This window comes from Budorcas taxicolor, chromosome 21 (genome assembly GCF_023091745.1).
Source record: "Budorcas taxicolor isolate Tak-1 chromosome 21, Takin1.1, whole genome shotgun sequence".
Taxonomy (NCBI): domain Eukaryota; kingdom Metazoa; phylum Chordata; class Mammalia; order Artiodactyla; family Bovidae; genus Budorcas; species Budorcas taxicolor.
The window spans coordinates 71,938,760-72,218,309 of record NC_068930.1 but is presented as its reverse complement, the minus strand read 5'-3'; the positions used below and the strand labels follow the sequence as shown (position 1 = coordinate 72,218,309).

Below are 279,550 nucleotides of genomic sequence, written 5' to 3'. Positions count from 1 at the left end.
GCTCGGGCTGGTCTCCGGCCGCCTTCCCTTCTCTGAAGGGCAGTGGCCGTCCCTGCTTGTCATTGGTTCTCCAGCACTGGTGTCAACTCAGGCCCATGGATGGTGCCTGAGAAACGGCTGCCGCTTCCAAATGGGGTCTCTGAGCCTTGGTTTCTGTTGTAAAATGGGGATAAAACCCACTTTTCAGCCTTGCTGGCTCTGACGGAACTGGCGTGAAAGTGTCATACAGTCCCAGAGGGCCTTGGCATTGAAGCTGGGTGCAGGGTTCCGTTCTCTTGCCGGAATAGCATTTTCTCCAATAACTGCCTCCAGAGGATGAGTCAGCTCTGCAGTTCAGAAGGACCTCATTTTAAAATTTGCTCATCTGGGCTGTCTTTTCTGAGATGGCATCCCCTGGAGGGCTGTCAGCAGGGATGAGCAGGCCCAGCATTTCCAGCTTCGGTGTAAGAAGAAGCCTGAGAACTTGTGTTTCTCACAGGTTCCCAGGACCACACTTTGAGAACTGCTGATCATACAAAAAATGCACCCACCCAGAGCCCTTAAGGTCCACTCCACCAGCGTTCACCCACATTCCCACGGTGCTGCCCGTCAGCACATTCAGTCCTGAGACCCGAGCGAGGTGGGGCTGTAGTCCCGTGTTACAGAGGAGACTGAGGCTGAGAGATGGGCAGTGATGTGCCGGGGGTTGGGTAGCCAGGGCTGGGACCAGGACTTGGACTCCGAGAAGCTGAGCTCTGTCCGGAGAAGGAGAAGGTGAGGCCCGGGAACAGGCCCTGATGTCAGCAGAGGTGTTGCTGTGCGGACCCTGGGGGCAGGCCCCCTCTGCCGCGAGCAGGTTTCCCGTGGTTACAGTCATGGGGGAACAGTCTGTAAAAGATGCTCGCCACTCATCTAGGAGCTGTGCAGAAAATGGGGTGAGGGGCTGTTGGGACTGTGGCAGTGGGTCCTGTGGCTCATGAGTGATGTGCAGAGGAGCGACCCACCCCTGGGGATACACCAGCCGGTTTCTTTTTTTATTTATTGAGTTTGTTACAGTGACCAGGAATTGAACCCTCACCCCCTGCATTGGAAGGTGCAGTCTTACCCGTTGGACCAGCAGGGAAGTCCCACCAGCTGGTTTCTTGTCCCTGCCTCCTAAGTGGAGGTAGGTTGTAGCTTGTATTGCTGCTCAGAACCCGCTTGCTGTTTGCGCCCATGGCAGCCTGTAGGGGGAGCTGGTGTTCGCGCCAGCCCGGCATCACCGGGCTTCCTGTGGGCGCTGAGCACCGAGCTGGGACGGCCTGGAGCGGTGCTGGGGGCGGGGAGGGGCCCTCCACCGGGGAGGGGCGCGTTCAGAGCAGCCCTCAGGAGGTGCCGGCCAGAGAGGCCTCGAGCCAGCTGGGAGTGAGAGCAGCCAGTTTCTTTTGCAGACAGTGCCACAAGGGGGCCCTTTATCCTGAAGCCTGCCTGCCGCCCGTCCTGGCCTAGTTCTCTGCTTCTCACCCTGAACCGGTTGGGGGGGAGGGGGGATCCTGAGACAGGTGGGGGAGAACACAGCTCCAGCATCTGAAGGGCTACCTTTGAACAATGTGTTTCAGCCTCAAAGAAGCTTCTGGGAGGAGGCACATGTCTCCTGTCATTGAGGTACGTGCACCCCAGTCAAGCTGTAAAGCAGCTGTAAGGTGACTGATCCTAAATTCCAGATTATGTGAAGGGCGCTAACTCAACCTCTTTCCACCTGGTATCTCATGGAGGACCAGGTGTTAGCATCAGGCACTCAGTGAAAGCAAAAGCTTGTACTTTGAGAAGATAAAATGGACAAACCCTTTAGGTGGACTGGTGAAGAGAAAAAAGAAAAATAGTGTCAAGAAAGAGGGAGATGCCGTTACTATAGATTCTAAGACCCTGAAGGGATGAGGACTTCCCTGGCGGCCCAGTGGACAGGAGCCAGCCCTGGCCCAGGAAGGCCCTGTGCGCCGCTGGGCAATGGAACCCTTGCGACGCCAGAGCGGGGCCTGTGCCCTAGAGCCCGCGCCGCAACTGCTGAAGCCAGCACAGCGAACAGCTCAGCATCCCAACAAAAGCAGCCCCCACTCGGCCACAACTCCAGGGACCCCACGCACAGCAACGAAGACCCAGCCTAGCCGATAAGCAAGCAAGGGAACATCACAAAAGACCAGAAGATTCTCCAGGGTGCATGAAGTAGACAAGTTCCTCGTAAGATAGAAACCACTAAAGCTCACTCAAGAGGAAATGGGAAAATGAATAGCACTCTCTCTCTTAAAGAAGTTTAATCTGTAGCTGAAAACTCTGGAAACTCCAGGCTCAGATGGCTTCCCTGGTGAGTCACACCAAATTTTGAAGAATGATGTAATAACCAATTGTACACAAATTCTTCCTTAATAGAACAGGGGGAAACACTCCCCAACTCATTCTGTGAGATCAGCACCAGCTGCTCTCAAGGAATGAAAAGCAGAGTGACATTAAAAACTATAGACCAGTATTCCTTCTTGAATATAGATGCCAAAGTCTTCCAACAAAATTGTAGCAAATTAAATCCCATCAAAAGTAAAAAGAATAATCATGACCAATGTTTAAAATTTAAAAAGGTTTAAGATTCAAAACTAAACGGGATATGTAGGAATTCCCAGGTAGCTCAGCTGGTAAAGAATCTACCTGCAATGCAGGAGACCCTGATTCAATTCCTAGGCTGGGAAGTTCCAAGAAACCCTGACTAGGATTAGGCTTAAGGTTATGCTAGCAGATCCCCCAAGAGAAGAATCTGGCAAACAGCAGAGAACCTACTGATTCTTAAGAACAAAGACAGCACGACCCTCAGCTGAGTGCTAGCCTGTCTCCAACACTGTTTTCTCCAGGGAGTAGGAATCACTGGCATGCTCCTTAATAGGCACGCTGACCTATATATTTTAATACATGTTACAGCGCCAAAACTAAAATAGTAGTAGTGGGGGAGCGATGGAGTGGGAGGTTGAGGTCTGCAGATGTAATAAGACTGTATATGGAAATTAACATTGTAAATCAACTATACATCAGTTGAATTAGTAGTTGTTTCTTAGGGCAGTATGCTGTTATGTGTAGCAGAAATAAGGTGTTCTTTGCTTAACTAAGGAAAAAACATAGCTCGTCATATTACAATAACAAGGAAAAACAATATGATCATCTCAAGAGATGACAAAAGAATTAGAATTAAGCATCCACTCATGTAAAGTTTCTCATCTAAGCAAGGATAGAAAGTGACATCCACCACTTAAGTGCGTATGTAAAAACTTCCAGTGAAGGTCATCCTCAGTGGTGAGACTGACTGCTTTCCCTTTATGACTGGGAAGATGGGGTTGGCCGCCCTCACCACTCCTGCGCAGTGTCGTGCTGAAAGTACAGGCCATTCCAGCCGAGCAAGATAGAGACATGAAAATGCATGGAGAATGGGATACAGTAAAACTGCGCACAGACAGCATGATCGTACGGAGAAAACCTTACGTCATCTTCCGCAAAGCCGCCAGCCCTGTGAAACAGTTCAGCAAGTCTGCAGGATTAAATGTCAAAATACAAAAATCAGTTGTATTTCTCTGACAAACCTAGACAGCGTATTAAGAAGCAGAGACATCACCTTGCCAACAAAGGTCCGTCTGGTGAAAGCTACGATTTTCCCCGCAGTCACGCACTGCTAGGCAGCTCCCTGAAGCCCCAGCCCCCGCCCCACCCCTGTGAGTGACCCGGCAGGTCTGGGGCGGGGCCTGGGGACCTGCATTTCCCTCAGGTTCCCAGGCGCTGCCGCCACTGTGGGAGCCCCAGGACGCCATCCTGAGAGCTGCCGCTGTGGCCAAAGCCACTGCAGAGAGGACTCGTTTGCCGTCACTCCTCAGCTGCTCGCCTTCGGGAGGACCTGCAGCCCCGTCCAGGGCCAGTGCACCGTCTCGCCTAGACGGTGGGCTCCACGCTGCGGAGCTTGAGGGCAGGGGTGTGCAGAGGGAGGGCAGGGGTCTGCAGAGGGAGGGCGGGGCCCACCTTCCTTCCTGAAGGTGGGTGGGGCCCTCAAGGCAGTGCCCGGGGCTCAGGGCACCACTGGCCTGTGGCAAGGGGGTCTGTAGGGATGGAGGCCCAGTGACAGAGGACCCCACCTCCATGGCCAGTGGCGCCTCGGCTCGTGGGGTGGACTTCGGAGCCACTGCGGCTGTCTGGGGGGGCGGCACGGGAGGCCTCAGTGCTGGTTTCACTTCAAATGTCACTGGGTTTTGAGGCTACTGGGTTTCTGCCCTTTTCAAAAGGCAGAACGGCCGCACCTTGATGGCAGCGTCTGCTCTGAGCCCGGCATTGTTCACAGCAGGCAGACGTCAGCCGGAGGCCAGGCTGCTCCTCTGTGCCCCCGTGGTCCCTGCGGGAGCCCCTCTGCGGGCCTCCGCCAGGCCCCTGGACACTTGAGGACGCTGGCAGGTTGTCACGATATCCCCGAGTCTCGGGCTGGGCTGTCAGATCCCTTGGAGGAAGGCGTTGTGAAGGTCAGGGAAAGCGTGGTGGCCAGGCTGAGGTCCCTGTGTGCGGGGCCTTGTCCTTGGCACCCCTGTGATTCCTGTCATTCTCCCGAAAGGTGTCAGGAGGCTCAGGCCGGCTTGTCAGAGGCCGACCCCAGGCAGGGACGCAGGTGCAGGTGGCTTCTTGGGGAGGTGTCCCAGGAGAGCCCGGGAGGTGGGAAGGAGCAGGCCTGGTACACAGTCTGGGGAGGAAGAAGCCAACCCGGGGCGCCGCGGCGGAGCGGCCACTCGGCGGGTCACACACGCCCAGCGCTCCTGGCCCTCCTGGGACCGGCCCCCAGAAGCAGCGTTGTGGGGGCTGCCCTGGGGTGGACCGGCAAAGCCAGGAGGGCGCTCAGGGCCGTGAGCGGACAGGGATCTGGGAACAGTAGCGACAGGCTCCACCTCATCTGGATCCTCCCCAGACCCTTCCAGCTAGGAAGGAAAATGTCCTTGCAATTATTTCAAGAAATTCTTGTCATCTACCAACGAAGATGTGTAATAATTGAAAGAGTGTAGTGATAATAATAATGGAAAAGAATCTGAAAAAGAATATGTCTGTGTATGTATAACTGAATCACTGTCTATATTCTTGAAAGCAACCCAACATTGTAACTTAATTATACTTCAATTTAAAAAAATAAGAGCTTAGTGACACCAGAAGGGCGTATACAGAAGAGCTTAGTGAGGCCAATGAGGAAAAGAGAGAAGACCCAAGTAAACAAAATAAGAAATGAAAGAGGAGAAATCACAATTGATACCAAAGAAACACACACAAAAAATAATACTATGAACAATCATATGCCAACACCAGTTCGACAACCTAGAAAAAACAGACAACATTCTAGAAACGTGTGGTGGGTTTAGTTGCCAAGTCATGTCTGACTCTTACGACCCCATGGCTGCTCTGCCCATGGGGTTCCCCAGGCAAGAATGCTGGAGTGGGTGGCCATCTACTCCTCGAGGGCATCTTCCCAACTCAGGGGTCGAACCCTCATCTCCTGCATTGCAGGCAGATTCTTTACCACTGAGCCACCAGGGAATCCTGTCAGAGTCCACCGAAACTGAATATAGAAGAAACAGACAACTTGAACAGGCCAATCACTAGAAGTGAAATGGACTCTAAACAAACAAACCCTACAAACAAAAGTCCAGGACCAGGTGGCTTCACAGGTGAATTTTACCAAACATACAAATAAGAACTCATACTGATTCTTCCCAAACTCTTTCAAGAAATTAAAAGGGAGGAAACACTCCTAAAGACATTCTATGAAGCCACAATCACCCTGATAACAAAAGCAGGTAAAATTACAGGCCAAAATCTTTGATGAATACAGATGCAAAAGTTCTCAACAAAACGTTAGCAAACTGAATCCACCATATAAAAAAGATACACCATGCCCAAGCTGAACGCATCCCAGGGTGACAAGGATAATTCAGCATACCCAAACCGATCAATGTGATACACCACCTCAGGAAAAAAGATAAAACCACATGATCGTTACTACAAACAAAGCCAGTGGAAGTGACGGAATTCCAGCGGAACCATTTCAAATCCTGTAAGATGATGCTGTTAGACTGCTGCACTCAATATGCCAGCAAATTTGGAAAACTCAACAGTGGCCACGGGACTGGAAAAGCTTCATTCCAATCCCAAAGAAGGGCAATGCCAAAGAATGTTCAAACTACCATACAATTCTGCTCATTTCACATGCTAGTAAGGTAATGCTCAAAATCCTTCAAGCTTGGCTTCAGTAGTACTTCCAAGAACTTCCAGAACTTCCAAGAACTTCCAGATAGACAAGGTGAATTTAGAAAAGGCAGAGGAACCAGAGATAAAATTGTCAGCATCCATTGGATCGTACAGAAAGCAAGGGAATTCCAGAAAAATATCAGCTTCATTGACTACACTAAAGCCTTTGACTGTGTGGATCACAACAAACTGTGGAAAGTTCTTAAAGAGATGGGGATAGCAGACCGTCTGACCTGCCTCCTGAGAAACCTGCATGCTGATCGAGAAGCAGCAGTCCGGACTAGACGTGGACCAAGAGTCTGGCTCACAGCTGGCAAAGGCGTGCGGCAAGGGCTGTGTGTCGTCTCTCTGTTTATTTAACTTCTATGCAGAGTACACCATGCAAAATGCTGGTCTGGATGACTTATAAGCTGTAATCAAGATTGCTGGGAGAAATATCAACAATCTCAGATACGCAGATGAACCACTTTAATGGCAGAAAATGAAGAGGAACTAAAAAGCCTCTTGATGAGGGTGAAAGAGGAGAGGGAAAAAGCTGGCTTAAAACTTAACATTCACAAAATTAAGATCATGGCATCTGGTCCCATCACTTCATGGCAAATGGCTGGGGAAACAGTGAAAACAGTGACAGATTTTATTTTCTCGGGCTCCAAAGTCACCGTGGATGGTGACTGCAGCCATGAAATTAAAAGACGCTCGCTCCTTGGAAGGAGAGCTGCGACAAACATACAGAGTGCATGAAAAGCAGAGACGCCGCTGCTGACGGAGGCCCGCCTAGTCAGAGCTGTGGTTTTCCAGTGGGCATGCACAGATGTGAGAGCTGGACCATAAAGGCTGGGCACCAGAGAACTGATGCTTTCCAGTTGTGGTGCTGGAGAAGACTCTTGAGAGTCCCTTGGACAGCAAGGAGATCAACCCAGTCCATCCTAAAGGAAATCAACCCTGAGTATTCACTGGAAGGACTGATGCTGAAGCTGAAGCTCCAATACTTTGGCCACCTGATGCGAAGAGCTGACTCATTGGAAAAGACCCTGATGCTGGGAAAGACCGAAGGTAAGAGGAGAAGGGGACGACAGGATGAGATGGCTGGATGGCATCACTGAAAGACTGGACATGAGTTTGAGCGAGCTCTGGAGTTGGTGATGGACAGGGAAGCCTGGCGTGCTGCAGTCCATGGGGTCACAGAGTCAGACATTACTTACCAGCTGAACAGCAGAGCAAGAAACAAGTGGAGATGAAGCATTTTAAAATGCCATTTATAACATCACTCTGGGGAAAGGCCGTATGTGTGGGTGCATTTGATGAAAGATGTGCAAGACCCGGGAAGCGAGAGCTATGAAGCGTCACGGAGAGAAACCAGGACAGGTAGATGGGGAGACGTAGCCACGGGTAGGGCTTCCCTGGCTTCCCAGGTTGCTTCAGACAGTAAAGAATCTTCCTGCAATTGGGAAGACCCGAGTTCAATCCCTGGGTCAGGAAGATCCCATGGAGAAAGGAATGGCAACCCACTCCAGTATTCTTGCCTGGGGAATCCCATGGACAGAGAACCCTGGTAGGCTACAGTCCATGGGGTCGCAAAGAGTCGGACACAACTGAAGCAACCAACACTTTCTCACACTCATAGATACGAAGACTCAGTCTTGTTAAGATGTCAAGCGGCTTCAAATTGACCTAAGACAATTCCAGTCAAATCCCCAGGAGGCTTTTATAGGAATTTCCAAGCAGATCCTAAAATGTATATATACATGATTGTTCATAACAATTGCCTTAATAATAACTAAAAACTGGGAGGAGGGGAGATCAAATGTCTATCAGCAAATGAGTGATAAGTTGGAATATCCATACAATGGACGATTCCTCAGCAATGAAATCTATTATCAATACACACAGCCTAGGTCAGTCTCTGGACCACTATGCCGAGTGACGAAAGAACTAGGAGAGAAGATGTGCGGTGTGACTCCACTTAGGATCCGTTCCAGAAAGCGTGTGCGAATGTGCAGCGAACTGCGGAGAGCAGTGGCTGCCTGCGGTGGGAGGGTGGGGCACAAAGGGCCGGCGGAGGCTGGAGTTGACGGAGGAGTTCATTTCCCTGATTACAGTGATGGTTTGACGAGTACATACATGTTTCAAAACTCGTAAATTGTACATTTTAAACATGAAGTTTATTGTACGTCAATTATATCTCAATAAAGCTGTTACGGGCTTCCCAGGTGGCACGGTGGTAAAGATTCTGCCTGCCAGTGCAGGAAACACAGGAGACTTGGGTTCAATCCCTGTGGTGGGAAGAACCCCTGGAGGAGGAAATGGTAGCCCACTCCAGTATTCTTGCCTGGAAAATTTCATGGACAGGGGAGCCTGGCGGGCTATAGTCCATGGGGCCGCAAAGAGTCCGACACAACTGAGCGCGCGTGCAAAGCTGTAAGAAGGATTTTAAAATTTCTAGTCCGACCCCTTGAAAACATAAAGATGTGGTTCGGTGAATGAACTGAAGAGGTTGGCATACCAAACCCCATGAGTTCAGCCTCCACTCACCTTCACTTGAGCAAAGCGTGTCTCAGCAGATGGAGATGACGCGGGTTTTTCAGATGAAGAGCGATATTAAAATACTTGAGGGGTCCTGAGATTTAAGCATCCATGTGCATTTAGAAGTGCACATTCATAAAGTAAATGAGAGGGTGATTGTACGTAATCCTTACCCAGTGAGGCAGACTTAAGATACGTGTGAACTTGCAAACGGCAAAAACTGGCAAAGCTGAGAAGTAAATGAGCTGTCAATAAACCTGAAACATGTTTCCAGCTTTTCATGACTAAGACTTCTCTCCATTTCAGTGGATAGGTTTCACTATAATCTCAGGTTGAATTCAAAACAATTCACTTAGGGTTGATTTGGGAGCAAAATGTGCTCAGAATAAACACAACAAAGTCTATAGTCGTCACATACATAAGGGGGTTCCTGGCACCACAGCGCTCGGGGGTCCGGTGGGGAAGCAGCCCTGGAAATTGCGCCCTCTGTTGGAGAGACAGTGACAGTGCCCACGATCCCGTTCAAGACTGAGTCCTCCCAGGGGAAAAGCTCGAAGGCGTTAACCCAGGGTGTCCCAGCTGTGTGAGACCTAGAGGCCCCTTCCTCCCGGAGTAGGAAGGCATCGCCAGGTGTCCTGCCTAAATGTCTTCTCCAATAGGCTTTGGCCCTGCAATCTTTTTATTTTTTTTTTTAAGTTTTACTGAAGTATAGCTGATTTACAGTGTTACTAATTTCTGCTCTACAGATGTATAGAATGGACTTTTAGACTCTGTGGGAGAGGGAGAGGGTGGGATGATTTGGGAGAATGGCATTGAAACATGTATACTATCAGGTAAGAAATGAATTGCCAGTCTATGTTCGATACAGGATACAGGATGCTTGGGGCTGGTGCATGGGGATGATCCAGAGAGATGATATGGGGTGGGAGGTGGGAGGGGGGTTCAGGATTGGGAACTCATGTACACCTGTGGCTGATTCATGTCAATGTATGGCAAAACCAATACAGTATTGTTAAGCAAAATAAAGTAAAAATTAAAAAAGTTTTCCTGAAGTCTAGCTGATTTACAGTGTTGCTAATTTCTGCTCGGCAGCGAAGCGCCTCTGTTGCACACGCACTCATATCCCCCCCACTGTGGGTTATCACAGGATGCTGAACGCTGCGCCCTGTGCTCTGCAGGAGGCCCCTGTGGTTCTACCCATTCTCTGTGTGATAGTTTCTCTGCTAATCCCAACCTCCCCATCCTTCCCCTCTCCCCCCCAACCACAATCACAAGACTGTTCTCTGTGTCTGCGAGTCTGTTCCTGTTTCATAAATAAGTTCGTCTCTGTCATGTTGTAAGTTCCACAGATAGGTGCTGTCACATGGCACTTGTCCTTCTCTCTGAGACTTAGCTTAGTACGACAATCTCTAGGTCCATCCACGGGTGTTTTTTCTTTAATATTTATTTGGCTGCGCCAGGTCTTAGCTGTGGCTCATAGGACCTTTTATTTGCGGCATGCGAACCGTTAGTTGCAGCGTGTGGGGTCTAGCTCCCTGACCGAGGGTTGAGCCCGGGCCTCCTACGCTAGGAGCACAGAGTTTTAGCCGCTGGACCACCGGGGAAGCCCCCGTAGGCTCTCTGACGATGGCCATTCTGACTGATGTGAGGTTGGTACCGCATTGCAGTTTTTATTTGCATTTCTCTAGTAATCACCAGTGATGAGCATCTTTTCATTGCCTATTGTCCATCTTGATGTCTTCTCTGGAGAAATGTCTATTTAGGTCTTCTGTCCATTTTTCATTCTGTTGTTTGTTTTTGTTTCTTTGTTATTGAATTATAGGAGCTGTTTGTATATTTTAGAAATTAGGCCCTTGTCAGTTGCATTGTTTGCAAATATTTTCTCCCAGTCCTTAGATTGTCTCTTTGTTTCATTTATGGTTTCCTTTGCTATGTAAAAGCTTGTAAGTTTGATTAGGTCCCATTTATTTCTTTTTGCTTTTATTTCTATTGCCTTGGGAGACTGACCTAAGAAAATATTGGTATGATTTATGTCACAGAATGTTTTGCCTATGTTCTCTTCTTTATGGTGTCTTAGATTTAAGTCTTTACTATTTTGAGTTTATTTTTCTGTATGATGTGAGAGAATGTTCTAACTTTATAGATGTATATGCAACTGTCCAACTTTCACAGCACCACTTGCTGAAGAGCCTATCTTTTCCCCATTGTGTATTCTTGCCTCCTTTATCAAAGATTAACTGACTGTAGTGAGTGGGTTTACTTCTGAGCTGTCTATTCTGTCCCACTGATCTGTATGTCTGTTTTTGTACCAGTACCATGCTGTTTGGCCTTTCCAGGTGGCTCAGTGGTCAAGAATTGGCCTGCCAATGCAGGAGATATAGGTTCAGTCCCTGGGTTGGGAAGATCCCCTGGAGAAGGAAATGGCAGCTCCAGTATTCTTGCCTGGGAAATCCCATGGACGGAGGAGGCTGCAGCCCACGGGGCCACAGAAGAGTCAGGCGCAACAGCCGTGCGGTTCTGATCACTGCGGCGCTGCGGTCTTGCCTGCAGTCTGAGAAGGCCGCGCCTCCGGCTTTGCGCCTCCTCCGGGGGCGGCTCTGGCAGTTCTGGGGCGGCCCCGCGCCTCCTCCCCCCGGGGCGGCTCTGGCAGTCCTGGGGCGGCCCCGCGCCTCCTCCTCCTGGGGCGGCTCTGGCAGTTCTGGGGCGGCTCTGCGCCTCCTCCTCCGGGGCGGCCCCGCACCTCCTCCCCCCGGGGCGGCTCTGGCAGCCCCGGGCCTCCTGCGTTGTTTTTGTTGTTCAGTCGTTAAGTCATACCTGACTCTCTGCGACTCCACAGACTGCAACGTGCCAGGCTTCCCTGTCTTAGGAGATTCTGATCACAGTCAGAATTCTCCAGACCTTGGAAGAGCCCGCCTCTGAAGGAAGCCTGGAGCAGAGGCTGTGGCAGGGCCGTCAGCCACCTGCAGTTCTGCCCAGGCAGTGAGTCACAGGGGGCACACCAGGTTTTCCTAACACGGGGCCCCTCCACTCAGCACCCAGACGTCCCCAGGGAGCCAGCTGCAGGTCCGAGCACTTGTCTCCCTTCCCTCCCCTGCCCCCCATTCCTGGCCAAGGCTGGGAGCCCCACCCACCAGTGCGGGGCCACAGTCAGTCTTGTGGCCCTAGACTCCATTTCTGGTGGCCTTAGGCCCAGTGTCATCCCCCCTCCAGCCCTCAGTGCGTCCAGGCAGTAAGCTGGGCTGTCGTCTGCCCCCTAGCCCTGATTTGAGCATGAAGCTGGGCATCAGAGGTCCTGCCAAGTTCCGTCCCCTCTGGGAGACCGACTATCTTCCAGTCCCCGATTTGTGGTCAAATACGCCTCTAACAAAGATGGACCTAGTATCGCTACTGACCAGAGCCTCCCAAGGCCCCTCCCGCCCTCGCGGTCTCTGTGCTTGCTAGAACTCTCTCACAGGTGGGCCACACCCAACACCCAACACCGACTGCCAGGTACCAGCATCCCAGCCTGTGAGCCAGGGAGAGCTGACCTGTGTTTCCCAGGAGGTGGGCGCTAGACCCACACTGGACTGGCCCAGAACTGCCCTCCTTGTGGGGCCAGCCCAGCTCCAGCCCTGCCCCTCCTGTAAACCCAGACAGGCCGGAAGGAGAGCAGGCCCGGCGTCCACAGATGTCTATCCCAAATGTTCTCACTGGGCCTGTCCACTCATGTCGGCCCAGGAGGAACAGGGGCTCCTTGGAAACCCCAGGAAAGCACAGGGGCCCCTGGACCTCCTGGAACCAGAACTGGATCTGGGAGCTGGAAACTCTCTGCATCCCCCCAGGCCCCACAGCACGTCTTCCCCCTGGTGCCTGAGCCGCCCACTCCACTCCTCGGCCTGAGGACACGGCCGTGATGCCATGAGGGGCCCATGTGACGCTTTTGCTGCATCGCCCTCCTCCGCGGGGCATCTCCCTCTCTTCCGGGTCCAGATACCTGCGGGGGACATCCGACTGGCCCAGCCCATCTTTCTGCACCAGGCCAAAGGGCACGGCCAGCCTGCGCATGACCTGCCTTCACGTCAGGTGTCAAGTGGAGACTGAAAGAGGCTTTCCTTCACGGCAGCTCTGGCCATCATCTCTCACTCCATCACTGAGTAGGCTTTGAAAATTTTGACCTGCAAATCCCCCAGTGGATGTGTCGAGTATGTCAACAAGGCCCCTGACCTGGAAGTGCAGGTTTGGGGGCGGCTGCTGTGGCTGTGGGCTGGGCCCTGGCACCAGGAGCCAGCCTAGATGTCTACAGTGCCCCCTTCTCCAGCCAGGAGCCCAGGTCAGCTCACATTCACTCCCAGTGGGAACTGAACGGACAGGTTTCTCACCTCCCAGGGGAAAAGTTTGCTAAGCCTCTGGTTTCACTGCCCAAATAGTGAGGACTCTCTGCTCACTTCTGCTCTTCTTCAGGGAAGGCTGAGGGTGGCCCACGCAGGACCAGGGTTCTGGGGGGAACTTGGGGCCCCAGGGACAGCGACAGCTAGCTTCTCTGACCACCACAGGGAGTGGTTAATAACCACCTGGGCTGACGGAGGGCTACCTTCTTCCAGGAAATTAGTTCAGGAGAGCTTGGTGGCCTGGATCAAGTCTCCTGTTAAAGAGTAACTTACACCCCATATTACATTCAAGTCCCGGGAGTAAATATCCAGGGGAAGTATTTATTTTAACAGGGAACAAAGCATCCTTTGTGGGCCAGCTCCGCCAGCGCCCGGACCTCCTTAGATAGGAACTGGCCGGCGCAGCCCCCTGGGAACGTGGAGCCTTGTGGCTGACCAGCTAACCTTTCCGAGTGGGTTTACACACTGCGGTCTTTGCTCTCCCTGATAAGTCAATAGGGCTGTCAGCAGCCCCTGCAGGCCCCTCAGGTCCAAGTTGAACAGGATCCCTGTCCATGTGTAGTCTCTCCCCTCATCTGGAGTGAAGGTATAATGCACCCTCTGAGTGGTCCGTCCAAACCCAGACACGCCATTTGGGCCTCACCTCTGGGGGCGCACGGCGTCACCTAGCCTCTCCTGGAGGCAGCACCATAGATCTGCCAGCTCTGAGCACCCTGCCCCCCACTGGCTGCATCTCTGACCTCCCAGGAGGGAGTGCTGCTAAAATACACTTTTTCTGGGCCCCAGACTGGATGACTCAATTAAATTCCTAGGGGTGACAGTCTGGGACTTGTATTTTGAAAAAAAAAAAAAGGAAAGAAAAAACAACTTTCTTTGCCTGATTCAGAACAATGTAAGGAGAATTGTGCAGAGTATAAATAAAATGATGGGCATGAATTGAGTTGATCATTGATATGGGGATATGAATGTTCATTATAAATCCCGTCTCCTGTAACAAGCCTGAGGGAAAATATTAACAATGCTTCACATGAGGAAAAACTTTTAAATGCTCCCTCAGGAGATTCGCCTCTGCAGCCAGATTGAGAACCCCGAAAGTGAGCCCCATGGGCCTCAACGGGAATGAGCCAGCTTGCTCAAGATGCAGATGGACCCAGCATGCTAGCGCCTCCAGCACAGCGGCCTGCCGCCAGCCTGCTCCATTCCTTCTCAGCAGACTCCAGTCAGATTCAGGGAACAGCCCGTGAGGCAGAATCAGTCTCCGCTGTGGCTCAGGAGGCCTGCGGGGCCAGTCATACAGCAAGAAGAGCAGGAGGGACTGGGGGCACACCCAACCTGCAGGCCAAGCCAAGGTCCTGTGGGGTGGGACGCTCCTCCCCAGGACCCCTTCAGGAAGACCCGAGTGACAGCCTGCTGCCGGCGGTGCCCCTGGGCCGCTGGGCACAAGTGGCCTTGTGACCAGGGCGGTGGCCTCCCGGGAGATAGGCTCAAGGTGGTCAGGTGGGGAAACCGGGCCGAGGACGCTGCACGGGCACCGGCACCAAGGACACACCCCGGCCGCACCCACGCCGCCCCAACCCCTGGGGCTCGCCCCGGCCTCTTTCAGCCAAACGCCTGGGAAGTGGGTCAGCTGGGGCAGGCCCATCCCGGGAGCACAGGGCAAGGTCCTTCAGCGGTCCGGGGACTTCCGGCGGCTGGCGGGCGGGCCAGCAGTGAGTCAGGAGGACACAGCGCCCGGGGGAGCCTGGAGGCCACTTCCCCGCGTCCTTCGGCCTTCAGGGGAAGCGCGCCCCAAGTAGCACCCGGGCCTTCGCGGGAAGCGCTGCGGGCCACACCCGGGCCCACCCGGGGGCCTGGCCTTCCCCGGGCGCTGGCGTCACAGGGCGTGGGAGACCTGGGCCCACTGGCCCGGCTGGGAGGCCTGGAAGGCAGCAGGCCGCGGAGAGGAGGCCGCGGAGGCGCTGCGGGCAGCAGGGCCGCGGGGCGAGCGGGCGGGGGGCGGGGCGAGGGGCTCCTTGGCTTCCGGGGTCGGAGGCCAACTTCCGGCGCCCCTTCTGGCCCCGCGGCCAACTTCCGGCGCTCCGCCTGGCCGCGCGGCCAACTTCCGGCGCTCCGCCTGGCCCCGCGGCCAACTTCCGGCGCCCCTTCTGGCCCCGCGGCCAACTTCCGGCGCTCCGCCTGGCCCCGCGGCCAACTTCCGGCGCCCCTTCTGGCCCCGCGGCCAACTTCCGGCGCTCCGCCTGGCCGCGCCGAGAGCCGCGGAGGCCCGCGGACTTCCTGGGCCCTGGCCCGGGTGTCCCCCTCAGCTGCCGCCACTTCCCTCGTGCTCCACACTCAGCAGTCCCGCCCGCCCGTCTCCCAGCCCCTGATCCTCACACAGCTGGGCAGGTCACACAGCCTCATAGACGGGGCGCTAACGCCTGTGGTGGCCATCGCTGCAGTGCGGGGCCCTCTGCAGCAGACGCAGGTTGTAAAGAAGACCTCTGCACACGGACCAGCTCTCCAGGATTTAGTCTGCTGAAGGAGAAGCAGGCCGCAGGACGGCACATACAGAGCGACTTGGTTTGAGTTTCAGCACGCCCACAGGCACAGCACTCAAATTGTGCATTTATATAAGCACGAGCTTGTATTAAGTTGACCAGAAAAGTTCGGTCGGGTTTTTCTGTAGCATCTTCTGGAAAAAACCAAAAGAACTTTTTGGCCACCTCAATATACAAGTAAGGGATGAGATGCGTGTGCCTGCTCAGTCTTGTCCAACTCTTTGCAACCCCATGGACTGTAGCCCGCCAGCCTCCTCTGTCCATGGTATGTTCCAGGCAAGAATCCTGGAGTGGGTTGCCATTTCCTCCTGCAGGGGATCTTCCCGACCCAGTGATCAAACCCAAGTCTGCCACGTTTCTTGCCCTGGCAAGTGGATTCTTTGCCACTGAGCCACCTGGAAAGCCACGTCTGCCAAGGTGGATGCCAAAACTAACCAGCAAGTACACCAGGAGTCGGGGGCTTAATCAGGATGGACTTGGATTTTATTGGTAACACCTTGATTTTTATGAGACTGCTTAAGAATTACTGTGTGATCTCAAATAAAAATGTAAATTGCACCCTTCTTGCAAAGGCGTGGGGAGAATTACACCCTGAGAGCCTGGCACAGCCCTGCCCTCTTACCCTGTGCCTCCTCAGCACCTGAGCTCCAGGAACCGGCCCAGAGCCAGGCCGTTTATTCGTCAGCGAGCTGGTGCTACTGCTCCTCTGCTGGCCTCGGCCTGGACTCTGGGTCAGAGGCGGTTCCAAGGTGGGCCTGGCGTGGCATGGAGTCTCCTGGCCCCAGGGGACATGGCAGGCGCACTTGACGCCCAGCCTGGCTTCCACACGCGTCTCCTAAATGTTTGGAGGTGCCAAAAAACACCAGCAACAGTATTTTTCATGCCGAACACCCATGAATAAACATTTTCTTCCAAAGAGACAATGTGGGACTTCCCTGGCAGTCCAGTGGTTAAGACACCGAGCTTCCACTGCAGGAGGAATGGGGTCAATCCCTGGTCAGGTGCCTAAGACCCTGAGTGCCTCTCAGCATGACCAAAAAGTACAGAAAAAGAAAATTTGTCAGACCAAGATTGATTAGCCAAACAGTAAAACACAACAAAACTGAAGTTTTTCTCTGGAAAAACCCAAAAGAAGTTTTTGGCCAACTCAATGTATTAGTAAGGGATGGGATGTGTGTGTGCTCCGTCGTGTCCCAACACCCAGACCAGTGAAGTTACAGGAAACAGGTGGCTTGGAGAGCTTCGCCCAGCACCTGTGACACCCCTGCAAGGTGCTCTGAACTTGAGACTCTTCTTGTTGTCCGCTGTTTAGTTGCTAAGTTGTGTCTGACTCTTTTGCAATCCCAGGGACTGTAGCCCACCAGGCTCCTTTGTCCATGGGAATTCCCAGGCAAGAATACTGGAGTGGGCTGCCATTTAATCTACCCCACCCAGGGATCGAACCTTTGTCTCCTGATGGGCAGGCAGATCCTTTACCACCGAGCCACCGAAGATTCGGCTCTAGCAGCACCCTCGGGCACCAGCGTTGACTGCAGCGCACACAGGCATTCTGCATTTGCCCTTCCCCACCACACCACCGACCACCAGCCCCGTCTGGGCACCTCACCCCTTCTGAAACCCTTTCCCACTCCCTCCTCTCAGCCCAAACCAGGCCCAGGCAACTCTAAACCGAGTGCACCCACGATCCACCTGTCCCCAGGGCAGGGTTGACAAACACAGAAGACCTGCTCGGCAGGATCCGGGGTCGCAGCATCCACACACAAGCCCAGCGTCCCAGGTTGCCCCAGGGGCTCGGGGAGGTTCCCCAGGTGTGGCCACCCTTGCCTGAAGGTTCACACCTAGGCCTGAAAAAATGTGTGTCAGATTCAGTGGAATGCAGTCCCCAGGAGGGCACCAGGGAAAACAAGTTCCAGAGCTGGCCTCCCAGGAAGTCACACCTGCTGCCGGGAAGTCACTGCTGGGCTCTGGGAGCTCCTGCTTCCTGAAGACAGACAGCAGCATCGTGTCCACAGGGTCAGGGCCTGGGGAGCCCAGTGTGGGTGGGAAGCTAGGGGAGCTTTGGACTTGCGGGCATCGTCCCCCAAGCCTCGCCTCCGTGCCTGGAAGATGGGGCTGTGCTGTCCCCACCAGCAACTCTGACGAGACTGCCGGGGAATGAACGAGGCGTCCTGTGAGCCTCAGGAGGGGATGGTCTGGGGTGGGGGAATGGCTTCCCCCTAAAATCAGCGCCACAGAAAGTCAGCGCAGAGCTCCTCCGCATGAGCCCTGCCTCCAGGGCTCCCTGGAGAAGCCTCACGCCCACAGCCCAGGATAAGTCTTCAGGTGCCCGCCCAGGACAGAAGGGGGTCAGCCCACGCCCACCAGCTCTCAGTGACCTCCCCCAACCCCCAGGAAGCACCCAAGTGTCAGAGCAGCCCTGCCCCGTCCTCCCTCAGCCCCAGATCCGGCAGCAGGAAGCAGCTGGAGAAGCAAGATGGACAGTCACCCCATGGGCCCCAGCGGCCAGCATCTGCTGTGGGACTCCCTGCCTCACCTCCCCAGGGTTGTGAAGAAAATACCCTCGCTTTGGTCAGCTTTTGGTTGGGAGGGTCCCTGTGCAGACCATGTCTGTCTGCCAGCAAGCAGCCTTCCCCAGCTGTGTCCCAGAGGACAGTGACCAAAGCCTTTTTGTCATCCTGCTGCTGATCCGATGAATTGCCATGGGCAGCGTCACCTCCCCATTCGTGAACTGTGAACCGAGCTAACGCCACCCACTCAGCGCTCACAGGTCTTTATCATGAGTGTGTACCGCTTCCGTAATCAAAAATAACAACAGGGCACTTTAAAAACAATGAGTCAATAATCCCCCAGCCCAGCCAGCCTGGGCGGCATCAGGGAGGCAGCGTGGGGTGGGGCTTCCTGAGCTCCGGGCCATTCAGGGTCCAGACGTCCCACCCCAGCTGCCTGACCCCCGGGAGGGGCAGGACGGTTCCGCTCCCCAGCCCCGCCCTTTCATCATCCTCCATCAGGAGTGTTTCTGCCCCTTGGTCACCAGCTGAGGCAAGCTGGTGCCTCCTGCCAGGAAGGACAGACAGACCCCGCTCCCAGCGCTGCCCTCAGCGGCCCTCAGGCAGCCTTCAAGGTCTGCGCACCGAGCCAGCTCCCGACTCCCCTCCCAGACCCACGTGTGCAGAAATAGGACAGCTTGCAGGGCTGGGACTAGGGTCAGGGGAGTGAGGCGCCCAGGGCACCCCTCGGAAGGGGTGCCCACTCTAAGGGCCCATGATACCGCCCGAGGATTTAGGTAAATTTACTTATTTTTTAAATTGAAGTAGAGTCTATTTACAATGTGGTGTTAGTTTCAGGTGTACAGCAAAGTGATTCAGTTATTCATGTAGGTTCAGTTCAGTTCAGTTCAGTCGCTCAGTCGTGTCTGACTCTTTGCGACCCCATGAACCGCAGCACGCCAGGCCTCCCTGTCCATCAACAACTCCCGGAGTTCACCCAGACTCACGTCCATCGAGTCAGTGATGCCATCCAGCCGTCTCATCCTCGGTTGTCCCCTTCTCCTCCTGCCCCCAATCCCTCCCAGCATCAGAGTCTTTTCCAATGAGTCAGCTCTTCACATGAGGTGGCCAAAGTACTGGAGTTTCAGCTTTAGCATCATTCCTTCCAAAGAACACCCAGGGCTGATCTTCAGAATGGACTGGTTGGATCTCCTCGCAGTCCAAGGGACTCTCAAGAGTCTTCTCCAACACCACAGTTCAAAAGCATCAATTCTTCGGCGCTCAGCCTTCTTCACAGTCCCAACTCTCACATCCATACATGACCACTGGAAAAACCATAGCCTTGACTAGACAGACCTTAGTTGGCAAAGTAATGTCTCTGCTTTTCAATATGCTATCTAGGTTGGTCATAACTTTTCTTCCAAGGAGGAAGCGTCTTATAATTTCATGGCTGCAATCACCATCTGCAGTGATTTTGGAGCCCCCAAAAATAAAGTCTGACACTGTTTCCACTGTTTCCCCATCTATTTGCCATGAAGTGATGGGACCAGATGCCATGATCTTCATTTTCTGAATGTTGAGCTTTAAGCCAACTTTTTCACTCTCCTCTTTCACTCTCATCAAGAGGCTTTTTAGTTCCTCTTCACTTTCTGCCATAAGGGTGGTGTCATCTGCATATCTGAGGTTCTTGATATTTCTCCCGGCAATCTTGATTCCAGCTTGTGTTTCTTCCAGTCCAGCGTTTCTCCTGATGTACTCTGAATATAAGTTAAATAAGCAGGATGACAATATACAGCCTTGACAGACTCCTTTTCCTATTTGGAACTAGTCTGTTGTTCCATGTCCAGTTCTAACTGTTGCTTCCTGTCCTGCATACAGATTTCTCAAGAGGCAGGTCAGGTGGTCTGGTATCCCCATCTCTCTCAGAATTTTCCACAGTTTATTGTGATCCACACAATCAAAGGCTTTGGCATAGTCAATAAAGAAAGGAGAAAAGGAAAGATATAAGCATCTGAATGCAGAGTTCCAGAGAATAGCAAGAAGAGCAAGAAGAGATAAGAAAGCCTTCTTCAAAAAAAAAAAAAAAAGCCTTCTTCAGCGATCAATGCAAAGAAATAGAGGAAAACAACAGAATGGGAAAGACTAGAGATCTCTTCAAGAAAATTAGAGATACCAAGGGAACATTTCATGCAAAGATGGGCTCCATAAAGGACAGAAATGGTCTGGACCTAACAGAAGCAGAAGATATTAAGAAGAGGTGGCAAGAATACACAGAAGAACTGTACAAAAAAGATCTTCAGTTCAGTTCAGTTCAGTCGCTGTCGTGTCCGACTCTTTGTGACCCCATGAATCGCAGCACGCCAGGCCTCCCTGTCCATCACCATCTCCCGGAGTTCACTCAGACTCACGTCCATCGAGCCCGTGATGCCATCCAGCCATCTCATCCTTGGTCATCCCCTTCTCCTCCTGCCCCCAATCCCTCCCAGCATCAGGGTCTTTTCCAATGAGTCAGCTCTTCGCATGACGTGGCCAAAGTACTGGAGTTTCACCTTTAGCATCATTCCTTCCAAAGAATCCCAGGGTTGATCTCCTTCAGAATGGACTGGTTGGATCTTCTTGCAGTCCAAGGGACTCTCAAGAGTCTTCTCCAACACCACAGTTCAAACGCATCAATTCTTCGGCGCTCAGCCTTCTTCACAGTCCAGCTCTCACATCCATACATGACCACAGGAAAAACCATAGCCTTGACTAGACGGACCGTAGTCTTCACGACCCAGATAATCATGATTTGATCTCTAATCTAGAGCCAGACATCCTGGATGTGAAGTCAAGTGGGCCTTAGAAAGCATCACTACAAACAAAGCTAGTGGAGGTGATAGAATTCGAGTTGAGCTGTTTCAAATCCTGAAAAATGATGCTGTGAAAGTGCTGCACTCAATATGCCAGCAAATTTGAAAAACTCAGCAGTGGCCACAGGACTGGAAAAGGTTAGTTTTCATTCCAATCCCAAAGAAAGGCAATGCCAAAGAATGTTCAAACTACCGCACATATATACATATATTCTTTTTCAGATTCTTTTCCTTTGTAGGTTATTACAAACTATTGAGTACAGTTCCCTTGGGTAAAATTTTTAAATGCCAAACCCGACTTACAAACACTGCGATGCAGTTTTAAGTTTACATTTCCCCGAGTGTCCCCTGTCACTGGCTCTGAACCCCCTGACTGGATCTCATTGGAGCGGGTGCTATAGGCTCATGGTCCAGACCTCTGAAAGGGGGGCTCCGGGTAGGTGGGGCCCCCAACTCCCATCCCACTCCCCGGCTCCACGCAGCCTGGACGGGGCACTCAGCCCAGGCCTGTGCCCTCTCCGCCAGGGCCCAGCGAGGGCCGAGGGCACCGAGCAGGTGCAAGGGGACCAAGGGCCGGTGGAGCTCCGGCCAGGACCTCCTACGGTTGAGGTCACTCCTGCTCTCAGCCTCTCAGAGAGACAGTCCCGGTAATCACCCACTTCCTCCTCGTGCTCTGTGACTCACCTGCTCTCAGGTCAGCATCACGCCTGACTCACCTTCAGCATTAGCTGAGCGAGGCTGGAAGATGCCGGCTGCCGTGGGGACCAGGGGCAGGAGGGGGACGTCATGGGGAGGGAATGGCAGGAGCTCAGGGGCTTCTGTGCTGCGGCCTCAGAGAGGAGCCCCGCTTCCCACAGGTGCAGCAGCCCTGTGTGCACACCCCACTGCACAGTTCACACACGCCATCTCCCATCTGTTAAGGAGGCAGAGGCCAAATGTCCCTTTGGCTGATGGGGAAACAGGTTGCAGAGGGGCCTTGATTTCCCAGAGAGCGACAAGTCAGGATAGCCAGCCAGCCAGCCTCGGGCAGTGCCTTCCTGCTGCGTCGTGCATAACCCGGAGCTGTCCATCCTGGGGCCTCAGCCCCAAGCCCAGGGCTGAGGGGGGCGGGGGGGATAGGCTGGGCTGGGGGCACAGCGCTTGCTGGTCTTTGGAAAGATCTTCAGAATATCCGCCTGCCCCCACCTCCTCCCAGACCTCCCATTTAACCCACCTGGGAAAGGCTAGAGGTCAGAGGCAGCTCCAGAGGGGTCACCCCTCTGAGGGGGCATTTGGCCAGAAGTGAGGGAGGCTCCACCTCTCTAACTGGATGGGGGCTTCCCAGATGGCACAGGGGTAAAGAATCCATCCGCCTGCCAGTGCAGGAGATGCAAGAGACCCAGGTTCGATCCCTGGGTCGGGAAGATTCCCTGGAGTAGGAAATGGCAACCCACTCCAGTATTCTTGCCTGGAGAATTCCCTGGTGGGGGCTGCAATCCATAGGGTCCCAAAGAGTCCGACACGACTGAGCACACACACACACACACACCACCTCTCTAGCTGGATGGGGGCACACCCGCCGGATGCCGTGTGTGTGGCTCACCCAGCCTCCGCAAGCCCTGGGAGAAAGCTCCTTCCAGCAGGTGGAGGCTCCAGTTTACGGAAACCATGCAGCAGCCTCAGCACAGTGCCCTCCCGGAAGCCTCATGGCCCCTGCCATGTGCCTCCCGGTACGGAGGCGCCGGGGGTGCCCGTGCAGCTCAAGGGGAGGGGGGCCCAGCAGGCACTCTGCCCACACCAGGCGTGCCTGGCCCCCGCCTGCAGAAGGAAGACGTGAGGCCGGCCCCCTCCAGGCCTGTCCTGACCGGCTGGAGCTTCTATTTTTACATCCACACTTCCCGCTTCTTTTCTTGTCCTCAGGAAAAGCTGACAGAGAAGGGGGGCCTGGGGTCGCTCCCTGGGGCGGGAGGCAGCCAGGCAGTGTCCCTGTCCTGGCGCTGTTCTCGGGACAGAGCCATCCCCAGAGGGACTCTGCCCTGCAGGGCGGTCTGGGGGCACCCCTCCTGGCCAGGGCCTCGCAGGCTGGGTGACTCGCGGATGCTGCAGGAACTGGCCTTGTGCCCAGAGCCGGGGCACTCGAGGGGGTCTGGAGCAGCCGCTGCCCGCTTGTCTGGGGTGTCCCGCCTACGCCCTCCTCTCACCCCCAGACTCATCCTTCCAGCCCCACCCGGCCATGCCCCTGACCTCAGAGCAGACGCCGGAGGAACCGGGGAGGAAGGAACGCGTGGGCAGGACAGGCTGGACAGGACGCTGCTTACCTTTCTTACGAAAAACAACAAACTCCACGCGGGCTCTCCGAACCTGGCTCAGGACCCACAGCGGGGCCCCGGCGAGGCGGCTCCCTCTCCAGGCCCCCGGGTCCTCACCTGTGAAGTGGGACCCACGACTGCAGGGCTGACGAGTGGCCCACGGCCGTGGCGGGAGGGCGGTATGAGTCCTTGCGCCGCCAGCACTCAGAGGCCAGCTCTGGGCAACTCAGGCCGCAAGGAGCCGGACCGGAGAGGTGAGGCGCCTCCCAGGCCAACGCGGAGCGTGGCCCTCCGCTGACCTCAGGGGCCTCCATGGAGCACAGCTGGCTCGGTGCCCCCGGAGATGCGTTTATTTCTTCCCAAACCAGAAGGAAAAAATAAATAAGCTTTTAGGTGGAAGAAAATGTTTCCATGTATGATATGAACATACTCATCTTTATCCCAACACAGCTATAAAGGGTCCTTTTTAATAGTCGTTCATGGAGGAGGCCGGGGCCCCGCCTCCAGAGGTGGCTCCGGGGGCGCATCCGCATCACGTTTCCAGGGAGATGCGGGCCGGCAGCTTGAGTCAGGACCAACGACCGAGGCCAGCGGGCAGGGCGACCAGGTCCAGACTCGGCCACGGGGCAGCCCGTGTCGAGGCCCTTCCTGGAGAAGCCGGCCGCCCGGAGGCCCCCGCGGGGAGGAGCGGCCTCGGTGCAGTCCAGCGGCTGCCTTACCCTCTGCCGGTTCAGGACCGCGCACCCTCCTCCGAGCGGCCTCCCGCGCTCAGCGACGGACCTTCGCCAGGGGGCGCTGTCAGCTCCTGAGCGCCGGGGCCGCGGGGCCGCGGGAGGGGGGGAGGCTGCTGCCCCCACCAGCTTTGGGTCTCCTGCCTCGGAGCAGCCCCGCGGAGACCACCGTGGCCGGGACCCCTTTCAAGGTCAGCATTGCCAGCCCTGACCTTGGCTGGGGGAAGCCTCAGGGTTACTCCCGAGCCTCTGGAGTTTGCTGGAAGGACCACCACGGTGAGGGCGCCCGATTGCTGGGGTGAGGAGGGACTCTGGGCCAAAGGAATCTGGGACACGGCACAGGATGGGCCATCCTTACTGGCCGCGGTGGCCTTCTTTGGGGCCCTCTGGCCCTGTTGGTGAAAACAGACTGGGATTTAAAGCCAACCTGGCCTCGGGGCAGCACTGGGACTCAGCTCCTTCCTCTCTGAGCCTCGTTTTCCTCTTTTGTAGAGAAACTCGACTGCAGGGAGTAGGCCTCTCCGCATTGCAGGGGCAAGAGGGCCAGGAGGGGCCAGGCGAGCTCCAGGGACAGGACAGATGCTCAGGAATGTTTTCCAGCCCTCATTGTGTGCACTGCCAGCGCCTTTGGGGGCAACATGGAAATTCTCAATGGAAATGTTACCTCAGGCCCCCAGCCAGCTGGTCTGCACCGCCCAGAGGCAGCAGAGGGCAGGGAACACCCAGGAGGAAAGCTCTGGTGGGCTGCCCCTCTCGGCCTTGGACTGGCCTCCAGCTGGCCTGGCCCTTCTCTGCCCTCCTTCGTTCCCCAGCTCCCCGCCTCCCCAGCCAGCGTCTGGGCACACAGACCTCCTGGGCCTTCCCAGTTTCCAGGCGTCCCGGGCCCTCTGCCACGGTGCCCCCGTCCTCGTGGTCAGTCTGGCTCATCCAGAGAAGATGCAGGATGAGAAGATGACAAGCCCCCCCTCTCCACCCCGGGAGCCCCTCACCCCTCTGCACCCGGACGTGCCCCCAGACATCGTCCTGAGCACTGACCTCAGGCCAGGCGCCTAGATTATGTCGCTTCCATCCTCCCTGAGCACCCTCGCCCCCATTTTACAGGTGAAGAGACTGAGGCTCCAGGGATTGAGGCACTCGTGGGTCTGCTGTGTTGCCTCTGCAGATGCCTCATCCTGTCTGAGCAGCTCCTGCAGAGCCTGCGTCGCGCTGGCCTCTTAAAGGCTCCGGGGCCGGGGGCGGGGGAGGGGGGCGGTTCATCCCAGCCATCGAGGGGGCATCAGGGAGGCAGGGAAGGGCTGACGGCGCCCCTGCCTGGCCTCCCGCTCATAGGCTGCCTCCCCGCCCGTCCGACTTGGCGCTGAACTGGGGTGGGCCCCGCCGGGTCTGTCGCCTCCTGGCCTGGTGGGAAGCACACAATGCTGGTCCCACAGGTCCTCCCAGGCCCGCACGTGGTGTCAGCAGGGTCCGAGGGCCCCCACCCAGGCCTGCGGCTCCTCCGACCCCCTCTGGCCCGGGGCCCACGCGCTGCTGTGGGGTCTGCACACAGCAGCCCTTGGAGCCAGGCTGGGGCAGTGCCGGGAGCAGGAGGCAGCGCCCCAACATCGGGAAACATCAGCTCCTCGGCCATGCGGCGCCAGACCACTGGCCATGGCAGCCTGTTGGTTTGGGGAGACGCAGGTCCCTGACCCTGCGCGGGGGGACCGGCAGAAGGGCACGTGGCGCCGCTTTCTCTGGACACCTGGCCCTGGGCGAGGACGCCCCTCCCCGGGCAGGTCCGCGCTCATGGACTTCCCTCCAAACGCGTCCAGCTTGTCGCTTACGCTCAGTACCTTCATCCCTCGGGGATGTATCTGTGGGTGAAACTGCTGAATAACCAACCAGCGTCCTGCAAACCCTGCTGACACCAGAGTCCGCCTGTCCCGCTCTGACCTATCCCTGCAGCCACTTCTTGGTGAGTCAAGTTCTTTAAGATTTTCAATCTGTTCCTAAAGCAACAGAGATGAGTGAACAACTCAAATGTAAGAAGCAGGACAGCCGTCCAGGCAGCCTCTGCTCTGGTCCAGGGGCCCTGGCGCAGCAGGGGTACCAAAGAGAGAATGGACATGGAGGGGTCTTGGGTGGGAGGTCTGCTCCCAGTGAGGTGCCCGCTGGCCTCCCTGTGAGCACCCCCATAGGGCCCAGGTCCTGCAGCAAGACAGAGGCGAGGTGCAGGGCCCTGGGGGTCCTGCCCGAGCTCTTAATTTCCTGGATTTCTGGGAGGCTCCTGGGGGCAGTGGACACGGCCCCCCGGGCATCTCCAGTGGTCTGCAGCCCCAGTAGCCGCGGCCGCGCCCAGGCTCCAGCCCAACTCTCGGTGGCCCGGTCCCCATGGCACCCCTGGGGCTGAGAGCTGCCGACAAGCTGGCCGAGGGTTGGAGGTTGTCCCCAGCCAAGTGCGGACCACGTGGTCACCCCTGAGCAAGACCACCTGGTCCCCCAGACGGGCACCGCGGCAGAGGGCGGGGGACCGCCAGCTCCCCGGGGACCTGCGGGGCGGGGGCAAGCGGGGGTTCTGAGGGTTCAGTCTTGGGTTTCTGGGCAGCCCTGGGGGCGGCTCCAGGGGCAGAGGTGCAGGAGGGGGCGTGTCCAGTGGTTCTGGGGGTGGGGCAAGTCCTGGGCGGGGAGGTGGTTCTTGGGGCAGAAGGTGACGGGTCCCCTTGTGATGTCGACCGACCGTCGGGCAGTCAGCATTTCCGGTGATGATGGGGGCTTAGCTGGGAGGGAGTGGAGAGTGGACCCCAGCGGGGAGCTGGAGGGCCCCTCGGAGACAGGGACAGCACCACCTCCTCCCAAGCGGGCTCCTCTTGGCCAGCCGCGCCCTCCAGTCCCAGCTCCCTAAATGCCAGAGCAGCGGAAACATGTGGGGGCTGCACCGGGAGGCATCTGGGCTCCCACGGCTGTTCTCAGCGTGGTGGGGCGGGGAATGGGGCCTGGGTGGGAGTCAGAGGTCAGGTGTCAGGGAGGAGGAAGGGGAGGAGGAAGGGGACGAGGCAGGGCTTCGGCACCAGCGTCCGGAGGAGCCCTGAGTGGGCACCTTGAGCTGGAGTCCGCTCACTCCCACACCCTGCAGGGTCTGCAAATCCCAGGAGGGGTGAGAGGCGGGCGCTGCTGCCTGGGCCCCCACCTGGGCTGGGGGGATGGGGGCGCCGTTAATCCCCATGGGTTTTCACTCTGGGAACCGACAGCAAAGGGGTTGAAGCTTCTGGGAGGCCTGCCCAGAGTCGGGGCACTGAGGGGGATGCCACCACACAGCCACAGGACCAGGCCATGTTCTGGAACTTCCCTGCTGGTCCGGTGGTGAGAAGACTCTGCTGCCGGTGCAGGGGACACGGGTTCGATCCCTGGTCCAGGAAGAGCCCACCTACCGCAGAGCAACAAAGCCCATGCTCCCCAAGAAAGGCCCCGGCAATGGGGAGCCCACGTGCAGCAGTGAGGACTCGGTGCAGCCAAAGCCAGCCAATTAAAAATTTAAAACATACAAACCAAGGAAACATTGCTTTTTAAAAATAAAAGAAATAGAAACCATTTCCCTGCCCCCAAAAGGTGGGTCCCTCAGTCCTTCCCACAAAGGCCCAGATGCCAAGAGGCCACTGTGGCTAAGGGGCCTCTCTTTAGGCCAGCTTTATCAGCTAATGGCAGCTAAGAGTGATTTTACACAAAATAAAGTGTCGGAGGTAATTGCTCCTGGGCACAGCTCCCGAATTCCAGCCTGAAACCAAAGGCCAAATGTGCCGTTAATGATTAAGCCTCTGGAGTGGGCGCCGAGGCGCAGAGCAGCAGGGAGAGGCTCTGTTGGGGGGGAGGGGTTACGGGAGGGAGAGGGGCCAGCCCCGTGGGGGAGGGGCAGCACTTCTCCACCGAGGGAAAGCTAAATATTGTCTAATCCAGCCCCCGGGGCAGCAAACAGGCCTCCCATTGTCTGTCAGGAAGCAGGTCACAGTCATGGCCCAGGCTGCACCCACCTGAGGTCAGGATGAAGGCCAAGGGAGGTTGGAGCATCCTGGTACCAGGTGGGTAGGACGGGGGTGAGATGGTGGAGTGGAAGGTGGAGGGGCTTGTGTCCACTGCCTTCCTCTGCACCGAGGGACATTCTTGGGGATGTGGCTTGCGTCCTTCAAAGGGTTTAAACCACAGAAAATGAATAGGCCTACGTGAGTTCTGGCATAAGGAAACTCAGACTCGGAGACAGAAAGCAAATGTGGGCTGCTCTCCCAAGCAGTAAAGAGTTTCGGACTGGCGCTCCGAGAGGCCCGGGCTCCAATCTCAGCTCTGCCACAGTCCAGCAGTCAGGTGAGGTCTCTAAGCCTCAGTTTCCTCCTCCATAAATGGGGACATGGTGCCTGACCTCAGGTCATCCTGAGGCTGGACAGGAGGATGCATGTGAAGCGCACGGCGCCGCCCCCTGGCACGGGGTGAGTGTTCAATGCGCAGCGGCTGTTTTTAAATCACAGCTACGATCACAGCAGGATTTCGCCTCTTTGCAAGATCCTCTCCCTACCTCAGCCTCCCGCCATCTGTCAGCGTGAGTCCATAGGCCGATATTGGACAGCGTTCAGGTTCCGTGTTTGGGGCTGACTGAGGAGGTTTGCGGGAGTGGATGAGAGAGCATTAGTGGCCCTGCCTCCTGGAGGTGGGCTCATAAGGGACTGGAGACAAGTATATATATTACACACATATACACCTTATATATGTAATACACACACACACACGCGCGCACACACGCATTCTGTGTCATATTCTTTTCCGCCATGGTTATCACAGGATACTGAATACAGTGCCCCGTGCTCTACAGGAGGGCCTTGTCTATCCATCCTACACAGAACACTTTGCGTCTAATCCTTCCTCAGTGCCCTCGCCCTCGAGAAGCACAAGTGTGTTCTCTGTGTCTGCGAGTCTCTCCCTGTTTCGTAGACAGGATCATCTGTGTCCTACTTGGATCCCACGTGTAAGTGCTCCCGTATGACATCTGCCTTTCTCTGTGTGGCCTGCTTCACTTAGCATGCTGATCTCCAGGTGCGTTATTTCGCTCTTTTCTGTGACTGAGAGTATTCCGTTGTATGTGTGTACCATGTCTCCCTCATCCAATGAATACATATTTTTACATATTTTACATATAACAGCTTTATTGATATAGAACTCACCTAGCATAAGGCACGCCCTTTTAAAACACACGATTCCACTAGCGGTCCATTTCTCCCATTTCTTCCTCCCCTCCAGGCCTGGCATCCACTGCTCTGCCTTCTTTCTCAATCGATTCGCCTGTTCTGGACATTCCACATAAATGGAATCATACAATACACGTTTTTGTGTGCGTCTGGCTCCTTTCACCAAGCACACGGCATTCAATGGGCAGAACCTGTCTCAGTCCTACCTTCCTTTCTGTGGTCGAGTGACACTCCCCTCTGGGCTTCCCAGGTGGCTCAGTGGTAAAGAATCTGCCTGCCAGCGCAGGAGATGCCGGTCCAGTCCCAACTCAAGAAGGAAATGGCCACAGACTCCAGTATTCTTGCCTGGGAAATCCCATGGACAGAGGAGGCTGGCAAGCCACAGTCCATGGGGTCATAAAAGTGTTGGACATGACTTGGCGGCTAAACAACGGCAACAACATTCCTTCTGTGAACAAACTGCGTTTGTCTCACCATTCATCAGCTGCTGGATATCCCCTCTTTCCCCTCTTTTTACAACTGTGAGTCATCCTGCTATGAACATTAGTGCACAGGTTTTTATGTGGACATGTGTTTTCATTTCCCTTAGGTGTATACATACCAGTGGAATTGCCAGGCTATATGGTAGAAAGAAGTCTTCCCATGTGGCACTAATGGAAAAGAACCTGTCTGCCGACGCAGGAGACATAAGAGATCGCTGGGTGGGGAAGATTCCCCTGGAGGAGAAAATGGCACCCCGCTTCAGTGTTCCTACCTGGAGAATCCCCATGGACAGAGGAGCCTGGAGGGCTACAGCACATGGGGTCGCAAAGAGTCAGACACGACTGAAGCGACTTAGCACGCATGCACATGGCAGAAAGAATGTTATTTAAAGCTCAACATTCAGAAAACGAAGGTCATGACATCTGGTCCCATCACTTCATGGAAAATAGATGGGGAACAGTGGAAACAATGTCAGACTTTATTTTTGGGGGCTCCAAAATCACTGCAGATGGTGACTGCAGCCATGAAATTAAAAGACGCTTACTCCTTGGAAGGAAAGTTATGACCAACCTAGATAGCATATTCAAAAGCAGAGACATTACTTTGCCAACAAAGGTCCATCTAGTCAAGGCTATGGTTTTTCCAGTGGTCATGTATGGATATGAGAGTTGGACTGTGAAGAAAGCTGAGCACCGAAAAATTGATGCTTTTGAACTGTGGTGTTGGAGAAGACTCTTGAGAGTCCCTTGGACTGCAAGGAGATCCAACCAGTCCATTCTAAAGGAGATTGGTCCAGGGTGTTCTTTGGAAGGACTGATGCTAAAGGTGAAACTCCAGTACTTTGGCCACCTGATGCGAAGAGTTGACTCATTGGAAAAGACGCTGATGCTGGGAGGGATTGGGGACAGGAGGAGAAGGGGACAACAGAGGATGAGATGGCTGGATGGCATCACTGACTCTATGGACATGGGTTTGGGTGGACTCCGGGAGTTAGTGATGGACAGGGAGGCCTGGCGTGCTGCGATTCATGGGGTCTCCAAGAGTCGGACATGACTGAGTGACTGAACTGAACTGAACTGAGGAAGGGATAGTTAAGGAGTTTGGGATGGACATGTACACACTGCTACACTTAAAATGGATAACTGCCATGGGATTCTCCAGGCAAGAATACTAGAGTGGATTGCCATTTTCTTCTCCAGGGGATCTTCCTGTCCCAGGGATTGAACCCAGGTCTCCCACTTTACAGGCAGCCTCTTTACCAATTGAGCCACCAAGGAAGAATGGATAACCAACAGCGGATAGCCACGTGCTATTGCCTAGCGCGTGGGGCTCTGCTAAATGTTACGTGGCAGCCCAGACGTGAGAGGGTTCGAGGGGAGACCAAACACACGTGTATGTAGGTGGAGTCCCTTCCCTGTCACCTGAAACTATCACAGCGTTGTCAATCAGCTACACCCCAATACAACATAAAAGGTTCAAAGGGAAAAAAGATGCAGTCGCCCGAAAAGCAGTAGAAGAATAAAAGTAACTCTGTGAGAGTCTCATAAAGCAAACTCTTGAACAGCATGGGTGTGAACTTCGTGAGTTCACTGATCCTCAGGTGGTGGTTTCTCCTTCACTCAGAGCCTGCCCTGTGCGCGGTGTGCTAAGTCCCTTCAGCCCTGTCTGCCTCTTACGGACTGTAGGGTAAAATCAGGTTCTTTTCCATTAGTGCCACCTGGGAAGGCTTCTTTCTACCATATAGCCTGGCAATTCCCCTGCTACATATATACCTAAGAGAAATGAAAACATGTGTCCACATAAAGACCTACACACTAACGTTCATAGCAGGATGACTCACAATTGTAAAAAAAAGGGGGAAAGAACTCGGATATCCAGCAGCTGATGAATGGTGAGACAAACGCAGTTTGTTCACAGAGGGAATGTTGTTGTTGTGGTTTAGTTGCTAAGTCGTGTCTGACTCTTTCATGACCCCATGGACTGTAGCCCGCCAGGCTCCTCTGTCCACGGGATTCTCCAGGCAAGAACACTGGTGTGGGTGGCCGTGCCCTCCTCCAGGGGATCTTCCCGACCCAGGGAGCGAACCCGTGTCTCTTGCATCTCCTGCAATGGCAGGCAGGTTCTTTTACAACAAACGCCACCTGGGAAGCCCAGTACCTACCGTTCAGTTCAGTTCAGTCGCTCAGTCGTGTCCGACTCTTTGCGACCCCATGAATCGCAGCACGCCAGGCCTCCCTGTCCATCACCAACTCCCGGAGTTCACTCAGACTCACGTCCATCGAGTCAGTGATGCCATCCAGCCATCTCATCCTCGGTCGTCCCCTTCTCCTCCTGCCCCCAATCCCTCCCAGCATCAGAGTCTTTTCCAATGAGTCAACTCTGCGCATGAGGTGGCCAAAGTACTGGAGCTTTACCGTAGCACCACCCGATCTGAGGTTGGTTGAATCCTCCGATGTGGAACCTCAGATAGGAGGGCCACCTATAAAGTTATATTCAGAGTTTTGACTGCAAGGGGCTCATTCCCCGGTTTCATTGTTCAGGGATCAACTGTAACGTAGTTGAATTTCTCCTTTCCTATTGAGGAGACCATGGTATCTGAAACTTGGACAGGCAGAGACAGAGCGTGTAGGGCTGCAGGGGCCACACTAAGCCCAGGGAGAGAGGAGCAGCCCCGGGGAGGGCGGCCAGGTTGGGGAGGTGAGTGGGGACCACGCGGCTTTGCACCATAGGCACCTCTGTGTCATTCATCTGGGACTGCGGGTATTGCTTGCAACAGAAAGATACTTTGTTAATTAGAACATGTTTGGAGTCACAGACAAATTTTGGAACTGAGAATGTAAGTTAGCAGGAAAACTGGTTCCGTTTACCATTTGTCAGGAACACAGCCGGAGAGGAGGCGGGCTCCAGCGTTCGGCTTTGCCTCAAGACACCATCTGCCTCCCTCCCACTTCCCCACCAGGCCTGGGACCACGGCTAGAGCCACAGGCTCGGGAGGGGGTGTGTTTGCCTTTTCCCAGGGGAGAGCCCTGCAAACCCTCCAAGGCCGATCTCCCACTCCCTTGAGGCTTGTCTGCTGCAGGCTGAACTTCACCCACCTCCCAACTGTTTAATGAACAGCCTCTATGGTTCCTTCCTGGCCAGGCACCCTGGGGCACTCAGGGTGTGCAGGAAGGCGGGGATGGTCTGCTGGCCTCTCATAAGGAACATGATATCTGCCCATTCTCCAGCCAACTACTCACCCATCCATCCACGCACCTGCGAAACCCTCTCACCCACCTGTTCATCCATCTATCCATCTACCTGTCCACCCACTCACATTTCCATCCATGTATCCGTCTTTCCATCCACCCACCCACCCACCCCCATATCCATCCATGTATCCATCCTTCCAGGCTTCCCCCATGACTTGCTGAAGTCTCCTCAGAGGCAGCCCCCAGGCTCCGTCCTCAGAGTCCAGTGAGAGGACCAGCCACAGCTGTAAGCCAGCAGTGACCGCCTGGGCTGAGGAGCCGGGGCAGAGGTCAGCCCTGGGAGCATCAGTGGAGCTTCTGCTTGAGGGACCCAGAGAGGGAGACGCTGAAATCAACAGCCTTGGAGTCAAAGCAGCAGAGAGCTGGCGAAAGGGGGTTGCTCTGCGGGAGACCAAACCAGACCACCCAGGGGTCAGCTCAGGATGGGAGCAAGGTGCTACCAGCTGTAATAGCTCCTTCGGGGGCACTCTGTTTTCAGGGGACCCCTCCAGCTCCAGGACAGCACAGCAGTGAAGCCCCGGGGCTTTGAAGCCCCTCCAACCAGGACTTCGCGGTTGCAGGGGCTGGGGGTGCGTGTGGTGCACCCCTTTCTCCCGGAGACCCGGACCTGTGGACATGCAGGATGTCTGCTGAGGACCCTCCCAGGGCGGGAGCCGGGGACAGGCAGGGGACAAAGCTCTCCTTATCGTCCACGTTGTCACTGTCCACACGTCTAGGACACGGGATTGGAGAGGGGGTGGCTGTTGGTGGCGGGGCGGGGAAAAGCAGCGCAGCAGAACCTGGTCCCAGGATGTGTCCCCAGCAGTAAAGCTCTCGGAAATACCCTACAGTGGCCGGCATCACCACTGGGCATGCCGTCTCACACCCAGCCACACTCACAGATACCCTCTCTCACACGCGCAAAGGCCCAGCTTCTCCGTACTGTCTCAGTAGCCCATCCACTCTGGACAAAGCCCAGGGCCACCGCCTCCTGCCTGGGGCAGCATTTGCTCCCTCTTAAGGGCAGTCCAGACGCTGGAGGCAAAGGTAGGGGAGCTGAACGCCGCACGCAGGAAGCCAGACTTGATCCTCCGGGCAGGCAGGGGTCGGGGGCCTGGTGAGACGCGGGTGTCAGGCTGCTGTGTGAGCCCTCGGGAGGGGTGGGGCTGGGGACAGGATGCACTGTGAGTGGCCCTGCTGTCTGTCAAGGGGACGGAGAGGCCTTGGCTCAGGAACCAGTGGACTGCGGCCACGGGGCTGGGGGCTGGGGAAAGCCAAAGGCCTCTGACACTCTCCCCAGAATGCCTGGGAATGGCACATACCTCCAGGAGTCTCTGCGGCCCCTGCCCTCTTCCCTGGAGACCCAGCCTTCCAGAAGCCCTCTGCGGAGTGTGGCTTGCTCCACCACCACCCCAGCCACGGAGGCTGCCGGAGACACTCGGACACCCAAGTTGCTGTCAGGGCAGGTGCAGGACAACACCGCAGGGTCTCCAGGATGCTCACTGGCCTGAAACTGATCTGTGACTGCAGCTCCTGGAGGCTTCCGGAGCCCAGATCCCCACCTGAGACCAAACCAAAGACCTGGTTTTTGGTCCCTCGCTTGGCCTGCAGCCTCCCGACACTGACCCACTTTGCTGTGTCCTCGGGCCTCCCCTGACCCCCTTGGGCCTTGGCTTTCGCATCTGTAAGATGAGAAGGGGCCTGAGATGTCTCGCTCACCCTCACTCCCACCCCCCACACTTCTGGGCGCCAGTTCCTTGCAGGGTGAGGGCGTCAGGGAGGGACAGACAGATCCTAGGAGGGTGACACTCGTGACGATGGAGAAGAAGGAGGGTGAGGCGTCCAGGGTAGGACGTCCAAGTGCTCCTGAAGGCTGGGGTGAGGCAGGGCCCACCCTTCCCTCCCCACCCAGCACCCAGCACCCAGCTCTTGCCCACAGGCCTGGTTGATGAACAGATAAGCTGTCTTAGTAGCAGCTACCAGCCACCACCAGCAGGCGCGAAGCCTATTGAGTTACAGAGGCCTGACTCACTGCAACAGGGCCTGCCTTTCAGCAGTGCACACCTGGGCCTTAAGGTAAGTCCAGGTCACTTCTAATTGAGAAACGAAGCGGCAGCGGGTTCGCAGGGTGCGTGTCGGTGAGTGGCCGTGTAGGGCGGCCCTGAGCCTCGATGGGGTAGGAGTGCAGTGCCGCGGGCCTGAGTGGACGGGGGGCTGAGAACCCCTCCTGGCAGGCCTGGGCAGCCAGCCCGGCCCACACCCTTCCCTCTGGCCTGCCCTGAGTTTGGGGACAGGAAGCGGCCCTACTGGGCACACACCCGCCCCGCCCAGCAGGCTGTGTCTGGTGCTGTGAGGATGTCCTGAGGTCAAGCCTGCCATCGCTTAGGCGGATGCCCCGGGTAGACAAGATGAGAAGGGGGTGGGCTGGGGGCAGCTTTGCCGAGTAGGATTCTGAGTAGGGAAAATGGGAGCAGGGGGACGCTGGGGCCCCGAGGCAGAGGGGGCAGAGGCATGGGGTGGGGCGGGGGAGGCAGGGGAGGGAGAGGCCAAGGGCAGGCTGGGGAGGCCGGGCCGCACCCCAGAGGCTCGAGAGTGGGGGCCCCGGGGATTGGGAGCCAGGCCCCCTCGGCACATGCCCTGCCCAGCACCCCCCCCCCCCAAGTCAGCGGCAGGTGACCTCTGTGTGAGCCCTGAGGGGCACCGGGGCAGCCTGGGAGCATCACTCCCTTCCAGACCACACACCACTGCCGTTTGCCTGCCAGGCCAGCCCCCAGGGCAGTACGCTGGGCCTGTCTGGGATCCAGCCTGGTCAGTGGGCTCTGGCCAGGAGGCTGTATAGGTGGCGAGGGGACCAGGGGCCCCAGCGGGCTGGTGGAGGAGATGAAAGTCCCTCTGTGATGAGAAGTCTGGGTCCAGTTGTCAGCAGATGGGTCCTTTTCTGCCCGCGGGCCCAGGTCCAACTTCACCCTCCAGCCCCCCCCCACCGGGCACTGCCTGGCACCTGTGTTCAGCTGGGCCCCGGGCAGAGGCCTTTGCTGCTGGAACCACAGGCACCGCTGTGCACAGGTGTGGGCAGTGGGCTCTAGGCCCCCTCCCACGGGTGCGAGCCCAGGTGGCAGGTTACCTGTCCTCTCTGGCCTCAGTCTACTCATCCATCAACTGGGTATGTGGTAGCAGCACTTGCTTCCCAGGGGCAGGAAGAGGTGAGGATAAAAGATGCTGTGTGTGAAAGCGCCCTCAGGGAGCTAACAGGAGGCAGATTCAAACAGTGAGCACGCTGCGAAACCCTGGCAGAGTTACCCAACGAGTCCGAGGTGCTGGGAGGCTTCCCACAGGCAGCTCCTGGAGCACCAGCCTCCGCAGAGGCCCCCACAGCGTGGAGTGCCCCCCTGCTCCCCGCACCTCCGGAACGGGCCCTGGCTCCTCCTCTCCTCGGGGTGGTGGGTCCTGGCCCCTTCTCTGCACTGACCTGGGCCTCTGGGACCCAATGGCTGGAGCTGCTCTCTGCCAGGTCTGGCTTGTCACCCTCAGGGGACGAGGTCACTTGCACAGCCCCTAACCTGGGGCCTGTGCCACTTGTGGGGGGGTCGGGGGCGGGCATGAACCCCTCTGCCGCTCCCACCCAGCTTGGAAGCACCCCAGGCTGCTTCCTCTGAGGATGAGGGAAGTGGACATCCCTGAAAGCCCCGGGGAAGAGCAGCAGGTTCCGGTGCCAGGCTCCAACCGCTTGGCCTGTAGCTCAGTTGCCCCAGAGTCTAATCCCAGTGACAACACAGGCTCTGCCAGGGCGGGCACTCCCCACCCAACTTGTCTAATCTGGACAAGTGCTGGGCTAGGGGCAAGGGAGCAGTTAGAGCCGGGGACTCTGCGGGCTGGCGGCTCAGGTTCAAGTCCCGCCCAGACACTCACAGCTGTGCGGCCTCAGGCACGTTGCTCAACCTCTCCCACTCAGTTCACCCACCCGAACAGTGGGAGCGCCGATGGTATCTTTGTCTGAGAGTCATAGTTTTACCAAGCTGGCAAGTGCCTTCAAAGGAGCCTGGCCCTGAGGGCTGAAAAATCTGAATTTCAGAGGAGGGGCAGCACTGAGAAAGGCCAGGGCTAGTCAGACCGGCCGAGTGGGCAGCGGGTCCCGGGTGCCACCCTCCAGAAGCCTGGAGCACTGAGGGGCTGGCTGCAAGCCCGCGAGGGCAGCAACAGGCCAGGACCCGGGCCAAGAGTGCAGGGCTCTGAACGCAGAGAGCGGCGGGATGAGCCAGCAGGCCCAGGAGGCTGCAGAGGCGTGCCCGTGGGAAGAGCAGAGGCGTGCCCGTGGGAAGAGCAGAGGTGTGCCCGTGGGAAGAGCAGAGGCGTGCCCATGGGAAGAGCAGAGGTGTGCCCGTGGGAAGAGAGCCCGCGCGGCCACTCATGCACCCGCTCCCTCTGCTGTGCGCCCAGTCGATGCACTGAGCACCTCTTACATGCTGGGCGGCGTTCTAGGTGCGGGGGCGTCCCCCCACCCCGCCCCACCAAGCATCTCTTCCAGAGGTGGGTACAGTGCCAGCTGGAGTGCAGGGCAAGGGCGTGCCGGGCATGGGGGAGGGGTCCGGGGGCCTCCCTGATGACGATGAGCGAGAAAAACACATCCAGGGCCCGCTTTGTGGACCAGCCCAGGGTCCCGCCCCCGGGCGTATGCTCTGCCCACTGTCCTGAGAGTCTTGATCACTCTACCCTTGAATGTGTGTTACAAGTGGAGTCTGATGCCCCAGAGTTGGAGCCGGGCTCAGTCTTCCTGCCCACCGTTTCCCTGCCTCTCAGTTGCCCTCTCCTCTGCTGGCTGGCGCCCCGGACCCCATCAGAGCTACATACACACACACACACACACACACACACAAGCCCAGCCACGGCTAACACCTGCCCCAGTGGGAACTGGAGTTCAGGGAGGCTCAGGGACAGTCACGCATGTCCCAGGGTGTCTCAGGGTAGGGCATGGAGGTGGCGGTCCCTACCCTGGGCTGGCAGCTGCGAGGCATGTTCTGTAGGAGGTTTGGCAGGGCCAAGGTACCGAATAGTTCCTGAACAGAGGTGGTAACCCCTAGGGGGTCGCCCACGGGAAGGGGAGACTGTTTTTCTAGCAGAGGGGACTCAGCAGCTGGTGATGTGAGTGTACACCTGGGGTCCCATGGGTTCTCGTGAGGGTCTGCAAGTCCGGCAAGCAGCCCTTACATGGAGCACAACATTAAATGACAAATTAAAAAGATCAGGACACACCAAGGGAGAGACTGTCTCTTGGAAGAAAGGAAAACGTTTTCTACCTTGGACCACTTAATAATACTTGTTTTTCTTTTTTTGCTTTTTGAATGAGGAGTCCCACTGGTCCCTACAAATGACACAGCCAGCTCTGGTCCTGTGGAATCTGGGAGGACTTCCCAGGAGAGGAAAGAACACGTGCAAAGGCCCTGCGACAGAGTGTGGTTGGCATAACTGAGGAAGGCGGCCGTGTGGCTGGATTAGACAAGGGGAGAGCTGCTGGGCATGAGGTGACAAAGGGGTTGGAAGGTGGCATTTGTGCCCACCCTGTCGGCTCTGGAGGGACTTTGGCTGGGTGAGATGGAGAGCCAGTGAGAGTTTAGAGGAGTGAAATGATCTGGTTCATTTTAAAAGGATCATGTTGGGTGGTAGGTTGAGAATGGGTTCTAGGGTGGAGGGTGGGTAATTCAGTGGGCAGCACAGGCAGAGAAACGGGATAATTTTGAAGGCCAGTGTAGTGACGCAAGGGAAGGGTGAGGCCTTCCTGGCCGGGGGGTTGCATGGAGGGGGTAAGACCTGGCCAGATTCTGAAGATGCTTTCACGGTAGAGCTGAGTGTTCTGGTAGACTGGATGTAGGGTATGCGTCAAAAAGGACCCAAGGACCACTTGGCAGTTTTGTCCTGAGATATTAGAAAGATGGGGGTGCCCTCAGCCAACCTGGGGAAGGCTATGAGGCAAGTGAGGTACGAAATGTACCCGTTTCTGATTGCTGCTATAACAAATGACTGCAAACTCGGTGGTTTAAAACGACACTGTTTTTTTTTCTCTCTCTTATAGTTCTGGAGGCCAGAAGTTTGACACCAGCTTCACTAGCCTAAAGCTAAGGTGCCAGCAGGGCCGGCTTCTTCCGAGAAGCTGTGTCCTTCCTTCCCTGGCTTCTGGAGGCCCCTCCCTCACTTCACTCCACCCACGTGCTTCTGCAGTCCCGTCTCCTACTTCCTCCTCTGACCTTCTCCCCTCCCTTTCAAAAGGACACGTGTGATGGCATTTAGGACTCACCTCATCTCCCCATCTCCAGAGCCTTAACTGAATCCCACCTGCAAGTCCATTTTCCCATATAAGGTAATATCCACTGGTTTCTGGGATTAGGATGTGTTTATCCTTAGGGGGCCATTATTCGCCATAGCACAGGCAGTTAGAAATTAGACGTTCAGCTTTGGATATATTAAGCCAAGATGCTTATTAGATATGCAACGAGAGATGCTGAGAAGTTGGTTCTATAAAAGAATATGAAGTTTAGGGGAGAGGTCCCGGCTGGAGACGCAAATTTGGGAGTCATGAGTGTGTAAACAGCATTTAAAGCCGTGAAACTGATTAAGATCGTCTCGGGATCATCATTTCCTCTAGCTGAAGAAATTTCCCAAAAGACAGAGGTAGAAATGAGGAGAGAAAATTTAAGGAGAAAATTAAAAGACCAAACCAGTGAGTCCCACATCCAAAATGTCAGGAATTCCTAACACACACAAAGAGAGAAAGAGAAAACAAAAGAAAGAAAATTATCAAAGACATGTTTAAGAAAACCTCCCAGAAGGGACTTCCCTGCTGAGCCAGTGGTTAAGACTCCACTTCCACTGCAGAGGACACAGGTTCAACCTGGTCAGGGAGCTAAGATCCCGCATGCCATGTGGCATGGCCAAAAGATTAAAACAAAACAAAGACGAAAGCTATTTAAAGGACTTCTCGGGTGGTACAGTGGCTAAGAATCCGCCTGCCAATGCAGGGGACACAGGTTTGATCCCCGGTCCGGGAAGATCCCACAAGCCGCACAGCAACTACGCCCGTGCGCCAGAACTACCGAGCCCGCACGCTTGAGGCCGCAAGCTGCAGCCACTGCAGCCGGTGTGTCCAGGGCCGGTGCTCCGCAACAGGGGAGCCCCTGCCGGGAGAAGCCTGGGCACCGCAACGCAAGCCCCGATCACTGCAGCTAGAGAAGGCCTGCACGCAGCAACGACCCAGAACAACCCAGAATAAATTTTTTTAAAAATAAAAACTGTCTTAAGAAGTTGAGTTTATTGAGGTAAAATCTGTACACAATCAAATCTTTTAAAGTGTACAATTCAATGAGTTGTTAAACATGTAAATAATCATGTAACCTCCACCAACATCAAGATATAGAACGTTTCTGTTATTCCCAGAAGCTGCCTCAGACCCCACCGCAGTCATTTCCCCTTCATGCTTCAGGAGCTACTGATCCGATGTCCTTGTTTCAGTGCCTGTGACTTTCAGAATGTCACAGACTCATCCAGCTTGGTCTTTTGTGTCTGAATCCATGCACTTCAGTTCAGTTCAGTCGCTCAGTCGTGTCTGACTCTTTGCGACCCCATGAATCGCAGCACGCAGGCCTCCCTGTCCATCACCATCTCCCGGACTTCACTCAGACTCACGTCCATCGAGTCCTTGATGCCATCCAGCCATCTCATCCTCTGTCGTCCCCTTCTCCTCCTGCCCTCAATCCCTCCCAGCATCAGAGTCTTTTCCAATGAGTCAACTCTTCGCATGACGTGGCCAAAGTACTGGAGTTTCAGCTTTAGCATCAGTCCTTCCAATGAACACCCAGGACTGATCTCCTTTAGGATGGACTGGTTGGCTCTCCTTGCAGTCCAAGGGACTCTCAAGAGTCTTCTCCAGCACCACAGTTCAAAAGCATCAGTTCTTTGGTGCTCAGCCTTCTTCACAGTCCAACTCTCACATCCATACATGACCACAGGAAAAAGCATAGCCTTGACTAGACGGACCTTAGTCGGCAAAGTAACGTCTCTGCTTTTGAATATACTATCTAGGTTGGTCATAACTTTCCTTCCAAGGAGTAAGCGTCTTTTAATTTCATGGCTGCAGTCACCATCCGCAGTGATTCTGGAGCCCTCAAAAATAAAGTCTGACACTGTTTCCACTGTTTCCCCATCTATTTCCCATGAAGTGATGGGACCAGATGCCATGATCTTCGTTTTCTGAATGTTGAGCTTTGAGCCAACTTTTTCACTCTCCACTTTCACTTTCATCAAGAGGCTTTTTAGTTCCTCTTCACTTTCTGCCATAAGGGTGGTGTCATCTGCATATCTGAGGTTCTTGATATTTCTCCCGGCAATCTTGATTCCACCTTGTGTTTCTTCCAGTCCAGCGTTTCTCCTGATGTACTCTGCATAGAAGTTAAATAAGCAGGGTGACAATATACAGCCTTGACGTACTCCTTTTCCTCTTTGGAACCAGTCTGTTGTTCCATGTCCAGTTCTAACTGTTGCTTCCTGACCTGCATACAGATTTCTCAAGAGGCAGGTTAGGTGGTCTGGTAGTCCCATCTCTTTCAGAATTTTCCACAGTTTATTGTCATCCACACAGTCAAAGGCTTTGGCATAGTCAATAAAGCAGAAATAGATGTTTTTCTGGCACTCTCTTGCTTTTTCCATGATCCAGCGGATGTTGGCAATTTGATCTCTGGTTCCTCTGCCTTTTCTAAATCCAGCTTGAACATCAGGGAGTTCACGGTTCACGTATTGCTGAAGCACAGCTTGGAGAATTTTGAGCATTAATTTACTAGCATGTGAGATGAGTGCAGTTGTGCAGTAGTTTGAGCATTCTTTGGCATTGCCTTTTTTGTGATTGGAATGAAAACGGACATTTTCCAGTCCTGTGGCCACTGCTGAGTTTTCCAAATTTGCTGGCATATTGAGTGCAGCACTTTCACAGCATCGTCTTTCAGGATTTGAAATAGCTGAGCTGGAATTCCATCACCTCCACTAGCTTTATTCGTAGTGATGCTTTCTAAGGCCCACTTGACTTCACATTCCAAGATTGTCTGGCTCTAGATGAGTGATCATATCATCATGATTATCTGGGTCGTGAAGATCTTTTTTGTACAGTTCTTCGTGTATTCTTTCCACCTCTTCTTAACATCTTCTGCTTCTGTTAGGTCCAGACCATTTCTGTCCTTTATCGAGCCCATCTTTGTATGAAATGTTCCCTTGGTATCTCTAATTTTCTTGAAGAGATGTCTAGTCTTTCCCATTCTGTTGTTTTCCTCTATTTTTTTGCATTGATCGCTGAAGAAGGCTTTCTTCTCTCTTCTTGCTATTCTTTGGAACTCTGCATTCAGATGCTGATATCTTTCCTTTTCTCCTTTGCTTTTTGCCTCTCTTCTTTTCACAGCTATTTGTAAGGCCTCCCCAGACAGCCATTTTGCTATTTTGCATTTCTTTTCCATGGTGATGGTCTAAGCGCAGGCGCAGGCGGCTGCGAGTTGGCTCACTAAAAGTGGCCGAGAGGAGTTACCCCACGTCCGAGGTCAGGGGCAGTGGCCTAGAGTGCCAGGCTGCAATGGCGCAGGAATGGCTGAGAGAAGCTACCCTGCGTCCGAGGTCAGTGGAGGCGGCTGGGAGAAGCTACCCCGCGTCCGAGGTCAGGGGCGGCCAGGAGAAGCCACCTCGTGCCAGAGGCCAGGGGCGGTGACCTTGAGGAGCTACCCACACCCGAGGCCAGGGCCGGCGGCTGGAAGGAGCAACCCGAGGAGCGGTGGCTGCGCAGGCACAGGAGGGCCTAGAGGAGCTATCCCATGTTGAAGGCCAGGAACGGCACGGTAAGGAGATACCCCTCGTCCAAGGTAAGGAGCAGCGGCTGTGCTTTGCTGGAGCAGCCGTGAAGAGATACACCATGCCCAAGGTAAGAGAAACCCAAGTAAGATGGTAGGTATTGCAAGAGGGCATCCGAGGGCAGACACACTGAAACCATACTCACAGACAACTAGTCAATCTAATCACACTAGGACCACAGCCTTGTCTAACTCAGTGAAACCAAGCCATGCCTGCAGGGCAACCCAGGGCAGGCGGGTCATGGTGGAGAGGTCTGACAGAATGTGGTCCACTGGAGAAGGGAATGGCAAGCCACTTCAGTATTCTTGCCTTGAGAACCCCATGAACAGTAGGAAAAGGCAAAATGATAGGATACCAAAAGAGGAACTCCCCAGGTCATTGGGTGCCCAATATGCTACTGGAGATCGGTGGAGAAATAACTCCAGAAAGCATGAAGGGATGGAGCCAAAGCAAAAACAATACCCAGCTGTGGATGTGACTGGTGATAGAAGCAAGGTCCCATGTTGTAAAGACCAATATTGCATAGGAACCTGGAATGTCAGGTCCATGAATCAAGGCAAATTGGAAGTGGTCAAACAGGAGATGGCAAGACTGAACGTCAACATTCTAGGAATCAGCAAACTAAAATGGACTGGAATGGGTGAATTTAACTCAGATGACCATTACATCTACTGCTGCGGGCAGGAATCCCTCAGAAGAAATGGAGTAGCCATCATGGTCAACAAGAGAGTCCGAAATGCAGTACTTGGATGCAATCTCAAAAATGACAGAATGATCTCTGTTCGTCTCCAAGGCAAATCATTCAATATCACAGTTATCCAAGTCTATGCCCCAACCAGTAATGCTGAAGAAACTGAAGTTGAATGGTTTTATGAAGACCTACAAGACCTTTTAGAACTAACACCCAAAAGAGATGTCCTTTTCATTATAGGGGACTGGAATGCAAAAGTAGGAAGTCAAGAAACACCTGGAGTAACAGGCAAATTTGGCCTTGGAATGTGGAATGAAGCAGGGCAAAGACTAATAGAGTTTTGCCAAGAAAATGCACTGGTCATAGCAAACACCCTCTTCCAACAACACAAGAGAAGACTTTACACATGGACATCACCAGATGGTCAACACTGAAATCAGACTGATTATATTCTTTGCAGCCAAAGATGGTGAAGCTCTATACAGTCAACAAAAACAAGACTGGGAGCTGACTGTGGCTCAGATCATGAACTCCTTATTGCCAAATTCAGACTTAAATTGAAGAAAGTAGGGAAAACCGCTAGACCATTCAGGTATGACCTAAATCAAATCCCTTATGATTATACAGTGGAAGTGAGAAATAGATTTAAGGACCTAGATCTGATAGATAGAGTGCCTGATGAACTATGGACTGAGGTTCGTGACAGTGTATATATCTGAATCACTTTTCTGTACACCTGAAACTAAAACAATGTTGTAAATCAACTATGCCTCAGTGCTTTAACTAAGGACCTTTATTTTCACTGCGCTGGGTCTCCGTTGCTGTATCGGGGCTGCTCCAGTCACAGTGAGCAGGGACTGCCCCTGTTACCCAGCGCCCTAGGGCTCTAGCGCCCACAGTGGGCTCAGCAGTTGTGATGCATGGGCTTAGTTGCTCCATGGATGTAGGATCTTCCCTGACCAGGAATCAAACCCATGTCCCCGACATTAGCAGGCAGCTTCTTATCCACCATACCAACAGGGGAGTCCAGTTCAGTCAGTTCAGTTCAGTCGCTCAGTCGTGTCCGACTCTTTGCGACCCCATGAATCACAGCACACCAGGCCTCCCTGTCCATCACCAACTCCCAGAGTTCACTCATACATCCATCGAGTTGGTGATGCCATCCAGCCATCTCATCCTCTGTCCTCCCCTTCTCCTCCTGCCCCCAATCCCTCCCAGCATCAGTGTCTTTTCCAATGAGTCAACTCTTCGCATGAGGTGGCCAAAGTACTGGAGTTTCAGCTTCAGCATCATTCCTTCCAATGAACACCCAGGACTGATCTCCTTTAGAATGGACTGGTTGGCTCTCCTTGCAGTCTAAGGGACTCTCAAGAGTCTTCTCCAACACCACAGTTCAAATGCATCAACTCTTCGGCGCTCAGCTTTCTTCACAGTCCAACTCTCACATCCATACATGACCACTGGAAAAACCATGGCTTTGACTTGACAGACCTTTGCTCAATTTAAGAAAATAAAATACAGAGGGTGAGATGCAGGGAAAGAGTAACATGGAAACTTACATTACCATATGTAAAATGGATAGCCAATGGGAATTTGCTGTATGGCTCAGGAAACTCAAACAGGGCCTCTGAATCAACCTAGAGAGGTGGGAAGGGCGGGAGATGGCAGGGAGGTTCAAACGGGAGGGGATATATGTACACTTACAGCTCATTCATGTTGAGGGTTGACAGAAAACAACAGAATTCTGTAAAGCAATCATCCTTCGATAAAAATAAGTAACTTTTTTTTACAAAAGGAAGAAAATAAAAGACACAACTTTTCCCAAGGGGCTGAACCATTTTGCCTTCCCAGCAGCCCTGTGTGAGAGTACCATGTGCCGCACTTCCTTGTTAACACTTCACATTGTCATTCATTCATTTTAGTCTTTATAGCTGGTGTGTGATGGTAGCTCATGATGAGGACCAATGATGATCTTTTCATGTGCTTATATGTCATCTCTATCTCTGCTGAAGTGTCTCTTCAAAATCTTTTGCTCATTTTTTATTGGGTTGTTTGTCTTATTATTGAGTCATAAGAATTCTTTCTATATTCTGGATACACATCCTTTATTAAGATTATATTTTGCACAACTTTGTAAGTGGAACCCTAACACACATAACAATGATACTAATAAAGATACCAGCACAGTCATTTCCCCTCTGGCATCAGCATCTAGTCTCCCTACGCAGTCTTAGCCTTCAGGCTTCTGCTTCCTTCTCAGAGATGTTGACCCTTGAAGATGTTCGCCTCTAAAAGAGACTAGTTTAATCAACAATAAAAATACAGTCTGGAGGACTTCCCTGGTGGTCTAGTGGTTAAGAATTTGCCTGCCAGTGCACGGGACACGGGTTTGATTCCTGGTCCAGGAAGATCCAACACTCCCAGCAGCAACTAAGCCCATGCGTCACAGCTACTGAGCCCACAAGCCCTAGGGCCCCAGGCTCTGCAACAAGAGAAGCCCTCACGCACCACAGCCAAAAATAAACAAAACTTTAAGGAAAGATGCAATCTGGAGGTAGCTCTCTTATCAAAACGAAACGTTTTGAGGCGTCCCTAGTGGTCCGGTGGTTAAGAAACCAGAGGCAGGTTCCATCCCTGGTCAGGGAACTAGAATCCCACACGCCCGGGAGCAACTAAGCTGGAGTACCACAGCTAAAGAGGCTGTGCCCGGCGATGAAAGAGCCTGCCTGAGGCAACGGAGACCCAAGGCAGCCAAATAAATTTTTTTTTAAAGAAATGTTTTAATAGAAGGGCATGTCTTTGCAGCTCCTTCGTTGGCACGCTCAGCTTCCCAGCCAGACTGAACAGAGAGAGGAGTGAGATGGCCCTACAGTACTCTTCTTGCACTAAGGGAAGACTTTCCTACGGGATTTTCCAGCTTACTTTAACTTTTTTAAGGCCTTCATATACTATTAAGGACCTCTTTTAACTGTTGGAATTCTTGTCTCTGCTGACCTCAAAAACATTGACACACTGGGGGAAACTGTGTAAGAGAGACCCGGGTTGTGCTGACGTCACGGCCCTGCCCACCAATCACCAGTGAGCTAATAGGCGTTAACAAAACATGTGTCCTAGCAAAACAGTCCGTATGCAGCTTAGCTCAGCCATGAACAGTATGTATAAAGGTAAAATAATGAAATTCTGAATATTGCTTAAACCAGAAATATGATATAGCCATGCTGTGAAAAGGGAAACGCTGGGCTGGATGAAGCACAAGCTGGAATCAAGACAGCTGGGAGAAATATCAATAACCTCAGATATGCGGATGACACCACCCTTATGACAGAAAGTGAAGAAGAACTAAAGAGCCTCTTGATGAAAGCGAAAAAGTTGGCTTAAAGCTCAACATTCAGAAAACGAAGATCATGGCATCTGGTCCCATCACTTCATGGGAAATAGATGGGGAACAGTGGAAACAATGTCAGACTTTATTTTTTGGGGCTCCAAAATCACTGCGGATGGTGACTGCAGCCATGAAATTAAAAGACGTTTGCTTCTTGGAAGGAAAGTTATGACCAACCTAGACAGCATATTAAAAAGCAGAAACATTATTTTGCCAACAAAGGTCCATCTAGTCAAGGCTAGGGTTTTTCCTGTGGTCATGCATGGATGTGAGAGTTGGACCATAAAGAACGCTGAGCGCCGAAGAATTGATGCTTTTGAACTGTGGTGTTGGAGAAGACTCTTGAGAGTCCCTTGGACTGCAAGGAGATCCAACCAGTCCATTCTGAAGGAGATCGGTCCAGGGTGTTCTTTGGAAGGAATGATGCTAAAGCAGAAACTCCAGTACTTTGGCCACCTCATGCGAAGAGTTGACTCATTGGAAAAGACTCTGATGCTGGGAGAGATTGGGGGCAGGAAGAAAAAGGGATGACAGAGGGTGAGATGGCTGGATGGCATCACGGACTTGATGGACGTGAGTCTGAGTGAACTCTGGGAGTTGGTGATGGACAGGGAGGCCTGGCGTGCTGCAATTCATGGGGTCTCAAAGAGTTGGGCGCGACTGAGCAACTGAACTGAACTGAACTGATGCTGGGAGAGATTGAGGGCAGGAGGAGAAGGAGACAACAGAGGATGAGGTGGTTGGATGGCATCACTGACACAATGGACATGGGTTTGGGTGGACTCCGGGAGTTGGTGATGGACAGGGAGGCCTGGCGTGCTGTGGTTCGTGGGGTCGCAAAGAGTCAGACACAACTGAGTGACTGGACTGAACTGAAAAGGGAAAAGATGTTTTGGGAGAGGCAAGTAAGGTTGCTAAATTGTCATTTGCCATAGTAGGGAGACAGTTGATAATACGTCATACTGAAAACTCAAGAAATAACAACATAAGCATAATTTTCATAATTATGAAGGTCTCTCTCACACACACAAAATAATTGAAAGAGGTTCTCCCTGGGGCATGTGAGTCAGAGATGGGCCTGTGAGTTGTCCATCAGAAGTATTGGCATTCTATTTACAATAGTTAAAAATCTGGTGAAAAATCAAGTCCAGGGAGTACTTCCCTGGTGGTATGGCGGATAAGAACCCGACTGCCAGTGTATGGGACACAAGTTCGATCCCTGGTCCGGGAAGGTTCCACGTGCCACGGGGCGACTGAGGCTGCGTGCCATAGTTACGGGACCCACACCCTAGAGCCTGTGCTCCATGAGAGAAGCCACCGCCTTGAGAAGCCGGCGCACCGCAGCAGAGACCCAGTGCAGCCAGAATTGAACAGATAAGTACAGGTTTTGAGAACTCAAGTCCACAGATTATTTTCATAATCATATAAACTGGGATTTTTAATTGGAATTTGAATCAGATCTTTCTGACTGTAATCACTTGTTACGAGCAGGGAGATTTAGAAGCTGATTGGGGAGGTGACAAGCAAGCGATGGGCTGTGACCTATACGTGTGTGTGTGGGTGTGTGTGTGCCCACGTGCCGTGTACATCCCCTTCTGGCCCAGCAGGGCCCATCTGTCAAGACCAATGGTCTCCAGCAAGGCTCCCACGTGGCCTTGCCGTGCTTTTCACACCTCATTCAGCAGCACCGCCCTCCTTGTTCAGCCAGGCAGACTAAGGGTTGGCAATTACCCTTCAGGGTCACTTGAAGGCATGTCAGGTGTCCTTATTCACTGGAGGAAATTCTGGGACTTGCACAGAATCGTCTCAGGCATCTGGGTACAAGTGGTAGCAATCAGTCACTTTATCCCCACATACCAAGAGGAGTGCCACCAGCTGTCTTCTCTGGGGTTGACAGAAAGGACAGATCACCCCGTTCCAGCTTGTGTTGTATTGTGTCTGTGCGGAGGAGGCTGAGGCGGGGGGCAGGGGGGAGAGAGAACGAGAAGAGAAGGCTCCACTCTTCAGCCGGTGAGGGCTTTTTGAGGTTAGGCTGGCATGCCTAGGCACCCAAGTCTGCAGAACTGTGGATGGGGACAGTGGCTCTGAAGCCAGGGACCCTCCTGATCTGGCAGCAGCACCTTACCCAGTTCAGGGTGACAGCAAATGCCTGCTTGGCATTCACTGTGTGCCACACTCATCATTGTGTGTAATCCAGACAAAAATCCCTGAGGAAGGCACTGTTATCCCCATTTTACAGATGAACAAACTGAGGCACAGAAAGTTTACATAACTTACCCAAAATTACACAGCCAGACCATATAGCAGGTGGCAGAGCTCCACTGTCCAAGCACAGGTCCTGCCTGAAAGCTCATCTGGTTAACTTCTTGCTACAAAATATCCAAGCAGTAATTGTGAAATGGATTCTAAGCTCATAAAATAAGGCAAGGTGTGTATACAGCGCAGGATTTAGCATCACAACTATGTTTGAATCTTGTCTCCTGCCAGAGGAAGCCTACCTCCACGGCCTGCATCCACAGCCTCCTGGCACTCAGAACTCAGTGGGCTGGCCCAGTGAAGTGCCCTAGTGGGAGGTCAGGGGGCCTTGGACAGGCTGGTACTTGATCGAATGTCATTGCTCTCAAGGTCAGGGGCAGGTGCCCCCTTGGTGACTTCTTTTTCATTTGTTGGGGACCTCCCCTGCTGCCTCCCTCCAGCCCTGGGGTTGGTGACTGTCCCCCGTGCGCTGGTCCTGGAGGGCTGGACTCTTCCGCTGGTTCCCTTAACCCCCGTGGCTCTGCCCATTTGGTAAGCAGTCCCCTTTGTAAATAATCCTCCTGGAATTTCCCTGATTCGCGGAAGCCATCTGTTTTCCCACGGGCCCCTGAGTGGTGTGACAGCGTCATGAATAATGGGGGAACTGGAAGCACCTGAAATGTGGGAGAGCAGGGGTGGGGGGCGGGGAAGGCTGGCTGACCAGAGGCCACTGCACCGCAGCTGGGCGGGAGCGGAGGCCAGGATGTTGCGGGAGTGGAGGAGGGAACGCCAAGGGCAGGACGCTTGAGGAAGAACAGAAACCTGGAGACAGAATTGCGCAACCTGCACTGGTCGCGACCTCCGACAAGCTTCCTGCAGGCAGCGAACCGCAACCTGGGGGCCTTGAGGCCAGCACGGAGGAAACAGTCGAGGTCGGAAATGAGTGAATCCATAAACGACGGAATGAGTGTCCAGGCCCAGCACTGTCTTCTCTTCTTCCCATGGGGGCCCTAGGCGGACCCCAAGAAGAGAGGAGAATGCGATTTAGGCCTCACACCAGGACGAGGGGTGTGTGTGTGTGTGTGAGAGAGAGAGACATGGGTGTGTGGGGTGTGTGATCTAGTGTGGTGTAGGGCGATATGTGTGCGTCTGTCCGTCAAGGCAAGGTACCGCGTGGACCCCCAGACCTGGGGTGAAGCCCCGCCCATCAGGGCCCCGCCCACAGAGGCACCCCGCCCACCAGGGCCCACGCCCATCTGGAGGCCCCGCCCACTCGAGGCGGAGGCGGCGGCGCAGCGAGCCCCCGAGGCCCGGAGAACGCGCCTGGCACCGCGGCCGCGCGGCGGGCGTCTGTTCTGCCAGGTTCGAGCCCCGGGCACTATAGGTCCCCGCGCCCTAGCCCTGCACGAGTGACGAACCCTCTCTGGGCTTCAGACGACACCGGCCTCACGAGGTGCCCGCAGGGATGAGCCGAGGCTTCGGTGTATATAGCGCTGGCCGCGTCCTGGGCAGGGGCGCCCCTCCGTCAACGACGTCCCCCGCCCCCGCCCGCGCCGGGGCGGTGACCCAGCACCTCGGCCCAGTGGCAGCAACAGGGGCCTGTGTGGGCATGGGCACAGCCCCCCAGCTGCCCCCGTGCTGAGGTTCGGCGGCCTGCAGCTGCGGGGTCTGCCGTGCGCTCCCGAGATGGAGGCGGCGCTGGGGCGCGCGGTGAGCGCCACTCGGTGCTGGGCGGCGGGGGACCCCGTGGCGGACACGCCCCCGCAGGGCCGCGTCCAGCAGAGCGAAACGGAGAAACAGACTGCTGGCTGCCTTCCTATCAAGTTCTTTTCTAACCTTGATCACCGAAAATATTACTATTCTGATGCCCCAGAGGAGCGAACGGAACCACGATTGGTTCGCAGCCAAGGTTTGTGGAAACCGGTTTCCCCGGGAACCGCGGGGGCGGAACACGAGCCTCCTTCCCCCCCGGTTCCTCCCACACACTCGGGGTGGGGGAGGGGAGAGGCAGGGATCGTGCGGGTGGAGGGCTGCCTGAGGGCAGAGTCGTGGAGGCGGGTGGAGGTCGGAGGGCCTGTTCCGCAGAGGGGAGTAAGCCTGGGCACGGAAGGTCTAAATCCCCAGAGCTTTAATTTCTCCCCCGCCACCTCGGGCTTCGCAGGTGGCGCTAATGGTAAAGAATCTGCCTGCCAATACAGGAGACAAGGAGACTGGGGGGTTCGATCCCTGGGTCGGGAGGATCCCCTGGAGGAGGAAATGGCCACCCACTCCAGTCTTCTTGCCTGGAGAATCCCATGGACAGAGGAGCCTGGTGGGCTACAGTCCATGGGTCGCAACGAGGCAGACACGACTGAGCGACTTAGAACACTTGTCAGCAAAGTGATGTTCCTGTCTCTGCCCCCTGAGGGAGCCACTGCGGGGCCGCTGAGAGGCAGTGGGCCGGTATGATTTCCACATTAGAAAAACCGCTTTAGTGGAGAAGGGTCTGAATGGAGAGGAGAGGTGAGGGTGTTTCCAGCTGGGAGTAGGGCAGTGAGAAAAGGGACGGGGTGGGCAGCCGTTGTGGGCCGGGGGTGGGAAGGGGAGAGGCCCCAGCCATGCCTGACTGCCTGCAGTGCTGGGTCAATGAAAGGGCCCAGGGCGGTGCGGACTCAGCCTGCTCAGAGGAAGGGGAGTCCTGACTTGTGTGTGGCCCTTCGGTGGGCATGACAAAGCAGGATGTCGCCACAAGACCTACTGGCTCCTACTTGCAGGGGGCTCTGTGGGCACCAGAGGGCCTGGTCTGACCCTGCGCCCCAGCACTGGGCTGTCCCAGGTCCCTTTCTCTCTTTCCCAAATCCCACCCTTCAAAGCACATTCCAAAGGGGACCCCTTCCCTGCACCCAGCACCTCCACCTTAGTCCCCTTAAGGGGCCTCCCCCCTCCTCCTGCCATATGCCAGCCAGCCTCCCCATGGTGGCAATGGGCATTGAAAAACACCAATCTGGTCTTTCTCTCCACCCAGAATCAGAGCCAGACTCATGGCCCACAAACCCCAGCCTGACCTCACCTCCCTCCATGCTCCCCTGCTCTGCCCGCTGCGCCCCCAGGCTGCCCCCAGCGCTCCCCTTAGCTCCTTTCTTTCTCACCCACTCTCCTCCTCCTTCACACACCCCTCCCCGGGAGCCCCAGAAGGCTGCCTGCTCAGTATCCAAGCCCCATCTCCAATGTCACCTTCTCCTGGCAGAAGCAGCCATCTCTTGTTACATGAATCTGGGTTTATTTCATTTTCTTTACATGCTTTTACCAGCATTTGAAGAGTTACTTTACTTGTGTTCTTGTTTATCCTTTTCTCCCAGACCAGAATATAAGCTCCCTGAGGACAGGGACCATGTCTGTGTTACTCAAGGTTAGGTTGCCGGGGCCTGGACCAGTGCTGGGCATATGGGAGAAGACAGTGAACACTCACTACCCAGGCGAGCCTGCTGGCCCCTGGGGGAGACAGATATGTCTCCAGGTCGTGATGAGTGAGCCAGGTCTAAGCAGTCTGGGAGAAGGTGGCAGAGCTGAGTCCTCCTGGGGGGAATCTGGAAAAACTTTGAAGAAGAAGGATTTGATCTGTGACAAGAGCAGTTAATAATTCTTGAGGAAATTGGCAGAAGCACCTTTGCAGGAGTAGGGTCCTGGGTAAGGGGAGGGCCCGGCCTCTGGATGGCTGACATAAAAGATCCAGATATGTGGGAATTCCCTGGTGGCCCAGTGAGTAGGACTCAGAGCTTTTGCTTCCTGGGGCCCAGATTCAACCTCTGATTGGAGAAATTAAGATTCTACAAGCTGAGCAGCCAAAAAGCCCCAAACAACAACAATAAACACCAGGTGTGGGGTGCTGGGGGCAAAGGAGATTAACCTGACAAGACAGACTGGGGCCAGGCTATGAACTGTCTTGTTAGGGACTGAATTGTGTCCCCACAAGATTTATATGTTGAACTCCTAACCCCTAACACACCTCTGAATGTGACTGTCTTTGAAGATACGGCCTTTAAAAAGGTAATCAAGATTAAACAGAGATCCTACCGTGGGCCCTAATCCAGTCGACTGAGCGTGCATGCTAAGTGGCTTCAGTTGTGTCTGACTCTTTGTGACCCCGTGGACTTGTAGCCTGCCGGGCACCTGTCCAAGGGATTCTCCAGGCAAGAATACTGGAGTGGGTTGCCATGCCCTCCTCCAGGGGATCTTCCTGAGCCAGGGGTTGAGCCAGAGTCACTTGTGTCTCGTGCATCAGCAGATGGGCTCTTTACCACCGGCAGCACCTGGGAAGCCCCCGTAGACTGACGACCTCGCAAAAAGAGGAGGAGGTACTTGCCTGGTGGTCCAGTAGCTAAGGCTCCGAGCTTCCAGTGTGGGGGACCCAGGGCTGACCCCTGGTGTGGGAACTAGGTCCCATTCTATAACTGATGACCCTTCATGCCACAGCAAAGACTGAGGACCTCACAGGCTGCAGCGAAGATCTGGCACAGCCAAAGAAAGAAAGATTTTTTACAAATAAATAAAAAGAGGGAGAGACACCAAGCACAAAGAGATACCACGCACAAAGAGAAAAGATCATGTGAGGGCTGGCAAGGTGGCAGCCCTCTGCAAGCTGAGGAGAGAAGCCTCAGAGGAACCCAGACTTGCCAACACCCTGAGCTGGGACTTCCAGCCTCCAGAACTGTGAGAAAATAAATTTCTGCTGTTCAGACTAACATAGGTCTTAAGATTGAAATTTTTGAATTTTAAATCCTACTATATTAACCTGGTTCAAAAATCAACCAGAAAAAGTCATAGTGACTAGATGAGCAGGTCATCATCAACCAGTGAAACTGCATGTTGATAGCATGTGATGATTATGGCATTTTATCCCTGTGATATTCCTCCCCAAATCCCATAAACTCAAGCGAATCATGAAGAAAACATCAGATAGATCTCAACTGAGAAATATTCTCAGTTCAATTCAGTTGAGTCGCTCAGTCATGTCCAACTCTTTGTCATCCCATGGACTGCAGCACGCCAGGCTTCCCTGTCCATCACCATCTCCCGGAGCTTGTTCAAACTCATGTCCATCAAGTCAGTGATGCCATCCAGCCATCTCATCCTCTGTCATCCCCTTCTCCTCTTGCCTTCAATATTTGCCAGCATCAGGGTCTTTTCCAGTGAGTCAGTTCTTTGCATCAGGTTGCCAAAGTATGGGAGTTTCAACTTCAGCATCAGTCCTTCCAATGAATATTCTACCAAATACCTAACCAGTATTCTTCAAAATTGTCAAAGTCATATAAAATAAGGAAGGTTCAGGAAACTGTCACAGCCAAGAGGAACTGAAGGTGACATGATGACTAAACGTAATGTGTCCTGGATGGGATCCCAGAGTAAAGGACGCTGGGTAAAACTAATGAGTGTGTGCTAAGTGGCTTCAGTCATGTCTGACTCTGCAGTGCCATGGACTGTAGCCCACCAGGTTCCCCTGTCCATGGGATTTCCCAACAAGAATACTGGAGTGTGTTGCCATGCCCACCTCCACGAGATCTTCCTGACCCGGGGATCATACCTGCGTCTCTTAGGTCTTCTGCGTCGGCAGGCAGTTCTTTACCACTAGCACCACCTGGGAAGCCCAAATAAGGTATTGTGTTCAGTTGCTAAGTTCTGTCTGACTCTACAACCCCATGCACTGCAGCACTCCAGGCTTCCCTGTCCTTCACCATCTCCCTGAGTTTGCTCAAACTCATGTCCATTGAGTCAGTGATGCCTGTGGACTTCAGTTAATAAACAATGTATCGATTTTGGTTCATTAGTTTAAATGAATGTACCACACTAACTGGCTTCCTCAGTGGCTCAGCAGTATAGGATATGTCTGCAGTGCAGGAACTGAAGGAGATGGGAGTTCAATCCCTGGGTCAGGGATCCCCTAGAGGAGGGCAAGGCAAGGCACTCCAGTATTCTTGCCTAAAGAATCCCATGGACAGAGGAGCCTGGTGGGCTACAGTCCACAGGATCGCAAAGAGCTGGACTTGACTGAAGCGACAGAATGCATATGCCACACAAATATATGATGTTGACAGTAGGGGAAACAGTGGGCTTGGGGGGAGGCATATGGGAACTTCATATTAATCTTTTTTTTTGTATTATCTTTGAAAGTTTTCTGTACCTCTAAAGCTGCTCCAAATTTTATTTTTAAAAGTAGCAGTGAAAATGCTCACTCTGATTTCTGACCTAATCCACCCAGTTCCCACTCCTGCCTGCAATCCTTTATTAGGGTTCTTGCTCCTTCAAGAATTCCTTTATGCAAATTTGACTCTATACTTTTCCCCAAATGGGCTTTTTAACTTGCTTGAAAGAATATTTAATCATTTTTAATACAAAATAGTTCAAACATAAAAAGTAGAGAGAAAAGCACATCCCAGGGACCCATCACCCACATTCAGCAGTTATCGAGGATTTGCCGAGTGTGCTTAGCCTGGATAGGATCTCCTGCCTGGCTCGCTCGCTCTTTTGCTGAACCGTTGTGCATCTTTGGACAACCCAGACGTCGTCTTCTACCACCCTAAGAATCATATCCCACCATCAACAGAGATTCCTGAAGGGCTTCTTGTGAGCTTTAATCTGGGTGATGTGGAAACATAGACAGCTTGGCAGGGTGTTTATCTTGACCCAATTATGTCCAGGTGTGGGATGGTTTGGGTGTGGAGGTCAGAGCTAGGAGGCCAATTATGCACGCCCTTGGTCTAGATACCAGATGATGGACCAGGTGATGGGGCCTGGTGCTTGGAGGTTGCAATTGAATGGAGAGGAGGAGGACTAGCCAGAGCCTGTGTGGCCGGCCACCAAGCAGCCTGGCTTCACATGGATGCTTGCCTGGAGGACAGAGGGTACCTCGGTGTGAGGGTAGGGCAGCTGCCTCCGTCTGTCCCCACAGGTCCTGCCGGCAAGAGTGGGGACCCAGTGGCCTAGCTTCCCCTTCTCAGGAGAGTGAGCTCATTTTGACCACCTCATTCCAGGTGGCACTTCTCTGCTGTGCCCTGACAAAGCCTGTTCTTTGCCTGTATCCACCCCTTCACGACTCAGGACTGGAGCGTGTCAGAGCCGAAAGGCCCTCAGCAATCACGGACTCTAGACTTGCCCCAGTTACACATGCGAAAACTAAGACCCAGAGAGGAGATGCAAGCTGCATAGGGCTACATGGGGAGTCAGAAGCAGGGCTGGAGTGAGAACCAGGTCTCTGACTTTCAACCTGGGATCTCCTGTTATTACCTAGAGCTCTCTCTTCTCTCCCAGGAGAGACGTGCCACTAGCCATTGATGCCCAGTGTGTATAAATTTAAAAATCTCTGCGTAATCCCTCTCCTAGGGGATTACCTGGGTTACCTCTGTATACTAAGCCTGCTTGCTAAGGATAGCATAACTACAGAAACTACTATTTATAGAGCCGATCCTATGGGCCACAAACTGTGTTGGGAGATTTTCATACACATCCGAATTTCCCTATATCCCATGAGGCAGGTGTTATTATTTCTGTAATCTTCCATTATAGATGGGCAAATTGAGATAAACAGAGAAGGTGCAGCTTGTCTAAGATCACACTTGAGGGCGTGGCCGAGGCAGTGTCTGTTTGACTGGAAAGTCTACACTCTCAACCACTAACCAACAACCTTGGCCTCTGAAGAAGAAGCCAAGAAGAGGATGGTAGTGGCTCCCCAGCCTCGCCCCTCTTTGTCCCTCAACCCCACCCAGCGGCTCAGGCCCCTCAAAGGGGCAGACAGGCTAGGGACAGACTCTGATCATCTGTCCCTAGAGACGTCCCTCTGACATCACCTGCTGTCATCTCTATGGTCCATTCCCAAGGTGGGTTTGGGGCCATAAACAGACCCCTGCGATCCAGATGCTCCATAAGTTTCAGCGTTGCCTGTGGAGTGCACAGGTCACCATCTCATCTCCCGTCAGGGTTCAAGTGAATGGCACAGTGTGGCGGGCACAGAAAGGATGCGCACTCACTGGGCAGTGAGGGTCTGCTCAGCCCCAGCCCAGCCCTGGCCTCTGTTACTCAGGCGCTCAGACCCGGGTGCCGGTGAGACAGGGCTGTAAGGAGAGAAGAGGACCCTGGAGAGGAAGATTGCGTGCAGCCCGGGACGTCTGTGCCTCTGAAGGATGCTGGCACAGGTGCTGCAGGCATCCTAGGCCAGGGGTACCGCCTGCAGGAAGTGCCCAGGCTGAAGAGCCGCCACGTGCCCGGGAACGTCGGCTGGCCTTGGGGAAAGGGCCCCGGGAGGGTCGCAGAAGCTGCGGGCAGGTGGTGGTGGCGGGGAACAGGTGCCCAGGGCCCGAGCGCCACGCCGGCTCGTGTGGGTCCGTGCCGAGCCTTGCGGAGCCAGGTCACACGCGTGGTCCGGGGCGCACCCACCCCCTTCCGGCCCGAGCCCTGCAGCCCCGCGGGGTTCCGGGAGGCCGGGGTCAGGACGCGGTCGCAGGGGCACGCGCGCGCCGTGGCCGCGGTATGCGCCCCGCCCGCGCCGGGCCTCCCGGAGCCCGGGTTCGAGCCGTGGCCCCGCCGAGACGCGCTGCGGTGCCCCGGCCAGGTCCTCCCTCCCTTGGGCCTCGGTTTCCCCCACGCCCGAGGTCTCGGAGGAGCCGAGACCGCGGCGGCGCACCGCCAGGGACCCACAGGCCGGCCCGCGGGGCGGGGCAGCGGCCCGGCTTCCGCAGCGCGCGCGCCCCCCCCCGCCTCCCGCGGGAGCGCGGACGCGCTCGTACCTGGCCGCGCTCGGGAGCGAGGCGGAGCGGGGCGGGGCGAGCATGCCCCGCCCCCCGCGCGGGCGGGCCAATCGGAGGGGGCGGCGGGCCCCGTGAGGGGCGACGCGCTGGGGGCGGGGCCTGCGGGCGCTGAGGGGAGTCCGCGGGCTGGCGGCGGGAGGCGGGCGGCCGGAGGCGGCGGCGGCGGCGGCGGCGGCGGCGGCGGCGGCGGCCGGTCCCAGGACAGCGACGCAGCACGCCGGCGGCCGCGACAGGGCCGGCCAGGCTCCGCAGCCCGCCGCAGCCGCCGCCTCCCCGTGAAGGCCAGAGAGCGCGGCGGCGGGCGCGCGGCCTGTGAGGGCGACCGGAGCGGCGGGCACGGCGCGGCGCCGAGCGTCCTGTCAGGCGGCCGAGGGCGCCGCGGACCCGCGCCGCGATGATGCCGGTGGGTGCGGGCGGCGGCGGCGGCGGCGGCGGCTTCCTCCGCGGGCGGCCGGCCAAACCTCCTTCCTCCCGCGCCTCCCGGCCCCCGGGCGCCCGCGCGAGCTCGGCGGGCCGGGCGGGAGGGGAAGGAAGTGGCCTGGCGGGCGCGCCCGGTCTCGGCGCCCCCCCCGCGGGTGGGCAGGTGGGGCGGCGCCGGCTGTCAGCGCGGGCTGGGCCGGGGGTCCGCGGATCGGGGGTCCGGCGGTTGCAGCGGGGGCCAGGAGCGGGGGCCGCCGCGGTCGAGGGTCCGGGTCCGGGGGCGGGGGGAGTCCCCGGCCGGCGCCCGCTCGGCCCCCAGCGCGGCCCTTTCCTCCCGAGCCTCCGCGGCCGGGCTGCCCGGGAGGGGAAGCCGGAGGTGGGATCGGAGCCGGTCAGTTGCCCCCTCCCCGCCCCGTCCGACCCGGCGGGGGGTCGGGCGGGGAGGCCGGGGTGTCGTTTAGCGCTCGCCCTGTTGCAGGGTCTCGCGGCGCCTCTGTCCCCCCCGACCCCGCCTGAAATTTGCTGGTGTCGTATTTGGAGTCGGCCGTGTGGGTGCCCCCGTGTGGTGTTCCCACGCTGGAAACCCCCATTTCTCCGTAGTCCTTTTCGTGATTTCTGAAATCCTGTTGTATTTAGGAATTTACTTGGGGACTGGATTTTGAGAGCCATTTTAGGCATTCCCTTTTACCGTCCCTTCGAGAGTTGTACCTTGGGCGTTATCTGGCCTGTCGCCGCCGTTTTGAAGGTTGAGCCAGGTTCGTTTGTGGTGCGGTGCCGCCTCGTCCTGCCCTCAAGGGTGCGTTCTACTAGCAGACAGAGCTCGTTAGATTGCCAGGCTCCTAGCGGAGCTTTTCCTTTACCTGTCATCTAAAGAGCCGTGGGTGCTGAATTATAATTTTTCTGTTCTGGCTTTTTGTGAAGTAAATGTCTTGATTTATGAAAAAAATGAAGGGCTGGTGGTACCCAGTTGGATGTATTGGTTTTCTGAGTGCCTGTATATTAAGTACAATTCTCAAAGGCATTTGTAGTAAAGTAACCATTTAGCCTACAATTTCTACATTTGAAAATCCATTTCAGAAGGAAAGTACCGTTTCTCTGCATTTTCTGCTTGAATACTATTATTCCACCGTGCTGCTCCCAAGGACATTTAGATTAGAATTTTTTTCTCCCTGATCTTTCAAATCATTTCCTGTCTCTTGGTAATCTCTTCTGGCCTTTTTGAACTAATTCCAACGCATTGCCTTTGCAGAGTCTTAAGATTTGACCTAGTTGATCCTTAGATCCTTCTTTGGCATCAGAGTTTGTTGTATTTCTAAATGTTTGGTTTTAAATGAATGATTGTCTTGTAAAGAAAGAACTGGATCAGCATCAGAAGATCCAGAATCCAGTACTGGTTCTGCTACTTTTTAGCAATGTGACCTTGAACAAGTCAAGGTCTCCAAGCCTGGAATTACCTCTGAAGTAGGGATGAAAACAGAACAATATCTGAGGGCTGTCCTGAGGATCAAAAAGGATGATGTGTCCAGAAGTCCTTGTTAAACAGAATGCCATGCAGATATTTTTTATAGTTAATATGGCTCTGAATTGTCAATTTCTAATTTTAACCTCTGCAGGATAAGGGATTTGGAAATAGTTCTCTCCCTAATTCTCACTGGCTAGATTTGGAAAAGGCGTTACGGTGTTTTGGAATTTTGAAACCACTTTTAGCTAAATCCTGTAATTGATACTATAGTAATATTGAAGCACGCCTGTAAAGTTTTGACTGATTTCATCATTGTATGATGTTTCATTTTAAATACTCTGTTAAGGAATTTGGCTTACATTTTCCATATGATACATTCAGATGTTTTATTTCTCTGCTCCACATAATTAGCATTTCTAGTCTTTACCTTACCAGGTTTTCCTTTGCAGAGTTTGCTTGGCTGGCAGTTGGGAAGTTTCTTTGTGATACTCATAATAATCAAATACTGTTATTGAAAAACAGGCCTATTAAGTATTTAAAACACGCTGCTTTTATTTTAAAATGCCTTCTAGAAACAGATGGTATTTCTCTTAGTCCCACTTTCAAGGTCTTTACTTTTGTATTTCCTTCTTGTTCCCTAAGTATGGCTTTTAAGATTGAGTCCTTCCTCTATAAATGTAGTTGGGGTTGGTTGTAAATTTCATAGACGTTTCAAGGACATGCCATTCTTACTTGGTACAATCTTAAACTGTGCACCCAAGATATAAATAAGATTTTTCTTTATTATCTATTTGTTGTTCATCATCATTGTAAATCATTGAAGGAAGATTAGATCATATTTTGCAGAGTTTATAGAGAAGCACTACCCAGTAGGAATGTAATGAACCACACAGATGCAGTTCAATTTGTCTAGCAACTAGTATTATTTTTAATATTTTATTAACTCAATATATTAAAAATATTATGACTAACATATAATCAATATGAAAAATTTACTCATGTGATACTTTACTTTTTTTTGGTACTAAGATGTTGAAATCAGTGTGAATCCAGTGTAAATGCAGTCAAGTTCTGTGTATATAGCACATCTCAGTTCAGACTAGGACATTTCAAGTGCTCGGTAGCACGTGTAGCTAGTGGCTACTATCTTGAACAACACAGGTTTAGAGTGTATGGTATTTTACTTATTTGAGAATTGGCAATTAGTGTGTAGTGTCTGTAATAACTTTTAATTGATCAGATGATTTACTGCAGCAGCCAGCCTCTCAGCTGTTGGAAATGAGTATCTTGCCATGTTCTCATCTGACACAATAAGGTCTTTGTAGAAGTCTTCAATTTGCTTGTTACATCAAGTTTCACAACTGTCAATTTTAAACAAAGTTATATTTTGGAATTTTCTGTTATTAAAATATCATTGCATTCTAGTATGTGTGGTCATTCACCTTTTTTCAATGGATGACATTTTAAAACAGTTTCCCAGGGGGAAAAAAGGACCACAGTTTAAAGATGACTTGTTGGCTGATCCCTAACGTCTGGACCTGAAATCATTTAGGCCATACCTAAACAACTTTGATAGAAATAAGGATTTTAATAAAAGTAGCCTGGTTCAGAGCATGAAAAGGCTGAAAAACTGCCTTGATCATTAGCATCATTCTTTTCTACAGAATGAACACTTTGCAGCTGTGGAGCTTTTTGTGCACAGGTGAAATGTATCTGAAGCATGGTGCTGAGGGTACTTTTTTCTCTTTTAGAGGACTGTTGACTTGGGTAAGGGAAGTTCTGTGGCTCTGAAGTGTGTGTTATTTGTAAGAAAGGCACTCTGGTGGTAGTGTTTCGGTCAGGTTAGCAGTGGGACTCCTTACCTCCAGTAGGCACCATGCAGTGTGAGTAGCTGATTCCACTTGTTTCTGTCCTAGGAGCTCTTTCAGCATATTCACTAGGGGCTGTGGGTTACAGTAATTTGTGCTCAATATTTAGCTCTCATTAAGCAAACATTCGGTTATTTCAGGTATTCACTTTTGATGATGTAGAAAACATTTTGAGGTTCTGAAATAGATTCCTTTTGAAACTATCAGCTTTCATGTAATTGACAAAACAGTGAACTGGAAGCAGAGAGGCTAAGGTTCTAGTCGCCACTTGTAAGTAACTCTGTGACCTTTGGACTTAAATTTCTTTGAGCCTCCATTTCTTACCTGTAAAATGAATTGGTCCTGGTCTTTTCCAAGTATTTGTGTTTGGTCTAATAGTAGATATGTGGCAGATACTTTAATGAGGGTCAATAATAGTCTCAGTGGCTGCAGCGGAGGTTTACACAACCTGTCACTTGTTTTGGCAGTCTTAGTAAATGCATTGACTGCCTAAGTTTTTTGGTATGATAGAACTGATAGAAGAAGCTCAATGGATGTACACTATTATTGTTAATAATTAAGTCCTTTGATCGGCTTTAATTTCTAGCCTAACTCCCTATACAAAACACTAAGGACTGGAGAAGGTTTTTCTTCAAAAATTCTAGTGACTCCTTGAACTGTAGCCCTTCAGGCTGCTCCAGGCTTTTCTGTCCATGGGATTCTCCAGGCAAGAATACTGGAGAGGGTTGCCATTTCCTTCTCCAGGGGATCTTCCTGACCCAGGAATCAAACTTGAGTCTCTTGTGTCTCCTGCATCAGCAGGTGGGTTCTTTACCACTAGCACCACCAGAAACCCAGTTAAGTCATTTTGATCGGCTTTATTTTATAGCCTAACTCAGTAAACAAAGCACTCAGGACTGGAGAAGTTTTTTGTTTTCTTTTTTAAACTCTGGTTTCTTTGAGACAAAAATTCAAAGATACTGTTACCATTTAAGATAATCAAACTATTTCTAACCTTTGGAGTGCCAGAAAGTTCACAGAAGGAAAAGGAAAGCTTCGATCACACAAAGATGCAAATATGAAAGGTTTATTATTACAGTTTTATTGAACTTAAAAACAATCTTTAGGAATACTCTTCTGAAGGCTACAGTATTAAGTATAGCAGTAAAGTTTTCCAGCTGTTTAACTTGCTACGATTTAATTTAGTAGTAATGAGCACTCAATGAATGGTGTTTGTCATTATGTGCTAAAACGCTGTGTCCTATGGGCCTCCCCTGGTGGCTCATTGGTAAAGAACCCACCTGCCAGTCAGGAGATGCAGGTTCGATCCCTGGGTCAGGAAGATCCCCTGGAGGAAGAAATGGCACCCCACCCCAGTCTTCTTCCCGGGGAATCCCGTGGGTGGGGATCCTGGCAGGCTGCACAAGGGCAGTTGCACCCTGTAGGTTTTGTGGTGATGTCTTCATTTTTATGGAGAACTGAGGCTCAGGAGGGAAAGAAACTTGGCTAAGGGCCCCCAGCTACTGAGTGGTAGAGCGCTGCTTGAAAACAAGCTCTCTGACTCAAGAGTCTTTCCTCCTGGCCTCTGTGCCAGTCACTTACAGGAGTTTGCTATAGTCGAGGCATTTTGCTAGTGGTGCTGGTAAATTGAATTAGGCTAAATACTTTTACCTGATGCCTAGCTCAGTTGGAGCTTAATATTTTAACGGATCTCATGGTGAACCTGTCTGATAAAAGATGATAGTTTTCGCTATCTTGAGTTTGGGGACGACTCTGTTTTAAACGTAAATGTAAGGCTTCCCAGGTGGCTCAGTGGTAAAGAATTGGCCTGCCAGCACAGGAGATTTAGAGTCGATCCCTGGATTAAGAACATCCTCTAGAGTAGGAAATGGCAACCCACTCCAGTATTCTTGGTTGGGAAATCCCATGGACAGAGGAGCCTGGAGGGCTACAGTCCACACGGTCACAACGAGCTGGACATGACTGAGCGACAGCATGCGCAGACGTGTTAAATGTATCTTTCCTTTCTCAGCATCCTACTTTGAAAAGTCTTTGTCAGTGTATATGCCTAAGAGCTACTTGGAATTTTTAGCAAGATAAAAACTTAAAATATCACCAGGTTGCTGTGTTGAAGTTACGTAACTGGTTGTCAGTGTGCTTTTTTGTGTGTTTGCACAGATGGGCAATAACTTCTCAGCAAAATTTCAGTGGGATTTTGATGTCTGAAAGTGCTGTTGCCATAGTTATTTCGCAAACTGTGGTTCTGAGGCTGAACAGAAGAATGGTGGTATTCAGGTTGTATTGTGACACTTTCTTGGCTTAATTGCTTTGTTTTATTTCACTGCAAAGATAGCCATATGACTGTTGTTCATACTAATTGGTAAGCAAAAGCTGCTGTTACTATATTTTGTAAAAGAAAAATCTTTGCTAGGTGATACCATACAGAACAATAAAAGACTAGAAAATGAGGTAGTTTTGATTAAAATTAATAAATGACATTCAGAATGTTAGTGTACAATTCAGAACAGGGTCTTGCTAGCAGTATTGTGTGTCCAGAGAAAATATTAACTGAAGTTTTGACTGAATCATGCTTTATAACATATGTTGTGATGGTAATCTTTGTAGCTCAAGCAAATGCAAAGGCCCTGTGGTAGATGCCGGCCCAGCATGCTGGAGAAGCAGGGAGATCTGTAGCTGGAGCAGTGTATGTGAGGGGCAGACTGGAGGAGATGAAGTAGGAAGGTGTTGGTGGTAAGTGGATGGGTTAGGATCTTACAGGGCCTTGTGTGTTACTATAAGGGCAGAGGACACGGAGAGAAATTTCCTTTGGAAGAAATGAAACACAGTGGTTTACTTATTGCATCCTAAGTCGTTCTGAATCAGTAGTCATTGCCTGGGGGGCCTCACTGTAGCAGGTCAGAGTTTGGGCCCTGGCATCTGTGTGGGTTCTGGCATCACCAGTTGACTCTCCGACCAGTTCTCTTGTCTTTAAACTGAGGATGATAATTATAGTAACCCTTGGGTTGTTAGGATCAGTGGATTATTACAGTGAAAGTGGCCTGTTGCGTAGTCAGTGTTCAGCAAATGTTATATGTAATAAGTTAAATTTCCTTTGGGAAGCTTTCTCATCTTTGCCTTAGCCAGATACATCAGTAGAGGCATTCAACCTGGTGTGCCTTTTTTTTTTTTTTAGATGTAATTCACAGACCATAAAATTCACCTTTTGATGTGTACAATTTAGAAGAAGTTCTAAATTTATAAGATTGTGTTGTAGTACAATCTTTGTATTGCCTTGCTTTGTATTGTGATATAATACAACCTTTGCCACTATCTTCTCAGAACATTTGCAGTACTTGTAGTTGCAGCCTCAAACATTTGTGTGTGTGACTGGTTAATGTCCTTTTTTGTCCTAGACTGTAATTTTCATCGTGGCAGGAGCTTCTTACTGTTTCACCAGTGCCTGTCCCAGTGACTGGCCACATAGTTGGTGCTTGGTGGCCATTTGTTGAATGAAAGAAGGTACGATGTGGAAAGCAGTGCCAGATCCCTTTGTGAAGAGGTGTGCGTGTGCCCTGATGGGGTTTGCACTTGGTCCTGTGGGTGATCAGAAACCGCCAAACGTTTTTAAAAAGCGGAGTGATGCAGTCAGATTCGTGTGGTGGAGGGGTCATTCTGAAACCAAGACTGGAGGAGTGGACCATGGAGTGAAGTGAAGTGAAGGTCGCTTAGTTGTGTCGGACTCCTTACAACCCCATGGACTTGTCCATAGAATTCTCCAGGCCAGAATATTGGAGTGGGGAGCCTATCCCTTCTCCAGGGGATCTTCCCGACCCAAGAATTGAACCAGGGTCTCCCGCATTGCAGGCGGATTCTTTACCAGTTGAGCTGTCAGGGAGGAGCATGAGGTAAGGCAGATTAAAAAGAAACAGGAAAAGCAGTTAGGAGCCCAGTGGGCACAGGTCAGACTTGACCGGAAGGTGAAGGGAAAGATCCAGGAGGAGGTACAAGAGATGGGCTGGAGCGAGAGGGTGTGTGGAATGTGTGCACACGCGAGTGTGTGTGACCAAGAGGAAGGAAGTACAGTGGCTGGCGCTGAGGATAACAGGCTGATTGCTTCAGCAGCCGGGCTTGTCTTTCCTGCGATTAAGCTAGAGAACGTGCAGCAGGAATAGGGTTAGAGGGCCGTAAGGGGAGGAGTGAGGCTTATTTGGAGTGTGTTGAGCTTGAGACGGCTGCTGTATCCAGAAAGATGTTACTCTTAAGGTAAAATAAATATGTTAAGTTAAATCATTTTTCATATATTAGCTGATTTCTGGTGTTGCGTTTTTGGTATCTGCTTCCTGGGCATTTGTGGCACGCCACGCGCCTGTGGCATTCCTGGTAGTTGTTGTTTTGCCTGATCAGCTCCACCCTGAGACCCCACTAGACCCCCTGCCTGGGGCAGTGGCTGGCCTGGGCCTCCGCCATCTTTATGGAGTTTATACGCACACAGTTTATAACAGTGTAATCTGTGTCTCCGCATTGATTGTTTATGTTTTGCTTGTTGTTTACATTGCATGCTTATATTTCTACCTAATGGCAGTCTTGAAAATAATATCAGTAAATAACAACTAAACTCTTGAATGATCAAAATGTGAAGACAGGTGAAGTAAAATTTGATGGCTTTAGGGTTAATAGCGGGCTTCCCTGGTGGCTCAGAGGTTAAAGCGTATGCCTCCAATGCGGGAGACCCGGGTTCGATCCCTGGATCGGGAAGATCCCTTGGAGAAGGAAATGGCAATCCACTCCAGTATTCTTGCCTGGAGAATCCCATGGACGGAGAAGCCTAGTAGGTTATAGTCCATGGGGTCGCAAAGAGTCAGACATGACTGAGCGACTTCACCTTCAGGGTTAATAGTGAAAAAGCCCAACGATAGGAACAAAGAGTTTTGTGAGAGAAATACAGATGTGAAACAGGGGCCTAGTGTTCGTCAGCTCAGACTCTGGAGCCGAGACTGTCTGGTTTCAAAGTCTAGCTCCGCCACTTAGCAACTCGGTGGCCTTGGACAAATTATTTCACCTCTCTGTGCCTTACTTTCCTCTTTACAATGGGTTTAGTAGGAGTATGTTTCAGAGGCGGTTGTGAGGATTGCCAGGTGCTTAGTGCATCCTGTTAATGTAAAACAGCACTCAGTCATACCTGCTCCTCTTACGTTCTCTCCAGTAGCTGCAAGGCCTCATGGCAGAGGATCCTACGCACTGCACCCCACCTGGGAGAACTAGGTGGTGACTGTGACATCTGTCCAGTTGCTAGGTCAGACAGGGACGGCTTGCATTTCTCAGAAATGAAAGTTCGCCCTGTGTCATCGAGACCACAGCTCAGAACCAGCTGGCGTTCCCTTCACTCAGTGCTCAGTCCCTGAGTGGGAGGGCCAGCCCTTTCCTTCTGGTCTCTACCTCATTGGCACATTCCCGAGCACCCTGTATAAAATGCCCTCCCTGACTGCGCTTCACGTCTCTTTATCGTGCTGATGGCCACCTGGCAGTCACTTGTGGAGGCTCCGTGAAAGGGGGGCTCCGTTTCCTTTTCTCACGGCAGTATCCCCAGTGTCTCTAGTCGACACTCATTAAGTGTTTGTTTACTGAAAGGCCTCAGCAGGCATTTAGGGCCAGGACTGGCATAGTCCCTGCTCTCAGTGAGCTCACGGTGGGGAACAGGCCTATAAACAGAAAGTGCCATTCTGGGAGACAAAGCGTGTGTGAGTGGCAGAGTGCGAGCTGCGGCGGGGTGCAGGTGAGAGGAGTCTTCTTGCCCTTGGGATGTCAGGAGAGTTTTCACAGAGGAGGTGACACTTGAGTGGAGTTGAGAAGGATGAGGATGAAGGGATAGAGGGGATGGGCAAGGGATTTAGATAGAGGCCCACTTTTGTGGGCTTCTCTTGTGGCTCAGCTGGTAAAGAATCCGCCTCCAGTGTGGCAGACCTGGGTTCGATCCCTGGGTTGGGAAGATCCCTGGAGAAGGGAAAGACTACCCACTCCAGTATTCTGGCCTGGAGAATTCCATGGAGGGGTCGCAAAGAGTCAAAGACACTACTGAGCAACTTTCACTTCACATTTTCAGGGCACTGAGATCTGAATTGGTGTGGTGTGTTGAGGGGAATTGCCTAGAGCGTAAGGCCTGATGCAGCAGGGGAGCTGGGCAGGTAGGCGGGTGAGGTCAGATTCCGAGGACCTTGTGTGACCTGCAGACGAGTTTGAACTTCATCCTGAGAAACATGGAACTGCTGAAGTTTGTTTGTTTTTTAATTGTGTTAAAATATACGTAAAATTTACCATTTTAGCCATTTTAAAGTATCCAGTTCTGTCACATTTAAGTTCATTCACATTGTTCACCAGCCATCACCACCATCCATCTTCAGAATTTTTTCATCTCAAATTGAAACTGTTGCAGGATTTTAAGCAGAGTTGTAGATGCTCCGGTTTAAGTGAAAGTTGTCCTTAAGTGTCTGGAATCCATGAGAAGAGTCTAGGGGGTAGTTGAGACAGGAAAGGTCTCTGAGCACTCAAAACAGTTGTCAAAGAGTCATGCATTGAAGGCGGCTTGCAGAAGACCCTCCTCAGCCCTCACTTACCCTGGACTCTAACATGTTGCACAGTTTTAATTTACCTAGCTTTTAAATCTTCATAGAGGCTACAGTCAAGGTTGCTGGAGGGGTGTAACTATGAGCAGACAGGCTGCTGGAAACCACGGAAAGAAACAGCTTTAAGAAACCCCAAGGTTGTGGTCTGAGGGTGGGCATCCTGACCTCAGTCACCACCGAAGATAGCATGATGACAGTTTACAGACTACACACAGGGTGGTGGTTAAAGTCCTCATGATGACTGACTCATCAAGAAAAGGGTAAATAGCGTCAGTAACATAGACATCAGTTGGACACGGTTAGATGAGCTCTGTCCAGTAGCAACATAAGGTGAGCCGCAAGTGCACTTTAAAAATCTTCTGGTAGCCACATAAAAAAGTGGAAAGAAATGAGTGAAACTAATTTTAATAATATATTTTATTTAACTCACTATATCCAAAAATTATTTGAACATGCAGTTAATATTCAAACATGATTAGTGAGGTGTTTTATGCTCTTTTCTCATACTAAGCCTCTCAAATTCCAGAACATATTGTGTTCGTATAGCACATCTGATTTTGGACTTGCCATGTTTCAAGTTCTCGATAGCCACGTGTGCTGGTGGCCACGTCGAATGGACAGAACCGTTTCAGATTTGGGGCTCAGACAAAAGGGCTAGCGCCTCAGCTATTCAGAGAATGCTACCATTCATAAGAATTAATTCCTCGAGGATTATACATGGCTGGTGTTTTATTGTAGCAGTTTTCATTAACTGATTTTTGCTTTTATGTTTGAAAAACTGTTGAGAGACCGTGTAACGCAGTCGTTAAAGAGCACGGATTTGGGAATGACTGGGTTTGAATCTCAGCTATTTGATTTCCTACCTGTTTGATCTTGGGCTAGTTACCTAATCTCTCTGCGTCTTATTGTCCTCATCTGTAAAATGGAGGTCATAGAAGTACCTACCTTATTAGGTTTTGTAAAGATTAAATGAATTGTTAATATGTAAAGAACCTATAACAGTGGCTGGTGTATAACGATCACTGTAGATGTGTGCTTTTATCCCCTACGTGTTTGGTATCTCCAAAATGTTAAATGATCTTAATTCAGTAGACTTAAAAGACATTTTTGCTTTAAAGATTGCTTCGATAGGTATTGTCACAGATGAAAACAGGTTAAATTGTACTTTTGTGAGGATACGTTCTAACTGATGTCTTTGGGTAAATAACTTTGTTTGCTGCAACATTGAGGGTGCAAGCAACCACAGAAATAGTATAATTAATAATTAAAGGATTTAGGATTATGAATAAAATAGGAAAATTTGAAAGGATGATTTTATCAATATTTAATTACTAGTACTGTTAGACTTCTGAGGGCTCAGATGGTAAAAAGGCTGTCTACAATGCAGGAGACCCAGGTTCGATCCCTGGGTTGGGAAGATCCTCTGGAGAAGGCAATGGCAACCCACTCCAGTACTCTTGCCTGGAAAATCCCATGGATGGAGGAGCGTGGTAGGGGTCGCGAAGAGTCAGACAGGACTGAGCGACTTCACTTTCACTGTTACAATTGAACTACTCTCTCTCAGAAATACTGTATCAGCCCTACTATGTCTGAGAAGACTACCTGGTTCTAACTTATTTCCTTTGGTATATTCAGCACTGAATTATTTTGAGAGTTTCATCTTCTACTCTTATTTGCAAATAAAATAGAAAAGAATAGCAAAAGTAAAACCAAAATATAAAAAGATCACTGTTTAGCATGTCAAAGATGTTTAAGAGGAGGTCTTTATCACCTTTAAGAGTGAAATATGACTGGAAACATAACCAGATTCGGGTGTGGCTATTTAAATGTCAGGTTTTTGGCACAGAAGAGAGAAGTGCCTAATGGGGGCGATTTAATCATGGCCATTTTCATCTGCCATTGATTGGTGGTCTGTGGAACAGTTAAGCAGACTCTGCTTAGAACGTAATCTCCATACACAAAAATAAACTCAAAATGGATTAAAGACCTAAATGTAAGACCGGATACTATAAAACTCTTGGCAGAAAATATAGGCAGAACATTCTCTTGACATACATCGCAGTAAGATCTTTTTTCATCCACCTCTGAGAGTAATGAAAATAAAACAAAAATAAACAAATGGAGTGGACTCCCAGGTGGCACAGTGGTAAAGAATGCCAATGCAAGAGATGTGGTTTCTGTCCCTGGGTCAGAAAGATCCCCTGGAGAAGGAAATGGCAACCCACTCCAGTACTCTTGCCTGGGAAGTCCCATGGACAGAGGAGCCTGGTGGGCTACACAGCCCATGGCGTTGCAAAGAGTTGGACATGACAGAGCAACTTAGCACACACATACAAACAAATGGGACCTTATTAAACTTAGGAGCTTTTGCACAACTGTGGAACCCATCAACAGAACAAAAAGAAAGCCCACAGAATGGGAGAAAATATTCGTAGTCAGAGTGACCAACAGGGGATTAAAATACACAAACAGCTCATGCTCAAAATAAAAAAAAACAGCTCAATTAAATGGGCAGACCTAAGTAGACATTTCTCTAAACAAGACATCCAAATGGCCTAGAGGCACAAGAAAAGATGCTCAACTTCACTCATTATTAGAGAAGTGCAAATCAGACCTGTAATGAGGTATCAGCGCACACCGGTCAGAAGGGCTGTCATCAAAAGATCTACAAACGGTAAGTGCTGGAGAAGGTGCGGAGGAAGGGACCCTCCTACACCGTTGATGGGAATGTACACTGGTACAGCCACCATGGAGAACAGTGTGGAGGTTCCTTAGAAACCTAAAAACAGAGCCGCCGTAACCTTCAGTGCCACTCCTGGGCATATATCTGGAAAGAACCATAATTGGAGAGGATACATACACCCCCGTGTTCACTGCAGCGCCGTTTACGATACCCAGGGCTTGGAAACAGCCCAGATGTCCATCAGTAGAGGAGTGGATAAGGAAGACGTGGTGCACAGGTACAGTGGGATCTCTCAGCCATGAAAAAGGACAAGACCATGCCGTTCGCAGCAACGCGGATGGACCTGGAGATTGTCGCCCTGAGTGAAGTCAGACAGACACCGTATGATAGTGCTTATATGCGGAATTTAAGAAAATGGTACAGGGTTACAAATTTACAGAACAAAAGTTGAGTCAAGATGTAGAGAACAAACTTGTGGTTACGGCGGGGAAGGTGATAAATGGGGAGATTGGAATTGGCATCTATACACTGCTATGTAGACAGTAGGTCTTTAATAAGAACCAGCTGAATACCACAGAGAACTCTATTCAGTACTCTGTAATGACCTACATGAGAACAGAAGCCAGAAAGGATGGTTATGTGATTATGTATCACTGACTCACCTTGTTGTACAGCAGACGCTAACACAGTGTTGAGAATCAGCTACATTTCAGTAACCTGGAGGAGGAGGCGGCAGCCCACTCCAGCACTCTTGCCTGGAAAATCCCGTGGAGAGAGGAGCCTGGTGGGCTGCAGCCCCTGAGGTCACGGAGAGTCGGGTGCAGAGTGTGCACCCCAGGTGAAGAGACGGGGAAGGACCAGCAATAAAGAAGGGTAAGGGGCCGATCGTCTGCCCGCCTCCTGCCTCCCACAGGCGTTCCCACTCCCGTCATGGCTGACTCCTTCAGTCTTGAGCCTACACGTTGCTTCCTTCGGCAGGTCCTTGCCGAGTTGGCATCCAGATCAGGCAGTCCTCCTGTGGGTCTCGCGGCACACTGCAGTTTTCCACTGGAGTTTCCTGGTATCTCTTTGTCTCAGCTCCAGGTTCTGTGAGGGGGCAGTGTTGACAGGGTGTGCTCAGCACCTTGTTGGTTTCAGTGAAATACTCGTGAATGAATGAATGAGTGATCCTGTAAGTGTGTCCAATTTATGTTATATCTGTTGTCAGCCTTTGCTTTACACTCGGTTTTTGTTTTATGTGTCCTATTACACTGCAGTGTCTTGTCATAAAACAAACTCGGGAGTCTAATTTTAATCTACTTATATGGTTATTTGCCTCTAGAATTGAACAGATCCTCAAATATTGTGAACAGTGAATACCTCATGGTCCTGTGGGTTTCTGGTAGGAGTCCTCCTGCAGAATTGCTGATAATCAGATATGAAGGCTTATATGAGGTAATTGAAAGGGACTTCAGTCGCTCAGTCGTGTCCGACTCTTTGCCACCCCATGAACCACAGCACGCCAGGCCTCCCTGTCCATCACCAACTCCTAGAGTCCACCCAAACCCATGTCCATTGAGTCGGTGATGCCATCCAACCATCTCATCCTCTGTCATCCCCTTCTTCTCCTGCCCTCAATCTTTCCCAGCATCAGGGTCTTTTCAAATGAGTCAGCTCTGCGCATAAGGTGGCCAAAGTATTGGAGTTTCAGCTTCAACATCAGTTCTTCCAATGAACACCCAGGACTGATCTCCTTTAGGATGGACTGGTTGGATCTCCTTGCAGTCCAAGGGACTCTCAAGAGTCTTCTCCAACACCACAGTTCAAAAGCATCAATTCTTCGGCGCTCAGCCTTCTTCACAGTCCAATTCTCACATCCATACATGACCACTGGAAAAACCATAGCCTTGACTAGACAGACCTTTGTTGACAAAGTAATGTCTCTGCTTTTCAATATGCTATCTAGGTTGGTCATAACTTTCCTTCCAAGGAACAAGCATCTTTTAATTTCATGGGTGCAATCACCATCTGCAGTGATTTTGGAGCCCCAAAAAATAAAGTCAGCCACTGTTTCCACTGTTTCCCCATCTATTTCCCATGAAGTGATGGAACCAGATGCCATGATCTTCGTTTTCTGAATGTTGAGCTTTAAGCCAACTTTTTCACTCTCCTCTTTCACTTTCATCAAGAGGCTCTTCAGTTCCTCTTCACTTTCTGCCATAAGGGTGATGTCTTCTGCATATCTGAGGTTCTTGATATTTCTCCCAGCAATCTTGATTCCACCTTGTGCTTCCTCCAGCCCAGCATTTCTCGTGATGTACTCTGCATATAAGTTAAATAAACAGGGTGACAATATACAGCCTTGACATACTCCTTTCCCAATTTGTACCCAGTCTGTTGTTCCATGTCTAGTTCTAACTGTTGCTTCCTGACCTGCATACAGATTTCTCAAGAGGCAGGTCAGGTAGTCTGGTATTCCCATCTCTTTCAGAATTTTCCACAGTTTATTGTGATCCACACAGTCAAAGGCTTTGGCATAGTCAACAAAGCAGGAATAGATGTTTTTCTGGAACTCTTGCTTTTTCGATGATCCAGCAGATGTTGGCAATTTGATCTCTGGTTCCTCTGCCTTTTCTAAAACCAGCTTGAACATCTGGAAGTTCGCAGTTCACATATTGGTGAAGCCTGGCTTGAAGAATTTTGAGCATTACTTTACTAGCGTGTGAGATGAGTGCAATTGTGCGGTAGTTTGAGCGTTCTTTGGCTTTCCCAAAGAAAGACAATGCCAAAGAACACTCAGACTGAGAGGAAAGGTGGGCTGTTTTTATATCAATGATAGCAGCCACTTATGCTGTCAGTAGTCAAGTCAAAGTAGCTGAGTCCCGTGACTAAATGTGATGGAAAGTTACTTTTGTGTTTGTTTTGCCAGCTTTTTGTTATGCAGTACTGCCATTAAAGCCTCTTAATCTGCAGCTTTATGGTTAGTGATGCAATAGTCAGTGAGGTGTTGGCCAATATTCAGAGCAGTGTGATGCTGGAGGTTGCCAAGGTCAGAATTCTGCACCACTGAAGAGTCAAGACTGCAAACTTAGGAGCAGTACTTTTTGGGAGGCTCAAATGCACATTTAGATTTTTATATTAAATAAAATTTCACTGCCTTCTTATCTTGCCTTCTCCCTCCCTGAGTGGTACGCAGCAAACTCTCCTTTAAGTGCCTTTCCTTTTATTTTGAAATTTTCAACTTCTTGTAGGTTAAAGCCTTACCAGTTTGTCATAAAACTGTGGGTTCCTCTCCCCATTACTATGAAGTGAGGAGGAGTCCAGGATGAATAACTGCTAAGGTCCTCTCTAGTGCCAGCTTCTGGCGGTGTTGTGATAGTTGAACAGAGGGGTCTGCCCGCGAAAGCCCTCTCGGGGAAGTTCCTGGAGAAGCAGGTGGGCTCTGAGCTTGCATTGCGTTTGAATTCTGAGGCGGAGAGGGGCCAAGTGGCCCAGCCGAGAACAGGAGGCAGTTTTCTTCTGGGCGGGAGAGCTGTACCTTCAGCAGGCGCGTTCGTGCCTCCACCATGCGCCAGGGCCCTGTGCAGGGTAAGAATGGCATGGGAGGGAAGGTAAACGTGGCACCCGACAACTGACATTCAGCAGCTATTTATACAAGCATGTACTAACTTTGATTATATGCCAGTGCAGTGCTGGGCATTGGAGACTTAAAGACACTAATTCACTGTCTTGAAAGGGGTTGTAGTCTAGTTGACAGAAACATTCAAAACAGGTGTCCTGTGGGACCCAGGGTTTGAGAACACAGGCTTTGAAATCAGGTAGGCTTGGGTCTAGCCCTGTCCCTGCCGCTTACTGTGTGGCCTTAAGTCGCACACCTGTCAGAGCTTTCTCTGCTCATCTGAAAGTAACAGCGCCTCTCGCTCAATCAATTCTGCTGTGGCCATAGGGAGAAATAATATAGAGCCTTTTTAAAAAAGAGGCAGAACTGTGTAAATTGTGGAAAAATGCCTCAAATGAATTGTTGGTGGAAAACCGACTTTCTACTTAATGTGGTCTCACTGGGAAAAAGAAAAGAGTTTTGTGGTGAAGAGAAAGGTCTGCAAGGGTATATGAAGTGAAGTGAACTGAAGTCGCTCAGTCGTCTCCAACTCTTTGCGACCCCATGGACAGTAGCCATCCAGGCTCCTCCATCCATGGGGTTTTCCAGGCAAGAATACTGGAGTGGATTGCCATTTCCTTCTCCAGGGCATCTTCCCGACCCAGGGATCGAACCCGGGTCTCCACACTGCAGGCAAACCCTTTACCGTCTGAGCCGCAAGGGTATATATACCAGCTGTTTAAAAGTGTGAGTCATTAGGGGAGCCGTCTTTTTATATCTGTTGTTAGATTAAAGAAGATTACATGTGTGTTAATTTACCACCTAAAAAATAAGAATAATAGCAAAAAGCAAAAAAGAAAAACCTCTTCCCCAGGGTATATGGCAGGACTGAACAGTATCATGCACGGAGAACGCTCAGGCGAGGTCCAGCGCATGGCGAGTGTCGGTCAGGAAGCGGGCATCGTCACCACTGTTGCTGGACAGAGCAGCCAGTGGGGAGGGCGGCAGAACCCTTGAAGGCTGAAGCTGGGTTCTGTGGCTTGAATTTCCAAGATTAGCTGATTGCTTGACTGTAGGATCTTGATTGTGTGGGGGGGTCCTTGATTGTCCCCTAAGGCCTAGATCTGGGGAGGAGGGTCCTTGTGGTCCTGAAAGAGGAGGACCCTCAGAAGGGTTAAGTGTGCTAAGCCCATGTGAAGACCTCTCCACACCTGTTTCTCTTTTTTGAGGATAAGAACAGTGCCTGCCTCATTTTGAAGGGAAGGAGAAAGGTGGCCTGCCAAGCTATGGTGTTTATCCTGAAAGAGACCTGGGAGCCTGGCTTTCGATGTCATCCCTGGGTTTAGATTCCGACCTTGAGCAATATAATCCTTTCTGGACGCTGCTCCTCCTCCCATAGAATGGGGATGAAGCTCCCGCCGCTCTCACTGACGTGGCATAAATGGTTCTTTTCCTTGTTTCTGTTGGAGGAAGGTGGATACGAATTTTTTTGAGGTAGGATTGATGAGTCATCTTATAAGGCTTGCTTTTCACCTGCTGGTGAGGTAGGTAGTTGGAATGAATCTTCACTAAAATATATATATATATCTGTTTCTGTAGTTTTTGTTTTCTCTTTAGTCCTGATTTTTAAAATACTTGCTGCTTCGTGGAACTCTTCCCTTCAGAGGGTTTTGTGGGCGATGAAACAGTGTGGTTCCCTAGGTGTGATTTACACTGATGCCTATACATCCAGGTGTACAAGAGAAAGCCTTGGGTTGTTGCTCGTTGTCCTGGCAGTTTGTTTTGTTAGCGCCTTTATTGTCATTCGCAGTGGCCATGTGTTTAATTATATGGTCGCCTCAGTTACATTCCAGTTGAATTCCTTGGACTTCATTATTTTTAACTAATAGGGTCGCCAAGTTTTCTTTTTCAGGATCCTGTTGATGGTCATGGAGTCATTTTCAAATTTTATTATAGGGCTGATTTATGATCAGCTGCCCTTTATCATTTGCTCGTGATAGTGTATTCCCTGTGTCAGTTTTATTCCATGATTCTCTCTGTAATTTAATTTCAGTTCATTTCTGTAATTTTTAAAGTTCTGGGGTTTTTCTGGTTTTCACAGTGCCCAAAGCTGTTGCCAGGTATTTAAATAAAAAGGGGAGGAAATTAGATTTGAGAGAATATTGTATGTCAGACTTCTTGCTGGACAGTTCACAGACCTTCTCGTTCAATATTAAGTCAACAGTGTAACTAAATAAACTGCTGAGGGAGAGGAAGCCTGTCTGGCTGAGAATCAAGAGACCTGATTTCAGTCTTGGTTTTGTTACTAACAAGATTTATTAGCCTTGACAAATTATTTCCTTCTCTGGGCTTCTGCTTCCTCATCTGTAAATGGGGAAAGAGGGGTGGTTATCATAGATAAGGCTACTTTCTGGCTCCAGGATCTGATGACTGATCTTTCTGATAGCTTAAATTTTGAATTCTCAGTGTATTCTTTGAATTGAATTGAATGCCTTTACAAATGCATTAAGAAGCAAATGGTCACTTATGCTAACTCAGACTACCAAAAAATATTTTTTATCTTTTTCCCCAAACAATTTTAGCGACTATTGAAAAGAAAATTGAGGCACCTGTGTACCGTCCTCTCAGATTTGCAGCTTAAAATGTATGCATTTAACAGGACTGGCGTGAATACTACCTTAGGGGACACATTGTTTTATTTTTGTGTTAAAATATGGATTCTTGTGAGACACTGAGTGCTGAGCCAACAATTGTAACTGTTTTTGCAGCAGAGAGGGAAGGAGACTGTTTTGTAGCAGTGTATGGAGCCGCAGAGTTCCGCTACGCAGGCTTAGGGGAAAGAGACTCTCAGAGGGCACGAACAAAACCCTGTGCGCACCAGAGCCTGAGGGAAAGGAGCAGTGACCCGTAAGAGGCTGCGCCAGACTTGTCCATGCGTGTTTGGGAGTCTCCTGGGGAGGCGTGGGTCACCGGTGGCCTGCCCTGTGGCCGGGGCACTGGCAGCAGCAGGCCTGGGGGGCGCAGCGTGTTGGAGTAAGTCCTGTTTGAGGAGGTTACGGTTAGCCCTTGCATAGAGCCTGGCATGCTACCATAGGGACTGCAGACTGCAGGACAGGGCCGCCTTAGGCCAAACTACAGGGAGGGGTCACAGCCCCCACCCGTCAGCAGAAAATTGGATTAAAGATGTACTGAGCACGGCCCTCTAGTGGTAAAGAACCCACCTGCCCATGCAGAGACTCAGTTTCAGTCCCCTAGAAGGAAATGGCACCCCACCCCAGTGTTCTTGTCTGGAGAATCCCATGGACAGAAGAGCCCGGTGCTACAGGGTCGCGAAGAGTCAGACAGGACTAGAGCAGTTTAGCACACATGCACAAAAGCATGAGCATGGCCCTGCACACCAGAGCGAGACCCGGTTTCCCCAGTAGCCAATCCCTCCCATCAGGAGGCTCGCACAAGTTTTCTACCCATCAGAGGACACAGAAGAAGCAAGGGCTGCAGCCCCATGGCCTCTAGAGCAAACCACAATCACAGAAAACCAGCCAAAATGACCCCACAGACCACAGCCGTGCGGAGCTCAGAGACTGTGAGCCATGCCGTGCAGGGCCACCCAAGACAGACGGGTCACGGTGGAGAGTTCCGACAAAACGTGCACTGCTGGAGAAGGGAATGGCAAACCACTGCAGCCTTCTTGCCTGGAGAAGCCCGCGAACGGTATTGTTGATGGTAAGTTCTCAGCTGTGTCTGACTCTTTGTGACCCCACGGACTGCAGCACGCCAGGCTTCCCTGTCCATCACCATCTCCCGGTTTTCTCAAACTCATGTCCATTGAGTTGGTGATGCCATCCAGCCATCTCGTCCTCTGTCTTCCCCTTCTCCTCCTGCCTTCAATCTTTCCCAGCATTGGGGTCTTTTCCAATGAGTCTGCTCTTGGAGTCCAGTGGCCGAAATATTGGAGCTTCAGCATCAGTCCTTCCAATAAATGTTCAGGGTTGATTTCCTTTAGGACTGACTGGTTTGATCTCCTTGCAGTCCAAGGGACTCTCGGGAATGTTCTCCAGCACCACAGTTTGAAGGCATCAATTCTTCAGTGCTCAGCCTTTTTTATTGTCCCCCTCTCATATTGTACATGACTATTGGAAAAACCATAGTTTAGATTATACCGACCTTTGTCAACAAAGAAATGTCTCTGCTTTTTAATACACTGTCTAGGTTTGTCATAGCTTTTCTTTCAAGGAGTAAGGGTCTTTTAATTTCATGGTTACAGTCACTGTCCTCAGTGATTTTGGAGCCAAGAAAATGAAGTCTATCACATTTTCCATTGTGTCCCATCCCATGAAGTGATGGGACCAGAACGATATGAAAAGACAAAAAGATATGAAACTGGAAGATGAGCCTCCAGGTCAGTAGGTGTCCCGTGTGCTGCTGGCGAAGAAGAGAGAAATAGCTATAGAAGGAATGAAGAGAGTGGGCCAAAGCGGAAACGACCCCCAGTTGTGGATGTGTCTTGTGGTGAAAGTAAAGTCTGAAGCTGTAAAGAGCAGTCTTGCACAGGGACCTGGGATGTTAGGTCCATGAATCCTGGTAAATTGGAAGTGGTCAAACAGGAGATGGCAAGAGTGAACATCAGCATTTTAGGAATCAGTGAACTAAAGTGGACAGGAATGGGCAAATTTAATTCAGATGACCTTTGTGTCTACTGCTGTGGGCAAGAATCCCTTAGAAAGAATGGAGTAGACCTCATAGTCAGCAAGAGCCCTAAATGCAGTACCTGGGTGCAGTCTCAAAAACGACAGAAGGATCTCAGTTTGTTTCCAGGGCAGACTGTTCAGTGTCACAGTGAAGCGAGCCTGTGCCCCGGCCTCTAATGCTGAAGAAGCTGAAGTTGAACGGCTCTGTGAAGACCTACAAGAGCTCCTAGTTGTCGTTTAGTTGCCAAGTCATGTCCGACTCTTCTTGACCTCGTGGACCACAGCATGCCAGGCCTCCCTGTCTCCCTCCTGCCATCTCCTGGAGTTTGCCCAGATTCGTGTCCATTGCACAGTGATGCCAACCAGCCATCTCATCCTCTGTCATCCTCTCCTCCTGCCTTCAATCGTTTTCAGCATCAGGGTCTTTTCCAGTAAGTCGGCTCTTCATAGCAAGTGGCCTAAGTGTTGGAGCTTCAGCATCAGTACTTCCAATGGGTATTCAGAGTTGATTTCCTTTAAGATTGACTAGTTTGGTCTTGCTGCCCAAGGGACTCTCAAGAGTTCCTCTAGCACCACAGTTCAAAAGCATCAACTCTTTGGCACTGTGCCTTCTTTATGATCCAGCTCTGAGAACCATTCCTGACTACTGAAAAGACCCTGGCCTTCACTATACGAACCGTTGTCAGCAAAGTGATGTCTTTGCTTTTCGGCACACTGTCTGGGTTTGCCATAGCTTTCCTGCCAAGAAGCAGTTGTCTTTTCAGTTTCATGGCTGCAGTCACCATCCCACAATCCACAGTGATTTTAGAGCTCAAGAAGAGAAAATCTGTCACTGCTTCCACCTCGTCCCCTTCTATTTGCCATGAAGCTATGGGGCCATGTGTCATGATCTTAGTTTTTTTAATATTTAGTTTTAAGCTGGCCTTTTCACTCTCCTCCTTCACCTGCATGAAGAGGTTCTTTAGTCCCTCTTCACTTTCTGCCATTAGAGTGATGTCATCTGCATATCTGAGGTTGATGATACTTCTGGCAATCTTGATTCCAGCTTGTAGCTCATCCAGCCCAGCATATCTCATGATGTACTCTGCATATACGGTAAATAAACAGGTGACAATAAACAGTCTTGTCATACTCCTTTCTCAATCCTGAGCCAGTCTGTTGTTCCATACAGGGTTCTAACTGTTGCTTCTTGACGTGCATACATGTTTCTTAGGAGGCAGGTAAGGTGGTCTGATATTCCCATGTCTTTTAAGAATTTTCCACAGTTTATTGTGATCCACAGAGTCAAAGGCTTTGGCATAGTCAGTGAAGCAGAAATAGATGTTTTTCTGGAACTCTGTTGCTTTTTCAGTGAACTAGCAGATGTTGACAGTTTGATCTCTGGTTCCTCTGCCTTTCTAAATCCAGCTTGAACATTTGGAAGTTCACGGTTCACATACTGTTGAAGCCTCACTTGGAGAATTTTGAGCATTACTTTGCTAGTGTGTGAGATGAGTGCAATTGTGCGGTAGTTTGATCATTCTTTGGCATTTCCTTTCTTTGGGTTTGGAATGAAAACTGACCTTTTCCAGTCGTGTGGCCACTGCTGAGTTTTCCAAATTTGCTGGCATATTGAGTGCAGCACTTTCACAGCATCATCTTTTAGGATTTTAAATAGCTCAGCTGGAATTCCATCACGTTCACCAGCTTTGTTTGTAACAATGCTTCCTAAGGCCCACTTGACTTCACACTCCAGGATGTCTGGCCCTAGGTGAGTGACCACACCGTCATGGTTATCCGGGTCGTTAGGACTTTTTTTGTACAGTTTTTCTGTGTAATATTACCACCTCTTCTTAATCTCTTCTGCTTCTGTTAGGTCCTTACCGTTTCTGTCCTTTATTGTGCCCATCTTTGCATGAAATGTTCCTTTGGTATCTCTGATTTTTCTTGAAGAGATCTCTGGTCCTTCCCGTTCTGTTGTTTTCCTCTATTTCTTTGCATCAATCATTTGGGAAAGCTCTCTCATCTCTCCTTGCTCTTCTCTGGAACTCTGCACTCACTTGGGTATATCTTTCCTTTTTCCTTTGCCTCTTGCTTCTCTCTGCTCAGCTGTTTGTAAGGCCTCCTCAGACAGCCGTTTTGCCTTTTTGCATTTCTTTTTCTTGGGGATGGTTTTGGTCACCACCTCCTGTACAGTGTTACGAACCTCCGTCCATAGTTCTTCGGGAGCTCTGTCAGATCTAATCCCTTGAGTCACTTCACTGTACAGTCATAAGTGAATTTTGCAATAAGATTTTTTGCCCAGAGGCCATCCAGGCTGTGGAGTATGCTGACCTTTGGGTTCTGTAATGAGTCTCTGCTGATTTTCTCTTCTGGGTTCTTACTTACAGTGTTCTGCTTGTCAAGGAAACATGTGTGTCATGCATTTGAGTTGTTCAGTTACAAACACAATGGTTTGTCACTATCTCGTAACTCTTGAATGGAGATTGTCTCCTACAGCTTCACAGGGAAGAAGAGCTTGAATGGTTCTGGGCTTTTTCTTATTTTAGGTGTTCACTGCTTTGTTCCTGAACTGTTCAGGTAGAAACTTAAGCTTTGGAGTCAGACACTCTTGGGTCAGACACTCTGGCACTTCTTAGTCATATGACCTCGGGCAGTCCTTTACTCTGTCTGCGGTGACGGTCATCCCAGCACCTAGTTCCATAGACTGTTGGGAGAGTTCAGTGATGTGATGTGGGTAAATAGCCTGTCTGCGAACATAGTAAGCAGTGAAGTCATAGCCGTTTTTACTATTAACAAATTGTAAAAGTCCTTTGAAGTTAAGTATCTGGTTAGAAACTTCAGTTCTCATTTTAAGCACCTAGATATGTCAGCACTAAGTAAAGTAAATAAGTCGCTCAGTCGTGTCCGACTCTTTGCGATCCCGTGGACTGTAGCCTACCAGGTTCCTCGCTCCATGGGATTCTCCAGGCAAGAGTACTGGAGTGAGTTGCCATTTCCTTCTCCAGGGGATCTTCCTTACCCAGGGATTCGAACCTGGGTCTCCCGCATTCCAGGCAGATGCTTTAACCTCTGAGCTATGTCAGTACTAGCAGAATTTAAGAAGAAACAGCGGAGCTCTGTATGTCTCCTACTTCCAGCAAGCAGTTTCCATAAGCCTAGGCTATAGACAAGGCATTTATTACGAAAACTTATTTAAAAACCCTGAGATCTTGGTCTTTTACCGACAAAACTTAGGCAAGCCTTTAGAAAAAATAGTGGGTTTTGTGTGGAAATTAGTAACTTAGTGTTTAGTTTTCCTTTTATAGTGATTTCCAGATCCTGGTTACAGTTGTTATTGAATGGTGCTAACATCAAACTTCGTCTTCCGTGGGCCTCCCCTGATGAGGTGAGACCCTATCCCCCGTATCACTCTGCTGCGCCAGCTGTGGTCTGTCTTGTTTCATTAGGACGTCTTATCATGGTCCATGCCATTAGAGCCTGAATTTAGATTCCGTGAAGCCCAAGAGACAGCTTTTGAAGTATTTTTTTTCTTTGTATATGACATAGATAATCTCCAGGCACTGAGACATTTGCTTTCTACACTTGAGTTTTGCTTAGTTTTCTAAGGAGGAGAAACATTTTGAAAATGGTAACTCAGAGCATTATAAGCAAATTCAAAGTAGCATCATGGTTTTTAAGAGATGGCTCAAACCTGAAGGACAAAATAGAGTCATTTGTAAAAAGCTAGGAGGGCTATTGGACTTACTTTTCTGTGTAAATTGTGTTCTGATTTTGTACAGATAGATAGTATTGTCTATACACATGATTATATTAAAGTGCTCTTCAGAGACATTGCTATACTAATTATTTCTGTTTTGAGTTTTATTTCCTGCTGGCAGAAGGATTAGTAGTACTTGACTTTTGGTATTAGCAGACATGAAAAAACAGGATTTGTCTAATTATAAATCTTTATTACTAGAGAGAAGAAAAATAAATACAAAGAAATGATTTAATATTTTTTTAAAGTTATTTCCATTAGGAAAAATACTGATTGAATAGGTTGAATAACTGGTATAGCTAGATATTTTAAAAATAAGTTTATTGATATATAATTCACATGCTATCACATTCATGCCTTTGAAGTATACAATTTAGTGGTTTTAGTATATCCACAGGCTTATGTAACCATCACCACTAGCTAAGTTTAGAATGTTTTCATCACCCCAAGAAGAACCCTGGTGCCCGTTAGCAGTCACTTCCTCGTCGTCTTTCCTCTCATCCCCTGGCAGCCACTCATCCGCTTTCTGTGTGGATTTGCCGACTCTGGACATCTTGTGTAGGTGGGGTCATAACAACATATGCCCTTCCGTATCTGGCTTCTTTCACTTGGCATCGCGTCTCTAAGGTTTATCCATTATCTAAGGAATGTAGCATTCTCTTCATTCCTTTTCATGGTCAAGTAATATTCCGTGGTAAAGACAGGTATACAACATTTGTTTATCCATTCATTGGTTTTGACTATTTCCACTTTTTTGCTGTTATGACTGTGACTATAGTTATGCTATAATTTTATTGTTCACGTTTTTGTGTAGACATACTTCTCTAGGGTATATACCTAGGATTAGATCAGTGTTTTTCAAAAATACATATAGGAATATATTTTCTTGAATTTTACAAAAAAATATGTAGGAAAAGGAAGCCTTATTCTGAGAATTGTTAATATACCTGAATTAAATTTTGTAAGGTCAGTAAAATGTAATTAGAACATCTATTAGGAGATCATCTTTATAGTTGAATAATTAGAAAAAAATGCATGATTCTTTATCTGATTCCCTTATATGATTAACTTGTACATTTCAGATTCTTTCAACTGTAGACACTAGATAAAACTTGGTTAATTGAGAAGTTATATAGTAATGGCAAGTACATTCTAAGCACGAAAGTATTTATTAAAATTTCGCTGTTTTTCTTTTTTCTTTTGGAGTGGTTTAGAGTAGTGATTCAGACTGTAGCTTTGAAGTCAATCAGATCAGGGTTAAATCCTGGCCTGGCCTTCATTAGCTCGGTGACCTTGGACGAGTTATTTAACCTCTCCAGGTTTCCTTTCCCTAATGTGTGAAATGAAGGGCGGTGTTTGTCCCATAGGGTTGGTGTGAGGATTGAGGATGTGTGAAGTGCAGATGGCAGCACCTAGGCTAATGTTCAGACATGATCAGCTGAAGACCGTAGTTTCCGTGAGGGTTCACTGTGTCTGTCGTACAGTTCTGTGGGTTTGGACAAATGTCGAGCATCTTTTATCTTCCAGTAGAGGATCATACTGAGTCGTTTCACTGCCTGAGAAAATTCTTAGTGTTTCATTTACTCATCCTTCCTCCCGCCCTCAACTCCTGGCAACCACTGCTTTTTTTTTTAACATCTCCACAGTGTTTTATTTTTCAGAATGTCATTTAATTGGAGTCATACAGCATGTGGCCTTTGCAGTCTGCTTTCTTCGCTTAGCCGTATGTGTTTGTTTCCTATGTCTTTTTGTGCCTTGATAGCTGTTTTTATCGCCGCTTGGTGTCCTTTGGATGCACCACAGTTTATCCATTCATTCACCTACTGAAGGATGTCTTGGTGACTCCCAAGCTTTGACAGTTATGAATAAAGCTACTGTGAGCATCCATGTGTAGGTTTTTGTCTAGATATGAGTTTTCAACTCACTTAGATCAATGCCAAGAATCTTTAATTGTTAGACCCCATGGTAAGAGTACGTTTAGTCTTGGAAGAAGCTGTGAGGCTGTCTTCCAGAATGGCTGTGCCGCTGTGCTCGGCTTCTTCCCCACCACCTGGCATCGGCAATGTTCTGGAGTTTGGACAGTTTGTTAGGTGGGCGGTGCTTTCTTTGATGAGGTGTGTAGATCTTTTATCCACTTTTTGATTGGGTTCTTTGTTTTCATATTACTGAATTTTCAGTTGTGTATATTTAGGATACAAGTTCTTGATCAGTTATGTGTTTTATAAATATTTTCTCCCAGGCTGGTCTTTTCATTTTCTTAATAATTTGTGTGTGTGGGGGGGGGGTTAAGTTTTTATTTTATACTGAAGTATAGTTGATTTGCAGTGTATTACAATACTGTTTTATATTGTTCTGCTCCATTAAAAACAAGACTGGCCCCGAGGGCACTAACTGATTACACAGCATGCTAGCAGGTCACAAGCTGCGGCTGAGAATCAGTGTCTCTTCTGTGTCCATAATGTTCCATGAACAGAGTCAGTGAAGCAGCGGACATTCTGGCAGTGATTCCCAACATCGATGAGTAGGGGTGTCAAGGGTTGGTCCTGCCCTTTTCCTATTCAGGGATTCTTTAAGTTTCGGAGACTAGATTTGCTCAGCTGCTTCACCTCCACACATGCTATGGACTTACAGCACACCTAGTCTTTATGAGAAGGTTCATGAGTTTTGCATTTCTACAAGGTTTTAGGCAGGTTCCCCCCAAATGCATATGCTTTTAAATACTGGAGGAACTAAATAAGTTAGATGAAGGGAAGCTGAGATGTATATTTTGTGTTCCCAGGAATAGTGTATAACCAGATTTCACCAGTTCAAGCTATTGAGAGGAAGTTTTCATATGATGGAATATATATTTTAAAAAACTAAATTATTAAAGCAAATAAAAACAGTGACTTGAACTAAACATAACTGATATGGTTTTTGAGGATCTAATTTAAAGGTCACTTAACTGTATTATGGAGAAGGCAGTGGCACCCCACTCCAGTACTCTTGCCTGGAAAATCGCATGGACAGAGGAGCCTGGTGAGCTGCAGTTCATGGGGTCACGAAGAGTCGGACACGACTGAGCGACTTCACTTTCACTTTCATGCATTGGAGGGGGAAATGGCAACCCACTCCAGTGTTCTTGCCTGGAGAATCCCAGGGACAGGGGAGCCTGGTCTGTGGGGTGGCACAAAGTCGGACACGACTGAGGCGACTTAGCAGCAGCAGTAGCTGTATTAGTTTCTTCTTATAAGTAGATGCAACTCAAATATTTAAATGTATCTGTCCTCTCAAGAGTGTTAAATGTTTCTCACTTACTTAGAAAAAATTTTTCATTGTTGTTCAAAGGCTAGTTCTAGTTCTTTGCCAAAATAATGCAAGTTCTAGTCATGGGAATTGAACTTAATATGATCTTACTAAACTGTTCATTCTTTGGAGTTAATTCTTTTCCCCCAGATTTGCAGGAGTGTGTGTGTGGGGGGGGGGAGGTGGAGCTCGCACCCTGGCACCCTGCAGTGCCACCTGTGGAAAGCGGGAAGGCTTTACCCAGGGATGGCTGCGATGTCTAGGTTTGAGTGGAATCTGCCAAATATCACATATGTGTGTACAGGCTTCTGACTTACACTAGCATTTTTAAGAAGTTCTTTTCCTCCTTCTAGTGTGGAGTAACTCGGCTACTAGAGGGGTGTAGTATTGATCTTTTTTTCCTATTTGAGACTTTGAAGATAGTATAAGAAGGCAGACACCTACCCTTTGTGATGCCACCTACTTTAAAAATAGTTATTTTATATACTTGGGGGAGTCAGTTGAGTGCCTACTATGTGCCAGGCTTTGCTCTAGGCAGTAGTGATGCAGCAGTGAACTAGCTAAATCCCTACTCTTCAGGAGCTTAAGTTCTAGTGGAAGGAGACAGAGGATAAACAAATACACAGCTTACACAGGTGTGTAAGGTGGTGGGGAATGTGAAGTGAACGAAGTGGTGAGAGGCTGCAGTGAGATAGGAAGGCTGCTTCAGGCGGGCCGGTGAGGCGGACAAAGGCCTTACAGGCTCCCCCCAGGCGGTTCCTTACATCAGTGGTCGATCCTAGTGGCTTTCTTTATGGAGCTCAGATGACCTTCGGAGTGAGGATTAGGTGCCCTCTTGCGGGATTCGATATGGTTATGCTGGCGGCTGCCTGCTAGGCTGCCTCTGTCTTTCACTTACCGAGCACCGCTCATCAGAATAGTCCACTCCGGCACTGAGTTAGAGAACACAGGTGCTGCTCACAGCGGCCTGTGGCTTTTTGGGGTTTTTAAACAAGTTTTTAAAACGTAAAAATACGTGCAACTTGGGACACACTTAGATAATTTTGAGCAAGTAATGGGGTCACAGCTCACCCCTGTGAGTCACAAACACTGTTTTAGTAGGGGATATAATCATGAAAACCATTGATAATTTAGTGCAAGAATGTTGTGCCAGAAATAGCCACGGTCTGTTACAGGAGAGCAAAGGAGGAAGCTCTGACTCTCACCAGGCCAGGATGGGGAGACAGTGTGTCAGGAAATGCTTCTCGAGGAGGTGGACGACTGCAGATGATGGAGGGGAGGGACGGTGCCGGGGAGCCTGGCAGCGTGGCTTGTCTGGGCAGAGGGGACGGGGTGAGAAGAGGTGTGCAAAGCGTCCGTCGCATCCGCTCTGCTTGTGGCAGCGCACAGTGTAGATCGGTGTGTGCGTCTCTACCTGCGGTTAACCAGATCTTTCATTTTCAGTATATTAATCTTTTAGGAAGAATAAACAATAACTTTGTTTTCTTTGTCTTCTTAACCCTTAACTCTAGTGGATTTCATCTCTATATATACTATTAAGAAAGAAAAAAACAGCGCTGCCCCTTAGATTGTGACATGCTGCCAACTGTAAGATATGTTGTGGTTTCAAAGATACTTTTAAAAGTGGATGCACATGTTGCTTGTGTTGAACGTCCTTCCATTTCTTTTAATCTGGGGAAACCTTGCTGTAATAATGGCAGCAGCCCCATGCCTTTTCAGCTCTAATTTTAGAAGATGCTTTAGGAAGTATGGCATCCAGGTCAGTGCCAGCTTAATTTATCTCAAAAGCTTTTAAATCTCATGACTGTAATAAAGTTAGCTTTGACTGAGTAATAGAGATTAGAGGAAATGGATTGTGCTAAGATTAGGAAAGATAGGGTTTAGTAAAGACTTTAAAATAGAATTAAAAACCGAAAGAATGTGTAGTGACTTTTGGATCAGTTATCTGGGAGTTCTTAACTTTTAAGAGTTAATGTTCAGACTCACAACTTTGCCATTCTGCCTCTCCTCTGCTTCTCCCATCATGTTGAACTTATTCACACGTCTTGGTAATTCAGAAAGCATCCCCAGAGTGTCACGCCATCATTCATTCTGACAACAGGTTCCTAAAGAAATCTGCTTTCTGAGCAGAGAAGCACAATCCGTGTCTTTATGGATGCCACCCTGTGCCCGTGGTGGGTGTGAGCACGCGAGACTGGTTCTGGCCAGAGGCCCGGCTTCCCGAAGCACATGGTTATGCAAACCTTCACTAGCTCAGAGTATGGAGAACAAGCCATGGACCCTGTAGTGGGTGTGGGGCTGCAGGATGAGGCTGCAAGGGCTGAGGAACGGAGAGAAGCGGGACCCTCTCCTGGTCATTAGTGAGCTGTAGTTACAGCAGAAGATAATTTTTAAAAAATTTTTCGCTGCCTTGAAATTTCGATTTATAAACTGTGGCTTGGGAAAATCTATTGTTAGACCTTAAGAAGCATAGCCTGTGACGTCACATGGGAGGATATTTGCCACGTGTGGATTCGTGCTCAGTTGTGTCCAGCTCTGTGACCCTGTGGACTGTAGCCCGCCAGACTCCTCTGTCCATGGGATTTCCCTGGCAAGAATATTCCAGTGGTTTGCCATTTCCCACTCCAGATTTATCATTAGAACTGTAAAATAAATGTGTAAATAAAAATAAAAATCTATTCTGATTGTTCTTGTGAAACTGGTATAGTATTAAGGCCCTTCAAGTTCTGGACTTGTTTGTAGTAGATCCAGGATTTACCTGTTTTATTCCAAATTATACAGATTCCAACCAGTTATGTGTTTAAGACCCCCGACATAAAAAAAATTTGTCTGGATCAAGGATCAGAAAGAACTGTTTTATTTCTTGTAAAATAGAGCTGTGTTTATAATTTCCAGAAGAACTGCATGAAAATGCTTGTTTACCGAACGGATTGGATGTGTCTCACTTAGCACTTGTATGGTGTTTCTCCAGTTCTGGGGTGTGGTGGAGACTTTGCACTTTGTGTGTCATTCGTGGAGTCGAACAGATTTCAGGGAGCCTCGCAGGCATCAGATCCTGATCAGGAAGTGGAATGAAAGATTCCAAAGTGAATTGCCTGGAGCCTGGGGAGGGAGGTAGACAGGCTGGCGCTGTGATGTAATAATGTGTGTGGAGGGTTACTGGATCACAAAGGAAGGAACATGTGGCCTCCCTGGTGAGAGAAGGTGGTGAAGGGAGGTTTTGCAAAGGCGGTAGCATCTGAGCTGAGTTTTGAAGGATGGACAGGAGTTGATAGGCAAACAGGAAGGGCACTGGGGCAGAGGGCTGGGGCCCTGAGAGAGCTGGGGAGGGGGAGCGAGGGGGAGCACAGGAAGACGCCAGGGCCGGCAGGCCAGGAAGGCGGTGAGGCGCGTTCCCCTTGGTAGGGGCCTGCAGCTTGTCCCGCCTCCAGGCTTTCTCGAAGGCTGTTCTGTGGCGACCCAGGCCCCGTGAGAGTCCCTGGCGGGGGAAAGCTAGAGATCCGCATGAGCTTGGCGACGCTAGCCTCTGAGTGCCCCGTGAAGAGGCCAGTTTCCTGTTTATAAACCGGAAGAAGTGTTTGGGGAGGGTGGCAGTTAGGCGGTACGAGCCCCCTGGATGTTTTAAGCCAGGAAGTGACTTCGCTTGGTTCACGTTTAGAGAGGGAACTGGTGACCGCCATGGGGCAGGTGGGGTGAGAGGAGTTGGGGCCCAGAGAGTACTCCATAACTGTGGTTGGTTTTGGTCGAATGGAACCTGGCCGCCAGCACAAAGATGCTTGAATCTCAGTAGACGGGAATGCAGGGCACCGCTAAGAGAAGAGACTGTACCAGTAAGCTGTGCTAAGACGCTCAGTTGACAGCTGAGATTTTGAGAAGGGAATTTGGGGACAAATACAGATTTTGTTTCTGACTTTGATCAAAGATTAAACATTCTATGATATTGTCTGATTAAAGAAAATCTTTGGTTTAAATTTTACTTTAGGAGTAATGTTTTTAAAAATCCATTCTCACAGGACCTCTTGAGTTCTTAGGTCAAAGTGATAGGTTTTTGGTGTTTTTTTTTTTAAAGATAAAAAAATAATACTGGACAATTTTTATTTTTTGAAATTATAATGTGCTTTCATTTAAGACCCATTTTCATTTTTTTACTGTGCTATATTATTTTTTCAATTAAAAAAAATAAATTGGATTTTTAGTCTTTCTAGTACCAAATTTTAGGAGCCCTTTAGATCTTGAGGGCTTCCCTTGTGGCCCAACTGGTAAAGAATCCACCTGCAATGTGGGATACCTGGGTTTGATCCCTGCGTTGGGAAGAACCTCTGGAGAAGGGAACGGCTGCCCACTCCAGTATTCTGGCGTGGAGAGTTCATGGGCTGCACAGTCCATGGGGTCGCAGAATTGGACACGACTGAGCGACTGTCACTTTCCCTTTAGACATTGAGATTTACTTTTTACATGTAGTGCTAGTTGCAAATATTTTCCCCCAGTTTGTCTTTTTTGCTTTGTAAAAGATTCTTATATTTAATTACTTGAATATATGTTATAATGGTTTTTCAGTCGTAGTTAGAAAGGCCTCTGTACTCCAAGGTTACAAAAAAATTTACCCAGTTTTAGTTTAGAATTTTTATAATTTTGTGATTTACTTTAAGATATTTGATTAGGAACTTATTGCTTATGTGTAATATGCAATATAAATCCCTTTTTTTCCAGTTGGGCATATGAATTATTCAAGCATCGTTCACTGAACAGTCTTTTCCCTCGTGAGTTTTGAGGTGCCTCCTTCATCACTGGCCAGTTTGTGTTTCTGGACTCCGTAGTTTGTGCCACTGATCGGTTGCTGCTCTGGTGCCTTTACCGTGTTGAGGCTTTACAACGCCCAGCAGTGCTGGTTCCCGTCTCATGACCCTCTTTGGGCGTTTTCCTGACTTGTCTTACATGTTAATTTTTCAACATGAACTTTAGAGTGAACCTGGCCTGGTCCTGTAAGCATTTTGACCGGATGGAGTGGTGGTAGGCAGGTGGGGAAATCACTTTTAATTTGCAAGTTAATCTTTTTATTGCTTAATGACTCTAAGTTGTAGCTTTAATTTAATCTTTTTTCTTACAGATGATATTAACCGTGTTCTTGAGCAACAATGAACAGATTTTAACAGAGGTTCCTATAACACCAGAAACAACATGTCGTGATGTTGTCGAATTTTGCAAAGAACCTGGAGAAGGCAGTTGCCATTTAGCTGAAGTGTGGAGGGGAAATGGTATGTATTAGGCTCTATAACAGTGACCAAGTACATGAAATCCTATGTTTGTTGAATGCAGAATTTTGTTCCTGGTTCTTTGTTATCTGAGGTAATAAGGAATTGGGAAATTAAAAACTCGTTATTATCACATGGGGATAGGATGGTATAAATGCTATTTTCAAAAAAATGTGTTATAGCAAGGAGCTCAGCGCAGTGCTGTGTGACAACCTAGAGGGGTGGGTTGGGAGGGACGTTTAAGAGGAAGGGGACGTATGTTTAAGTATTGATAGTAAGCCCTTCATATTTATTAAATTGAGAAGAGTTAAGGCTGGCTCTTACATTTAAGGATTTGTCATGCTAGCTGGGCAGAGAAGATCAGTGCAGGTAATATGATTACTGAATGCAGAAAATTCTGCAAAATAACATAGACTCTAACGGAGGGGTTGAATTGAGCTGGGATGAGATGTGCTGGGTGAGAGAAGCAGTGTGAGGGAAGGACTGGAAAAGAGAATGGCCAGGGTGTGCCCCTCAGACAGCATTGTGGTGGGGGGGCGGGGGGAGCGGGTCGCTGAGATGGGCGAGGCCTCCGCTCCAGCAACGAGTGGAAGAAGGGGCAGCGTGCACTCCCGGCCCCGCGTCAGGGAGCAAGAGAGCAGCCAGTCGGACGTGTTGTGTCCGAGGTAGGTGTCCAGGTGGGTGTGCTTAAAGGACGCTCAGGGATAATCAGTGAATTCTTAACGCTTCTTAAGAACAGTTTTTAACTGAGGTGTAATTGGCGTACAACATTCTGTTTGAAATGCACCCCATAATGGTTTTATCTTTGTGTGTGTTGTGAAATGATCACCACGGTAAGTCTAGCTCACGTCCATTGCCGCACACAGTTCCAGAGCATTTGTTCTTGTGATGAGAACTTTTAAGGTCTGCTCTCAGCAACTTCACACCTGCAGTTGCAGTGTTAACTGTGGTCACCATGCTGTACACAACATCCCCAGTAAGAGCTCTTTATGTATCCTAGATACAAGTCCCTAATCAGGTATATGATTTATAAGTATTGTCTGTGTTATCCTTCAAATCTGGAGTAAAAACTTTAAGGACACATTGAGAGAAACTTGACTTTGATAAATGGTGGACCATCACCAAAGTAGCAGGAAGAGGCCAGGTCCTCAGGTGTCAGTCTGACAAACAGGAGGGGGGTGAAGTAATGGGGGTTTTAGGGGGTGACTGTTAGAGCCTGGTCGCTCCATCATCTCTAGCCGCTCAGCTCTCTTGTCTTTGTTGCTTGTTATCACTGCTGATTCCTGGTTGGCCTCATACAGTAGCTTGGGAGAGCCCCCATGGTCCCAGCTGCTGGAGGATGCTAGTCTCTTACGTGAGTCTTGAGCTGGTGCTGTCCCTGGCTCCACGGCCATCTGAAAGCATGACCCAGGGTTTTACCTCATCGAGAATGAGGCCTGCCTCCCCGCAGAACAGATGGTCACAGCCTGCTGCTCCTGTTGCCTAGAGCAGTCCCGAGCACCTGGCCCCCGAGCCTTCACTCTCCTCGAATCTTGGAGGGTGTTACATGTCTCTCCTCTTTACTTCAATACTGTCATTGTGTTTATCAAAACAGGACAGTGGCTTTCATCTCCTCCTCTCTCATTGGACTAAAATTGCTGAAGGCGGGGACTTGTGCACCGTCACACATGCAGTGCCCAGCCTGGCGCTCATAGAGGCCTTGAGTAAACGCATCATTGAGTAGATTGGGGCTGCAGAGCGAAGTCTTGGCAAGATGGTGGCGGATGAGCTCCAAAGGAAGGGAGAAAGCACGGCATTTCTCAGTCTTTTGACCCTGGAGGAGCGATTCAAGTGATTTTCAGATTTTGGAGAACCCTTTGCATAAAATTACTGCATCCATTACTCACAGTATACTCATGTCATCAGTGTTCATAAATAGAATACTCCAGAATAATTGTCAATGCTTTTTTAAAATTTTAATATTTATTTGGCCATGTTGGGGCTCACTTGCAACATGCGGGATCTTCACTGTGGCCCAGAGTGCGCAAGCTCAGTAGTTGTGGCCCGGAGGGCTTAGTTGCTCCACCACACGTGGGCTCTTAGTTCTCCCACCAGGGATCGAACTCGAGTCTCCTGCGTTGCAAGGCAGTTCTTAACCACTGGACCACCAGGGAAGTCCCTGTCAGTCCCCTGTTGAGAGGAGAGCGTTCCTGTGTGGATCTGGGTGTTGGTCTGCTCAGGCAAATAACAAAGCACCCCAAACTGGGTGGCTCAAATAACAGAAATTCACCTATCTTTTCACAGTTCTGGAGGCTATCGGTCTGACTTCATGGTGTCAGCAGGGCCGGTCTCTCCTGAGGCCTCTCTGCGTGGTGTGTGGATGGCCATGCCTTCTCCCCGTGTCCTCACGTGGCCTTCCTCCTGTGTGTGTGTGTCCTAATCTCTTCTTAAAGGGACACCAGGCACATTGGATTAGGGCCCACTCCAGTGACCTCGTTTTTACTTTCTACCTCCTTAAAGATCCTGTCTCCAAATAAGGTCCTGTTCTTATGGAGGACTAGGTTCAGGACTCAGCATGTGGGTTTCTGTGTGAGGGGACCCAGCCCAGCCCATAACAGCCTGTTCGTTTGGCCCGCTTACTACCCTGCTCTCGTCTGGCCCCTTCCTTACACAGGGTGCAAATCAGGCAAGACCTTCAGTTTTTCTTTTTCTGAAATCTCCTACTTGGTGTTTTTTGTTGCCTTTTCCAAGAATGCCTGAAAGTCGTATTATAGATTTCTCCATTGCATACAGTGTTGATGAGGGTTAGTATTTATTACATGGTATGTGCAGGGTAGTTTTGTTTTCACTTTAAAACAGAAATAACATTTTAGTTAACCTTTATTTTAAAAAGCTACTGAAGCTTAGTTTGCTTTTCTTAATCTTTTCTTAAAAATTTTTTTATTGTGAAGGAAACAGATTTTTTAAAATAACTGCCTTAAGGGAAAATTAGATTTAATATTTATAAAGTTATGCTCAGATTTAAGTGAAGATTATGTGAAAGTCACTCAGTCGTGTCCAACTCTTTGGGACCCCATGGATTATACAGTCCATGGGAATTCTCCAGGCCAGACTACTGGAGTGGGTAGCCTTTCCCTTCCCCAGGGGATCTTCCCAACCCAGGGATTGAACCCAGGTCTCCCGCATTGCAGGCAGATTCTTTACCAGCTGAGCCACAGGGGAAGCCCAAGTGAAGATTATAAGTTGATTTTAATTAACGTGAAACAAATTTGTAAGTCAAAGCAATACTAATGAAAATATGGCCTAAGATAAAATTTTATGTTAAACTGATGGACATGATTAATCTTAAATTCCACAGCTATAGCATTAGCATATACATGTTTTAAAAAAAAATTTTTTTTTAACACAAAAATTGTTACTTTGAAAAAGTAAATCATGTTACGGTTTGACAGAAAACAACAAAATTCTGTAAAGCAATTATCCTTCAATAAAAAAAAACCCCACAAAATGTGGAATGGTAATATTGAATACTTCTTTAGTGTTCAGTTTGTGCTTGCTTCTTGCGGTACAGATACTCCATTCTGAGTTGATTAACCGAGATGAGACGATTTACGTCCTTGCCCTTGAGGTCTGTTGAATAAGACAGGGCTTGCCTACACATGTAGGAAGATGAAACGGCAGCAGCGTAGTGTGCATTGTGTTTCTGCGAATGGCGGGGTTTTCTTCCTTGTGGAAGTCTGGCCCTTCTCTCAGGGCGAAAATTAAATCACATCTTGTGTTTGTGATGAGGCTGCCACACGCGCGGGTCTTTCTCCTAACTTGGCCTGAGCAGGTGTCTCTCACCAGCCCTGCTCCTGCGTTGAGAGGAGGAGAAGTGTGGTTGAGTTCTGTCCTGTTCCTCCCAGGGCAGGCGTTTTGCACCAGCCTCGGGACCTGCCAGCATCCGTCCTCACTTTCAAGCACAAGCAGCAGTGGGAACATTTCAAGGTTTCCTTTCTTTCCCTTTACATTGAGATAAAATTCACGTAGCATAGACATCCCCATTGTGGGGTACAACTTCGTGGGTTTTAGGACGTTCTCAGTGTTGTGCAGCCGTCTCTGAACTCGCTGCCTCCCGTTTCTCCCACTCTAGCCCCTGGCAACCACTGTATTACTGTCTGGCTCTGTGTGTTTGACTCCTCTAGGCACCTCATATAAATTGGAGCTTAGAGTATGTGACTCTGATCCGGCTTTGTTTCACTCAGCTTGCTTAAGGTTCATCCCTGGTGGAGCGCTCGTCAACACTTAATTCCTCTCTTTGGCTGAAATCACCCATTGTAGGATATGCAGCGTTTCATTTATCCTTCCATCAGTTAGTGGAGGTTTGGTTTGTTTCCACTTTTTGGCTGGTGTGAACATTCTCTTGCAAGTGTTTGTGTGGGCTAGCTGCATTGCCAGGAAGTGAGTATCAAGCCTTTGTGCATCTGATTGCTACCTGTAACATTTTAGTGAATACTAAAATTTGGGCAGTTTGTTAATGTGTTCCTTTGAAAGAGTGGGAGGTACACTGCTTCATGATGAATATAAGGACATTTTTTCCAATGTTCCCTATTTAATGTTGCAAAATTGCTTTTATGATTACTTCTTTGTGTTTATAGTCTTGCTTTTATTTCATTAAAGTTAAAATTTAGTGCTAGTAATATCCTTGAATTCTAATATATATATGTGTGTATGTTTATTTAAATTTATTTTTATTCATTTTTTACTTTTGATAGGATTCATTTTGTTTGTCTCTGGGAAAAGTAAGAATTTTTTTGTTTGTTTTTTCCTAGAGCGTCCCATACCCTTTGATTATATGATGTATGAACATCTTCAGAAGTGGGGGCCACGAAGGGAAGAAGTGAAATTTTTCCTTCGACATGAAGATTCCCCAGCAGAGAGCAGTGAACAAGGTAGATAAGTGCTTTAATTTTTGCCGTGAAAGTTAATTTAAGGAAAATAGGAATAAATGTTAAATTATTCCCCTGTTCACTTACAAGTGGTGAGAGGGAGAGTTGGTGTCTCAAGGGGTTTTACCCCTGTTACTGCCGTTTATGATAACTTCACGCTTTTGGGCTCCCAGCCCTTGCCTCCTCAGGATCCTGAGTCAGTCACATAATGCGTGAAATACGTGCATGGACCTGCTGCCAGAAGGGACTGATTTTGATAAATATCACATGGTTGAAATTTCTGGATTTTAAGAATGAATGAAACCATGAAAGCATCATAAAAATTCTGAGAAATCCCTATATGTGCATTTGAAGAGAGAGAAAGAAAAAACAAGAACCACCACCTAAGTGGGGAGTTCCCTGGTGGCCTAGTGGTTAGGGTTCCAGGCTTTCACTGCCATGGCCCAGGTTCCCTCCCTGGTCAGGGAGCTGAGACCCTGCAAGCCTTGTGGTGCAGGAACAAAACTAACGTATATGTATGTATGTATGTATATGTGAGACTTCAGTGTGACGCCAGACCATAGTAGAAAAGACAGTTATTTAAAAAACAACAACAAAAACCTGCATGGCAGTAACCACCCTAAAGCAAAGTCAAAAGACAGATTATAAGCTGGGAAACAGCATTTATAGCTCATATTGCCAAGGGTTAGTTACCTTTATATAAAGTGATAAAGCCAGTGAAATAAAATGTGCAGAATATACAGACATGTAGTTCATAGCAAAGGAAATATACATGGCCAGATGTCCAGCCATACTCCTAAACAAGGCATGCAGGGCAAACACTGAGATACTGTATTTCACCTGTCATATCGGCAAAGATTAGAACATTTAATAAGTGTTGGCAAGGACGCTGAGAAACAGGCAGTCTTCCACACTGTTGGCAGCTTCTGTAGAAGCAATTTAGCAATATCTATTACACGTACGAAAGCATGAAACCTTTTACCCGGCAGCTTCACTTTTGAGAATTTTCCCATAGCTGAGTCTGCACACGTACGGAATGACGCATCCGCAGTGTTGCCCACGGGCACTGCTGGTGGGAGCAGCCGCCAGCGCCTCCAGGGGTGTCGGCTGAAGAGGCCAGAGTGCGTCTGCGTCGTGCCCTGCCTCGAGCCACCTCCTACACTTGCCCCCTGAGTAAGCACAGTGTGCACACGTGCTGCCTTCTGTGTGACAGATGGAGGCGCAGGGGCGCGTTCTGCGGCGGCTGCTGTGTGTGTGAGTAGTGTCTTTGGGACCATCAGTAGGAAACTGGTCACATAGCAAGCCTCGGGGGAAGGAGAGAGGGAAAACTGGCCAAGGAGACCTTCTTGTTCCTTTTGAATTTTGAACAATGGGAATATACTACTGGTTTTGAAAACTTTATTGGAGTATAGTTGAATTACAGTGCTATTGTTAGTTTCAGCTTTATAGCAAAGTGAATCAGTTGTGCATATACATACATCCACTTTTTGAAGATTCTTTTCTCGTATAGGCCGTTAGAGAACATTGAGTAGAGTGCCCTATGCTGCACAGTAGGTTCTTATTAGTTATCTATTCTATATACAGGCGTGTGCCTATACTAATACCAATCTCCCATAAATTACTCATTTTTTAATTAAAATTTAAATAAGGGAATCTTTTTTTTTTTTGGAAAGCATATACACTGTACAGTTAAGAAAAAATCCTTGTTGTTTAACAGTGATTGTGGATTACTCCTGCTATTAAAACAAAAAAACTGAAAGGACATCTTTTTGTCAAAAGAAGATTATTTTATTGCAGATTATCCCTGTTTGTTTCTTTTTGTTTGTTTTGTTTTTGGCCGTGCCATGGAGCACGTGGGATCTTAGTTCCCTGACCAGGGATCGATCCTAGGTCCTCGGCTTTGGAAGCAAGGAGTCTTAACCACTGGACTGCCAGAGAAGTCCCTATTTGTGAGTTTTTTTAAAACCAGTTTTTTTTTAATGGGCAAAATATACAAACATGCAGTTCATAGCAAAGAAGAAATATATATGGCCTGGGAATATATGGAAAGACGTTCATCCATAAACTCCTAAAGAAAGCAATGCAGGGAACCCAGCGAGATACTGTATTTCACCTGTCACGTCAGCAAAGTTAGAATGTCTAATGACAGCGTTGGCAGAAGTAGAGGACATCCCGCACTTCAGAGAGTTGGAATTCTCTGTGTGGAAGCGAAAGGGGAGCGTGGAGGACGTTTCTCCCGTCACCTTTACCCTTGGGGGAACAGGAGCTTGGTGTGTGAAGGAATCGACGCAGGTCATGTGCAGAGCGTTAGCTAGATTCCGGAGCTGATGGAATGGAGTTGGGAGCGGAGCCGCCTGGGTTCAACACCAGTCCTGCTGCTTGCTCAGTGTGGGCCCTGGGCGCCTGACTTCACATCCCTGTGCCTCTGTTTCCCTATGTGTGTGGTTCGCAGGGTTGTGGTGGCAGTTAATGAGATGTCCTGGTGCGGCGCTCACTAAATGTCAGCTCTCACTGTGTTCTGACTTTGGAGTGCAAAATCATCACGTTTCTTCTTCACCATCAAAGATTAAGTGACACTTAATATAATTTCTCTGTGTTTTATGGTATTCTAATTTGATTGTTTATTGTTTGGAAGAAGCAGCAATTATAGACTATTAAATTAACCCGAGCACCTTATTTCATAAAAGTACTATTGCTTTTAGTAAAGAATTTAATTCATCCTGTAAACTGGTAGATACCATACCCCAGAACGTGTGTATATATAATTTCTGCTAACAGAAGATAGCTTTTACGAAGCGCCTTTTGTGTGTTATGTGACTGTGTTGGGTTGCATGCTCTGTCATTCCCATTCATTTAACCTCATTTTTCATTAATGGCCTCCCTAAGGGCCCTGATTGGACATTGTATTCTTACTTGCCCTGTCTTCCCCATCAGATGCACTGTGTGTCTGTCTATGTACTCAGCAGCTTTGCTTTGTACATAAAAAGAATAAGATTTTTTAATCTAAGAGCCAGTCTTTGCTTCCTTGGGGGTGATAGCACTCTCTGAGAATGTACGGCTCAAGGTGAGGCAGTATTTTCCATAATATAATGTTTCTTCAAAATTTTAAAAGTAGCAGGAAAGAAATAGAAGAAAACATGTTATTCTTTTCTCTTTATTTTAACATTAGGTTAATGACCCTTTGAAGCCATGTTTTCTTAGTAATGAAGCAGGCTCTGGGGTGTGAAAATTCTCAAGACAGCGTCAGGTGAGCGACGAGCGGAGTAGGCATCCAGTGCAGCGCAGCCACTTATGCGACCTTAGACTCACCTGCCACAAAACTGTGCCGCACACTTGGTTTAAAAAATGATGACAGGAGAATTTCGCCAGTTTAAATTTGAAACCCTTAAAAATTAAAATATATATGTATATTTTTATACAACAAAGGAGAATTCAGAAGATAGTATCCCATCTCAGTTTTAACCCTAGTAGTGAAGATCAGTTTTATGCATCAGTTTTTAAATTACTGGATATTATAAGTTCTATTTTTGTCTCTTTTAAAATTTTTATCGAAGTATAGTTGATTTACAATGCTGTGGTAGTTCCAGATTTACAGTAAGGTGAATTAGTTATATATACACATATATCCATTCTTTTTATAGATTATTTTCCCATATAGGTCATTATTTTAGTCTCTCCTAAAATAATAAGAGCTTTAATTTTTAATAAAAATAGATAATATATATAAAATACACATAACATGAAATTTACCATCTTGACCATTTTTAAGTGTTAGAAACTTTTTTATATAAATCAGTTTCAATATTCTGAAATAGAATATAGAAAAAAAATTCATTTAAACAACTTTATGTATATGGGTTAATTATAAAACATTTTTTCAACTGTACTAATTTTTGAGCTGTCCAGCCTAGTGTTTTGTACTTGTGCTCAATAAATATTTGAATAAGTGAAGAAATTATGAAATATTATTTTCTAGGATATCGGAGAAGGCAATGGCACCCCACTCCAGTACTCTTGCCTGGAAAATCCCACGGCGGAGAAGCCTGGTGGGCTCCAGTCCATGGGGTCGCAAAGAGTCGGACACGACCGAGCGACTTCACGTTCACTTCTCACTTTCATGCATTGGAGAAGGAAATGGCAACCCACTCCAGTGTTCTTTCCTGGAGAATCCCAGGGACGGGGGAGCCTGGTGGGCTGCCGTCTCTGGGGTCGCACAGGGTCGGACACGACTAAAGCGACTTAGCAGCAGCAGCAGCAGCAGGACATCTTTTAGTAAGTCTGGCACTCTCATTTCTCTAGGTGGCCGTCAGACCCAGGAGCAAAGAACTCAGAGAAATGTAACAAATGTACCTGGAGAAAAACGCACTGAAAATGGGGTAAGTGATAGTGAATTTTATTGAACAAGTTTACTTCCTTTTTATAGGTACTGATGCATTTTGGTTATGATTTAATTGTTAATATTCATTTCGACTGTGCTGAGTCTTCACTGCTGTGCGCAGCCTCTCTCTGGTTGCAGTCGTCGGGGCTGCGCTCTCGTTCAGGTGTGGAGGCTGCTCGTGGAGGTGGCTCTTCTCGTTGCAGAGCGCGGGCTCTGGGGCACGCAGGCGCCAGTAGTTGGGGCACATGGACTCTAGAACCAGGGCTCAAGAGTCGTGGCTCATGCGCTTAGCTGCTGCACGGCTTGTGGACTCATCTTGAACCGGGGATGGAAACGGTGTCCCCTGCATTGCAAGGCAGATTCTTAACCGCTGGACCACCAGAGAAGCTGTATGATCTATTTTTAAAGAATTATTTTTGACTAGTACTAACCTAAAACAGTAAAACTACCAGTTATTTACCAGCGAAACAAGTTTATTTGGGAACAGCAAAGAACTGTAATTCAGGACATGCAGCTATGGACAGCCACATGCAAGTACTCTGCAACAAGAGGAAGCACTTTTATAGAGGAGAAGGGGAGGTTGGGAGGGGCTGTTATCAACAAAAAGTCTTTTGGAGGAAACTGGGAGTTTGAAGTTTGGTGGCCTTTCCTTAGCTGCATTGTTGCCGCAAGGAGGAGGTGGGTCTTCCTTCTGCCGGTGGCCGTGAGTGGTGGAGTTTCCTCCTCTGGGGACACACGGTACGCCTCTTCCTGTTGGGTTGGGATCTGCACTGGTGTCTAGAGCTGTGTGTGTGAGAGCGCCCCGCTGTGGCCTCTCAGCCCCATTTCCTTGGGTTTCCCTGTGTAAGTTGCCATCTTTGTCGAGTATTTCACTCATTTCTGTGAAGGTGTGACGCGGCAGCCCGAGCGGCCATGGTCTCATCGTCCTCACGGTGCCCGTGCACTGGGTGGGCTCCAGCAGAGCAGTGCCCTCCAATGCCCTTTACGTGCAGCTGCCATGACTGGTCCTGGAACCGCAGCCGCGGGCCTCGGTCCCCTGGAGGCAGATGGGCTCATCTCCGGACTGAGAGGCGGGCGTGCAGACTTGCTTTGTGTCTTCAGTGTTGATGTCTTGATCCTTCCGTAAGGTTTTAAAAGACAAGAGGGCTGCTGGGCTGAAGTCATCATAGGTGTCTCCAGGAGAGAGGACTTCCTTTGTCATCTGGTGTAGAGTTGGAGAAAAGGCCTAACATCGGTTATAGGGGAAGAAGTTTGTCCAAGCAGATGGAGTCTTTGAAGAAATCTGTGTTGAAAGAGCAGAAATGCATGAATGACAATGAGTGAATGAGAGGAGAATAAAGGAGAGAGATTTCATCATGATCTTTTCTGGAAACTCTCGTAGCAACTTCTCCAAATAGTTTTCAGGCTGAAGAATAGTTCTTTTGCTGGCTCTGCCCTCACTGGATGTGTAGCTTCGGCAGGTTACTGCCTAGCACACTGCTTGGCACGGTCACACACAGGTGAGAGACACGGGCCTGGAGTGCGGAGGGCCCATCTTCAGACACTGGCTTCAGAACTTTCTAACTAGCTGAATTTGAGCAAGTCACTTTGCCTCTCTACTTTCCAGCTTCATGTTACTGGCTTTATCAATTACCATTGTGACTTTAAATGATATACTTATATCTCAGTTTCTTTGTACAATCACCTTGAAACCATGTCTCTGGACCTCCCTTCTCGTAAGACGAAGCTGTCAGCACCCCGCCCCTTTTCTCCATCTCCCTCTCCCTCCTACCTTCTAGCTTTTTCAGCTGTACTTCTGTGTTGTCATTGCTGATAATATTTGTGTACTTTTATCTGAGTATAATTGAAGACTTTTATACTTTGTTTATGCCAAAGCCTTTGACTGTGTGGATGACAATAAACTGGAAAATTCTGAAAGAGATGAGAATACCAGACTACCTGACCTGCCTCTTGATAAACCTACATGCAGGTCAGGAAGCAACAGTTAGAACTGGACATGGAACAACAGACTGGGTACAAATTGGGAAAGGAGTACATCAAGGCTGTATATTGTCACCCTGCTTATTTAACTTATATGCAGAGTACATCACGAGAAACGCTGGGCTGGATGAAGCACAAGGTGGAATCAAGATTGCCGGGAGAAATATCAAGAACCTCAGATACGCAGATGACACCACCCTTATGGCAGAAAGTGAAGAGGAACTAAAGAGCCTCTTGATGAAAGTGAAAGTGGAGAGTGAAAAAGTTGGCTTAAAGCTCAACATTCAGAAAACGAAGATCGTGGCATCTGGTCCCATCGTTTCATGGGAAATAGATGGGGAAACAGTGTCAGACTTTATTTTTGGGGGCTCCAAAATCACTGCAGATGGTGACTGCAGCCATGAAATTAAAAGATGCTTGTTCCTTGGAAGGAAAGTTATGACCAACCTAGATAGCATATTCAAAAGCAGAGACATTACTTTGCCAACAAAGGTCCATCTAGTCAAGGCTATGGTTTTTCCAGTGGTCATGTATGGATGTGAGAGTTGGACTGTGAAGAAGGCTGAGCGCCGAAGAATTGATGCTTTTGAACCGTGGTGTTGGAGAAGACTCTTGAGAATCCCTTGGACTACAAGGAGATCCAACCAGTCCACCCTAAAGGAGATCAGTCCTGGGTGTTCATTGGAAGGACTGATGTTGAAGCTGAAACTCCAATACTTTGGCCACCTCATGCGAAGAGCTGACTCATTTGAAAAGACCCTGATGCTGGGAGGGATTGAGGGCAGGAGGAGAAGGGGACGACCGAGGATGAGATGGCTGGATGGCATCACCAACTCGATGGACATGGGTTTGGGTAGACTCTGGGAGTTGGTGATGGACAGGGAGGCCTGACGTGCTGTGGTTCATGGGGTGGCAATGAGTTGGACATGACTGAGCGACTGAACTGAATACTTTGTTTATACATTAGTTATAAAGTTGAAAAGCATTTAACGGTGTTTTAGATTTTTCAAATGCTAACCACTGTAGGGCCAAGGGATGTACTAGATTATATTTCCTTCTTTTGAGTGCCACTCAGGGAAAACTACTCCTCCTGTCAGGATTAAGGATTCTCCTTCCTTACCCTCCAATCGCTAAAGATCATTCCACAAATCCTCTTCCTGTTCCTGCCTTCTGACTTGCTGGTACCCTGAGTCTGAAGCCTCTGTGGGGTTCTGGCAGGCGTATGTGCTTCAGAAAGTCTGAAGGAATAAAGGCCCAGGCCCCATAGGTAGAACTTCTGATTCAGTAAGGCTGGGATGGGCCTGGAAGACTCATATAATACTGTTGCCGTGCCAGGTTTGGGAACCTCCAGAATGCATGTACCCGCTGTCCAAAGCATTCAGAACTTACCTGTCCAACAGAATCTTGAAGATCCCTTTGTCTGCTAAGATTTCCTGTGGCCTGAACTTCAGGGGAAGTGAAATAAGTATATCAAATAGGCGGGGACTGTGTGTGTGTATAAACGGAAGGGACTTAGGAGGAACGGAGACCAGTAACAGTATGGTGAGTTTCGATGCAATGGGTCCTTGATCTTTCCAGGATGAAGTTGTTTATTGTTAACATGGAGATGATGTTTACATGTCAAGATCAACAAAACTGAAACCTGAAACCTAAATTAAAACTGTGTTTGCATCCTGTATGGGAGCTTGTAATTAGAGGAAGGTTGAGAGCTGGTGAGGAGGCGTGACTCTTGTGCTGGAAGCGTGACATCTAAGAGATTATTGTGTTCATGGCACCCACATCTGCCTTTTAAGCCTAATAATATGTTACCTTTGTGAAGCACTTTACTGTCTACAAAGCACTTTTATGTGCATTTTTAAAGTTAATAAGATGTTAAAAATATCCTTCTCCAAAAATGTTTTTGCTGTGCACCCTGGACCTAGACTAACAGCGCCTGAGCCTGTGTGCCCCATGCCTGCTGGCACCTGCTGAGGCGGCTGCTCTCCCCGAAGTGCGGGTCACAGACTCAGCTGTCTAAGAAATAAAGGCCCCGGCCCCACTGGCAGAACTTTTCATTCAGTAAGTGTGAGGTGGGCCTGGAAGACCCTCGTGTGACACTGTTGCTCTGCCAGTCTGGGAACGTCCAGGTTATATGTACACACTGCCATAAGCATTCGGAGCTCACTTGTCCAGTAGAATTTTGAAGATCTGGTTTGCCTTTATGGTATAAAGGCAAATTCATTTATCCTTACTGTGCGTGCCTGCATCAGGGGGTCCCAGGACTACCCTCAGTGTCAGCAGTGTGCCCGGAGGACTCGCAGGACTCAGCATGAGGTGTAGTCACGGCTGGGGGCCCCAGCCAGAGCAGGCAGCGCAGGAGCCGCCGAGGGGAGAGGCGGCGCGGGCCGTGGCGTCTGGGGAAAGCTGCCCAGCTCCCAGGGGTCCCTCCCAGCGGAGTCACACGGGACGCGCTGCGTCCAAACCAACTGCTTGCTTGAGACTAGAGTCACAGTATCGCTTCTTATTCTGCAGAGAGTCGGATACCGCTTAGCGACTGAGCAGCACCGCAGTGCTTATTAGTGTGTTTCTGGACGAGTCATTATACCAAAAGAAAGCTGTCTGGAAAACGGCATCATTTTCTAGGAACTATGGTAGTGAGGCGGAGAAGGCGATGGCACCCCACTCCAGTACTCTTGCCTGGAAAATCCCATGGATGGAGGGAGGAGCCGGGTAGGCTGCAGTCCATGGGGTTGCTAAGAGTTGGACACGACTGAGCGACTTCCCTTTCACTTTTCACTTTCATGCATTGGAGAAGGAAATGGCAACCCACTCCAGTGTTCTTGCCTGGAGAATCCCAGGGACGGGGGAGCCTGGTGGGCGGCCGTCTATGGGGTCGCACAGAGTCGGACACGACTGAAGCGACTTAGCAGCAGCAGCAGCATGGTAGTGAGGAGTCGTTAACTGAGCAGATACTGTGTGTGGTGAGGAATTCTTTTGTTTTCATAGACAGATTTGCGATCTTTGATAGTTTTTGGCACATACTGGAAAACTACATTTAGCACATGTTGGCAGAATGTTTTCATAATACAATAAGTGGGATATAAAGCTAAGTCTTTTTACTAATATTTGAAAGACTAAATATCTATAAAAACATATAATTAGAGGCTTAAGATGGAAGACAAGTGTATTGTGTAATTGTCTACAATGGTTTGTGTTGAGAAACCTTATTATATGTTTTTAATAAATGAATTATTGCAGCACTGATTTCAAAATTATATATAAAACAAATTACTTGAGGAGATGAAAACACATGGGACTAAAGCCGTGTCATCAACTGACTTGTGATCTAAGCTTTTAACCATAACTATCAAGTGAGTTGCAGTTAATATGTTAAAAATACAGTTCTGATAGCCTGTTTGTCAAGAATACTTAATTTTGTCAGCTTTCTTAGTTGTGATTCAACATAATTAGTACACATGAGACATTAGCCAGTACGTCCCCCTTTACGCCTAGCTTTTAGCAACTTGAGCTAGCTCAGTTACTGGAAACCCGGTTATAGTGCATTTGGGGTTGATGGCTTAATAACATTTTTATGCTTACCTTTTTCATTCTTATCAAAATAAAATACCATTATGTGAGATTCTTACTTCATCAAGAGGTTAACATTTTATTTTAAAAAGAGGATAATTAAAATATAAACCCTGACAACACCAAATGTCAGCAAGGATGAGGTGAAGCTAGAACTTTGTATATTGCTGGGAGAGTGTAAAATGATGCTTCACTTTGGAGAACAGTTTGTCAGTTTGTGTAAGTAAAACGAGCACTTAACCACACAACGCTCAGTCCCCAGCTTCACTTCTTGACATCAGTTACCCAAGAGAAGCCAGAACATTTGTCCACATAAATACTGGTGCATGAATGTTCAAGATGGCTTTATTCCTCATAGCTAAGGAGTGGAAACGACCTGAATGCTCATCAGCAGATGAGCGGGAAAATAAAACTGCTTATACAAGTGAGTACTACTTGCAACAGAAAGGAACGGATTCCTGGTGCAGGTAACAGCATGGATGCGTCTCTAAACGCTGCAGCAAAGGAAGGAAGCCAGACTCAAGGAAGTGACCCTGTCCATGGAACTTCTTGAGCACACAGGGCTTGGAGATCATGGCTCACCCACCCCCATCCCCACGGGTGGGATAGAATTGACTGGGAAGCTCAGTGGGGCGCTCTCTGGGATGATGGAAGCACGGTGTTGACTGGGGTGGCGGTTAGACTGTGATGCGCAGTGGTCAGCTAGTGCAGCAGCATACCTCAGGCGGTGTGCTTATGATCTGTGAGTTACGCCTCAGGTAAAGTAAATGTGAACCCTTTCTCTGTGTGTTTGATATACTAGCCTGCCATTTCATTTTGTTAACTTACTACCATTATGTATGTTGTTGAAGTTTTGTATCAGAAATGGATTGGAATATATACTTAACAGTTTTTTGAAGTTGCTGATCTTAAATTTAGGAACATTAAGAAAAAAAATTAGAAAATCATGGGATTTTTATTAACAGTGTTGTGAAATTTTATGTATATATATATATATATATATTTAAACAGCACATTATAGTATCTACGAAGTTTCTAGGGGTCAGGAAGTCAGGGCTTGGCTAGGTGACTTGGATTCAGGGTCTCTTGCGACACTGCAATCAAGGTGTTGGCCAGGATCACAGTCATCCAGAGCTTGACTGGGCTGGAGGATCTGTTTTCAAGCCCATGAGATAATATTTTTATGCGGAATTTCTGTAAAGTCAGGAACAGTCATGTAAAGAGGGCTCGGCTTCTCATTTGGCTTCATCGCTTTGGGGTAGGAGGCTTTAAGAGGCGCTTTGTGCTCTCAGACCTGCAGGTCTCAGTGGACCAGGGCAGCCGACTGTGGTCCTGCTTTTCTGAGCTGCTCGCAGGCTTTCCAGGATGGAGACGGCCGCACAGTGCACTTTGCACAGGAGTGCACGATGACGTGTGAGCCCTCACCGCTGTGCTGGGAGAATGCTCGTTTCATTTCCCAGCGAGAATATCAGAATAGAGGACTGAGCGCAGGTTCCATTCCTCATGGCTGAACTTGGTGGGTAACCTAGTTTCTTCCCATGTGAGAGTCTTACCTCATCCGGCAGAAGAGAGGCTCGCTTGTTGGAACCAGGGAGCAACTGCATTTTACTTTTTTATTACTCACAGTGTATGGGACTCTATCTGGCATATCAAGGGTAAGTGACTCACCATGATATCAAACATGTATAATGCTCAAACAAGGAAATAACTCTGGTTCCCCTGACCCCTCCACCACGTCAAGGCTGGGGAGCTGCGTCCTTTCCACGGGCCTGCCGAGCTGTCCCGAGAGAACTTTCCCACTCATTTTACTGGTCGTGGAAGTGACTTGTCCTCTCTGTAACCTGGAGTTGAACTCATCAGATAACTACCATAATGAGGGACCTCAAAGTGCCCAAGGGAGCAGGATTTGATTTCTTCTTCTTAGATGCAATGGAAAGAAATAAGTGAGGAATTAGGTCATAGGTTTGTCTGAATAAATTGAGTTCATATGGAGAATTTAAAATTATTCCCCTGGGGTTTAGTTTACATGGAGAGAATACATGCTGTTAGGCCTGTCATAAAAGGATCAAATTTGCATCAGAGGTTTTTGTTTTCTTTTAAAAAAAAAGCCCTGAAAAGATGCTTCTGCTAAATTTTCACATTGAACAAATTAGGGAATCTCTACTAAAGTATAAAATGTTGCCTGTCTGTTGACTTACAAGTTTATGGTGGCTTGTGTTTTTATAACCCATTTATAATAAAATTAAGTTACACAGGTGTGTTCACTTTGAAATAATTCACTGCGCAGAACACAGATTTATACAGGTTTCTGTCTGTAATACCTAGATCAATAAAATTTCTATTCAACTTCAGATTAAGAGCTTTGTGTCGGGCTAGCCCATGTGACATACAGATGTTTTGAAAGTGAAGTGACTCAGTTGGGTCCGACTCTGTGACCCCATGGACTGTAGCCTCCCAGGCTCCTCCATCCATGGGATTTTCCAGGCAAGAGAACTGGAGTGGGTTGCCATTTCCTTTTCCAGAGGATGTTCCTGACCCAGGGATTGAACCTGGGTCTCCCACATTGTAGGCAGACGCTTTACCGTCTGAGCCGCCAGGGAAAATTTCTATTAAAGTACAATATATATTAGTATATACCTAAGATATAATATCTGAATTACTTATGTCAATAGAATATATCTTAGTTTTATAATTAGAGACACACATAACACATACAAAGAGCTCTATCTTTTTTCACAGTGTAAATATCAGAATACGCAACCGTTCAGTTTCTCCTCCGTCTTCTTTTCATTGTTATTTTAAGCCCTTGGTGAGGAGGTGAGACCAAAGAGCTAAGTTTTTGGTTTTTTTCTTCAAGTTGTAAAATTATGAAATTAATGTAAATTGAAAGATTTGTTACAGGAACTTCATTTTTCTCTAGTCGAGAATATGTTTCTGAAAGTTTCAAAAATACCTTTTGTTGACCTTCCCTGATTAAGAATCCACCTGCCAATGCAGGGCACATGGGTCAGTCCCTGGTTGGGGAGCTTCCACAGGCCATGGGGCAAGCTGAACTCGCGAGTCACAGCTACTGCGGCCCACGCACCTGCAGCCTGTGCTCCACCAGGAGAAGCCCGCGCGTCGCAGCGAACGGTGGCCCCGCTCGCCGGGCTAGAGGAGGCTCACAGCGACCAGGACCCAGCACACCGAAGTAAATCCGTGGCTTAGAAACTCCTTGTTGTGGTGATTGCAAGCATCTCAGTAGATGGAAATTAGAACACTTTATTAATATTAAAGCAGAAATTTGAGTGCATTGTGACAGTTGGGGCATTTTTATAGAATGAACAAATCTCAAATGAAGTTTCTGTAATTTGGCAGTTTACAGAATCTGGTTTAGAAAAGGAACTTGCTCCACATTGCTTTCTCAGGACTTTAGATAAACAGAATGGGGGCTCCAGTTAATTAAATCCTGATTCCACTTTCTAACAGTCCAGAATGGGCTGACCACCATATGATTGATTTGGGGAGGACAGGAGTCGGAGGAACAGGGCTTGGTACCCTTGTGGAAAGTTACAAGAGGCCCAGAGTACACAGGAGCCCAGAGATGGACCGTGGAGCTCCAAGGAGGGGCTGTGCACCTGCATGGCTGGGCCACGGGGCTGGAGAAGGCCGGAGGAAGACAGGCGTGGCTGGAATCGGAGCTCTGGCCCTCTGCCAGCTCTGTGTCCTTAACCATATCCCTCTGCCTTTCCCCCGGGATTCCTCTGCAGTGTGGGCTCATCTGCCTGCACAGGTTTGTTGTGAAGATGTGTGATACAGTGCATGTCACACGTCCAGTCTAGAAGGGGGTGCGGTAGGAGATGGTCAGGAACAAACCCTCTGCATCCTTCTCTGTCCGTGCAACTGACCTGGGGCACGTTATCTGAACTTTTCTCATCTGTAGAATGGAGCTGTAATTATCTCTGCCTGATAGTGTTATTTTAAGGCTTAAATAAGTTGATAAGTGGAAAGTAATCACATTAGAGCAAGGTTCATGACAGAAGAACTGTACAAAAAAGATCTTCACGACCCGGATAATCACGATGGTGTGCTCACTCACCTAGAGCCAGACATCCTGGAAGGTGAAGTCAAATGGGTGAAGTCACTTTGTTCATAGTGAAAGCATCACTATGAACAAAGCTAGCGGAGGTGATGGAATCCCAGTTGAGCTATTTCAAATCCTGAAAGATGATGCTGTGAAAGTGCTGCACTCTGTATGCAAATTTGGAAAACTCAGCAGTGGCCACAGGACTGGAAGAGGTCAGTTTTCATTCCAATCCCAAAGAAAGGCAATGCCAAAGAATGCGCAAACTACGGCACAATTGCACTCATCTCACGTGCTAGTAAAGTAATGCTCAAAATTCTCCAAGCCAGGCTTCAGCAATACGTGAACCGTGAACTTCCTGATGTTCAAGCTGGTTTTTGAAAACGCAGAGGAACCAGAGATCAAATTGCCAACATCCACTGGATCATGGAAAAAGCAAGAGAGTTCCAGAAAAACATCTATTTCTGCTTTGTTGACTATGCCAAAGCCTTTGACTGTGTGGATCACAAGAAACTGTGGAAAATTCTAAAAGATGGGAATACCAGACCACCTGACCTGCCTCTTGAGAAACCTATATGCAGGTCAGGAAGCAACAGTTAGAACTGGACATGGAACAACAGACTGGGTACAAATTGGGAAAGGAGTACATCAAGGCTGTATATTGTCACCCTGCTTATTTAACTTATATGCAGAATACATCATGAGAAACACTGGGCTGGAAGAAGCACAAGCTGGAATCAAGACTGCCGGGAGAAATATCAAGAACCTCAGATATGCAGATGACACCACCCTTATGGCAGAAAGTGAAGAGGAACTAAAAAGCCTCTTGATGAAAGTGAAAGAGGAGAGCGAAAAAGTTGGCCTAAAGCTCAACATTCATAAAACGAAGATCATGGCATCTGGTCCCATCACTTCATGGGAAATAGATGGGGAAACAGTGGAAACAGTGTCAGACTTCATTTTTTTGGGCTCCAAAATCACTGCAGATGGTGATTGCAGCCATGAAATTAAAAAACGCTTACTCCTTGGAAGGAAAGTTATGACCGACCTAGATAGCATATTAAAAAGCAGAGACATTACTTTGCCAGCAAAGGTCTGTCTAGTCAAGGCTATGGTTTTTCCAGTGGTCATGTATGGATATGAGAGTTGGACTGTGAAGAAGGCTGAGTGCCGAAGAATTGATGCTTTTGAACTGTGGTGTTGGAGAAGACTCTTGAGAGTCCCTTGGACTGCGAGGAGATCCAACCAGTCCATTCTGAAGGAAATCAGTCCTGAATATTCATTGGAAGGACTGATGCTGAAGCTGAAACTCCAGTACTTTGACCACCTCATGCGAAGAGTTGACTCATTGGAAAAGACTCTGATTCTGGGAGGGATTGGGGGCAGGAGGAGAAGGGGACGACAGAGGATGAGATGGCTGGATGGCATCACTGACTCGATGGACATGAGTCTGAGTGAACTCTGGGAGTTGGTGATGGACAGGGAGGCCTGGTGTGCTGCAGTTTGTGGGGTCGCAAAGAGTCGGACACGACTAAGGGACTGAACTGAACTGAAGGTTCATGATGAGCACAAAAAAATGCACCCTGTCGTGAACAGGATGGGGACATGCTTTCAGATCCTATCAGTTGCCACTCCTGCGGATGTGGATGATGCTTTGTCGATCATGGGTCAGTCTTTAGTGTAGGCCATACCGGTGGTGTTCTAATGAGATATTTATATTTCAGGATCTTTGATGCATTTCAGCTTCTCGAGACCCGGTGGCAGTGAAATGACATTTGCCTTTAGGTGTCACCTGCACATTTATGTTTTAGTTCGTGTACTCTTAAACATTTGGCATCCCCATTTACTCAAATAAATTTAATAGAAGCAGTCAACAATGAGGAGAGGTTCTTAGGAGAAAATAAACTAACTTATGTTCCTCTGACTTCTAGTGAAGTGAAGTGAAGTTGCTCAGTCGTGTCCGACTCTTTGTGAGCCCATGGACTGTAGCCTACCAGGCTTCTCCGTCCATGGGATTTCCCGGGCAAGAATACTGGAGTGGGTTACCATTTCCTTCTCCAGGGGATCTTCCTGACCCAGGGATCGAACCCGGGTCTCCCACATTGAAGGCAGGCGCTTTAACCTCTGAGCCACCAGGGAAGCCCCCTAACTTCTAGGGAACCTATTTAAAAATCTCGATGTGTGTGCATTGTGACGTTAGAGAAGAATGATGACGCAGACGAGCATCCATTCCTCTGAGCGTGTTTTGTTCTCTATAGGTTGGGAATCCACGTGTTGAACTTACCCTCTCAGAACTGCAAGATATGGCAGCTCGGCAGCAACAGCAGATTGAAAACCAGCAGCAGATGTTGGTGGCCAAGGTACATTACTAAGCAGTGGGGAATGGCCAGCGAGTGTCCTTCCGCATTATTTTAGATTCCATGGCCGATCCGCGTAAGTAGAACTGTGCTGCCACAGTGGCAAACAGGGTCCTTCCTCATGGTCTCTCCTGTGATAAGAGGTGCTCACTGTGGCTTCTTGACATTGGGGAGCATCAGGCAAGAGCATCTGACCCTTGACTTGCACACTCAGACCCCAGGACAGGAAGCGGTTGAACTTAACCCAATTGTAGATAAAATTTGGAAAGAAAAGATGCTCTCCATCACCCCCTTCTTTTTCCTCTGGGTGTGTGCTCAGCCGGCGTGGTTGGCATTAGTGTTCTGGAGGAAGCCAGCGACCCGCGTAAGACGCTAGTCATGGGCCCCGAAGACAGTGGCTTCCCCGTACCCCAGCCTGCAAGGACTCTGTCTGGGGCATGGTAGGCACTCACGGTGAACACTGAGGGCTCGATTTGCCGCTGAAACTCTGACACGATTTGAAACTATTGCCCACCCTTAGTGAAGCCAAAGAAACCAAAATGGCAATGTTGGAGTTTGGGAAAGAGCTTTATTGCAGGGCCGGGCAAGGAGAACAGTTGGCTCATGCTCAAAAACTCCAAACTCATTGATGGTTCTCAGGAATGTGTTTTTTTTTAATAGGCAAAATTTGGGGTGAAGACTGCAGTGTGTGACTGTCTTCTGATAGGCTGGTGGTGAGAAAACAGGCTAGTGTCCAGGAGTCTTGTGCTCAGCCTGGAATTACCAGCCTCCACCCGGTGGGGCCTAAATTTCTGCAGGGGAGCTCAAGATACGTTGTGAAGTGTATCCCCGGGGGCAGCGAGGAGGCAGGCGGAGGGGCCAGGACCCTGTTTCCTGACAGCTCCTGCTTCGTTCCTGCGTTCCGTCACTGCCCTGGTTAGTGACTGTTTGAGTCTGCCTTTCGGACTCAGGGAAGGTGTAGGAGTCCGAAGCCCTTTTCCTATAAACTATAAACCAGAAGGGGGACACAGAAGGGCTTTTGTACCCAGGATGGCCCCACACTGATGGCTTGGTTTTACAACTGTTCTGAAGAATGGTTTAGTCATGGACTAAAACATCAGACCTATCTCCCATGCCTGCTGAGAAGGATTCTTGGTGTAATGATCTTAAATGCCCTGACAGTGCTACACAGAGAACGTGCAGACGCCACTGCCCAAGTTCTTACCGATTTCTCTGTAGAGAGATCTTAGTAACCAGATGTCCAGTTCAGCTTATTTTCATTTATTGAATGACCATGTGACTGTCCACATTCATGTTAATAACAGTTTAAGTTGGACTTGTTTTTGAAAGTAGTCTTGCAAAGTTTATTGGATTTTTTAATAATACAAGGATAAAGAACAATTAAAAGCTAAGTAAACTGGAAGATATATTCATTCCGTTAATAATGTTTCTAAGATGAAATGTACATGGTATTATGTCATCATAAGCTTTCCTAATTCTGCTTTTCTTTTTCTCTCCAAATATTGATTCAGGGGTACTGCTGTTGAAAGGAATCGTTGATATTTTCAGCATTAACTCAAGTTAATGCGGGTTATTCCATATTTAAGCTCATATTCCCTTCCTTAGGTTGCACGTGTCGTGCCTGCAGTCACATTTAAGCCTCTCCTTAGGCATGTTCATGCATACGGATAGTGCCACAGGTAGTGCTGTTATCCTGCCAGAGCGCCTTCCCATGAGCGGGTGGAAAACTATGGCAGAGCATCACAGATGCTTGTACTGTAGGACTGTTCTGTTCTTGTTTGATGAGAAAATGTTTGATTCCTTTTGAAGAAGCTAATGCTAAAGAAAACAAGCACTTCCTCCAATGTCCCTGCCACTTAGCAGATTAGAGGTTCATCTCCTTACTAATCACCTTCTCTCTTTTCAGTATAAAATCTGCTGGTCAGTGCTCATTTCCTTTAGGAGGTTAAACAAGGGACCCGTGGAAGCTGCTTTGTAGGCGCAGGAAACCTGTACCAACAGCAGGAAGTTTGGGCTGCTGGGCTTCACACACAGGATGGCAATGAGGGGGTGTCCAGCATTTCTCTAATATTCATGAAGACAGGAGATCCTGTGGATTCCGCTTAAACTGTTTTTAGTGTACAGAAGTGACTGTGCATTTCGATTTTCAAAGCTAGCTATTCTCCTCTCTCGGTAGGAACAGCGTTTACATTTCCTGAAGCAGCAGGAGCGCCGTCAGCAGCAGTCTGTTTCTGAAAATGAAAAGCTTCAGAAACTGAAAGAGCGAGTTGAAGCCCAGGAAAATAAGCTGAAGAAGATCCGTGCCATGAGGGGACAAGTGGACTACAGCAAGATCATGAATGGCAATCTGTGTACGTGCCGTGGCCCAGGGTCCCCACGCTCCCTGGGCGCAGGCCTGGGGAGACAGGCTGCTTCCAGGCGCCTCAGCCATAAGCTGATGCCAGAGCTCGCTCTAGGGAAGCACTGGAGCTCTGCTCTGCCATCTGCAGCTGCCGGGATGCGTGGTGAGATGAGGGGGTCTTAGAAGACCTTAGTAGTGTTTTAGGGAGACCTGTCTGTTACCTCGCTTGCAGCCACCCTTTGGCTTAAGACTCGGGTCCTCTAAAGACTCAACTCACGAGGGAGGTTCTGTGTTAACGGAACAGCCAGCTTTATCTGTGTGTCAAGCTGAGCACACAAATGCTCACTGTGTGTGTGCGCGTGGATTGTCAGCTTACTGTTCAGTTCAGTTAGCGCCCGCTTTAGCAGGAGTAGTGTTAGTCGCTCAGTCGTGTCGGACACTTTGCGACTCCGTGGGATTCTCCAGGCAAGAATACTGCAGTGGGTAGCAGTTCCCTTCTCCAGGGGACCTTCCCAACCCAGGAACTGAACTCTGAGCTACCAGGGAAGCCCGGTGCCTGCTTTATGTTACAGTGATGAGCAAGATAGATTTGGGTGGGCCTGCCCTCACAGAGTGCTTTCTTTGGTGCATTGAGCCTCCCAAGTGGCTTGACCAAAGTAGCTTTGGGACAATTGCCCTAATTTAAAGACATTCAGGTTTTTAAACATTCCCTGGTGGTCCAGTGGCTGAGACTCCTTGCTCCCAATGCAGGAAGCCTGGGTTCAAGCCCTAGTCCAAGAACTAGATCCCACACGCCATAGTTAAGACCCAGCACAGCCAATGAAATAAGGGATTTCTCCAAAATTAAAATATTCAATAATTAGTGCACACGACTGTCTTCTGAGTAGCCGCGTGCTCCACAGGCTTGTTGAGATATGCTTCGGGTTGTGCACCTTGCGGGTTTCTCTCCAAGGATGATGTCAGAGCTGAGTTAAAGGTATAGGAATGAAGAAATGTCACCCAAAAAAGAGCAAAATACCATGGAAAACTCAGTCAACTAATAATGTTTTTTTCTTTACTGATGGAAATTACAGCTGCTGAAATAGAAAGGTTCAGTGCCATGTTCCAGGAAAAGAAGCAGGAGGTACAGACTGCGATTTTAAGAGTTGATCAACTCAGTCAACAATTGGAAGATTTAAAGAAGGGAAAACTGAACGGGTTCCAGCCTTACAATGGCAAGCTGACTGGACCGGCAGCAGTGGAGCTAAAAAGACTGTACCAGGAGCTCCAGGTGACTCCCCTGAGTCTGAGGAATGATTCTGTTAAAACTTCCTCATTTTGGGTGTCCTTCCGGTGTAGGCTGTAAACCTCAGAAATTGAAAATGAATGAATTCTAATTTAATAGTAGGCACCAAATGTATTCAATACAAAAGAATGTTTTGAACAGCTTTGAGCTATAATTCATATAGTTTATGATACACCCATTTAAAGTTTACAAGTAAGTGGTTTTCAGTATCTTCACAGAGTTCTGTATCCACCACCACAGTCGATTTTAGAGTATCTTCACCACTTGCAAAAGAAACCCCACGCCTCTTCACCGTCACCCCATAACTCCCTACCCCTCTAGCCTTAGGCAACCATGACTCTACTTTCTGTCTCTCTGGATTTGCCTGTTCTGGAAATTTCGTATGAATGGAATCAGGCAGTTGTAGTTCTTTGTGAGGGACTTCTTTCACTTAGCATGTTTTTAGTACAGAAATTTGATATGAATTTAATTGGCAATATAATGAACAGGTAAAGAACTGAGCTTCAGATAATATCTAAGGCCTTTGTGTAAACTGTATTTTGACAAGATAGATCCCTATTGTTGAATCCTTGTGTTTGTCAGCTTGGGCTGCCTTAACACTGCAGACAGGCCCGTCTCCCCATTCTGGAGACTGGAAGCCCCAGCGCAGAGAGCTGGTAGACTCCACTCACGGGGGCCGCGGTGGCGGGGGGGCCCTGCTGGCTGCCTTCTTGCTGTGTCCTCGCCCGCTATGCTTTCTCTCCCTCCTCCTACAACCCCAGCGTGAAGGCTCCAGCCTCCTGACTGATCAGTCACACGGGACCAGGGTGGATCTCGGGAGGACAGTTGTCAGCGGCCCTCAGGAGGTGTGCTGCAGGTGGTTTGGACAGCCAGAAGCAAGCTTTGTGCTTCTGTTAGCACTTGCCAGGAAAAGGATTCTATCACTTTACGAAATGGGGATTTTTAGTCAAAGGGAGTAAACTGGCTGATGGCTGCCATTAAGTTCTGTAATATAAATATTACAATATTAAAATGGCATGAAATAAAGTGTTATAAGAATTTATTACTTTTTCTGTTTTTAAGCAATTGTTAAAAAGTACAGTTTTTAAGAATTGTTTTGGTGAAATGTGATGAGTGTGTTGTATTTATTTACATGCATTTCCAGCTCTTTGACTGCAGTCAGACTTAAAAAGCACACGTCGCCTCCTGTTTGGTGCTGGTGTGTGTGTGTGTGTGCGGGCACCTGTGTGCGTCTGAAAGAGTTTGACGTGGCAGTGCGCATTCACCTCCTTTGCACAGTGCACTGTGACGCTTTCTGTTCTCTGCTTCACATTTTTAAAGTTCTGGCTAACCCATTAAAACAACATAAAAGGGACTTCCTGGGTAGGCCAGACTCCAAGCTCCCAGTGCAGAGGGCCTGGGTTCGATCCCTGGTTAGGGAACTAGATCCCACATGCCACAGTTAGAGTTTGTGTGCAGCAATTTTAAAAAAATGATACAGGAACATTCAGTTTGGTGTTCGGACTGTCCACGGGTCTCCTGCGTGGGGCAGAACCAGACGCCTCTCCCCAGGTCCCTTGGTGTGTCCAGGACGGGCCTCCCACCCCAGCTCCCCAGGACCACAGGCTTCTTTCCCACTGTCATTACAGGCGCTAGTCCTCTGTACGCTCGGAAGACACATTTGCAGATGTCTGCTCTTTTTTTGTTCCGTAAGAAGTACGTTCCGGCTTCATCCATGCTGTACCTGTAAAATATTTAGCACCTGGGATGATGCCTGTATGTAAATACACATAAGAACCAAATGTTGCTTTTTTTCTTCTTCTTTTTTTAATCCCCCTAACAATGAGAATTTGACCTTTTAATGAATACAAATCATAAGCATTGTATTTTCTGTTCTACAGATTCGTAACCAGCTCAACCAGGAGCAGAACTCAAAGCTGCAGCAGCAGAAGGAACTCCTGAACAAGCGCAACATGGAGGTGGCCATGATGGACAAGCGGATCAGCGAACTGCGGGAGCGGCTTTACGGGAAGAAGCTTCAGGCATGTGGAAAAGAAAGTATTTCTGTGAGATAAAACACTGAAAATGGTTCGTCCTCAGAGTGTACATCTTTGCTGTAAGGCCATCCTGCTGCCCACCACTGCCATAGCTGATAGAACACGAATTGGCCATAAACCATAAAAAATGACAGTAGAAGTAAGTTCTTGTTCCCAAAGACACAGTTGTTTCCTGGAGTGTGGGATCAGGCCAACCCATCTGCACCTCAGACTGCTGTTGCTCACCGTGCGCCCTCCCCAGGCGGCTCTGTCTCCCTCCGCTGGGGAGCCCTGGGCCCTGGAGTCGCGGTTCAGGCTGTGCCCATGGAGTCCTTGACCTTTTGTGCCTGATGCACTTAACTGTGAGCTGAGGGCCGCTGTAAGGTTCTTAGAGGTAACCCATGTGGAAGGGCTTTGTAAACTCTTGAGCAAAGTGCTGTATAAGGGGTTAGTGCTTTTTAAAAATGTTTATTTAGTATTTTGACTTCCAAAGGTAATGAATACTCACTGGAAGAAAGTTAAAACAGTATGTGCTATGTCGCTTCAGTCATGTCTGACTCTTTACAGCCCTGTGGACTATAGCCCACCAGGCTCATCTGTCCATGGGATTGTCCAGGCAAGAATACTTCAGTGGGTTGCCGTGCCCTCCTCCAGGGGATCTTCCCGACCCAGGGGTCGAACCTGTGTCTCTCACGCCTCCTGCGTTGGCAGGCGGGTTCTTCACCGCCAGCGCCCCCTGGGAAGCCCCCTGAACTGAACAGAAATGTTTAGGGAGACTTGGACAGCATGCTGGCCTCCTCATTCTCCAGGGATGATACTTGTTAGTGGTGCCAGTCTTTTGCTTAATATAGACAGAAAAGTATTCAATGTTTAATTGAAAATGGAATTGTAGGAATTACATTATAGCTCAGTTGGTAAAGAATCGCCTGCAATGCAGGAGACCCTGGTTCGATTTCTGGGTTGGGAGGATCAGCTGGAGAAGGGATAGGCTACCCACTCCAGTATTATTGGGCTTCCCTTGTGGCTCAGCTGGTAAAGAATCCTCCTGCAATGCTGGAGACCTGGGTTCGATCCCTGGGTCAGGAAGATCCCCTGCAGAAGGCAAAGGCTACCTACTCCAGTGTTCTGGCCTGGAGCATCCCGTGGATGGTATAGTCCATGGGATGGCAGAGCTGGACACGACTGAGCCACTTTCACTTTCACTTACATCATTTACACTGCTCTGTGGCTAGTCTTTTTCTGTTTAACTGTAACGTGGGTGTATTTCCAGTCAGCACTTCATTCCTTGTGTAACTTCTGGTGGTTCTCTATATCCCAGGGCCCGTGTTCCCATTTTCCAGCCCTGTTGTCAGTAGAGCTCCCCGAGTCTTGATGTTACTCCCAGCACTTCATGAGTGTCTGTATCACAGGGAACATGTGGGGGGATGGGCACTGCTGTGTGGGGCATCTGGCTGGCCCCATGTTCCCCCAGCGGTGCTTCGGGCTCCGGGGGAGCAGGGCCTCAGTGCAGAGCTGACTGGCCCCGCCCCTCAGCAGTGGAAGGGGAGCGGGCGGCCCGGCAGCTGGGACAGTGCCCCAGGAGTTCCTCGTCCTCAGTGCGTGCTGCTCTGGCAGTGGACCAGCATCGTTGGGGCAGCTCAGGAGGCGAGGGCTGGGCGTCAGGGGCTCCCCTGGTGGGGTGGGGGAGGCAGCCCAGAGGAGGACAGGTGCCAGGGGCCTCAGCTCAGTGTTCGCAGCTGCAGAGGCTCTTGGCTACAAAGCTGCACTGTTTTCTTTTAACCAGGGTGCCTAGAGGTCAGTGGTTCTCTGTGTAACGGCCTGATTTCAGATAATGGTTCCCTTTTCTCCCAGAGACCATGGGAGAGGAGGCGTGCCCTTGCTCCACACTTGCTTACATTTCAGTCTTAGTGATGGTGGGTCAGTCCTCTGTGCAACCTGTGTGGAGATCGATCAGTCAGTCACCTCGTTGTAAGGAGTTGTTGATGTGGGTGTGGAGACTGGCACCCCCCAGCTCTGGGCAGCTGGCCTACGGCCTGAAGAACCCAGGGAGTTGCTGGTGCTGCAGCCTGGGTCTGAGGCTGTCTGCCCACAAAACTCCCTCTGCTTCCAAGAGCCTCAGTCCTTTCCTCTAGGGCCTTCAACTGATGGGCCGTCCTGGCCACATTATGGAGGGCAATCTGCTTTACTCACAGTCTGTTGATTTAAATGTTAAAAATACCACCACAGCCACGCTATGTTGATGGGTAAAATTAACCATCCCAAATGGCTATACAGACATTACTGCTTATTGAACCCGATACATCAGGGCATCTCCCTGAAGAGGCTGGTGCCCCTGCAGAGATGTGTCTCCAACCCAAAGGTTTCTGGCACCTTTGAGCAGCTGTCAGAATCATGGACCCTGGGACTTCCCTGGTGGCCCAGCGTTAGGGCTCCATGCTCCCGTGCAGGGGGCCCAGGTCCAATCCTGGTCAGGGAACTGGGCCCGCATGCCACAAGTAAAGGCCCACACGCAGCAACAAAGCTAAAGGGTGCTTTTCATCTCGTGGACCGTTTCTCCAGGGGACCAGTGCTCACGCATGCGGGCTTCTGCGAGCAGCTGGAGGAAAGGCATGGGTGTCTCACCTCGAGCCTGTCTGGGGAACTCTGAGGGTCCGCGTCTCCCGTCCGATCTCTGGTTGGCACGCTTTTGTGGTGGGGCAGTGTCATGAGACCGGTGTCCTTGCTGAGAAGGGCAAAACTGCCTCAGGGAGCTGCTCAGAGTCTTGCCCGTCCAGACCCTGTCACTGTGTCCCATGTGTCTCCTTCAGTCCTTGTGACAGCCCTTCCCCCAGCTTTTCAGACAGGGCCGCAGAGGCTCAGAAACGGTCAGTCACTTGCCCGAGGTAGCAGAGTGACTGAGTGGGAGAGGCCAGGCCCAGAGCTCAGGCTCTGACGGTGCCTCTCTGCCCGCCCAGGTGTCTCCACTCAGCTCCTGGTCTTTACCATTCCCACCCAGGTCGGTGTTATTAGGGCATCACCCATACAGGGCTGGGCCAGGGCCCTTTCCGGAGGTCTCACCCTTTCTAGGCACTGGGCTCCCAGGCTGGTGGAGCTTCCTACGTGTGGCTCGGGTCTGAGCCGTCCGTCATACTAGGCTGACAGTTCTCCTGACTCTTCCTCTCCGTGTTGCAGCTGAGCCGCGTGAACGGCACGTCGTCGCCTCAGTCACCCCTGAGCGCGCCCGGCAGGGTGGCGGCAGTGGGGCCGTATATCCAGGTGCCCAGCACCAGCAGCTGCCCTGCGCCCGGAGACCTGGCGAAGCCCCAGTCCCTCACCGGCGCCTCGAGTGCTGCCCACGGAAGGTCCAAATCCGGTGAGTGGCCCTGGCCCTCTTCCAGGGAGAGCAGGGGGGCAGGGAGGAGAACCGGGGGGGCAGAGGCCTCAGAAGGGCCCCACCTCGCACTCCAGCCCCGGTGAAGTGTCCCTTGAGGCACATCGTCGTCTCAGGCAGCTTTCAGGGAGCTGTTCGCCACCACGGTAACAACAATCCTGAGACCGGAGCGGGCCCTTTTTTGGACTCAGCATCCTTAACTCTGGTTTCTGAAAACACAGCTTAGTTAAGACCTGGGTCTCTCCCACCAAGGTTTCCTTTCCCTTGAGGGTGCTCGGTGGCCAGCAGGGCCCCTCCCTGCAGCTGGGCTGCTGCTCGTCCTCCTGGCCCAGCTGCCTCCCCAGGGGCAGAGCCCTGTGGCTCAGGGGTCCCCAAGCTCGGGGCCATGGGCCGGGACTTCCTGTCAGATCAGCGGTGGCATGAGATTAGAAACAAGTGCACAGTCAGCGAAATGCACGTGAATCATCTCGAAACCACCCCTTGGCTCCTGGTCCGTGGAAACACTGTCTCCCACACACCGGTCCCTGGTGCTGCCAAGGTTGTGGATCACTGCTGCAGCGGCTCTGCCTTCCCCGCCAGCACGGGCTCCGCCCATCAAAAAGTCCACAAACCATCCCTTTGGCCCTCACCACCCTGAGTTGGCGGTATGACCAGACTCAGGCCTCCGGCTCCATGCGGTGCATAACCTCCCTGAGGATATGGGGTCCCTGCAAGCGCCCCGGCTTCCCAGCCAAGCACAGCCCTGGTCTCCATGGAGAGGCCACACTCCTTTCTCAGAGGAAGACAGCACATTCAGAATGCCACGTTTGACCCTGATGCATCCGGTGCCGGGTAGGGAGATGTCACGGCAGGGGCTGCTCGTCTCGGCGGGGGCTGCCCGTCTCGGCGGGGGCTGCCCGTCTCGGGGGTCACGGAGCGCGGGTGCGGCTGCCGCTCGTCACTCGCTGCAGCAGGGCTGCCGGCAGAGGCCGGGCCTCCATTCTGGGGGCTTCACGGGTGGCGGTCGCTTGCCTGGCATCTGGTCTGAGTGGCCGTGCCGCTGGAGGGCCTGGGGCTCGCCCTGACCCTGGCGGGATGAGGCGTCCCCAGCCTTCCTGGGCCACATGCCCTGGCACAGGTCCCTTCGTGGCCGTGTCTCAGAAGCCACATGGCACAGGTAATCTGCATGAAACTTGAGTTGCAGCTTTTATTGAGAAGCTGTTGTTTATCATTTGACCCACCCGATGGTGAGGGTAGATGATCATCGGGTCCAGTGGCAGGTAATTAGCACAGCCAGGTCCTGCTCAGTTTAAACGTTGCCAGCCCGCCCGAGCTGCTGGTGGCTCGCAGTTCCCTTCTCTTCATGGGCATGTGCTGGTCTGCCTGGCCAGAGCCGCCAGGAGGAGCCCCTCACAGGGGCTGGGAGGCCGTGTCCCCAGGGTTCGGCTGCAGCCCTGCCCCCTCTGTGCTGCAGGGTGAGTGGGCGCAAGGGCCCCATGCCAGCCCACAGCCCGGGCGGAGAGCCTCAGTGAGAAGGCTCCCAGGATACTCTAACGTGCCCTCGGCTGTCCTTCTGGTTCCGTGTCGCACAGATGGCCATGGTCAACCCAGAGCGACCCGTCTGTGGACAGTGTCGGACCTTGACGCCTGGCCTGGCCGCGGCCCATCGCAGCGCCCCTCGAGCCCGTTTGCAAAGCGTATGTTGGCCGGCAGGCCCACTGGGGAGCTCTGGTGACGCTGCCAAATCTGCAGTTATTCCAAACTGACAAACGCTGCTCCCCGCTCAGACCCGACCACCACCTCCCGGGCAGGAGTGGCGTCTAGGCTGGGCCAGAACCCAGACCTCCTCAGGAGGGGCCTGACAGGTGTCAGCCCAGAGGGGCTGTTCTGGTTCTGTTTTTACAGAATGAAGATGATTTTCTGAGTTCATTATGAGGCTTTGAGTTCTTGCTTCATGCAGGAATCTCCCATCACACTTTCAGATGGTTGACCGTTGCTAACAAGAATGAATGGGTCTTCCTTCTTTATCTTCTGCCTCATGCTGAAGAAAGAGAAGTCCTAGTCCCTCTCCAGTGCCTTTGTGCCTGATTTCCACGAACTCTCCTGTGGGTCTGCCATCTCCGGAGCGGCTGGCAGCCGCGTTTCCTGAGACCCTGAGCGAGGCCAGCCGCCTCTCCTGCGTCAGCTCTGTTTGTTGCCCTTTAGCCTGGGGTCTGCTCTCAGTGCATCCTTGGTGAGACTGCGCGTCTGTGGCCCACACAGCCCAGCCTGAGAGCACCAAGGGGCGTGAGAGCGCACACACCTCCAGACGGGGAGCGGCATGGCCCACAGCGAGCAAAGGGGTGGCTTGGCCTGAGGCCCGGGAGTGCTCACCAGGGCTGGCAGCCAGGCTGGGCTGAGCAGGGAGGCAGCGGGCGCGCAGTGCTGCAGCCACAGGCAGGCTCTGCCTCGGAGGGTCCGCTGCTCGGTGCCCTCTGGCCCTCTCCAGGACGCGCGAGGCCTCCCCTCTCGCCAGGGGCGGTGTGAGCTGCAGCAGAGCAGCTGTCCGGGAGGGGGGCTGTCCAGCCGCCCCTCAGCCACCCCCGCTGTGCTGGCAGGCGGCAGGAGGGTCTGGACAGTGCCCCAGGCGTCCCTTTTCCCCTCCAGTCCAGCCCCTGCCACTGCAGAGAGGCCTGACCCTCCCTCCCTGAGAGCCAGCCTGTGCCACCAGGGGATGCTTCTGCAGCCTTTCTCAGTTTGGAAAACGCTGTTGAACGGTGTGCCTTTTCGGTGGCTTTCCTGAGAACCTGGGTTCACGGGCTTTCTCATCACTGCAGTGGATTGATGGCCTGCTACTCCAATCACTGGGAACTGTACCACTCTCTTGTGAGCATGAATTATTTTCAGAGGATGGAAATTTCTAACAGACTAAAGCCAAATTTTTCTTCTAATCCCAGAAGCAGTACAAGTCAAACCTGTTAGGAAGTCAAAAGATAAATCTTTTTTATTGCTGTGTGTAACTGTATTTGTAAATAGTGTTTGAAAGCCCTGTGCCAACGCTTGTTTTGCTTGTTGGTGTTGAGGTAATGGGTTTGACCTGTATTTCGATGGGAGCTGAGAATGTCTCTCCAGCCCCCCCGGCCCCTCGCCGGGGCTGGCGCATCTGTGTGCTCGGTCGATGAGTCTCTGTGCACCTGAGAGCCCCGTGGGTGCTGGCGAGGCTCCTCGGCAGTCTCTGCGGCTGCCCGTGTGGCTCCATCAAAGCGTGCTGTCTCAGAGGTGATTTTTTTGCTTCTGGCAGAGGGTTATTCTTACATTGGTTCAATTAATTTCAAGAAAAATTTTACCTGGATTCTGTGTTCTTTTCAAGTCAATGATGGAAACTGGCCAACCTTAAAACAGAATTCTAGCTCTTCGGTGAGACCGCCGCAGATCGCCAGCGTGGACTGGAAGGACACGAGTGCTGAGGGGCCGCTCAAGCAGGGGCCCGTCTCGAGCCAGCCCATGCCCCTGTCAGCCCTGAGTGCTCCGGAGAAGCTGGTAGGTCATCCGTCTTTGTCCAGAACACAAACAAGCCTTTAGCTGACCACACCCCTCTTCAGCCTTCGTCTTCATCTAAGGGGTAGGAGGTGTCATGAGGCAAACTAATCCTGTTAGTGTCCACGTCATACCCAAGTCTGAAGGAGTTCACGGCCCTGAGCACGTGGGCTGGGCGTGCGTGGGAGGCCTGTGGTCAGGGTTGTCCCCCTGCTGTGTGACCCCCTCGGCGTGCCACTCCTGCTCACGGGCCCCTTGGAAGGACAGTCCGACTCTGTACTCCTGTGACCAGGGGTGGAAACATGCTGAGCTTGTCAGAAGCTGACTCTGTGTTCCTCTCTAATATGTTGATTTAGGGCATGGAGACCGGCAAAGTGCCGCCCCCTCTGCCTGGTGTAAGCAAGCCGCTGCCCCCAAGCTATGGGACGTACCCAAGTCCTGCCCCTGTGGGCCCGGGCTCGACCAACTCCCTGGAGAGGAGGAAGGAGGGCAGCTTGCCCAGGCCCAGCGCAGGCCTTCCCGGTCGGCAGAAGCCCGCCCCGCTGCCCTCTGCGGGCGGCCCGCACCAGCCGGGCTCCTCACAGCAGATTCAGCAGAGGATTTCTGTGCCCCCAAGTCCCACATACCCGCCTGCAGGGCTGCCTGCGTTTCCAGCCGGAGATGGCAAACCCGAACTCCCGCTGACTGTGGCCATTAGGCCCTTCCTGGCTGATAAAGGGTCGAGGCCACAGTCCCCCAGGAAAGGACCCCAGACGGTGAATTCAAGTTCCATATACTCCATGTACCTCCAGCAAGCCACACCACCTAAGAATTACCAGCCAGCAGCGCACAGCACCGTGAATAAGTCGGTTAAAGCAGGTATGGTGGGCGTGTACTCCTCCTGGGGCTGGGAAATCCTATTTCAGAAAATGCCAGTCTGTACCCTGAGTTCTGGGCCATAGGCTGTTTAGGGTTAGACTTGATTCCTAGTGACATGTGGCTGTGGGCGTCTGTGTGAGCGGGGATAAAGATGACATTCACAGAGCGGTTCTGCCGGTAGACCCCAGCTCCCTGACTTCCCGTCTGAGCGCCCACCTGCCCACGTTACTCCGGAAATCCAGGCTGTAGAAGGCTGACATCTCAGAATTTGCTCTCTTTTTTTCTCCTGCTTTGTAGTGACTTGTGCAGGACTTATCTAGGAGCTGGCGTCGTGGGGGTCTGCCTGGACCTGATACCCTGGCCCCCTAGCAGTCGCCAAACCAGGCCCCTGGGGTGATACGAGGGAAGGGTTTTGCTGCTTTGGGGTCCTCTCGCAGAGCCCACAGGGACGTAGAGCTCTGGTTTGGGTGCAGGGAAGTCCGCCCTGGTCTCCTGGGGAGGCAGGTGTGAGAACAGAGCTCGGCTCCCGCGTGTAGAGGCTGATGGTGGTTCCTCCTGGGCGGCAGGATCTGGGCCTCAGGGAAGCCTGGGGTCTCCTCAGAGTTCTCCCCTGTGGGCTGCAGGTTCCAGAATCTAGTTTGAGACTCTCCAGGCTCCCCACAGGGGCCCAGGGGGCCCCAGGTGGACATGCCAGCCCTGACCTGCGGCAGGCTCTGGCCTTGGGGGCAAGGAGCACCAGGGCCACCGGGGCCCTTCCATCCTGAGGCGGCCTTTGGTCTTCGCCATGTGGCGTAGCCCCAGGGTCAAGTGGTTCTCCTCGGCTAGCAAACAGCGAGTGCCTCTTTACAGTCGGTAGGCCACTTCGCAGCCTTTTTCTTTTTTGCATCTGAAAAAGCCCTGATTCCTTACACACCAATCAAGTAGAGAGTCCCCCTCCCCAGGGAGGAGTTGGCGGGTTCCCGTGGCTTTCCTGCGGCCTCTGAGCGCTGGGCTTGTCTCCCCAGTATACGGGAAGCCGGTTCTGCCGTCGGGCTCCACGTCCCCGTCCCCGCTGCCCTTCCTCCATGGCTCGCTGGCCCCGGGTGCTGCACAGCCCCCGCCTCCCGGGGAGAGCACCGAGAAGGAGCCAGAGCCTGAAAGCCCTGCGCCGCCTGGGGACGGGGCCGTGGAGAGCCTGCCGCGGCCGCTCAGCCCCACCAAGCTTACGCCCATCGTGCACTCGCCGCTGCGCTACCAGAGCGACGCCGACCTGGAGGCCCTGCGCAGGAAGCTGGCCAACGCACCGCGGCCCCTGAAGAAGCGCAGCTCCATCACAGAGCCCGAGGGTCCTGCTGGGCCCAACATCCAGAAGCTGCTGTACCAGCGCTTCAACACGCTGGCTGGCGGCATGGAGGGCACCCCCTTCTACCAGCCCAGCCCCTCGCAGGACTTCCTGGGCTCCTTGGCTGATGTGGACAATGGGAATGCCACTGCCAACGGGAACCTGGGCGAGGCCGGCCCCGCCCCGCCCACCGCCCCGCTCCCCGTAGAGGCCCCTCCAGCCTCCGACGCCAACGACAACCGGCTCCCTTCCCCTGAACCCGAGGGCCTGCTCTGTCCTCCGAACACCCGCCAGATGGCTGAGCCGGCTGAGGATGACAACAACAACGTGGCCACAGCCCCGTGCACCGAGCAGGTCCCCAGCCCTGGGGCTGAGGCCCCCTCTCCAGGGGAGGAGCAGGCGCCCCCAGCTGTGCCACTGTCCTCGGCCTCTACGGTGGGTGTCGCCCTAGACCAGGGCACCGGCTTCCTGGCCAGCCAACCAGAGCTGGTCGGGGACACACCTGGGTCGGGTGGTGCTGGGCAGTGGAGCCAGCCTCGCCCTGGGGGCCCAAGGGTTCCTGAGGAAGGGGGGCGTCGCTGGGATCAGGGCAGGCAGCTAGGGGAGGAGACCCTTCTAGACAAGAGCACTGGGGGGAGAGTAGTGCTGAAGGAGCAGAGGGAGGTGGGAGCCTCTTGCCCTGAGCCCCTTGGCAGGGCAGGGGCAGTTCAGCTCTGAGGTCCCCCTCGCTGCCTCCCTCGGGCACCTGCAGGGACAGCCCAGCCCCCGAGGCAGAGCCACCCGTGAGAGCCAGGCGCAGGCTGGTCTGCAGGGCCCCCTTCTTGCTCGCTGGGGCTGCAGGCGGAGGCGCTGCGGGTGCAGCGCCGCCTCAGGCTCTAGGGACCCCTCCTCCTGCCTCCTCTCCTCTGCTCCTAGCCTGTTTGCGTGGGGTCGCTTTGAAATGCAAAGCACACTTCCTCCCCATAGAGCAAGCGGACCAACCTGAAGAAGCCCAACTCAGAACGGACGGGGCATGGCTTGCGGGTCCGCTTCAACCCGCTGGCACTGCTCCTGGACGCATCTCTGGAGGGCGAGTTCGACCTGGTGCAGAGGGTCATCTACGAGGTGAGCGCGTGCCTGTGTGGGGCAGCGGCCCTGGCGGCGCCCGGCGGGGCTCACGCGCCGTGTCCCGTGTCGTAGGTGGAGGACCCCAGCAAGCCCAACGACGAGGGCATCACCCCCCTGCACAACGCCGTCTGCGCCGGCCACCACCACATTGTGCGGTTCCTGCTGGACTTCGGGGTCAACGTGAACGCCGCCGACAGTGACGGCTGGTGAGGCCCCGCCCCAGGGTGGGTGGGGGCAGAGGAGGGAAGGAGACAGGACGGCCGCACCTCCTCCCAGCCACCTCCGTTCTCGCGCTGGGTTTGCCAGAGGCGCTGCTGTGATCATGCCTGTCACACGGCTGACCACGGAACCGTTTGTTCTCAAGCGGCCAGAAAGCCTGTGTGGAGGGACCCGTGCCGTTGACTGTGAGCCTCAGGCCGCGGTCTTCGCCACCGCCTGTGAACATCTGTTTCTTTATATTGTGGTAACATACAGCCGTTACCATCACAGCTGCTGTGAGGGCCATATCCGCGCTGTGAGGGCATGTTCATGTCACACCACGAACATGCAGTTTACAGGTTGCTTCTTGGTCCACTCACCACCCAGCCTTTTGAGGTGTGGGTGTGGTGTGTTGGGGGCGGTGTGTGTGTGTATGTATGGTCTGTGTGTCCGTCGTAAAAGTGGGAGTAGAATCAGGCCCCTGCAAAGGCAGCAACACAGCAGCTGGCTTGGTGGTGAGTGCGCGCCCTGCGGGCCGCCTGGGACCCAGGCCACCGGCAGGGTGTGAGGCCTCGCTGTGTCCCCCCAGGACGCCCCTGCACTGTGCCGCCTCTTGCAACAGCGTCCACCTCTGCAAGCAGCTGGTGGAGAGCGGCGCTGCCATCTTTGCCTCCACCATCAGCGACATCGAGACGGCGGCGGACAAGTGCGAGGAGATGGAGGAGGGCTACATCCAGTGCTCCCAGTTTCTATACGGTAGGGGCGTGGGCACACGCCCTTGGGTGCCGTTCCTGGGCCATGGTGGGCGTGCGCCATGCCACTGCCTGGCCCGAGAGAAGCCCCGAGTTCCCCCTTGGGGAAGCCCAGTCTGTCTCCTGGGACCAGAGGTCACCCCGGCCCTTGGGCTCATCCCTGAAGACCTGTCACATCTTATGGTCAGGATTCCATGCCAAGTTGCTCAAAACAAAGTCTTCCCCTCTCTGCCAGATGCTCTCTGTGGGCGGCCAGGATGCCCTGGGCACGCAGCCAGAGCGAGGCCTTGAGGGCGGTGTCCCGGGTGGTCTCAGTCCCCACTCTGTGGACAGTGACGCACAGAAGGGCAGTGCCCCAGGCCCAGTCCCCAGGGCAGGGGGCGGGGGACACCTGTGCTGGGAGGCGGTGCCCTCGTTCTGGTGGAGTATGCGTCCCACCCCCAAGAGCAGCACACGGGTCTTCAGTCATGGGCTTGTGGGTTGTAAGTGTCACCCTAAGAAACACCACCTTTTCTTCTCCCTGGAGAAGGGCATGGCGACCCACTCCAGTGTTCTTGCCTGGAGAATCCCGTGGATGGAGGAGCCTGGTGGGCCAAGTTACTTAGGGTTGCAGAGTCGGACATGACTGAAGCAACTTAGCATGAATGCACCTTTGCTTCTGGACATGAAGCTTCTGCTGCAGGCCTCTTGCTGGGACATGGAAGGGACTGGTGGCGTTATGGGGGGGGGGGGGGGGGGTGTGGCAGCCGGCCCAGCCTCTAAGCGCTCTGCTGAGGCCCCAGCGGGCTGCCTGAGGCCAGCGGCGTCTCCGAGCCTGGCGTGGGCCGGCCCTCAGCAGCCGGCCCTGCAGACCTGACTGTCGGCTCTCCTGTCCCAGGCGTGCAGGAGAAGCTGGGCGTGATGAACAAAGGGGTGGTGTACGCCCTGTGGGCCTACGAGGCCCAGAACAGTGACGAGCTGTCCTTCCGAGAAGGGGACGCGCTCACCATTCTGCGGCGCAAGGACGAGGTCGAGACCGACTGGTGGTGGGCTCGCCTCGGGGACCGGGAGGGCTACGTGCCCAGGAACCTGCTGGGGGTAAGGTGGAGGTGGAGCCCTCCTACTGCCGGGGGTAGGGGGAGGGCCGGCTCAGACCCCACCCCGGGGGCAAGACTGCCTTTCTCCGTGCTTCCTGGGAAACGCCGGGAGCGCGGGCATCTGCTCTGGGGGAGGCCTGTGGGGAGGCTGGAGCCCCTCGATGGGGGCTGCTCCCGCATGAGCTGCTCCCGGGGCCTGAGGCTGCGCCCTCTGCAGTGATGGCCCCTCAGGCCCTGGGCCTCCCTCTGCCCTCTGCCCCCCTCTGCCCTCTGCCCCACGCCCAGTGGGCTGGCAGCTGCTGTCGCCCTGCAGTCGCTGGACACCTGCCAGGCACCTTTGGGGGCCTTACAGACAGTACCGGTATCTTAGGCGGTACCGAGTGCCCTGAGAGAAAAAGGCACGGGGCCTCTGGGCGTTAGGGGGGTGTCTCCAGAGGAGGGCGGCCTCTGAGCATCAGCCTGGCCTTGGCACAGGGCCCCTGCCCAGCGGTAGGTCCCCTCGTCCTAAGCCCTGTCCATTGCCTCCCAGTTGTATCCGCGGATCAAACCCCGACAGCGGACGCTGGCCTGAGCGCCCCCTGCAGCACCGCACAGGTTCGCCGGCGGCGGGGAGCGGCTCGGGCTGACTCGGCCATCTCCCGGAAGTGGACGCTGGACGCAGCTTCAGGGGCTCCCGCAGCAGACCGTTTCCGCGGTGTGAGGGCCCCCGGGTGAGGGTCTGCCCTCGGCTCAGAGAGAGGCCTTCACCTCCAAGGAGACTGAATTTTGCTAATTACTGTAAATCCAAATAAATACCCAGCTTTCTAAACCACCACCCTTGTTGCCAATAAGAAGCCCTGTCGTTGAACCCCGATCGGTTGCTGATGAAGACGATGCTCTTATGGACCCAAGGCCCCCGCCCCCGGTATCGCCCCAGCCCCCCCAGAGAGCCTGCCAGCTGTGAGGTGCGCCCCTCGCTGGAGCCCCGCCCTCCCGTCCCCCGGAAGTCAGAAGCCCGGCGCCATCCTCGCGTGCATTTCTTTTCTCACCAAAGGAGCCCTGTGTGGAGGCCTGTCTAGCGGGGGGGGTCTGAGGTGTGGGCTCCTTTCCGGTTCCAGGCCTCGGTCTAGGTCACCAACAGGCCACAGGCACAAGGAACCTTAGGACCAAGTGACACCACCGGGTCAGAAGTTCCAACACGGCGCCGCCTTCCTGCAGCCTCCCGATGCCCCAGCGCCCTTGCCGTTCCCGGCACTGAAGGCCTGGGTGGGGGGCGGGTGGATGGGAGACGCCCGCCAGTGCGTCTCGGGGCAGGGCCCAGACTCCCCGGTCCCTCTGCCCCGGTTCCAGGCTTACAGTGAGGCGCTTCCCCGAGATTTGAACTGTACGTACAGGCTTTTATATACCAAAAGTATTTTTTGACTAAACCACTCGAAACTATCAGAACCATGTTGGAAATGTTTTTTTTTTCTCATTAAAGTCCAGGCCCTGAGCTTTATTTTCCATGTACGAGTCTCGTGTGTAATTTACGTATGGACATGTGTAGATCCTTGGGGCACCGATTGTACACAGCGTGCTCACAAGAAAGGAGCACCCGCGGGCAGCCTGTGCTGAGGCTGTGTACATGCACGCAATAAACCGCTGTCTCTCACGGGCGGCTTCGAGTCTTGTGTTCTGGAGCCGGAGCTGAGCTGAGCGAGAAGCTCGGGTTATCTGGACACAGAGAGGCAAGGCCTGATCCTTACTTTCAAAATAAGTTTTAATTGTAAGCTTTATATACAAATTGTTATACAGTTATTTTAAAGTGAAATAGTAAGTGAAAAGTACAAAAGGTAAAGCATGCTCCTTCCCCGGTGAAGTATCAAAGGTTTGCTCGTGGCCCTGGGTTAGTGACACGCTGAGCGGGCAGTGTGAGAAGCGCACCAGGTCAAATCAGGCCAGGTGACCACTGCCCGGATCACATCTGTGGAAGAACCAGTGGACCAGAACCAGGGTACCAGAACCTTCTAGTAAACATGGGCACTCGTAAAAACAAGGCAGAGAGCATTAGCAGTAGTGTGGCTCAGCCTCTCCCCCGCAGTTAGGTATGGCCAAGTGACAGGTTCTAAAGCGCGAATGGTCTGGAGCGTTAGCCGATGTGTGCATACTGCGCTAGGCAGGCTCCGAGGGCTCGGCTGCGTCTCCAGCGCTTGCAGGGTCAGTCGTGCCTGTGCGCCTGCGAGCAGGTGCTGCTGCCCCAAGCGGACCGTCCAGCCCGCGTGGGGTTACTGGTCCCGAGACTCGTGGAGGAGCTTGGCCGCCTGCAAGGTGACCAGAAAGGCGTGTGCCTCGCTGAGGCGGAAGGAGGCCCCTCGGCTGGGCGGGGGAGGAGCGTGGAACAGGAGGTACCTTGTGCATGGCCGCCAGCCACGCCGTCGCCTGCCTCCTGCTGCCCTCGGCGTCCTCGCCGGCTGTCAGCGTCAGCTGCGTCAGCCCCTCCGCCCCCGGCGTCGTGTACTGCAGGGTCATGCCTGTGGCCCTCGCGTTGCCTCCTGGGGTGGGAACAAGGTAAGGATGCCCCGAGCGGCCTTGAACACCAGGGTGCCAGCCGCCCCAAAGCAGCGGCCCGGGCGCCCCTCCCTGGCCCTGGTGCTGGCCTCTCAGGGGGCCTGTGTCAGGGCAGCGGCTGCCTGGTGGCCGACCCTGAGCTCACGGGGTGGGCAGGGGCCCGGGTCAAATACTTGCACCCCATGGCTGAGACCCTGCGCCAGGCTACACCTGCCTGTCGTGCTGGCCTCACACCCACCCCACCGCTGGGCGCCAGGGGCAAAGCGGAGGAGCCACGCCACCGCAGGACACGAGCTCCTGGAAGGCTGTCTTTCGGGGACCGCCTGACGCCAGTCCCCGCAGCTCAGAACCCAGCCCGAAGTGCCAGGCCTCCAAGGCTTTCACAAGCCGCGGTCCCAGCTGTGTCAGCCGGCTTACCCCGGCCTGGGCTCTCTGAAGGGGCGCCACCCTCACCCCCACCCCCGCTCTGGGGCAGCCCCCTGCCTTCTGCCCACCACCTGCTCCTGGAAGGGGGCTTTCCTGATTCCTGGGACTGCTGAATTTTGAGAGCCTGTAGCCGGCAGGGCTGAATCGACGTTCAGCCCGACCCTTGACAGAAAGTGGGCGACCCTGCTGTGGACAGCGCGGGCGCGGGGACCCTCCCTGCCCTCCCCCGCCCCCCGCACCTCCGCTCCGGAACGCGGTTCTGGGCACCGACGGACGGGTTCCAGGCAACCGGGCAGAGCAGGGCTCCCTGCGCTCCCGGAGCCGCCACAAGGGGGCGCGGCGCCAGCAGCCCCGGGCCCGCCCCCCGGGGAAGCCCGCCCCCCAAGCGGCCGCACGGAGCTCGCAAGCCGCACCGGCTCCCCGTTGCTCCGCAGGCCGGGGCCGGCGGACACTGGCCGCCGAGCAGGGCTCCCCCTCAGGAGAGGACGGCCGAGCCCAGCGGACAGACGGCTTCACGGTCTGGCCGCCTCGGGCCCGAGTGTGTCACGGGGAGCCCCCCTCCCCGCCCCGCAGACACGCTGACCTTCGGCGGCGGGCCGGCTGGTGTGAGAGAGGCTGTCTACGTCAGGCAGGCAGGCAGAAGAGGACAGCAAGGCCGGTCAGAAACCAGAGAGGGCTCGGGTCAGCCTCCGCGCTCGGACCCGAGGCCCAGGAGTGGCGTTCAGGGCAGAGGGCCGGGCCGAGCTCCCCGAGGAGGCCCGTCTCCGCAGACCCTGGGGGGCGGCGGCGATGGGGGCCCCACTGCAGGCCCTGGGGAACCAGGTGATGCCAGCCGCGAGGGACGGGACGCAAGAGCGCGGAGCGCACGTCCAGGGAACCTCCTCTCCGCCTCACACGCCCGCGAGCGGAGCCCCGGAGCCCCCGGGCCCGCGGCGCCTACCTCCGGGAGGGAGGCCCTCCGTGAGCATCTGCACGGCAGCGATGCGCGCCACCTCCACCTCGCGGTGATCGTCCCCGTCCCCGTCCAGAAGCAGGAACCTGCAACAGACAGAGGCGTCCGTGCCACGGCCCTCCGAGGCTCCGGGCGCCCAGTGCCAGGCGGAAGCGCCCGCCCTCACCTCTGGCTGCTGGAAAGACGGCAGACCATCGTGCCCGGCTTCTCGGAGTTACCGAAAGTCACGAGGAAGGTGGCGCCTGCGGAGGGGACCAGACGTGAGCACGCGGCAGCTCCCCGCGCCACCCCCTCCAGGCCAGGGACACGCGCAGAGGACAGAAGGGAGCGAGGCGGCGGCGGGAAGGGTGTGACGGGGTCGGGGTGCAATGCCGGAGGCCAGAAGCGCCGCCTGGGGCTCCCCCGGGCCCGGATCGCAGGGCGCAGACCCGCCCCCAGGGAACCCCCGGGCAGCCCGGCCCGCTGCTGCCAGGAGGGCCTGCGGGCCGGGGGTCGGGGAGAGGGCTGCCAGGTCCTGGGGGCTCCGCCCGCCCGGAGCCCCGGGGCGGCTGGGACCACACCCGGCGGAGTCCCACCCACCGACCCCGCCCGCCCGGCGCTCACCGCTCAGCAGCAGCTTGAGCTGCCGGTCGTAGAAGTCGGCCTCGCGCCGCGACACCGGCGCGCACCCGGCGCACTGCCGCACCGGGTCCACGAAGCACATGCGCCGCAGCGCCACCTTCTGGCCGCAGCACTTGTCGCAGAAGCACTTCCCGCACCGGCGGCAGTGGTGCTGGGGACGCGGGCACGGGCGTGAGCACCCCGCAGACAGACCGCGGGCACCAGCGGCCGCCGCCACGCCTCGAGGGGCCCCGCCCCCACACCGCACCGGGGCCGCCCTCCTGCCCCGCCCAGCTCACCTTCCTGGTGAGAAAGTCAAACTTGGTGTCACACTGCATGCATCTCGGGCACTAGGAGACAAGGGGACAGGGGTCAGGCCGCGCGGCCCGGCCGGCCGCCGGCACCCAGGGCCGGCCAGGAGACGCCGCAGCGGCGCGGCGGCCAGCCGGCGGAGGTGGTGCCAGGCCCAGCCGCCCAGGGCTCGGGAGGGGAGCCTAGGGACAGTGCTCCCGGGACCGGCCAGGGCCCAGCCTGGAGACGGCCACGTCGTCACCCAGCCACAACCACAGGAGCGCCCAGACGTGTCGCCTGGCAGTGGGGACGGGCTGCCCCCACGTGGCAAGGCCCGGCCTCTGCAGTGGGAAAGCGGCTCACTCCAAAGATGGGGGACGGGAAATGCCGCCACCGGGCAGGCGGCCAGGCGCCCTGACTGTGTGACCCTCGCCTAACCCGCCCCCAGTCGGTCCTGGCCAGCAGGACCAACCCCGCCGTCCTCTGCCGGCTTCACTCGGGGCAGCCAGAACCCAGGCGGGCTCCGCTCCTGCTCCCAAGACAGGGCTTGACCTTGACACCCCCACCCCTCCCCCCAGACCCAACTCAGGGCCGCCGGCCCACCATTCCCGGTCGGCCTTCTCCAGGAGTGGGTGGTGGGCAAGGCCAGTCTGCAGATGCCCCCTGCCACAGGCTGCCATGGCCCTGCGCTGAGCGGCCGGCTAAGCTTTACGTGATCCCGTGACTGATGTTTTCTTTTCTCGGGCACGAGCTGGCGAATCCCGCTGCTGCCCCCACCAGCCCCGCCACTGCCTCTCCCCGTCACTTCTGGAACCTTCTGTGTTTGGCACTCAGGCCTCCACCTGGGGCAGGGCCTCTGTGTGCCACACTCTCCCATGACCTCACACATCCGCCCGCCGCAGAGTCCGCGGGATGAGGGTGCAGTCGTGGAGGCTGACCCTGCTCCCCCCTTGCCAGGAGGCTCATGTCTGAGCAACTGAGAGAGCAAGTTCTAAACTAAGACCACAGCAGAAGGTAAAATACAATCCCTGAAAAATATTAGTGCGCTAGACATTTTGTATTAATCTAAATAAACCAATGAGGTTATTCAGAAAACAGATTTTTAAACAAGGTAATTTTCCTATGGATTATATAAGAGGAAAGAAGCTTTTAAAATTATGAAGAGAATGATTTGACATGAAAATAAAATTAAATAAATTAAGAGTAGCGGATGAAGACATGAGTCAAGAATTCATACCTGGTCTGAGACCAGCTACACCGAAAGGAGACGCCAGCCCAGGCTGGGGCCCAGCCCTGCGCCCTCAGCGGCTGACTGGACCCAGAGGAGAGGCCCCGGGGTGGGGGGCCGCCATCCGAGGAGACGGTCCGAAAACCAGGGACCAGCAGCCTGCCCCCTGTCCCCCCATGAGGCCAAAGGCCCTGGAGTCACCTGCCCCTGAGGCCACGCACCAGGCCTGTCCCCACAGCGCCCCCAGGGCGGGCGGGGGCTGCAGTCTCACAGGGGAGAAGCTCGGTGAGCCGAGACACACACTTGTGCACACACAGACACACAGGCAAGCGGCCACTGCCGGATCCTCCCTGGGCTGCGCCCCCCCAGGTCAACATCGAGCCGCCAGCCACCTTCAGGGCCCCCGCGCTGCCCCCCAGGACTCTTACCCCACAGACGGGGGAGGGAGCCGGTGGTAAGGGGCAGGGGTCTCCACAGATCCCCCTGAGAGGACGGGGTGGGGGGCCAGGGGTCAGAGCCGGGCAGCCCCGACCCGTCCCCTCGCTGCTCCAGGAAGCCAGCAGCTGACTGGCGCCCACCCTGCTGATGCAGGAGACTTCGACAACGCGGGGGTAAGTGAGGCGACAAGGAAGATACAGGAAGAAACCAGAAAGGGCCACAGGAAGCCAGGCCGGAACAGAGGAGGCCTTCAGGGACTGTGGGCCACCGCTCGGCAGCCCAGCGCAGAGGCCCTGGAGGACTGCTCGGAGACGGCAGTCTCTGCCGACCAGCTGCCCCGGGAGCCCTGGGGGTGCTCAGGGGGCCCCTTCAAAGCGCAATAAAGACAGAGACTGGAGAGGGTAAAGGAAAGCTTCGAGAGAAGCGACTGGAAAGGATGGAGCCTTAGGACGGCGGCCCTCTGAGGCTGGAGCGACAGGACCGCCGCCCACACTGTCCTCCCAGATGCCAGGCTCCCACGGGAGAGCTTCTCAGGCTCCTCAAGAAGAAGTAAATCATATAGGTAAGTTTCAAAGTTACGTGTATTTAAGCATCTTTGTTGAAAAGCAACCATTTTTAAAGAGTAAAAAAACTCCGACAAATATAAAGTAAACCCATGTCAAAGATTTAACTCAATTAACTGAGGCAAGCAATGAAATATTAAAAAAACAAGCTCACAGGGAAATCTGAGGCGCAGACCCACAGCAGCCCCAGGGACGAGGTGGATCTGACAGCACGGTTCACGGGGCGGGGGCTGAGGAGAGGGGGCCAGGCCGCCTCCCAGGACGGCCGCCTCTCCTGCAGGGCCCCGGAGGCCGAGGGCAGCTCCTGAGTGAGCGGGCAGGCCTGCAGGGCCTCGCCCCCCACCACGAGGGACCCACCCGGGATCCCGGAGGCCAGAGACGGGGACCCCTCGGGCAGTGATCTCAGAAAGCGTCCTGCAAAGAGCCCCCTCCTCACGTGCCCTGGAGGAGACGCACAGACAGCCCGGCCACCCTCCACAAGCCGGACAGGGGCCACAGGCGGGACCCACGGGCCTGCTTGTCCCCTCACCGACCGAAACGACATGCGCACGAACCTCACTTGATGCAACGTTCATTCATCCCTCCCTCCTTCAGGCCCTTGAACTCTGACCCACCTCTTAGCCTGAGACAGTCCAGGGGTGATGCGCCCGACCCACGGTCAGATCACACCAGCCGCCCCCGCCTGCCCCTCCCACCCTGCTCCCCAAAGCCTGGGCTGTGCCCCCATGGAGAAGCCCCCTGCCATCTGCCCCTGGACAGCTTGCAGATCCCTTGGTCGGAACCACCCCACAATGGCCCTCCGAAACACAATCTCTCCCCACCCAAGTCCACCTTCGCTTCTTGTTTGACACACCTGTGTCCCCCGTTCGCCTCTGCAGACGTCAAGACTACTACTATCTGCTCAAACCACCGCACAACTGCACTCGTCTCACATGCTAGCAAAGCAACACTCAGAATCCTCCAAGCCAGGCTTCAACAGTACATGAATGTGAACTTCTAGATGTTCAAGATGGATTTAGAAAAGGCAGAGGAACCAGGGATCAAATTGCCAACATCCACTGGATCATTGAAAAAGCAAGAGATCCAGAAAAACATATTTCTGCTTTACTGACTATGCCAAAGCCTTTGATTGTGTGGATCACAACAAACTGTGGAAAATTCTGAAAGAGACGGGAAGGCCAGACCACCTGACCTGCCTCCTGAGAAATCTGTATGCAGGTCAAGAAGCAACAGTTAGAACCGGCACAGAACAATGGACTGGTTCCAAATTGGGAAAAGAGTACATCAAGGCTGTATATTGTCACCCTGCTCATTTAACTTACAGGCAGAGTACATCATGCGAAATGCCAGGTTGGATGAAGCATAAGCTGGAATCCAGATTGCCAGGAGAAATATCAATAACCTCAGATATGCAGATGACACCATCCTTATGGCAGAAAGCGAAGAGAAACTAAAGAGCCTCTTGATGAAAGTGAGAGAGGAGAGTGAAAAGGTTGGCTTAAAGCTCAACATTCAGAAAACGAAGATCATGGCATCCGGTCCCATCACTTCATGGGAAATAGATGGGGAAACAGTGGAAACAGTGACAGACTTTATTTTTGGGGGCTCCAAAATCACTGCAGATGGTGACTGCAGCCATGAAATTAAACGACGCTTACTCCTTGGAAGGAAAGTTATGACCAACCTAGATAGCATATTCAAAAGCAGAGACATTACTTTGCCAACAAAGGTTCATTTGGTCAAGGCTATGGCTTTTCCTGTGGTCATGTATGGATATGAGAGTTGGACTGTGAAGAGAGCTGAGCGCCGAAGAACTGATGCTTTTGAACTGTGGTGTTGGAGAAGACTCTTGAGAGTCCCTTGGACTGCAAGGAGATCCAACCAGTCCATCCTAAAGGAGATCAGTACTGAATATTCATTGGAAGGACTGATGCTGAAGCTGAAACTCCAATACTGTGGCCGCCTGATGCGAAGAGCTGACTCATTTGGAAAGACCCTGATGCTGGGAAAGATTGAAGGCAGGAGGAGAACGGGACGACAGAGGATGAGATGGTTGGATGGCATCACCAATTCAGTGGACATGAGTTTGAGCAATCTCTGGGAGTTGGTGATGGACAGGGAGGCCTGGCGTGCTGCAGTCCATGGGGTCACAAAGAGTTGGACACGAATGAGAGACTGAACTGACATCGAAACAACAGCACAGAGCCACTGTCGCCGCTGTTACACCCAGCACCCAGGACGGCAGGAAAGGGCATGTGTGCATGGGTCAGAGCAGTCTCCGACGGCTGCACACCCACTCTCCTTGCTGGGGGACACGCGGATACAGTCACAGGAGGCCCGAGCTAGGCCCAGGCCTCCTCCCGCTCCCCCCATGTCCCAGCACTGCCCCCCCCCAACCTCGCAAGTCCGTTATTTCTGGGGGCAGGAACCCCTCTGAGAAGCCAAGAGTCACAGATAACGCACACCCCCAGGTTCTCCAGCATCTATAAGGGGAGGCCCCGTGGGCCCAAAGTACCAAGGCGCCACAGGGCCGAGCACCAAGTCAACAGTCAACAGACCCCAAGGAATGATGGGTCTGTCCCTCCACACACAACCGGACTCTCGTCCCCGCGTGGCCGAGTGGCGGCGGGTGAAGCGGGACAGCATGTCCCCCCACGCTCTCCCTACATCCTCCCCCGCCTGTTCCAAACCACAAACACACCAGGATCGTGGCCCGGGAAGCACAGGGTGGGCTGAGCGCTGCTGAGCCGGGAGGGCAGCAGGGGAACCCCCACCTCCCCCGAGCTGCCTCAGATCAGATCGAAGCCAGCCTCCATCAGACTCTCCCAGCCGGAGCTGCCCCGCCCCAGCCAGCTCTCCTCCAGAACACTCCCCTCGGTCACTGCAGACAGGGCCCCTGCCCAGTACATGTCAACACGCACTTCCTCAAACTCGGGTCACTGCCCCTGGGAGGCCTCCTCCCCTCCTCAGAGCTCCCTCCGCCTTCTTTGGCTGCTGAGACGGCAAACGGGTGTGTTTCTGGAGAGCACGAGAAACTTCCACTGGGGAGGGCGCGCCGAGGGGGACAGCACCTCTGCCTGACTCCTCCACTTTTTCCGGGAGCCCGCAGACCCCAGGCTAGGCCCCCACGCCCCACTGCTCAGAGAGGACACCCGAGGCAGCGAGGGGGTCATCTCAGGAAAGAACAAAGGGCCCCGAAGACGGACAGTGGGGCCCCAGAGCGAACTCAAGAGCCAAAGTGCAGGGCGGCCAGGCGGCTCCCACTCACACACCGTCCTTGCTGTGAGCATTTCACGGGGATCAGTCAGGGAAGAAATGTCTAAAATGGCCCTCGGGGACAGCACCAGAAAAGGCTGACTCGCTGGCCCGGGCTGAGTGGGTGGAGATGCTGTGGGCCCCGGGACTGGCCCGTCCTGGCTCCGCCCCCCACGGTGGAGACGATCAATCCGGCCGGACCCCGGCCCCTTCACCTGCCGCCTCCCAGGCCAGGCGGTGCTGCTGTGACTTCCCTCTGAGCCGTAATGACACCCGCCAGGCTCCCTCACCGATTCAGTTAAACGAGCTCCCGGACACGCGCTGGCTTAGAGAATGAGGGCTGTCATGGTACCCTTTTCTTTCTTTAACCACCTTTCAACGGCACTAACCAAGGGGACCGCGTGAGGAAAAGCACATTCCGCGAGTTCAGAGCCTACAAGCACGCGGAGGACAAACGCAGAAAGGGAAGAGCGCAACTGGGGCGACGAGAAGCCCAAGAGGGGACGACCCGGCCCAGGGACCCCCGCGGCCCAGGGACCCCCGCGGCCCTCGCCCAACGCCCTGCCCTCTTGGAGCACCGCGGGCTGGGCTCGGTGACCAGGGGGCGGAGGGAATGAACCCTCCCCCCGTCCTCCCAGCGGGCCAACCGGCCCTCCCTAGCTTCTGAGCTCTCCCGTGCCTGGAAAACACCCGATCGCATTCCTCCCGTACCTCCCCACCCTTCCCTGCGGAAAACCTGCCACCGCGATTCCCGGGGCAGGGAGGAAAAGCGGTCAGCTAGAACACGAGGGGCTGTAACTTAAAGCTTGTTTCCAAAGCGTGGTCTTTTCCCGTCTCTTAGACGCTCGAGATTGACAGGAACGCACCCGGCTTCTCCGCCAGCCTTCGCACAGCTTAAGGGATCCGGTCCAAACTCCTGAGCGCAGCACACAAGGGCACAGAGGTGCCGCCCGCCTCTCCGGGAGCAGGTGCGACTCCCCAGGCAGGACGCCCTGCAGACGCCCCGCCTGGCGACGCCCGCTCGCACCCAGCACCCCCCAGCACCGCAGGCCACGGCGAGGGCCCTGCCCGAGCGCCGATCGCAGAGAAACGCTGCCCCCGCCCCCCGCCCGGTCCCCGCGCGGGGAGAGGGTGGCAACTGTCAGAAAAGTTCCAGCCCAGCAGCTCGACCGCGGGAGGCGGCCGGTCCACAGACGACGGTGCAGGGGTCAGGGCCCGGCGGAATCACAGAGGGATGTCGGGGTGGGGGGGCCGCGCACCCGCGAAAAGGGCCAGGCGGAGCGCCCGGGCGGGGGTGGAGCCGGGAGTCCGTCAGGGCGGTCCGCCGGGGCCGGGGGCGCGGGGAGCCGAGGGCGGGGCGCACTGCGCGGGCCCGGGGAGTCGGCGCGGACTCCAGGAGGGCCGGGGGAGCGGCCGGGGTCCCGGGGCTGGCGGGCGGCCGCGACCTACCTCCTTGTCCGGGACCCACGGCGGCTCCTCCAGGCCGAAGGGGCTGCCGTAGGCGCGGTGCTCAGGCACCATGCGCAGGCCGCTGGGAGAGCGCACCAGCTTCTTGGCGTCGCGGCGCGCGGCCACCTCGGAGGACATGACGCCGCCGGAGCGCTCGCCCGCGGCCCGCCGCCCGCGGCCCGCAGCCCGGCCCGAGCCCCTCGGGGGCCCCGCCCCGCCCCGCCAGCGTGGCTGACAGCGCCCGCGTCCAGTCGCCAAGCCAGGCTCAGAGCACGGACCAATCGGTGCCCGGGATCCGCCCCGCCGCCGCGTGCTCCAATCGGCGCAAGGGCACCTCCTCCGCTCCTGCGGCCGGCCACCAATGGTCAGCGAGAACCCTCCCAAGCACGCCCCGCCCCCTCGGGGCGACTGAGACTTCGGGTTGGCCAGTCAGTCGGCGACGTGGGCTCCTCTTCTCTTCTGATTGGCGCATCCGGCTCGGGGCGCCCTGCGCTCATTGGAGGAGGAGGCAGCAAGGGGGTGGGGCGGCGCGAAGGAGCTCGCGGAGCGCGGGCGAGGTGAGGACGCGGGGTGGCCACTGCGGTCCCGGAGTTGCCGGAGGCCGGGGTGGCCTTGGACACAGAGACCGCTGGGGCGCGGGCAGGGCCCGGCTGGGCGCCCGCGCGGCCCTGCTGCTGGGATTCGCGGCGGGGGCCGGCTGGCGCCTACCCAGTGCCCCGATCGGCGGTGCGCAGCCGCGGACGGGCAGGAGGGACCGCGGAGCCCGGGCCCCCGCGGGTCCCGGGCCCCCGCGGGTCCCGGGCCCCCGCGGGTCCCGGGCCCCCGCGGGTCCCGGGCCCCCGCGGGTCCCGGGCCCCCGCGGGTCCCGGGCGGTGGGAGGGGGCCGGGCGGATGCCGAGCAGGGCTGGGACGGAGGGCCTCGGTCCCGGGGCGGTGAGCCCGCGCAGCTGCAGGGCCTGCTCAGGCTGTGCGTCCGCGCCGGGGCCGCGGGGTGGGGCGCGGAGGGTGGGGTCGGGCTCCGAGTGTGCCGGGTGGGAAGCGCAGGTGTGCGTGGGTGGCAGGGTGCGGCTGCAGCGTCCCTGGTCTGTCAGGACGGCCCGAGCGGGGGCCTGCTGGACATGCAGGCCCGGGGGACTGGGGAATGAGCGAGTGCGCTAAGCCGCAGGGGCTGAAAAGAGGAGAGGTTCCCAGATGAGCAAGAGGGCCCTGCGAAGGGAGCGGGAGCAGAAGTCCAGGCTGGCCGGCTCTAGAGAGACAACAGTGCTGGCCTAGGCAGGGGAGGGCCTGTGTGGCCGCCCATGGGGTCCGGTGAAAGCTCCCTCCAGCAGCCCTGGGATGAAGGCGTGCTCATTGGCGCCCTTTCTGGGAGGGGAGCAGGAAAAGAAAAGGAACGTCTTGAGAGGGAGCTGGACACCCTCAGGCAGGTTAGCCTCTGGATTACCGAGTTCTGCGGTCCAAACAGTTTCCTTTGGAGTTGTTAACAGATGGGCAGTGCAAACGCAGGGTCAGGGGCTTAGAGCCCAGGCCTGGACCTGCACCCCAGGCCACCCACTTGCTGGCTGTGTGACCTGAAGCTTGTTGCTTAACCACTCTGTGCTTCCGTTTTCTTGCCAGCAATACAGCGGTTGTAATACTTCTGGTGTGACGTTCATACCTGTCACACACTTGGACTGTTTGGTAAATGTCAGCCCTCAACCTTTGATGATTTTAGAGCAACAGCCTGGAGCTGTGTGTATTGATCCTTTGCCTGAATTCAGAGAAAGAATAAGTTTCAGTTTGTGAGAATTTGGCCAGCTGCCTCCCCCAGGGCTCCTCCCACCCAACCCAACCCCGTCTGGTACTGGGTGGAGTGGGAGAGGCGCTTAGTGCATCAGTTCAGAAAGATCTTCCCTCCTTCTCCCATTGAGTTCTTAGTGTGAATCAGTTAAAGACGCCAGGAACCTGACTGTTGTCCCCAGAGTGGGGGTGGGCCCATCCCAGCCTGTTAGGCGGCACAGAAGTCCTCAGGCCACCTGAGAGCCCCAGAGGCACTCGAGAGTGGTTCCAGCTGCGGAGGAGTCTCGTGTTTGGCCCAGGGGTTCACATGCCTTCACGCTCGCTCAGCAGCAGCACCTGCTGTTAATTGTTCCCTGAGACCCATGCACGCAGCGCTCCCGGGGGCTGCCCAGGCCTGCCCGTGCCCACGCTGGGTGTTGCGGGGCACACACGTGTCCCTGGCGGCTCCGCCCGGGGCCCTCGGTGGGGCTCCTGGGCCCGTGTCAGGTAACACCAGGCGCTCTGTCAGCGGGCACTCTGCTTGGGCTCGGAGCCCCGTGGGTGGTCACTGCTGGCTCTCCTGTGTGTCCAGCTGCTCTCGGGATCAGGTTTTACATCCAGGCACTTCCCGGCCGAGTCCCTGCACAGGCTTCCCTCCCACGGTCATTCAGAATCTGGACCTCCTGCTCCCAGAACTGCCTCTAAGGGCCCGGGGCCACCCCAAGACAGCTGATGGGTGCTGGGTAGCCAGGCCCTCGCCCCTGACCAGACTGGATGAGGGGGCGGGTGACCTGTCTCTCGAAGCTTCGGGGAAACCCCATAGCGTGAGGGCCGGCAGTGTCCGTGCGGAAGGCCAAATCCACGCCGTGCTGCGCCCCTCGGCGTCGGGAGCCCCCGGGGGGCCCTTCCTGCTGCTGCTGTTGGCCGCTGGGCACGGCCTCAGCCGAGTGGCCACAGCCTGGCACGGCCGCCCTGCTGCCACCCCGCCCACCATGCAGCCCTGGGCCGGGGGCCAGGGCAAGCTGCAGGCCAGGTGGGCAAGGTGTCCGCTGTCCTTTGTGGGAGCGGCTCAGTGGTCACGGCGGTTCTGACCTCCCGGGCGCCCGCAGGATCCACCACTCGCCTTCCCCCGCTCTCTCCAGATCCCCACGGAGACGCACTCGGGGGGGAGCGTACGCCAGGGAGTGAAGCGTGGGCCCAGCACCCGCGCCCCAGAAAGGTGGGTCAGGGGGGCCAGGGCTGGGACACAAGCCCGCTTCTCACCTTCCCAAAGCGGATGAAGCAGGGTGACCTTCGGGGGGGGTGGTGCTCGGGGGTTCCTGAAACGCACGCCAGGGTGGGCTGAGCCCAGGCTTCTGAGTTCCTGGCGAGAAGAACCTGGGGCTGATCTCAGCACTGTCCCTGGGACGGGGGCCTCCCGAGCCCCGGGCCCCACAGTTGGCCGCTGCCCCCAGGCTCAGTGGCTCCGCTGCACTCGCCTCCTGGGCCGCTCTAGGGGGAGGCCGGCACGTCGGAACTCGTTTCCCAGGGCAGTTGCCTGTCTCTGGTTGTCCCTGCTGAAGAAATGGATTTGGATCGGCTCGACCTGAATCCCAGAATCATCGCTGCAGTTAAGAAAGGTGTGTTTGCCACTGTTTATGTGATGTGATTGTGAGAAAGTGTGCCCGTGCACTTGCACGCACTTTACGGACAGCGGTTTACAGGGTGGCTGTCCGAGCCTTGGGAGCCCTCTGCCTCCTGGCCCCGGACGGCGCCCGAGGCTGGCCTGTGCGGGTGCAGTCTTAGTTTACTTTCGCTGCAGCGGCGCACACGGCGTCTGCAGTGAGACGGGGCTGGCTACCCCTCGTGAGCCTTTCAGCACTGCATTGGCATCTGCGTTGGTTTCGAACGCTGTGCTTCTGCTGGGTCTGACTTTCGGCTCCTCACAGGCCTCCGTTTCGGGGGTGAGAGCTGGTTTCCTTGCGCCCCCTCTCCCCCGACTTGGTCCACCCACCCCCCTCAGTGGGAACGCAGCCTGGGCCAAAACAGTCATCAGACTTGTCACCGGGACATCACAGCTGTCACAGAACCTGGGCTCACAGCCGTTTCCTTTCTTGACCATCTTTGGTTTTCCCCAAAGTTAGTGCTTGCCTCCCTTCTCATGGGCGCATTTCCTGTGCCTTCCAGTCATTCCCACACCTCGCAGGATGTCTGTCAGGCCGGCCCACCCAGTCTGCTGGCGTCTGGGCACATCCATCCTCCACTGCCTGGTGGTCCCCACACCCCCCCATCCCTCATCCCGTCCCCCATCCCCCATCCTGTCCCGGCATGCCCTCCATCTCCGCCCCCCATGGTTGTGCCCTCCGTCTCCACCCCCCATGGTTGCGAGGATGCTGGGGGGTCAGGCACTCAGCACTGGTGGCCGGTGCACAGGGCTGGGCTGCTCCTCACTCCTGAGGCCACGTCTTTCCCTTTGATCCACAGCGAGCAGAGCAGAGCAGGCTGTGTATTTGAGGCTGTTCAGGAAAGCCAGCTTTCGCGCCCCCGTATGCTGTGCTGTCTGTCCCTTGTGTGTGCTCTTCTTTGCCTTTCTCTGGATCGACTGGATGTATTGTTAGCGGGGTTTTTTCCTGCTAGTTTAAAAATAATACACTGATCTAAACTCAGAATTACTCCCTTTCCTCCCAAACACCAGCTCTCGGGCCTCACCCCGTAAAGCCCCCCTGGTGCTGCTCACTTTCCTCTTCACTCCCTGGGCGCAGTGGGCGTTCGTTTGGGTCCCTTCCTGCGGCCCCTCCCTGGCGATGCACACGCAGGCCTGTCTCAGATGTGTCTGGGGGCCACTGCTCCCTGACCTGTCGTCCAGGGGTCCGTACAGCTCCAGGGAGCAGGTGGGCCGACTGCCGCCCGCCAGGCCCCCAGAGCTGAGGGTCACCCACTGTCCCCGCGTCACTGTTGCCACGGGCACCGCGTCTGACTGCGTCCTATGACCGGTTCTGTGATTCCAGCCAAACTCAGATCAGTGAAAGAGGTCCTGCATCTTTCTGGGCCAGATCTGCAGAGACGGACCCACCTCTCCAGCCCTGACGTGCGGCTCCTCCTGAGGGCGGCTGCCTTGCTCCTGCGGGGACACAGCATGTGCACAGGTGCTGGGGCCCCGGCGTGGGGGCCTGGACGGGGTGCCTGCGGGGCTGGGGCCCTGGGCTCACCTGTCTCTGCCCCCTCCGCCCCCAGCGCTGCGCCTGCTCCGGCAGGAGGGGCCGTTCCCCGAGCAGTGCCAGCGCCTGAGCCTGGGCTGCCCCGTGCTGGACGCGCTGCTCCGCGGCGGGCTGCCCCTGGGCGGCATCACCGAGCTGGCCGGACGCAGCTCGGCTGGGAAGACCCAGCTGGCCTTGCAGCTCTGCCTGGCCGTGCAGCTCCCGCGGTGCCACGGAGGCCTGGGGGCTGGTGAGTGCCAGGGGTGGGGGTCCCGACCGGCTGGCCCCAGGGGGCCGTTTCCCACGTTTCCCATCTCTTCACGCCCAGAGGGCCCCCCTGCTGGCTGAGCGCAGAGCCCGGGACCTGCCCACGAGTACGAGCTGGCCTGCAGTGCCTGTAAATGGGCGTCCCCTACAGGGGACTGGCCCATGGCCGCCGTGACCACGTTAAACATGGGTCTGTTGGACGTCTTGCTGAGAAAGCGGCTTCCCCAAATCAGATCCGAAAGCCCTAATTTTGAAAGATGTGGTACCCAGCTCTGGACGTGCACAGGCACCATGCGGGCACCAGGGGCTCGGCCACGTGGGGAGCGCACAGACCACTCCGGGACGACCCGGGGTGCAGGGCGCACGGGCAGCCCTGACCACCAGGGCAGTTCTCCTGGCTCCTCACCCCCCGCCGTCTGAAATTCTGTGGGAGCAGGACCAGGTCACAGCGGGCTGCACGCTCACAGACGGGCGGACTTTGTCGAGCTGTAGCGAGCAGGGGCCTGTCTTCATTGCGGCGCGAGGGCCTCTGGCCGCGGCAGCATCTTGCCACGGAGTGTGGGCTGTGAGCACGCAGCTTTGGGCACACAGCACTTGGGCTCAGCCCTTGTGGCCCAGGGCTTCCTTAGCTGTGGTTCTCAGGCACAGCAGCATCAGCTCAGAGGCTCCAGGGCACAGGGCACGTGGGGTCTTCCAGGACCAGGGCTTGAACCCGTGTCCCCGGCGTGGCTCTGAGCCACTGCATCACCAGGGAAGCCCCTGACTTAGTTACCACCCTTCCATCCGACGGTCACGTGGCTTGTTCACACCTTCTGTTAGCACGTGGCTCCAGGTGGATGCCTAGGAGTGGTGCTGGGTCTCATGGTAGCTCCATGGTTCCAAAGACCCTTCTCAGCAGCCGCTGCGCCGTCTCCCTTCCCAGGAAGGCTGGAGGCGGTCCCCAGCCCCCCCGCATCCAAGCTGGCCCTTGTCCCTCTGACCCAGCGTGGGAGCGTCGTCACTGTGGCCCCAGCCGCGTTCCCCTCGTGAGCAGTGGTGCTGAGCGTCTCGCCACGAGCTGCCGCTCACCCGCGTGTCTGGAGCAATGTCTCTTCCCGTCTTCTGCCCATCTGAACCCTTGGGTGATCTGTCTTTCTGTGACCGAACTGATAAGTGATCTTTGTGTCATGTGGACACTAGGCTCTTATCAGATACACAGCTCACAGTACTCTCTGGAAGTTGCTCCTCACTTTCTCGATGGACTTTTGAAGCTGTTCTTCACTTTGATGGTGTCCAGCTTCCCTGGTCTTTCTCGCCTACGCTTTTCGTGTTGTGGGTAAGGACCCACTGCCTGACCCGAGGTCTAAGATTCACGCCTGCATTTTCTCTTAACGGTGCTGTGCTTTGGGCTCTCGTAGCTGACCCACTGTGATTCCATTTTCTTATGTGGTGTGAGGCACGAGTCTGATCTTGTCCTTTTGTACGTGGGCGTCTGTCCATCTGTCCCGCTGCCGTTTCTTAAAAAGACTGCTGTTTCCCACTGGACTATCCTGGGGCCTCTGTGGAGCACCTGTGGCCCCTCGCTCTTTCCAGCTGCGGGACTCGGCCTGGATCTTCCAGAGGGGGTTCAGGCCCCGGCGATGTATCGCCAGCGTTTTGACGACTGGCTTTTCCAGGCACAGCAAAGACAGTTCCCTCCACGTAACCTGGAACTGTGGGAGGAGCCTGACAGTGGGATCTGGGAACCTCTGATCCACGGGGCCTGGGAGGGGCCCCCCGTGTCTGCAGGAAGGGGTGTTTCTGAAAGCGCAGGCCCCTGAGAACACCACCCACTCCCACCTGAGACGGCCAGGGGGCAGACCCCCAGGGTGACATCCTGTTGGCGAGGTGGGAGGCAGGCACCGGCCAGCCCCGCCCTGGGTCAGAGGGAAGGCCCACGGGGCGGCGCAGGAAGGGGGCCGTGTGCTGGCTGCTGACCACGCCACGGCCTCCCAGGGGCGGTGTATGTGTGCACAGAGGACGCCTTCCCCAGCCGCCGTCTGCAGCAGCTCATCGCCCAACAGCAGCGCCTGCGGGCAGACGTCCCGGCGGACGTGATCTCCAAGATCAAGTTCGGCCACCAGATCTTCATCGAGCACGCGGCCGACGTGGTGAGTGTCTGAGGGGAAGCCGGCCGGGCCGTGTACACAAAGCCCAGAACCACGGTCAGGCCCCGTGCCCGCCTGCGGGGGGTCACAGCCTGGGGCCATGGGTCCCACTCAGGCCAGCGTTATTCAGTGCCTGGACTTGGGATGAACTGGCCGTCCTCTGTGTTGCTGCCAGCCTTGGCCCCGAGGAGACACACCACCTCCTGCCCTGAGCAAACCCCCGTGTCCCCACCGGGCAAGTGCCTCCGGCTCCCATTCACCCGGCTGCAGAGATGCCCACTGTCCGCAGAATGGGGCCTGCTGCCCCGGCCGGAGTCGAGTGGGGTTCTACACCTCTGAAGGAGGGGAAGGCCCCCCCGCAGCCCTGGGGCCCCAGCCGGACAAGCCCCCTCAGACTGCTGGCCGCCAGGCTGGGCTGCCAGGACGCCGCCATGTCTGGAAGCCGTGCCTGGAGAGGGGGCGGGCAGTCAGATGGGGCCGTCATCTGCGGCTGAGTAACGAGGCAGAGGGCTCAGAAGGGAGCCGGGCGGTGGAGCGCAGAGCAGCATGCCCCCCCGGGCCCTCCCCTGCTAGAAAAAATGTCAAGTGAAGGGTAAGATGTATAAAGTTTAATTTTTAGAAATTTACAGCAAAGTCCATGTTCACACATAGCCCGGGGCAGTGGCAGAGCAGCGGCCCAGGCCGGGCAGGTCGCGGGCATGCGGGCTGTCCTGGGCCCCGCGGTGTGAGGCGTAGCGGGGGCAGGGCGCTGGGATGGGGTGTCGGTCAGCGCTGTGGGCACTGCCCCAGGCCCTCCAGCCTCGTGACCTTCACGGTGTCACCGGGCCCTTGGGGTGCACACAGCAGCTCAGGCTGGACTCCTCCACGGCCGCCTCACTGCAGAGGGGGCGGAGGGTCAGGGCTGGGGTCAAGGCCCCCACCCACGGGGCTGCGCCTGGCAGTGGCTCAGGCAGAGCCCCTGCCCTGTGCACGCCCGGGCCGACACCCCTGCACAAGCGGCCTCGGGCCCAGGGCCCCTCCGCCTCCCGGGGAACGGGGTCTCCGTGCCCGGCCATTCTGGGGAGTCCCGACCCCGCGCCCCCTGGGTGACAGGACTCACACTCAGGCTGGCGTCTTCCAGGCCACTGCTGCTGCTGTCGTTGTCCACAGAGAGGGGCTCTGCTGGTGGCGCCCTGTGGGTGAAGCACAGAGCGGACCTCACTCGGGGCGGGGACACGGGCACAGCAGCTCCCGGCAGTCCTAGTGGGGCTGGCCCCCGAGGATGGTTGCTCCCGACACAGTGCCAAGGGCCCCACTGCGTGTCCTGGTGCATCGCTGGGCCCAGCCCGGGGGTCTGCACGCCGGACGCAGGATGGTCAGGCCCTGCGCCGTGCCCCCCTGGCTGGGTGTGGCGACAGGTCAGCCTTGGTGATGCCGCTGGGTGCAGGTGGCAGGCAGTGCCTGGCTCGGGGCCACGGACGGCCCCGGGGGGGAGAGGGGCAGGGCAGGGCGGACGGGGGGCTCTGAGCTGGCGCTGATGGGCCTCCCGGCCCTCAGGACACCCTGCTGCAGTGCGTGAGCGAGAAGGTGCCCGTGCTGCTGGCATGGGGCATGGCCCGCCTGGTGGTCATCGACTCCGTGGCAGCCCCCTTCCGCTGCGAGTTCGACGGGGCAGCCCTGGCCCTCAGGGCCCAGCGTCTGCTGGCGCTGGGGGCTGAACTGCGGCGGCTGAGCTGCACCTTCCGGAGCCCCGTGCTGTGCGTCAACCAGGTGGGCCTCCCCAGCCCCCGCGGGGCCGGGCTGGCGGGGCGCCGTCACTGACCGCTCTGCACCCTCCAGGTGACGGAGGCCATAGAGGAGCAGGACTCGGTGGCCGGGCCGCCAGGGTGAGCGATGCCCTGAGGACGGGGGGCTCGGGCGGCGGGAGGTGCTGGTGCCACAGGTGACGCGTGGTGTTCCCCATCCCAGGACGTCCCCAGCCCTGGGGATAACCTGGGCCAACCAGCTGCTCGTGAGGCTGCTAGCCGACCGGCAGCCCCCTGAGGAGGTGCCTCTCGCCCCGCCTGGCCGCACCCTCAGGGTGGTCTTTGCCCCCCACCTGCCACCCTCCTCCTGCTCCTACACGATCACCGCCGAGGGCGTGCGGGGTACGCCTGGGACTGTGTGCAGCTGACCGCGGGGTCCAGGACCCCCCCTTGGGGGTGGGGAGCTGCCCCTGCTGCCGAAGCCGGCTCGGCCCGTCAGCGGAAACCCTCTCTGGGCCCATGAGGACTCGTCTACAAGGGCAGCCAGTCCAGTGTGCTGCAGTGGCTGGGGCCTCGGCCCTGGCCTTGTTGGGGGCAGGGGGTCCACTCCGGCAGGAACTCCTGCCCAGACGCAGCTCCCCCACCACGGCTGGCGCTTCTGCTTGGAACATGGTCCTCTGCTCAGCCGGGCCACAACCATCCGGTTTGGAAGCACGAGGCCCCACATTCACCGAGGACACGCTGGCCCTGTTCCGGAAGGGCTGAGTCATCTTCGCCACGCCTCTGCCCACCTCCGCCAGGCAGCCGGCCCAGCGGCTGCGGATGAACGCACGCCGGGTGAAGGCGCCCACCGCCCCGGGCCCTCCGCAGCACTGGCTCTCTGCTGGGACTCCCTCACCCGACGGCCACCCTCTCACTCCTCTGCTCGCAGGGCCCGACACGGGCCGCCCCTCAGGGTCACAGCTGGGCCACCAGCCCTGGCCATCAGCACTGTTGTGTGTTTTTCTAGGACAGGACGATCCATTTCCAGCTTTCACCATGTTTTCAAAGTAGCCTGTGACCCTAAAAGGCCGAGTGGCTAGTGTTAAATACGAAAAGCTGCTTTCAGGGTTGGAGTTTCACAGAAGAGCCTTTCTGCAAAGTACAGGGACTTTACAACAGGAAATAAAAGTTTTTGTAATTAACTATGAACAGTTCCAAATGATTTCCTAGGCAAGTCACAGCCACAGTGAGAAAAAAGAACGGGAACGGCCGCCCCGGTCGGAATACAGACCGCCCCACGCAGCAGAGGTGCGGACCTGCATGCGCGCACCCACACGCGCCCCGGGGACCACATCCATCCGCCCAGCTGACGGGCGTCCCGGGGAGCCCGCCTGTCCCCAGCCCTCAGCCGCCCACACCCCAGGGACAGCCAGACGGCCCTCGCAGGCCCACGACCCCGAGGGGTGGCCCCACACCACTGTGGGAACCACCCGCATCCCCCGACGTGCTGGCGAGTTAAGGGAAACAGCACGCGCATCTTTGGGTCGGGGATCCCACGGAGGGTGTGTCTGTCTGTCCAGTGACTGCGCTGACTTGAACCTCACCTGGGCTGGCGCTGAGTGCCGCTTTCGTTTCCAGAAACCCCAGGATCACTATATCGCTCAAACACAAGCGCAAATAGAAACCCATCAGAGGCTGGCCCCACACAGACGTAGCAGGCCTTCCCAGGAGCTGAAGCCTGACGCACTGTAAACCCAGTCCTCAGGCTGCCACTCCCTGTGGGGACGCCGCCTGGGGATGCACTATTCCTAGCAGTCTTCTGACCTGACAGACAGGAATACTTTTAAGCTTCAGAAAGTAACCAGCTGAATCCCTGCAGCCCCCAGGGGAGGGGCAGGAGGCTGGAAGGCAGGTCCCCCGACCTTCGCCCTGACACGCGACCTTCGCCCTGACACGCGCCTGCCCTCACATTCCCGTGGACATTCTCAGCTCCTCCACAGCCTGGGGCGAGTCTGACTTGTCAGAAACGATGTAGAAATGGGTGCTGGCCCTCAAGGGTCCCCTCACCCAGAAAGGAGGGCGGGCGGGCGGCCCCCCCGCTGCTCTCTGAGAACTACACGGGGCTTCCCTCAAAGACCAGAACAGGGCACCCCCCCCCCCCCCCCCACTGAACGGGCCGGCTCTCAGCAGCCCGGGCCCGCTCACCCAAACACTGCCTCCATGCGGCCTTGCAGAGGCCACCACACCCTTAGGAAAGGGGCCAGCGGGCTCCACGCTAGGCCAGGGTCACCCCAGAGCCCTGCAGAGGAGGTCTGTCTCCACCAGCTGGGAGCGTTCTGTCCTCAGCCCCATGCTCGCTCTTTCTGAACACCCTTTGTTTTTCCAGAGACCGCGGTCACTAAGGGAACCTGGGTGGGTTTCACACGTCCTGAGTCAGCTCCGCGGCTGGGAGAAAGCATGAGCGCAGCGGAGGCAGGGGCTGTGACGGCCCCGTGGCCCCTCTAGGCTGTGAGGTGACAGACACATCGCCCCCCACCTCGACAGGCACCTGAAAGGGCCACAGTGCCCACGTGGGGACACGGCCCTGCTCTTCCTCTCCTTTCCAGCACCTCTGGGGAGCACTCAGAAAGAACGCCCTGACCCCTGAGCGGCTGCAGCGCACAGTGGGGTCAGGAGCCCCAGCCTCCGGGGGTGCAGAGGCACTCACAAGCAGGCCCTGTGCAGGGTGGCCCGTTCCTCTGTAAGAGAAACTCCCCAAGTTTAAAGCCCCACCTCGCTGTGACAAGGCCCCAGGGGGCTGCTGCTGCCCCCCCTCCCCTGCTGGGGTGAAGGACGCCCCCAGAGGGAGCCCTGGGAGAGCCCCAGGGAGGCCCACCAGCTGACCCAGGCGGCTCATGAGGGAAAGGCGGCTGGGAGCGTCCCACCTGATCAACAGAAGAAGAACCACACCTGGAATCTGATGGCACCAGGACGCCCACCCCCCAGACCCCCCTCAGCGAGCACGCAAACCGCGCTCAGCGGGCATCACCTGGAGTCGCCCTCAGCGAACCAGCTGGCCCTCATGATCCCCTCGAGCAATCTCAGGGCTGATCTGAAAACGTTTCAGAACCACCCTGTGTTACTTAACTCTCCAAAGAAGAGCTTTGAAAAGGAAACCACGAATCTCCATGTGCCCGGGGCCCAGGAGGGGCAAGGGCTGCGAAGGGCCTGCCCACAGCCACCAGTCGCCATTCCTGTTCTCCAAGGGCATGTTTAAGGCTCCCGTCTCAGTGAACGGCCTTAACACAGCACAGCTGAAAGCAGGCTTCAGAGCTGGGCAGAGTCGGCAGACAGCGGCCTGGCCGTCGGCTGGGCAGCTCGTGGGCACGGGCTGCAGAACATAACGGAGCTCAGGAAAGGAGGCGGCCCTGAAGGGGGAGGGCCCTGGCGAAGCGCTGAGGGTCTGGGCGTCTGCCTCTCCCGGGGGCCTGGCACTCAGAGCCCTCGAGCCTGCCAGACGCCACCTTCGTTCCTGCATGAGAGCAAGAGGAGAGGTCACTCTCCCCAGCACCTCACAGACCCCGACCTCCGTGGTCCTGGCGCTGACTCACGTCACAGGAGTCCTGCCGCTCAGACGTGTATGTGCAAGAAGCAGGAATCAGGCGAGAGGACTGTATCAACTCCCAACCTTGTGAAAACAAAGGGTCTTTCCTTCACGTTCTCACCAGGAACGTATCCTCCAGGCCCCACGCAGCCCCTGACCAGAGGGAGCGGGAGTCAGCATCCCAGACCAGAGGCCTGTGCACAGCCACCCCGGGTGCTGGGGGGAGTGGGGGGTCAGCACCCCTGACCAGAGGCCTGTGCACAGCCACCCCGGGTGCTGGGGGGAGTGGGGGGTCAGCACCCCTGACCAGAGGCCTGTGGACAGCCACCCCAGGTGCTGGGGGGGGGGGAGTGGGGGGTCAGCACCCCTGACCAGAGGCCTGTGCACAGCCACCCCAGGTGCTGGGGGGAGTGGGGGGTCAGCACCCCTGACCAGAGGCCTGTGGACAGCCATCCCGGGTGCTGGGGGGGAGTGGGGGGTCAGCACCCCTGACCAGAGGCCTGTGCACAGCCACCCCGGGTGCTGTGGGAGCGGGGGTCAGCACCCCTGACCAGAGGCCTGTGCACAGCCACCCCGGGTGCTGTGGGAGCCGGGGTCAGCACCCCTGACCAGAGGCCTGTGGACAGCCACCCCGGGTGCTGGAGGGAGTGGGGGGTCAGCACCCCTGACCAGAGGCCTGTGGACAGCCACCCCGGGTGCTGGGGGAGCGGGGCTCAGCACACCAGCTGGCCCTCCACCGCCTAAGGACATCACAGTTGCCAGGGGGACTGAGGCAACTGGGGGCTGGGTTGCAGTGCCCAGGACGCCTGGTCCAAGGAACAGCTGCCCGCCCCAGGGCACAGAGGCGCCAGGGTCCCGGCCCCACACGGAAGACAAAGAGGCCACGTCTGATGCAGAGGGGGTGCCAACAGTCTCTAATGCGAAGATGGCCGCTTCGCGTGAGGTGTGGACAGGTGACAGAGTGACTATTCATCTTCGTAAAGTTTCAGGCAATTTTAAAACACTGAGCAGCTTAGCCAGATGGTATATTAGTTACACACTCCGGCACTGCTGGAGGCTAAAATCATAAATAACACACATCAACAACTGGTCAAGCTTTATCATTACTTTATCATTTGACTTTTAATTGTCAATCGGCATTCTGAAGACCATTCATGCGCTAAGAATGTGCCCAAAGGGAGCACTCCCACAGTTCACTAGTTCAGTCCACGCCGACGGTGAGAGCGGCACCATGGTGCCTACTCGTCTGGGATCAGGAAGGCTAAATGCTGACAGGCTGTGCTGAGACTGCAGCGGTGCGGAGCAAGGCCCGGCCAGCACGGGCCGGAAGGCCAAGCGTGCTAGAGCGGGGTGGGGCTCCTTACTTGGAAATGGTCTTCGGCCGCCTTGCCACCCACGCTAAGGACATTCAGAGAACTGGCTCGCTTCCTGCTGCACCAGCCCGGCGGACATGCAAGGACAAACCATCAGCACGTGAGTCGCCAGCAGTGGGGAGCGCAGCCAGGCCACCCCTGCACGGCCGGTCACCACAGGGGCCTGGGCCGTCCCTGACCAGGAGCAGGCCTGCAGCTCGCCCAGTTCCCAACACGAATGCCCCAGATACACCGTATTCCATACCCGTTAGATAAAAACTGCAGTTTCTCTGTCTTCCTCGGCAAAAACCCTGTCTCGGATAAACCTCAACGTCCTCAGAGCCTCCCTTTCTGAAGCCCAGCTCCTCCGGGAGCCAAGAGGCCCTGCCAGTGCCGCCCGTGGGCCCACAAACGCGGCCCTGAGCAACTAGGCCAGAGAGGGGCCCGCTGCCAGTGCCGCCCGTGGGCCCACAAACGCGGCCCTGAGCAACTAGGCCAGAGAGGGGCCCGCGAAGCTCACTACTGAGATCAAGTGCATGAACATACTATGTATTTCATAGATTTTTCCACATTAAATCTAAGGAAAAACAAATAATCTTTTATTAGTAAAACTGAGGCTAGGGTTTCTCTGCCTAGAAACCAAAATTTAAAACAAATTCCATGGCTTTGGATTTACACAAAACATAGTGCTTTATGCATATATTTACTTTTTTCTTCGATTTGACACCTTTAAAATACTTAAGGTATCCTGCAAATTACCTACAATCTAAACTTAAATTATGGATAGTTCTAAAATAATGCATTGCTTACTGCCACTATGGATGACCTCAAACAGAAAGTCACCTTAGCTTTAAAAGCTAAAAGGACCAACAGGAAGGGTGATTTTTAAGTGTTTTTAATAGGATCAGTAACTCTGCATCTGACCTGTTGACGTCAACAGGGACCACTGTGCTGAGCGAGTGGCTGTGAGGCTGAAGCACAGGTGTGGAGGCTGAGTGCAACCAGACCTGCACACGCACACCTGTGCACGCACGCACACCTGTGCACGCACGCACACCTGTGCACGCACGCACACCTGTGCACGCACGCACACCTGTGCACGCACGCACGTGCGCTCCAGCTGCAGGCACCGGAGGCCCAGGGACAGCCGAGTGGCCACCAGGGGCGCAGGCAGGGTGCCAGGCACACAGCAGGCACGTCCTGGCATCTCACCAAACAAACTACACCAGAAACAAAGCCTTAACTGACTTATCCCCCAAGTAAAACTCGCTCCCCAGACTCCCCCAGGACAGGACAGAAACATCCCCAGGAACCCCGAGGCCTGCACGGCGTTTCCTCTGTCCAGAACCTCTCAGGAGCAAAGCGCGGACATCTGGGCAAGCTTCATGATTCTCCGATGTAACTGGCCAGCTAGTGTTTTCTAAGAAAGATACACCACCTTTGTGCTCAAACTTCTCTTTACAAGATGAGACGAAAGAGTGACTTGAAGCCTGTCCACACCTCCTCTGAATCGCATCCTCACCCTGACTTAAACCCTCGGGGTCTGCAATGCCAAGGCGTCCTGGGCCTCCTGGACTGTGCCCACCGCAGGCCACAGACCCTGCTCCCACAAGCCCCAGCTCGGTGCCTCTCTGTCAAATGTGGCCCAACCAGCAGCACTGGCACGACCCAGGAACTTGCTGGAAGGGCAAGACCCCCTCGTGTGCCCCCGGCCCATCAGAAACGCAGGGACGGGCCCTGGCCCAGGAGACCCTGAGGCCCGCTCAGGTTGGAGAGCTACCCGCCCAGTGAACTAAGATTGTTACTCTTATCTGGAAAGATTACTTTGTCTTTTGGATTTGATGGACTAAACCTTCTAAATTATTTACTTTTCAAAAGCTCGGTAAGATGCCAACCCAAGTTATACTACGTATGAATACTGTTGGTCTGTTCCGATGTGGGCTTCATCCTTATCAGGCCTCAGCTTGGGCTCGCCTGGCCCTAAACGCCATGAACGGGCCGCACCAGAGACAAACCATGAGCTCAGCCACAGCCAGGGACTCGGGACTGGGCTCCGCATTGTAGACAGGCTGTAAGACGCCTAGACCCTCAGGCCCGCCGACACGTGGCCACCCCGGGGGGCGGCCTGCAGACACCAAATGCGTGCTGTGTGGTCCCTGCATGCCTCAGAGCCGGCTGTGGAAGGAGCGGAAACTCGGCAGGTGCCCAGCAAGCGGCTCAGCCCTCCCAGCATTGGGAACAAGAGGTTCAATCTTCCAAACATCAGAGGGGCAGGCAGCACCCCATCGTGTTAATTCTGGAAATCAAACAGGGGCCCCTCAGGACCTCCTGCCCTAACCGCGCTTGTCTCCTCCAGGCAGGACCGCCATCTGCTCGACAACCCCCGCGTCCAAACCCTGCAGCGGCTTCACAGTGGCTGTCGGTGGAGCTCACGCAACCCCCTGTGCAGACGCGGCTGCAGACACTTCTGAGAAGCCTGGACGTAGGGCGACGGCAGCATCCAGACATCCAACCATCCCTCTGGCCTCAAAGCCAGTGGGAAGCAAGTCCTCCAGCAGCCGAACCGCGGCGGGGGCAGAGCTGAGGCGGGCCCCTCGCCCAACCAGTGAAGCTGGGGCCCAAGGGTGGGGCTGGCGACACCAGGGGCCTCGGGACCCGGACCCTCCCCGAGGAGGAAGGAGACGGGACATGCCCGACAGCAAAGGGACCCAGCTTTACATTCCCACACATCACCCAAACGAGTAACGGGTCAGAGTTACGACAGCACTCAGCGTGAAATGCTTTAAAGCTGAGGCATACTAAGAGCCAACATTCACACCGCAGGGGCCGTGTTGGGGAGGCTGAGTCTGCTGTGCTGACAGCAGAGCACAGTGCTCCTGGAAGAGGCGCGTCCAGAAGGAGGGAGCCGTCTACACCAGAAACAACCCACACGGTCCACACCAGAAAGAGCGCAGAAACCAGGCGGCTCGCCAACAGTGACGAGAGGACAGAGTCCTTCCCTGATGACCCTCACGACAAGGAGCACCCTAGAAACAAAGTCCTCTGACAATTTAAAAGCTCTTGTTCAAAAGACCCTAAGGGTCCATCACTGAGACCCTTTTCTAAACGCATGGCAAAAGCTAAGGTTTTTTAAATCTCCAAAAGAAACCCATTATAACAAAAAGTCTTGTCAAACCATTTTCTTCTTACAGTAATACCTGTATGATGGGATTTAATATACTCATAGCTGGCAGTTGATTTCAAGATTAAAACTGGCTTTAAAATTGAATAATGCATGATAAGAGAAAGGAAGTTAGTATACTCAGTATTTTAATATTGAATTCTTACTTTTCACTGCCAAGGCTTTCTTTGAACATGTAACAAAACTAAAGGATTCCATAAATTTCTTTTAAAGCCTTCAGCTCTTTTAGCCTCTAAACAGGAAATTTAACAATTATTTCTCAACTTGTCCTGGCAAATAAGTAGACCGCAATTACTGAACCTGCATGGCTACCATGTGGGGCGCAGGCTGGAGTGTGTGCCGAGGCCAGGGGGTGAGGAGGGCGTGGGCGGGGGGGGGGCGGGGGGTGGCGCGGGGCTGGAGATAGTTACCCGGGGTTCTTTGGTTCACTGTCTCGTGAACTTCCTCCCTTCAGCTTCCTAACCAGCTTCTCACTGCTGCGTCTAATTGAAGCCCGGAGTTTGCTAAAGGAACCACTGCGTTTTAAAGATCCAGTGCCATCCTGAAAGAAACGTGAACAAATGTGAAGCTGCAGGGGGTTCTCCTTCCAAGGATCCACATCACGGTCGACCTGCCGGTCTGTGACCTGCTGGTTATGATCCCTACGGAAATTACCAATTTACCATGTATGCAAATACACTTCAAAGTCTTCCCATTGTAAATTTCATTAAAGATAACCCAAAGAATATGAAAACCTTTGAACATGAAAAAGCTTATTCAAACAAAAATAATAACATCCCCAAAAGAAAATTAATTACATTACTGTTTTAAAACAAAAGATACACAGAAAGTCTCAAGGAAATTAAGGCAGCTTCTAGAAATATCACCAAAATCAAACTCCATGTGTAATAAATACGGAGGCACAGGGTCCACAGAACGGTGCAGGGCCTAAAGCACTTGGGCCCGACACGGGCAGTGCCTCCAACAGCGCCGCCTGCGTGCGGCAGACACACTGCCCCTCCGCTCAGCTTAAAGGACTGCTCTGTTGCCTGCGATTAGAAGGTAGTGGGACAAGGAAGCAAAGCGTTCATCCTACACACGCGACTAAAAGCCCGGGGGCCTGTGCAGGAGCAAGTGAGAGCGCGCCCAGCGTTCCCACTCTCGATTCAGACAGTGATAACCGAAACACGTGGCAGTATCTGGACGTGAAAATCAAACACTCAAGAGTGAAAATGTGCACAGCGACTTTTATTCTCAGAAGGAACCACCTGGTTAGATGAACAGGAGCCCCATCCCTCCCCCTCTAGAAGCTCCGGCAAGGCCGCATTCCATGGAAAGCGTGAGAAGTTCTATGAGGCAGACAGACACCAAGACACAGGTCAGTTGGAGTGAGTTTATTAGAAGTTAGAAAGACACAAATACACAAATCACTGAACACTTAAAGATTAGTAGAGAAAAGCAGAATTGCCAAAATTCCACATGGAGACTACACAGCAGATTCTACTTGAGCACGATCCAAAGGGGAGCGCCCGGGAGAGCACATGCCCTACTCTGACAGCCTAGGAGGGTCACGGGCACCGTCATGCCATGGCAGGGACACGGGGGACTACCAACTACCTCTCACGAAGGGGACGGCGAGTCGCGCTTCGTCGTCTAACTTGTGTGTCACACAGCAGGTGGTGTGCTAACACAGTCTGCATTACTAAGAACATATCTGGCAGAGCTACATGTATACAGAGATAAGGAGCCCCCGACAGGACAGCAGCACCAGGAGGAGTGGCCAGTCAGAGAGAGAATCCTAGGGATGCTAGACAGCGGTCAGCACTGGAGAGAGAGGAGGAGCCCGTCATGCAGGAGACAGCGGGTGTCGCGCAGGGCGGCTAGGCCTGTCAGACAGAAACGGAGAGAGAGCCCGTGAGCAGGCGGAGCACGCCCTCGAAGCGCGGCCCGGCCCACAGTATTTCTAGGTCACAGCTCCGCGGCGGCGTTCCAGCCGCTTCGGTCTTTGGGACTGCCTGCTGCCTGCTCCCGCCAGCCCCGGGGAAAGCAGGCCCTGGGCCTTCTGTAGGCTACCTTTGCTTCATCTCCTCATCACGGCGAATCGTCATCAGAATAAAATCCAACAGTTTACAACATGGACTGGCACCGTGGCAGCAATCCCCTTGATATGCAACCGTGAAACGTCTTTCGAGTTACTGTGCATAAGGAGATTCCGAAATGAAAAGCACAGTGGCCACAGGAAGACCCCACGGTGGGCGAGGAGTGCACTCACGCCAGCCGTGACCCGGGGACCCTGCAGCCCTGCGCTACACAGGGACCCCTGAACTCGGGCAGGACTTCCTCTAAAATACACTGGCATTTCAGACATTTTAAGACACACTGGCTTTCAAAGTTTATAGCACATTTTAAACATGCAGTTGATAATCCAAAGTTAAAGTAACTATGGAAGCGGATCTCCGCGGCAGCGCGCATCCTGGTCCTGGCCGGCGGGGAGCCCGCCCGCAGGGACCTGCGCCCGCCCACCCGCACTGACTCACCATGCGATGCTGAGCAAGTCATTTAACCAGCCCGAGCTTCATCTTTCTCATCTTTAAAATGGAAAAATAAAACTTGTTACCAACTCCCCATCAGTGCTGGGAGGACAAGAAAACATAAGTTCTTGCTGCTCTTCAGAAAAACAATGTTATTAAAATGTTAATATAATTCTGTAAACAGTACAAGTTCTGTTCACTTCAAAATTCAGTGCTACACTATATAGAGTGTCATTTATAATATTCCTGTCCTAGACACTCGAGTACGGAAGAGTCACTTCACTCAGGTTCCAGAAGTGCCTCTTCCAGACACGCACACACACACTCTCTCCCCGCCCCCCACAGGGCAGGCTGGGGGGGACAGACCTGGGGAGGGGTGCCCGCCCTCCTTGCTCTCAGCCCCTGGGACCACCCCCTGGGACGCTCCCCTGAGAGGACCATCAGGACAGCACCAAACTGGGTGGGCTCCTACTCAGCACACACGTGACGGGTGGGAAGAGGCCCTGCATCCAACTTGGAAACCAGTCCGGATCTCTACTCTGCCGCGGAAGGATGCCTGCCTCAAAGAGTGGGCTTCTGAACAGACACTAACAGAGCAAGGAAGGGGCCAAGAGCTGCACAGCAGTGCATATTAGCTACGGACTCAGGTGACTTGGTACTTTTAAACTCTTCTCCTTTGCTATGTTCTCGTTGTCTTCCTAGTATCATTTTTTAAAAATAAAAATTAAACTATTTGTAATTGACAGTATATCTCATTCCCAGTAATCCTAGGGAAAAGCTTACTGGGTGAGCAGCTTTCGGAATCATTAACACGGGGGACAGCCTGACAAGAATGCTGACGTGGAGCGGGGCTCCTTCACAAGGACCCCAGCCGAGCACCCGGCCCCCAGGCTGGCGCTCCACCCAGAAGGGAGGCGTGCAGGGTTTCCTGGAAGCCTGGTGGGGCCACTGCCAATGCAATTACCCCTCAGTCACAGCGCAGCCCTGCGGCTCTGCATGGCCCGCTGGGGACCCGGTCCAGGACTGACACACGTGGGCCGCAGAGACCCACGAGGCCAGCGCCACCCAGGGAGGGCTTCTGTGCATGGACCGTCTGTGTCTTCAGAGGCAGGACCATAGAGACTTATCCTGAGAGTGACTGCTAGACCTGAAGAGTCTACCTAAAAACAACGCCTGATGGAGTTACTCTTCCAGGTACTTCAATTATTATCTTTATGGTACATTAAAAAAGAAGAGAACTGTACCTCTCTAAACAAATTATCTACCATGTTGAGAATCTGATCCAGAAACTTCACCGAAATTATTAAAACATGTCCAGCAGGCTTGCTGCTCTTGTATTTTAACAGCATACGATTCAGCTGGGTGCTGAGCCAGCCGGGCAGTGTCTGCAGGGCTCGTGATCATAACCCACTTGTCCTCTCTGACTGCCCTTCATGGTCAGTGTTACTTCTGAGTGTTGAGAAGGCCTGGGCCTGGGGTCCTGTGAAAACCCAAGTGAGGGCTACTCAGCGCTTTCCCTCTGCCTTCCAAACGTTTTAAGGAGCACTGAAACCCTTTTGTTTTTGTCCACTTGGCTCACATTTCTTTATTTATTAGGGGACAAATTCTTTTAACCCGTGAAATCCTTTTTTAAAAAATTAAAATCTAACGTAGAACCCCAATGTAAAATAAACCCTAAATAGCATCTTCTCATTGTGAGTGTGTGCCAAGTCCTTATGACAGTGAAGACAGAGGCGGCAGGCTCGCAGAGCCTGTGATCTGAAGCGTGAAGTGCAGACAGGCCCAGCCTCGGCGCTGCCTCAACTCTCAATCTATTTCTATCTTCTATCCTGACCGCGTAACACTGAGAAAATCTTAATGCCAACAGGAAAGTGGCTGCAAACAGCAACAATTCTGCACGTTTGCCTTGGAGCCCCAGGGAAGCCTGCACTCACGCCGAGATGGCATCAGGCACTTAACCTTACACCTGGGCAGAGAAGGTGGGGACAGCGTGTGTGAGCCCCAAACCCAGGTGACGCTTACAACAGGCTCATCTGATTCAGCAAAGCTGAAATTAAAGAACACCTAAGGGTGCGTACAGCTTTCTCGCCTCTTCTTAAAACATATGCAGTGAAAATAAAACAAGCCAACTGCTAGGAAAGCAGCATGGTCCCCGAACCTCAGCACTCCCGGGGGGAAGCCAGTCTGAGAGCGAGGCCCACGGGAGTGGGGTGGTCTCAGCGGGCTCTCGCTGTCCCCGCCCCGGTGAACTCTCTGCTCACTTGCTGCTTCACGGAAGACCCCGTTTGTGGGGGGAGGGGGAGGGGGGTCCTTATGCCCAAAGTGATTTTAGGTGCTGCACTGGTGACCTGAAGCCTAGATTCTTTTCAGCCAGGGAGCCCACTGCCACACCGAACGCCCTGGAATGGATTTCGTCAGACACAGAGCTGCTGGTGTCTAGGAGGTAAGTAAAAAAGTACCCAGTGCCCACTGTGTGCACGTCCTGAGTGACAACCTGTCCCAGCGAACGGAAACGTGACACGAAGGCAGGAGCAGGCAGGCACTGGGGGGGAGGGGGGGGCCTCCACCCTCTGCATCCACGACTCCACGGCTCACCCCATGGGGAGTGAGCAGCTCCTCTCCTCAGCCCGGGTCTCCGTCTTGAAGACTCTAAGAGAGCCCTGAGGCGTCGACGATTTTATCATCCCATGATGTCACTCAAACATTGACCTAGAAATACTGTCTCAAGAGAAAGCTCCCCCAGAACCTCACTCTGAAGGATCAAACCCCGCCCCCGGCTTCTCAGGACTAGCGGAGGGCGGGCCCTCCACACAGAGCGCGCGGACAGTAGCCAGCGCGGGGAGAGCACGGTACACAGCGCGGCTGGACGCGGACGCCCGCGGGCTGCGCCCCGGACGAGGCCCACCGGGCGCGTGGCCAAAGCACATGCTGATTGGTTGTCTTGGCACAGGAAGAACCACAGCCAGGAAGCTGCCAGATAAAGACAGTAAAAGGCGCTCTCTCGCAAAGTCTGGCCAGTAATGTTCTGTGTAAAACGTCAACCTAGAATGCTGACCCTTGCCCAACTGCTACAGCCAGAGAAAATCCCAAAGAATAGACTCAAAACGACAGACTGCAAGAAAGACCCTGAACTATTTGGCAAAACATCTGCACAGCTGTAACTGGTCAGACTGTATTCTTTATTGTTGTTTAGTCCAACTCTTTGCAGCTCGATGGACTATAGCCCACCAGGCTCCTCTGTCCACGGAATTCGCCAAGCAAGAATACGAATACTGGAGTGGGTTGCCATTCCCTTCTCCAGGGACTCTTCCCGACCCAGGAATAGAACCCAGGTCTCCCACATGGCAGGTAGATTCTTATCACTGAGCAACCTGGGAAACCCTCATCAAACTGCATTATATGACTTCCAAAACCAAAAATGAACACTACACCTGACTGTATTAGAAGTAAACTTGCATTCAACCCTCTCCCATAAAAGTGAAATTTCAAAGACACCAGCTCAATATGTTACAACACCTCACTGGAAAACACGCAGAAGGCCGCATGCTCTCTGACAGCCCTGGAGAAGAGCAAGGGGAAGACGTTCCACGGAGGCAGAGTCTGCCAGGGAGGTGACAGGTGTCCGATGCAGGCACAAGCTTGCAACCCAAAGGCCCCGGCAGGCCCTCCTCCAGGGGATCTTCCAACCTAGGGCCTGAGCCTGCATGTTCTGCGTCTCCTGCAGAGGCAGGCGGCTTCTTCACCACCAGTGCCACGCGGGAGGCCCTGTCCTGTTCTCTGCTACAGACAAGTCCTATTTGGATCATCATCTTCCTTTGAAGGCTTGATTAATTCTAACAAAATCTACAGCAGCCTCGTCAGTGAAATTAGGAGCACTGAAGTTAGCAATGAAAATGGGTTAAGTTAAAAAAGCGAGTTAGTTCTCTGCCGCACTAAACCTAACATTAAAATCAAACCAGATGATGGAGTATGCTTTAAACAACCAGGACACTCAATCAGCATTACGTGCTCAGAAGAAAGCCAACAGCTCTCACAGATTCCTAAAGAGAAGACAATCTCTTCAAACAAGGAACAGACTGCAGTATTAGCAGAAGATTCGAACTTACAAAAGGCTTAATTTGTACTTAGTTTGAGGAAAAGAGGCTGCCTACAGGTGAGCCGGGAGACGCCGGGCCGCGGCCGGGCTGGGCAGGCGCGCTGTGTGCTGTACTTACCCCGTTCCACGCTACGCTCATACTCACTTCCTCGCCTCCGTCAGGGCCGCTCTCGTACTTGACCACGTCCGCGCTCAGGCTCTCCCGGCTCCGCCGCTTCTCCGTGTTCTCAGGGTCGTTCAGCACTTCGGCCACTCTCTGTTTGTGAACATTGTCAAGACCCTGGAGGCAGGCAGGGGGACAAGGGTTTGACCCATTAGCGCTGAAGTTTTACTGCGGGTTTCTTTCCTTTTCTAGATTTTTTATTGAAGGATAACTGCTTTACAGACTTCCGTTGTTTTCTGTCAACCTCAACACGAATCAGCCACAGGCACACGTGTCCCCCTCCCGTCTGAACATCCCTCCCGTCTCCTGCCCCATCCCGCCTCTCTAGGCTGGCTCAGAGCCCTGTTTGAGTCTCCTGAGCCACACAGCAGACTCCCGAGGCTCTCTATTTTACACGTGGTGATGTAAGTTTCCCTGTTACTCTCTCCACGCCTCTCACCTCTCCTCCCCTCTCCCCACGTTCCCAAGTCTGTTCTCTGTTTCTCCACTGCTGCCCTGTAAATAAAGTCTTCAGTACCGTTTCTCTAGATTCCATATATATAAGTTAGAATACAATACTTACTGTTCTCTTTCTGCTTACTTCACTCTGTATAATAGGTTCTAGGTTCATCCCCCTCATTAAAATGGACTCAAATGCATTCCTTTTTATGACAATTTTCTTAAATTTACTGAGGTTTGATGTGTGACCCAAGATGTGGTCTATCCTGGAGAATGTTCCACGTGCATGTGAGAAGGTGTATTCTTCTGCATTTGGATACAATGTCCTGAGGATACCAATGAGATCCATCTCATCTAAGATCTGTGTTTCCTTATGAATTTTGTTTGGACGAGCTGTCCACTGGTGCGAGTGGGGTGCTGCAGTCTCCTACTATTATCGTGTCGCTGTCAATTTCTCCTTTCACGTCTGTCAGTGTTTGTCTTATGTGTTGAGGTGCTCCTGTGTTGGGTTCATCAGTTCAGTTCAGTCGCTCAGTCGTGTCCGACTCTTTGCGACCCCATGAATCGCAGCACGCCAGGCCTCCCTGTCCATAGATATTTACAACGGCTCTGTCTTTCTACTGGAGGGGTCCCCGGATCATTATGCAGTGTCCTCCCTTATCTCTTGTCATCTTCTTTATTTTAAGGCTACTCTGTCTGATATGAGGATTGCTACTCCAGCTTTCTTTTGCTTCCCATTTGCATGGAGTATGTTTTTCCATCCTCTCACCTTCAGTCTATATATATCGTTAGGTCTGGAGTGGGTTTCTTGTCAACAGCATATATACGGGTCTTGTTTTTGTAACCATTCAGCCATTTTGTGTCTTTTGGTTGGAGCATTTAATCAACTTACATTTATAGTAATTATTGATATATATATTCCTATTGCCATTTTCTTAATGGTTTGGGGTTGATTCTGTAGATCTTTCTCTTCTCTTGTATTTCTTGACTGTGTAAATCCCTTTAACATTTATTGTAAAACTGGTTTGGTGGTACTGAATTCTCTTAACTTTTGCTCGTCTGAAAAGCTTTCTATTTCTCCATCAGTCTTGAACGAGATCCTTGCCAAGTGCAGTAACCGTGGTTGTAGACATTCCCCTTCCGGTGCGTTGAATATATCCTGCCGGTCCCTTCGGGCCTGCAGTTTCTGCTGAAAGATCAGCTGTTAAGGGCGTCGGGTTTCCCTTATATGTTACCTGGTGCTTTTCCCTTGCAGTTTTTAATATTCTTTTTTTGAGTTTAGTCTTTGTTACTTTGATTGGTATGTGTCTTGGTGTGTTTCTCCTTGGGCTTATCCTGTATGGGACTCTTTGCACCTCTTACGACTTGATAGACTATTTCCTTTTCCATGCTGGGGAAAATTTCAACTATAATCTCTTCAAAAATTTTCTCATACCCTTTCTTTTTCTCTTCTTCTTCTGGGACGCCTATAATTCAAATGTTAGTGCGTTTGATATTGTCCCAGAGGTCTCTGAAACTATCCTCAGTTCTTCCCATTCTCTTTACTTTATTCTGCTCTTCAGAAGTTATTTCCACCAATTTATCTTTCAGCTCACTGATGTGTTCTTCTGCTTCAGATATTCTACTACTGATTCCTTCTAGAATATTTTTAATTTCAGTAATTGTGTGGTTTGTCTCTGTACATTTATTCTTTAATTCTTCTGGCTCTTTGGTAACTGATTCTTGCATTTTCCTCCATTTTGTTTCCAAGGTTTGACCATCTTTACTGTCATTATTCGGACTCTTTCTCAGGGAGCTGCCTGTTTCCTCCTCATTTACTTGGGTTTCTGTGTTTCCCGTTTGTTCCGTCCTGTGTGTAGTATTCCTCTGCCTTTATGTTCTTTTTTCTACTTACTGTGTTTGAGGTCGCCTTTTCCCAGGCTTCAAGGCTGAACTCTTCCTTCCCTTTCGTCTCTGCCCTCCTATGGGGGTCCCGTGGTCTGTGTAAGCTTCGTGGGGTGAGACTTGTGCCGAGTTTTCATTTGTCCTTCCTCGGCTGGGCGAGGCTGAGTGAGGCGGCAGTCCTGTCTGCTGACAGCAGCTTGCTTTCTGTTTTGTTTGCTGTTTAGACGAGGCGTCCTGCACAGGGTACTACTGGAGCATGGGTGATGCCAGATCGTGCACTCAAGCGGTCTCTCCTTTGTGTGAGTTCTCGCTACCTGATGCTCCCCAGGGCAAGTGCTCTGGTGGTCTAGGGTCTTGGAGTCAGGGCTCCCACCCCGAAGGCTCAGGGCTTGGCCTCTTGTCGACCTCCCCTCCTCCCACCAGCACTGGGCCATGGGTTTTGTCTGTGCGTCCACTGGGAAGACGGTCCCCAGCCTCAGAGACCTGTGTGGGGAAGGCGACCTTCCTCTTGCTGAACTGCTGCACTGGCCTTCTCTGTCCTCCACGCATCCTGGGACTCTGACCTTTTGACTCTAGTTTTGAGTGTCTATTGTGGATTTCTGAGATGACTAAACATATAGTAGGGGGAAAAGCTCTTAAACCTTGGAGGGGAAGTCAGAACAGTAATTCTTAAGAACGTGCAGACTTGTACATTTCACCATATATAGATTTTTACCTCAAATTTTAAAACACTATGACCAAATTCTGAGCTTCAGGTAATGAGGTGCATGCTGAAGTATTTAGATGAAAGTGTACCGAGGTATACACCTTTGAAAGGCATCCAGAAAAAAGGCCTGAAGGACGGATGGGGAGAGACGCTCACGAGTCGGTCTAGCTGGTGAGTGCACGGGGACGACGTCTGGGGAGTTTCATGGCAAAGTGCTGGGGAAACACCCAGGCTCTAACACTTTAACACCAACTGCTTGGTGTTCTGCAACTCCAAAACAAGTATAGGGTGAAGACTCAAGGATTACACTGTTCTCAGTACAACGCTTGAAGAAATTAGCCCCTGGCTTATGAAAGGCGTTTTCCGGGCAAACTCTCCAGCTCCTGAGAGAGACGGGACGCACAGGCCACGCACCTTACCCTCAGGATCACCCGCGCACACCCAAGGGCAGCTCCCTGCGCCAGCGCCTGGCAGCAAGCTTCCCACGTGTGCTCCAGAGCCACCTGATGGCCAGGTAGTGCCCACCTGATGTTCCAGATGGAACTTCCACCCAGACGGCGCACACAAACACCATCCCTTCACTGACCCTCACAGTTTCCTCCTCGAGGGGCACAACCCCAAACAGACCACACGCTGCTGTGACAGCCTCAGTGAAGTGGACCCTGGCCCTCCTGGCAGGAGAGGCCGTTCTCAGCAAAGCACCGGCAACCCCTTCCTCAAACGTCTGCAGCTCAGCTCCGGGCTCACAACGCTGCTGGCTGATGACTCTGTGCAGTGCTGGTCACAGCAAGGCCCAATGACCCAGGGGCAGCACAGACCGAGAGCCAGAATCCCACGCTGTGCACACCCAGGGCGCATGCTCAGAGTCCCCTTCCCCAGAACACCAGCGCCTCAGTCGGAGACCCCAGGAGGGCAGCAGGAAGGGGCGCCCGCAGGGGCACTGGCAGGGAGAGGACCACGGACAGGCCCTCTGCCAGGCCTCCTCTATTCCCTCTGCACAGAAGCTCGACAGGTGACTTCCAGCCCAACCCAAAAGTCACCATAAACCAGCAACTGCATGATAGCCTGCACACACACCATTCTGGGGAAAAAAACATCAGCCCCTCCAGTCCTAGAAACAGAAACAAAACCTGCCATCTGTACTGTACTCGTACACATGTACAGTAACACGTTAACCTCTTAACTCTGAAAACTGGTAATTAAAGGGCACAAAACAAGCCCTTTCCTTGTATGTGCTTTACAAACCGTGTTTCAGCATAACTAAAACACCTCAGATGACGAAGCAAAGTGCTTCAGTAGTCCTTTTTATTTCCGAATAACATTCCATCGCATGGATATACTACATGGTGTATCCATTCATCTATCGATGAACGTGCAGCTGTCTGGACATTCAACCTACTGAAACCAACGCTGCCATGAACGTATTTCCTCATCACTCACGGAGGCCATACCTGCCAATTCACCCACTGGCCAAAATGGATCTGTCATCCCGAATCCACACTCTCAGTGCTTCCGTGGGGATTCACGGATACACGCGGAGTGGAGGAAAACTCAAGTCAGTCGACGCGCACATCCGCACTAAGACGGGAGAAGGCGACACTGCTCTCCTGCTGCGTCCCTCACTGCAGACAGTGCCCTGCCCCCAGCCTCAGTTACTCAGAACCATGCTGTCTGCGTTTTGGTCGGTGGCCCCTCGAGTGGTGCTCAGGGCGCCTCTGGACGTGCCTTATGGAGACACCGAGCTCCCATCAGGCGGGAATCAGTGCTGCCGGCCATGACATCAACATTACTGAGTCAACAACACACACTAAAGAGGGTGTCTCTGAACAGGAACCCAGCGGAGACAGGCTGTGTGCTGATCTGGTGACTGACCAGCCTCGCAGGAACCTGGCTGTGCCTCCCGGGGACAGGCGTTCAGAGCAGCTACACGGAACCCGGCACGGAGGGAGGGGAGCCAGCGGCATCCGCCTCAGCACCCAGCTGCCCTCTGTCGGGCAGGTGCCAGGGGTGGGCGCGCGGGGTCAGGCAGGAGCTCCAGGCCTCGCTCCCAGAGGACCCTCCCAACTGCCCTCTCTGGCAGCTGGGCCATCCACGCTGCCACCAGCTGCGCGCAGGGCTGCAGTCCCTGCACCCCCTCCTGGACACCCGCTATTTCTGCTGGTTTTCGTTCCAGCCATCCTGGAGGGCGTGAGGTGGCGCCTCGCTGCCATGTGCACCTGCAGCCCCAGATGGCTAACCACCTGGAGTGTCCCTCCACGTGCTGCTGGCGGCTGTGCAGCATCTTCAGAGAAATGTCGATTTAGGGCCTGTGTTCATTTTGCCGTGAGCTGCTCCTTTCCTTCTTATACGTTCTGGATGTTAGGCCGCGTCAGAGATGTGGTCTGCAAACCCGTCCGCCCACTCTGTGGGCGCCCTTCTGTGTTCTTGACAGCGTCCCCGAAGGCGCAGGCGTCTCTGGCTCTGGGGCTCTGACTGGCTCCCGCTCCTGCTGCCTGCGCCTGTGGTGTCATGTCTATGTCACTTGAGCAGCCCAAGTTTATTTGTACAAACTAAAACAGTCAGTGTTTTCTCTCTAAACCAGTGCTTCAACAAGTCTCATGAAACAGAATCAAACTCAAAGCTACAAGCAGAAGGCTGCTGACTGACCTGTTTGCGCGACCTCATGGCTGCTTCCTCCAGCGTTTCTGCCGCTTCAAATTTGCCTTGACGTCTGTAAAGTGCCCCGAGGTTTTTCAAAGTAGTTGTGACAGTTGGACTGTGAGGAAGCACATAATTCACAAACCGATTCAATGTATGTTTCGGAGCAGCCACTATCAACAGCACCTCATCTAAAGGACAAACATACTTAGGTCTGGCTAAAGTTAAATTTCTACAGTACTTTTTAGCTGTAAAACTCTAAAAGGCTTTTCTAGCTCATGCATCCCCTCCCTACGGCACCGAGGCCTGCGGCTGGTGGGACAAACCCCAGTGCTCTCTCCACTCACACAGCCTACTGGGCGTCTCAGCAGGAAGGTCTGCGCTGGGTCTGCCTGGTGGCCATCAGCTTCCCCCAGAAGCAGAGCTGACTGTGCCAGGCAGCGCAGAGGACACGCACTCTAGCGCTGCCGTCCACCCTCCTCCTTCCCCTCCAAGGAAGGGGAGCAGAGCGGGGCCAAAACCATCACCAGCGGGACCCGAGGCAGAGAATGACGGCTGTGTGTGCAAAAGAAGGCCAAGCAGAGTGACAAAGACGGCACTGCTGTGCTGCTCACAAAGCAGCCTCGTTAACAATGAGAAATAAACCCAGCTCACGTCACTACAGATATGCTCCAGGAGCCTTTTCTCTTATCGATGACGGGAGCTTTAGAAATAAGCCGGGGGCTCCCTGGTGGTCCAGTCAGCGGCTAGGACTCTGCACTCCCAATGCATGGGCTCTGGGCTCACTCCTTGGTCAGGGAACTACATCCCCCATGCTGCACTGCAGCTAGGTCAGAGGGCCACAGCTAGAGAACCTGGGTGCCGCCAAAAAGACACTGCAGGATCCAAAAGAGGTTCCATGTGCACTGCAACTAAGACCCAGAGCAGCAAACAAGACGCAGCAGCAGCTTCAACGTGTTTCGAGACAGTGTACACAGTGCTGGGAGAAAGCATGTGACATTCAGAAATTATGGTAAGTGCTATGGGGAGTCAGGGGAGGGATATTTATTCCAAACTAGGAGTTCAGAATAAAAGAGTTTTCCTGAAAGAGTAATAGGAGACCATCCAGTCAAGGCTATGGTTTTTCCTGTGGTCACGTATGGATGTGAGAGTTGGACTGTCAAGAAGGCTGAGCGCCAAAGAACTGATGCTTTGGAACTGTGGTGTTGGAGAAGACTCTTGAGAGTCCCTTGGCCTGCAAGGAGACCCAACCAATCCATTCTGAAGGAGATCTGTTCTGGGATTTCTTCGGAAGGAATGATGCTAAAGCTGAAGCTTCAGTACTTTGGCCACCTCATGCGAAGAGTCGACTCATTGGAAAAGACTCTGATGCTGGGAGGGATTGGGGGCAGGAGGAGAAGGGGACGACCGAGAAGATGGCTTGATGGCATCACCGACTCGATGGACCTGAGTCTGAGTGAACTCCGGGAGTTGGTGATGGACAGGGAGGCCTGGCGTGCTGCAGTTCATGGGGTCGCAAAGAGTCAGACACAACTGAGTGACTGATCTGAACTGAACTGAACTGAATGGGAGACTAGTAAACTGAGTCTTAGAGGATAAGTGAAAGTTAAAACAGGAAAAGACTACAGACAAGAAAAGCGTTCCAGTCAGAAGAGGAAACAGCACTGGGCCAGGCTGGCGGGCTGCTGGTGGAGGAGCCACGTTGCCCTCTGCAGACAGGAGGCCCTGAGGCTGCAGGAGATGGGCTGTGCACCTGGACACAGCTGCCAAGTGGGGGCTTCGCAGGGCTGCCGGCCTGTTCCCGCGAGTCCACCCTATGGCCTTAAAGGCTATGTTTCCACTTAGCCATCTCTCCTCCTGCAACCTGGGAGCTAGCCTTAAGACACAGCACTAATGAACAGGGCCCGTGTTTTTGCCCATGGGATCCTATTAAGGTGGGTTTTGTATAAATTATCTCACTTACAAAGTTATGGAGTTTTACTGGAATCTGGGGCAAATAAGGGCCTGTGCAGCCACACCACCCTGCGGAACTTTACACACGAGGTGGTTTACAGGCTGCCCTTGAAGCACCAGCGCCTCCCACAGCTGAGGCCTGTTTCCCAGGCAAGCAGACGCACCTGTCAACTTTGCAGGCCTTGTACCAGCCACCATACTCTCCAAAAGACGTCCCATCCTTCTGCTTTCCCTAAATTGCAACAAAGAATTTCAAGTAGATAATTATCAAGCAACATATTCAGTTTAGAAAACTTCACAAAATAATGTGTTCTTACTTTGCATTCTTCTCTCTCCTCAGCATGCATCCAAATGGGCTTATTTTCATCTATGGAAGAAAAAATAACATGCTATGAATTGAGGCACAAGACAGTCCACTACGCAGAAGCTGTCAAGTTCCAGCGTTTGCAAGGTTTCCGTTTTGTTTTCCATATGATTCCTCGCAGATATTACTTTTCACAACTAGGACAGACTAGGCTTCACACTGGAGAATAAGGACTCTGACAGCAGAACCAGACCCAAGAAACAAGGAGGAAATGGCCATTTACACCCCATTCTGTGAACAGATGACATGGAATCAAAGGTGCCTACCCAGACAGGGAGGCTACTGTCAAAAACACGCACACACGCTCGAGTCCTTGTAAGGAGACTTTCTATTGTTGTTCGCTGACTTGTCTCTCCAAACATTTACTGAACGCCTACTATTTTCTGAGAGCTGGGGATTCACAGATAAAAAAGAAATTACTTCAGTTCTCCAGCACCGGTGAGGCGTGAAAGTGACCCTGTCTGCTGTGGGCTATTTGATGACGTGTGTTTTGTTTTCTAGCCTCTTTCCCAGCAGGGTCCAAAGTGTGCTCCTAGCAAGCTGCAGATGCTGTTCAACTTCCCTCAACACAAGCCAAGCTGAGTGTCTACAGCAATCCTGACCTACTGCATCTGGGGTTCACAGCTCCTCTGCTCAGGTTCCCAGGGCGCAGTCTTTAGCAGAGAGAAGGTGTGTTTCTTTGCAGGCGTCTCCCAGTGGAGCTTGGGTAAAAACCCTGTAAGGAAACTTTCAATGCTAGAACCTTCATGTAACACTTGGGACCATTTAGAATTTGAGAAACCCAACGTGAGACAAAGTCCAAGTAGTAAGATGTTGAGAGAAAAAGGGAAAAAACTACACATCAATGCTCCTTTCAATGGCCCTTAACTTTTGAGAACGCTGACACATACCGTTCATCCAAAACTTCCAAACAACTAACGTACCACAACACGGCAGGCAAGCAGTCTTGCAAGTGAAGGTTATGGCCTGAAGCATGCTAAGCTGTCAGCATAAAGGAAAATAATCGTAGATGCGACTCTATGTAAAGTGGCGTTGCAACTGTACACACCAGTAAGGAAAAAAGGAAGGCGAGACACTATCCGGGTAATGAAATGGCAGATTCTCCTGTTCCCGTCTCCGCACTTATTTTTGAGGTTTCCCGCACTGAGGCCATATTTCAGGCTTGGGAGAACAAGACCTGTGTCCCCGCCCAATCCAACCACTCCTAACTTCCCGATCTGGACAAAGCACTGAGCTGCAGGGTCCTCACTCCTAAAATGGAGTAAGGCGTGACCCACTTCACAGAACTGCTAGGAAAAGCAACATTACAAATTTCAACTGCTTTCTTTTTTCATTGAAAGACTAGTGTACATGGTTAACTATCATGATGATTATTTGGCATGTCATAGGAGACGAGTAAAACTAGTTTTAAATATTGGTTTTAAAAGAGTGAATGCTTGCACAGAAAAGGAAACCATAAACAAAATTAAAAGACAATCTACAGAGTGGAAGAAAATATTTGCAAAGGATACAACTGACAAGGGATTAATCTCCAAAATATACAAACAGCTCTCACAATTCAGCAACACAAAACAGAACAAACAACTCAATCAAAAAATGGTCAGAAGACCTAAATAGACATTTCTCCAAAGACAACATACAGATAAGCAACAGGCACATGAGAAGATGCTCAACATCACTAATTATCAGAGATGCGCAAATCAAAACTATAATGAGGTGCCACCTCACACCTGTCAGAATGGCCATAATTAAAGTTTACAAACAGTGAGTGTTGGAGAGGGTGAGGCGAGAAAGGAAGCCTCCTGCCCTGCCGGTGTGAATATAAGCGGGTGCGGCTGCTATAGAAAGCAGCAGGGAGGTTTCTCAGCAAAGAAAGAGTTACCGCGTGACCCACCAGGCCACGCCGCGGCCCACGCCCAGAGAGGACGCCGCCGCAGAAAGACTCAGGCACCCCCACGCTTAGAGCCGCACTTTCACAGCAGCCAAGAGCTGGAAACAAACCACATGTCCATCGACAAATGAACGGATAACGTATGCACGATGGGACACGACTCAGTCATGAGAAAATAAAGAATGACACAGTGCCATTTGCAGCAACACGGGTGCAGCTCAGCGGGTCACGCTAAGCAAGGTCAGAAAGAGAGAGACAGGCCACACACGGGTGCAGCTCGGCGGTCACGCTAAGCGAGGTCAGAAAGAGAGAGACAGGCCACACACGGGTGCAGCTCGGCGGTCACACTGAGTGAGGCAGGAAGAGAAAGACAGGCCACACACGGGTGCAGCTCGGCGGTCACGCTAAGCGAAGGCAGAAAGAGAGAGACAGGCCACACAGGCTGCCACGTGTGTGGAGAGTCTAAATTACGACACGAAGGAGCCTACCCATGACACAGAAACAAGACTCGGGGACAAAACGGACTGGGAGCTGCTGGCGGGCGGGGGACGCGGAGAGGAAGGCCCGGGTCAGCAGGCGCAAGGACCACACAGAGGATGGGCAAACCACGAGGCCCTGAGCAGCACAGAGACAGTAAGCGTCTTGAGATAAACCACAGCGCTGAACACTTTAAGAAGAATGTACATATACTCATAACCAAATCATTTTGTTGTAAAGCAGTAATTAACATTTTAAATCTATACTTCAATTAAAAAAATAAAGCAAAAGAAAGACAGTGAGACTAGCCAAGGAAATTCTGCAAAGGAAGATTAACCAGAGAGCCCTTGACACATCGCACACTCTGCCCTCACCCCTCCCACACCTGCCTCACTTCCAACCACAGCACCCAAGAAGGTGTGTGACTGACGCAAGCAGCAGCGTCTGCATCAGTGGAAAGAAACAGCTCAACACAAAAACCACCCCCACCATTAACAACAGCAATGAAACCTCTGACTCGATAAAGAATTTAGAATATGACCAATAAGACCTGAAGATTCAGTGGTGGGAACAGATGGATTATTCAGTTAGGGGTGCTGGCACAAAAACTGTTTAAATGTCTGAAAAAACATTTTAAATCTCAATCTTTTTTAAAAAAAGACGAAGAGTATTTAAAACTTACTGACACTGCAGTATTCTTGCCTTGAGAACCCCACGAACACTGTAAAAAGGCAAAAAGATATGACACTGAAAGATGAACTCCCCACCTTATTTATTGGTTCGGAAGGTGCCCAATAAACTACTGGAGATCAGTGGAGAAATAACTTCAGAGAGAATGAAGAGATGGAGCCAAGGTGAAAACACCACCCAGATGTGGATGTGACTGGTGATGGAAACACAGTCCAATGCTGCGAAGAACAATACTGCATAGGAACCTGGAATGTTAGGTCCATGAATCAAGATAAATTGGACGTGGTCAAGAAGGAGATGGCAAGAATGAACACTGACATCTTAGGAATCAGTGAACTAACATGGACAGGAATGGGTGAATTTAACTCAGATGACCATTGTATCTACTACTGTGGGCAAGAATCCCTTAGAAGAAATGGAGTAGCCCTCATGGTCAACAAAGGAGTCCAAAATGCAGTACCTGGGCGCAATCTCAAAACAACAGAATGATCTCTGTTCGTTTCCAAGGCAAACCATTCAGTATCACAGTGATCCAAGTCTATGCCCCAACCAGTAATGCTGAAGAAGCTGAACTTGAACGATTCATGAAGACCTACAAGACCTTCTAGAACTAACACCAAAAAGAGATGTCCTTTTCATCATAGGGGACTGAAATGCAAAAGTAGGAAGTCAAGAGACAGCTGGAGTAACAGCCAAGTTTGGCCTTGGAATACATAATGAAGCAGGGCAAAGGCTAACAGTTTTGCCAAGAGAACGCACTGGTCATAGCAAAAAAAAAAACTCTTCCAACAACACGAGAGACAACTTTACACATGGACATCACCAGATGGTCAATACTGAAATCAGATTGATTATATTCTTTGCAGCGAAGATGGAGAAGCTCTATACAGTTGGCAAAAACCAGACCAGGAGCTGACTGCGGCTCAATCATGAACTCCTTATTGCCAAATTCAGACTTCAACTGAAGAAAGTAGGGAAAACCACTAGGCCACTCATGTGTGACCTAAATCAAATCCCTTATGATTACACAGCGGAAGTGACAGATAGTTTCAAGGGACTGGATCTGACAGACAGAGTGCCTAAAGAATTATGGATGGAGGTTTATAACACTGTACAGGAGGTGGTAATCAAAACCATCCCAAGAATAAGAAATGCAAAAAGGCAAAATGGCTGTCTGAGGAGGTCTTACAAATAGCTAAGAAAAGAAGAGAAGCAAAAGGCAAAGGAGAAAAGGAAAGACACACCCACTTGAATGCAGAGTTCCAAAGAACAGCAAGGAGAGATAAGAAAGCCTTCCTAAGTGAACAATGCAAAGAAATAGGGGAAAATAGCAGAATGGGAAAGACTATAGAGATCTCTTCAAGAAAATCAGAGATACCAAGGAAACATTTCACGCAAAGATACAAATACAGGACAGAAAATGGTATGGACTTAACAGAAGCTACAAAGAAGAAGTGCTAAGAATACATAGAAGAACTGTACAAAACAGGTCTTAATGGCCCAATAACCATGATGATGTGATCACTCACCTAGAGCCAGACATCCTGGAATGCGAAGTCAAGTGGGCCTTAGGAAGCATCATCACAAACAAAGCTAATGGAGATGATGGAATTCCAGCTGAGCTATTTCAAATCCTAAAAGATGATGCTGTTATCATCACAAGGAGACTCAATATTGCCAGCAAATTTGGAAAACTCAGCAGTGGCCACAGGACTGGAAAAGGTCAGTTTTCATTCCAAACCCAAAGAAAGCCAATGCCAAAGAAAGTTCAAACTCCTGCTCAACCGCACTCATCTCACACGCTAGCAAAGTAATGCTCAATATTCTCCAAGCCAGGCTTCCACAGTACGTGAACCGTGACCTTCCAGATGTTCAAGCTGGATTCAGAAAAGGCACACGAACCAGGGATCAAATTGCCAACATCCACTGGATCATCAAAAAAGCAAGAGATCCAGAAAAACATATTTCTGCTTTACTGACTATGCCAAAGCCTTTGATTGTGTGGATCACAACAAATTGTGGAAAATTCTGAAAGAGATGGGAAGACCAGACCACCTGACCTGCCGCCTGAGAAATCTGCATGCAGGTCAAGAAGAAACAGTTAGAACTGGACATGGAACAATGGACTGGTTCCAAACTGGGGAAGGAGTACGTCAAGGCTGTATATTGTCACTCTGCTTATTTAACTTATATGCAGAGTACATCATGTGAAATGCCTGGCTCAATGTAGCAAAGCTGGAATCAAGATTTCCGGGAGAAATATCAATAACCTCAGATATGCAGATGACACCACCCTAATGGCAGAAAGAGAAGAGGAACTAAAGAGCCTCTTGATGAAAGTGAAAGAGGAGAGGGAAAGACTCAACATTCAAAAAACTAAGATCACGGAATCTAGTCCCATCACTTCATGGCAAATAGACTGGGGAACAATGGAAACAGTAACAGACTTTACTTTCCTAGTCTCCAAAAATCACTACAGATGGTGACTGCAGCCACGAAATTAAGACACTTGCTCCTTGGAAGAAAAGCTATGACCAACCTAGACAGCATATTAAAAAGCAGAGATATTATATTACTTTGCCGATAAAGGTCCCTCTAGTCAAAGCTATGGTTTTCCAGTAGTCATGTACAGATGTGAGAGATGGACCATAAAGGAAGCTGAGCGCCAAAGAATTGATGTTTTTGAACTGTGATGTTGGAGAAGACTCCTGAGAGTCCCTTGGGCAGCAAAGGGACCAAACCAGTCCATCCTAAAGGAGATCAGTCCTGAATATTCATTGGAAGGACTGATGCTGAAGCTAAAACTCCAATACTCTGGCCATCTGATGCGAAGAACTGACTCACTGGAAAAGACGCTGATGCTGGGAAAGACTGATGGAAAGAGGAGGAGATGACAGAGGATGAGATGGTTGGATGGCATCACCAACTCAATGGACATGAATTTGAACAAGCTCGGGAGTTGGTGATTGACAGGGAGGCCTGGCGTGCTGCAGTTCATGAGGTCGCGAATAGTCAGACACAACTGAGAGACTGAACTGAACCAACACTGTTGTTTACTGAGGTTTTAGCCTATTGTTAGACAAGAATCCACCTCAGTTAGGAGAAATGGATTTCCTGACAACAAACCATGTCACGCTTTCAATGCTGCACCACAGTAAAGGCGGCCTGTGGCCTGAAAGGCACGCCCCAGCCGCCAGTCAGGGCATACCTGCACCTTTCTGTCCTGTGTCCTAACGTTCGTGTGGAGGATAAATCCAAGTACAGAAAAACCGCTTCTAACTAGAACCCAATTAACTGCACTCCATGCTCCTATTTTTAGTAGAGAGAAGTCAGCAAATCACAAGGAAGGTTAGTAAGTCACTTCCCTGAGTAAAGCTTATTTGAAGCAGCACTAAGCTGATGGCCTGGAATCAACCGAAACCCAGCAAGGCTTCTGCAGGGAGAGGACACGGAAGCCCCTATGGACTGTGAAGCCCAGGGAGGTGAGCTGTGATCCAGCAGGGGCCGAGGAGGACAGGGTCCGTTTCCAGAACGACAAGCCAGAGGCATCGCCATCTTCTGACAGTAAGATAGGCACACCGCTCCACTTGCTGACAGAGGAGAACGAAGGCACTTCTTAAAAGGCTCTCGAAAGTGCTTTCCAGAAATTCTCCATGAAAGAACGTATTTATTAACCACATCCTCTTTCCCCCACGGATCCTAAGGTTTCCAACACACGGGTAACAACTGTCGACACTCTCAGCCCCTCTTGTCACGGCCACCAAAGGGGGGCAGATGCCTCAAGTAATCAGATCCTGTTTTACTGAGCAATTTAAGTCTGACAAAATATTTATTCCAAAACTGTGTATTAAGCACCTACAACACTTTAAGGACTATAAAGGAGACAGGCCTCAGCTCCTTACGGTCGTCAGACAATCCAGCAGGACTGGGATGGGTGGAGGATCTGCATTTCTGACAGGTCCCAGGTGGTGCTGAAGCTGCTGGGTTCCTGTCAGCACTTTGAGAGCCACTGGACCACAGAACAATTCAAGAAAGCAGTTAAGGACTCCAGAAAGGCTCTCTGGAGCTACTGCAGCCAGGCTGTGCCTAAGGCAAGCACAGACTCTGGGTGAGGGCAACCTGGAAACACATGAGGCAGTGGGCCATCACCCTGACTGTGATGACCTCAGTATTACCGAGTTTTAAACTGGAAATCCCCATGTTTAACGCACCCTACAGCTAATCTGCTTAGAAACAAAAGTGCACCTCTTACCATCCACTGAACCAAACTCCCTTTCGTGTGCGCGAGTAAGGATCTCTTTGTACAGGGTCTCTGCTTGCTTGAATTTCCCTTGCTTCAGGTAGCAGGAAGCCTTAAAATAAAACAAAGCACTTACTACTCTTCATACGGTGGGGAAGCACACATTCTCATCTACAGGTTAAACTATGAAACAGCGCTGAGGCTTCAGGAAGAAAGGAATCTATCTACAGAGCTGACCTTCCGTCAACATACCAGGTTATTTTTTGTTTTGGCCACATTGGGGTCATCAGGCCCCAGTTTTGTCTGGTAGATCTCGAGGGCTCTCTGATAATAATATTCCACTTCTTCGTACTTGCCCTGGTTCTGGCACAGTAAGGCCAAGTTATTTAACTGCTTGGCAACATCTGGGTGATCTTTTCCCAAAACCTAGGAATAAAAAATAGCATTAGAAACACTTGTTATTTTTTTCACAGGGTACCATCCAACCCACTCCCTACCCTACCATGAGAAGGCTCTTCCTAAACATCAAGAGGACTGTGCCTTGCTTCCAGGCTTATCATACTTAAACAGCCACCCATGCAGTACAAAAATAACCAGCATTAGTTGAGTCTTCTTCTTGGGGGAGGGAGGAAACTGTGCTGATTTCCTTCCCAAGCTTTGGAGTCTTGAATCCTTACAATAAGCCTACATGGTAGGTAATATTATGGACATTCTAAAGATGAAGAAACCGGATTTTATAAAGGCTATCTAGTAAGACTGCCAAGTTCTAAACATGCCCAAACTCATGCCCAGCCCTTTCTGACTCTGATGGCATTACACGCATTCCTGTGAAGAACAGCCTCAAAAGGAACTTCCAGCTCCTCAGCTAGTATCCTACACATCCCCTCTTTAAAACCAGATTCTGTGATCACAAACCAGGTCCTCACACTTCAAACTTCACTGCAGGGCTCTTCAAACTCGAATGTGCTGTCCCAGACACCCAAAAGTCTTCTCCCAGCCCCACCCAGCTCCCCACTCCCACCAACTCATCCTGCAGGCCTCAGGTCCCCTCAGAAGGGACCTCCTTATATCCAATTTAAGGGACCCGTGAGTCCGTCCCCACCCAGTTAACTCACAAGTACACCACTTGGGTTTTTTTCCTTCTTTGCTAGTATCACTACTCAAAACCGCCTGATTTATCAACTTAGCTATTTGTCGCCTGACTCTCCCCTATTAAAACGCAAGCCTCAGAGAGCTCTGTCTCCGTGTCTAGATGCAATGTTATCTCAGCACCTAGGAAGGTGCTGGCACACAGGGCGAAGAATAAGCACCGAGCTTCCCGCTCAGGACCTGAACAAGCCTTCGGTCTCGCCCTGGGCACCCACCAGGCAGCCGCCTCCCCACCCTCTGGGTCGCCCTCTTCTCCCTGGCTGGGAAGCCCTAAGACTCGGCTCCAGACCGACTGATGGCAGGAGGCCATGTGAGCACAGCCGCAGCCCTGGACCTGAAGAGGCTGCTGCTCTGCGCTCTCCCTGAGCTCTCAGCCAGAAGCCAGTGTCTGCCTGGTGGACCGTGCTCCCGGGGAAGAGGCTGTGGCTAATTCCAAATCATCCCTTCTAATCAAGTGAGGGTCCCAAGTCCTCAATCCATGTTTGCCAGATGAGTGCATGAGAGCAAATAAACACGGAAGAGCCTAACAGACCATCATCCGGAGTTCATAGTCCACAACGTGAGACATATGTGGTTCTCCCTGATTCTAACCCCAGCCCTCTCAAAACCTGAGTGGGTAAATAGAAAATAAAATAAAAATTTCATTTCTTGATAAATATCACACAAATGACAGCATGGACAAACCTTCCTGTATGATCTGATAACGAGCTTCTTTTCATTTTCCCTTTCCCAAGTCCTTGCCATTATGACTCGAAATTAAAGGATTAATCTCTCAGTATCAATAAGTAACATTTGATAATATAACATCTGATAACAATGACACACACAAATTAAAATATCATGACATGGACCTGCCCAGTGTCTGCAACATTTGAACACACAGCTATATGCAGTACTGTGGAAATTAACAAGATCCATTTTAAAAACACCTAATCACCATACACTGTACTACTGCTGCTGCTGCTGAGTCGCTTCAGTCGTGTCTGACTCTGCGCCACCCCACAGACAGCAGCGCACCAGGCTCCCCGTCCCTGGGCTTCTCCAGGCAAGAACACTGGAGTGGGCTGCCATCTCCTTCTCCAATACACTGCACGAACCGACACTAAACGTCCACGACAGTGCCTTCATCTATGTTCCGAGTTATTTTTTAGTTTGCATTAAGTTTTATAAGCATATTTGGTGACCGTTTAATTTTCATGTTTTTCTTCTTGACAGGCACATGCCCCACTGTAAATGAAATGCCCCATGCCTGGCACTCACAGGCCTCAGAAATTCCTTCTTCAGCCGAGTCACTTTGAGGCCACTCTAGGCCTCAGGCTGGGAGGGCCCAGAACTCAAGGCTCCACCCTCTGCACCCCGACTCCCCCGAGACTCCCAGGCAGGGCCCGTCGGCTGCGTCTCAGCCTGCACGCCAGACTGAAGGGCCTATTTTTGGTGCTCGGCCAGTGAGGGTGTGTCTCCATGGTCCCATCTCAAAACGTAGAGTGAATTATTTAAAAGCATGAAGTGCAGCGTCTGGGGAACAAGGACCAGCCCGGGCGCACCTTCTCTCTGATCTCCAGAGCTCTCTTACACAGCGGCTCGGCTTCTTTGTACTTCCCTCTTTTGCCGTAAAGCACCGCGAGGTTGTTCAGAGTTGCTGCCACCTACCAACACAGGGAACCAGGGAGAACGGTAAGCGCCACGGCGGAGGGGGCGTCAGACGCCACACACACACGGCCCCCAGTGCGCGACGGACGTGCTCTCCAGCCAATGGAGGACCGTGACTCCACTCAGAGGTGAGAGAGCCACATCGCTGTCCACGGTGGGCCACAGAGTAACACCACAGACCATTAACAAAGCAGCACCAACATGATCTTGATTTTTTTTTAAATTTCACTTGGAAGCCACAAAACCAACCAAAATAGATAAAAAGACAATACAAACTCTTTAGGAAAAAATTTATAGAAGTACATGCAATTTGATCCAGGATCAAAATCACCGCACGTGATCCATTTGAGGTGGGTGATCAACAACACAGGTGAACACTGAGATCTGCTCGGTGTGAGCCGCCCACCCCAGGGCTCAGCACTGCTTCCGAGCCAGCAAGTCCTACCTGCGCCATCCAGTGAGAGGGCAGCTCTTAAATCTTCCCTGTTGAGTTTAACAGTGAAATGAGTTGGGTAAAAAAAACGTATTAGGGACAATAAAGCTTGAAAAGGATGGAAGAGCCAGTATACAAACCGCAGGGTGGTCTCTGCCCAGGGTCTTCTCGCGAATGGCCAGGGCGTCGTTCAGCAGGCTAGCTGCGTCTTTATATTTATTTTGGTCTCTAAATTAAAAACACACAATTATTTGTTTAGACACAGCTTACTACAGCTTTTTAAAATGTAATTCTGGAACTAAGGAAATAAAAGTTAAGTTTCAATTATTAAAAAAAATGAAAAGTTAGCTATTAAAACTATTAAAAACGCTCCTAACAGTAGGAGAAAAGACTCCCTCAACAGACACGTTGGCAAGGAGAGCTGGGAATCGGACCCGCTAAGCTAGACCGCTGGAACGATACCGCCCCATGTGCCGAGGGGTCTGCATGTGCCCTGCCCCGCACAGCTAAGTGTGGCCGTACAGACAGTGCAGGCAGGCAGAGCAGATCCAGCTGCCGGCCGCATGGCCTGGCGTGTCACGTGGCCTCCTCAACCAGCCTACTGCAAAGGAAGGACGTAACTCACAGAGCCGCTCTAAGAAGCTAACTGATTTGCCAAAGCAGAAGCTCAGGATGAGGCACGCGCACACAGACACAGCTGTGCCCGCTGACACAGGGCGGAGTGGAGGGGCCTGCTAACGGTGAGGAGACAGAAGCAGCTGGGGCCCAGGCCAGCCCCCTGGGTTTAAGTGCTACCGACTGACCGAAGGGCTGCAAAGCAGTCATGCGCTGTGTGAAACGGAGCGCGCACACGGCTCCAGCGCGCAAGGACAGCCACCCAGCAAGGCTCCGCCCGCGCCGCCCTGGAAGACGGCTGAAGCTGCTGGGTCCTCAAAGGGCACTGACTGCACCGAGTAAAAGTTTTCTATTATATTAAACTTATATTATCATCGTATACTATGTTATACTATTAACATCTTATATTAAACTGACTCAAACTTCCTATGAAAGTCAGCAGGTATGAAGCAGCCCCAGTTAAACACAGCCACAGCCATCCCCCAATGCCGAGAGAGACGGCTCAGATGAGGCAGGCACACTGGGCGCTGCTGTGAGACTGGCCTGTCATAAAACGCCAGGGACCACAATCAGCCAAGAGGGCGGCCACACCAAGAGCAGGTGCTCCAAACCAGCTGGAACCAGTCAGAAACCTGGCCCTTCCCCAGACCTGCTGAATCAGAAACTTGGGGGGAGGGGGGGCGGGGTTCAGCACGCATCCCACAAGCCCATCCAAAAATTCAAACTCAAATGAAAACCAATGCATACCTTGCCAGCATTAAAATAGATCCCAGTACAGAAGTGGGCAAAATCACAGAAGGCCCAAGTAACTAAGAAAGCAGAATCACAGAACACAGATTAACACACAAAGCTGTGCGTCTCAGTGATAAAGAGCAGGAGATGGCCAGCCCCGCCCCAGGCTGGCGACGGTCGGGGAGCGTGAGCTGGCACCACCTTCCTGAGCCGCCGGGCAATCTGTATTAAGAAGCGTGTAAGGTGTAGAACCTTACCACTTAGGAATTGACACTGAAAAAAATTCACAATCTTTTGCGCAAAACTTGAGCAAAAGATGTTCATCAGTATAACATTAATACCCCTCCCCACAAAGAGCTTAAAATTAAATGTCCCTTACTAGAAGAAAGCTGAAATACTGAGTCATGGCTCAGCTCTGGGACTCAGCACTGAACACAGTATGAACACAGACACAGCTGCTGTTCCAAACATTTCCACACTGCAGCACCACGGGAAAGAGGCGGCCATCAGATTCCTAGCACATCCACGTGACCAAGCCTTCTACGTGCCACGAATCCCCGTCACGTTCTACGTGCGTTTTTCACCTAACTCACTCACAAGAAAAATATCCAGGGTTAGCCAGAAACAGTCTCTCGCTCTCGATGGTTCGCTCCTGTCTCTTCACTCCTCTTCACAGACCCTCCGGCTCCCGTCTGCACCCCACTCAGGTGCTCAGCTCCAAGCCCAGCAGATCCTGTGGCCCGGCCCCCACCCCGCTCTGTCCTCCACTCTCCCACAGCTCTCTTCTGAGACCCAGCCCCTGGGCACAGGCACGTTCAAGCACGTCCCCTGCAGCCCCATCGCCCACTCCTACCACACTCCCGCTGCTCTGCCCCGTGGGAAGGAGGCGTCAGTCCCCAACACATCCTGCAAGGCCCCTGAAAGCACTCGCACCCCTCCACTAGGCCTCCCCTAATCCTCTCAACTAGAAGGCATCTCTCAATTCCATCAACACTTCTGTGTTATTTTATTTTATTACTTACTGGCCATGCTGCAAGGCTTGCAAGATCTTGGTTCCCCGACCAAGGACTGAACTTGGGCCCCGGCAGTGGAAGCACTGAGAACTAAGCCCTGGGCTGCCGTGGGATCCCGACGCCTGTGCCAGTCTACTAATGACAGTCTCCTTGCCTCCGTAATTACACATGAACATAACCAGCCTATTCTCTAAACAAGGTGCTAAGTTCCTTTAGAAACATTTAGGGAATGCTATCTACTTCACACTGCCAGGTAACATCACATTTCATAACCCTTGCAATCCTCCTGAGGCTCAGAAAAGCTAAGGGCTCCGGACAACACCTTCAGTCTAGTGGCCACTTAGCAGAGATACAAACCGAACTTGCCTGACTTCCAGTCCAGTATCCTGCTTCTCCTTGAGAACAGGTGCTATGTATTCATCTGTACAGCTTCACAAGAACCAGCCCAAAGTTTTACATACACTTGGGTCTCAAAAATGCCTGCTGAACTGTAAACAATCAAACTAAGGAAGGAACACGGTGCAGCTCCCTGAGATCCGCCATGCGGAGCAGCCACCACAAGCCAGCCCTGTCCCGGGAGTGACTGCCCCTCCACAGGTCCCCACTCACCGACCCGCTCCCTCTCAGCTCAGTTCAGCAAAGGGCTCTGGTGGACCACTGCCCAGGGCCACAGGCAAACTACTGAACTCCATTCAGCAAGTTCACCAAGGGCTTCTGAGTTAGGAAACACGCTCAAGGGTGTAACTCAAAGCAGAGACGAGACAACCTGGTCCTTAACGTCAAAGAATCAGGATTCCAGAAGAAGAGATGACAAAATTCAAACGAGGATGCCAAGCACAGAGCAGGAGCTATGAGAGAGGCGGGGCCGAGGGTTACAGGGCCAACAGGGGAAGGGCGCGTGGAGCCCTGGAGTCAAGAAGGAGGGCTGACGAAGATCAGAGAGGTTGGGGGCCAGGCAGGAGGAGTGGGAGGCTGTTCTGGGCAAAGGGAGCTTGGTACACCAAGTACTGAGGGGAAAAATAACCACCAGTCTAGGGTGGCCCGATGGAAGAAGGCTGGCCTGGGCGTCCCAAGCAGCGTCCGCTCTACAGGGTGACGCTCCTGCCAGGGAGCAGCTCCGTGTTCTGAACTGAACCCGACTGTTTTGAAGACAAATGGATGGTAAGGCTGGAGAAGCAGCTCAGAGCAATTTATAGAAACACATCCTCGGGGCAAGCTCACTGGAAGCGCCGTCTGGGTGGGGTGAAGAGGAAAAGACGAGACTACTAGCCTGTACACCAGGGCCAGGATGTTGAGCATGGTGGCCACGTCAGGGTGGTCGTGGCCTGAGGTCTTCTCCAGGTCCTCCAGGGCCTGCTTGCAGAGGGGCACAGCCACCTCGTAGCGCCCCTGCGAGGCGTACTGGATCACCAGGTTGTGCAGGGTGCGCAGCCGCGCGGGGATCTCGTAGCCGCCCTGCTGCGCGGCCGCCGCTGCGCTGCTGTGCTGCTGCTGAACTGCGGAGAAAGGCCAGTTCAGACGCGGGGAGGCCGCCCGGGACACCAGCCAGAGCTTCCTTTGCAGGCTGTCGGGCCGGGGTTCCGCACACCCCCACTGCGCACACCCCCACTGCGGAGCGAGGCTGCCGCAGCCCCAGGAGAACCCCCCTCCTCCGCGCACAGAGAACCCAGATCCCGGGGGGAGCTGGCAGCACACGCCCCTTTACTAGGGGCCGGCTGAACCCGCGACTGTATCTCAGAAAGGGCGACCTGCGAGGCAGTCTGGGTGTATGTTCGCGCTTTTGCAAGGCGGGCTACAAGCATGCCAGCACCCACTAATAACAGCAATTACCCCCAAGAGGAGAGGCCACCTCCCATCCACCGGCCACCACTCACCCACCACTCCCAACTCACTTCCTTGACCAGGGTCGTCGTCATCATTTGGGAAGAGGTCATCCAAAGGTTCCTTGGTGGAATCAGCGTCTTTGTCCTCCTATGAAACCAACCCAGGACAGTATTAGTTTCACGAATATTATAACAGCTACACTGGATATCTTTGACATACGTTTCATTTTAATTAAAAATAGAAAAGACCGTTCTCTTTCCAGATCAAATCTAGGATTAGCCACAGTTTGCTTTATCCATCAGTTTAGGAAAGAGCAGTGGGAAGCCTGCTGACCTGAACTCAAAGCACCTGTGCAGGCTGGAGCCACAAACAGACCACGCAGGCACCTCTGTGCCCGAGTCGCCACCCGGGCCCCAGGAAGTGCAAAGAGCAAGGAGTGCTTTCTCGTCTTATTTGGAAGCAAGTGATTAAAATGGCGAATCTCTGAAGACTGTGGAACTGGCAGGCTAGACACCCCCTCCCCACCCAGCACCACACAGGACCCCTAGGAGCAGTGTGACAGCCTGTGACCGGGTCCCCAAGAGAGGAGCCCTGAGGCAGAGACAGTGACCAGACGACGGGGTGAACGGACAGCAGTTCAAGCAGGTAAGAACTCGGCATCACCCTGGCAGAGGCGGACAGCAGGCTCCTCCGGAGGGGACATCCTGAGGGGCACACGTCGCATTCCAACACTCCCAACCAGGACACAAACCCAAACACACACGTGAGAGGAACAACGCATGACGTAACTGGCCTACATCCTTCAGGAACACCGATGTCGTAAAAGACTTTCCTCTCCCCGTGAAAGGACCTGTCCCAGATGAAAGACGACTGAAGGGCCGTGACCACTACGTGCAGTGAGTGGTCCTGAGTGGGAAACGCCACCAAGGCCTCTGCAGAGATCATGAGCGAAGTGGCCTCTGCAGAGATCATGGGCGAAGTGGAGTCTGGGCTGCAGAGGAGAGGAGGCGCAGCGCCCTGCTCAGCCTCCCGGGTGTGGCCCTGGCCCCCACAGGAGACCCCTCAGGCCAACGAGATGTACCAGCAGCGCGAGGAGGAGCAGGGACAGGGCAGGAAGGCATCACGGGCGCGCCCTGAAAGGGGAGGCGGGGCTGGCTCACTGCATCTCTTCTCCAAGCCAGACATGTTTCCAAATTAGAAAGTTGTAAACGTCTCTGAATCTGAGAGACAGCTTTCCACTGCTCAGCGCTACCTCGCTTTCCAGGTGAGTCAACTCCTCTCTTCTTATTTGCACAACAGCCTACAGGAGTGTGTTTTTTAAATCGAAACATCAGCTGCCCCTGACTTAAGAGACGCAAGAGAGAAGTACAGCAGGTTTAATGAAACAGGGCGCTTTGGACTAACCACGGCCCAGATCACGGTGAAGCCGCAACCCCAAGTGGCGCGTGTGGAGACGGGGTTCTGGGAGGGAACCGGTTAGAAACACCATGAGGCTGAGGCCCTGGTGCTGGGCCCTGAGACACCAGCGCGAGCTCCCCCGCCCTGTGTGCCCACCGCACGGTGTGAGGGCAGTGAGAGGGCAGCTGTCTGAACGCGCGCAAGAGTCCCCCAGAAACCAGCCCTGCGGCACCCTCACCTCTGACTCCCCGCTTCCAGACCTATGGCAGAACCCGTGGTCGGTGCTCTAAGCCACCCAGCCCGTGGCATTTTGCACGGCAGCCCGGGCTAAGACACAGAGTGAGTGCAGGTCTGCTGGGGCAATGCAGACTACTCTAACAGACGGGACGTGGGCTCGGACTGGAGACACAGACGCAGACCTCTCAGCGGCACACAGATCACAGAGAGATCACACCAGAACTATACAGACAGTAAGCAAATCTCAGCTCTGAACACAGCGTGACAGCCAGGACTGGATCCTAGAGAGGAAAAGGGACACTAACGAAGGACTGGGGAACTCAAACAAAGGCTGTAGTTTCGTCCACAGCAACGCGGCAACAGCACTTTTTCGCTTTTAACACAGGCACTGCTACAGACGGAACGTCTGTCCCCCGCCCGCCCCGCCAAATTGACATGCTGAAGCCCTAAAGCTCAACATGATGATATCCGAGGGTAACGAGGGCCAGATGCAGGCCTGAGGCTGGGGCCCCCGTGATTACATCAGTGCCATGACAGCAACAGGAGGAGACGAGCACCAAGGGGGCCGTGTGGCGACACACCAGGAGGAAGGCCCTCGCCAAGACTCCAGCAAAGCTGTCACCCTGCAGCCTCGGATTCCCAGCTTCCAGGAGCAGGAGGAACAAGCATCTGCTGTCTGAGGTGTGCAGCCTGCTGCTCTCTGGAGACAGACCCGGCCAGAGTCAGCTCAGACATGTGCCGGGAGACACGGGACGCAGCAGCAGGAGGAGGAGAGTGGAGACGCTCAGTCGCGCCCGACGCTCTGTGGCCCGTGGGCCGCAGCCCACCAGGCTCCTCCGTCCGTGGGATTTTCCAGGCAAGAACACTGGAATGGCGCCATCTCCTTCTCCAGGGGACCTTCCCAGCCCAGGGAAAGCGAGTGAAGAGTATATGGGGATTCTCTTCACAGGACCATTTCAACTTTTCTGTGAATCTAACATCATTCCAAAATAAAAAAGGTTACTCATCTAAAAATTAACTGAATCAGAAACAACAGTAACATGGGATGAACATCCAGAGAGCACCAAGAGAAGGAGAAACGGACCAAGACCCTAGGGGGCCCTCACATTCCAGGAACCCCAAGACAGGCCAAGGCAGACGCACGAGCGAGCGAGCAGAAGGAGCAAGCGGTGTCCTGGGGGAGGGGGCGCCTCAAAGACAAAGCCAGGATCCACCACAAGCCACCGAGGCATTCCAAGCCCGGACGACAGGGGGCTGGACGGGCACTGCTGACGGCACGTCCAGCGGCAGGCTGGGCACGGAGCCGACGGCAAGCGCCGGGGCGCCCAGCAGATCTCAGGCCGGGACAGCCCTTCCCGAAGGCCGTGGCTCCTCTCTGCATTTATTTTGTATTTACCAAGCACTTTTACATTTTCTGACCATGGTTCAAAAAAAACACGTATGAGAAAAGTACTCCAAAGAGAACGTATACGACTCGCCCAGGGACTCAGCCCCAGGACCCTTAACCCCGGTCGTGTTTCACGCAGGCTCTGGAGGGGAAGGAAGCACGGCGGCGGGAAGGAAGCACGGCGGCGGGAAGGCGCCACCGTCAGTCCCGCACTCCTGTGGGACCACTCACCGAAGGAGAGATGTCGTCGTCGTACTTTTTCAGCTGGTTCATGAATTCCAGATGCTTCTTCTCTTCCTCCAGCTGAGCCACAGACTGCTCGCTCTTCTGCAGCTTCTGCTGAGTGTTGGCCAGCTCATCCCGCAGCCACTGGTTCTCCTGGCACAGACGCCGCACCTGTGCACGCAGCTTCTGCTTCTCCGACTCCACGGCGTTCAGGTGGTTTGACAGCGCCATCATGACCTGGACCGACAGAGACGCTGATGGCACTGCAGCGCTCAGCCTAACAAACGCCACCTCCCGCCTCCAGCAGCGCCCTGGGGCTGCGGCTCCAGCTGACCCTCGCAGACGCGTGCTCCAGAGCACGCACAAGCAGTTTGCCGTTGACTATTTCCACCCTTCACTCTCCGGCCACGTGCAGAGCACGCTCAAGCATATGACACGCTCATCTCTCTCTCTCTGGCTCTGCCTCGCTGCCCACCCCACTCCCCAGCCTGCTGAAGATACAGCAAGGAGGCATCCACTGGCAAACCAGCAAGAGGGCTCCCGCCAGAAGCCAACCATGCTGATACCCTGACTTCGAACTTCCAGCCTCCAGGACTGTGGAAAACAAACGTCCACTGCTGAAGCCCTGACCTGATGGCATTCTGTTCTAGCAGCCGGATCTGACTGAAACAACAGCTAAATTAAACGCCTCTTCCTTCTCTCTTGAAAGAAAAAAAAAAAAAGAACCCTGGCCTGCTCAGAACATCTACAAACCAATTCCAACTGTTTCTGCCTGGAGGCAGCTCTAATGGACTGGCGACGGGCAGGCAGCTGCTGTTCGGATGAAGCCGTGCTCACTTTTTATCCAGGTGGTGCCAAGAGAGTTTCTCTGCCATGAGCAAATGCCACGCACACACACCAGATACACGTGCGGAGTGGACTGGTGACGGGGCAAGGATGCACTCGCAGGCGGGGGTGCCCACTGGGCTCTGCGGGGGTACACTGACGGGCCTCAGGGAAGGGCCTGCCTGGAGCAGAGACAAGCTCCTGGGAGGACAAGGGCTGTGGAGGAAGGCTGGCTTCAGTCAGTCTGTCCTCTGCAGTCGGTCAACCAGCCCTGCCTTCTTATCACCCTCCCAGGTCTAAAACCTGGAAGTCTAGGATAGGGGGCTCTTTCCTCCTCCTCCTGTTAACTCCAACATCTGCCAGCCTGACCAAGGAGGTTCCCACTCACAGACAGCGAGCTGCGGGCTGACACTCTCTCACCCCGCTTCCCTCGGCTCAGGAACCTGGGAGTTCAAGGGGAGAGGCACCATTCCCCAGTGTCCCTCACAACTAGATGAGCCCGTGGAGTCAGTGAAACGTAAGCAGAGTGCCGGGCACAGTGCAAGGAAGCAGAGGGAGGCACGACCTTCCTGCACCCTTCGCAGCCCCAGGACAGTCATGTGGCTGCAGCCAGACTCTGTCTTGGCCCACGAGACGGGCGGGCTGGCGTGCAGGACAGCCACGCAGCCCTAGAGCCTGGGCTCGGCGGGGGGCTGGTCTGTACAGACACGACCGAGCAGCTGCTGGCGCCACGCGCGGCTTTCTGGGGAGAGGCAGGGCACCCGAGGCGGTCGCGGGCTGGAAAGCGAATGCAGCCCGTCTGTGTGTCCCCAGTGTCGCTGAGGGGCGTCCCCGCCCGCTCCTGGAAAGGGACGGCCCACTTCGGTTATGTAGTCTACACTCGACTCTGACATTTGAGCCGCTGCTTTTGCTTTTTGTGCAGCCGAATCAAACCCTAACTGACACGAAGGGTTTTCCACTCTACTTTTTAAAACTGAGGGATGCCCAAATCAATCATCATTTGCCTAGCATACACAACCCACATATAAGCTGATTTCGATTATCCTGTGAGTATCTGCCCTCTAGTTTAAACCTCATATTTCAAACAAAGTCTCCATCTTCCCAGACTGGCAAGTTCATGGTCATGTCATGAGGCCATACCTGGGCCTCACTCAGGCCAAGCTCCAACATCTCCAGTGACTTTCGGATCATGTTTGATTTCTCCTCCACCAGATTACTTTCGTCATCTTTCTTCAAACACTTTAGTGTCTCCAGTAAACTCTGCAAAATGGAATTATGCTCATTCTTCAGAGCTTCCAGCCCCTGGATTACTTGCTTTGTCTTGGAAATAATTTCATCCTGCGTGAGCTTCTCCAACTTGTCTTCCTTCATGTACACCATTGTGGACATGTTGTCATACATTCTAGAATGGAAAAAGAAAAGAGTTGGACATCTCATTACAGGCTTAATTTATGTTACACCTTTAGTAAAGGACACATATGGAGACTTTTACATCAACATTTTAACAGGTGAAAACTAAGAATAGTATGATTTGTTCCCTTGAAATACTGTTATCTACACTGTTTCTGGTTTTCCTTTGCAGGCCGAATTAATTACTTTTCTGGCTTGTGTCTGAATTTTTTTTTTACAGAAATGACAGTAATGACAAGCTTTAAAAGCAGCAGAGCATCCACGTGGCGTTTCCAAGACACATGGCCTCAGTGAAGAAACTTTCCCTTGAATGTTTACCAGCTGTTTTCTCCTTAATGAAATGCAGAGGGTCAGTAAATTCCATCACATATTTACCAGATAAAACCTTGAGAAGGAGTCACGGCTACAAAAAGAGAAACCAGCAAAGGAACGCAGAGCAATAGAGCGGCAAGAGGACTGCGCCTGACCGCAGCCTGGTGACATGGGAGACGCAGCGTGACCAGAGCTGGGAAGACTCCGGGCGGGACGTCCCTGGTGGTCCAGTGGATACGCATCTGCCTGCCAACCTGGGGGACACGGCGTCCACAGGCTGCAGAACTGAGCCCGTGGGCCACGACTGAGCGCTCGCTCTAGAGCCGGGAGCCGCAGCACGAGGAGCTCACACACTGCGACCAGAGAAAACCCACCGGCAGCAGCCAAGACCCAGCACAGCCGAGAAGGCAAACAATTAAACAAGAAAGGCACAGCGCGACACGACGTCAGCGAAGCGGGGACGACGGCCGAACGAAGCAACGGCTCTTTCTACTACCGTCTCGTAGCTTTCAGTGTCTGCCTTTAAACTCTAGAATTCACTTGTTTTAAGGCCATAAACAGGGACCATCAGGAAAGCCTGTTCAGGAGAGTGACAGGGACGGAAGTCGGAATCCACTGTGTCAGGGTGACTTCCCGCAGAGCACCTGCGACACCAGAATCTGTTCTCTCGTTATCTTATATCCCTGTGGATGTGAGCTCTCTCTCTGAGGCAGAAGGACTCGACCCTGTGGCCCGCCGGATGCACACTACCCAGGACAGCTCCTGTGCCCACAGACCATCCGGTGAATGGATGGACTGATAGATGCCAGGTACAGGGAAAGGGCTTTTTGGCAGGATCTCAGTTCCCTGGTGGGTCAGACAGTAAAGCGTCTGTCTACAATGCGGGAGACCCGGGTTCAATCCCTGGGTTGGGAAGATCCCCTGGAGATGGAAACGGCAATCCACTCCAGGACTATTGCCTGGAAAATCCCATGGACAGAGGAGCCTGGTAGGCTACAGTCCATGGGGTCGCAAAGAGTTAGACACGACTGAGTGACTTCACTTTCAGTTCCCAAGCAGGGACTTAACTCAGGCACAACAGTGAAAGCAGAGTCCTCGCCACGGGCACTCCCAGGGAGCAGTGTGGAGGCAGGGAATACAGACCAGGCGTTCCAGGATCCGGGAGTGAGGCTCGAAGACCCCTGCGCTCTAACGGCAGGAACAGGGGTGGGGGAGGAGAGAGGCCAGAGACGCCCCTCACTGACACTGGGCACACACAGACCCACTGCACTCACTGCCCAGCCCGCGACTGCCTCCGGTGCCCTGCCTCTCCCCTGAAAGCCATGTCGGGTTCTAAGGAGGGGCAGCGTCGCACCTCTACAGGCTGTAGCAGTGGCTGAAAAGGGAAGGGGGAACAGTCTAGTTCACGAAAAAGAGAAAGGGGGACAGAGTGTTTCCATAAAAGGAGGAAAACCACACACGGCAGACTTTACTACAGGAGCAAAACAAAACAGAAAGAAAAGAATGGCCGCTTTAATTACGGAGACGCCTCAATTAAGTAAATCCACTTACAGAAGCCCGCCTTTAATTCCTTAAGGAACATGTGACAAAACCACCACAGGGCACTGCGCTCACACACTCCTGTTAACAGTTTCAGCCATGCACAAGAATAGTGAGTACAAGTGTTACGTGGACACATGCATGCATGCGTGCACGCACACACACCCCAGCCCCCCAAAAAACTCACTTAAGGCAGATTTTTTAAAAACTCTTAAGAGAAAATTAAGCATAGAGTCCAAATGCTCCTGGGCCCACAGTTCTCACGGTGCAGTGGGCAGCCCGAGGCCTGGCTCTGCCACAAGCCGTCCCCACACCATGGCAAGGCCCAACCCTCCTGGGTGCTGTGGGTGGCAGACCACCCCTGCAGGCCCTGGTGCATGGAGGGGGTGCAGGCCCCTGCAGGCTCTGGTGCATGGAGGGGGGACAGGGCCCTGCAGGCTCTGGTGATAGAGGGGGGGGCAGGCCCCTGCAGGCCCTGGTGCATGGAAGAGGGGCAGGCCCCTGCAGGCCCTGGTGCATGGAGGGGGGGCAGGGCCCTGCAGGCTCTGGTGATAGAGGGGGGGCAGGCCCCTGCAGGCCCTGGTGCATGGAGGGGGGGCAGGCCCCTGCAGGCCCTGGTGCATGGAGGGGGGGCAGGCCCCTGCAGGCCCTGGTGCATGGAAGAGGGGCAGGCCCCTGCAGGCCCTGGTGATGGAGGGGGAGCAGGCCCCTGCAGGCCCTGGTGCATGGATGGGGGGCAGGGCCCTGCAGGCTCTGGTGCATGGAGGGGGGGCAGGCGAGGCACTGAGGACAGTGGCCAGAGAACAGCCACGCAGGACTCAGCACCACCCCTCCTGGGAGCGGAGGTGTCAGGAACGCCCCTGACAAATGACCCCACCAGGCCTGCGGACACAGGCCTACAGCTCGGCGCTTTGCTGGACAGTTCCGTGGTAGACTGCTCCAGAGTTCAGTTAGGAAGTGAGTCCTTCTGCTACGTTGATACCACTCCCCCTTGTAACTTCTACCCACTGAGCCAACCTCTGCCCTCTACAATAAACACAAAATACCTTCACTGCCTCATCCAGAAGATAACTTTTCAAATACTGTGTTACAAGAACAAGACTCCCCAAACTGTCCATCTCCCCAGCTCATACCTCACGCTACTCCTCAGGTACACACCTTTATCCCAACAGCTTCCTTACCTCCCATCGGGGTCACCATCACATGGACACAACCCTGCTCGCTGCTTCATCACAGGAGAGCACACAATGGCACCTGGATTTAGTCTGTTCAGTATCTCTCTCATTTGCAAGCCAGGCCATTATAACCAAAGGTAGGGTATATAAAAAAATAACATGAGGCAACTGTCTATTTAGGGGGAAAGAAGGTGCATTCCTACTCTCACTATACACTAAAATAAATTCCATATGGAATAAAGAATTAAAAGTTAAAAAAAAAAGAATCCAGAATAAAATTTAGGCAAAGATCTATACACACACAGGTGAAGGTAAAGAGCGCCCTATGAATAACAGCAGAGAGCTAGAAAACAAGACTGGTGAGAGCCTATGCCAACTAAGAAGCTCTGAGGGGGCTCCCTGGTGGCCAGGTGGTCAGGGTTCTTTGCTGTCACTGCCTGGGTCCAGTGCCTGGTCAGGGAATGAAGATAAAAAATAAGCCAAAAAATAAAACTCTGCCGCTAAAGACTGATCTGGAAACCACCTTTCTGAGCAAACACTATTTTGCAGACCATCACAGTGAAGAGCTCAAAGATTTAAGGCAGAGGACACAGAGACGTCTAAAAGGTAAAAAACACTGGCGTCCAGGCGATCTCAGACACCCTCTTTGTCAGCCCTCCCTCCAGCCCTGCTGAGGAGTGTGCCCTGAGGAGACTGTGCAGGAGGGGGACTCGGCCAGCACAGGCCTGGCACTACTCACAGGCACCCGGGGACGAGCTTCAGGGCCAACGCATCCAAGTCCAATCAGACACCCTGCCTTTCGCTCACCTGCGTTGTCAACTGGAGCATCGATCTCACTTCAGTGTCAAGTGGCACGGATACACACTTGACCTGGGACGTGGTTAAGGGCTCAGAAATACTCCCCTCCCCTTCCCCTCGATGACACACACAACATCTGGCCTCAGGCTATTCTAATTAACCACGTGAAATTGTTTCAGTTCAGTCGCTCAGTCCCGTCCAACTCTTTGTGACCCCATGGACTGCAGCACGCCAGGCTTCCCCGTACATCATCAACCCAAAAGCTTGCTCAAACTCATGTCCATTGAGTCGGTGATGCCATCCAACCATCTCATCCTCTGTTGTCCCCTTCTCCTCTCGCCTTCAATTTTCCCCAGCATCAGGGTCTTTTCCAGTGAGTCAGTTCTTTACATCAGCTGACCAAAGTACTGGAGTTTCAGCTTCAGCATCAGTTCTTCCAATGAATATTCAGGACTGATTTCCTTTAGGATGGACTGGTTGGATCTCCTTGTGGTCCAAGAGACTCTCAAGGGTCTTCTCTAACACCACAGTTCAAAACCATCAATCCTTTGGTGCCCAGCTTTCTTTATAGTCCAACTCTCACATCCACACATGACTACTGGAAAAGCCATACCTTTGACTAGATGGACCTTTGTTGGCAAAGTAATGTCTCTGCTTTATAAAATGCTGTCTAGGTTGGTCATAACTTTTCTTCCAAGGAGCAAGCGTCTTTTAATTTCATGGCTGCAGTCACCATCTGCAGTGATTTTGGAGCCCAAAAAAGTAGTCTCTCACTGTGAAATTGTTTACTCTGCTTTTATTTCCAAAAAGAGAACTCTTTAAAGTCCCATGATTCCTCTGGGAAAGCAACGGAACTAAATACTTAACTGCATGAACTCCAAGGCAGAACCTGAGAAATCTAACATCTGAATTAAGTTCCTAAAACACAAGAAGCCCTTCTTCATATCAAAACTCTTAAATCCACAGTTCAACAGGCAAAGCTATTATTACTAACTTCCAACTCTCAGAATTCAAGTCTCCAACAAATTCTCTACTCTTGACTACAAATGATAGTCGCTAAATAAAATAATGAAGACAAAAATAATCCTAAAGCATAAGTTTTATTTGACTTTAGAACTATTTTTGTTTCCATTACTTGAAACACTGATTCGATCCTTGTAATTTTTATCCAATAGTGTATGTAACAGTTTTTAAAAATACTTATTTATCTGGCTGCATCGGGTCTTGGCTGTGGCACAGCAGCTCTCTCCTTGTGGCACACTGACTCTCGAGCTGTGGTGTGCAGGCTTAGGTGCCCCATGGCATGACTTAGGGAATACTTAGTTCCCCAACCAAGGACCAAGCCTGGGTCCCCTGCATTGCAGAGCATAATCGTAACCATTGGGCCACCAGGGAAGATCCAGTGTAACAGCTTTGATGGGCAGTTCTAATACAGAGGGGTCTCAGCAGCCGCGCAGAACAGACTTGTGGCTGTCAGGCGGCTGGGGGAGGCAGGGGATGGGAGTTCGGGATTAGTGGACGCAAACTATTATACACAGAATAATGGATAAACAGCAAGGCGCTCCTGTACAGCACAGGGGACTGCGTTCAGCATCCTGTGACACACACTGTGGAGAAGTGTGTGTGTGTCTGTAAACCAACTGTACTTCAGTAAATCACACACACATACACACCACCAGTCTCATGTCCAAGGGTTTATTGCGATCATTTACTCATCTGACCACACTATGGTCAGAAACTGAGAAGTAATAAGAATCTAGCTTATCTCCACATTCAGACCCTCAATTAAATCCTGCCTGGAGCATTCTGTAACCTAAAAATAATTCTTACTTCTTTTTAAAATGCCACTTGAAAAACACAGGTTCTCCTTTTGAAAGGCTGCCCGGCCCCTGGGAAACACAGGAAACCAAAACACGGGCCCTTCACTAAGAAGGAAGGGACTAGGTCACTGCACACTCAACCTTGAAACGAGACGGACAAGGCAACCGCCTCACTGCCGTCAGTAGCGCACGCACTTCATGTAACACGGGCAGGGCGAGGCTCTGGGCCTCAACAGTAACTGAAAGCGACGACCAGCAGGTAACGAGCACAGAGACAATTTTGAGTGCACCAAAAACACTAACTTGCACGCTCCGCTCCTTCACCTCTGCTCCGAACTAATCTGAGAGGTGATGCGCACAAACAGAAAACAGCCCACACCACACCCTGCAATTCACCGTTCCTTTCCATTTGTTAACGTAACTTGCCCTTTATGACAAGAGTGGTTTTTCACTTTCTCTAATACACCAGGGATAAAAAGAGAGCTCTTCAGAGCTACAACTAACTCCTGCTAGGAACGACGGGAATGGAACAATTTAGAGTGGACAATCTGGTACGATATTAGCTTGGGGCTCTAAACTGAGGAAGGCTGCCAGGTCCAATGAAGCCTGGCAGGGGAACGTGAGAACCGAGCTCGGCCACACCAGAGAGAAGCTGGAGGACAACCCCCCAACCTCCACCAGCCTACAGACCAGGCAGCCCGGCCCCGACTCCAACCAACCCAAAGACAGTAACAGCCCTTCACTCAATAAACATCTATCGAGCCCCCAGTTCTACGCCAGACGCTGTTCTAGGCTTAGGGGTCAGACTTTACCAAAGGGCTGTTTGCTGAAGAAAACACCGGGTGACAAAGGAATGTCCTACACACCGGGGGCCGGAGGGCCGGGGAGAGGCCGAAACCACCAGAGCTGCAGACTGCTTGAGAGCAACCCTGGGAGCAAAAGGCAATAAACAAATGCCTTCCGCACTCTGAAAGAAAATTATTTCCAATTCAGAACTCTACAGCCGGCCAACTCTCAGTCTGTGAGAAGAATGACATTTTCAGTCACAGGTCTCAAAAAATGTCACCTCCCATGCAGCCCTCCTCAGGCTACTGGAAGACGTGCGCAACCAAGACAAAGGCAAGCCGAGAGAGCAGAGGACACCGGGGCTCCGCAGGCACGGGGAGGGGGCTCCGGCGTGGGAGCGGGGTCCGCAGGGGGAGGGGGCTTCGGCACGGGAGGGGGCTCGGGCACCCCGGGGAGGGGGGTCCGCACGGGGAGGGCACAAGCACCAGGAAGACAGCCCTGCAACCCAACACAAGGACCCGCACTCAAGACTCCGGGGGCGCGTCGGCACTAATGTTAAGAGCAAGGAGATAAAAACAAGTACCAACTCTAAACAAAACAAGAGCTTGGAGAGGGAGGAGCAAGCAGTTCATTGCATGACTCAGCTAAGGCGCGTCCACAGTGATATGAAGGTACAGACTGACCTAAGCAAGTTAAGTATAACTGTCTATGGGGCGCCTGTGGCAATGCAAAGGGCACACCTGTGTAGTCAGGAGGGGCGAGAACACAGCACGCTCTGAACATCTAGCGCAGGAAGTCAAAAAGAAAACCACCCGACAGCAACAGAAGCATGTTCTTTAGAAACGGTGGTCACCACAGAAAAACCATCATCTCACCTAACACAAGTGAAAACAGTTACCTCTGGGGAGAGGGAAAGAAGAGTGACAAAAACCCAACGCGACAAAACTCTGAGACTGTTTGAAAGCGGACCGCACCACTCTTGGTGCATCCCGCAAGAGTCCGGGCCCCGCCTAAGCCATGTGGGTCTCGGCGTCTTGCTGGGGCCCTGGGCGCGGGTCCCCCGCTGCAGGTCGCCTCCCCACACGCCACCAAGTCCCTCAGTGCAGCTCAGGCGTGGGGAGGGGCACTAAGGACTCTTCCAGAGACCGTGTTGAGTCCTGTGCGCCTCTCCTGCCTGGGAGGGGGCCTCCTTCCTCACCCATTTCTTGCTGCCAGTGTCGACCGTGGGAGCTGGTCTTATTGTTGTTGTTCAGGGCTGAGTCGCACCTGGCTCTTTTTGACCCCATGGACTGTGGCTCCCGCTGTCCGTGTGCTCCTCCAGGCAAGAGTGCTGGCTGGGATGCCACGTCCTTCTCCAGGGGGTCTCTCCAGCCCAGGTGCCTGCACTGCAGGCGGACTCTTCAGCACTGAGCCCCCAGGAAAGCCCATCCACAGAGGCTGTCCCTCCAGCTCAGTCAGTCGCTCAAGCGGGTCCGACTCTCTGCGACCCCATGAATCGCAGCACGCCAGGCCTCCCTGTCCATCACCAACTCCCGGAGTTCACTCAGACTCACGTCCATCGAGTCCATGATGCCATCCAGCCATCTCATCCTGGGTCGTCCCCTTCTCCTCCTGCCCCCAGTCCCTCCCAGCATCAGTGTCTTTTCCAATGAGTCAACTCTTCGCATCAGGTGGCCAAAGTACTGGAGCTTCAGCTTTAGCATCATTCCTTCCAAAGAAATCCCAGGGCTGATCTCCTTCAGAATGGACTGGTTGGATCTCCTTGCAGTCCAAGGGACTCTCAAGAGTCTTCTCCAACACCACAGATCAAAAGCATCAATTCTTCGGCACTCAGCCTTCTTCACAGTCCAACTCTCACATCCATACATGACCACAGGAAAAACCATAGCCTTGACTAGATGGACCTTGGTCGGCAAAGTAACGTCTCTGCTTTTGAATATACTATCTAGGTTGGTCATAACTTTTCTTCCAAGGAGTAAGCGTCTTTTAATTTCATGGCTGCAGTCACCATCTGCAGTGATTTTGGAGCCCCCAAAAATAAAGTCTGACACTGTTTCTGCTGTTTCCCCATCTATTTCCCATGAAGTGATGAGACCGGATACCATGATCTTTGTTTTCTGAATGTTGAGCTTTAAGCCAACTTTTTCACTCTCCTCTTTCACTTTCATCAAGAGGCTTTTTAGTTCCTCTTCACTTTCTGCCATAAGTGTGGTGTCATCTGCATATCTGAGATTATTGCTATTTCTCCCGGCAATCTTGACTCCAGCTTGTGTTTCCTCCAGCCCAGCGTTTCTCATGATGTACTCTGCATAGAAGTTAAATAAGCAGGGTGACAACATACAGCCTTGACGTACTCCTTTTCTTATTTGGAACCAGTCTGTTGTTCCATGTCCAGTTCTAACTGTTGCTTCCTGACCTGCATACAGATTTCTCAAGAGGCAGGTTAGGTGGTCTGGTATTCCCATCTCTTTCCGAATTTTCCACAGTTTATTGTGATCCACACAGTCAAAGGCTTTGGCATAGTCAATAAAGCGCGGGCGGCTGCGAGCCGGCTCACTAAGCGCGGCTGAGAGGAGCTACCCCACGTCCGAGGGCGGGGCAGCGGCCTAGAGTGCCAAGCTGCGACGGCGCAGGAACGGCCGAGAGGAGCTACCCTGCGTCCGAGGTCAGTGGCGGCCGGGAGGAGACACCCCGTGTCCGAGGTCAGGGCGGCGGCTAAGAATACTAATCATTAAAGATACCACACTGTTTATTGTGTTGCTCAAACTGTTCCAGCTCCGGCCGTGGGGCGTGCTCTCCATTGCTTCTGAGCCCCCTGACATGCCCATCCTTCTGTTCTTCGAGCACTACCTGGCACCACAGGATGGTCCAGGCCCATCTTGTACTCTCCCTACCCCAGCCTTAGAATCAGCCATTAGTCCAAGGAATCTCAGTTTGTTTGACAGAATGGTTTAGAAACCACTCCTGGGCCCAGTGGTTTTCGTCCCAAACCCATAAACCCAATCTAACCATGAGAAATACACCAGACAAATACAAACTGAGGGGTATTCTATAAGAGACTGACCAGTACTGCTCCAAGGGCTTCCTAAGTGGCTCTGGTGGTCAAGAACCCGCCTGCCAGCGCAGGAGACAGAGGAGATGCAGGTGTGACCCCTGGTCGGGAAGACCCCCCCGGAAGAGGGCACGGCAATCCACTCTGGCACTCTTGCCTGGAGAGTCCCGCGGACAGAGGGGCCTGGGGAGCCACAGCCCATAGAGCTGCAGAGTCAGACACGGCTGAGCGACTCAGCACACACGCACGCACCACTCAGAGCTGTCAGAGAGCTGGATTCAACGGGATATGATGCCCTGGATGGGGTCCCGGGACAGAAGAAGAAGAAAACTAGTAAAACCCAAATAAAATGTGGGCTTTGGTTCGCAACTATGTACCACTGCTGATTCCTCAGTTGGCACAAAGGCAGAAGACACAGCAGGTCAGCACCGGGAGCCCAGTGCACTGGCCCCACTAGGGACACTGCAGCCTCAGGAGCGCTCCAGACCATCGTTGCTCCCTTCCCGCGAACCCAGAACTACTCTAAAGCAAAACGGTTATTTTCAAAATCAGTATGAAAAGCATACAAACAGTACAGGTATAGCTTTGAGAAAAATAAAACCAAAAAGTAAATCTGCAATATGTGTATTAAGAACTGACATCAACCAAGCAATTTCGTTTTTGAGCATCTTCATATGTGTGTTGTTTTAAAAGAACAAAAACAATCAACAGCCAGTAGGCAGTTTAGTCGACTGACACTGTAATTCCTATTCACCATGGAGGAGACAGCTGACGGGATTTAAGCTCACACTATCCGGACAGGAACCGAATCCAAGCCCGTCCACTCTGCTCAGGCGCGCCTTTGCTCCAGCACCAGACTGCCATGCTTCTGCGGCTCACCACTCAGCAAACAGTGATAGCTACCCCGACAGTCTGGAGCCGCAGGCAATGGAACTTCTTAAGACCTCACACAGAAAGGGTTTGACACTTCTGCCACGGTAAAAATAGGCCAACCTAACCCTGAGACAAGAACAGAAACAGTGAACACACTGCGTATTTCCTAAGACCAGAAAGTCTAAAGCCACTCTTTGAAGACCGCTCCAGATCACACAGACTGGAGGCTCTGTCACATCAGATTGTCGTTTTTCATGTGACAGTCTTGCTTCCCTCTCCACCACCCGACCACGTATTCACTCTCTCCTCCTCTGAACCACAGAAATGAGCTTAGACACACACAATCAAATATCCTACCAATTAACAGGCAACACAATTTTCAATATTCCAACAACTTTCACCACAAACTCCCCCCTCTCAAAAATTAATAAAAACAAAGCAAAGACCAGAGACAGAAACAGCACCACCTTGGTCACCGCACCTCCTGAGGTTTTATGATGTGAAATCCCACTAGGAAGGAGTTAAAAAGCTCAAGGTAAAGAAAGTTAAAATATAAACAAAGACATCCAAGCACTCCAAAAGGAATGTGTAGAATTAGATTAGCGGTGGTAGTATTTGCCCAAGTATATAGAGAATATACTTTTTTTAAAATTCCTGAATTATACCCTTTATAATGGTTAACTTTATGTTATTATGAACTGATATCTCCACTTTTAAACAAAGAAATGGGGTGGGGGGGGCACCAGGTCTCTATGCAGAGTGAATCACAGCCAAGAAAGAAAGGTGAGTTATTCTGACAGTTCTCGGGTGCAAAACGAACTTCCTATAAACACAGAAGATAGCATAGAGAAATAAAAATAAGATGGAGGAGAAAACATAGAAGTCTTTGCCTTGCAAAGACTGATAGCAAAAAACCATATTTAAGGTGTCTTTCCAAGAGCTGACCCGGTGAGAAACCGGCAGCCAGCCCATCTCTCTACACAAGCGGAGGAACAGGAGGCAGGAAGGTCCTGATGCAGGAGGAGCCGGGAGGGGAGGGAGGGGAGTGGGGAGCGGGGAGGGGAGGGGACGGGGAGAAACAGCGGGGAGGCTCTAATGGGTCTGAAGAAACAACCCAAGTGGTATTCGGGGAAGCTCAGTCCCAAGATCTGAATGCTTGTGCTCCCCCAAATCCTTCGCTGACACCCAGCCCCGACGACCGTGAAGGCATGGACAGGCAGCCTTCAGGAGGCCCTGAGGGTGGAGGGGAGCCCGCATGAGTAGGACTAGCGCTCTCACAGAAGAGACCCTAGAGGCCCCCTCCCCCCTCCCCAGTGACGCCCCGGGGAGACGACTCTGAAAGAAAGCAGGCCCTCACCAGGTGCTTAACCTCCAATCACCAGGACCTTGCACCTGCCAGTCCTCAGAATTATGAGAAACAAATTCCTGTTGTTGATAAGCCACTCAGTTCATTGTGTTTTATTATAACAGCCTGAACAGACTAAGACCTTCAGTATTCTGGAACCCAAGATTACAGTGTTTTGTGGGTAAGATGATACAAGTGTCAAAACTTAGAAAATTAAATGATTTATTTGCAAAACAGAAATAGGTACAGAGAGGTAGGAAACAAATGCATGGACGCCAAAGGGGGAGAGCGGGAGAGGTGAGCTGGGAGACCGGGATTGACGCATGCGCACTCTGGACGCTCTATATGAGACAGACAACTAACGAGAACCTGCTGTAGAGCTCGGGGACCCCTCCGCAGTGCTCTGCGGTGACCTAACTGGGAAGCTCAGAAACAGAAAAAGAGCAGACCTATCTACGCATATAGCTGATCCACTCTGCTGCACAGCAGAAACCTACATCGCCCGACAGAGCAATAACATTTAAAAAATTTAAATACACAAATGACCCGTCAATTCCACTCCTGGGTATATACCAAGAAAACTGAAAACATGTTTATGTAAAAACTTACACAGAATGGTCCCAAACAATAAAACTCTGGACAATGTAGAACTTGTAAACAAAAATTTCGCCATTAATCATAACAGTAAGAATGTGGAAACGACCCAAATGTTCTTCAACTAACGAATGGATACACACAGTGTGGTCTAACCATACAGTGGGATATTATTTGGCAATCATAAGGAACAAAGCACTGATACATGCTACAACACAGCTAACCTGTGCTAACTGAAGGCGGCCAGCCACAGAAGGCCTCACGCTGCCTAATTCCACTACATGAAACGCCCATGAGGCTGGAAAGCAGATCAGTAGTGGCCAAAGGCTCGTGGGCGAGGACAACCAGAACTTCATTTTTAATTAAATGATACAAAGCACAGAAAACAGAAGCACAAAACCCCACTCTGAGACCTATCTCACCTACTTTAGCTTTGTCAGGGAGTCACAGAAAGCGCCATTTCTCAATCTTTTTGTCCTCTGCCCTCTTTTGACAAACAAGAAAAATCTAAAGCCCTTTTCAAGGTATTTTAAATTTCTAATACACAATTCATTACTTACTGCTATTAGAAAAGCAAAGTAATCAATAGTAATGCTAGAGGTAAAAATTGCCGGGACCCAGCGTGAGGAACCCTGCCCGTGGCAAAGGTCATGAGGAAGGAGGCTCGGCATTACGCAAAGGCGGGATCGAGCCTCAGGACACCCCTTGGTCCCGAGCATCTACCCCCGAAACCAGAGTCTGCCTGCTTTACTGCGTCATGCTCTCACCTACACGTCTGACTTTACAGGGGCTGCCCCCCACCTCTCTCAGAGAAGGAGTTAACTTGCAGCTCCAAGTTAACAAAAATTCCTCGGCGTGACAAGAGTGTTTCAACTTACAAACTCCTCTGAAGGTTCTCTAGCCTGCCTGAGCAGGTTCGTCTGGCCACATGTGATTGTTTACAGCCTCCCAACCGTGAGAGGCACGAGATGCTGTAAACTTCCTAAATACATTTAGACTCTTTTGAGAAGTTAGAAAATTAGCAGAGTATAGTGGGTTGATTAGAAATTATATTGGTGAAGGGTTTTTCATTTGTTGAGCCAATATTTGCTGCTAAATCTCCATATTCCCTGCCCTTATAATGAATATAACTAGCATATGGGAGAAATAAGTATTAACCTTTTACATTAATCACATTAAACGTTAGGCTAAGTAAATTCCTTTTCTTGATTATAACCCCCTGCACCCTCACCCTATGGGAATGCAACTTTATCTGGTACCTTCGGAGGGTGGCGCCTGGTTTAAGAAAAAATCACCCCTGGAAAAAATAAGTTTTCTGGTTGACTTACCATTATCAGAAAGGGCCATAAAATGCCAGCAGGCCTCATGGCCAGAAGATGATGTAAAACCCCTAAGACCTTTGTATACTTTTATATGAAGCACCTGATTTTGATAAAGGTCAGGTTGGCTGATCCCGCGTGACTCCATATTCATCCCTATGTATAACAAAAAGTATATAAGCAAACCTGGAAATAAAGAAAACGGATCAGTTTCTGGAAAGACTGATTCCCCCGTGTCGTTCTTTCCCCTTCTGGCTGAATTCCCATCTGGAGTGTGGATACTCTCCAAGCCTGCTAATTTTGCCTGGGCTTCTAAGATCTGACCAGGGAGGCCTGTGTCTCCTCTCCTTCGGGAGAACGGAAAGACGCCTGCGGCCTACGGAGGCGGTGCACATCCCTTGTCTTGGAGTTTGATTGGTAGTCCACGTAAACCAAGTTATTCAGCCTCTTTTTCTCCTCTAATATTTCCTACTACACTATCCTTTTCTAATCTCTCTTTATATCTGTCATTAAATAAGTTCCTTCCTAGGACGCCTCCTCCGTCTCCCCTTCAAATTACCCTGGATCCACCGGGGTTGGACCCTGGCAAAAAATGTACATTAACTTTTTGGTTCTGAAATTTCAAAATGAAAACTACACAGTGTGGAGTCAAGGGAGAATAGAACTTACTTGAAAAGTGAACAGTAATTCAAGCATCTCCACGGGATGGCTGGTTTTGTTTTGGTGGGGGCAGGGGAGGATAAGCAGTTTATATAATAAAGTTAAGGTTCATACTGAAGCAAAATTCAAAAACGTCTCCTGCAGGGTCTCAATCTTTTTCACACCATGACATTTATGGCTAAAAATGCAAAGGTCACGCCCTCTCATGGTTTGTATTACAATAGTGAATTTGTTTCCTAAATATAATATCACATTATAACGATAAACATATTTTATCCAGCTCTACATGGCCTACCCTTCACCCATGAAGAAACACCGTAATCTCCTCATGGGAGGAGGTACTCTACCAGGAAACTTTACCTCTGGGTTAGGAAAAGACAGAGGTAACTGACAGGTATGAGTCCAGAGTCTGAAGTGTTCCCGAATGGAGACTTGACTGACTCCATCCTTTCCTACTAGAACCACAGCATCTCCTCTGATCTAACTTTATCTAATCCTTTTATTTCCTCTGCTGAACTTGAATCACTTGGACTTCCCTGGTGGCTCAGACGGTAAAGCGTCTGTCTACAATGCGGGAGACCTGGGTTCGATCCCTGGGTTGGGAAGAATTCCCTGGAGAAGGAAATGGCAACCCACTCCAGTACTCTTGCCTACAAAATCCCCCGGACAGAGGAGCCTGGTGTCCATGGGGTCACAAAGAGTTGGACACGACTGAGCAACTTCACTTTCACTTTCAAACTTGAATCTCAAGGGTGAACTGAATGAATCAATCCTGCTGGATTAAAAATCAGAAAAACCTATAAAGTGAAATGCTCTAAAATTAAAGTCTCCACAATTACAGCATCTAATCTGACCGTGTTTCCATCCAGAAGCTATAAGCCACTAGATAAAACAAAAGCATGTGTTTTCTTCCTGGGTAAGTCTACCATAAACGCCCCTGCAGGGTCAGAGCTCTGGGCACTTATCCCCCCAGCCCTGCTCAGAACCTGACTGAGTGTGGTTCTGTTTCGCAATCGGCCACCTCTGTGTAGAGACACTCTGACTCTGATAACCAACCACACCACCTGTAGAAAGAATTTTACAATGCAGCCAGGTCCCTCACCAGCAGGTGTCGTGCCTCCCTCTCCCCACGCAGGGCTCCAGGCCAGGGCCGAGAGCGCACCGAGGTTGTTCAATGTGACGTGGGATCACAGGCCCATTTCCCTGGATGCAAATTTTAAGCATGAGAAACTACAGGGAAAGGTACTACGTGTACAGGAGAACACGTGTTTTCCTAAAACAAGGATGAGTGAGCCCAAATGATGCGGCTGTCTCTGTTACAAGTCCTTGGTTGAGCAAGTGAAAAGGAAAAACCACTTCACCAGACAGTGTGACTAAGAGAATACATAAGAGGGTGTTACGAGTGACAGGCCAAACGAGTATAAATACAGAGTATTCATTCTGTGGTTTAAAAAAGCATTTTTACTTCAAAATGAAAAATGTCAGCTTATTAGCATAATACCGTAAGTCTAAAAGTTTATGTACTTAAGTGCTAATCAGTAACACACATATGGAATAATTTTCTTTCTTAACTAAAAAAAAAAGAATTTTAAAAAATCTGAATTCTCTTGAAAGAAAGAAAATGGGAAAAGAGAAACAGACAACTCACTTAAACCTTCACATCTTTCTGTATCCTAAGTTTCCCCTAAAGAGCACACATTTTTAATGCTTTTCAAACGAAAACAAAAGAAAGCAGGAACCATGAGGGAAAAAACCTGATACTGTGGACGTCATCAAAATGGTAAACTACCGATTACTTCAAAGTGAAAGTGAAAGTCGCTCAGTTGTGTCCGACTCTTTGCGACCCCACTGACTGCACCATCCATGGGATTCTCCAGGCCAGAATGCCAGAGAGGGTAGCCTTTCCCTTCTCCAGGGGATCTTCCCGACCCAGGAATCGAACCGGGGTCTCCTGCATGGCAGGCAGACTCTCTAAAGGCACAAGCAAAGAACAGTTAAGCCCCAGATTGGGAAAAAAAAGTCTGCAATACGTGGCAAAAGACAAATCCAAATCCCTAGAGAACGCCTACAGTCACTATTTTTTTAAAAACTGTTTTTAAATGAGCAAAAGAATTGAACAGACACTTCACAACAGCAGGTATATAAAAGGCACGTATGTTAACAAGTGCTCACCATCATTAGTCATCTGGGAAAGGCGCCCTAAACCCATCACAGGATGCCACCAGCCAGCAGCTGCTATGATGAAGCAGACAGTACCAAAAGCTGGAGAAGAGTGTAAAGCGCACAACTGCTTTGGAAAGCTGGCAGTGCCTTCGAGGTCAATCCTACGCCTATCCTATAAGCGATTCCACTCCTCAATATTTACGCAAAAGAAATGAAAATGTGGGACTTCCCTGGCAGTCCAGTGGTTAAGAGCTTCCACCGCAGGGGACATGGGTTTCAGGGAACTAAGACCCCACATGACCGGGCCAAAAAAAAGAAGAAAATGTACGTCCACAGTCCTTACAAGAATGAGTGCTCCCTGCCCCAGATGCAGATCAGGAGGAAAATGGCGAAACCGCGGCAGATCTGTACACGGGGACACTACTCAGGAACAGAAAGGGACAGACCACTGATACACGCCTTTCCAAGTGCTGAATTTTAAATGGTTATGCTGGGAAAGAAGCTGGATGCAAAATGTACATACTGTTTAATCTCATTTATATGTTATTTTAGAAAAGACAGAACTAATCTGGAGTTATACCAGAAAATCAGTGTTGCTGGCAGGGGAGTGCAGGCCACCTCCAGGAGCTAAGAGAGCAAAGCCCTCAGCAAGAGACAGCCAGTCGGCGAGAAAACCAGGACGTCAGTCCTACAAACACAACAACTGAACTGTGCCACAACCAAAAGGGTTTACAAGAGCACCCTGAGCTCCGGAGGAGAACCACAGCCCAGCACAGATGGCAGCCCCGTGAGCTTGGGCAGAGGCTGCAGCCAAGCCACGCCTGGACCCCTCACCCACAGAGACTCTGAGACAACAACGGTTATCGTGTTAAGCTACTCAATTTGCAGTAACTTATTATATGGTAAATAGAAAACTAATATAAATTTCACACACAAAAAAGCTTTAGAACTTAATGATGTTTTAGTTAAAAAGGATAGAAACTATAGAAGAATCTTAAAGACATTATGCCAAGTGAAACAACCCAGTCACAAAAAGACAAAAACTGCATGACTCCAGCTGTGTGAAGTATCTAAGGCAGATAAAGCTATAGAAACAGAAGCAGAATGGTAGTTGCCATGGGCTAAGGGGATGGAGGAAATAGGGAGTTATTTAATGGATACGAAGTTTTAGTTTTAAAAGATGAAAAGTTCGAGGTTTACTGGACGATGATGCAAATATATTTAAGACTACTGAACTTATTTAAAAATGACTAAGATGGTAAATTGGGTTTTTTTTAATCACAATCTAAAAAAATATAGAAATCAACATAGTCTTCCCATTTGGTCAATAACGCAAGTCGTTTTTAAACAGAATAAGTGAATTTAAGAGAAAACACACCACCATAATCACCATAAGAATGAAGACTCAATCAGCTCTCACTGACCACGCGGCCTGCGTGAGCCTCTGTGAAGAACAAATACACCAGCATGGTGGCCCGAAGCACTGCACCTTAGACAGCAACTCCCCGGAGTGACCGTGACCCCTCTGCACCTCTGGGCTTCTGAAAAGGAAGAAACGGGCAGGCGCTTCCCAGGGAAGGCAACTGGAGGGCTGACCTTAGTACTGCTATGACCCACGGTTCAAAACTTAAAACACGCAAGAAAAAGAAAGTGAGAAGCCTGACTTCCCAGCTGTAGACGTCTGGTTGATGGAACCTGATCAAGTGTCTCCAATCCTCACTTTCCCCAGCAACAGGATGGAAGCGATTACCGCACCAAGTTCACCTGGCGCAGTGATACGCTCGCCACTCCAGCTCTGCCAGCAGCAGCACGGCAACTTCAGAGGCGCAGCACAGGCTTCCACAACCCACCATCGGAGGGACAACCCAAGGCTGGAGCTGAGGTGACTGGGATAGCTCAGAACCAAGGAAATAACTTCTACTTCATCTATGCACTTAGCTTAAATTGTTCTTTTGATAGTCACTTACATCTGCTTTATTAAGTTATCAACAACACAACACACCAAGCGTATTTAAAAGCTCTCATCTGCCTGCAAAAATCAGTTAAAAATAAAGTCAGAGGCGTTCCCAGGTGACCCAGTGGTTAAGAATCAGCCTGCCAATGCAGGGGACACGGGTTCGATCCGTGTTCCGAGAAGATCCCACATGCCTAGGGGCAACTAAGCCTGTGCACCCAGAGCCGAAGCTCTGCAACAAGAGGAGCCACCGAATCCAAAGCCCGGGCCCGGCGACGAGGAGCAGCCCCTACTCGTGACAACCAGAGAAAGCCCGAGCACAGCAACGAGCCCGGAGCACTCAGAAACAGAAATTAGTTTTAAAAATATTCTTAAATCTAAATACAAGACAAAATCATAGTTCATTTTTCATCTAAGAGTACATTAGCCAGTAAGCTACAGGACAGAATGGCACAAGAACACCTTGGGAGAAAAAATGCTCATCATCTCTCAAACGGCCTTCCTGCCTTGGCAAGCAAGACAGTCTCAGGAAAACTTGAAGAGTCTTAATAGCCCTCCAGAACCAAATCCAGTACTCTTCCGTCCAAATCTTCCTCTGCCTTTTAGCCAACGGGATACTGCCCTCCTCCTCTTCTGTGTCCCCGGGCTTCCCTACCCTCGGGTACTCCGCGATCACTACCAAATGTCAGATGCTCCCGAATCTTTATCTCCAGCCTAACTCCAGACCGGATCGCCAATTGACCACCAATCTGCTTGGCCACCGTAAGCACTGTGGATTTAACCGACCCAAACCCACGCTCAGCATCTCCTCCTCCCATTCTTCCCATCGTGGTGGGCGTCACCTGCTAGTGAGTCACCCACGAGAAAGACAAGGAAATGATCGATGCATTCCTTCATATTATATGCTAAGGACCGACACAACACACCAGTGCCCTCGTGGAGACTGCAAATGTAAGTGGAGGAGACAGACAATAATCTAAACAAGAAAATAACTAAGTAGGGAATTTCCTGGTGGTCCAGCGGTCAGGACTCCATGCTCTCCCTGCCAAGGGCCCAGTTCAACCCCTGGTCGGGGAACTAAGATCCCAGAAGCCAAGCGGTATGGCAAAAGAAAATAAAGAAAAAAAGTAAGTAAAATGGAGTCGTGCTGCGAATAGTGAGCCGTGCCAAGGAGTGCGCGGGCAAGAGAGGGCACAACGACACCCAGAGCAGCCGACCCGGACGCACCTGGGCGCACCCGAGTGAGTGCAAGACAGGAAGGTGAGCGGAAAAGTCGAGCTGTGGCGCTTCCAGAACACTGCGAGAGCCTCTGCAGAGGAGTGGCGGGCTGAAGCCCTCCCGAGGCCACCCGCCCCGGCAGTCCCCCTCTAACTCTGCTCCCGGCTCCTGTCGCCGAGGCTACGCTCCGGACACGCTGCCCCTCCACCTCGCCCCTTCCCAACCTGCAGCATCGCCACTCCCAGGCCTGCCTCACAGCCAGACTCACTCACGCAGAGCACTCAGCACACGCGTAGTGTCATCCGAGGTCCAGACTTCAAGCTGCCCCCGAGGGCAGAGCACGCGCCACTCAGCTGGTTCTCAGCGGACCTGTAAGACCGTGCCTTCGCATCTTAGCAGGCTAATCCTGTTTATCCCAGGCCACAAAGCCGACATCTAAACTCCCCAGCACTTCTGTACTGATCGTGTATTTGTTAATAAAGTTCTGCTTTCTTATCATCCTTCACTTACATTCCAGGTCATACAAATCCTACAATTTATTTAACTTCTCATTTTTCAATTTCTAGCTTTCTTTTTATAGAATTCTAGTCTGAGATAGTTTATAGCCCTACATGGAAAGCTATGCACTGACTTATTTTTCAACATTATGAAACACGCTTAAGAAGGTGTAATTTTTTTTAAAAATGTAAACTTTAAGTCACTGCAGTTGAGCTTTTACTCACTATGAAATGCTTAAGGCATCATGTGGCTCTCCTCTGCCTTCTCCTCCCTCCTCCTCGCTGGCGATGCCCACACATGTCTTTCTTCACTATGCACGGTGGACAGTGCGCTTAGAAAACACTGCCAAGCCAGGTGACCGAGCCAGGACACAGTGAAGTGACCACCCCACTGTCGTGTCAGGACAGCACAGGGCGGCCAGACGCGTCTGCAACATGAGGTTGCATCCTTGGATGACTCGGAGAAACTGGCTCTCAAGAGAGGGTCCTCCCCCCACATACAATCCCACACGATCTGGAATTTTTAGCATTTAGTATGTCTGTACTCTTAGAGTACCTAGGAAACAGAACAACGGGTCACATTTCCCACCTTGACAAGTCTTGCTGCCGGTCTGTGAAAGAGGGTCATCCTAAATAAAACTATGAGATTTAAGGACGCTGTTCCAATTTCTAATGGAACTAGTCACTTAACTAGTACAATGTATATACTGAGCTAATTATTCTGATCAATGCCTCAGTCATGTTCTACAAAGAAAGTCTAGAAATTTAACTCATGCAAAGAATCAAAGAACCAACTGCCCCTTCACATATCAATTTAAATGGTGTATCACAAATGTTCTGCTCTCACACTTTTAAAAAACATTTAGAAAAACAAGAACTCCTTATCAAATGGTTAATATGCAAACTCTGAATATGCTGCTTAAGGAAAAAGTAAAAAAAAAAAACAAAACCAAAACCCAGCAACAATACATAATCTTTAATACAAAACTGCCTGCCTCTACAAATCTTTTCATTTTTTAGAGAAAGAGGTACAGCAAATGTGACCCGAGTACGTATTGCAGGGCAGGGATGCTGCAGGTTAAGCAGGGGCAACTCCAGCCTAGGCTGATGCTGTGGACGAGGCACTGAGGGTCCGTCACTGGAAGAAGAGGGTCGCGGGCGGGCGCGGTCCAGCCGGCCTCTCCGGAGGGACCCCGCACGCTTCCGAGCCGCCGGCCGCCCGCCCGAGAGCGTGACAGGCGCGTCAGCCCAGGGCGGTGCCGCGGGAGAGGGCGGAGGCCGGAAGGAAGGGGACGGGCTCGGACAAAGCCAGCCGCGCCGGCCGCCCCCGCCCTGCGCGCCCCGGCCCCCTCCCGGGGCGGTTCCCGGGACCCCAGCTGGCCCCCCGCGGCGGGGCCGGGCCCGAGATGCTGGCCGGGCGGGGCCGGGGCGAGGCGGGCGGGCGGAGGGCGCCCGGACCCGCAGGGGCCGCGGCGGGAGGGGGCCGGGGCCTGCGGGGGCAGCAGCCGCCCTGGGGGCCGGCCGGGGCCGGGGGGGGGGGAAGCGGACGCGCCTGCCCGAGGACCGCGGCCGGCGGAGGGCACACGCGCGCGGCCGGGGGGCCCGGGCCGGCCGCCGACTCACCGAGCTGCTCCCACGGGGCCGCGCGCTCGCGCTGTCAGCACCGGGAGGGCGCGGGCGCGTGCGCGGAGCCGGGGCCGCCGGGGGCCGCCGCCTCAGCCGCCTCGGGCGCGGCGCCGCGGTCACGAGCGAGGGGCGCTGGCGCCGCGGTCACGAGCGAGGGGCGCTGGCGCGGCCGCCCCGCAGCATCCTCAGCCGCCCCCGCGCGCTGTCTCCCGCGGCTGCTCCTCGCAGCTGCAGCTCCGCGCCCGGCCGGCTCCGGGTCTGCCGCTCGCGCCGCCGAAAATGGCGTCCCCGCGTCCCTCCCCCGGCTCGGCGCTCCCGCCCCATCATGCCGCGCGCCGCCGTGACGTCACCTGCCCCGCCGCCGGGGGGCGGGGCGGCCGCCGCGGGCAGCTCGGGGGGCGGGGAGGGCCCTCCTGGGGCGGCCCCGCGGGGGCACGGGGCAGAGGGGCGCCCGAGGGAGGCGCTGGCCGAGTCCGGCCGGTCAGCACCACGCCTGGGCCTTTCCCTCCTGGGCGCGGCCGGCTCGCGCTCTCACGCAGCAGGAATAATGTTTATTCTTATGCTTTATGTGCTCATTTAAATCTTTCCAGAACCCTCGAGGCGGGGTGGGCTGGGGGAGCTTTCGCCAGCCACAGCAAAGGAAAGGGTCCAGAGGCGCTGGGATAAGCCAGGAGGCCGCCGGCCAGGAAAATCCAGTCTTCGGTGGAGACCTGGCTCCCAAGCCCCCGTGCCCTGCCCATGGTCTCATTCCCTCGCCCCTGGGCCATCGGGTCTTAGAGGGCCCGAGCTCAAAGGCACTGTCCAGGCTCTCCCCGCGGCCTCCAAGTCCTCGCAGGAACCGCACCCCAGGCTCATGAGCGGGGTGGGCTGCTTACTTAACCCCTGCTTCCTGCCAAAAGCAGAGATGCCACCTCTGCTGTCGGACCCCACCCGGCAGCCATCGCCAGGGCACACCCCTGGCCGCGCGGTGCCACGACCTCCAGCCCAGCCCGAAGGGCAGTACTTCCAGGTCAGACCACGCTGCTGGGCCCCGTCCTGCTGCATCGCGGCTCTGCGGGCCTGACTCAGCAGCCAGCCCTGAGGACGTGCTGATTCAGTGGGCAAGGCTCAGCTTTCCTTGCCTGCCACCAGCTTGAGAGAACCGCATCCTCCCCCCCCCCCCCACCCCCGTGCCTGCACAGGTCCCAAGTGGCATGATTAACCAGGAGGGCTTTCGGTGCCAGCCCCACACCGCCCCCCCCAGCCCCCCTACACACTTGCTTTTGAACTGCTGAGCTTTTCAGATGTTACCACCCCAGCACCAGCAGCCATTTTAACCCTGCAATTACTGAGTCACCCAGGAGGAAGTAAATGCTGCTAGATTTTCACAGGGAGGTCCAGCTCCTTTGCTTTCATTTATAAATGCGAAGTTGAGCTAAAAGAGGGGACGCTCCCAAGGTGACACAGCAATCACTGGGCAGAGAGAGACCAGCAGTTAATCAATCAACCCCTCCACACTCCCTTACTGGCTCAGCCACACTGCAGCTTGGATGTGATCTGCTCCTCAACAACCGCCTTAGACTGGGCATGTTGGGCAGCTGTGACCACAGTGCTACAGAGAAGGAGGAGCAGGCTGAGCAAGGCTTCCCCTCTGTCTGTGACTCTAGGCTCAGTGACTGTTCCTTCCACTCACCCATCACGGAAGCAAGTGAGGGACCTGGGCTGCTCACGTCCTTTTCCGATGGGTGGCCAAGAGTGGACGTCTTTGCGATTGCTCAAGCACATCCCTCGCATCCCCACTGCTGCCAAGCTGTTCAGGCCCTATTATCTAGCTCTTCTATTCTCTCAGCAAATACCTGTTGAACTGCCAGTGGTCAACATAAGAGCCAACGAGCACTGGTAAACAGGACACAGAAGATACCTGCTCTCGCTTGTGCAGTGCTCAGTGATGCCCTGGTGGCTCAGCGGTGAAGAATCCGCCTGCCAAGCAGGAGACACGGGTTCAGTCCCTGGGTCGGGAAGATCCCCTGGAGAAGGAAATGGCAACCCACTCCAGTATTCTTGCCTGGGAAATCTCACAACCAAGGCGAGCCTGGCGGGCTACAGCCCATGCGGTTGCAAGAGTCAGACATGACTGAGTGACTCAGGACTCAGGCACACACGATTACCACTGGCAGAGGCAGTGAGCTCAGGCAGGCAAGTGGGCTGAGATCTAAGCAATAGGAAGGGGCCAACTGCAAAACTGCTGGGGACACAGGGGCCACTCCAGGCCAGAGTCCTCAGGCGGGGATGAATCTGAAGCGATGAGGAAAGAAGAGCAATCACCCACCATACCCGGGGACCCTCCCGGAAGCACGTCGAGGCACCCTCCTCTGGGCAGCGGGGCGGAGCACCCATCCTCACCAGGGTCTCCCACTGAGACCAGCAAGCGTCTGTCCATCTGCCTGTCCATCTGTCTGTCCCTGTCTGTCCATCTGTCTGTCCCTCTGTCCGTCTGTCTGTCCATCTGTCTGTCCCTCTGTCTGTCCATCCATCTGTCCATCTGTCTGTCCATCCATCTGTCCCTCTGTCTGTCCTCGCTGAGGATCCTGGGCATCCCATCTCCTTCAGTCCTCTAACTCTTACAGTGACCCCCAAGAGAAGTGCCGCTGTCTCCATTCTACAGATGTTGCAGCTGAGGCCCTGCATGTTCTGAGGTCTGCCTGCTGCCTCCCTGCTGCTGGGGAAGAGGCATTAATTCATCTTTAGGAACAAACGGCAGCCCTGGGTCTCCGTGTGCACGCACCCGCAGAGCCAGGAGTTGATGCCTTTGTGGTGGGGAAGCCTCTGCAGGGGCAGCGAAGCCTTCACCTGTCCTTCCCATAAACCTGGAGACAGGCAACGAGTCTGCACATCCCTGTAGCCAACAGCCTGTCAGACCAGCCTGGGTCCTGGAGGGGTGGAGCTGTGCCTGGGGGGCCAGTAGGCACCCCACCCCATAGGCAGGACTAGGGGTTCCTCCCTCCTCACTCCTGGGTGAGTGATCTGTTCCAGGAAGGCAGCCTTGGCCGCTGCCTCCTCCTCTCCACCCGTCTCTGCCTCATCCTCCTGCCCTGCCCTCTGCCCTCCTCTGCTTCTGTCTCTTTCCACCTTCCACGCCCCTGTTCTAACACCTGAGACATCAACAGGCAGCCTGTAGGTCAAGACAGAGGAGTTGGACCATGTGGCTGCGCCTGCTGTACAGCCCCCAGGGCCCAGATGGAGCAGTGACTGAGGTCCCTGGTCAGTGAAGAGTGGGGAAAAAAAAAAACCATGATAAATGCTAACCTCCTGCTATTTGGAGTCACTGAGGCATCACAGGCTAGGAGGGTTTGGTTCAGTTCAGTCGCTCAGTCACGTCCGACTCTTTGCAGCCCCATGGACTGCAGCACACCAGACCTCCCTGTCCATTACCAACTCCCGGAGCTTACTCAAACTCATGTCCATTGAATCAGTGATGCCATCCAACCATCTCATCCTCTGTCACCCTTTTCTCCTACCTTCAGTCTTTCCCAGCATCGGGGTCTTTCCCAATGAGTCAGTTCTTCACATCAGGTGGCCAAAGTATTGGAGCTTCAGCTTCAGCATCAGTCCTTCTGATGAATATTCAGGACTGATTTCCTTTAGGATGGATCTCCTTGCAGTCCAAGGGACTCTCAAGAGTCTTCCCCAACACCACAGTTCAAAAGCATCAGTTCTTCAGCACTCAGCTTTCTGTACGGTCCAACTCCCACATCCATACACGACTACTGGAGCCAGGATTTATTGAGAACCACTGATGTCCGGTGCAAGGTTGGGCAATGGGAGAACGCCCCTGCACAGGGGAGCCCAGGGCCTGCAGCAGCTGAGACAGGAAGCTAGGCGAGGAGGGTGGACCAGGTGAGGCAGGGATCAGGGGACCCCTGCAAGAGGGGCATTCACATGGCAGCTGGGATCGCCCCAGTGGAGGAACTGCAGGAAGAGATGCGTGGTACCCAACACACCACACAGCCTTCTGTCTCCAGTAGACAGTGGGACCTGCCTTTACCATGGTTTTGAAGCATCCATCTTTTTATTGGAAATGTCTGTGGTTGTCTGTGTCCAGCGGCAGCCCTTTGGGGGAGACCAGGATCAGGGGTTTCCCTTTGATCCTGCGGGGTCTTCAGAGGTGGGAGGAGGAGGCAGCGGCCCCAGTCCTGTGAGGGCCTGAGAAGGAGGAAGGGAGGGAGGGAGGAAGGGGTTAGGAAGCCAGCCTGCCTGGGAGGGGCCGGGAAGCGGTACTTGGGTGGCGACCCGGCCCAGGTCGTAAGGGCGTTGCTCCCCCGGAGGGACAGGGAGCGGGGAGGGTATATACAGGCCGTGCAGCCAGGACCCCTCAATTCCCCGCCGGCCCCACCGCCGGAGCAGCCTGGGCATTCTCTGGCCTTCTCCCAGCCGGCGCACCCGTGCAGCGGGGCAGCCTGGCATCCAGACCCACCGGGTTGATCCCTGAGCAGCCAGCCTCGCTCTCCGCGGAAGGCCACACCCTCTCGGGCTTCGGTTCTGAAAATGGTATTTATCAGATTTTCAGGGGTTTTCCTTTAAAGAACCGGCGCTGCCGGCCTTCATTGAGCTTTGGGAACGGCTCGCTCAGACAAATGGGAAAACAGCGGGCTCGCCGGGTGGGAAGGGACCCGGGGTGGGGCAGGGGGCGAGGAGGCAAGGGGAGCTGCAGGGAGAAGCTCCGCCCTCTCGTTTTGTTTTGTTTTTTTCGGGTGTGAATCCTGGGTTCTGCTGGAGAAGCCCGAGCCCGCGGGAGTGCCCTGGGCTCCCAGCATTCCTGAGTGCTGAGTGCAGTTCATGATTCCTTTCTTTCTTTTTTAGGAGAAACCTATGCAACGTAGGATGCGCACATCGTTTTCTAAATCTTATTTTGTTTATGTATTCGGGCCTGCCCAGTCTTAGTTGCGGCACAAGGGGTCTTCCCTGACGCAAGCGCAAGCGGGACCTAGTTCCCGGACCAGGGTTCAAACCCTCACGCCCTGCACTGGGAGCGGGGAGCCTTAGCCACTGGACCTCCAGGGAAGTGCCCGCACGCGCCTTAAGGAGACCATGTGGTGCGTTCTAGTACATGCTCACAGCTGCGCCACTGAAAGCCCCATAAGAAAATGGAAGCCTCCCATCACAGCACAGAATGCCCTCCCGGGCCTTCCCAGCAATCGCCCCACCATTGCACTCTGCTGTCTCCTTCGGTTTCACTGTGATGAGCTTCGGGTGCTCAAGCATTCTGCCTGAAAGGGAGCCACAGGGTGTCCACCCGTGTGCCCGGCACCTTTCCTGCAGTGAGTCGTGTGCACCCCTGTGGGTGCCTTCCTCCTGTTGACGGGACTTGGGCCACTTCCACGTCGTTTACTGTGAATGACTCTGATCTAACCTTTCTCCTGCAAGTCTTTGGGGAACATGTTGTTGTTGTCCAGGCGTGTCCAACTCTTCGAGACCCCATGGACTGCAGCACACCAAGTTCCTCTGTCCTCCACTATCTCCCAGAGCTTGTTCAAACTCATGTCCATTGAGTCGGTGATGCCATCCAAACATCTTGTCCTCTGTCGTCCCCTTCTCCTCCTGCCTTCAGTCTTTCCCAGCATCGGGGTTTTTTCCAATGAGTCAGCTCTTTGCATCACATGACCAAAGTACTGGAGCTTCAGCTTCAGCATCAGTCCTTCCAATGAATATTCAGGGTTGATTTCCTTTAGGATAGACTGGTTTGATCTTGCAGTCCAAGAGACTCTCAAGAGTCTTCTCCAGCACCACAGTTGGAAAGCAATGGAGGATATACATTTTCCTTTCTCAGGTGAATACCTAGGACTGGAACTGCTGGGTTATAGAGCAAGGGGCATGTTTAGTTTTATAAGAAACTTCCAGACCTTCTTCCTTTGTGACTGGCCATTTTACACCCCAGTGTATGAGCATTCCACATGTGGCAATCTGCTAGTCTAGCACCCTTGAAAAGATGGCTTGGAACAGAGGGCAGTCATACCTCCCAGCAAGAATCCCCAGGGGCGCCCCACCTGGATTACGGTGGGGTGATGCTGGCCAAGCAGAGATGGCTGCTGGGAGGCCTCAGGCCTCCTGCAGAAAGGGCCATAGTTCCTCAGGGACAGCCAGCCCCCAGGTGCAAATTCCCTTCATGAGACATCCTGTAGGGCACAGGTTCTGCTGTTAAAAACCAATGATTAAGGATTTCCCTGGTGGTTCAATGGCTCAGATTCCAGACTCCCAGTGCAGGGGGCTGGGGTTTGATGGTCAGGGAACAAGATCCTGCTACAACCAGGAGTCCACAGGCCACAACTGAAAGATCCCCAGGGCTGCAACTAAGACCCAATGCAGCCAAATATAAGTAAATATTTTTTAAATGATTATAAACACTGGAACATGTGCTCCAAAGCTGCAGGAACTGGAGGTGTGGTGTGGTGCAGAGTGAGGAAGGGGCACGAGCCATCATCTCAGGGGACAAGATGGGTGGCAGCTGGGTGGTCTTAGGACCAGCCCCCCTGCAGGCCCAGCTTACAGTTTCCAAAGATGGCAGCCTCAGTCTCTACCCACCCCCACCCCCACCCCACCGCCACTACCACCATATTCTTCTTACCAACTGACTTTGACTTTCCTCCCAAGGAAGATAGTGTCTCTGCCCCCTCCCTTTGAATCAGGGCAGGCCTGCGCTACAGTGAAGATCTTGGTTTTTGTGTACAGTTCTTCTGTGTATTCTTGCCATCTCTTCTTAATATCTTCTGCTTCTGTTAGGTCCCTACCATTTCTGTCCTTTATTGTGCCCATCTTTGCATGAATTCTAGCATCTGCCTATAATGCGGGAGACCCAGGTTTGATCTCTGGGTTGAGAAGATCCTCTGGAGAAGGCAATGGCAACCCACTCCAGTACTCTTGCTTGGAAATTCCCATGGACGGAGGAGCGTCGTAGGCTACAGTCCATGGGCTCACAAAGAGTCGGACACAACTGAGTGACTTCACTTTCACTTTGCATGAAATGTTCCCTTGGTATCTCTAATTTTCTTGAAGAGATCTCTAGTCTTTCCCATTCTGTTGTTTCCTCGATGTCTTTGCGCTGATTGCTGAGGAAGGCTTTCTTATCTCTCCTTGCTATTCTTTGGAACCCTGCATTCAAATGGGTATATCTTTCCTTTTCTGCTTTGCTTTTCACTTCCTTCTTTTCACAACTATTTGTAAGGCCTCCTCAGACAGCCATTTTGCTTTTTTGCATTTCTTTTTCTTGGGGATGGTCTTGATTCCTGTCTCCTGTACAATGTCATGTCATGAACCCCCATCCATAGTTCATCAGGCACTCTGTCTATCAGATCTAGTCCCTTAAAACCATTTCTCACGTCCACTGTGTAGTCATAAGGGATTTGATTTAGGTCATACCTGAATGGTCTAGTGGTTTTCTCCACTTTCTTCAATTTCAGCCTAAATTTGGCAATAAGCCTTTGACAAAATTCTGAAAGAGATGGGAATACCAGACCACCTGACCTGCCTCAGAGAAACCTACATGCAGGTCAGGAAGCAACAGTTAGAACTGGACATGGAACAACAGACTGGTTCCAAATAGGAAAAGGAGTATGTCAAGGCTGTATATTGTCACCCTGCTTATTTAACATATATGAAGAGTACATCACGAGAAACGCTGGGCTGGATGAAGTACAAGCTGGAATCAAGATTGCTGGTAGAAATATCAATAACCTCAGATATGCAGATGACACCATCCTTATGGCAGAAAGTGAAGAAGAACTAAAAAGCCTCTTGATGAAAGTGAAAGAGGAGAGTGAAAAAGTTGGCTTAAAGCTCAACATTCAGAAAGCTAAGATCATGGCATCTGGTCCCATCACTTCATGGGAAATAGATGGGGAAACAGCAGAAACAGTGTCAGACTTTCTTTTTTTGGGCTCCAAAATCACTGCAGATGGTGACTGCAGCCATGAAATTAAAAGACGCTTACTCCTTGGAAGGAAAGTTATGACCAACCTAGATAGCATATTAAAAGGCAGAGACATTACTTTGCCAACAAAGGTCTGTCTAGTCAAGGCTATGGTTTTTCCAGTGGTCATGTATGGATGTGAGAGTTGGACTATAAGGAAAGCTGAGTGCAGAAGAATTGATGCTTCTGAACTGTGGTGTTGGAGAAGACTCTTGAGAGTCCCTTGGACTCCAAGGAGATCCAACCAGTCCATCCTAAAGGAGATCAGTCCTGGGTGTTCATTGGAAGGACTGATGTTGAAGCTGAAATCCAATACTTTGGCCACCTGATGCTAAGAGCTGACTCATTTGAAAAGACCCTGATGCTGGGAAAGATTGAGAGCAGGAGGAGAAGGGGAGGACAGAGGATGAGCTGGCTGGATGGTATCACCGACTCGATGGACGTGGGTTTGGATGAACTCTGGAAGTTGGTGATGGGCAGGGAGGCCTGGTGTGCTGCGTCTCATGGGGTTGCAAAGAGTCGGACACGACTGAGCGACTGAACTGAACTGAACTGCACTACAGTGGAAGTGACGCTGTGTGACTCTGAGAAGCCAGCTCTCACGGGCTGATCCTGCCTCCGCCTGGCTCTCTTGGGAAGCTCACTCTCAGCACCTGGCCACCATGCAGCTGGGAGGCCTGAGCGCTCCCCAGGTGAGACCGCACAGAGCAGCCTGTGTAGACCGTCAGCTGACAGCCAGCATCACCTTCAGATGTTTGAGTGCAAAGGCCTCCGGACGGTGCAGGCCGCAGTGCTGGTGTCCCCCAGCCCCTGAGCTGTTCAGGAGCATGGACAAGCCACCCTAGGTGTGTGTGCCCAGCCCAGACCCTTGGCCAGGCTGGCCGTGAGCATAGAGCACTGTGTTGCGCCGCTGAGTTTGGGGGTGGTTCGTTCCCCCAGCAGGACTCCGTTCCTCCAGTGCTCATGGCCCTTTGGGAGCCCTGACACCCGGGGACGGCCAGGGGTGGCCCTGAGGGCCCTCAGCACCGCCTACAAGGCCCCTTCCTGCGCACAACTGTGGTGAGGCCCTCCTGGTGGACACAGAGCCTTAAACGCAGAGGGCGGGAGGGAGAGAAAGAGGAGGCGCTGCAAGGAGTCCTGAGCTGCCCACCCACCTCTGTGATCAGGAGATTCCTGCTGGAGTCCAGAGATCCGGACCCAGCTGCGCCTGTGAGGTGGAGATAATCACGCTGCCCACCTGCCCCTGCGAAACTTGGGAGGAGCCCGTGGGTGGGAGAGGTCTCAAGGGTGCCAGTCCTGTGTTTCACCCTGATCCCCGGGCTCTGCTGACCAGTGGCCGTGAAAGAGCCCCTCACCTCTCATCTGCCAGGGGCCAGCATGAGGAATCCCGCCCGTGACAAGGTCATGAGGAAGGAAGCCTGACAAAATGTAAGGACGTGATCAGGCTTCAGGGGTTCCCCCAGGAATTTCCTGAGCATCCACCCCCCAAAAAATAAGAATCTGCCTGCTTTTCCACTCTTCTGATATTCTCTGGAAAAAGTCAAATCAGGGCTTAAGTCTTCCGCATTTGAAAGGGATGTTTCAGTTAAACCCCCTCTGATAGCTCTCTAGCTTGCCTAACAGGTTCCCCGGACCTCTTACAGCTTGTGAATTGCTTGCAGCCCCCCAACCGCGAGAGGCACAGGGTTTAAAACATCTTCAAGATACAGAGCCTTTTCTAAAGAGCTAAAGATCATATTGGTGACGGGTTTTCACTGTTGACTCAATGATTGCCGCCAGGCCTCCATATTCTTCATCTTTTAGGCACCTGGGAGGATGTTAATCAATGTAAACAGGATATGGAAAAAGATATATAGTAGTTTTGATTATAGCAACGCTAGAATTTTGAGTTAATTACTTTTCTTTGGTTATAAATCACTGTACTCCTCTTACTTGTTATAAATTGCTGTATCTTTGCTGTGTAAGAATGTAACTTTATTTAGAGCTTTCTGAGAGTGGCACCGGACTTTGGGAAGATCAACACAAATAAGTCTTCTGGTTGACAAACCCTTATCAGAAAAAAGGCTGTAAAATGTTAATTGGCCCTTTTGGCCAGAAGATGATGTAAATTACCTAAGACTTGTGTATACAACTAGGTATGCAGAGAGAAAAGTCCGGTTTTGATAAGAGTCTGGGCTGCTAATGCTGCATAATTTTGTACTAACCATTGATCTCTATGTACAATCAAAAAGGTATAAAAGGCCTTTCTAGACAATAGAGGCCGGGCCAGTCGCTGGACTGGTTTCCCCCGTGTCTCCTCTTTACTCTAATTTCAGGCTGAATTCCCATCTGGAGCAGGGCGGCTTACTACGTCTACTTACTTGTCCTGGCTTCTGAGACCCACGTGAAAGGGAGCCTAAGGCGGGGCACCCTTGTATATTCAAGTGGGCGCCAGTGGCCCAATGTAGATGGTGCAAATCTCTTGTCCTGAGATTTTATTGGTCTTCCCCATAAGCCAAGTTATTCAGCCTTCTTTCTCCACTTAATTTTCCTACTACACTATTTCTTCCTAATCTAATCTTATATTAATAAACAAATGAGTTTTCCTCGCCTACGCCATCCACGCTTCAAATTTCCCTGGATCCACCGGGGCTGGACCCCGGCTCTCACCCACCCATAATGCCTGGCCCGGGCTTCAGCAGGATTCCACCTTCCAGGTCCCAGGCTCCCTGGTACCAACCTCTGGGAGAACACCTCGACTTGAAAGGGAAAGTGTCAGTCGCGTCTGATTCTTTGCGACCCCATGGACGGTATCCCACCAGGCTCCTCTGCCCATGAGATTCTCCAGGCAAGAATGCTGGAGTGGGCTGCCATGCCCTCCCCCAGGGGATCTTCCTGACCCAGCAAGTGAACCCAGGTCTCCTGCAGTGCAGGCGGAGTAAGACGATGGGAGCCTGCTGCTACCGGACGGGGGACAGCATGGAGGTAGGGGGCAGGTCCTCTGTGCAGGGGGCTCTCTGAGCTCACGCAGGCGTTTCCCTCTGGGGGTGGGGTGCAGTGAGGAACCGCCAAGCAGACCTCCAAGCAGACGTCTGCTCTGGCTCAGCCAGCCAGTTTTGTTGGACCGTCAGGCCCCATGTCCCTGCCTCCAGACTGGCTTCCATCCTTCCATCCCCAAACCCCTGGCTGCCAGACACGCCTGACTATGTATGAAGTGAGACTGCAGGCGCCGTTGACGAAGGTTTTCTCTCTTCGTAGATTTCTTGGTCCCCACTTGACCGGGTGGACTCACCATCACCTTTGGGAGAAGAGGGCCTGTTATCCCGTCCCACTAGAGTCGCCTGCTGGTCGGCCCAGCTGGGACCACATGACCTGAGAAATGTCCAGGACGAAGGGCATGGGGCACGGGGGGCAGAGGCCAGTCGGAGTGGACCTAGAGGAGCGGCACCCCCCGCCCCTCCACAGTGGCCGCCGCGCTGGTCCCGAGTGCAGAGGGGAAGCCAGGCCGGCAGAAACCCTGGAGCCAGCAGGCCCAGCCACCGCGCCCATGGAGGACTCTCAGCCCTGGGATGGGCCTCTGTCTGTGCCAGCCGCCCCTCCCCACGCAGCTCTGCAGGACAGAGCGGGGGAGGGACGGGCGCTGAACAGGGAACTCTGCAAAGGGGCACGTCACAGCAAGGGCTGCGAGGGAACACACCGGCCTCCAGAAGAGCCGAGGTGCGCTCACTTGGGCTGGGCTGTGCCGGCCCCTCTAAGCCACACCCAAGGCCTCTCGCTTCATCCAGCACGGTGACCCCGTCTGCAGAGACGCTCAGAAACCACAGACCACCTCATCCCGTGTTCTGGCACACCCATTCCCCAAGAGCCAGCCAGGGCAGGAAGCACGATCCCACTTCACAGATGGAGAAGCTGAGGCTCAAGAGCGGAAACTGGCCATAAAGCCTCAGCTGAGGTCTAGTCCCTGGACCCCAAGTCGAGTGCCCACTTGGCTGCTGCAGTCAGAAAGACTGAAGCCTCTGCCCACGTTTTTGCCTCTGAAGATTAGATTCAGGAAGAGGCTTCTGGTAGGGCCTCTGGAAATTTTCATTTATTGATTCATTCGAGAAGCTGCTGATCCATCAGACATAAATCTCCCTGTCCTCTTCAGGGCTGTAAATCGACCCAATCTCATCCAAAATGCAGTGCGTTCTCCTGCTCGTCTCCTTACTCACCGTAAGTCTGGAGCCCGTCAGAGTACGTTTTCTGTGGTGGCCAGAACAAAAGGCCACAAACCAGGGGCCTTTAAACCCGGAAATGTGCTCTCTGAAGGTCAGAGGTCGGGACTGAGGTGCAGGCGCGGCTGCCTCCCTCTGCATTCTGTCACAGGCCTCTCCCCGGCTTCTGGCGGCTCCCGAGGCCCCTGTTTGAAGACGCTGCGTCACTGCAGCTTCTGACTCCGTCTGTCTGTGCACAGCCTTCCCTGTGTGTCTTGGTTTCCTCTCCTCCCCTTTCTAAGGACACCCTTAAATCCAGGATGATCTCTTCCTGATATCCTTATCCTAATGACCTCTGCAGAGCCTCTGCTTCCAAATCAGGTCACCATCCCAGGTAGGAAAGGGTGGGAGGTGGACGCACCTTTGGGGGCCCACCAGGACAGTCAGGCTCTTCACAGAACCAGGAAACTCAAGTGAGCCACACTGTTTTTTAAAATTGTCTGGCAGCCACAGTCCAAAAAAAAAAAAAAAAAAAGGTGAAAAGAAGCAGGGGAAACTAACCTTACTAAGATAGATATATTATTGTTTTTTCTTCAGCAGATTTTACCAGAAAAAAATTATTGTTTTTAATTGGGGCAAAACACGTTGTTGCTGTTTAGTCACTCAGCCGTGTCTGACTCTTCGACACGCCGTGGGCTGCAGCACGCCAGGCGCCCCTGTCTTCTATTATCTCCGGAGTTTGCTCAAACTCATCTCCATTGAGCTGGTGATGCTATCTAACCATCTCATCCTTGGCCGCCCCCTTCTCCTTCTGCCTTCAATCTTTCCCAGCATCGGGGTCTTTTTCCAATGAGTCGGCTCTTCGCATCCAGTGGCCAGAGTATTGGAGCTTCAGCTTCAGCATCAGTCTTTCCAATGACTATTCAGGGTTGATTTCCTTCAGGATTGACTGATTTGATCTCCTTGAAAAACAGACATACTAAAATATTTTGTTAGCTACCGTAGGTGTACGGTTCAGGAATATGAAGCATATTCGCATTATTGTATGACATTGCCATGGAACTTTTTCATCTTCCCGGGCTGAAATCCTATACCCACTGAACAATAACTTCGCCTCCTACAGCCCCTGGAAGTCACAGCTCTACTTCCTGTCTCCGGGAGTTTGAAGACTGCACACACTTCACATAAGCGGAATCACACAGAATGTGTCCTTTTCTATTTGGCGTGTTTTACTTTATACACTGTCCTCAAGGTTTAGCCATCTTACAGCCTCTGTCAGAATTTCCTTTTTTTCTAAATTTTAATTAATGTATTTGGCTGCACACGGGACCTTCAACCTTCACTGCAGCATGTAGGATCTTAGTTTTCTGACCAGGGATCGAACCCAGGCCCCCTGCAGTGGCAGCACAGTCTTAGCCCCTGGGACTCCAGGGAAGTCCCAGAATCTCCTTTAAGGCTGTTTAATATAGCCCCTTGGACTGCAAGGAGATCAAACCAGTCAATCCTGAAGGAAATCAACCCTGAATACTCATTGGAAGGACTGATGCTGCAGCTGAAGCTCCAATACTTTGGCCACCTGATGCAAAGAGCCAGCTCATTGGAAAAGACCCTGATGCTGGGGAAGATTGAAGGCAGGAGGAGAAGGGGACGACAGAGGAGAAGATGGTTGGATGGCATTACCGAGTCAAGAGACGTAAGTCCAAAAAAAAAAAAAAAGAGACGTAAGGCCATAAGTCTGAGCAAACTCCGGGAGATAATGAAGGACAGGGAAGCCTGGCGTGCTGCAGTCCATGGGGGTTGCAAAGAGCCTGACACGACTGACTGAACCCGATATATCTAAGCACCATTTCAGCATGTAATCTATTGGACAGATAAAAAGCTACGAGATGGTTTGCATTCCTTTTCTCACGCTAAGTCTGGAGTCTGGGGTGCAGCGCAGGCTCAGAGCACAGCTAGGCTCAGCTCAGCCAAGCCACATCTCCAATGCTCGTGGCCCTGTGGCCTCAGCTGCAGCGCTTCTTGCCAGACAGACATCCTGGGAAAAGCTGAGTGGCTGTGGCTGGCTCGGAGCAGCTCCTGGATCCCCGCCCCACTCGGCCAGGTACTGACTCCCCTGAGCAGCCCACCTGTTCTCCCAGGGACACAGCCTCTTGCTTCCCCTCCTCAGTTCTCAGCTCTGTCCTATCCCACACGCTGCTGAGCCCACACTCACACATTCTGACCGCCAGCCCCCAGGACCAGAGAAGGGAGAACACTGCGCACCGCACGTCCTGGCCTGGCACTAAGGACTTCCTGTGATGATGGAAATGTTTCAAAGCTGTGATGCTCGACACAGCAGCATCCGACAAGGGCTGGGGCAACCGAGTACTAGCTGAAGCTCCAATACTTTGGCCACCTGATGCGAAGAACTGACTCATTGGAAAAGACTGATGCTGGGAAAGATTGAAGGAAGGAGGAGAAGGGGGTGACAGAGGATGTGGTGGTTGGATCACCCACTCAATAGACATGAGTTTGAGCAAGTTTTGGGAGGTAGTGAAGGACAGGGAAGCCTGGCACGCCGCAGTCCAGGAGTTCGCAAAGTCAGCCACGACTGAGCGACTGAACAAGGGCAACTGAGGGACTGAGTTTTAACTCTACTTTATATTTACTGAAATGCAAAGAGCCACACTTCTCGCTTCTCCGCCTTTTGGCTAAGATCAAAGGCCTTCCCTGTGGCTCAAATGGTAAAGAATCTGCCTGCAATGCAGGAGACCTGGGTTCCCTCCCTGGGTCAGGGAGATCCCCTGGAGAAGGACATGGCAACCCACTCCAGTGTTCTGGCCTGGAGAATTCCATGGACAGAGGAGCCCGGTGGGCTACAGTCCGCGGGGTCGCAGAGTCGGACACGACTGAGCAACGAACACACAAACACAAAAAGCCACGAACGGCCGGTGGCTCCTGGACTGGACAGGCTACTTCACGCCGCTGTCCTTGCCACCCCGAGTCCTGGCAGGAGCTTAGCAGGGTCTCGGCCCTGGCCACCAGCAGAGTGATCAGGCCATGGCCTTCCTTGCTCAGAGCCCTCCATGGCTCCCCTCTCACACTCAAGGGAACAGCCGGGGTCAGTGTGGTGGCCTGCCAGGCCCTGGCCTACCTCCCGAAACCGTCGCCCCCCGTGGTTTCCGTTGCCCCACCACACTGGCCATCCTGCAGCTCTTGGCTCTACTGGGCCCCCTGCAGCCCCAGGACCTGTCACTGCTGCCCAGATCTGGGTCAGGCGTCTTTGCCATCCGCTCCCTCCCGAACCTGCACGTGCTTATTTTCCCAGCGCTGGGCATCTGGTGACCTTACTGCAAACGTCTGCCCCTCCAGGGTTCCTGCCAGCTCTGTTCACGGACAGCCCCCCTCCCCGCAGCAGCCTTGTGCTCCAGGCACTGAACAGGACACCTCCAACCTGGGCTTTCAGCATTCATCCTCCCTGCTGGGGGGCGGGCCCAGGACCTGGCCGGGCCAATCAGAGCAGGTCTGATTCCAGAGCGCCCTGGGTGCAGAGCCCCGCCTGGACCCTGTGCCCTGAGGGGCCGCTGAGGCCCTCCGAGGGCTGCTCCGAGGATGCCAGGCAGCCATCTGAATGAAGCTCCAAGAGCCGTGCCCGGCAGGAAGTAACACGGGCTCACTATTGTCATTACTCAGTCAAGGGGTCCAGGGCTACATTACTCTCGTTAGCACATCTGTGTGTCCAAGGCTGACCCTGCACCGGACAGCGTGGGGAGCCAGGCAGGGGCTGGGCACGACGACAAGGAAGAAGGCCTCCTGCCCTGGACGGGGCAGTCACGTCCCCTGGTGACCTCTGGGCCCACGTCTCAGATTCCGGAGTTTGGGCCCAGATGCAGCGGGGCTCTGGCTGACAGGAGGCCCCCCGCCATGGTGGGGGAGCTGCGTCTGTGCAGGTGGCTCGGCAGGTGTCCTGTGAGGGGACGCCCCCAGCCAGGGCTGTACTTGTCGCCTGACCACTATGGCTAGGCCTGGGGAGGCAGCACACACTAGGATGCTCCTTTCTTCTGAAAACAGAAGTCTTGTTTTCCTCCTGCTTTTCCCAGCAGACGGGCCCCGCTGCCAGAAGCCAGTACCCGCAGCTGCGGCCGGAGCTCTGAGATGAGGCTCGTCCACTCCGGGGAGGGGGGCACTCTGCACAGCGGTCAGGCTTCCAACAAGGGAGGTCACGGAGGGGTCTCCTCAGGGCAGGCAAGGCGGGGATCAAAGCGCGGGCTCATTCAAGCAGGGGTGAGCGTGGAAGACTCCCCTACGTGACAGCTACCTACAGGCACCTCCCGCTGAAACTCCCACTGGTGCTGGGGCTCGGCTGCCTGTCCCCCTCCCCCGTGGAGGCAGGAGGTGCTCAGGAACTGGGCCTTCGGATGTTATTAGGCGCTAACTTCTGCATTTGTGAGGAGCCTGGTCAGTGCTGGGCACTGTCCCCCCACACACAATTGTAACATGCCTGGGGGCTCTGCCAGGTGAGTCACCGCGGCCAAGGAGGCTGAGGCCGGGCCAGTCTCCCCGGAAGGCTCCTCAGTGCAGGCCGGCACACAGCCGCTCCTCAGGCCCTCGGAGGCAGCTGGTCCAGTATGCGGTAAGGGTTACGACAGGGAAAGACGGTGCACTCAGCCGCACTGTCAGTGACCCTCGCCAGATGGGTCGAGTCCCCTGCACTTCCGATGATCATCCTGGTTCCTTGTGGGGTTCAGTTCAGTTCAGTCGCTCAGTCGTGCCCAACTCTTTGCGACCCCATGAATCGCAGCACGCCAGGCCTCCCTGTCCATCACCAACTCCCGGAGTTCACTCAGACCCACGTCCATCGTGTCCGTGATGCCATCCAGCCATCTCATCCTCTGTCGTCCCCTTCTCCTCCTGCCCCCAATCCCTCCCAGCATCAGGGTCTTTTCCAATGAGTCAACTCTTCGCATGAGGTGGCCAAAGTACTGGAGTTTCAGCTTTAGCATCAGTCCTTCCAATGAACATTCAGGACTGATCTCCTTTAGGATGGACTGGTTGGATCTCCTTGGAGTCCAAGGGACTCTCAAGAGTCTTCTCCAACACCACAGGTCAAAGGTATCAATTCTTTGGTGCTCAGCTTTCTTCACAGTCCAACTCTCACATCCATAGATGACCACTGGAAAAACCATAGCCTTGACTAGATGGACCTTTGTTGGCAAAGTAATGTCTCTGCTTTTGAATATGCTATCTAGGTTGGTCATAACTTTCCTTCCAAGGAGTGTCTTTTAATTTCATGGCTGCAACCACCATCTGCAGTGATTTTGGAGCCCAAAAAAAGAAAGTCTGACACTGTTTCCACTGTTTCCCCATCTATTTCCCATGAAGTGATGGGACCAGATGCCATGATCTTCGTTTTCTGAATGTTGAGCTTTAAGCCAACTTTTTCACTCTCCTCTTTCACTTTCAGCAAGAGGCTTTTTAATTCCTCACTTTCTGCCATAAGTGTGGTGTCATCTGCATATCTGAGGTTATTGATATTTCTCCCGGCAACCTTGATTCCAGCTTGTGCTTCTTCCAGCCCAGCGTTGGGGGGCAGCAAATATGAGCAATTAAAAAACCAGTGTCTACAAACAGCACCCGATGACCAACCTAGATAGCATATTAAAAAGCAGAGACATTACTTTACCAACAAAAGTCTGTCTAGTCAAGGCTATGGTTTATCCAGTAGTCATGTATGGATGTGAGAGCTGGACCATAAAGAAGGCTGAGCACTGAAGAATTGGTGCTTTTGAACTGTGGTGTTGGAGAAGACTCTTGAGAGTCCCTTGGACTGCCAAGGAGATCCAACCAGTCCAACCTAAAGGAGATCAGTCCTGAATGTTCATTGGAAGGACTGGTGCTAAAGCTGAAACTCCAGTACTTTGGCCACCTCATGCAAAGAGTTGACTCATTGGAAAAGACCCTGATGCTGGGAGGGTTTGGGGGCAGGAGGAGAAGTGGACGACAGAGGGTGAGATGGCTGGATGGCATCACAAACTCGATGGACATGAGTTTGAGCAAGCTCCAGGAGTAGTTGGTGATGGACAGGGAGGCCGGCTGTGCTGCCGTCTATAGGGTCGCAGAGAGTTGGACACGACTGAGCGATTAAACTGAACAAACAGCACCCACACACAGAGGGGGAGAGAGACAATTTTATTTGACTTTTTAATTCAGAAGCATTAAATCTTATCAGCGATGTTTTCTGGGAAGAGCAGAATAAAATATATCACTGAGATAACTTTTATTCTGTAATTATTTAAAAGTCTATCGAAATATTTAAATATGGCTGACAGAATCATATTAAAACAACCTAATTTTTTTAAACTGAGCATACAAATTTAGAGCCAAATTCGTGTGTGTGCTCAGTCATGTCTGACTCTGTGACCCCCTGGACAGTAGCCCATCAGGCTTCTCTGTCCATGGGATTCTCTAGGCAAGAATACTGGAGTGGGTTGCCATTTCGTCCTCCAGGGGATTTTTCCAACCCAGGGATTGAACCTGGGGCCTCCTGCATTGCAGGTGGAGTCTTTACCACTAGCGCCACATGTAAATAAACGTAATTAAAATTTACTTGATAAACAAGGACTTACTATAATGGGAAATAATAAAAGAATACAGGTATACATATATGTATGTATAGTCGAATCACTTTGCTGTATACCTGAAACTAACACAGCATTCAAAATCAACTGGACTTCAATAAAAATTTTATTTGCATTTATTTGTGACCTAAAGTAACATTTAACATAGTCATTTCATTTTAAATGTTTAAGAACTGAAGAAAGAGGAAAATAGCACTGGCATTTCTCGTTAATTCACTCAGCATTTAAGAACCTAGCAATACAGTTCACACCATTAGTCAAGTAGCCACTTGGCATTAAATTATTACAAAAAGACAACATACAGTTACTGCATTCCAACCACACTTAAGACCCGCGTTGCTAAAGCCTCTCGAGTCCCCACTGTCTAACTGCCATGTGATTTCTGTCAAGTGCAAATGCCTGGAGGTCCACTCGGGACTCTGGGCACCAGGACTGGGGGTGCTCTGCACCGCGCCCCCCGCTGCCGGCCTCCTGTCACAGGGGTGTCGAGACACCCGTCGTCCCCTCCCCACCCCCAGCCCAGGACGCGGCCACTGTGGGCGCTGCTGCTTCAGATGGTTCTCAAAGCAAACTTGCCTTTCACAATTTTTAATTACAAAGCCTAAGAACCACACACGCTTTTTGTCTGAATACAGAACATGCTTTTGGCTCATCCTGAAGCCACTCTTTATTTGGCGATGGTGGGTCTCAGCTTCGGTGTGTGGGCTCTCTGCAGGGGGTGCAGGCTTCTCTGATGAAGTGCACACGCTTTTCTCTCACTGTGACGAAGTCACTCTTGAAGCATCCTGGGAACCATGGGGCAGCAGCATCTCCTGGCCCCAGCCCCCAGGGGCTCAGGCGGGACCAGAGCCTCAGTCTCTGCCCGGCCCCGCATCGCCCCGCCACCCCAAGGCCCCAGCAACCCTGGCAGTCGGGCTTTCTCCAGTGTGGAGGCCCACGGGGCCCGTTCCTGAAGACCTCTGGCTCCTACCTGTGACTTGCCCCTGACCCTTGCCCAGAGCTTACCTGACTAAGGTTCTGTCCCTTGGAACCTCAGGAGGCCTGCCCCGAGGAGGCAGGTTACGACCCATGCAGCAAGAGCTGTAGAGGGAAGACGTTCTTGGACGAAACAAATACAGGGAGTGGGTCACCGGCCACCAGCTGAAGCCCAGAGTGCACCTGCTCAGTGAGCCCATAAATCCGCTGTCGGGAGGTCCAGGCTAACCGCCGGGACCTCAGCATCTCAGGGTGTCTCAGGACGTCTCAGGACACACCCGCGTCTGCACGGCCACTCACCAGCCCACAGGTGACCATTCTCAAGCTCTCCCTCAGTCTTCACAGAGATGGGAACTCATAACAAGAGGGATCTTTTAACTGTTTGCAATACTGTGAAAAGACACCCTCCAAAATCTCTAGAAATTGATGCACAAAAGGAATTAAAAACCACACCACTGGAAGTTGCTGGGGGATCATGCTCAGTTGGCGAGTCGTGTCTGACTCTTTGTGACCCCGCAGACTGCAGCGCGCCAAGCTTCCTGTCCCTCACCATCCCCTGCGGTTTGCCCAAGTTCCTGTCCATTGAATCGGTGATGCCATCCAACCATCTCGTCCTCTGTTGCCCTCTTCTTCTGTCTTCAATCTTTCCCATTTAAGACTTAAATAATTTGAAAGCCAGTCAATGAGTCTGACTGGATGGGAGCAAGAATTAAAAGCCAGAGAACGAAAAAAAAAAAGCCAAAGAACAGTTCACCCCTCCAGGCTCGCTCACATGGAACCAGGGCCCTGCCTGGCCCCCTAACCCTGCTGCTGTCTCTGCAGACCGGCGGTGTCACCGGGCTGGCAACGGGCTGTGTTGTGCGGTGGCGTGATGAGTGAGACGGGGTTATTCCTGGGAGGCCTGGTGTTTCAGGCTGCTTGGTGCATGCGCTCCACTCCGTGGGGGCCTCTGTGGACACTGGGTTAAAAGCCCACGGAGCTGACGGACCGCGAAGGCTCGCCTGGCACCTTGACATTCCCACGTCCGCCCGTGGGGCCCTTAGCAGCCTGGGGTACAGGGGGGCGGATGTGTGTGCTTCCCCTGGTCTCCAGAATTTCTCCTTGGAGACCATCTTCAGTGGCAGTTAGTAAGCTACAAGAAACCTAGCCTGTTGACCGCTGTCACGCCTCATTTTGGAACAAAAACCTCTGCCTTTCGGTAAAATCCAGATGTCTTGTCTGTCCTTGAGGACATCCCCCCGCCCACCGCCACGGCTCCAGGACACAGCACAGAGGGAGCCTCATCATTTTATAACCACATAACCCTACTTCTAACAATACTGCTTTCACAAGGATTGAAACAAAGGGAATGACCCATAGCAATCTGCTCTGGAAAACCTGGGGAACAGGCTCTGCCTCACCGGGGTAAATGGAGAAAACTCCGAGGCACCCCTTTGGGCCCCTGGGGTCTGTGCAACTCCCAGGACAGCTGCGTGTCTTCAGGGCCTGGACCCGGGATTGCAGTCTCCAGGGCCCACTGGTTGGGGAGGCCATGGTGACACCACACCCAGCCTCCAGATCATCCCCGTCAGTGGAGTCAAATGTCTGCGTCAAAGTCTGTAACGTTTTTATGCTGCTCCCTTCCAAACTGTGCGTGCGCCCTCAGTCGTGTCTGACTCTCTGCGACCCCATGGACTACAGCCCGGGGGCTCTTCTGTCCATGGGATTTTCCAGGCAAAAATACTAGAACAGGTTGCCATTTCCTTCGCCAGGAAAGCCTCCCAGCATAGGGATCAAACGTGCGCCTTCTGCATTAGAGGTGGATTCCTTTACCACTGAGCCACCTGCGAAGCCCTCTCTTTCAAACTGCTGTAATTCAAAAACTCAGAAGACAGTGCTTGCGTTTTATTTGCTATCACCTCGGTGGCCAAGAGCCAGTGTCGAATTCGCAGTCAGGACAGAGCCACATGGGCCTCAGCGTCAGTACCAGGACCCGCGTCCTCCAGCCTGCCCTGCGCTCACAGGTTTCAGTACCCTTGTGAAACGAGTCCCAGAGGCAGCTGCTTCTCGAGGAACCTCAGACGAGGAACCGGCTGGATGGGTGAGGGTGGGCTCCTAACTGCTGGTCTTCTTTTGTTTCGGTCTAAGCTTGTTCCAAATCCTCTCCAGGGCCACTTTTCCCATGAAGAAGGTGATGGCAAAGTTACGCTTATACCAGTCCCTGCAGGGGAACAAGATGAGTACAGGTGGCACGCGCCCGGGACCCGAGGCCAGCAACCAGGCATCTGAACCGCCCCGCCCCTGCCCCGCCCCGCCACAGCACCTCTGCCTTCTCCCACCCTCACTAAGGTCCAACTGTCCACAAAAGCCTGCTCTCCGTGCACCCGGGCTGTCGTCAGGCTGATGTGCCCAGTGGCCCCCCTTCCCACTCCTGGAGGCCGCTGCAGCCCTCCTCTGATTCTGCTAGAAGCTCCAGAAGAGCCTTCAGAAGCCCTGAAGCCCCCAGAGCCCTGTGGCATTCTCCAGGGAACACAGCACAGAGTGATGCGGGCACGACCGCTTGGCAACAGGAGCGGTGCGGACCCTCCTGGCTCTGGCCCCTTATGTGCGTAAGACGCAGATGCCACAAGCACTCCGCCTTGAGACACTAGCTTGTCGCAAATGCCGACACCGTAAAGTTCCGTGTCTTCTTTTTCTAGGTGATCTGGACTTTGGGGCAACTTGTGTTTCTAAAGCTTCTCACTGAAATGAAATACTAGGATGGCGTTACAGGCAGTCACAGGCACACTCGCCTGTGAGTTACTCTACAGAACATGTCGAAACTTGCAAATTCACCACGGGGTCAGCAACTAAATGGGCAGCACTTGGCAGGTTTCCACAATGGAACACGCACATTCCAGACTCCCAGTGTTGAGCCCTTGGAAGCAGAATGCAACAAGCGCCAATGCTTTTCGTCCAAATGAGCCAATGAGGGAACATGGAACTGCCAGTCCACATGGGACTCAAAGGGCTGACTGGATCAGCATGGAAGACACAGAATACCCAAGGGCTTAAAGGCGAGAGGTGAAAACACTAGCTTCCCAGAGCCTTCACAGGACCAGACAGAAATCCCTCTCCACAAGTGACGCGATAAATGGGAAGCAACGCCCGAAATAAATAACAAAGGCTTCTGGGAAAAAGGAAACTGGTATCCCATGGAGACGAAAGTTCTCATGTTGCTAAGGGAAAGCCAGATTCCACTGCAGCATACAGACAACCCGACTGATAAAGTGCAGTGGGAGAGACAGACTAAGCGCTCCCTGTTTCCATAAAGAAAGCAGGGAAGGAGGTGAGCCCACGGGGAGGGGCGCGCAGGCTCCATTACGGCCGCCCCGGTCTCTGCTCCTCTCTCTATTCAGAGGGCCGCAGGCAACAACACGGGGAGCTGGCCTGAGAGGAAGCAGGATGCCGGCCTGCTATGCTCAGGCCAGAAATCAAAGGTCCAGGGAAACCTGGCTTGACTGAGCAATTCTTCCAGTTCAGAGTGACGCATGACAGCATCCGCAAGACTCTGGACGCTGCAGGACTGGGCTTCCCGTCCGAGCGCCACTCAAGAGCTCCTCCAGCCTCGACCACCAGCCCACTCTCCAGGCCCTGCCCCACCGCCCGTTTGGCATGGTCACTGCTCCAGGAATGCCAGAGCAAACCCCGGAACATATCCTGTCACCCTACCTGGGAACACGTGTTACTGTGCATCGTCCAAACGCTTCTTAAACACACAGGACCGCAATACCATCACTCCGTCTGATGAAGTGAACGGTAACTCACCACTCGCAGTCCCTGTGTATTAATGCAACCTCACACAGAGCCGCTGCTGGCTTTCCTCTGTCAGGAAGGAGCATCTCTGTACAGGGGTTTGCCGGAACGAAGTCTCTCTCATTCTGTAACAGTGCCCCCTCCTCTGTAACAGTGCCCCCTCCTCGTTCATTTCCTCAACCCCAGTTACTTGCTGAAATTGCAACAGCTGTCTCGTTGCACCTCCAGATCTGGGAGCTGCGTCCTCACACCCTGACTGACGCACGGCCGGTGAACCACACTCTCCGCACACACCCTTTCGTCTCCTCCCAACAACCTGGCGTCAGACCCAGGGCCGGGCCGACGGCAGCCCCCCTGCGGGTGAGGACCTCACAGCCGCTGCTGGCGGCCTCCCCCTGCGTCTCACAGCCTCGCGCCCAGGCCAGGGCCTCGCCCTGCACGGCATGAAGAGGCCCCGGGAGACCGGGCGCCGTCAGCCAGGCCCAGCCACGGCGGAGTCCCCGTCGGCCCTGCTGCCCAGTGCCTTCGGCAGTTGCAGGTGATTGTGCCCAGATCTAGTATTGCGTCAGGAAAAGAGTCCCTTTCTGACTCACCGCTCCTTCTCTGTCAACAGCCGTCATCCTCGCACGGCTGAAACGGCTTCGTCTCTGGCCTGCGGGAGCCCCTGGTGTTGCCTGCTGGGCCGCTCTCCCTGACCCCACTGGGCTCCGAGCCTCCCCACTTTCAAACACGAGATGCCGTGACCCCTCCGGCTGCCCCTGCCCCGGGCTGTGCTCCGCTCGGCAGCGAGAGTGTGGGCAGAACTCACTGTCTACGCGCGGTGCACACCGCGAGGGGCGGCCGCGCAGTGACTGTGAGCCGGCCACTTTACTTAAAAGGACAAAAACCAAGTTGACAGCAACGTCTACTTTTAACATAGACAAGGATGTTAAATTCAGGTAGCAAAACAATCCTTGCCAACATGGATGTGATTTTCAGATTTTCAGGAAAAAAATAGACACCCACCTGTTATAATACATGTGCTTCTGGAAATTTTTACTTAAAAATTCCTTGTAAAAGTCAGCCATTTCTTCTGCATTCAACGTCGCTTTCTGACCTGAAAATTGAACACAACTGAAACGTTAAGACCCAAGGGGAAGGTTCTACAGACGATTACTAGAGATAACGGATGAGTCCAGCAGGGCTGCAGCGTACACCATCAATATACAGACACCAACTGTATTTTGATACATGGGCGATAAACCATTTGAAAATAAAATTAAAACCATTCTAGGGACTTCCTGGTGGTCCAAGGGGTTAAGAATTGGCCTTGCACTGCCGGGGATGAGGGTTCGGTCCCTGGCCGGGGAACTAAGGCTCCACGTGCCGAGGAGCAGCTAAGCTCCTGAGCTGCAGCTGGGCCTGCCTGCCGCAACGAGGCCCCGGTGCTGCGACTGAGACATAAGGTGGCCAAGCAGACATCCTTCCAGAGGCACGTTCACACCACACTGTGCTCCACCATGCGTGCAACAGCATTCTCTCTCAAAAAACACACGAAGCTAATTACAAAGTAATGCCGTTGGAAACTGCACCAATAGACTTGCTCCATAAAACATCTAATTTGTAAAAAAAGAAGACACAGCATCCTCAAAGTACAAATAAGGGATGCCTGTATAGGATGCCATTTATCTGGAAATGTCCAGAATAGATAAATCCATGGAGACAGAAGTAGAGCGGTGGCTGCCGGGAGTTAGTGGGAGGAGGCAGTTGGGAATGACCGCCAATGGGTACAGACTTTCTTCTCAGGGATCAGACAGTGGTGATGGGTGTACAATCTTGTCAGTACTAGGACTACTGAGCTGTACACTTTTAGAGTGTGCGTTCTGTGGTATGAGGATCATATCTCAGTGATTAAAAAAAGACTTAGGAAGGAAAAACTACCTTCCTCTATCATTAGACCCTGGTCACCTCACGGGAGGAGATGCCCAGCGTGGCGCCTACTCTCAGGAATCCCCCTGCCCCCCTACACGCTCACCAGAAGTGCAAGACCACTCAGGACAGAGGCCACAGCCTGCCGGGGCATGCAGTGGCACTCCTGTGACGCGGGACGGCCCAGCAGACGGGGCTCCGGGCCCAGGAAGGAGGCCGTGCGGGAGGGGCGCTCCGGCTTAGGAGGCCCAAGCGCCTGTACCTGCAGCGTGCACCCATGTGGAGGGCAAGCCCACCCACCCCTGACGGGTGCCGTCTCCAGGGGGAGGCCACGTCTCCCGGCTGCAGAGCGACGCTGACGCTTCCAGCCCACCAGGATTTGGGGGAGACAGAGCCAGAGCCAGGAAGGCAATCCCCGGGCACAGCTTTACAGAAACAGGAGGGACGTGGCCAACGCTGTGCCCACACAGTACACAGGCAAACACAGAGCGCACAGCACAATCGTGGCCGTCCCCAAACAGGAAACAGGGGCCACATCCCCGCCAGTCTGCTGAGCGGCCTGTGCGCCACCTGGACACCCCCTGCCCTGGTGAAGTCCTCGCTCCTCTGACCCAGGCCCCTGCTGCTCCTCAAAACCTCCATCTAGAAGCTCCTCCCCCAACCTCCCCCGCTGCCTCCCCCGCAAGAGGTTCCCCCAGGCCCCTGTGCAAACGACCACTTCGTCTGCCCTCCCAGCTTCCCTCTCCTCCAGGGGTCAACGACCCGGGAGTGCAGAGCGCAGTCACTGCGCGGGGGCCCCCTCCCCCCCAAGGAAACCAGCCCCACAAAGGCGGGGCCACGGCTCTCTTGTCCCCACCAGTCCCCAGACTAGCCTGGATGTGGCAGCTGTTGGATAAATACTGGAAGTCAACCAATGGATGGATGCTAACCAGGCAAAGAGGGGAAACAGCCGCCCGAGGAGAGGGAAGCTGAAGGATCCAGGGAAGGTGACGGTCAAGCTGGCTGGGTCTTGAAGGGTGAATAGGGTCCTGCAGGGCAGAGAAAGGGGAGCGGCCCAGGCAGAACAAATGAGGATCTGCACACAGCAAGTGGGAAGCCCGGTGGGAGGGGCTGGCAGGGCGGGAGCATGGGGGGGCAGCCTCAGGGGGTGGGGCCCCAGCAGCCCTCCAGGAAGAGGCGAGTGGGCGCCCTCCTCCAGCGTCCCCAGCCGCTCCCAGGACGGGAAGAGCGGAGAGGAGGGCAGCGCCGTTCGGGCAGAGCAGGTGGCAGCTCCTGGGACGGGGTTCTGACCCTCACTGGCCTGCAGCCGGCCTGTGGCGTCTCCCGTCTCCACGACCCGGATCGCCACAGCACACCTCATAAGGCTGCTTTGAAACAAAGTGAGTCACGGCTGCGAGGCAGGCAGGCCGGGCCAGAAACAGAGGGCGCACCCATCGCTGCTGCTGGCTGAGGAGCAGGAGCCCCAGGGCGCTGAGGGCAGGCAGGGCGCCCTCCAGCCACTGTCGAGGCTGGGGTCCTGCCCAGACGCTCCCCAGGGCGCTGAGGGCAGGCAGGGTGCCCTCCAGCCACTGTCGAGTCTGGGGTCCTGCCCAGACGCTCCCCAGGGTGCTGAGGGCAGGCAGGGCGCCCTCCAGCCACTGTCGAGGCTGGGGTCCTGCCCAGACGCTCCCCAGGGCGCTGAGCGCAGGCAGGGCGCCCTTCAGCCACTGGTTGAGGCTGGGGTCCTGCCCAGATGTTCCCCAGGGCGCTGAGCGCAAGCAGGGCACCCTTCAGCCACTGGTCGAGTCTGGGGTCCTGCCCAGACGTTCCCCAGGGCACTGAGCGCAGGCAGGGCACCCTTTAGCCACTGGTCGAGGCTGGGGTCCTGCCCAGACGCTCCCCAGGGCGCTGAGGGCAGGCAGGGCGCCCTCCAGCCACTGTCGAGTCTGGGGTCCTGCCCAGACGCTCCCCAGGGCGCTGAGCGCAGGCAGAGCACCCTTTAGCCACTGGTTGAGGCTGGGGTCCTGCCCAGACGCTTCCGGGTGGCGCTCAGCAAAAAGCAGCTGCGCAGTAACTGCTGAGTCGTTCGGATTCCACGCCCGTCAACACTGCAGTGCGACACTGAACTAGTAAACGAAGGAGGTGGGACAACCCACTTCATTACACACTCACCGAGGACCGAGGGGGCGCTTCCATCCTGATAGCACCCCCGCACCCGCACAAACACTCCTGCAGCGAAGGGAGCCAGGGGCGCGAGTCCCGCCACACCTGCCCTACAAACGAGGCTGAATCAGGACAGGCCGAGGTGACGTCACGGTGTTCTGCTTACTGCACTTGAAATTCAATCAACAAGTTTTCTCTACTGCTGAAGAACATTCCAGAGAACGTCTAGAGTCAGAGGGGCCCCGTGGCCTTGTCTAAAATTATCAGACGCTTCCCTGCTGGCTCAGATGGTGAAGGATCCACCTACAATGCGGGAGCCGCAGGAGTCGTGGGTTCAATCCTCAGGTCGGGAAGATCCCCTGGAGGAGGGCACAGCCACCCACTCTCACGGACTGTCACCTGTACAGTCCCGCGGACAGAGGAGCCGGGTGGGCTGCAGTCGCAAGAGACTCGGGAATGGCCGGAGCGACTTAGCATGGCGCAGCGCAGACCCTCGCCACTGTCGGCTCTGAGGGAGAACGCTGCATGGCAGGAGAACCCTTTCTCCAGGGTAAACTCTTAGATATTCTGCGGCCATGGTTTCCCTGCCTCCTAGCATAGGCATACTCCATGCAGCTGAATCCTTCTGGAAGGGAGCTGGGAAAACATCTTCGGCTTGGGTTCAGTTAAGTGTCAAATGAGGGCTGGCTGCTGGTTTAACATGCACTGCAAGATACGGAGTTTGAGCCAGTTTTTTTCTTGGAGTTACATTATTCATCTGTAGGTGTCCTGTTACTCCTGCGAATTTGTTACGGCTTCATTTCAGAGAGTCCAGACTGCCTCCCCACCTCTGCTACAAATGCCCCCAGCCTGCTGTCCACTGCTAACGTGTCTGCCTGCCCGGCCCTCGGGCCTCCTGGGCATCGGGTATGAGTCTGCTGCACTCAGTGGACAGAACGTGGCCTGGGAGGAGCCTCAGGCTGGCGACTTCCTCGGACTTGGGAGAGAAAGCCCGTTCACAGCAAGAGAAGCCCGAAGCGGGGGCAGAGCGGAGTGCACACGAGAGCGGGGGGCACCGGGGTCAGTGCGGCCTGCGCCCGGGTCTGAGCACCTCCCTGTATCCTCAGCTAACTCTCCTTTCCAGAAGGAGAGACCACGGCGAACGCTGCCCAAGCCAGACAGTGTTGGTTCTGACCTTCTAGAATCCTTTGCCTTTACTGACGAGCGCGGGGACTCGCCGCCACTCCAATAACGGCGGCAGCTTTTGTCCTCTTGGACTCTCTATAGCTGGGAGTGATGTACTTTGCTTCTTACTCCAGGAACAACTGACTCTTAATAACTAACCTGATCCATTTGGAATATATTCAAATTACAGGGAGCATGAATCTAAATTGATCCTTTTGGGCTAAAAGCACTTACTTTCTCCAACATCATTTATTACACAAACCACCTCTTCCCTGGGTTCTGTGGGACCCCTACACTCAGGCATCACACACGCGGGTTCCGGCTCAAGGGGGCGACACAGCCGCTACCCCCCCCCCCCCACACACACACCGCGTCTCCCTCGCTGCAAGCTCGTAACTGTCTGAACGGCCAACAGGGCGGGCAGCTCCCTCCCCGAGGCCTTTCTTCAGTACATTCCTTCCTGTTTTCTTACCAGACTAATCTGAAATCTAATCAAGGCCCATCTTTCAGTGCTCAGTCACGCCATCCACAATAGTAACAAAAGACCCAGAACAACCTCCCCGTCTGTCAGGAGAGGGCTGTGGCCGTGGCCTGGGACCCATTCTCCGGACGGTACCTGGCCCCTCCACTTACTCACTGTGTGACTGTGGTCAAACAGCTTGCCCTCAGGCACCTCCTCCACAAAACGGTAAAAGTCACAGTTGTGGTTGCTCAGTCGGTCAGTCATGTCCGACTCTGCGACCCCTTGGACTACAGTACCCCAGGCTCCCCTGCCCTTCACCGTCTCCCAAACTCACGTCCATGGAGCTGGTGATGCCGTCCAACCATCTCGTTCTCTGCCGCCCCCTTCTCCTCCTGCCCTGGATCTTTCCCAGCATCAGGGTCTTTCCCAGTGAGTTGGCTCTTCGCATCTGGTGGCCAAAGCACTGGAGCTTCAGCATCACCCTCAGTCCTTTCGGAGAGTAATGGTGACTAGCAGCGCCCACTCCAGGAGCCACTGCAGGAAGCAGCAGAGAGTGCGTGCCGATGGCGGGGCAGTCCTGGGGTCAGAGCCGCCTCTCCAGGCTTTGGGAGGAGAGCCCGCCTCACCTCGACGCCCCCGCCCTGGCCTCACACTTGGAGGAGGATTCGATGGGAGTGTGCAAATGTGAGATAAAACGTCTCAGCTGTACCTGCTTGTGGTTTAGCTTTGTATTTGAAAAAAAAAAAGAAAAAAAACTTGAAGACTGTCATCATAAAAAATAAAACAAAAATTAAAATATTTATTGCTGGGGACGTCCCTGGTCATCCAGCGGTTAAGAATCCGCTTGCCAACGCAGTGGATGCAGGTTAGATCCCTGGTCAGGGAACTAAGACCCCACACCACAGCTAGAGAGAAGCCTGTGCACGGGATCAGAAGATCCCTCATGCCACAGTGACGGTCCTGATGCAACCAAAGAAATTAATTTAGAAATACATTTATTGCCCAGCAAACAAACAACAAATAAAACCTGCTGGGACACCACACCTGGGCTGGCTCCACCATCCCCAGCCCCGGATCCTACGGTGAACAGACAGTGACAGTGCTCCAGCCCAGCACAGGCCTGGCTTTAGGGGTCAGTGGTCTCAGGTTTCCCATCAGAATGTTAAGCAGGAGATGTCTGCTTAACCACCAGTACATAACGTCACTCAGGTCTAACATCAACAGCTGGAGAAAACGATGAAAGGTTATTTTGAGCACTAGACTCTCCATCCACAAAGAAAGGCCAGCACAGCAAGCAGGGGGAGCCAAGTGCAGCCTGAGCCCAGCACATCAGGGGCGCAGCCTGGGGGCGAGAGAGGGGCGAGACGGCAGGGGCCGGGCCGGCCTCTGATCCACATGGAGGGGCACGGCTGTCCTTCTGCCGCCACAGGAAATCTAAATGCCTAAACAAGCTGAGGGGCAACTGTCAAAGCTGCATTTTGTAGAAGAGTCTGGCTACACTGCAAAGAATGGATTTCAGGCAAGAGGGTTAAACTACAGCCTGTAGGCCAAACCTGGCCTACACCTGGTTTTGTAAACAAAGTTTTATTGGGGCAAGTTCACACCCATTAACTTATGTATTTTCTACAGCTGCTTTCACAGACCAACAGTAGAGTTGAGTAGTTGAAGGAGAGACCCTCATGGCCAGGAAGGACTCAACTATTTACTATCCAGCTCTTTACAGAAAGCTTGAAGACCCCTGATTCCAAGCCTGGGGGCCAGGGAGCCAATCAGAAGATCCTGCACTAGGCAGAGTAACCGGGGCCTGAATCACAGCCCTGTTTCCCGGACGGGGGGCAGCAAAAGTGCGGAGCAACGTCTCAGAGGAAAACTGGGGGGGGCAGACCACAGGGTGGGGAGGGGCTTTCAGGGTGACCCCGCGGCCTCCAGCTCGTGGCCGGTGGGACCAGGAGGAGAGGCCAGGGCAGGAGACAGAGGCTGCTGAAGCCACGGGACCTCGGGATGGAAGTCCAAAGGTCAGCAAGCAGTCATCGACTGGAAGGACCCAGAATGATGAGAGGGCTGACCTCGCCCAGAGGGAGAAGAGGGAACGTGGGGAGGATGGACACACATCCCACCGAGAACTTGCCTGCCCCACGGAGCCAGACCCGTCCCCGGAGCTTCTGCTGCTTCATTCAACACCCCCCAGGCCCCTGCTTCCCTTCTCGGCCGTGCAGAGACAAGCGGGATCTTGGTTCCTCGGCCAGTGGTCCAACCGGCGCCCCTGCAGTCTGCCACGGAAGCCCCCTGCAGCCTTTCTTCCTCCTCTTGCCATACAGGTGCCCCAGCAGGGCAGGGAGCGCAGGAGAAGAGCAGACTGACCTGATGCAGCTCTCAGATCCAGGCCTTTGGCTTTGAGTCTTGAGCGAACAAATTCTTCTTTTTCCTGAAAGAAGACAGCTATCAGAACTCCCTTTCTTCGTCTCTCTGTTCCCTTGGCTGGGACAAGCTCTCAGCGCTCTGGAGAAGTCTGGATGTGGGTCTCCCGAGAAGCAGTCCATCTCAAAGCCCGTTTTAAACCATCTCAACTTAGTTAAAAGTTCCGTGCTTGAGAGAGGATTCGAAAATGAGAGCTTTAATAAACTTAGGCAGACACTGTTTGTTTAGAAAGCCACAGAAAATAAATATACTCCATTTGACGTAGCCTGCCCAAATGGATAAACACGCACCGCCTAAGTCTCCCTTCTGGATTAGAGCAGTTAGACTTCTTTCTCACGCAGCTTACTGATGAGCATGCTGTTACGGACTCTGAATTCTCGGGAAGAAAGACCACACACACAGGCTGTCGTGAACACACGCACAGGCGTGCGTGCACGGGAGTGCGCAGCTCTAGCTCCGGCCCTCCTACTCACTCCCTTTAGCTCTTGGAGTCTCAAGACCTGTGAGTCTATGAAGGACCAATGTTTCTTCTCTGCAGTTACATACTGATTTTAAACTTCTAGGTATATACACCCACGTGTATGCATGGAGGGGAGGGACTGAGGAGCTACCAAGGAGCTGAAAGGCAGAGCAGCTACTAAAGATCCAGCGCCCCCAAGTGGCCAACTGTATTATTGCACTTTCTGGCCTGAAACCTAAACATACCTTGTGAAAAGTCAAATTCTGGTCTGCCCAGAACCGTTGGTTCCATTCTTGTGTTTCCTGTCTCAATTCTCTTAGCTTTTGTTCCAACGGTGACTCATTTTCAGGGATGTAAAAGTGAATCGGTCGAAGGTTTGAATATTTATCCGGAGGTCCTATCCAATCATGGTGAGATTTTCTTGGAGGGCAGAATCTTGAGACCTTCAACAAAAAGCGTGGAGTTAACATACAACTAAATGGATCTCTAGTATTATATAACATATTATAAAACGAACAGTCCGGATTTATTAAAGACCCTTGTTAGCTTCCTCTTTTTAAGACTATGTGCCAGAGATATCCAAATTAAAAGAACTATAATAAACAGCATTAACACAAACAGTTCATTCAGTTCAGTTCAGTGGCTCAGTTGCATCTGACTCTTTGCGACCCCATGGACTAAAACACGCCAGGCTTCCCTGTCCATCACCAACTCCCGGAGTTCACTCAAATCCATGTCCGTCGAGTCGGTGATGCCATCCAACCATCTCATCCTCTGTCGTCCCCTTCTCCTCCCGCCTTCAATCTTTCCCAGCGTCAGTCTTTTCCAATGACTCAGTTCTTCGCATCAGGTGGCCAAAGTATTGGCAGTTTCAGCTTCAGCATCAGTTCTTCCAATGAATATTCAGGACTCATTTCCTTTAGGATTGACTGGTTGGATCTCCTTGCAGTCCAAGGGACTCTCAATCAAGAGTTTTCTCCAACATCACAGTTCAAAAGCATCAGCTCTTCGGCGTTCAGCTTTCTTTACATTCCGACTCTCATATCCATACATGACCACTGGAAAAACCATAGCTTTGACTAGACAAACCTTTGTTGGCAAAGTAATGTCTCTTTTTAATATGCTGTCTAGGTTGGTCACAGCTTTTCTCCCAAGGAGTAAACGTCTTTTAATTTCATGGCTGCAGTCACCATCTGCAGTGATTTTGGAGCCCAAGAATATAAAATCTCTCACCGTTTCCACTGTTTCCCCATCTATTTGCCATGAAGTGATGGGACCTGATGCCATAATCTTAGTTTTCTGAATGTTGAGTTTTCAGCCAGTTTTTCACTCTCCTCTTTCACTTTCATCAAGAGGCTCTTCAGTTCTTCACTTTCTGCCATAAGGTGGCATCATCCACATATCTGAGGTTATTGATATTTCTCCTGTCAATCTTGATTCCAGCTTGTGCTTCACTCAGCCCAGCATTTTGCATGATGTACTCTACATAAGTTAAATAAGCAGGATTACAATATACAGCCTTGATGCACTCCTTTCCCGATTTGGAACCAGTCTGTTGTTCCGTGTACATTTCTAACTGTTGCTTCTTGAGCTGCATAAAGATTTCTAGGGGGCAGGTCGGGTGGTCTGGTATTCCCATATCTTGAAGAATTTTCCACAGTTTGTTGTGATCCACACAAAGGCTTTGGCGTAGTGACTATAGCCATGAAATTAAAAGATATTTGCTCCTTGGAAGAAAAGCTATGACAAACCTAGACAACATATTAAAAAGCAGAGACATCACTTTGCCAACAAGGTCCGTATAATTAAAGCTATGGTTTTTCCAGTAGTCATGTATGGACATGAGAGTTGGACCATAAAGAAGGCTGAACGCAGAAGAATTGATGCTTTCCAACTACGGTCCTGGAGAAGACTTGAGAGTCCCTTGGACTGCCAGGAGATCAAACCAGTCAATCCTAAAGGAAATTAACCTTTAGGTTAATGCTGAAGCTACAATACTTTGGCCATCTAATGCGAAGAGTCAACTCACTGGGAAAAGACCCTGATGCTGGGAAAGACTGAGGACAGAAGGAGAAGGGGGCAAAAGAAGATAAGATGGTTGGATGGCATCACCGACTCAATGGGTATGAGTTTGAGCAAACTCTGGGAGATGGTGATGGACAGGGAAGTCCGGTATGCTGCAGTCCATGGGGGCACAGAGAGTCAGACATGACTCAGTGACTGAACAGCAATACCACCAAGCATGCTCAACAACGGCGCTGGAAGAGTTTACATCCTCAGACCAAAACCAGCGTCAACCTGTGCTTTATACCAGCAATACCACCAAGCATGCTCAACAACGGCGCTGGAAGAGTTTACATCCTCAAGACGAAAAACAGTGTCAACCTGTGCTTTATACCATGTACAAAAATTAACGCAAGACGGAGCAAAGACCTAAAATGAAAAATGCAATCCATAGAATTCCTAAAACACAGTAAAAATCCTACACCCTTATATTAGGCAAAGATTTCTCACATACAACACCAGAAGCACAATCCACAAAACAAGGAATAAATGACCTGGACTTCACCAAAGTTAAAATCGTCTTTTCTCCTAAAGATACTATTAGGAAAATCAAAAGACAAGCCACAGGCTGGGAGAATATACATGCAAATCCATAAAAGGACTTGTTTCTAGAATATACAAAGATGTCTCAAAACTCCACAATAAGAAAACATAACACCCAATTTAAAAATGGGAAAAATATATAAAAGCTTCCCAGGAAGACATAAAGATGGCAAACAAGCATTTAAAAACAAACAAACACTCAACATCATGAGTCAAAAGGGAAATGCAAGTCAGAACCACGAGATGCCACTCCACTCCTATTAATACGGCTATAAAAAAATAAAACCTGCCAAAACAAGAGCTGTCAAGAATGTAAAACAATCAAGCTCTTAAATATCGCTTGTGGCAATGCAAAATGATACAACCACTTTGGGAAAAAAGCCTGCACTCCATTATAAAATTAAACACACTCTTAACATACAAGCCAGCAACCCCTTCCCAGGTTGTTTACGCAAGGTGCAGGAGTACATATGCTCACACTAAAACCTAGATATGACTGTTTAAAGTGGCTTTACGTATAACCGCCAAAATCTGGAAGCAGCCCAAATGCCTTTCTGCTGCTGAGGGGGAAACAGCACGGCGCATCGGTGGGACAGAGGCCACTGGCGAGGAGGCCACAGGCAGCGTGGGCGGCTCTCAATGGCACCAGAAGGCCGCACACTGATGAGTCTGTTGCCCAAGCAGAGCCAGTGATTTCACAGACTAGCGCAGGTCGCCAGGGCCGCGTGTGCTCTGCAACGGCCGCCTTGGCAGGAGCAGCGCGGGAGAGAGGCGAGGCCAGGGGAGCTCAGCTCTCTGCGGGGGCCTCAGCCTTCTGTCCACGGAGTGGCCTGACCATCTCTTAGGTCCCTAGACTCAACCCCTGACAGCTAAAGGACCAAGTGGAGACTGAGAAAGGAAACCAAGTCACTGTTTAGGAAACACTGACAGTTTTCGCTTGGATGGCCTCCACTAATCACCACCAACCCACAGCAAGCATCGTGAGAACTTGGCACTGACTGAAGCAGACAGCTAAACACAGCACCACCGGCCGGCATCCTACTCGCCTCGGAAGCTATGACCTTCCTAAATCGTCTAAATTCCCAAGCAGTCTAAAAACAGGAAGAGTTTAAAACACGACCAGGATAGCATCAGGTTTGGTCGGAAGTGGGTTACAAAGCTTGGTGCAGGCTCTCAGCATGAACAATTCAGACCACAGAGAGCGTTGCAGGAGGTTGCGTCTGCTCTGCCATCACTACCCAGGGTTCCGCAGGTCCAGTTATAAAACACCCAGGTCACCTGCTCATGCGGAAAGCTTTCCTTCTCATCTGAGAATGCAGTATTAGGACGGCACTGGAATTCATGATATTTTATTAAAACCTGTGGTAGGTTCAGTTCAGCATCTGAATGCTTCAGTTCAGTCGCTCAGTCGTGTCCGACTCTGCGACCCCATGAATCGCAGCACGCCAGGCCTCCCTGTCCATCACCAACTCCCGGAGTTCACTCAGACTCATGTCCATCGAGTCGGTGATGCCATCCAGCCATCTCATCCTCCGTCATCCCCTTCTCCTCCTGCCCCCAACCCCTCCCAGCATCAGAGTCTTTTCCAATGAGTCAACTCTTTGCATGAGGTGGCCAAAGTACTGGAGCTTCAGCTTCAGCATCATTCCTTCTCAGAAAATTATTTTGAGTCTAAAATAAGTGAATGAGCAGGAAATCTTAAAAAGTATATAGGATTCCCTCAGACCTTCAAAGTTTTCTAGGAAAGTATCTTTTTAAAAAACTTTCAAAATTTTAAGGACCCTTGACAGATTAAGTAAAAAAAAAAATAGCTTTTGAGTGGGGAAAAAAAGATTGATAGAAAATGTTCAGTCACTAAAAAGAAGCTATTATTGAGTAACAAGTTAAAGATTTGATGACAAGTGAAATACAGCCTAAAATTCACCAAAATTGACCCAGAAGTAACGGAGCTTAAGACGCTCCTGGCAGTTCAGTGGCTAAGACGCCACACTGCCAGTGCAGCGGGCCCGGGGTCAATCACTGATGGGGAACCTGGATCCCACATGCCCCACAGCATGACCAAATAAATAAATAAAAATACACTGAAAAATAATAATTCTGTCCCATTAGCCTCATTTCTGAGCAATGAATATTAACTCTTAGCAGGTTCTAATGCCTCCAATACTTTTTTTTTTAATCATCTTCTGACTTTTGGAGAATGAAGCTGCTAGAACTAAAACCTTCTACCCATTTCATGCTAACTGATTTCATGATTGATACATTTTTATTAAGATGAGTTTTTCTCACAGCTGCAGAAGCAGTAAGAGCCTGTAGCGGATGAAAGTTAAAAGGGAATCTCACGCTATCTTTGGAGAAACCTCCTTCTTTGTGGCTCAGAGAATAAGCTTACGGAGCTCCAGGCTCAAGCAACACTTAACTCTGGCGTCCTCACACCAGGCCCAGTGCGGACGGAAACAGCTTGCAGCTGCACCAGCCTCCGCCCGCGGCGGCGTCTCCAGGCCCAGGGCAGCAGGCAGATGGCTCCAGCTCCGAGCTCAGCCAGCGGGAGCAGCACCAACTGCCTCCAGACTGCAGGTCCCCACGGCCACCAACTCTCCAGACTGCAGCCAGAACAACCTCTCCGCAGCACCCACCCTACCTGTGCCAGCCCTTCCCTTCAAATCCTTCAGTGACCACTCATCCCCCTCAGGACAAAGTCTAAAATCCTCACCCAGGTCTAGCAGCCAGGCCTGCCCACCTCTCCCTCCTCGGCCTGAACGGAACTTCATGACAACAGGGCCGACTTCAGACCTCGACCCTCCACAGGCCTCGGGGTCCGTTCCGGGGTGCATCCCCAGTGTGTCCTGAGCCCCCTGGGAGGTGAGGAAACACAGCTGTCTCCCACTGGATGGCAAGCCCACGGGGGCAGGAACTGCACCCTCTGGAGGAACAGGTGCGCGTGGAGGGATGCTCTTCCCAGCTGCTAAAAATCTTTTCTGTTCCTTTGCTCTACGATTACGCAGAGAAACCCCTTCGTCTTCAAAAAGCCTGATTTGCATGAAGGCCCGGTGGAGAGACATCCAACCGGTGTAACTAGACCCGCGCTGAGCAGCTCTGAGCCGGCTGGAAGCTGCAGCCACCAGGCTGCTCCTTACGGAACTGCGGGTTCTCTGGCGCACTCTCCAAGGCTGCACAGCGCAGACGCAGAAGCGAGCGGACCAGCTGCGTGCTCTGGAGGACAGCTTAGGTGAGGCGGAGGTCCGGGGAGGCCCAGGCGCTGGTGGGCAGGTCAGAGCTGCGGGAGAGGGGAAAGCCAGGCTGAACACTGCTGGCGAGGGGCAGAGGGAGCCAGGACACGTCTAGGCACAGCCGTCACCTCCCGTGGCCGGTGCGCACTCCACACCAGACTAGCTCGGCACGGCTGTTTCACTCTGCATTCGTTTCTTCTTGCAGACTCAAGACATCTTTACCTGTGACCATTCTTATTTTCGTTTGGTTCCTCTCTTGGTGTCACTGGGAAGCAAAGCTGAGCCATAAAGAGGCACAGCCAGAGTGGAGAGTTTCATATGAAGGCCCAGCCAGTCCCCATGAAGGGCTGAACTCATTGTTCGTGTGTGGAAGGAGCAGGGCCCCCGACAGGCAGAAAGGCAACCGCATCTGCTCCTCAGACCGAGACTAGGTTCCTCACCAGCAGGGGCGAAACATGCCGACTCGACACCAGACTGCCTTAAGAATCCTTTTTAGCAAAGGCAGGACTGCAACGCAGATCTTTAATGGTTTATCCGTTATTCTAAGAACAATATATGGTTACCACATTTTCCTTTTAAAAAAGCCCTTTAAAAAAAAACAAACTACTTTTATGCAAGTATTTCTGGACTTTTCCCGCACAGCTTTTGCATCTGTGATACTCAGGTGTTCTCAGAAACTAAGGGCGATTCACACAAAGGGGCCCAGTGAGCGGAGGCAGAGACAGGCCTGGGCCCTGCACGGTGAACTCCCCCCGCAGGCTGGGGGCTCCCTTCCCCTTCAAGCAGGCCGGGGAGGCTGCAGAGCAGGCCTGGGAGGAGCCAGCCCGGCAGGCAGCAGGCAGGTGGGGGGCGGTGCGGGACAGAGGTTCCACCCTAACGGTTCACGGTTACCTTGCAGAACCGTACCCCACTTGTCCCGACAGGACACTGAAGAAATGTCTTCTTCTCCTATGAAGAAATGTTCAAGAAACCACCCCAAGCTGCCCACACGTGAAGAAGCAGGTCAAAGAGGTGCAGGCGTGTCGGCGACCGTCCCTAGGCATCTCTGAGTTATTGCTGATAAACTGCTTTACAGTTTATATGTGAACTCTGTGAACTGACTCCTTCAATCATTCTCAGTTTTCCATTATAATTTGAGAGATCGTATCTTCAATTATGGTGGAAGCAGTTCCTCTGCTCTCCCCTATAAACATCCATTCTGTCTTTGTTCCCCCAAGAACTGCTATTTAAAAGGGAGGAGACGGAGCAGCTTCGGGGAGGAAAAGAATCCCTTTGAGGTTTGAATAATTACCATAATTTACAGTTCTCACAGCAAAAGCACACGAGGCCCAGCTTCCTGAGGCTGGGCTGTGCTGGGCTGTGCGTGGGAAGGCGCTCGAGAGCCGTCAGACCTGCCTGCTCTGCCTGGGCACACTGCGCTCTTGTGACTGGGGGTGGGGTGGAGGCGAACCTTCCAGCTTTTTCTCCAGTTGTAAACTGCCAAGCCCGGCAGCCCCACGCCGGCGTCTTCTGGTCCAGCTCTGCGGGCACAGCCTGGCTCTCCACCCCTCTGCATCACAGCAGGCTCCTGAGCTTGGCCGGCACACTCCTACCCCGGGCCTCGCCTTCTAGAAGCCAGGACTTGGAGCAGGGCGCCCTCCTTCCCAGAAGTGCCTGCACACAACACAAAGCTTCTCGGAGTTAGCATTTCACAGCCAGCCATGGGGACATCGACGGGCAATAGTGAAAGGAACAAACATTGGCAAGATTCAGTGTGCTTCCGTGTGTTTCCTGGCCTAGAGTCCTAACTCCTCTGGGGTGGGGACTGAAAACCTTTGGGAGGGTTGGAGCCTCCCACTGTAGACGGATGCTAGACAAATCAGCACTCCAAATTCAGCACAGAAGGGCCAGTGCATCGCAACCAAGCTGGGTTTACGCTGGGGGCACAAGGTTGGTCTAACATCAGAAAATCAGTCATCGATGAAGTACCCTTCTGAAAATAAAAAAGTCAAACCTCCACGAAGTCAGGGCTCTAGAACACAGCCGTCTCTTTACAAGAGACACACAGTTACATTACACCTTGGGAAGGCAGTCGGCAAAATCCAAAGGACACACTCCCCTGAGCCCCCCGGATAAACTGCTTGAGAAAAGGAAAAGGAGGGCTCCTTGGTGGTCCAGTGGCTAAGACTCCGAGCTCCCAACGCAGGGGACCCGGGGTTCAATCCCTGGTCAGGGAACTACATCCCACATGCCTCGACTAAGAGTTCGCATGCTGCAGCTAAGACGTGGAGCAGCCAAATAAATAATTTTTTAAAAAAATGTTATCGGAAAGGCACAGAGGCAAACCCTACAGATTAAAAGACAGCTAAAAGGATATTACTCAATCGTAGTGTGTAGACCTAATGTGGATCCTGACACAAGCGAACTGTAAAAGGAAACATTTCTGATATTTCTAAGACAAAGAAATTTGAACATTCAAAATTTGCTGGGATTAAGGAATTACTGTAATATTTCAGGTGTGACAATGGTATTTAGTTTCATATAAATATATCTGTATCTTTTAACGATTCATACTGAAGTACTTACAAAGGAAATATGATGTCTGCTATTTGCCACAAAATTATCTGGAAGTGGGGACTGGATGGGGTAAGGATGAAATAAACAGCCATGACGGGGTAGCTGCAGAAGCAAGGTACTGGACACAGAGCAGTTCTTCATATTCTGCTGCTGCTGCTGCTGAATCGCTTCAGTCATGTCCGACTCTGTGCGACCCTATGGACTGCCATCTGCCAGACTCCTCTGTCCGTGGGCTTCTCCAGGCCAGAATACTAGAGTGGGTTGCCACGCCCTCCACCAGGGGATCCTCTCCACCCGGGGATCCAAACCGGGTCTCCTGCACCGCAGGCAGATTCTTTACTGCTGAGCCACCAGCGAAGACCCATATTCTTCTACCTTCGCACATTTTAAATTTCCCATTAGAAACAAAAAAAAGGGACACCCAACAAACCAACATAATTTTCTGCATTAACAGAACAAGGGAACTCACGTGACCATCTCCACAGGTGAGGAAAAAGCATCTGGGAGCGTTAGACCCTGAAGTAAGCGTGGGCCAGCCCTGGCTTCAGTCCTGACTCTGGGATGCCAGGCAAGTCCCTTTGGCTCTCCAGGTCCCAGTCTCCTCACCTTCATGGTGAGAGAGTGAAACTATGTGGTCTTCAAAGTCCTCCCACCTCAGCCTTGTTTTCCAACTATTTACTGAAAGTCTTCTAAGTACTAGAGATGCCACGTTAACCTTAACAGCCGACGGCCTGCTTTCTCACCAGCTCCCCATGCGTCCCGAGTTTCACCTTCCCATGGAGTTCGCTCCAGATCTAACCTTGGGAAGCCTGGCACTCCTGCTTCGGTTTTGGCTGCCCTGGGTCTTCACTGCCACACACGGGCTTTCTCCGGCCGCAGCAAGAGGAGGCCACTCTCCAGTCTCGGAGCACGGGCTCTGGTCATGGGCTCAGCAGTTGTGGGGCACGGCCTTTGTTGCCCCACGCCATCTGGGGTCCTCCTGAACCAGGGATGGAACCCACGTCCTCTGAACTGGCAGGCAGATTCTTAACCACTGGACAACCAGGGAAGTCCTGGAGATCAGTCTCCTTGATGAAAACGGGACACAAAATGTGACATCAGAAGTTCCCATTCTCTGTCGTTGGGACACATTACCTCTCTCTGCTGGGGGCCTGTTTCTTTGCTCTTGTTCTTCTAAAAACTACTAAAAGAAATATTTTAATTAATCTTCCTTTAAATAAAGGAACTAAAACATACATATTCCTATGTGTAAGCATTATGATCTTGAAAAAATTATTCAATCTTACTGTAAAAGTAAGTAATTACTGAAAAATAAATACTCAATATTTAACTTATATGCCGAGTACATCATGAGAAAGGCTGGGCTGGGTGAAGCTCAAGCTGGAATCAAGATTGCTGGGAGAAATATCAATAACCTCAGATATGCAGATGACACCACCCTTACGGCAGAAAGTGAAGAACTAAAGATCCTCTTGATGAAAGCGAAAGAGGAGAGTGAAAAGGTTGGCTTAAAACTCAACATTCAGAAAACTAACATCATGGCATCTGGTCCCATCACTTCATGGCAAATAGATAGGGAAACAGTGGAAACAGTGACAGACTTTATTTTTGGGCTCCAAAATCACTGCAGATAGTGACTGCACCCATGAAATTAAAAGATGGTTGCTCCTTGGAAGAAAAGCTGTGACCAACCTAGACAGCATATTAAAAAGCAGAGACATTACTTTGCCAACAGAGGTCCATCTAGTCAAAGCCATGGTTTTTCCAGTAGTCATGTATGAATGTGAGAATTGGACTATAAAGAAAGCTGAGCACCAAAGAATTGATGCTTTTGAACCGTGGTGTTGGAGAAGACTCTTATGAGTCTCTTGGATTGCAAGGAGATCCAACCAGTCCATCCTAAAAGAAATCAGTCCTAAATGTTCATTGGAACATGAATTTCATGCTGAAGCTGAAACTCCAATACTTTGGCCACCTGATGTGAAGAACTGACTCATTTGAAAAGACCCTGATGCTGGGAAAGATTGAAGGCAGGAGAAGGGGAAGACAGAGGATGAGACGGTTGGACGGCATCACCGACTTTATGGGCATGAGTTTGAGTAAACTCCGGGAGTTGGTGATGGACAGGGAGGCCTGGAGTGCTGCAGTCCATGGGGTCGCAAAGAGTCAGACACAACTGAACGACTAAACTGAACTGAATTATCCAATCTCATCTGTAAATAGGGATGATCAAAGCACCTACTGAACACAATTGTGACGTTCAATTAAAATATGCAAAGCTTTCAGAACAGTGCACGCAAATGCTTGAGAAATGTTAACTATAAGTATAAATGTCAATGAAATTCAGACTATAAGCAAATATTAATACATATAACATGTAGCCGTGGTTCTCTAACTTGTGAACTCATTAGACTTGAACCCAAGAATCCTGATGTTTTAAGGGAGCCCAGCCTGGCGCTCTATGGTAATCTAGAGGGGTGGGACACAGAGAGGGGAGGGAGGGAGGGAATATATGAATAATTATGGCTGGTTCCCACGGATGGAGGAGCCTGGTAGGCTACAGTCCATGGGGTCGCAAAGAGTCGGACATGACTGAGCGACTTCACTTCCACGGCTGGTTCACGTTGTTGTATGGCAGAAACTAACAAACACTGTAAAGCAATTTTCCTCCAATTAAAAAATAAATTAAAATTTAAAAAGAATCCTGATGATTTATCTTAACAAAACCGGGGGAAAAACAACTAGACAAATGGAGAATATAAGTAAATATCCTGATGCCCAGACCAACCACATGAGACTCTCCGGGGGAGGGTCCCAGTACTTTTTACTCTTCCAGATGATTCCAAACATGCAGGCAAAGGTGTAAAACAATGATATAAACAACAAAGATAAAGAATAAGCAGGTATGACACAGCTAGAGAACATGTGACCTGACAGCTGAGTTTAAGTTGGATTTCGAAGGAAAAGTGGTGCTTAACGCTAAGTTCTATACTGTTTTTCTACGAAAAACTGGTAGTCAGAGAATTCCCTGGCAGTCCAATGGTTAAGACTCTACATTTTCACTACTGAGGGCCCAGGTTTAATCCCTGTCCAGGTAACAGATATCTCACAAGATGTGCTGTGCAGCCAAAAAATAATAATAATGATAATTTTAAAAAAGCTGGTAGTCTGGGGCTTTCCTGGTGGCTCAGTGCCAAAGAATCCTGCCAATGCAGGCAACATGGGTTCCATCCCTGCTGTGGGAAGACCCCACGTGCCGTGGAACAACTAAGCCCGTGGGCCACAACCACTGAGCCTGTGCTCTGGAAGCCACGCTCCGCAACAAGAGAAGCCTCAGCAATGAGAAGCCCTGCCACCTAGAGAGTATCCCCCACTTGCTGCAACTAGAGAAAAGCCTGCACTGTAACAAGACCCAGCACAGCCAATAAATAAACAAAATTTAAAAACAAAACAAAAAAATCCAGGGACTTCCCTGGTGGTCCAGTGACTAAGAATCCACCTTGCAATGTAGGGAACACAGGTTCAATCCCTGGTCAGGGAACTAAAATCCCACATGCCGTGGAGCAACTAAGCCACTAGGACCTGATGCAGTCAAATAAATTAATCAATTAATTAACAAACAAACTGATAGCCAGAGATGAGAGGTAAATAAATCTTGTAGATCCTAAAAGCAGACCTCCTTAACTCAAGTGAAGAACAAAGAATTAAAAAAATACATAGAATGAAGTAGAAATACAGGATTAAAATATATCTCTTTAGATTAAAAAAAAAAGATTTACAGCCTGTGACTTCTAAGAAGACCTCATATTTAAAATCAACAGTCTCTCTGGCCTGCAGGAACTGAATTACCTAGAGAACTAGCTGTGTGCTCAGGAAGCACAGAAAGATGAGGCCAAACACACAGGAATTACACATTTCCCTGAGGAAAGAACTGTTCTTTAGTGTCCCAGCCAATACCTTGCATAATGGGGAACACAGCCCAAGAAAAACACAAGTCATAAGGCTAGAACTGGGAAGGTGTGACTCACGGGTCAGCTGCTTCCCTTTCAGCATCATCGCCTTCACAGGTGGAGGCAGTCTCACAGGTGTGCACCGGCTTGTCACCCGGACCGCAAAAGCCAACCCAGAGCTCGTCTCAAGGAGCAGACCCACGGTAAGACTTACTTTAACAAAAGGTTGGGGGTCAATGGAGAAACCTGTTTGGGCGCTCTTCTTTTTTCCAGTGCTTGTTCACAAAATTAAGCTGGGCTAAGTCCCCGCCCTGCGGGCAGCTGTCTGCCCTTCCGGAGCATTTTCAGATACCTGTTGAGTATCTTTCTGTCCAAAGAGTGGGATGCTGGGTGCATTTTATGTTCTAAGAATAAAAGTCAGGGGCGGTGGCCACTCAATCAGGGAACTGAACCAGAGGCTTGGGATCCCAGTGACCAGCTGCCCTGCTAACAGGCAGGCACGCTTTGGAATTAACAGGCTCTTTTTAGTCCTTCTTTAAGGACGGTTTAAAGGATGCTCTCCAGCCTCCCTCCTTAGCCTGTTGGCAAATGAAGTGTTAGTATTTAGATTTAACTTGGTTTAAACTTTCTATCTGCAGCCCATTCCATGCCGTTAGCCCATATTTTCATATGACAGCTGGAATGAAGGTCTAGGGCTCCCTCAAACTAAAACATCCTTCCCCAGAGCGGGGCAACTTCTAAAAACTGCTTGCCACTCCTTGCCGCTGCAGATATTCATCTTTGGGGACCTCTGGTCAGGAACAGGGATGTATGCACACACCGTTTCCAAACTAGAACTGTTCAACGTGTTGAATGAGCCTACGAAATACGATAGTAAAGTTTGCCACCACTTGAAGAAAAGCACTAATAATCTACATGCGGCCAAACGCGCTGGCGCGCACACACATTCTGTGCATATCAAGAGCTCTTTAACCATAAAGACTAATTATCCTCGACAAGAAGTTCGGCACAAATCAACTTGCCAGCGGACTCTGCCCCTCCTTGTCAAGAGCCCTGGGGTGGCGGCGACGCGGGAGCCTCGGAGGCTCGGGACTGCCCCACTCTCCCCGCCGCCTGCGTCCGCGCGGAGGAGCGCCGGGGGCCCGGCCCGCGCCGGCTCAGGGACCCGGCTCCTGGGGAGCTCCGCCGGCGCGGGGGACGCCACCACGGGTGTCGCCGGGGGGGGCGCGGCCCGGCCTCTCCAGGAACCTCACTCACCCGGCTCGGCGCCGCATCCCTGCGCTCGGCGCCGCGCTCGGGGGCGGGCTGACAGCCGCGGCCCGAGAAGGCGCGGCAGAGAGCGCTGACGACGAGCCTCCCCGCCGGCCGCCGGGCCGCCATAGCTGCCCTCCGCCGACTCGCGCGCCGCACGGCAGAGTCGCGGCGTCGCGAGGCGCTACCTTACGGCACCGTCGCAAAGTCCGCGGAGGGCACGGCGCGGCCGACCGTGCGCTCGCCCGGCGCCTGACAGGCTGAGGGGTCGGGCTGACGGCGCGTCAGGGCAGCGGCTCCGCGGGAGCTGCCATTCTCGGCGGCTTCTGCGCCGGGCGGCCAGCGGCGGGCTCGGCCAGGGGAGGAGTGCGGCGCGGACGCCGCAGGACGTCCTTCCCGAGGCGGGGGGGGGGGGCGGGTGTTCGGCCGGGCCCGGGGCGACGGCGGGAGCTGCGGAGTCGCGGGCCGTCGGCGGCGAGGCGCGCCATGGCGCGGGCGGCGCAGGTGAGCGCGGGCGGTCCCGGACGATCCCCGTCTCCCGCGTCCGGAGCCGGCCGGGCCCGAGTCCCCTGCCTCCGCGTCGGCTCGCCCGGCCCGGCCGAGCGCGCCCGCCCCCGCCCCCGCAGGCCATTGTGAGGTCAGGCGGGCGGGTGCGTCGTGGGGTCCGGGCGAGACGCCCGGAGCGGCCGCCGCGGCCAGTAGCTGCCGCCGCCACCGCCGGCCCCTTCACCGGCTGCCGCGTCCAGACCTAGCCGGGAGGGCTGAGGGATGCAGCTTGGGGCCCGGCTCCGGTGCCGCACCCCGTAAAGGGCTGACCTACCACCTGGCCACTTCACCCGCGGGACGCCGAGCCCGAGCCCGCCTAGACCGCGTCTGGGTAAAGTGCCGGGAGGGCAGGGCGAGGAGGGAGGAAAGAACCGAGGCAGCCCGCCGCTCCTGGCCTCTCCGGAGGCGCGTTCTTGGCTCGGACACCGGCAGGGGATTCGTTTCGATTGAGCATCCATCCCCCGCCCGTGAGCGTTTGATAGAAACCCAAGAACGTGGGCGGGGGGGGGGGGGGGGGGGGCAATGCATTAAGCCACTCGAGCCTTAATGGGAGGCTGATGAATGAGTTAGTCATCGTTGTCTCATTGTCTTGCGGTGTGTTTTGGAGGGGGGAGCATAACAGGGCCTAGGGGGTACCAGGCCTCCAAAGCCCAAGCTAGTGCCTTTATCGTGATGCCAGGCGCTTTCCCTGTGGAATTCAAGCCTCTGCAGGGAAGGTTTATGAGGTACACAAAGGGTGGGGCGAGAAACAGGGCGTCTTTCTGGAAGTGTTTAACGGGTGGAGAGGCATGTAGAAACGGGGACTTCCGCGAGTGCCCGCGAACCCCATTGTTTGTGTCAGTGGCTCAGTTCCTTTTACGGGAAGCTAGGCCGGGTGGGTGGAGAAGGAAATGGCGACCCACTCCAGTGTTCTTGCCTGGAGAATCCCAGGGATAGGGGAGCCTGGTGGGCTGCCCTCTCTGGGGTCGCAGAGTCGGACACGACTGAAGCGACTTAGCAGCAGCAGCAGCAGCAGCAGGCCGGGTGGGAGTGCTTAGATGCCCCCAAAAGGCCCGGAAGGTTATAAGAGCTACTGGTTTACTTTCCACAAAGGTGCCCTTCTCTTGCCAAGAAGCAGCTTCCACTGTGAAGACCTAAGGTGCTTGTGCTTTTTCCAAGCTGACAGCTCAACCTCATGCCATACTTATGTAGGCACACGCTGTTCTCTTTTACAACTGAGGAAAATTGAGGTTCCCAGGCCCAGCACTCCAGCTTATCTTCCACACTGCAATAACGCAGTCTCAATCACTGCCATATGGAGGTTGCTTGCGGGAGAGGGGTTGATAGACTCTGCTTTCTGTACTGAAGTGTGGTCTTTGGATTGCAGTGACAACAGGCCCTTTCGTAAGCATATCTTTTTCGAATGAGGTAATAATACACAAGTACCATTCTTCAGGCTTTGTGGTGTAACAAGTTATTTTTGTCATCTTTTAGTGCTTGTGAAACTGAACACAACAAAAGTATGGAGATGGGAAACCAACACCCTTCTATTAGTAGGCTTCAAGAAATTCAAAAGGAGGTAAAAAGCATAGAACAGCAAGTACTTGGTTTCAGTGGTCTGTCAGATGACAAGAATTACAAGAAACTGGAGAGGATTCTCACCAAACAGCTTTTCGAAATAGACTCTGTAGATACTGAAGGAAAAGGAGATATTCAGCAAGCCAGGAAGAGGGCGGCACAAGAGACAGAGCATCTTCTCAAAGAGTTGGAGCAGAATGCGAACCACCCACACCGGCTCGAAATACAGAACATTTTTGAAGAAGCACAGGCCCTGGTGAAAGAGAAGGTTGTGCCGTTTTATAGTGGAGGCAACTGTGTAACTGATGAGTTTGAGGAAGGCATCCAGGATGTCATTTTGAGGCTGACACATGTCAAGACCGGAGGCAAGGTCTCCCTGCGGAAAGCACGGTATCACACCTTAACCAAAATATGTGCCGTGCAGGAGATTATCGAGAACTGCATGAAGAAGCAGCCTTCCCTGCCGCTCTCTGAGGACGCGCACCCCTCTGTGGCCAAGATCAACTCTGTGATGTGTGAAGTAAACAAGACTAGAGGCACACTGATTGCCCTCCTGATGGGCGTGAACAACAAGGAGACGTGCAGGCACTTATCTTGTGTGCTCTCGGGGCTGATGGCTGACCTGGATGCTCTCGATGTGTGCGGCCACACAGAGATCAGAAACTATCGGAAGGAGGTTGTGGAAGATATCAACCAGTTACTGAGATACTTGGACTTAGAAGAGGAAGCAGACACCACATACGCATTTGACCTGGGACAGAACCATTCCATTCTGAAAATAGAAAAGGTCCTCAAGAGAATGAGAGAAATCAAAACTGAACTTCTCCAAGCACAGAATCCTCCTGAATTGTACCTGAGCGCCAAAACAGAACTACAGGGTCTGATCGGACAGTTGGATGAGGTGAGTCTTGAAAAAAACCCCTGCATCCGGGAAGCCCGGAGAAGAGCAGTGATTGAAGTGCAGACCCTCATCACTTACATTGACTTGAAGGAAGCCCTGGAAAAAAGAAAGCTGTTGGCTTGTGAGGAGCACCCCTCACACAAGGCGGTCTGGGACGTACTGGGAAACCTGTCGGAGATCCAGGGCGAAGTGCTCTCCTTCGACGGCAATCGAACCGACAAGAACTACATCCGCCTGGAAGAGCTGCTCACCAAGCAGCTACTCACCCTGGATGCGGTGGACCCGCAGGGTGAGGAGAAGTGTAAGGCCGCCCGGAAACAGGCCGTGAAGCTGGCGCAGAACATCCTCAGCTATCTGGACCTGAAGTCGGACGAGTGGGAGTACTGAACAGCCAGTGAGAGCCTGTGGCTCCTGATTCTGGTTTTGCACTTTATGCATGCATCTGTGTATCTGTAGAGAGCTTTCAGTTCGCTGAGCCTAAATGTGATTTATACATGCATATATCAATCTCAGTATTTAATGATTTAAGCAAATTATATTCAGTATCTGCTGTTTTTGATGTTGCAAAACAAATATTACAGCGTATCAACTTGTGCATTTGGATCGCTGTCCTTATGTTGTGTGGTTTTTGGGGTTTTTTAAAAAATCAGAAAATGAAATGGGGCAGCTTTTAAACCTTTTTTTTTTTTTTAGCTTTTAAAACATTTTTAATGGTTGTTCAAGCATTAAAATACAGCTATTTCAGAATCTAGAAATATGTGATAAATACTAAGACAATTATGAGGAAGGAGGAAATTTTTGGTTAAATAGAAGTAAGGTCCAAGCACAAACACAGTACAATGATATGTTTTGTTATTATGCTAAATAAAGCAGGATTTTTTTTCATTCATAAAACCCAGTGGTCCCACCCAATTTAATAGGGTGGGAATATGTTTTTTCTAGATGGTTGGTTCTTTGATAAACATGCTTTTGTTTAAAATACAGTGTCTGTATGTTCCCCTATACCCTGCCTTTGGGAGGGAGTCTTATTTTTGTGAGCAATATAAGAAAATTATGAAAATTAGTAGCAAAAACACCTTTGAGACTGCAGCGAAGAAGGGATGAAGCACCAGCTGATACTTTCGAGTTGTTTTTGTTTATAAGATCTAAACTTATAATTTCCCTTAGCAATCAATAAGGATAAGAACATTTAAATGAAGCTAATGAACTTTTTTTAAAAAAAGATAAAACACCCACACCCATAGTAAGATAGTGAAAAATGGGAATCAGTTACCAATTATCAGGTTATGCTAAAATAAGCAAAAAAGTCTACACATTGCATAATGGGCTTCCTCGAAATGGACCGCCTTGCTCCACATTCCTGATGCAGGTGAGAGCAGAGGCCGTCAGCAGGACCAGGTCTGCCAGCTTGTTGAGCTGGCCCCTGCTGTGCTCCTTAGCTCGAGTACCTGGCACATGGATGTTTCTCTAGTGCCTGAAAGGGCCAGTAAGGTCTTCTTCCACTAAAGGGTATACATATTTCTGTATATTTTGAGGAGCCTGTTGATGTGAACAAGAGAATTTCCCAAAGTTCTGAAGTGCCTTGATAACATGGTGCCCCAGCAGCATAACAACAAACTGCTTTGTAGTCATCCTCACGAAACAATCCTATCAGAGTACATCTTCTGAACTCTGAAGTAATTCATTGTTTTCTTTCAGATATTAATTTGTTAACTTTGTAAACAGCTAAAAAATAAGGTGGATAAAGGAATAGCCCTAAATACCTAAAAGATTAAATGTGTGGCCCTAAGGAATTTCCAGTTTGTCTCAGTACTGCCCAATAATGAAAAGCCTTGACGTGTCCTTCCTACTAGAAATATCCTAGATTCATAGGATAGTGGGGTCAAAGGGCAGTCGGAGGTCTTTGGGTGATGAACCTCCCGTCTGCACATCCAGTGGGCTCTCAATGCCCCTTATTGGTAGCTCATTCCAACCAAATGAAATCTTGTTAAATTCAAGCACAGTTTGAGTTATATCAGTGGGCGATCAAGGCGGTAACCTCACTTCAGACGCACCCATATCCTGCACCAGGCCTCCTGCTCACGGTGACTTTAGATTTGAAAGTTCACTGGCAGCACTTCCTTTGCCTGTCCACTGTTACCTAAAAGCCCATCTTCCCCTCCCGTTCATCTCCAGCAGTTTCCTGTGACTCGCAGAGACGGCTCAGGCGGCTCAGCTTTGAGCGTCGGGGTGAGTCCAGGATACTGAGCCGTCCAGTCATCTCGGATTTCTCACGTGGATTATTTTGGTCCCTGAGATAATCAGATCAGCCTTGAGTGACTGCTGAGGAGTGACGTTTCCTGACTTCAGTCTGCTCTGTCTCCTTGTGCCTGGTGACCCTCTTCCCTTAATGAGCCCTCGCTACACTGGGTTTAGCTCTCCTCCTCCCTTGCTGGGACGCGGCGTGTGGCCGTGGGCTGCTGCGTGTAATCTGTTTGCGCTGGGCTCACCGCATTGTGTTTTATGATCTTACGTGAAGAGAATCTGTACTAGAAGTAAAACCTACCTACCCCCTCAAAGTGTTTGGCCTTGGGCCTGCATTAAACTGTATCGTACATGTTCATGCAAAAAAAAAAATGGCTGGCAACGTTTGCTTTCTTTACCTTCCCTCAGCATTGCTTTCAGGCCATTCTTGCTCCAAGTGGACTGATCAGCCTGGAATGAGGTAGTTACGAGAATAAACGTAATGACTGTGTCTCAAGTACAATTTAATGCTCTATTTTGCTGAACTGCCTTGGTATAATACATTGATATTTGACATGATTTAGTATATTTGAAAGGCTTAGCCAGTATTTTTGTCATTTGTTTTACTTGGCCAGTTTTTAATCTGTTTTTTTTTTTTTTTTTTTTTTTGAGGCTCTAAGCTTACCCTGTACATACAGGTTTTTCTAAACAAAGCTCTTTAGCTTTTAACTCATAGTGTTTTTCTCAAGAATGATTGGAGAAATATTTGCCGTTGATGTCAATGTGTAATAAAGGTGTGTCATTCCAGTGTGTGGTTCCCATCCCCCTCCATCAACCGTGTGACTATTGTAGTACCATGTCTGAAATAATTCAGCATCATTTTGAGATATACATACTAGTATACCCTTAATTATTGATGAAATAAACAAAAAATCTCTTAGCTTATCTTTGCAGTGGAGAAAGGCTGTGAGTCTGAGGTGTGAGTTCTGTTCCCATGCTCTCACCTTCAGGTCCTGTCTGACTTGGGTGTGTCCTGGGCCAGGCCGGAGCCGGGGGCGCCTTCACTCTAGTTGGGGGCAGTGATACAGGGAGGCAGCTTCCCTGAGCACAGACCAGGGTTGGGGGGGTGGGTAAAGGGGTAACCGTTCCCATTCAAACAACCCAGGAGGCGTGGCCTCAGCCCTGCTTTCCTGAGGAGGGTGCCCTCCAGCCGCCGCGCACAGGAGTTGCCCCAACATGTAAGAGGGAAATCTCTAGGAGCATTCTGGAAAGAACGTCTCCCTGGAGAAAAGGTTTGAGTTAGTGTGCTATGGAAACTCATTAGTGGAGACCTACTTCTGACCATTTAAGCGTCTCCTGCTCCACCAGCCCGGCCAGCTGGGCAGCGGCACTTCTGACCAGTGAGTCCTTCCAGCGTTTCCAAAACGCTCGGACGGTTGCCCCCTCGTCCACCTCCCGGCTCTGCTTCCCTGAGGACCTGTCGCCCTTGCTCATTACCCGGGGGCAGCAGCTGCTTTTGCCTCCCCCCAGCCTCTTCCTGCAAGCCCTCCTTTGTCTTCTCCATGTTCCTTCCAGTGACTGAAGCAGAGAAGCCACATGGCCAGCCCTGGCCCGCGGACGTGTGGCCTGTGCAAGGCCAGGGCGAGGACAAGCAAGTCACAGAGGTTCAGAAGAGAGACGGGGGAGATTTGACTTCTGTCCGCTGCCACCCGCCAAGCTGTGCTCTGTCCCATCAGGCTTGGGTTACCAACACGTGAGAAAACATTGTCAAGGCCTTGCCATGCACTCGGCCCTGTAGGCTTCCTGATGGCTCAGCAGGTAAAGACTCCGCCTGCAATGCCAGAGACATGGGAGACGGGTTCGATCCCTGGGTCAGGAAGATCCCCTGAAGAAGGAAATGGCAACCCACTCCACTATGCCTGCCTGAAAAATCCCGTGGACAGAGGAGCCTCTGGGCTACAGTCCATGGGGTGGCAAAGGGCAAAGGGTCAGACCCAACGGAGCGACTACTGTCTCAACCAGACGCGGAGGTGGTGGAGAACTCAGTGAACCAGTCGTCCCGCCTCTGTCTCAGGCAGAAACACCTGGAGGTCGGAACTGGGCAGGTGTGTTGGAGAGAGAACATGGGCGCCAGAGGCCAGGGAGGCTGAGGTTTGGGGCTCAGGGACCCCCGAGGCTGGTCAGGAGCGAGACAGCAGAGACCCCAGAGCAGGCTGGGCAACGATGTTGCACAGGGGCTGAGGGACACAGCACAGCCATGCCGGGCTCTGGCTTCTGGGTGCAGAAGCGCCAGCTATGGGCCCGCGTGGGGCAGGTGCAGGTGTGGGGGGAGACCCGGCTGTCAGCATGTCTGCTGGGGCCTCTGCTATCATTGCATTACGTCATCCTTCAAGCCATCGCTGAATGAACCTTTCCATCTGCCGGGCCCTGTGAGAAAGAGCTGACATGCACGTTAGACTCTGGGAACCCTCCTAAGGGGGGTTTTGGTACTGAATGTATTTCACTTGCCCAAGCCCTCACAGTGAACCGGGAGGGCAGCCCACAGCCCATGCAAGCACAGGGCCCACCCAGAGGGGCCCACCCCTGGCTCTGATGTCATCCACGAGGGCCAGCTGGACAGGAAGGGGCTGGGGGCACTGAGGGTCAGGACCCGGCAACTGGTGGTTGGCATGTCCCCCCAGGGAGTCACAGACCTGAGACCTCGGGTCCCCTGACTCCCTGTTTGAGAAACACTGAGCGCCACACCGCGGCTTCACTCCTGGGTCACAGCAGAAGGCTGCTTTTGTATAATAGTCCTGTAAGCCCCTGTGCCTTTTCCCTGTAGCCTCCGGCTTCCTGGTGCTCACGCCCACGTGAGCGTCCCACCTCATCCTCCAGGGGACTCAGGACACAGAGGGAAGGACGCCAGGGTGGGCCATCTGTGGGTTCTGCGGCCTCCTGCCCATCCAGTGGGCATGGCCAGGTACCCGCCCCCCACCAGGGCCCACTGCCCGTCACTCCGCGGCCAGGCGGTGCCCTCCCCAGCAGAGCCGTCCCTCTGTCCTTGCTGCCTCAGGCCCTGGCAGTGGGAGGCACTCAGGTCTCCTCTGGACACGCTCCTCTTTAGAAAGTGTCCTTGGCTCCTGGCATATATACACGTCCCCCAAAACACTTGCTGATAAGGTAAACGGAAAGTCTCGGATCTTTACATCGCTTCATGAACTGTTTAAAATCGGGACTCCCCTGGCGGTCCAGTGGTTAGGATCTGGCACTTTCACTACCAAGGGTGCGGTCCAGCCCCTGGTCGGGGAAGTAAGGCCCTGCAAGCTGCGTGGTGCGGCCGAAAACCCAGATCAAATCAACGACCCTTTTTTGCTCATCAGGATTCCACCACCCTTGGTCTCCCGCACCTGCAGCTGAAACCCTGGTATCGCTGGCAGCTATCACCAGCGCCGGCACGGCAGGAAGGATGGCCAGTTTGGCATCTAACAGTCTTGCCTCTGAGCAACCACACTTGGCTGAGCACCCAGCTGGGTGAGATGCCAAAGGGACACGGCAGCCCCCATGTGAGGGGCCCCCGGGGTGGGCCCTGTGGCTTCCTCCATCACCTTGTCTTGCTGGCCAGGCTGGTGGGGAGGGTGTGCTTATGCCCTGGGCCCCTGTGCTGGTGGTCCACCCTTCACACTGAGACTCCCAGAGTGGGGGACCTCGAGGCAGCATCGGTGCAGGGGCCCCAAGTCTAGAGCCGGGCATCACAGGGGGCCTGGGAGAACCTCGGCAGGGAGCAGGGGGCTGGTGAGCCGTGGGAGGATTCGAGTCTTTGAAGACTCGGCACTTTGTTGAATGCTCGCCCCAGTGGCAGAGAAGGGCCTGAACTGGGAGCAATGGACCAGGCCAGGGGGGGCCCTCAGGGAGGAGGGGCTAGAGAAGCAGGCAGAGTGAGGGACCTGGGGGAGGATTTAGGGGGTGGTGAAGGTGGCACCAGGGGCTAGGGGCTCCCAGGGTTCTGGCCTAACAGCAGGAGGGTCTCCTCAAGGGGACAGGGTCACATAAGCAGTGCAGGGACCCCTGGGTCAAGTTGAGTAACCACGTGGGCTGGTATTAAAGGTGCAAAGAGGGAATTGCCTGGTGGCCCTGTGGTTGGAACTCTGCGAAGTCAGGGCTGAGAGCCTGCGCTGGGTCCCCCATCCAAGAACTAAGATCCCCCAAGGTGCACGGTGTGGCCAAAAAAAAAAAAAAAATCAAAGAATCCAACAGGCCCAGAAGCCAGCCCCGTCCTGGGGTAGCAAGGACCCGGTTTCTGGCTCCTGGGCCTGAGGTCTTGTCGGCTGTCTGCAGCCTCCTCATGCCCTGGCCGCGCTCATGGGCCTTGCCTTCTCTGGGAGGCCCAGGTTCCATCGTTCCAGAAAAAGGCATCTGGCCCTCATCCCCGACCTCAGGTGTGCTAGGGGTGGTCCCGGAAACAGGCCAGCGCGGGGTCTGGGGGAAGAGGCTGCCAGCCAACCAACAGCTAGTGCCCGGACCCAGAGGTACAGCGGGGGAGACCGCAGACTCGACCCTCGGGGCCTCGCTGGCTTGGGGAGCTAAGGGCACTTGGAGGGGCCTGACTCCATCCTAGACCAGAGTCCCCCAACCCCAGAACAGAGAGCCACCTTCAGGCGCCTCTGGGACCGGGTGCCTCTGGGGTGGGAGACACGCCAGGCCCAGCCCGCAGCAGCTCCGCCAAGCCTGGCCCGGGGACTTTTGCCCTGGACAGCCGTTTAGGGGCCAGAGTGTGCTTGGGCCAGTGTGGGCCAGCTGTCTGACCCTGGGTGTTGGGGCTGGGGGTCCCCCCAGATGAACCCCTGGACGCTTGTGTAAGCCCCACTGCTCGGCGCCTGCCGGGGCGAGTGGAAAGGGATGACCTAGAACGACCCGCCCCACGTCCCGGGCCCCCACAGAGCCGGGCCCGCACCTCGGGGCACCTGCTCCCGCGCGGCCCGGGCCCTTGGAGCGCGGCCTCCCGAGCCGGGCGCGCCCCCGCTCCGCGCCCCGTCCGCTTGTTGTTCTCTGTGCGGCCGCCACGCGGCGCCCGCGGTCCGGGATCCCGAAGCCCTGGACCCGCCCGGGCCGGGTCGGGGGAGCAGCCGGCCGCGCAGCTGCCGGGCCGGGGCCCCGCCGGGCCCACCCGCCCTCGGGATGCTGGACAGGTGGCCGCGGCGCCGCTTAGCTGCGGCTTCTGCCCGCAAGCTGGCCGTGCTGCTCCTGCGGCTTCCATGAGCTGTCTCACGGCGACCTTGAGCTCTGCCGAATCCTTGCGGAGGCCGAGGCCTCTCTCAGGTTCCTCTGACCCGCCCCTCAGAGCTGAGGGCTCAGCGGGACCATCCCCGGCCGGGGTCAGCCCCCCGACCCACGGCTCACGTGGCACCATGCCGCCAGGTGGAGCCGGGAGGCCTGGCAGGCAGGGCAGCCTCACCCTCTGCCTGCATCTATCCATCTCCACGCAGGCTGGTCCTCCCTCCTGGGGAGTTGAGGGCAACCTTCACGCCCAAGCCAAACACCACTTCCTGCAAGTACCACCCCTGCCCCGTGCCCCGTGTGCTGGCCCTCAGGGCTCCCAGATGCTCTGGCCATGGGCAGACAGCCCCCACCCCCAACACCAAGCCGGGTGATCCCAGTCTGTTCTCTGGCCCCCACTGGGGCTCTTGTATTTTGAGGTCTAGGGCAGGAGGGCCCAGGAGCTGGAAGACCAGCGGCAGGCGGGCGAGCACAGGCTGGGGGCCTGGGCCCTCGGGGTCTGGAGAGGCTGCTGTGGGCACTGGGGAGGAGAGGCTGGTCCTCACCGTGCCCGAGCGTCCCCCCGTGTTCCTGGCACCCAAGGAGGCCTGCTCTGCTCCGGGCCCCACTCCCCGCTGCAGACCTCCCCGGGCTGTCTCCGCAGCAACCATAGCAGCTCAGGTGACAGGGGGCCAGGCCGAGGTCTTGTGCCCTGGGAGGTGGGCCTCTGGCCCCGTGCTGCCCGCGGGTGTGGGGGCAGAGGCACCTGCTCCAGCCGCCTCGCCCACTCCCCGCCCCCCGGGCTCTGGTGGTGGCCCAGGGCGCAGGGGTTCCTCCTGGCCCCCAGCCTGGCATCAGGGTGGCACTGACCTGTGCCCAAGGCAGGTCTCAGTGACATTACCACCTCAGCACCGGGAGCAAAGCCCTCTCCGCTGCCCCTGTATTGACCGGCCGCTCCCACCTTGCCCTTCCCTCTGAGGACCTGGGATGCTCGCTCCCGCCTCGAGCCCACCGCCCACCCCTCCACGAAACCCCCTCCCTCTGCCACCGCTCCACCAGGCTCCTGCCCAAGGAAGCGTGGGGTGGTGGCCCTAAGACCCACTTGGCCTGCCCCAGGCCCACCTACCCTTCTAGGGCCCCGCCCCGGGCCCCTCTCCCCGCTCCTGCACAGAAGCCACGCAGTTGGAGCCCCGTGGGGCCTAGGGCCCCAAGTGAACCGTGCGGGGAGAGGGGGTCTTGAGTGACCCAGAGAGGCTGCGTGGACTGGGGAGGCCGCGGGGTCTCAGAGGTAAGACCCCCACGAACAAGCCTCAGCCTCCTGGGCCCTCAGGCCTTTACACAGAAGCCTGCCACTGCCAAGAGCTCAGGCCTTTCCCTGGGCCCTCGGGATTCTAATGGGCGCAGAGCTCATCCTGAGGATGGAGGTGCTCCCGGGAGGGGGGGAGCACCGCAGGAGGTAGCTCGGAAGGATGCAGCCCCCCTGTGGGGGAGGAGCCGGCACGCCCACAGGCGGGGGGAGCGGGGACCCCGGGGGCCAGGCCTGCTGTCAGACGCAGGCGGGGGCTCCGTGAGCCCATCTGTGACCCTGAGAGGGGGCCTGGGAGTCCGCCAGCCCCTCCTGCCCAGGCCTGCCCCAGGGGACCCGGCCCTCCCCGCCTCCCCTTGATGGAGTCCTGGCCGGCAGGCCTTAGGGGCCCCGAGGTCAGCTCCCTCACCGAGGCTTTGACGTCAGCTGATGCAGGCTGGGCCGCCCAGGGCTGCAGGGCCTCTGTGAGCTCCTGGAGGCCCGGGACACTGCCAGAGGCCCCACCGAGGCAGCTGCCCACAGGCCTCCGCGGGCCACTGTCTGTGAAGCGGGCAGTGAGGGCCACTTCACTGTGGGGTTGAGGCCAGGGCGGGTGCAGCAGAAGCCCGTGGTGTTGGAGCCCCGAGGGGCCCGGGCAGCCCCAAGCGAATCGCTGTGGTCCTGCTCAGCGTGCCCTTCAGGCCCGAGGAGCTCCTCCCCTCCCGCCATCAGCAGGGCCGCCGGCCTTGAGACAGCCCCTTGCCAAGGCCTCTGGGGTCCGACCCTGGGCACTGAAGCCCCTCAGGGTCCAGGGGCATCTCGGAGCCGAAGCTCTGCACTGCAGCCTGCCTCCCCTCACTCCTGCTGGGGCCAGGCAGAGCGCCTCGTGTGGCTGCATGTGTGTGTTGTGAGTGTGTGCACAGGTGTGTGGCACTGTGTGTTCCTGTGTGCGTGCTGTGTATGCACATGTGTGCTGTGTGTGCACTCTGTGCGGTGTGTGCATTCACGTGAGTGCTGTGTGCACACGCGTGTGCTCTGCATGTGCATGTGAGTGCTGTGTGCGTGCATGCATGTGATGTGTGTGTTTGTGAATGCTGTGTGCGTGCATGTGTGTGTATGCATATGAGTGTTGTGTGTGAAACAGTCCACCACGGAAGCCCCGGAGGCCTGCGAGTGTCCGAGGGGCCTGGGGCATAGGAGGGCTCGGAGACTGCGAGCAGCCCCTGAGCAGGGCCGGGCCAGGCTGAGGAGGGATGTCTGGCCACCAGCTCGAGGTGTCCTGGGAACAGGGCCCAGGAGGAAGCCTGCACAGCAGCAATGGCGGCGCCATAGCAACGCGGCACAGAGCGCTGGCCTACTTACACCCCGCCCCCGCCCGCTAGCGCCCGCCCCAGGGAGGGGCGCGGCTCCCAGGATGCGCCCCAGCCTTTGAGGGCTCAGTGCCCTGGAAGCCCCACGCCTGCTCATCCACAGGCAGGGTGATGGGACAGAACTGTCCTGCACCTGATGGTGCTCAGCCCCCTAAGGCTCTCCCTGTCTCCTGGGGGCTGGGCCCCAGTGGTTGCAAAAGGGCTTTGGAAGTTTCCAGCCCAGAAATTTCTGAGCTGTCTGTGCTGCTGGAGTGACCGCAAGCCCTAAAGTTCTCTGACCCCAACCAAACAACTGGGGCAAAGGCCCCCAAGTCAGGACAGCGTCTGGATGAGAGGGGCGGCCAGGAGCACTGGGGTGGCCAGGAGCACTGGTGCCTCTGCCCACTCAGACCCCCTCCTGGCCTCTGGCCTCGGTGCGGACAGGGCGCAGGGGCCAGATTCTGCGCACAGCAGGTGGGCAGGTGTGGAGGGCTGTCACTCTTTGAAGGAGAGCCCCAGGGCCGACATCAGCCCTGCTGACAGTACCAGGCCTCCCGGGCCTGCCTCCCGGACCAGTCTGACATCCAGGGCCATCCTCCTGGTTGCCTCCGCCTGCAGGAAGACCACCAGGTGCACTTCGAGCCTCGAGGCTGCAGACAAGTGTCTCCAGTGCCCAGGGAGGCTCAGCAAACCCAGAGGAGATCTGAGGCACCCGTGGGACATGCCTGTGACATCCATGTGGCCGGCACCACTGGCCTTCTTGGGCTAACCCGCCCAGCAGGGCCTCATGTAGGGGTCATCTCTGGTGCACAGGAGGTGCCCTAAGGAGGGAGGGAGCTCTGGAGCGCGGGGCCCTGGGGACAGGAAGCCCTTGGCCCCACAGAAGGTGGCTGTCACCCGACACCCACCAGGTGTGTTTTCGCATTGAAAACCAGGTGTTCCCCGGCCTCCCCTGCGGAGCCGCCGGGCAGAGTGCCTGCTCTGTGGCCTCAGGCCTGGGGCCTCTCCAGGCTGGCCTCAGCTTCCCCACAGGCACAGACGTGTGGCTCTGGGTGTCCAAGCACCCACTTCGGGGCGGCAGCTCCCTACCCAGCTCAGGAGCCTGGGGGCCACTGTGACCCGCTGTCCCAATTCCCCCTGCAGACTGGGAGCCCCGCCCCACCCGTCCACTCACTCCTTCATCCACCAGATGCCCTCCTGCGTCCCAGGGCCAGTGCCCAGTCGCGGAATGAATGAAGGAGCAGAAAGCAATGAATGAGTGAGGCCCTGAGGGGGCAGGTCGCACTCCCATGTGGGTGGGGGGTGCTTGTCTGCACACGAGGGCGTGTGTGTCTTAGTCCAGGCACCAGCTGCAGCCGCCCTGCCCTCCCCTCCCCTCCCCCTGCCCCCCTAATTTATTCCATGAGGCCTCCATGCCCCCCCCCCACTCGCTGGCCCCCTGCAGGGCGGCAGCTTTGTCCCCAGGCAGATTCCCAACGGCCGGCCGCCTTCGGGAAGAAAGGGCCCTTCTCTGGCCTGCGGTGAGGTCACCAGGAGGGGCCCGTGCTCACAAAGGCCGCTGCCCCCCAACCCGCCCCACTGGCAGCTGCCTCTTTGTGTTCAACTCTCGGCTGAGGAGAGACCCCGAGGGGCCCCTGCCCGGCCTTGGAGGCCCCGGGCTGGTCTCTGGGAAGAGCAGGGTTGGGGGCGGGGAGGGGACAGGAGCAGCCTTTCCCCGCCCGCTGCGCCCCCACCGCCTTGCTCCTGATCCGTGACAGCACCTGTTGAGGTGCAGACACACCCGGATGCTTTGCTGGGGTGCGCAGCTGGGGGGAGTCTTGGCCCAGCGGGGTGGGGGTCCAGCTGTCTGTCTGGGTCCCCAGGACTGGCAGGTGTCGGGGGTCGGGGCTCTGAGTCCATTATCTCCCCGGATCTCATGATGCCTGGCGTGTGCGCCTGTGCGCTCACCTCTGCGTGTGTGTGCATGTGTGCATGTGTGTGCACATATGTGAGCTGGGGTGAGGGGCTTGCAGGCTTTTGTCCAAAACCGCCCAGCCACCAGGGGCGGTGGAACTAGAGACACCCCCACACTCCTGCCAACCATCCACAGTGAGGGCGGCCCCCCTCCAGACGGCCCTGGGCACCTCCTTGGGCAGAGACCAGCGGTGGGGGGGCCGGGGGGCGCTGCTCAGCAGAGAAGAGGGACAAAAGCTGAGAAAGGGCGGGACCAACGCCGGTCCTGTGGACTAGGAGCTGCTGCCTCGGGGCCCACGAGGACCGCCCAGTTCAGGCAGAGCCCGGGCACCACGGAGAGGGAGAAGGCAGGCCGGGCGGGGTCCTGGACACCCATCTCTGGGGGCTGCGGGGGGACACGGGGTCTCAGCTGCCCAGGTGGAGGCAGGTCTGTGAGGGCGAGGGCCGGGCCGGACCAGGAGCTCAGGGACCATCGGCGGGGCTGCCAGCCCCCTCCCCCAGGTGCCAGCTGGCGGCGGGCCCTGCCCAGAGCTCCTTAACAGTCTCTCCACGGAGGGAGGAAGCAGAGCCGGAAGGGAGCCAACACAGCCCCTGTCTTGTCCCAGACAAAAGCAGCCGCGCTGGACACCGGGGCCAGCCGCTGGGGGTCTGGGGCCCTGCCAGGCGTGGCTGCTGGCAGAGCCGGCCCTGGCCAGGTGGGGTGCCAAGCCTCCAGGCTGGGGACGGGTAGGGCAGAGGATCGGGTCCTACTGAGGCCTCTAAGCTCTGCTTGTAACCCGGTGAGAGCCCTGTGCTTGAACCTAGAAGGACCGGCCAGGAAGCCTGGTCCGCAGAGGCAGAGGCCCAGTGGGGGCGGCCGGCCAGGAGGCTGGGGCAGCCTGAGCCGCAGGAGCCCGTGCCCACCACCCTCCCCCTGGGTGCCCAGCTCACAGCCCTGGCTGTCTCAGGGCCAGGCAGCCAAGGGCCTCGGTGTCCTGGGGGCCAGGGGAGCGGGGGCGGGGCGGCCCGGGTCCCCTCTCCTCTCACCCAGGAAGGTCTCTGGCCCGTCCATCACCCGGGGCCCGGAATGTCCATTGTGCCTGTAGCTTAGCAACAGGCCTCAGAGGGCCCTGCGCCCCCGCCCCACAGCCGGCCACCCGCATTCCTCAGCCGGGCACTCGCCCCCGCGGGCCCAGGCCGTGCTCACCGAGTGTGTCCAGTGGCTCTGAGCCTTCCCGTCGGCGCATCCTGGGTCCTGGGCAGCCATTGGCCCGCTGCTGGCCCTGTAGGTGCCCGTAGACGCCTCATCCCCTGGTTCACGCCCTCCCCTGCCCCCCTCGCCCCCCCAGATTCACCTTCTCAGCAAATGCAGTGACAGGGACAGAAGGCAGACAAGTGGCGTCAGGGGCGGGCGTGGAGGAGACAGACGAGGGAGGGGCGGGGGCCCGGGGGTGCGTGTGTGGGCCCAGGACTCCCCGAGCTGGTCTCTCCTTGCAGGCAGATCTCACTGCAAGAGGGTGGAGGCCTCAGCTACTTTCCGGGGGCCAGGGATGAGGTCAGGCCTTGGTGGCAGCAAGGGGCCAGGGGCCAGGGTGGCGGGAAGTTCTGGAAGGAGGAACAGGGCGGGCATCTGGAGGCGGACGGGCCAGGAGAGGGGCTCCTGAGGTCCACCCTCCTCCTCGGCAAGCGAGCTCCCGGGTCAGCGGCCACTGGACCTGCGCTGGGAGGAGCAGAGTGCATGTCTTACTGTGTGCCCGGCCAGCACCAGCCCCGTGCGTGTCTCTCGTGGCAAACAGTGTGTGACCCGCAGCTCCCTGCCCCAGCGCTGGCGAAGCCGGGACATGCCACCACCTTTGACTCAGGAGGAGTATGGTGACCCTGGGCATTGACCTAGCTGACCCCTTAACAGTTGCCTGGGGCATTGCTTCTTAAAAAAAACAGAAGTCGAAAACAAATGTTTTACTATGGAAAATATCAAAGAAATGCAGAAGCAGACAGAATTCCAGAGGCTGCCAGGTCTCAGGGGATCAGGATTTCAGCTCCCCCCTCCCCGACCTAGGTTATTTTGAGGCAGACTGCAGCCACCCTGTCATTTCACAGTATCATTAGCACGCCTAAAAGTCGTTCCCAAACCTTGGAGACATCCACTCAGGCTTCCAATGTTCCAACTGTCTTATTTTGTAAAATAAAACATTTGGTTTGTTCAAGTCAGAACCCAAAGAGGTCCCTGCTGCTCTCCGGGATCTCGGGGCCTAGTGTGATGAAGCCGCTGGGAGACTCGGTGATCCCAGAGGGGCCTGGGGCCTGAGCGCACAAACATTCCAACCAGAGGAAACAAAATTAACCTCTCACTGACAACAGCACGGCCTTGGAAAGAGCCAGGTGGATGGTGTTGGAAGCTCCCGAGTTGTGACCACGTCAAGGTTTGATGGACATCAAGGTTCTATTTAAGAAAGAAAAGAGCAGTGTGAGAGGCCCCAGTCCCTCTGGCGGGGGTCCCTGGACCCTCCACCCGCCCCAGCTCCAGGTGCAGGTGGTCAGGTGCGGGCCTGGGAATCTGCACTTCCCCGAGCTCCCAGGTGACTCGGGGGCAGCTGATCCAGGCCCCACCCCGCTCCCTAGCAGCTCCAGCATTTCCTGAACACACCCGCAGCCAACGTTCAGGAAAGTTTCTGTCACCTGACACATGATGACTGCCTGGTGCCTTTGTAACGATTCAAGAACCAAAAACAGTGGCAGGCATGCCCACAGCAGAAAGATACGATATATGTACGGTCGCAGTAT

At 52.8% G+C, this 279,550-nt stretch overlaps 7 protein-coding genes across 19 annotated transcripts; 4 read left to right on the top strand and 3 right to left on the bottom strand.

Moving 5' to 3' along the window:
• The first annotated feature begins 58,235 nt into the window (after positions 1–58,235).
• PPP1R13B (protein phosphatase 1 regulatory subunit 13B) lies at positions 58,236–132,044 on the top strand. The gene is made up of 17 exons (XM_052659714.1): positions 58,236–58,320; positions 91,346–91,493; positions 96,281–96,400; positions 100,697–100,773; positions 112,644–112,745; positions 114,919–115,093; positions 116,157–116,353; positions 118,249–118,389; positions 121,555–121,735; positions 125,082–125,251; positions 125,605–126,106; positions 127,111–127,862; positions 128,394–128,531; positions 128,607–128,740; positions 129,322–129,488; positions 130,362–130,561; positions 131,090–132,044. The coding sequence occupies exons 1-17, from the start codon at positions 58,312–58,314 to the stop codon at positions 131,129–131,131; spliced, it is 3,255 nt and encodes a 1,084-aa protein (XP_052515674.1). The 5' UTR covers positions 58,236–58,311; the 3' UTR covers positions 131,132–132,044.
• Positions 132,045–132,310: 266 nt separating this feature from the next.
• On the bottom strand, positions 132,311–142,469 carry ZFYVE21 (zinc finger FYVE-type containing 21). Of its 2 annotated transcripts, XM_052659762.1 has the most exons (8): positions 142,289–142,469; positions 135,364–135,414; positions 135,068–135,236; positions 134,631–134,706; positions 134,453–134,550; positions 134,096–134,131; positions 132,928–133,070; positions 132,311–132,839 (listed from the first exon to the last, which is right to left on the bottom strand). In XM_052659762.1, the coding sequence occupies exons 1-8, from the start codon at positions 142,424–142,426 to the stop codon at positions 132,804–132,806; spliced, it is 747 nt and encodes a 248-aa protein (XP_052515722.1). In that variant the 5' UTR covers positions 142,427–142,469; the 3' UTR covers positions 132,311–132,803. The 2 variants fall into 2 exon arrangements, with proteins under 2 accessions (XP_052515722.1, XP_052515723.1); XM_052659763.1 differs by lacking the exon at positions 134,096–134,131.
• A 2,130-nt stretch (positions 142,470–144,599) lies between these two features.
• Positions 144,600–152,520, top strand: XRCC3 (X-ray repair cross complementing 3). 3 transcript variants are annotated; one of them, XM_052659687.1, is made up of 8 exons: positions 144,600–145,262; positions 145,572–145,662; positions 147,031–147,168; positions 147,257–147,469; positions 149,461–149,615; positions 151,149–151,361; positions 151,431–151,477; positions 151,560–152,520. In XM_052659687.1, the coding sequence occupies exons 2-8, from the start codon at positions 145,608–145,610 to the stop codon at positions 151,762–151,764; spliced, it is 1,026 nt and encodes a 341-aa protein (XP_052515647.1). In that variant the 5' UTR covers positions 144,600–145,262; positions 145,572–145,607; the 3' UTR covers positions 151,765–152,520. The 3 variants fall into 3 exon arrangements, with proteins under 3 accessions (XP_052515647.1, XP_052515648.1, XP_052515646.1); XM_052659686.1 differs by having other exon boundaries at positions 145,228–145,262; positions 145,539–145,662; XM_052659688.1 differs by lacking the exon at positions 145,572–145,662.
• On the bottom strand, positions 150,206–216,209 carry KLC1 (kinesin light chain 1). 4 transcript variants are annotated; one of them, XM_052659684.1, is made up of 16 exons: positions 216,110–216,209; positions 194,112–194,373; positions 192,153–192,383; positions 188,968–189,046; positions 188,346–188,571; positions 184,856–184,943; positions 184,177–184,278; positions 181,736–181,909; positions 181,496–181,595; positions 174,139–174,188; positions 173,986–174,053; positions 171,878–171,986; positions 166,159–166,320; positions 159,845–159,975; positions 150,712–150,784; positions 150,206–150,488 (listed from the first exon to the last, which is right to left on the bottom strand). In XM_052659684.1, exons 2-16 carry the CDS (start codon positions 194,370–194,372, stop codon positions 150,486–150,488), a joined length of 1,857 nt encoding a protein of 618 aa, XP_052515644.1. In that variant the 5' UTR covers position 194,373; positions 216,110–216,209; the 3' UTR covers positions 150,206–150,485. The 4 variants fall into 4 exon arrangements, 2 of the variants coding, with proteins under 2 accessions (XP_052515644.1, XP_052515645.1); XM_052659685.1 differs by having other exon boundaries at positions 166,186–166,320; XR_008201227.1 differs by lacking the exons at positions 150,206–150,488; positions 150,712–150,784 and adding exons at positions 161,031–161,299; positions 161,951–162,001 and having other exon boundaries at positions 159,858–159,975.
• Positions 213,873–217,175, top strand: LOC128066518 (collagen alpha-1(I) chain-like). Its single transcript, XM_052659552.1, has 4 exons — positions 213,873–213,898; positions 214,220–214,360; positions 215,675–216,592; positions 216,890–217,175. Exons 1-4 carry the CDS (start codon positions 213,873–213,875, stop codon positions 217,173–217,175), a joined length of 1,371 nt encoding a protein of 456 aa, XP_052515512.1.
• A 20,512-nt stretch (positions 217,176–237,687) lies between these two features.
• Positions 237,688–261,878, bottom strand: LOC128066916 (cytochrome c oxidase assembly factor 8). Of its 3 annotated transcripts, XM_052660040.1 has the most exons (7): positions 261,745–261,878; positions 248,393–248,590; positions 247,631–247,694; positions 245,604–245,717; positions 243,652–243,747; positions 240,598–240,688; positions 237,688–238,018 (listed from the first exon to the last, which is right to left on the bottom strand). In XM_052660040.1, the coding sequence occupies exons 1-7, from the start codon at positions 261,865–261,867 to the stop codon at positions 237,913–237,915; spliced, it is 792 nt and encodes a 263-aa protein (XP_052516000.1). In that variant the 5' UTR covers positions 261,868–261,878; the 3' UTR covers positions 237,688–237,912. The 3 variants fall into 3 exon arrangements, with proteins under 3 accessions (XP_052516000.1, XP_052516001.1, XP_052516002.1); XM_052660041.1 differs by lacking the exon at positions 243,652–243,747; XM_052660042.1 differs by lacking the exons at positions 237,688–238,018; positions 240,598–240,688 and adding an exon at positions 242,465–242,528.
• On the top strand, positions 260,616–267,534 carry BAG5 (BAG cochaperone 5). 5 transcript variants are annotated; one of them, XM_052660037.1, is made up of 2 exons: positions 260,616–260,690; positions 263,758–267,534. In XM_052660037.1, the coding sequence occupies exon 2, from the start codon at positions 263,786–263,788 to the stop codon at positions 265,127–265,129; it is 1,344 nt and encodes a 447-aa protein (XP_052515997.1). In that variant the 5' UTR covers positions 260,616–260,690; positions 263,758–263,785; the 3' UTR covers positions 265,130–267,534. The 5 variants fall into 5 exon arrangements, with proteins under 5 accessions (XP_052515997.1, XP_052515996.1, XP_052515998.1 ...); XM_052660036.1 differs by lacking the exon at positions 260,616–260,690 and adding an exon at positions 262,169–262,242; XM_052660038.1 differs by lacking the exon at positions 260,616–260,690 and adding an exon at positions 262,479–262,615.
• Positions 267,535–279,550: the final 12,016 nt, after the last annotated feature.

Bases quoted from the DNA above. Each gene is read 5' to 3' on its own strand.
- PPP1R13B (XM_052659714.1), top strand. The intron at 91,494-96,280 runs GTATGTATTAGG...GTTTTTTCCTAG, and splicing joins TGAAGTGTGGAGGGGAAATG to AGCGTCCCATACCCTTTGAT. The intron at 129,489-130,361 runs GTAGGGGCGTGG...CTCCTGTCCCAG, and splicing joins GTGCTCCCAGTTTCTATACG to GCGTGCAGGAGAAGCTGGGC.
- ZFYVE21 (XM_052659762.1), bottom strand. From the start codon at position 142,426: ATGTCCTCCGAGGTGGCCGCGCGCCGCGACGCCAAGAAGCTGGTGCGC. The intron at 133,071-134,095 runs GTCAGCGTGTCT...TTCCCACCCCAG, and splicing joins CAGCCGGCCCGCCGCCGAAG to GAGGCAACGCGAGGGCCACA. The intron at 132,840-132,927 runs GTACCTCCTGTT...GTCACCTTGCAG, and splicing joins GGCTGGCGGCCATGCACAAG to GCGGCCAAGCTCCTCCACGA.
- XRCC3 (XM_052659687.1), top strand. From the start codon at position 145,608: ATGGATTTGGATCGGCTCGACCTGAATCCCAGAATCATCGCTGCAGTT. The intron at 147,470-149,460 runs GTGAGTGCCAGG...ACGGCCTCCCAG, and splicing joins CCACGGAGGCCTGGGGGCTG to GGGCGGTGTATGTGTGCACA. The intron at 151,362-151,430 runs GTGGGCCTCCCC...TGCACCCTCCAG, and splicing joins CCGTGCTGTGCGTCAACCAG to GTGACGGAGGCCATAGAGGA.
- KLC1 (XM_052659684.1), bottom strand. From the start codon at position 194,372: ATGTATGACAACATGTCCACAATGGTGTACATGAAGGAAGACAAGTTG. The intron at 181,596-181,735 runs GTATGTTGACGG...TTTTATTTTAAG, and splicing joins CCAAAACAAAAAATAACCTG to GCTTCCTGCTACCTGAAGCA. The intron at 171,987-173,985 runs GTGCGTCTGCTT...GCTTCCTCACAG, and splicing joins AAGGCCTGCAAAGTTGACAG to TCCAACTGTCACAACTACTT.
- LOC128066518 (XM_052659552.1), top strand. From the start codon at position 213,873: ATGGCAAAAGAAAATAAAGAAAAAAA. The intron at 214,361-215,674 runs GTAAGACCGTGC...GCCTCTCCGGAG, and splicing joins AGCTGGTTCTCAGCGGACCT to GGACCCCGCACGCTTCCGAG. The intron at 216,593-216,889 runs GTCAGCACCACG...ATCGGGTCTTAG, and splicing joins GCGCTGGCCGAGTCCGGCCG to AGGGCCCGAGCTCAAAGGCA.
- LOC128066916 (XM_052660040.1), bottom strand. From the start codon at position 261,867: ATGGCGGCCCGGCGGCCGGCGGGGAGGCTCGTCGTCAGCGCTCTCTGC. The intron at 245,718-247,630 runs GTCAGTCTGCTC...TTTGGCCACCAG, and splicing joins GGATCTGAGAGCTGCATCAG to ATGCGAAGAGCCAACTCACT. The intron at 238,019-240,597 runs GTGGGTGTCTAT...GTTCCCCTGCAG, and splicing joins AAGCACATGTATTATAACAG to GGACTGGTATAAGCGTAACT.
- BAG5 (XM_052660035.1), top strand. From the start codon at position 262,957: ATGCCAGGCGCTTTCCCTGTGGAATTCAAGCCTCTGCAGGGAAGGTTT. The intron at 263,010-263,757 runs GTACACAAAGGG...GTCATCTTTTAG, and splicing joins CTGCAGGGAAGGTTTATGAG to TGCTTGTGAAACTGAACACA.